Raw genomic sequence first — 288,358 nt, 5'->3', positions numbered from 1 at the left:
TTGTGTGTTATCTACCAACAGAATACCAATTAAAGACGGAGGATGGATTCACACAATTTTGAAAACTTCTGACAAGTATAATCTTCATAGAACAGCCTTGAACTGAAGCTTGTAGCTTTGAATCATCCCTTGTGTAAAAGCCAATCTTAGAATCCTATGTTTTCACCTTTCATTTTTCTGAGTTTCTATGGTAACTACTAGGGCCAACAATCCATTCTTGCTATCCTTCATTTAAAAGCATTTCTGATATAGATACATCTTTGAAATTCTCCAACAATATCTTCATTTTGCAGTTGGCGATATTTCTGTTATCACCCTCATTTCTGGCTGTTTTTTCTAAGCGGTAGTTACTGGCTAACAAGTCAACAATCCCTGATAACCTGATCCCGTTTTGATAATTTTTGAGTTGCATTTATCTGCGCATGTTCATGTCTGCCAGGGGGTTTTAACACAAATTGCTACAAGCTGCAGTATATAACACAAATCCCTTCTTTGTATTGAAGCACTCAGCAGTAAAGATTTTCCACTGATCTTTATCTCTATTTTGTCAGCAAAACATGTATTATTGATTCACATTAACATTCTGCTGAATTTTTACATGAATGCACAAAATGTTCAGAGTAACAGACAGGGAAAGAATTGTATTTACACCGCTATTGGATTCTCACTTACAAACACTTGCCCAACCCCCCACTGCTGAATTCACAGTTACTCTGTACAATTACATAGTCTGCAACCCTTACCCTATTGAATAAACTGGAACTCTACAGTTACACAGTATCTCCTCTGCTGCTGAATAAACAGCAATTCTGTATAATTGTCCCAGTGCTTGCCCCACTGAATAAATAGGAATTCTGTTCAATTGCACAATGCATAGCCCTTACACGGCTGAACAAACAGGAATTCTGTACACTTCCACACTTAGAAAACCATTGCCCCAGTTAATTCAGCAATTCCATGCAATGAGTAACCCATATCCTATTGGGTCAGCAATAACTCTGCCCAGTTACATAACGAGTAATTCCTACCTTGTGGAATGAACAGCAATTCTGTAGTTGCACAGCACATATTATATTCAGGCGACTGTTTTTATTCTGGCTGGCTGTATCGTTATTTCCATTATCTGATTGTGTACCTGAATAAACAGGAATTCTCCACAATCACAGTGTGTATCTATTAAATAAACAAGAACAATATCTTACCATTTAACTACCATCATGCTGAATATGAGTCTAGAAATTACAGTTCATTTTGGGCATAGAATTGACATAATGTGGGGGGCAGGGAGGGCTTAAAGCAGAATCCATTTCCTCCTCTCCAGCCAGATTCTGGAATTCTAAATATTGGATTGGGTGCTTCTTCCACCCACCTTCACCCCCTGTTGTAGCATTAAATTTAGGGGCAAGATGGGAAATCAAAGGGATTGATTACCCTTGGGAAAGCGGCTCATCATAACAGGATCTGGTCCACCTTAGAGGTATTTTGATTGGAATGACTCCACGACGGACAAGCAAGATGCCACTCTGAAATGCTACTGCCCATCACATCATATATGACACAAACACCTGTCAAGGTGCTCAAATAGTCCCTGACTCCAGGATTTGGGTCAGCTTCATTGCCCTAGCAGATGGAGAGGTGAGATGTCCCTTCCCATTGCACATCTGGCTGAACATCACTGGGGCTAGAATCTTTAGGCTACGGCCAATTGTTGAACGTAGCAACCTTGTGTCTTGCCTTAGCTATATCAGCAGTAACGATTTTCACTTTTTACCCATGCATCTTCTAGAAAGTCCAGGTGGTCATTACCGTGCTGGATTATGACAAGCTGGGAAAGAATGAAGCTATTGGCAAGTGTTTTGTGGGATGCAATGCCACAGGCGCTGAACTTCGACATTGGTCTGACATGCTTGCCAACCCTAGACGGCCTATTGCTCAGTGGCATACCCTCCAGCCTGAAGAAGAGGTCGACATTGCCCTGGGAATCAAGACGTCATGATATAGCACTCAGGGTATTAGGAGTTGCAGTAGTTGAATAAGCTTTGAACAGCCGTTTGTTTTTTGTGGCTATTTGTAAAATATATAACAAACAAGTTGTTGACGAACCTACACATGTACCTGTTTCAGGATGTCACAGTATGCTCAGAATAACCTTGAATAAGCCCAGGTGTTTCTCTATTTTTCAGGCAGTCTGTGCTCAATGATCATATTCAAGGGACTGTTTTTATTCCAGACCTGGTTGTATCGTTATTTCCATTATCTGATTGTGTAGCGTCGTGCCTGTGTTGTCAGGAGAAAGTTGGAAGGAATGAGAACAAGGAGCACGGGGGAAAGAAAGGATGGCGGAAAAATAAATTGAAATCAAAATAAAAGAAAGCAAACTAAAAGATACAAAGAAGATGGAATGAAGGAAGAGAGAAAAGGGAAAGGTCTTAAACCGACCCGCTAAAAATGTGATCAGAGACTGCAGTGAACAGGCAGAATTCTATTTTGTGAACAGATCTGTTGAATAAAACTTAAGTTATTGTTCCTCACGCTTCCGTAACTGGTGGTGGTATTTGAAGCATTGCTTCTTGGTGCCAAGCTCCTGTTAAAATGATAATTAGATAGCAATATGGCCTACATACTCGGCAGTATCTCCATACCAGACATTTCTTTATTACAATATCACACAAGTCTGAGCCAACACCAGCTTTTATTCGTATAGTTTTATTCATATAACTTCAATTTAATGTAACAAAACATCCCAAGGCACCTCACAGGGCCATTATAAAACAAAACATGATTCCAAGTCACATAAGGAAAGCAGATACCAATGGTTTGGACAAAGAGATATTTTTTAAAGCGTGTCTTAAAAGAGGAAAGCAAGGTAGAGAGGCGGAGAGAATTAGGGAGGAAATTTCAGAGTTTAGGACACAAGTAGCTGAAGGCTTGGTCACCACTGGTGAAGTAATTAAAATTGGGGATATTCAAGAGGCCAGAATTGGAGGACTGTGGGTATTTTGGAGGGTTTTAGAGCAGGAGGAAATTACAGAGATAGCGATTACAGAGATAGAGCCACCTCTATAGGGTAATTTAGCCTAACAGCATGATACAACAAAGAACCATATCCCAGTTTCTTTTCCATTAGAGCTCAAGTATTCTTTAAATGAAACATCTTCTGATTAATTTAATAGCAGAAGCTGAAAGCTATGCAGGCTGTTTAGTGTCGCCGAGCAGGAGCTTCACCAGAATGACTGCAAAAGTTTAAAGTCAGGCATATGTTGAGGAGAGATGATTGATAGTCACACCAAGTGGCTGTAGAGCCCATTAAATGATCAGCGAAGGGCTTTAGAGTCTATTAAATGATCAGTAAATTGGAATTACAGATAAAAGGTCTGCTGCCAGTTCATATGTATCTCTGAGGCCCGTGAGCACCACAGAAAAAACAATTGTAATTCTCCAGCAGAAAAATAACTAAATTCATAGAATCTTATAGGAGGAGGCCATTTGGGTCATCCTATCTGTGCCAGCTCTTTGAGAAAGCTATCCAAGTAGTCCAAACCCCTGCTCTTTTCCCTTAGCCCTGCAATTTTTTCCCCTTCACGTGTTGATCCAATTTGCTTTTGAAAGTTCCTATTGAATCTGCTTTCACCACCACTCCAAGCAATGTATGCCTAATCACAACAACTCGCTATGTTAAAAAAATCCTCATCCTTGGATGATTTCCACCATTATTGGAAACCAACAGATCAAATGTATTAACCACCATAAGTGTAGCCTAGTGATTGCTTGGCAAGGTCAGAGAGTGATTGGTCAATCCATTCTCATGGCATCTCTGTGTCTGCAATTTTAGTGGAGGCATTAATTTGTTCACTTTAAATGGGTTAATATAGCAGACAGAGGAATGACATACAAATGCGTTAAGCATTCATCCATTGACCTCACGAACAGCAATCTCAAGGTTTGCACCTCTCAACACCATCCATACCCGAAATCATATCCCAACAGCTCAAGGCATAGCTCATCAGGCCACTTGCCCACTTACAATTTCATGCGGTTTAGGGCACTGAGTGTTCTTGTAGACAGAACTGTGTGAAGATCTGTTCAAAATCAGAGGACTTTGGTTAAAATGTAAGGTGAGTACCCCTAAACACTTTTGTGCAACCCAATATTGTCTAGAAAAATTGCATTTCTTAATGTAAAAATTTTAGTGTGGTTTCCTGTTGTCACAGGATAATGAGCTAGGTTACAAGTATATAGTAGCTAATGGGGAACTTCATTAAAGTGTATAAAATATTAAGCAGTTTAGATTAGGTGTACCCAGGATATTACTTCAAAGTAGGGCAAGCCAGTAGGACATAGAAAAATAAAACCAATTACAGGAAGAACTTTACACAAAAAGATGATAGATGTTTGGGATAATTTGTCAGGCGGGTGTTGCAGAGATTCAAGTGGATGTTAAGGTGGGAGAGTAAGGTTCAATGGGCCCAATGATCCTTTTTCTCTGTCTTATGCACATAAGCAGGTGGCAAACTAGTTGCTAACCTGCTTTCTTATAGTGTTAGGGTGCCCCTTTCAGGAGAAGGTTGCTCACTACAGAAGTTGTATTTTTCTGTTCTGATCTTCAACATGTTTTAAGGCCTGATTTCCTTTGCTGAAATCGTTATTTCTACAATGATAAATGCTTTTATTTAATTCTTCACTTATCTTCTGTGGAGTCTCCCTGCACCAAGCAGTGGAAGGACAGGTTGGAGATCTTGTTCCAGCCCCAACAATGTTCATTCAGGAAGGGCTGAATCTGCTTAACACTTCTCACTTCACAGCCACTGATCAGGTCAAGAATTCACCATGTGAGAATTGTAACCTACTGGTCATTACACTTCCTGAGGGAGAAGAGGGATTCACTTGAAATATTCCCTGTGTAGTACTGAGGGAATGCAGCAGCAACAATTTGTATTTACATAGTGCCTTTAACATTCCAACTAAAACATTCCAAGGTGCTTCACGGGAGCATTGCCAAACAAAATAAAAGACTGTCTCAGGTGCCATCTTTCAGATGAAACATTAAACTGAAGCCTCGTCTGTCCTGTCAAGTGGAGATAGAAAAAAATCATGGTACCATTTCAAAGAAGATCAGGGAAGTTCTCCCTGATGTCCTGGCCAGTATTCATCCCTTAATCAACATCACCAAAACAGATTATCTGTTTATTATAGCATTGCTATTTATGGGATCTTGCTGTGTGTGAATTTTCAAGGTGCTCTTGAAAGAGGTTTGGCAAGCAAGTACCACAGTGCATCTTGTAGATAGTACACACTGCTACCACAGTGCGTCGGTGGTGGAGGGAGCAAATGAATGTTTAAATGGTGGTTGTTGAGGATGGGGGGGGTGGGGTTGGTGGTTGATCAAGCAGGCTACATTGTCCTGAATGGTGTTGAGCTTTTCAGTGCTGCTGGAGCTTCACCCATCCAGGCAAGTGGAAAGTATTTGATCACACTCATGATTTGTGCCTTGTAGATGGTGGACAGGCTCTGGGGAGTCAGGAGGTGAGTTACTTTCCACAGAATTCCCAGGTTCTGATCTGCTCTTGTAGCCACAATATTTATATGGCTGATCCAGTTCTGTTTCTGGATAATGTTGAAAGTGGGCGATGATAATGCCATTGAATGTCAAGGAGACATGGTTGGATTCTCTTGTCGGAGATGGTCATTGTCTGGCTCTTGTGTGGAGCGAATTCAAGGGAGAGATTTTCCTGAAAGATGTTTGTTTCATCTTGTCAGCCAGGGGTGTCCAAGCTAACATCATTGTTGACGACTTAGACCCTCAGGAACCACATATAAAGAAAGAACTTGCATTTACATAGCATCTTGCAGATCCTCAGTACATCCCAAAGCCCTTTGTGCTACATTTCCAGTGTAGTCGCTATTAGAAGGTTGGGAAATGGGCAGCCAATTTGCACATGCCAAGGAAAATCACAGCAATGAGATAAAAGGCCAATTAAACTATTTTAAAGGTGTTCGTTGAGGGATAAATATTGGCTAGGATATTGCTTTTCATCAGTTAGTAGTGTGGTATCCTTTGCATTGATCTAAGGCAGGACTTCAGTTTAGCATCTCTGAATGTAGTCTCAGAGCCACACAGGAGTATCAATCCACAATATATGCTGGAATGCAGTTTGGACCCAGATCCTAGCAGGTATAAAGTTTAAGTCAATGCTCTTTTTATAATTCTCAGGACATGGGCATCACTGGCAAAGTTAGCATTTATTGCCCCTCCCTTAGTTGCCTTATGGAACTAAGCTCTGAAAGCAGTAAAGAGTCAGTCACATTGGTGTGACACTGGAGTCACATATAGGCCAAGCAGTGTAAGGACAGCAGATTTCATTCTGAACCTGTTGGGTTTTTTTGATAATCCAGCTGCTTCATAGTCACTCTAACTGAAATCAGCTTTTCATTTTCAGATCATTTTTAAAACTAATACCAAATTCTCAAGCTGCAATGGTGGGACTTGAACACTAAACCCTCTAGATAACTGGTTCAGTAATATAACCACCATACTGAATCTTCTTGATGATCTTGTTGATGTCATCAAATCCAAGGTGCAGCAGAAACAGACACTGTCCCCGAAGTAATTCTCTTTCGTTTCATGCAGCACCATAACAGCAGGCCAGTTTAAACCTGCATCTGTACAGCACCATCAGGCAAATTGTCACTTCATACCAAGTAGGAAGAAAGGGCTTTAACAATGAAATGCAGAAAATTTTAATCTGCCACCACCTGAAACTATGGAAATGTAGGAAATATTTAATTAACCACAAACATTTACAGTAATCTCTCTGCTGATATTGGGATGTTTCTTGAGCAATGCCAACATTGTAATGTGTCCCACACAGCCCCTTTCACAGGTAATCTTAAATCTTTGGAAGATTCCGAAGCAGAGAGAAACTTTTCTTGGGTGAGTAAGTGGGCTGAGTACTGTCCATAAGAGAGCAGACTGTGCCTGTGTTTTCATTCAGTCTTTCCAGTCCAACTGGAAGGACTGAATGACCATTTCTCCTTGCATTACTCTCTCAACCCACTATTTCTGGTTGGTTCCTAAGACTGTGGTCTGCGTGTTTTATTACCAGGTAAGAAGGTGCAGGACTCGGAGTCATAGGAGCTGCTCATTGCATTCAGAGTGGTTGAATGGTTCATTTAAAAACAATCCCATTTGCGTGAATTGCAGAACAATTGTAGGAAAATTGTAGCTTTTCTCCTCAGCATTCATAAAGCGTTTCTCAATCTTAGGGAATCTCAGCATGCTTAAGGATAAATGAATTACTTTTTGAAATGAAGTCGGGTATGTTGGATAGGCATTGCTACAGCCATATTGCAGTCAGCAAGATCTCACAAAACTTTTAAAATGAGATAACTGTCCAGTTAATCTTTTTCGGCAGCGTTGAGATTGTGGGAGTTATGTTGGCCAGGACATAGTGCTTTGAATAGCACCAGGGGATCCACTATCACATTCACTTTGTCACACACCAAAATACACTGGGTATTCTGTGGTGAGTAACTGGCCTCCTGACTCCCCCAAAGCCTTTCTACCATCTACAAAGGGCAAGTCAGAAGTGTGATGGAATACTCTCCATTTGCCTGGATGAGTGCAGCTCCAGTAAGGCTTAAGAAGCTCAACACCATCCAGAACAAGACAGCACCTTCCAAATCCACGATCTCCACAACATAGAAGGACAAGGGCAGCAGATGCATGGGAACACCGCCACCTGCAAGTTCCCCTCCAAGCTACATACCATCCTGACTTGGAACTATATCGCCGTCTTTTCACTGTCAACTGGGTCAAGATCTTGGCACTCCCTCCCTAACAGCACTGTGGCTGTGCCTACATCACATAGACTGCAGTGGTATGAGAAGGTGGCTCACCACCACCTTTTCAAAAGCAATTAGGAATGGACAATAAAAATGCTGGCCTAGCTAGCGACATCCAAGTCCCATGAAAGAATAAATAAAAGCCGGCTTGATTGGCACCCCAACTACCGCCTTAAAAATCCGGTCCCTACACCACTGATGCACCATGGCTGCAGTGTGTGCCATATATAAGATGCACTGCAACAACTTGCCAAGGCTTCTTCATCAGCACCACCAAACCCACAACCTGTGCCATTTAGGACAAAGGCATAAAGCATATGGGACCACCACCACTACAAGTTCCCCTTCAAGTCACACAACATCCCAGGAAATGTACTGACATTCCTTCATCATTGTTAGGTCAAAATCCTTGAACTCTCTCCCTAACAACCTTCACTACATGAACAGCGGCAGCTCAGGAAGATGGCTCCCCTCTGCCTTCTCTAGGGCAATTAGGGATGATCAATAAATGCTGGCCTTGCCAGCAATGCACACATCCCATGAATGAAAAAAAAAGGAAACTGGACTGATGTTCAATGCGGAGAAGTGTGAGGTGATACACTTTGGTACAAAGGACATGCAGAGACAGTATAAAATAAAAGATACTATTCTAAAGGGTGTGCAGGAACAGAGAGGCCTGGGTGTGTATGTACAGAAGACATTAAAGGTGAGTTCTGTTGAAGAATCATACGGACTCAAAACATTAACTGTATTCCTCTCCGCAGATGTTGCCAGACCTGCTGAGTTTTTCCAGGTATTTTTATTTTTGTTTTGGATTTCCAGCAATTTTTTGCTTTTATTAAAGGTGGAGGGACAGGTAGAAAGAACTCTTTCTAAAGTATTCTAGGCTTCTTTAAGAGGTGCATAGCGTACAAGAGCAGGGAGATTTTGATGAACTTATAAGACACTGGTTAGACCTCAGCTGGAGTATCGTGTACTGGGCGCCACAGTATAGGAAGGATGAGAATGTTTTGGGGAGAGTGCAGAAGAGGTTTATGAGAATAGTTCCAGGGATGAGACATTTCAGTCCTGAGGAAAGATTGGAGAAGTTGGGACTGTTTTCCTCAGAGAGGAGAAAGCTAAGAGGAGACTTAGAAGTTTCCAAAATTATAAGGCGTCTTGACAGAGTAGATAAGGAGAAACTGTTCCTGCTTGTAAGTGGATCAAGAACCAGAGGGCAATTTTTAAAGTGTTTTGCAAAAGAAGCAAATGCAAAGCAAGAAAAAACTTTTTCATATAGCGAGTAGTTAAGCTTTGGAATACACTGCCTGGAAGTGTGGTAGAGGCAGGTTCAATTGAGGCATTCAAGAGGGCATTGGGTGATTACTTAAAATGGAAACAACGTGCAGGGTTACAGGGAAAAGGCAGGAGATTGGCACTAAGTTAAAATGCTCGGAAAGCCAGTGCAGGCACGATGGGCCGAATGGTCTCCTTCTGCACTGTAATGATTCTGTGATTCCGTGGACGAGTAGGAGAGATAAGGGAAAAGGAAGGTATACTGAAAGGCTGAGGTGAGACAGAATGGAAAGGGACTTGCAAATAGCATAAATATTAGGCCAGACCACAGGCAAAGGGAACTCGGAGGGAGAGGGCAGCCTCTGAGATTACTGAGTGGATGACCCAGGCATGTCCAGCTGCCACTCCTCCTCCCTTTGGGTGCCCAGGGGACTGTCCTGAGCCCTTGAGGGGAAGGAGCACCTGGAGGGACGTCGAGGTGGCCCGTTTCTCTCTCACGTTGCCACTGCAGGAACTCACCCACGGCTCCCACAAGGGAGTGTAAGTCTGCACACATCTCCACGTTCTGCTGAACCAGGGTCTCCATGGCATCCGCCATCCTCCCCATGGAACCTCCATGCACACACATGCAGGCATCACTTCATCAGAGAGCAGGCAGATGCACTCCCCCGACTCGTCAACCACTCTGTTGAGAGCTGCCAACAGCTCTGCATGATGTTCCCCCACCTTCTGCGTCTCTCCAGGATGTGTTGGAAGGCCAAAGGTTTGCCATCTGATTCAGACCTCACAGTTGCCTGTTCCCCGGCAGTCTTCCTAGCGCCGGGGAGCTCGGCTGAGCCTGCCTCCTCTTCCTGCGGACGCGTGTCCGTGCGTTGACCACCAGACTGTGAACCTGAGCCTGCTCTGGGTCTAGGTCCCATCGAGGCGTGTGTCTCTCTGTTGGTGGAGGATGTGGGTAAGAGCTGTGACAGGCTGCTTATTTCCAGATCTTCAATGGAGGTGATGTACACTTGGTTAAGCATGAGGACCTGGGTGGAGTTGAGGGACTGGTTGGCTGAGGGTGTCAATCGCTTGGCAGGGCTCCCTGTGAACTGAAGTAGAGATAATTAATGCATGGCAGCAAAGTCAAAAGCAGGAGAGAGAGCACCCATTTGAGTCGAGAGAGGGATGATGTGGTGCAGGATCCTCATGTGGGTGTTCACCGCTGACCTCACTGTCACCGCAGGCACAGTCCATGTCCTCACCAGTCAGCGCGATGGCACACTCCTCAAAGTGAGTGAGGGTCCTAATGTAGGCCACTCCACCCCTTGGTCTGGGACCTCTCCCTGCTGATGTGAGCAGGCTTCTGCATGAAAACAGATGGAGAGAGTGTGAGCAGGACACAGGGCACCGCGTGGAATGTTTGTGTGGTGAGCGGAGCCATGGACAGGATGAGGACACAAGCTGCAGAGGATTTGAGCCTGATGGAGATGTGAGGGTGTGCGTGTGAGTTAGTGGTGTTGTCCCTTGAGGTGTGAGCTCCCTGTGGGTGTGCGATGGGTTTGTGAGTGTGTGAGTTGAGAGCGATGAGGAGAGTGACTTACCCTGGCGGAAGGGATGAGACCATTCACCCTGTAGCGGCACTGGGTGGCTGTCCTCTTTTGCAGGGCATTAGCGCTGACCACCGCTGCCAACATCTCCCAAGCTGGATTGGTGATGCCGCTGCCCCTCCTGTCTCCAGGGCAGGGATAAGGGACATCACAGCAGGCCTCCACAGCGTCCAAAAGGCACTCGGGGGGGGGGGGGGGGGGGGGGGGGGGGGGGGGGGGGTGGGTGCTGCAGTCTTTTTGCCTTTCGGGGTCATCCTGTCTTCTGTGCAGCAGCCCTGGCTGGAAGCACCGAGAGATGTGCGCATGGCTGCACTTTAAATGTGGTGCCCGATGTGATGAAGCAGTGAGGTGATGGCCTGGGTGAGCGAATAAGAGCCCGTCTGCTGTCAAAACAGCGTGTTTCCCGGGAATGAGGCAGGTTTGGGACGATACAGCGTGAGAAGCCGCCGTTGCGGCCGGCGGGTAAAATGTAATTTTGCCCTCCCATTACTGCACTTAGTGCAAATGAGGGATGATTCCGCCCATAGAATGGTCACAGCACAGAAAGAGGCCATTTGGCCCATCAAATCCATGCCAGCTCTCTGCAGGAGGAAGCTAGCTAGTCCCACTCCCAAGCCCCTTGCCCGCAACCAGGTGCTTAAACCAGTTCCCTTTTGAAAGCCACAATTAAATCCGCCTCCGCTCTCAGGAAGTGCATTGGTGGAGGGAGCGGTGGCGATAGCAGTGGCAATGGCATCAAATCATTCTCATCTCACGGGACTAGCAATCCAGAGGTCCAGGCTAACATTCTGGGACTTGGGTTTAAATCCCACCATGGCAGCTGGTGGAATTTGAATTCAATGAATAAATCTGGAATTGAAAGCTAGGGTAAGACTTTCTGGCCCCTGACATTGGTGGGCATCATTGCAGGCATGATGCCCGACAGCGTCAGGGCTGGAAAATCCTACCCCTAGTCTCAGCAATGGTGACCATGACAGCTATCGTTGATTGTCCTAAAAACTCATCTGGTTCACTGATACACTGTAGGGAAGAAAATCTCCCATTCTCACTCGTCTGGCCCACAGCAGTCTGGACTCCAGATCCACAGCAATGTGGTTGACTCTGAAATGACCTGGCAAGGCAATACAGAAAAGTCAAAAAGGATGGACCACCTGGCATAAACCTGGGCACCATAAATGACAACAGTACACCCAGCCCTACAAAGTCCTCCTTACTAATAACTGGGGGCTTGGGCCAAAATTAAGAGTTGTATCACAGACTAGTCAAGCAGCAGCCTGACATTGTCATACTCATGCAACCATAAATTATAATGTCCCAGACATCACCACCCTTGGGTATGTCCTGTCCCATCGGCAGGAAAAGCCCAATAAAGGTGCCAGCATAGCAGAAAACAGTCGGGAGGGAGTTGCCCTGGAAGTCCTCAACATTGACTCTGGACCCCACGAAGTCTCATGGCATCTGGTCAAACATAGGCAAGGAAACCTCCTGCTGATTACCACGTACTGCCAACCCTTCAGCTGATGAATCAATACTCCTCTATGTTGAACATTACTTGGTAAAAGCACTGAGGGTGGCAAGGTCATAAATTGTACTCTGGGTGAGGGTCTTAAATGTCTAACACCAGGAGTGGCTCGGTAGAATCTTGACATCAAGGCAGTATTTGACCAAGTAACCTAGCAAAACTGGAGGCAATGGGAATCAGGGGGGAAACTTTCCACCAGTTGGAGTCATACCTAGCACAAAAGAAGATGAAGAACTTTGCTGCAGGAGTTCCTTAGGGTAGTGTCCTAGGCCCAACCATCTTCAGCTGCTTTATCAACAGCCTTCCCTCCATCTTAAGGTTAGTAGAGGGGATGTTCACTAATGATTGTATAATGTTCATTAGCAAACTCCTCAGATACTGAAGCAATCTATCTTCATCAAAACTTGGACATCATTCAGGCATGGGCTGACAAGTGGCAAGTAACATTCATGCCTCACAAGTGCCAGGCAATGACCATCTACAAGAAGAGAGAATCTAGCCATCTCCCCTTGACATTCAATGGCATTACCATTGCTGAATCCACCACAATCAACATTCTCAGGGGGGTTACCATTGACCAGAAACTGAACTGGACAAGCCATCTAAATACTGTGGCTGCAAGAGCAAGTCAGAGGCTGGGAATTCTGAGGTTCTTGCTCCCCAAAGCCTGCCCATCATCTACAAGGCACAAGTCAGGAGTGTGATGGAATATTCTCTACTTGCCTGGATGAGTACTGCTCCAAACAACACTGAAGAAGCTCAACACCATCCAGGACAAAGCAGCCGCTTGATTGACACCCCATCCACCACCTTCAACATTCACTCCCTCCACCACCAATGCACAGTAGCAGCAGTATGTACCATCTACAAGATGCCCTGCAGGAACTCACCAAGGCTCCTTTGACCGCACATTCCAGTCCCGCGACCTCTACCATCTAGAAGGACAAGGGCAGCAGATGAACGGGAACACCGCGACCTGCAAGATCCTCTCCAAGCTACAAACCATCCTGACTTGGAAATATATCGCCGTTTCTTCGCTGTTGCTGGGTCAAAATCCTGGAACTCCCTCCCTAACAGTGCTGTGGGTGTACCTGTACACCCACATAGACTGCGGCGGTTCAAGGAGGCAGCTCACCACCCCCTTCTCAAGAGCAACTAAGGATGGGCAATAAATGTTGGCACAACCAGTGATGCCCACATCCTGTGAAAGAATTTAAAAACAAAACTCCACAAACTAACTACTCTGCGAAAAATAAGTTTTTACTCATGTCACCTTTGACTCTTTTGCCAATTATCATAACTTGGTGTCATCTGGTTCTCAACCCTTCCACCAGTGGGAACAGTTTCTCCCTATCTACTCTATCCTGACCACTCATGGCTTTGAACAGGTCTATGAAATCTCTTCTCAATGCTCTCCTCTCTAAGAAGATCAAGAGGGGTTATGTTGTTGGGGTGAGATGAAGAAGAGGTAGCTCATGTGAAGAAGCACAAACACCAGCATGGACTAGTTGGGCCGAATGGTCTGGATGGTACCTTCTCTCTGTTTCCCGCTCTGGGAGCCTGACTCACTACCTCCTGTTATCCTCACGGTGGCGCTACTCACGGGTGCGCCGCACCGCCCCCTGCTGGCAGCCCGCCGGAATTTCTAACGGTCGCAGCGCGAGCCCGACTTCCAAGCCTGTTTGCCGTGGGTGAGCTCGTTGCCAAGGAGACCGCGTCCACTTGCACCGCCCCGTGCCGAAAGCCCCGCCTCCCCCCCGTTGTGATTGGATAACCTGCCGCGGTAACTGGGCGTTTCCGGCCAGCACTGCAGTTTGATTGGTGGAACCGGCACGTCCATCAAACCAGGCACCTCCGGTTTTAATTTCTCCCGACGCGAGGTGAGAATTGTACCGCTTCACTTCAATTTTTTCATCGCCCAAAGCTGGTTGTCGGCATTATCGTGAGAACTACTTTCTCCTCATGTCTGGCAAGAGGAAGGGGTTAGTTGCTGGCCTGGCCCCTGCTGTAGGGTTCATGGACTGGCATATTGGGGTCATGGAAAGGTGAAGGGTCATAGACTGGCATTGGGGGTCATTGAAAGGCAATGGGGTCATGCCCTGGCATTGGGGGTCATTGAAAGGCAATGGGGTCATGCCCTGGCATTGGGGGTCATTGTAAGGCAATGGGGTCATGCCCTGGCATTGCAGGTCATTGTAAGGCAATGGGGTCCTGCCCTTGCATTGGGGGTCATTGTAAGGCAATGGGGTCATGCCCTGGTATTGGGGGTCATTGAAAGGTAATGGGGTCATGCCCTGGCATTGAGGGTCATTGAAAGGCAACAGGGTCATGCCTTTGAATTTGAGTCCTGGACTGGCATTGGGTCAATGACTGACATTGATGTCTTGGAAAGGCATTGGGGCCATAGACTGGAATTAGGGTCATGGAATGTTGCAACCACTGTATAAATGTCTGATGCACATAGAAAGAAGATGCTTTTTCCTGATAGATACTGCAGTGTGAGCATGTTGTACTCTCTCTTTCTCTACATGCAGGCCTTGTTGATAGAAGGCCAAATGATAGATGAAAAGGAATTCTCCAGAAAATCAGTCCACGACAGGCTTTCGCATAACAGTATCAACAGCAAGATCATCAACAGTCAATACTTGTTTAGCACTTTTAACATACAGAACATCCCAAGACTTAGCAGCAGATGTGAAAGAAAGAGTTTGCATACAGCATTTTTAGTGACTTCCGGATGTCACAAAGGGCTTCATAGCTAAGTAGTTGTAAAATGTAAGCACTGTTGTAATGGAATCAATAGCTTGGGAGAACAGCTGAGTTTTAAGATTTTTAAAAGAAGCTAGAGATCAGAGAGTTTTTGGGGGAGGGTTTTTTAAAGAGAGCAGGAAGGGAGGGCAATGCTCAAGAGACCAAAGGTTGAAGGTTGTGGCACAGAAAGTAATACTACATAGGGCAAGTGTCCATACAGGGACTGAAGATGAGCGTTTTATGTTTAAGCATTGGGTTGGAGGCAGTGAGCGAGGATAGCATTGATGAACAAGTTGAAGTGTGGATAAAGGAAGGTCAGCAAAGAAAACATTGAGATAATCGAGTCTGGAGATCACAAAAACATGGATAAGGGTTTAAACTGAGGAGCACTCCTGGAATATGGCCCAAAAAATGGTTGCAGAATGTCCCAGAACCATGTCACAGTGTGGCACTTATGGAAGCCACCATGTAGAAATTCAGTAAGCATTCTTTTAAAAGTTTAGCACCAAAGCATAAGTAATTGGTTATTCATTATTTACACAGGCTTGGAGTCAATTATATTCCAACTGGCTGTCTCAGCTGGATGCCAGGGATGAACAGACATCCCTCTTGTCCAGTGTTGCTAAGGTGCAAGTAACAGAAAATATGCCAAATGTTGTATCTTTGCATATTATCACATTTGTGAGCATAGTGGATATTTCCCTTGTTACTTCCAGAGGGAAATGTTGGAAACACTGGGGGCAAGTGGGGATCTGGTGGACTGCCTCCCATTGCATTGGCTGTCCCAATCACTCAGCCTTCGTTATAAAGCTGTTTTAATCCAAGTCACGTACTTAGGCTGTGTCTTATTAATTAAAGTTGGATACGCTCGTTGAGTCTCATGGTGCAATTCAGCTTCTAACAAAATGTTCTGAAATCCATGAAATTATGGGACAAAATCACCCTTTTTACACCCCTTGAATCTCCGGGATATTGCTATTTATTCCAGCTGGTTATATGAATAATATCCGAACTGATGGAGTTCAGAGTTATATCTGGCAGCATTGTGGCTGAGGGGGGAGCTAGAGTCCTGGATGTGTTTAGTCAGTATCCTATAGACGAGAGATTGAGTACTCTGCAGTATTAATGAACTCTTAGCTCTTGGGAGGCCAGTGATTGAAATTTAAAATTGGGAAATAACTTTGGAAACTCGGGTCTTTTGAACTTAATTGACACAGCGTTGAAATGTATTTAATATAATTGTTTTTATATTCCTCAGGCTCATATTAAGAGATGACAGCCTGTGGCACTGGGGAGGGGTTTGGAGCAGTGACCTGGTGGGGGTTCAGCCCAGCAATGGATTTCCAAGGAAAAGGTGAGAAGGATTTGAAAATCTTGTGAAAGTTAAACGCAGTAACATATTTTTTCCTTTAAACTCTCCATTTTGGCATTGCAGCAAACTGAGTGCAAGTGATTTTATAATCAGTTAATGGTAGGATTGAGCAGCAGGATTGCGAGTCACTTAACTGTGCTTGCCTCATTGTAGTTAAATCAAGATTATAGTAATGGAGCTGCATGAGAAATGCATGCAAAATCTGTTTCTCCTGCTTCACACTAAAAGCACTCCTCAGCATTTTAAAATCAATTTTTTTTTATTGCAGGGTGGATGAGGAGGAAAGGAGTGGGGTTAGGAATATTTTAAAATGAGAACTTACTCCGGTTTAAGGTGACATCTTAAGAAATAGTTATGCCTTTGGAAGATTTTGCAAACGTCAGCAAGGATTGGAGGACGGGACCAGGCTGGGAATACTTATACTTAGAAGGAAATTCCCTGTCCAGAATCAGCTGTGAAGTCAGAAAATGGGATTAATGGGATTAAATCCAACATGGGAGAAAAAGGAAATAAATTGGAAAAATTGGTATGGACCCATAGAAAACCTCACTGGAACTGTTGACATAGGACCTTTAGGTTGGAGAGATAACAATACACTGATTTTAATAATAAATAGATGATCTTTTATTTGGATTAACTTGCATGATTTTTCAGATGGCAGAGACAAGAAAAGTCAAACGCCTGGCTTCCAAACTGAACTATAAAGTGTATTTGAGTTGGATAATCCTCAGTGCTGTGTTCTGCCGTCACATTATAATCAATAATGCCATAGGCCAAAACAAAAACAGAATTACCTGGAAAAACTCAGCAGGTCTGGCAGCATCGGCGGAGAAGAAAAGAGTTGACGTTTCGAGTCCTCATGACCCTTCGACAGAACTTGAGTTCGAGTCCAGGAAAGAGCTGAAATATAAGCTGGTTTAAGGTGTGTGTGTGGGGGGCGGAGAGATAGAGAGACAGAGAGGTGGAGGGGGTTGGTGTGGTTGTAGCGACAAACAAGCAGTGATAGAAGCAGATCATCAAAAGATGTCAACAACAATAGTACAATAGAACACATAGGTGTTAAAGTTAAAGTTGGTGATATTATCTAAACGAATGTGCTAATTAAGAATGGATGGTAGGGCACTCAAGGTATAGCTCTAGTGGGTTTTTTTTTTTATTTTATATAATGGAAATAGGTGGGAAAAGGAAAATCTTTATAATTTATTGGGAAAAAAAAGAAGGGGGAAACAGAAAGGGGGTGGGGATGGGGGAGGGGACTCACGACCTAAAGTTGTTGAATTCAATATTCAGTCCGGAAGCCTGTAAAGTCCCTAGTCGGAAGATGAGGTGTTGTTCCTCCAGTTTGCGTTGGGCTTCACTGGAACAATGCAGCAAGCCAAGGACAGACATGTGGGCAAGAGAGCAGGGTGGAGTGTTAAAATGGCAAGCGACAGGGAGGTTTGGGTCATTCTTGCGGACAGACCGCAGGTGTTCTGCAAAGCGGTCGCCCAGTTTACGTTTGGTCTCTCCAATGTAGAGGAGACCACATTGGGAGCAACGAATGCAGTAGACTAAGTTGGGGGAAATGCAAGTGAAATGCTGCTTCACTTGAAAGGAGTGTTTGGGTCCTTGGACGGTGAGGAGAGAGGAAGTGAAGGGGCAGGTGTTGCATCTTTTGCGTGGGCAAGGGGTTGTGCCATAGGAGGGGGTTGAGGAGTAGGGGGTGATGGAGGAGTGGACCAGGGTGTCCCGGAGGGAGCGATCCCTACGGAATGCCGATAAGGGGGGTGAAGGGAAGATGTGTTTGGTAGTGGCATCATGCTGGAGTTGGCGGAAATGGCGGAGGATGATCCTTTGAATGCGGAGGCTGGTGGGGTGATAAGTGAGGACAAGGGGGACCCTATCATGTTTCTGGGAGGGAGGAGAAGGAGTGAGGGCGGATGCGCGGGAGATGGGCCGGACACGGTTGAGGGCCCTGTCAACGACCGTGGGTGGAAAACCTCGGTTAAGGAAGAAGGAGGACATGTCAGAGGAACTGTTTTTGAATGTAGCATCATCGGAACAGATGCGACGGAGGCGAAGGAACTGAGAGAATGGGATGGAGTCCTTACGTGAGTCCCCTCCCCCATCCCCACCCCCTTTCTGTTTCCCCCTTCTTTTTTTTCCCAATAAATTATAAAGATTTTCCTTTTCCCACCTATTTCCATTATATAAAATAAAAAAAAAAACCCACTAGAGCTATACCTTGAGTGCCCTACCATCCATTCTTAATTAGCACATTCGTTTAGATAATATCACCAACTTTAACTTTAACACCTATGTGTTCTATTGTACTATTGTTGTTGACATCTTTTGATGATCTGCTTCTATCACTGCTTGTTTGTCGCTACAACCACACCAACCCCCTCCACCTCTCTGTCTCTCTATCTCTCCGCCCCCCACACACACACCTTAAACCAGCTTATATTTCAGCTCTTTCCTGGACTCGAACTCAAGTTCTGTCGAAGGGTCATGAGGACTCGAAACGTCAACTCTTTTCTTCTCCGCCGATGCTGCCAGACCTGCTGAGTTTTTCCAGGTAATTCTGTTTTTGTTTTGGATTTCCAGCATCCGCAGTTTTTTTGTTTTAATGCCATAGGCCAAGTGCTTTTACTCAATTGCTTTTGAGTCAGTGTGGTTAATGCACTAGAATATTCTGATAATGAGTTTATTCAATAAATACCTTGAGCAGTAGTCAAAATGGAAGCATAGTGCATAATGTACCATTAACAATTCTTGCAAACTTTACTTGGAGACAGTAGCATGCACTTGGAGACAGTAGCATGCAGGGGTTTATCTTCCATCCAGATGTTGTCCATTGCGATCTCATGGAACTGAAACATTACCAACACTATTTATCTAAATTCCTTTTTTCACATTATCATGATTAAACATGATAAATGATGTGTCTCAATGGAGCTTACTGAAATGTAAGCATCGCCTTATATTTTCTCAATAATCCTTGATTATTTGAGATCCAGAGCTTATAAAAGTCTGAAATAATTCAGGGAACAGCAGGAAGGTGGTTCAGAATGATCGGCGGCGTTAATTGTATTGCTAAAATACATGGGCCAGAGAACGTCTGCAGCAGCACTAATGGGACACAGGTATGATCTCCTGACTTCATTGAATATCCTGTCTCAAATGCAGTGGAGAGAAGATAGAGAGGTTTGTATCGTCAGAAGTGCTTTTAATAATGCCTTTTTTTCATTCTTTCACAGAACGTGGGCGTCACAGGCTAGACCAGTATTTATTTCCCATCCCTAACTGCACTTGAGAATGTAGTGGTGAGCAGTATCCTCAAACCACTGCAGTCGATGAGGTGTAGGTACATGCACAGTGCTGTTAGGGAGGGAGTTCCAGGATTTTGACTCAGCGACAGTGAAGGAACGGCCGATATGGTTCCAAGTCAAGATGGTGTGCTGCTTGGAGGAGAACTTGCAGATGGTGGTGTTACTATGCATCTGCTGCCCTTGTCCTTCTCAGTGGTAGAGGTCATAGGTTTAGAAGGTGCTGTCGAAGGAGCCTTGGTGAATTGTTGCAGGGCATCTTGTAGATGGTACACATTGCTGCCACTGTGCATCAGTGGTGGAGGGAGTCACTGTTGAAAGTGGTGGATGGGTGCAAATCAAGCGGGCTGCTTTGTCCTGGATGATGTTGAGCTTCTTGAGTGGTGTTGGAGCTGCACGCATCCAGGCAAGTGGAGAGTATTCCATTACACTCCTGACTTGTGCCTTGTAGATTGTGGACAGGCTTTGGGGAGTCTTGAAGTGCGTTATTCACCGCAGATTGCCAGAAGTGCCATGTGGATAATCCATCTCGGCCTCCTCCTAAGGTCCCCAAAATCACAGATGCCAGTCTTCAGCCTGTTGCAGCCACAGTACATGGCTTGTCCAGTTCAGTTTCTGGTCAATGGTAAGCTCCAGGATGTTGATAGTCGGGGATTCAGCGATGGTAATGCCATTGAATATCCAGAGGAGATGGTTGGATTCTCTCTTGGTGGTGATGGTCATTACCTGGTACTTGTGTGGCATGAATATTACTTGCCACTTATCATTCCAAGCCTGAATGATGTCCAGGTCTTGGTGCATTTGGACACGAACTGTTTCAGTATCTGAAGCGATGCAAATGGTGCTGAACATTGTGCAATAATCAGTGAACATCCCACTTCTGACCTTATGATGGAGGGAAGGTCATTGACAAAGCAGCTGAACATGATTGGGCCTAAGCTCTACCCAGAGGAACTCCTGCAGTGACGTCCTGGGACTGAGGTGATTGACCTCCAACAGCCACACTATCTTCCTTCATGCTCGGGTATGACTCCAATCAGAAGAGTTTTTCCCCAATTCCCATTGACTCCAGTTATGCCAGGACTCCTTGTTGCCACACTCGGTCAAATTATGCCTTGATCTCCATGACCCCTTCCATGAATTTGCTGGTGATTGAGAGTAGACTGATGAGGCAGTAATTGGCCGGGTTGGATTTGTCCTGTTTTTTTGTGAACAGGATATAACTGGGCAATTTTCCACATTGCTGGGTATTTGCCAATGTTGTAGCTGTACTGGAACAGCTTGGCTAGAGGTGCGCCTATTTCTGGAGCACAAGTCCTCAGTACTATTGCCGTAATGTTGTCAGGGCCCAGAGCCTTTGCAGTCTCCAGTGCCTTCAGCCATTTTTTGATATCATGTGGCATGAATCGAATTGGCTGAAGACTGGCATCTGCGATGCTGGGGACATTAGGAGGAGGCCGAGATGGATCATCCACTTGGCACTTCTGACTGAAGATTGTTGCAAATGCTTCAGCCTTGTCTTTTGCACTGATGTTCTAGGTCCGCTGTCATTTAGGAAGGGGATATTTGTGGAACCTCCTCCCCCAGTTAGTTGTTTAATTGTCCACCACCATTCACGACTGGATGTGGCAGGACTGCAAAGCTTAGATCTGATCCGTTGGTTGTGGAATCACTTAGCTCTATCCACCGCTTGCTCCTTCTGTTGTTTGGCATACAAGTAGTCCTATGTTGTAGCTTCACCAGGTCAACACCTCATTTTTAGGTATGCCTGGTGCTGCTCCTGGCATGCCCTCCTTTTTTTTTATTCATTCACGGGATGTGGGCTTTGCTGGCTGGACCAGCATTTATTTCCCATCCCTAGTTACCCTTGAGAAGGTGGTGGTGAGCTGCCTTCTTGAACCGCTGCAGTCCATGTGGTGTAGATACATCCACAGTGCTGTTAGGAAGGGAGTTGCAGGATTTTGACCCAGTGATAGTGAAGAAACAGCGATATATTTCCAAGCCAGGAAGGTGAGTGACTTGGAGAGGAACTTCCAGGTGGTGGTGTTCCCATCTATCTGCTGCCCTTGTCCTTCTAGGTGGTAGTGGTCATGGTTTGGAAGGTGCTGTCTAAGGACCCTTGGTGAATTCCTGCAGTGCATCTTGTAGATGGTACACACTGCTGCTACTGTGCATCAGTGGTGGAGGGAGTGAACGTTTATGGATGTGGTGCCAATCAAGCACACTGCTTTGTCCAGGACGGTGTCCAGCTTCCTCGGTGTTGTAGGAACTGCACTCATCCAGGCAATTGGAGAGTATTCCATCATACTCCTGACTTGTGCCTAGTAGATGGTGGACAGGCTTTGGCTAGTCAGGAGGTGAGTTACTCGATGCACGATTCCTAGCCTCTGACTTGCTGTTGTAGCCACAGTATTTATATGACTAGTCCAGTTCAGTTTCTGGTCAATGATAACCCCCAGGATGTTGATAGTGGGGTTTCAGTGATGGTAATGCCATTGAACATCAAGGGGCGATGGCTGGATTCTCTCTTGTTGGAGATGGTCATTGCCTGACACTTGTGTGGCACGAATGTTATTTGCCACTTGTCAGCCCAAGTCTGGATATTGTCCAGGTCTTGCTGCATTTGGACATGGACTCTTCATTGAACCTGCTCAAAATTTACCTTTACCCAGCTCTTCTCATTGTATTTAGTGTAATCCTGGCTTTCCTTATTCTCAGGTTTAACTGCTTCAATGAAGGCTCTGAGCTCAAAAGATGATAATGTTCCTGAACTGAATATTCTCATGGTTGGTGCTGGTGATAGCCGACATCTCTTAACAACTATCTCCCGGGTTCACCGCTGGCCACGGAGAAAGATTAATGTAAGTAAATAACCAGAAGAAGCAAAATCTTTTTTTGAACTTTTGTTACTTCCTTCCCCCCCTGAAGGTTTTGATTCCTGCTGAAATATCAAACCACAAACCCTGACTGCACCGCCAGTGAGTGTCATCAGGCTATTCAACTCTAGAAGCTGAGCCAGTCTTGCCCTCGTCCATTCACATGTGTGCACTTTCCAATGAGTCTTCATTCGCTTGATTATCAGAACTGGGAATACTGGCTTTTTTTCTCTTCCTCTCTGGCTGAAAGGACTGAGGCCAGCTGGCATGGGTGTGGGAGAATAGGATTAATGGCCAATTTTCCCTGCTCTTTTCTCACATCTTGCTAGAAAGCCACAATCGTCATAGTGAGGAATGCATCCTGCACTGTAGCAGACAGTCTTGAGGGGCACCGACTGTAAATAAAACACATGGGGGTGGGTCACATGGTGAGAACAGAGATCCTCACATATCAATATTTCCATTTAACGGGGCTAATTTTTAAAATAATATCTTTTTGTTGGTAGATTCTTAGATTATGTTTAACATTTTTTAATAGATATATGTTATATATTTTGGTCTCTCTCTCTCTCGTAGTCCCTCGAAGTGTGAAGGATTCTTGTCACCGAGTACAGCCCCTGGCACCTGTGCGTGAAGTCTTTTAAGGTGGGGAGGCTGTTGCACTGCAGCGCCAGACAGTTATTGAGACTCTCCCTCTCTCACTGTCTACCATATTGTATTGGAAGGATTTGCAGGTTGATAATCAACCTGTTTGGCCGCGTTATGAACCATCAAGTCCCAAAGCGGAACTCAAACCCAAAGCTTCTGGCTCAGAGGTAGTGACGCTACCCACTGTGTCACAAAACCTCCTTATATGTTATATATTTACATATTTGCTGTAGATTTACATCTTTGTTTCTTCTTTATGCCAGTTCTACATTGTGGAGAATAACTTGGAGTTGATAGGCCGACATCTTCTTTTTCTCACTGTTGCTTTAGAACCTCCAGGACAGATGGGTTTACAAGGTATACGTTTATTCGCTGCTCTATTGTAAAATACACCAAACTGCACTCTCGTTCGCCAGTTATGGTGCTTTTCTTTATTTTAAGTTTTTCAAACATTTGTGCATCGTCACTGTTTTTTCCCCTTTCTATTTCTGCAGAAAAGAGTGAATTCCTGCTTGAGTTGTTTGGTAATAGTCTGATACGGAGTCAGACTGCAGCCTACCTGCAGGACAAGGCTAACCTTTTCATTCAATACGTAACAGACCTTGATTTTCTTCATAAGAAACTGCCAATGATTGACATGTCGGGCCTGAAGGTAGAAAGTAGTATAGTCACTAGTGCCTTTCTCACACAGGTTCAAACCCTTCCCTTAGCTATGCTACTTACATATGGAAGAGAATACTTCATTCAATGTTACAACACAGTGGGAGGTGTTTATTTTCCATCCAAATGTTATTCTCATAGAACCGCAACATTACAAACACATTTTTTAATTCCTCATTTCACATCATTGCAAGTTAAACATGATGACTTGTATGTGTAGCTTACTGAAATGTGAGCATCCCTTATGTTGCCTCAATAATCTTTGATCAATTGTACTTGGTTCTTTTAGCTAATTACTTATATCATTTTACATAAGCTTATTGGCTGCCTTCATGTCTTTGATGAACAATACTGTAGAATTGAGCATATTTGGAAACAGATCAGAACCAGATTGTGTTGTACACAAATTAAATGTACAAATGTCTCCTGAGCAGATTTTTCCATTCACTTTATCCATTCAGAGAAAAATAAGCCTGCAGATCAGTACTGTTTGGTTTTCTCTCTCTTTCTCCCTCTCTTTCCTTTTCTCTTTCATGACCACCCTTCCTGGGTTCTGATGGAAATTCCCAAATTAAACCCTATGATTAATGGTTTTGTTCACACTAAATGAGTAGGTTATGTTGATCTCTCCAGTAGTAGCAATTCTCTTTAGCATCAAAATTTTATGTCCTTTGGATTCAACAGTCACAAGCTTGAGCATCATGTATAACAAAGATTGCATTATAAGTCATCTGGGGAGTCACTGGTTGCATACTACCATGGCTTCCAGTGGCAAGCGTACCTCAGGAGCGATGTGCGAACTGATCCTTTAGATAAGATCATTGAAGTTTGGAACTGTGGTGCAAGCGTTGTTTAACAAGTCCTTTCCAAAATGTATGAATTCCTGTAAGAGTTTAATTTGCAATTTTAAGACTCTTTCTTGCACCTTCTTGCAGTTTAAAGAGAGAGATCAGTTGGAAGCAATTTTTAAATTCTGGAGGAATCCTGATCAAAAGGTTTTTCAGATCAGTCGGATGTGGGATTTACGAAACAGACAATACTTGGGCAACCGATACGACTCTAAGCAAGGAGTCTACGACTGGGACTTACATATGAAATTGTATGATCGAGGGGTAAGTATTCGAGCTTGTTGGGTGGGTGGTGCAGCACTTCAATACGTTCGCCATTTATCATGCGTTAAAACCAGCCAAAATATTTGACGCTGAAAAGACATAAAATTCTCTCATTGGCTGGGTTAGTATAAACTTTTGATGTTTATCGAATTTCAGCGTTTAAAAACAGGAATCTTGAGCTTCAGATTGATAATGCAGGATTGCCAAAATTTCTGAATTAAAATGTTAAAAGCTTATTGGGTGTTAGTGTAAATGAAGCATTACCACCAGCCTACTGATCTGTTTATTGAGATGAATTTGGACAATCATAGTTATGACATTGATAATTTGAGGCACTTTGGAAAGCATGAAGGTAAATTTGGTTGGAGCATTGACTTCCTCTGTAGTGCACAAAACTGAGACATTGCAATGCCTCTGCTGTTAGGAGAATGTAATATGAGAATGATTATTTACATAGGCAATTTCTATTGTACATTTGGACATAGGAAACTTTCAAATGGGAAAAATTGACACACAAAGTATGTGCAGAACTAAGGTTTTTAACACATTAATAATTAATCTCCTGTGACATTTCACATAGGAAACTGAAACCAAGTGTAGTCTTCAGGTAAGGCAGAAGCTGGGGAATAATTTGTTCAAGGCACTCAGACATGTTTGAGCCTCTCTTTTCAAATAATAGATTTTATCCTCATTTTTAAATTTCTATATGTGTGTGGCCTTGCTGAAAGCTTTCATCCCCACAGGTTTTTTTTTCATCTTACCAGAACTGAGTCATAAATGATCACTGTTGTGCTGTCCATATTATGTTTCTTCATAATTTTGTACCGTTATAGGCTCGTGTAATAAACAATCGACAATACTATCAGTGGAGAGATAAAGGCTTGGCATTTGAGGTTCGTGAGGGGTTGTATGATGTTCCGAACAAATCGCTGGCTTCTGGGCTGCTTTTGAATTACGTACGTTCAAGAATAAGCCAAGCATCTGTTTTGTATAATTTGTATAAATTTAGGTAGAAAGAAAAGGGGTATATTGGTAACTTTTAGATGATGGGCTAGTTTTTATTGGTATTTGTTGGGGAGCAATGTTCTTTCATTTGCATGGGGTTTAGACAAGGAAGATACCAATTCAGATACATTGACCTGAAAGAGTTGGGTCAGTAGTACTCTTGGCTCAACTCCCTAAGACTTACTTTCATGTGATAACATTTTCCACTTCCTTCAAAGGTTTGCAACATGAAAGGAAGGGATCAGATGTTGCATTTTCCTGCCACTTCACTTACTTGATAATACACAACTTTGTGTGTGCATGTGCACAGACGTGCACACATTAGGTGAGGATGAATTCTGGGGGGGAAAATCGGGAAAAGTTCCCACCACGAAAGAAGGGAAAAGAACTTGCTTGTGATTGGCTGTATAATTTTCCTGAGGTGAGGAGGCGAGGCAGGAAAGGAGATGGTGAGAGTCCTACAGAAAGAGAGGCAAAGACCAAGAGGCATATAGAGACTGAAACCATACAGATGACAGATAAGACCAATATAAAGAAAGACTCAGGTAGGGAAAAAAACTGACATTATAAAAAGATTACAAGAATAAATAGTAAGGTAGCCATAGAGAGACTAAATGGAAGAGTGGAAGACACCAGCAAAGATGGACAGAATTAAAGAGTGGGAAACAAGCTGAGAGGCAATTACAGGAAGTAGGCAACAGGATGTTATTTTTATCCATAGCATTGTTGGCAGAAACTAATTTCTCTAAATTACTTATGAACATTGCACTCTTTTTCTACAGAAAGGGGAGAAGGTTCCTACCCGTGGTTACTGGGGAGATATTGTCACAAGCCCATACATTGCTTTTGGAATTGAAACTGAGGAACAATCTTTGCTGAAGACAGCAAATGGCGCCCATATAAAGGTGACAAACCAATCCTTCTATTTCACTGGCATTATGACAGTATGTTTACGATAGCAATCATAGAAAGTTTACGGCACAGAAAGAGGCTACTTGGCCCATCATATCTGTGCCAGCCAAAAAACAATCCACCCAGCGTAATCCCACTTTCCAGCATTTGGTCTGTAGCCCTGCAGGTTACGACACTGGAGGGTGCATATCAGACACCTTTTAAATGAGTCCAGACCCTCTGGAATCCTCTGGGTGAAAATTCTTTCCTCATCTATCCTCTAATCTTTCTACCAATCACTTTAAATCTGTGCCTCTAGTCACTGATCTCTCTGCTAAAGGCCCCTCGCAATTTTGTACATCTCAATCAAATCTCTCCTCAGCCTCCTCTGTTCCAAGGAGAACAACCCCAGCCTATCTAATCTTCCCTCATAGCTGCAATTTTCAGTCCTGGCAACATCCTCGTAAACCTTCTCTGTACCCTCTCTAGTGCAATTACATCCTTTCTGTAAAGAGGTGACCAGAACAGCACACAGCACTTAAGTTGTGGCGCAACTTATATAGTCCCAGCATAACCTCCCTGCTCTTATATTCCATGCCTCGGCTAATAAATGAAAGGATTCCATATGCCGCCTTAATCACTTTATCAATCTGTCCTGCTAGATTCAGGGATTTGTGGACATTCACTCCAAAGTCTCTCACCTCCTCTCCTCTTCTCAATATCCTCCCATTTATTGTGTAATCCTTTGCCTTGTTTGACTTCCCCAAGAGCATCACCTCACATTTCTGTGGGTTGAATTCCATTTGCCACTTTTCTGCCCAGCTGAGCAGCCAATTGATAGCATCCTGCAGTCTACAGCAATCCTTCTCGCTTTCTGCCACGTGGCCAATGTTTGTGTTGTCAGCAAGCTTCTTGATCATTCACCCTGTATTTACATCCAAATCATTAATATATACCACAAAAAGCAGGGGACCTAGTACTCGAGCCCTGTGGAACCCCACTGGAAACAGCCTTCCAGTCACAAAAACATCCATCAACAATTACCCTTTGTTTTCTGCCACTGAGACAATTTTGAATCCAGTTTGCTACATTCCCCTGGATCCCATGGACTTTTATTTTTTTAACCAGTCTGCCATGTGGTACCTTGTCAAAAGCTTTGCTAAAATCCATATAGTTCACATCAACTACTCTACCTTCATCAATCCTCCTTGTTACTTACTCAAAAAATTCGATCAAATTGGTCAGACTTGACCTTCCATTAACAAACCTATGCTCACTGACCTTGATTAATCCATGCCTTTCTAAGTGACCGTTTTATCCTGTCCCTCAGAATTGATTCCAATAATTTGCCCACTACCAAGGTCAGACTGACTAGCCTGTAATTATTCGGTCTATCCCTCGCTCCCTTTTTGAAACAAAGGTACAACGTTAGCAGACCTCCAATCCTCTGATACCTCACCTGCATCCAGTGAGGATTGGAAAATGATGGTCAGACCCTCTGCAATTTGCTCCTTGGCTTCTTTTAATAACCTGGGATACACTTCATCTGATCCTGGTGATTTATCCACTTTCAAGGGTGCTAATCCTCTTAATTGAATTTTCTGAGGAGCTGACTAGGTGTGTAGATGAGAGTAGTATAGTTGATGTAGCCTACGTGGATTGCAGTGAGGCTTTTGACAAGGTCTCGCATGGGAGACTGGTCAGGAAGTAAGAGCCCATGGAATCCAAGGCAATTTGGCAAATTGGATCCAAAATTGGCTCAGTGGCAGGAGGCAAAGGGTGATGGTCAAAGGTTGTCTTTGTAACTGGAAGCCTGTGTCCAGTGGCATACCACAGGGTTCAGTGCTGGGTCCCTTGCTGTTTGTAGTGTACATTAATGTACATGAATATAGGAGGTATGATAGTAAGTTCGCAGACGACACAAAAATTGGTGGTGTGGTAAACAGCGAGGAGGAAAGCCTTAGACTACAGGACGATATAGACAGTCTGGTCAGATGGGCAGAACAGTGGCAAATGGAATTTAATCCTGATAAGTGTGAGGTGATGCATTTTGGGAGGACTAACAAGGCAAGGGAGTACACGATGAATGGTAGGACCTTAGGAAGTAGAGAGGATCAGAGGGACCTTGGTGTGCAGCGGGGAGACAACATACCACCCTGGAGTCACATCTGCGGCTGCAGAAACACCTGTCTGTACCCCTACTGAATCCCCTGCCACTATTCCTCTTCCCTTCTTCTTCCTTCCCACCCATTAGCTGCTGAGCCACCCGTGGTGCCTCGAACTTGGCTCTTGCTGCACGCCACTGGCATCCAAAATGGAAAATCAATTTGCGAGCGAGGTAGACTCAGAGTCAGAGGACTCCTGCACTACCTGTGTGGTCCTCCTAGACTTTTTGGCAGTCACCCATTTCCTCTCTGCCTGCATGCTCTTAACCTGTGGTGTGACCACCTCCATAAACATGCTATCCTCGTAGTTCTCAGCATCGCGAATGCATCAGAGTGGCTCGAGCTGCCATTCGAGTTCCAAAACCTGGGAGCTCAAGGCTGGAATTTTATGCCTCTTCCTGGCGGGGCAAAATGGGGCAAGCTGTTCAAAGTCCATTGACCTCAGAGGGACCGTGAGATCTCACCACCATAAAATTTCGCCGCCCCAACTTTTTGCAGCTGATTACACCTGCATGGCCAAGTGAAGTGCCCACAATACCCCACGTGCCACAGGTTGAGCATTCCGTACAACTGAGCTGCCCTGACATTCCTTAAGCTAACTTTTTGACTATCTACCATAAACTGGAGATTAGAAAGTAAAGTAGACTTACTCACCAATCAGCTACCTAGCATCATGATAATAACTGCTTATGGCACACCTGCATTTGTGCATAATTCGGGTATTTAGTGCATAATTTATATGTACAAAAAAGGTTGATCATGTTTCTCTTCTGTAGACAGCACAGGATATCTCTCAGTATAACATAACAGCCTTGCTCCATGAGCTGGTTGCTAAGGAGAGATATGCACTGTTGCAACCAATGGAACAGGCCACCTTGAGTGAGATTACAGAAGAAGAGGAAAGCGAGATGGAAAATTACTCTTCTAACATAAAGGATAAATCGACGCTTGCAAATCAGCAGCCAGCGATTGTGTTAGAGGAAGGAATGGTGAAGCAAAACAATGAGGTGGATAACACAGGGTCCAGTGGAGGGAACGGTACTGCTGAATATGGTATGGTTTACAGAAATGCTCAGGGGAGGGGATCAAACCCAGAACGTTTATCCTGTGCATGTTCCTGTCAATAATTAATTGTTATCTATGATTTACACAAGTTGCAATTTGAACGGGCTAACAGAAGACAAGATTCCCTGTTTTTTGACTTTCATTATATATATCTGGGTTAGTTCAAGACATCTGTTGAGGGACACTACCAAAAACATGTTTTACTCCCATGACTTATTTCAGACTTCATAGCACTGACCCTGGAATCCAGCACTTCCTTACTTGCTGTAAATGCATATTGACATTCACACTCACCTTGCAGCCTGTACAAGAAAGTTTGTTTTTTGTGATTATTTCAAGTGGTTCTCTGGCAACTCTGGTTTCCATCTGTCGGCTTGGGTAGATGTGAGAAATTCCAGTTCCTCAACATTTTTCTTTCTTCCCTCAGATTACCTCCCCCTGCCTGATGTGAAGATTCATTTCCTACCAGTAAACTGTGTAACAGAGCTTCGTAAAAAGAGCATTTACAGTAATCGATTTAATGTGATCTACTTTTCCTGCGGGTAAATTGTGGGCCGTATTTTTGCCATCTAGCTGGGTAGTTAGAGTCAGGAAATTTCCCCATTCAGTAGACCAGTCTCCTTTAAAAGGGCTCCTACCTGCCAAATTTTCATTCTGGGGAGACAGGGACAAGATGGAGCTGGATCCTCCACCTTTGGAGGCAGTTCGGAAGTGGCCAGGAAGGGAGGCGTGCCGAGGAGGGCTGGCTAGAAGACCCACCTTGGTTCTCTGAGACTTCGGCCCAGTTGTGCAAAAGGCTGTTAGGTCATCTAGCCCTCACCGCACCCCCAATCAACCCCCATGCCACCTCCATACCCACTTACACCCTCCATAGCCACTCACCCAGTATCCACTATGGGCAGACCTCAAGGGACGTGGAGGTGAAAGAATAAATAAACTTCTAACAACCTAAGAGAAAAATCTCTCATTCATGAAACCGATTCAAAAAATTTAAAATCCCTCAAGTGGTCAATCTACTGTAAAAACAAACTTCTATTTACTAACCACATCAAAGACATCTGGAAATGGGGGCAGGACTTCCACATCTGGATCCCGCCCATCATTTTTAAAGGCCTCCAGAGCTGACTCCATTCTGTGAAAATTCAGCCCTGTGAGTTTTATTTCTCAGTATTGTAAGCACCTTTATTTTAGTAGTTTCATTAGTGCATATTCCTATATTGTTCTGTTTTCCTTTCGTCTGATTATCCTTCAGCATTCTTTCCCTTCTCTTCTCATTTGGACTCTGCTCTGTCTTGATTTCTAATGATTTTGTGCTTTCGTTGTCTCCTGCTTTCTGTTGCTCTTCTGCTTCTTCTATTTCACATTCATGCTATTTCATGTATTTTCTATCTCTGTATCTTTAATTTTTATCTAATTTTCTTCCCAGTATGATTCACCAGCTAATACCAGAATTGAAGCAGATCACTGCACCACAAGCAACTCTAATTGTGGAATTAACAAAGTAAGTTTTTCGTGGCTTCTGATATTTCCCTTAAACGGTCCTTACATTGTTCGCAGACATGATTTTCAATCCCTCTCCACTTTCTTGCTGTGCTTTGGTTCCTTTCAATTGCAGAATTTTTTGGTCAGTAGTACATCTGACACATGCAGAAAACCATGACTTGTTTAAAGATCTGCACACAGGTAGTGTATTTGCTTGCCCTACATGTCAGGCACAATCTCTACCCATGGCGACCAAACCCATTTGCCCAAGCTAAGCTACAGATCAACAGAATCGAGACTTAATGCACTGAGGTACTGCTAGAATTTAAACAGTCAAAATTAAACGGTCTACCAACATAGAGCACTGGTACTTTTCTGTTGCTCGTTAACAAGAATCGCCCTATTGCAACACAACTTTGGTATCAAGGGTTACTTACAGAGGGTACTAAAACTCCACACCTCCAAGTGCTGAAATCATACAATAAGGTCTGCTGTTTATTCATACTGCAATCAGGTGAATGGTGCCAATGTACTCACATTGTATGATAAGCTGAGTTCCAAACAAAGTTGCTCATGATTGCCTCTTAGTGAAGCTCTGATATGGGCTCAAGCAAAAGAAAAGTTTGCAGTGAATCACCAGTGTAAATTTTAGAGTTAGTATTCATTATTATCATATTTATTGCATATTTCTCGATTTTTTATTAAGATTTTGAATAGTTCTGACTGTACAGGAGCAAGTGAGAGTTTATTCCTCTGTGACTGTGGCTTGCTCAGACTGGAGGAAGAATGTTCTAAAGTTTTGAAATTACTAATACTGTTTTTGTTTTACCAGATTTATGCTAGATCTGCGGAAGGAACTGATAACCAAGTTTGCCAACCGTGCAACCGAAATGGCTAAGGAGGCAGGCTTTGTACCTTTTGGGAATGTGGATGACGAGAAGGACTCATTTGCACGATTTGAACTGAAGAGTGGACCATAACTTTGATCATCCAGCGTGAGGGCAGAGGTTAGCTGAGTAAAACAGAGGCAGCAAACATCTCTGCTATCACGTACTGTTGTCCTGATGCTTTTAAAAATGGAGGTGATGGCACTGGGACATTCTAATGGGAGCACATCGGGTCTTAGCACATGAACATCATTGTAAAACAACCAATTGAACGGATTATAATTTCAAGCTTGTGGTGCTGTGATTGAAAATTATTATTTACAAAAATTTCTACATTAAGATTTAAATTTTTAAAACTAATCTGGAATTGTGTATGACAACGGATTAATTCTGGCAGTGACTGTGTCTGAGAACATTTCACTCCAGCTGAAAGCTTCCCTGTTTCCCCATTGGTGTCAACTAAATATCATTGGGAATGAAACAAGAACAAAAAATGCTGGAAAAATTCAGCAGGTCCAATAGCATCTGTGGAGAGAAAACAGAGTGAACATTTCGAGTCCGTATGACTCTTCTTCACAGCTTAGCTTACAGTCATAGGGACTGGAAATATTAACTCTGTTTTTCTCTCCACAGATGCTGTTAGACCTGCTGAGTTTTTCCAGCATCTTCTGTTTTTGTTTCAGATTTCCAGCATCTGCAGTATTTTGCTTTTACCTTAGTATTTCATTGGGAATGAGCTGGGTGTCTGAAAGTGTTCCAAGGAATCAATCACTCCAATATCTGGGACTTCAACCCTCCGCCCCACCTTCAGCTTTAAATATCTCCTTAGACCCTCCTTGTCTGTTGTTTTACCCCCAACCTTTTCTTTTCTCCTTTCCCCATCCTGCTTGCTGTCTTAAGAACATAGCAGCAGTGGCAGGTCATTCAGACCCTCGGGTCTGTTCCGCCATTCAAATTGATCATGGCTGATCGTCTACTCAACGCCATTTTCCCTACGCTATCCCCATATCCCTTGATGTCATTAGTATCTAGAAATCTATCGATCTCTGTCTTGAACATACTCAATGACTGACCTTCCTGGATAGAGAATTCCTCTGATTGAAGAAATCCCTTCTCACCTCAGCTCTAAATGCCTTGCCCCTTATTCTTAGACCGTCTTCCCTGGTTCTAGACACTCACTCCCCCCCCCCCCAAGCCAGGGTAAATATCCCGTCAGCATCTACCCTGTTTAGCCCCTTAAGAATTTTGTAAGTTTCAATGAGATCACCCCTCATTTTTCTAAACTCTAGAGAATACAGGCCCAGTCTCCTCAATTTCCCCTCATAGGACAGTCCCACATCCCAAGAATTAGTCTGGTGAACCCCTGCTGCACACCCTCTACGGCATGTATATTCTCTCTTGAGTAAGTGGACCAAAACTGTATTAAATTCTCCAGGTGCGGTCTAACCAAGGTTCTATAAAATTGAAACACAACATCTTTACTCCTGTACTCAAATCTTCTTGCAATAAAGGCCAACATACCTTTTACCTTCCTACTTGCTTGCTACACCTGTATGTTAGCTTTCAGTGACTTATGAACAAGGACACTTTGGTCATCAACACTTCCCAATCTCTCATCATTTAAGAAATACTCTCCACCTCCATTTCTCCCACCTTTGGTTACTGGCCCATGAAGTTCCCTTGAGCTGTCTTGCTAAACATGAAGGGTGCTAGAGAAATGCAACTTGATGCTCCAATAATGTGCTGTCTCCATTTTGAAGCACGTGCTGTCCTTCTGCTAAATCCAATGAGAAGTGTTGATAGGTCCGGTACACCCTCAGGATTTTATTTGTTCATTTTATTCCCATCTTAATTTCTTAGTATCTTTTATTTAAAGTAGAATAGCTTCACAAAAGTGTTGGCACTCAATGGTGTAGTTTTTACTGTTTTGAGAAGCTGACAGGTTTCCTTGTTTAAGATTCTACACAACTGGCTGACCAGGCAATTGAAATTTTCAGTCATGACTTTCGGTATTCGGTGTATAGCCTATATTTATGTAGAGATATGGATATAACCATTCAGCCTTAGTATCTCTGTTCCCTCAATATACAGTTGGTACGTAATACCCTGAAAGTGACTCTCCTACTGATTCAGCAGCTGGCATCTGTAATGTGCCTTTAAATTAGTAAGTGTCTCAAGATGCTTCACATAGCAGAAACAGACACAGAGCAGGAGGAGATGATTTAGGGGAAGTGACCGAAGGCCTAAGATCAATGTTTTTGGTTTTGGGAAGACTTTGGGAGAATAAAGAAAGAAGTAGTAAACCTCAGAGAGAGAGAGAGAGAGAGAGAGAGAGTGCTACAGAGTAGGACTGAGATAGTTGAAAGCTATGTCACTGATTGGCAAGAAATGGGGAGTGGCAACCCATAGTTTGCCATTGATAAGACAGTATGCACTGGTTAAGCCAGTACAGTCAAGAAAAGTTTAAATCAACTGCATCACTCAGCCCTTCAATTAATTATGAACTTTTGATGAAGGTTTTAAGATGGAGCAAATTGGATCAGCTGTCCATTATATACCTCTCTCAATTATCCTTTTTATTGAAGTCAATAGAAATGAAAATTAAGCTAGGTGTATAACTGTCAACTAATCCAGCATTGCCTACTTTATACGGTAGCCAAACAATTAAATTACCCCCAACTCTGTTTTGCACGTGACCTCAGACAATTGCATTCACTGTTGGATTACATTTGATCCATATGAACTTGCCTCGGTAGCATCACTGTATGTTTGATAGGAATTGTCAACCAATATAACTCTTGTCACAGCACGGTCCATCTGACATGGAATGGCATCACTGAAACAATCCTAATAACTGGAATCAGTGAACATATCTGTGGCAATGTTATTTATCAAAGGTTTCAATATGTATATGTCCCTATATTTATATATTTGCACACTTTACCAATTCTCCTCACTGTTTGTTGTCCTTTGAGACTTCCTCTGTGGAGCAACATCCAAATGGGGTGTGTAGTGTGGCATATGGAGACAGTAGGAGCCAAGGTTGCTTGTATCTGTACTTGGAAAGATAAAGCTCAGTGCATGGTACTGTAACATATGCACGGAGTTCTGTTCACTAGTCTCCTACTGCAAGTCTGATTTTTCTTTTCTGACTGGTTGAGTACAGCTGACAAGACAGTCAACACTTTCAAAATTAAATGGTAAATGTTGCTGTGGTGATGCACAAGTTTCATTTAATACACCTTCTTCTGGGCGTGGGAGAAATTGGTGATTTAGCTAAAGCTTCAAGAAAAAAGTTAAAAGGGAATACCTTTTATATATATGTGAGGGGAGGGGAATGAATCTAAGTGGATAGTTCTTTTAGAAAGCTAGAATAACAGTGGGCTGAATGGTCTCCCTATATACTATATTTTAAAAGAGGATTTTGGAAATTATTCATGGTCTGAGAAGTACTTTAAAAAGTTTCTGGTCTATTGCTTCTGTCTGTGTTCCTTTCTCGTCTCTTTTTCTTTCCTAAATTTCTCCACCGATATAAATGCCAGGTCTGTTAGCATCTGAAAAGACAAGTTCACATTTCCCACTCGTGAAAGGATCGAGGACGAGACAGCGCAGATTTAAAGTAATTGGCAAAAGCGACATGAGGAAAATCTTTTTCATGCACCAAGGTGGTTAAGGTCTGGAATGCACTGCCTGAGAACGCGTTGGAGGCAGGTTCAATCGAAGCATTCAAGAGGGAATTGGACTGTTATCTGAAAAGGAAGAATGTTCAAGGTTACCGGGAGAAGGCGGGGTGGGGGGAATGGCCCTTTTGGAGATCAGTTCAGACACAGTGTGCAACAATTCTGTGGTTCAATGTAGACTCTCTGTTTTGTTTTCACAAAGGGCCCACACCTGAATCATCACATGGACATAGATATATTACTGTAGCCCTGAGGAGCAAAGTCTCACTGTAACTCCAACTACAGGCAATAGTAGCACTGCTGACAGCATCCTGCTGTAACCTCGTTCGTGTGCTCGCACAACTCACCACTAGTAGGAGCCTGGATCTTGTCTGTGTAATTTGCAGCGAGTTTCAGAATTACAGATAGCCCTCATTTTAGCGCAAAACAAAAACAGAATTACCTGGAAAAACTCAGCAGGTCTGGCAGCATCGGCGGAGACGAAAAGAGTTGACGTTTCGAGTCCTCATGACCCTTCGACAGAACTTGAATTCGAGTCCAAGAAAGAGTTGAAATATAAGCTGGTTTAAGGTGTGTGTGGGGGGGCGGAGAGAGAGAGAGAGAGAGAGGTGGGGTGGGGGGTGTGGTTGTAGGGACAAACAAGAAGTGATTTTAGCGCGCCTAACGTGTCCCCGAAAAACAGCGTGCTCAACCAAAACCCGCTAAACGAAAATAGTTTTGCCACAAGGAAATATGTCAAAAGTTTGGTTCTGGTTCTGGTTCCGGCCCTGGACAGAGCGTCGCCCACCGTCTTCCTCCCTGGAACCGGACACCAGAAGCGCCTACCTGAGAAAAAAGCCCTAAAACCGGAGGTTATTGGAAATGGGTCTTTACAACAGAAACCTGGCTGAACCGGTAGGTTCAGACGACGGGTTTGGACTCTTGTAATTTCCCCACTCCCACCAAAAATAAAGATCAGAGCCCAACTGTTTAAAAGATAAAATGAAACCAAAAAAAAAATGCCATATATTCAGAGCTGCCTCCCACCCAGTGCAACGGAGTATCCTAGCCTCTCCCAGGCTTCAGGCTTTCGAGTGGAGCAGCAGCAAGGTGCTGTGTACTCTGAAGCAGTCACTGTTGTTGTCAAAGTCACCTCAAAACAACTTCTAGTGCAAGAAGGGAGGTGGGGGGGGGGGGGGGACACAAAGCAGCTTCATTCGCAGCTAATCTCTTTCGCTGAAAATTGGAAACTGCGAGGCTCAATATCATCTCCGATGCACTGCATTTTACAAACATTTGGGTAGTCGTGAAATCATTAAAGCGGCAAAAAGGAATTCTGTAAACTGGATGAGTGTTGAAACTGAAACCGCGTTTTGGCGCACTTCTAATAACTAATGCGGGTAATAACTCATCAACCAGGCTAAATCGAGAGGGGTGAAATATAAGCTGGTTGGGGGGCGCGGGGGGGGGCTGGTTGTTGGGACAAGCAAGCAGTGATAGGAGGAGATAACCAAAAGATGTCACAGACAAAAGAACAAAGCGGTGTTGAAGGTGGTGATATTATCTAAAAGAATGTGCTAATTAAGATTGGAGAGCAGGACGAGCAAGGTAGCTCTAGTGGGGGTGGGGTGAAATAAACCATGGGTGGAATACATTTAAAATAATAGAAATAGGTGGGAAAAGAAAAGTCTATATAAATTATTGGAAAAAACAGAAGGGAGGGGGAAAAAACGGAAAGGGGGTGGGGATGGAGGAGGGAGTTCAAGATCTAAAGTTGGTGAACTCAATATTCAGTCCGGAAAGCTGTAAAGTGCCTAGCTGGAAGATGAGGTGCTGTTCCACCAGTTTGCGTTGAGCTTCACTGGAACAATGCAGCAAGCCAAGGACAGACATGTGGGCAAGAGAGCAGGGTGGAGTATTAAAATGGCAAGCGACAGGGAGGTCTGGGTCATTCTTGCAGATAGACCAAAGGTGTTCTGCAAAGCGGTCACCCAGTCTGCGTTTGGTCTCTCCAATGTAGAGGAAACCGCATTGGGAACAACGAATGCAGTAGACTAAGTTGAGGGAAATGCAAGTGAAATGCTGCTTCACTTGAAAGGAGTGTTTGGGCCCTTGGACAGTGAGGAGAGAGGAAGTGAAGGGGCAGGTGTTGCATATTTTGCGTTTGCATGGGGAGGTGCCGTAGGTGGGAGTTGAGGAGTAGGGGGTGATGGAGGAGTGGACCAGGGTGTCATGAAGGGAACAATCCCTACGGAATGCCGCCAGGGAGGATGAAGGGAAGATGTGTTTGGTGGTGGCATCATGCTGGAGTTGGCGGAATTGGCAGAGGATGATCCTTTGAATGCGGAGGCTGGTGGGGTGATAAGTGAGGACAAGGGGGACCCTATCATGTTTCTGGGAGGGAGGAGAAGGCGTGAGGGCGGATGCACGGGAGATGGGCCGGACACAGTTGAGGGCTCTGTCAATTACCGTGGGTGGAAAACCTCGGTTAAGGATGAAGGAGGACATGTCAGAGGAACTGTTTTTGAAGGTAGCATCATCAGAACAGATGTGACAGAGGCGAAGGAACTGAGAGAATGGGATGGAGTCCTTACAGGAAGCGGGGTGTGAGGAGCTGTAGTCGAGGTAGCTGTGGGAGTCGGTAGGCTTGTAATGGATATTAGTGGACAGTCTATCACCAGAAATTGAGACAGTGAGGTTAAGGAAGGGAAGGGAAGTGTCAAAGATGGACCACGTGAAAATGATGGAGGGGTGGAGATTGGAAGCAAAATTAATAAATTTTTCCAGGTCCCGACAAGAGCATGAAGCAGCACCGAAGTAATCATCGATGTACCGGAGAAAGAGTTGTGGGAGGGGGCTGGAGTGTTCTACATACCGCAAAAAGAGACAGACATAGCTGGGGCCCATGCGGGTATCCATAGCCACACCTTTTATTAGGAGGAAGTGAGAGGAGTTAAAGGAGAAATTGTTCAGTGTGAGAACCAGTTCAGCCTGACGGAGGAGAGTAGTGATGGATGGGGATTATTCAGGCCTCAGTTCGAGGAAGAAGCTGAGAGCCCTCAGACCATCCTGGTGGGGGATGGAGGTGTAGAGGGATTGGACCTCCCCATGCAAACGCAAAATATGCAACACCTGCCCCTTCACTTCCTCTCCTCACTGTCCAAGGGCCCAAACACTCCTTTCAAGTGAAGCAGCATTTCACTTTCATTTCCCCCAACTTAGTCTACTGCATTCGTTGCTCCCAATGCGGTTTCCTCTACATTGGAGAGACCAAACGCAGACTGGGCGACCGCTTTGCAGAACACCTTCGGTCTGTCCGCAAGCATTACCCAGACCTCCCTGTCGCTTGCCATTTCAACACTCCTCCCTGCTCTCATGCCCACATGTCCATCCTTGGCTTGCTGCATTGTTCCAGTGAAGCTCAACGCAAACTGGAGGAACAGCACCTCATCTTCTGACTAGGCACTTTACAGCCTTCCGGACTGAATATTGAGTTCACCAACTTTAGATCTTGAACTCCCTCCTCCATCCCCACCCCCTTTCCGTTTCTTCCCCCTCCCTTTTGTTTTTTCCAATAATTAATATAGATTTTTCTTTTCCCACCTATTTCCATTATTTTTAAATGAATTCCACCCATGGTTTATTTCACCCCACCCCCACTAGAGCTACCTTGCTCGTCCTGCTCTCCAATCTTAATTAGCACATTCTTTTAGATAATATCACCACCTTCAACACCTCTTTGTTCTTCTGTCTGTGACATCTTTTGGTTATCTCCTCCTATCACTGCTTGCTTGTCCCAACAACCGCACCCCCCCTTCTTCTTCCCCCCACCACAAACCAGCTTATATTTCACCCCTTTCCTATTTCTACTTAGTTCTGTTGAAGGGTCATGAGGACTCGAAACGTCAACTTTGTTCTTCTCCGCCGATGCTGCCAGACCTGCTGAGCTTTTCCAGGTATTTCTGTTTTTGTTTTGGATTTCCAGCATCCGCAGTTTTTTATTTTTATCATATATATATATATATATATATATTAGACTAAATCGGGGTTGTCGCCAGCAGTGCTATACAGTAAAGTTCCCTATTTTCAAAACTCTTAAAATTTTGTGTTATTAGAAAGGGCTCTAAATGAGGGATATTCGTAGACCAGGTACTTCCTGAACTAGAATGTAGTACTACCCTATACCTACTAGTGGTGTTGCTGTACATTACTGCTGTGTTTCGGTTATAGTGGTGTTATATTAAGAGCAATGTTCTAGATGTCCTGTAGGCTGGAAGTTTATCATGTGATCTATACATATAAATTGTTACAGTGAACAGATCAAGATGACTGACTGCAGTAAGCAGGTTTTGAATCCCGTTACACTTATCCCTTGAACAGGAAGGACATTGAACAGTTGAAGGAAAATAATTGGGGGGGGGGAGTAGGGTCATACCTGGGCAGTCATCAGCTTGGCCTTCGACAACACTTCCATCCTGACTTGGAACTTTAACGCCATTCCTTCACTGTCGCTGGGTCAAAATCCTGGAAACCGCCCCCTTCCCTAACACCACTGTGGATTTATACTGACACCACATGGACAGCAGCGGTTCAAGAAGGCTGCTCACCATCAGCCAGTGGCACCTACATCCCATGAACAAATTAAAAAATAATTGGCATTTGGTGACTGGCCATAAGGAGCATTGGTCATGGCCCAGGGACAGCCTGTGACTGTGTACCTAAACATTTGACTGCAGAGGTGTCCGATTTTGGGTATCGGGTTCTATGATTCAGTTCGCTTTTCCATGAAAATTCTAAGTCAATGGCCTTCCTACTGTAGTTCTCAAGATTTTGACCCATTTCTGTGCACAGTTTGATTTTTTTTTATCCCGGGTATCAGCCTAGATTGAGTCAAAAGTTTAAGGGTCCCACTCCAAAGGCTTGAGCAAATAATTCTTTGAGTGCTGAACTAACGGAGCCCAGCTTTGGCAGAGGTGCCATTTTTCAGATAAGACTTCAAATCATAGTCCAGTTTTCCCTCTCAGATGAGTGTAAAAGATCCCATGGCACTCCTCGGAGAAGAGCAGTGGAGTTCTCCATGGTGTCCTGGCCAGTACTTATCTCTCAACCAACATCACAACAAACACACACCTAATGGATTTCAGCGACCTTACCTTGATGCCACTATTAGCACCTTCTTTAGCCTTTAACACTACCATTAACACTCTCTTTGTCTTGTGTCCGTGACATCTTTGTCAAATCTCCCGAGCTTTCACCTATTTCTGCCTTTCTATTTTGCTCCACCTGCTCCACTCTACCACGCACCCCCCTCCCCCCACTTCAACAGTATAAAATCCATCACATTTCTTCCTCTCTTAATCTCGGAAGAAGAGTCATACGGACTCAAAACATTAACTCTGTTTCTCTCTCCACAGATGCTGCCAGACCTGCTGAGTTCTTCCAACATTTTCTGTTTTTATTACACATCTAATAGTCATTGTCTCATTGCTAGACCTTGCTGTGTACAAATTGCCTGTCACATTTTCCTACATTACAACAGCGACTACGTTTCAAAGATAGTTTAATTGGCTGTAAAACACTACATCCTGTGCTTGTGAATGATGCTGTACACGGTGCTTTTTTCTCTCTCGTTCCCTGAATACAAACTTGAAATAGGATTCACCAGATATGGATCAGAAATGGAAATATCAGCTGATTTTTCCATCTCCAATCCTGGTAGCACCAGCGAATTGTAACTCCCCACTTGCTACTGCAGTTGAGATCAATACTGAGAGCAATTGGACATTGGACCTTCTGATCTGTATGAACTGTTCACACAGCATTACTCACCGCAGAAAGCGGTCTAATGTTTGATGATGATTTGATAATATTTGATAATGGGCTTCATGAATAGAGGCAGAGGGTGTAAAAGCCAAAGAACATAAGAAATAGGAGCAGGAGTAGGCCATTTGGCCCCTCAAGCCCACCCCACCATTCAATAAGATCATGGCTGATATGCCCCTGGCCTCACTCCTGAGTAGTGGAACAGTGACTACTGGTGTACCACAGGGATCAGTGCTTGGGCGCCAACTATTCACAATATATATCAATGATTTGGATGAGGGAACCAAATGTAAGTTTGCTGTTGATACAAAACTTGGTGGGAATGTGAGTGATGAGAAGGGTGCTAAGAGGATTCAAGGCTATTTAGACAGGTTGAGTGAGTGGGCAAAAACATGGCAGATGCAGTATAAAGTGGATAAGTATAAAGTTATCCACTTCAGTAGGAGAAACAGAATGCAGAGTATTACTTAAATGGTGATAGATTGGGAAATGTGGATGTACAAAGGGACCTGGGTGTCCTTGTACACCAATCATTGAAATCAAGCAGCCAGGTGCAGCAAGCAGTTAAGGTAAATGGTATGTAAAGGTTATGCTAAACTTATATAAACACTAGTTTAGCCCCAGCTGAAGTATTGTGTCCAATTCTGGACACCACACTTTAGGAAGGAGTCAAAGACTTTGGTGTGGTGGCTGAAGATATTTTGTAGAATCGGAAATACCTGGAAAAACTCAGCAGGTCTGGCAGCATCGGCGGAGAAGAGCAAAGTTGACGTTTCGAGTCCTCATGACCTTTCAACAGAACTGAGTAGAAATAGGAAAGGGGTGAAATATAAGCTGGTTTAATGCTGCCAGACCTGCTGAGTTTTTCCAGGTATTTCTGTTTTTATTTTGGATTTCCAGCATCCGCAGTTTTTTTTGTTTTTATTTTTGTAGAATCAGTTCAGGGATGAGAACTTACAGTGGATCACCTGGAGAAGCTGGGGCTGTTCTCCTTAGAGCAGGGAAGGCTAAGAGGAAATATGACAGAAGTGTTCAAAATCATGAAGGGTTTAAATAGAGTAAACAAAGATAAAGCGTTTTCAATGGCTGGAGGGTGGATAGCCAGAAATTTAAATGTGTCAAAATTGAACAATCACAGTCCAGGCTCTCACATGAAGACTAGCCATTTGGATGTGTCGTGGAGGGCTGCTGGTGCCAATGGAGCTAAACCTTGGCAGGAGTTAGGTCTCTAAGGCAGAAGAGGAGAAAATTGGCAGGGGATGAGAAAAGCGGGGAAAACTGTCATTGACCATGTAGCTGATTTGCACTTCAACTCTTGCATCACAAATGAAGACAAGTTGACAAGAACATTTAGAATAGTAGTCATGCACATTTTAACATGAGACAAATGCCCACTCATCACGAACTTTTCTCATCCATTGCGGCTAATCCTTTATAATCCATTGTGTGGTGTTTTATTCAGTTTCAGCTCAGCCCACATTAATCAGTTAGCTCAATATAAAAATACACTGCACCTGTTTGAAATGTCCATGATCCAACTCATTGGCCAAAAATAAAATCTTATTGTGTTAATCAAGAAGCAGAGTTGACTCCTTTTAAAGTTGAAACCTCAAAGGGAACTATTTCTATCAGAGCCCTGGGGGAGTGGTGTCATCACATTCGGTTGGAGATACAACAAGTAGCTCCCACAACTGCCAATTGGGTAAAGGCAGCAACTGGTGCAGCATTAAGCCATGCAAATTGGATTGTCCCAGGTTTGATTCTTGCTCTGTGCTGAGTTCAGTTGGGCTGCAATTGGCCTCAACACCTTTGGGTTAGGGAGAGGAAAAAAGATCAAGGCTAAGTCTGTATCACTTGATTAGCATTGTTCAGTCTATATCACTTCCTACCAGTGCCCACTTGGCACCAGTCCACTGACATTGCCCAGTCTAGATCATCTTACTAGAATTGCCCAGAATACCTAAGAACCTAGTTGAAATAAATTCTTGCATTTAGAATTGCACTATGATCTGCATCTTGACTGCTTCATAAACACACCCCTTTATTCCAGGCATGATTCCCCTGAAGGCATTACCACAACACTGAGTTAAAATGGTGCTGCTCATCATGCACCACCACCACCATCTTACCACCCACAAAGATGTCTGTCGGCTTAGTGATGTTGAGATACTTGTGAAAGCTTCTTGTTTGACACTCAGTTGCTGTCATACTGCCAACTTAGCCCATATCTTTTATGCTTAACCTCAAGAATGTTTACTGTGAAGCCAGGCTAATTATGGTCATTCAGAGTCAAGCAAACACTATTACCTTTTTAATAAAAGCAAAATGCTGCAGATTCTGGAAATTTGAAGTTAAAAAGAAGTGCTAGGAATACACAGTAGGTCTGGCATCCTCTGTGGCAATCGAAACAGTTAAGGTTTTGAGTCGTATATGACTCTCTGCTTCTTCAAAAGCACTACACCTTTGTTAGCTGATAAACCCTAAATCGCACTGCAGGGATTAGCGCAAATAATCTAGGTTGACACTCCCAGTGCAGTACGGACGGATTGCTGCAGGGTTGGAAGTATCATCTTTTGGATGAGGTGCTAAACTGAGAGCCCCTCTGCCCTCTCAGGTGGATGCAAAAGATGCCACAGTCATTATTCGTTAAATAGTAAGGGAGTTCTTCCAGTGTCTTAGCTAATTTTTATCCCTACCAAAAGCATTTGTTTGGCGTAGTGCCAGCTGTGGCTCAGTTGGTAGCACACTTGCTTCTGAGTCATAAGGTTCTTGGTTCAAGTCTTGAACACAAAAATCAAGGCTGACATTCCAGTACAGTACTGAGGGAGTGTTGCATTGTCAGAGATGTGATGTAAAACTGAGGCCCCATCTGCCTGCTTAGGTGCGAAAGGTCTCATGACATTATTTCGAAGAAGATCAGGAAGGTCTGTGTCCTGGCCAATATTTATCCCTCAATCAACATCCCACACAAAAAAAACTACCTAATCGTTATCACATTGTTGTTTGTGGGAGCTTGCTGAGTGCAAATTAGCTGCCATGTTTCCTACATTACAGCAGTGACTACACTTCAAAAAGTGCTTGATAGGCTGTAAAGACTTCAAGATGTCCAGTGACCATGAAAAGCGCTATATAAATGCAAGTCTTTCTTTCATTACCATATTGCTGTTTGTGGGATCAAGCTATGCACAAACTGGCTGCTGCGCTCCCTACATTACAATGGTGACCACACTTCAGAAAAAACATTTCATTGGCTGTAAGGTGCTTTGCTTTGTGCTGAGATCATGAAATATGCTTTATCAATGCAAGTTTTTCTGTTCTTGTCAAAACTGGTAACTGAAAGATAAATGAGCACTTCAATAGGTCTCGGGGAGGATAACAAGCATCAGGAATGCCAACTGCTGTCACAGAAGAGTGAATGGGTGAAGTGGCAAACAAAGAGGTCTTTGAAAGACTGGAAAGAGGTGAAAATGAATGGATAAAAATCATCACCATGAGGTCATGACATCAGTAAAAGAGCAGAAGGGACTGAAGAGAGCCAAGTAAGGTGGTGAAAAAATCATCCACATACTAAAGGCAAAACTTCAAATGCAGACAATATAAAGTTTTAAAAATGAAAAGACCCAATAAGCTACTATTCCTGAAAATAGAACAGATAGGCCAATAACCTTGATACAGTAACCCCCTTCGTTATCCCTCCCCCTCTCCCTTACCCCTCCCCTTCAGAATTGTGTCCTGAGAAAGTGTCAGCAACAAATTGCCAAACCTATCTACACCCTCCGAAGCTTAGAAGAACGAGAGGTGATTTTAATGAAACGTATAGAATTTTTATAAAAGCAAAATACTGCAGATGCTGAAAGTCTGAAATAAAAACTGAAAGAGCTGTAAAAACTCAGCAGGTCTGGCAGCATCTGTGGAGAGAGAAACGGAGTTAACTTTTTGAGTTGAATATGACTCTTCCTCAACTGAAGGGAGGTAGAAGTGTGATGAGTTTTATGCTGTTGAAAGGGAGGGTGGAGGAAGTAAAATAGGGAAGGTCAGGTATAGAGTAGAGGGCGGGAGAATTAAATAACAAAGATGTCGTGCAAAAAAAGGCAAATGGAATGTTTCTTTACTACAACAATTAGCATTGGTCCATAGTGAGTGTTAATGAAAGAATAAGGAACAGGGATAAAATTTTTAAATGAGGCCTTGACATATTGGTTAGCAAAACATATAATTTCTTCAGCTTCTGAAAGGGAGGCATTGAGTGCAAAAGCAGGGAAGTTATGCTGAGACTTTTTGAAGCTCTGGTTAGTCCCCAGTTATGTGCATTTCTGGTCACAAAACTTCAGGAAAGTGAGAGGGTCCTTGAGTGGGTCCAGAGGAGGTATACCAGAATTGTTCCAAGGATGGGAAGTTTTAGTTACAAGGTTAGGTTTGAAAGGCTCTCCTTGGAGCAAAGGAGGTTGAGTGGAGATTTGATAAAGGTGTATAAGGTTATGACAGAGTTAGATTAAGGTAATGTAAAACTCTTTCCATTAGCTGATGGTATAAGGACCAAGGGGTACAGATGAAAAATTTTGGACGAGAGATGCAGGGGAAATGTAAGGGCAAATTGTTTTTATGCAGCGAGTGGAAGTGACCCTGGAACATGTTGCCCAAAGGGCAGTGGAAGCAGAAACAATCAACTATTTCAAAAGGAAACCAGGTGGGCATTTGAAATAAACTTGCAGGGCCACAGGGATCAAGCGGGAGAGTAGGACTGACTGGATTGCCCCATGCAGAGCCAGCATAGACTCAGTGGACCAAATGGCCTCCTTCTGAGCCTTAAATGACTCTATGACTCTCTACCCCATGACAGGGAAGATGCTGAGAGGCTGTTTCCCCCGGCCGGAGAGACTAGAACCAGCGGTCGTTATGTCAGAATGAGAGCCTAGCCATTTAGGACTGAGATAAGGAGAAATTTCTTCACTCAGGGGGGCATGAATCTTTGGAATTCTCAACCGCAGAGCACTGTGGATGCTTAGTTTTTGAGTATATCCAAGACTTAAATTGATAGAATTATGGGTACTAATGGGAATCAAGGCATTTGAGGATTGGGCAAGTAAGTGAAATTGAGGTAGAAGATCAGTCATGATCTTGTTGAATGGCAGAGCATGTTCAAGGGACTGAAGGCCCACTCTGTTTGTTATGTTTCCACACCTCATCCTCCATTGACTTGAAAGTATTGCTGCACACCCCCCTTTTATGTCAGGCTGAAGTTTCTGCTGTCAGTGTTTGAATCAAAAGACTGCTGAGTACCCAGCAGAGAAGTGAGACACTTTCCTTGAAGCTTGTGTTGAGCTTAGGTGCAACAGTGTAACAGGACAAAGGTGGGAGCCCTGAGAAGGAATGGAAAGGGAAGTTAAATTAACAAGCCACGGGCAGGTCCTGTTCACAAAATTGGGGTATCAAACAATGCAGTCACCCGTTCTGAGTTCAATCTTCCTCAGTGGGGAAAGGCCACCATCTGAGGCCCACCTGCCACAGTAAACTGAGGGGCTGGAAACCATATAAAACCCCTACGTACCAGAGAATGTTTGGCATGAAATACAGTTTGTAAATATTACTGTAATTATAAGTGCAAGGAGGCACCTAAGAGTTCCACATAATGTAGTGAAAGAAATTGACCTGTTTTGCACTTTATGTAATGTCAAATTTGAATGGTTACATAATGCACTTTTACAAATAAAGTATTCTTTGGAAAAAGACTAGATTAGAAGTATACACAAAACACCGTCTCATACAGAAGTAGTGACATGGGAGAAGATAAATGGACAGGTGTTCCATCTGCCATTGTTGCAGGGGAGGTTGAGGAAGTGGAAAAGTGAACAAGGTTATTTTAGAATGAGGTTGTTCTCTGAAAAACAGATAGGGTAGTTTAAGTTGCACATGAAGGGATCATGTGGTGAAAGTAGTGGGAACTGATTCAAAAAATGCAGAGGCAGATGGGGAAACATTGGAAAAGCAAAGAGAAGATTTCAGAAGCTAAGTGGAGTTAGCAGAGCTTGCTCAAATTGGAAAAATTACTGATGGGGCGTAAACATAAAATCATGTTATGTGATTGTATGGCTGCTAGTTTAATGGAGGTGTTAATCTGTTTAATTTAAAATTAGGTAATGCTTCCATTAAAATAGTGGACCGAGAAATGTTGTACATCCATCTGCTAATATCAACACCAGTAATATTGTGGTTAGTTCACATCTCTCCAACACCAGATTGATCATTTCGTTGTTGGTTCAGTAGGTTAGCAGGAAACTGGAATGATATTAGCTCCCTGTCCAATTGTGTTTTCAAATATTTTGGGAGATGCATACCAGCTGCTAACAAACAGAGACAGATTCTCTCTCCAAACAAGACACTCTGATCTCTTTTCCCTCATACATAGATCCTCCTGCCTTTGTAAAGATGTCCCCCTTCCTCTCCCCTTTGTTCAGATGCTCTCCTCTTTCTCTCCTAGTACAGATGTTACCCCGCCTCTCTCCCCCTTACAGATGCTACCCCCCCACCACTTCCATCATTTAAACAGATACCCTCTCTTTCCCCACTTTAAACAAATGCCACTCCCCTCTTTTCTGTTGTACTGAAAATACTTTCTCTATTCCACCCCTACAATGCTTTCCCCTTTATCAGACAGATCTGTACCTCACCCTATCCAAGCATCTTGTAAAAGCCATCTAGAAGTATGATAATTTGGGAGCAATAACATGAAAGTAACAAAATCCACAGATTCAATGGCATACTTCTGTCTTATACTGATACCAAATATTTTTGAGGTTTTCCCCTTGTTATCTATCTTCATCTCCATATTAACACAACTTATTCTTCTAATAACGTGTAATTCTATTTAAAGGAACACACTTAATTTCCTTGGTGTTCTTCTATGCAAAGAGGCTGGCCAAATAAAGAGGGAGTATCAGATTTCCCAGCATAGTCTGTCTTACGATTTGCACCATCTCCTCACTCTCTGACAGACACAGGAGGCATTCACATCTCTCTCTCTCTCTCTCTCTGTTTCTCTTCTCTCTCCAGCTGTCTTTCAGGTAAGGCAGAACAGTTTGTTTAATAGGGCTACCCCAGCCCAACGACTATAGTTACTGGAGACAGGTACTTCATTCCAATTTTCCCTCCTTCCCTGTCGCTTCCATTTGGGAGCTGAGTGGAAGCCAAGGAGTGGGACCCAGCAGTAGTGGGGCCACACTTCGCATCCAAAATCAGATTAGATACTAAAATATTTTCCATTGATAGCAAGACAACATGAGGAAGAGATTCTGAGCGAGGATTATGTTTGATCAAGGAGAATCAGACAGGTCTCTATTTAATTTAATCATGTGGAGCTACTTTTATTTTCAAGCACAGTGGGTCAAAATTGATCATATTTTAAAGCCAGAGTAACAGAGTTTCATTGTATAGGGTTGATGCTTGGAAAGTCTTTAACCTTTGCTGATTAAGATCACTGTAGTTTTTGGACAGCAACTCTGATCACTTGGTGTGCTCAGTACAGGGTTGTCCAAGTCATGCTCAGCCAGGGGACCAGTTGAGATGCTGCAATTAGCCTTAGCGCCTATATAATATGAGAACAGAGAAAAACCAGACAGGCGCACATTCCTGATCGCAACTTGTTACGCTCCATTGGAAACTGCGGTGTGTGGATATCAAGTGAGGATTGGGCTCCACTGCGATGCCCTTGTGGTCAAATAGCCTCACTGACACTCGCTGTCTGAGCTCATTCATAAAGAACAGAAATTCAGGCAAAGCATTAGAGGTCTCCCAGCTGAAGCCAATGGTGATGGGAGAGAAAATTAGTGCAGAAGTAAAGGAAGGCAGAGGTGGCACCAGACATAATTCTCATAATCCACTTACATTGAGAAAATAAGACAATTAGTAGGCTCAGTTTTTGCATCCCTTACATATCTAGCATGAAATCTATTTTAATAATGCCATGTTTGCCCATTATCTGGGATTATAGTCAATGATTTGAGTGTCATGTTCAAGTCGGTGTCTTGTTCCAAATTAAGCCAAAACCTGATACTGCTCCCTGCCTTCCACAATGTGTTGTTGAAATTATCTGGGATGAACTGGAAAGTGTGTCAGATATTCCAAGTTGGTTTGTCGCACGTGTGAAAGGGACGCGGCTCACAAGAGAGTGACTGTCTAGATGGTGACAAAACCAACAACGAGTTGCATTTATGTAGCCCCTAGACGTTCCAAGGTGCTTTACGGGAGTAAAATTTATGGACAAAAATTGACACCAAGCCAAAGCAGGAGAACATTAGGACAGATGACAAATACCTTGGTCAAAGAGGTGGGTTTTAAAGAATGTCTTGGAGGAGGAGAGACAGGTGGAGATGTATAGGGAGGGATTTCCAGTACTTGGGGCATAAAAGTGAAGGCATGTCTAGCAAACGTGGGGTGGGGGGTGGGGGGGGATGGAAGTGGGGGTGTGCTAGAAGCCAAAGCAGGAGGAATGCAGAGTTCTGTGAGGTTTGAGGGGCTGAAGGAGTTATCACAATAGGGAGGCAGGGGGTTGAGGACATGGAGGGATTTGTATATTATGCTTCTTGAGGGTTGTTAAGCTGAGAGTTAAAATTCTGTCTATGGGTGGGAACCCTGGTTGATTATTCTTCTGAACATGTGAAATTACTATTTATTTTATACTTTATTCGCGTTGGAGTAAGTAATCGGTTTCAAGGATTGAGATAAGTACTTCAAATGATTAGGAAAGTCTATATTGGATTTTGTTCTGTGAATGAAGAGTATTTTTACATTGGTATTTCCATTACTGTGTTATTTTAATGGTCACATATTGACATGCTGGCCTTTCCCTTCTGGGCTTGTGTTTAAAATCCACCTGAGACAAGTACGATGAAAGTCCACTCTTTCTGCTGGTGTGGAATTCAGTGCAGTCTTGATCCATCTAGACGTTGTGGATTCATTATCTTTATCGACTGGTCGCCTACAGTTTGCTATTCCAGACAAAAGGGTAAAGCTTCCCATCAGCGAAGTTCAGATATGAATGTTGCTTGGTTGCACAGAATTTGCATTGCTGCGAGTCTAGAAGTTTAAGGGGTGATTTAATTGAGGTGTTTATGATTAAAGGGTTTTATTTAATTCAAATGGGATGTGGGCATCTCTGGCTGGGCCAGCATTTATTGCCATCCCTAATTGCCCTTAAGAAGGCAGTGGTGAGCTGCCCTCTTGAACTGCTGCAACTCATGTGGTGTAGGTACACCCACAGTGCTGTTAGGGAGGGAGTTCCAGGATTTTGACCCAGCGACAGTGAAGGAACGGCGATTTATTTCCAAGTCAGGATGGTGAGTGTCTTGGAGAGGATCTTTCAAGTGGTGGTGTTCCCATGCATCTGCTGCCCTTGTCCTTCTGGATGGTAGAACTCATGGGTTTGGAAAGTGCTATCTAAGGAGGCTTGGTGAGTTGGTGCAGTTCATCTTGTAGATGATAGACACTGCTGCCACTGTGCATTAGGGGTGGTGGGAGTGGGTGTTGAACGTGGTGGATGGGGTGTCAATCAAGTGGGCTGCTTTGTCCTGGAAGGTATTGAGCTTCTTGAGTGATAATGGAGCTGCACTCATCCAGGCAAGTGGATATTGTAGGATAGAAAGAGAGAAAATATTTCGTCTGGTGGGGAAATCCACAAGAGAGCATAACCTTAAAATTAGAGCCAGGCTGATAAGGGGTGATATCAGGAAGCAGTTCTTCACACAAAAATTAGTGGAAATCTGGAGTGTTCAGTCCCAAAAAGGTTTGAGGCTAGAGGTTAATTGAAAGTTCAAAACTGATGCTGACATATTTTTGTAAGGCAAAGGTATTAAGGGTCACAGAACTATGGTGGGTAAATGGAGTAAAGATAGAGATGAGGCATGGTCTAATTGAATGGTGTAACAGGTTCAAGGGGATGAATGGCCTCCTGTTCCTCTTTTTCCATTGAATGCTAACTGTAATAAATTCCTATGTGCGCTGTTGCGTAGGCTTTCAATTTCACTGAGTGAAATCATGTCTATTGTGGGAAATGTAAATCTTGTCTTGGTGCAGTCAAGTGTGTTCTGAACAGAGCAAGTACATTTTACAATATTAATAATCATACTCTGCATTGGGCAGCGTCGTACTCAACTTTGCAATGCTCACAGTTCCTCTTCTTAATGTTAATGTCCTTCATCCTCATGAGAACAAAAAACAGCTTGCCAAAAATATAACTTTAAAAAATCCATTGGCTCATCAGAAAAAGGAGCAGGAGTGGACCATTCAGCCCGTTGATCCTGCCCTGCCATTCAAGAAGATCATGGCTGTTCTGATTGTGGCCTTAACTCTACTTTCCTGCCTGTCGCCCATAACCCTGGACTCTCTTGTAGATAAAAAAAAATCTGTCTAACTCAGCCTTCAATACATTCAATGACCCAGCCTCCACTGCTCTCTGGGGAGGAAAATTCTGCAAACTAACATCCCTCTGAGAGAAGAAATTCCTCTTCATCTTCATCTTAAAAGGGAGACCCCTCATTTTTAAACTGTGCCCCCAGTCCTGGAATCCCCCACGAGAAGATCAGCATCCACCCTGTCGAGCCCCCTCAGAATCTTAAATGTTTCAATAAGATCACCTTTCATTCTTCTAATCTCCAATCAGTATAGCCCAACCTATTCTCCAATCAGTATATCTCCAACCTATCTCCAATCTCCAACCTATTCTCCAATCAGTATTCTCCAATCAATCTCCAATCAGTATAGCCCAACCTATTCTCCAATCAGTATTCTCCAATCAATCTCCAATCAGTATAGCCCAACCTATTCTCCAATCAGTATTCTCCAATCAATCTCCAATCAGTATAGCCCAACCTATTCTCCAATCAGTATATCTCCAATCAATCTCCAATCAGTATAGCCCAACCTATTCAAACTTTACTCATAAGATAACCCCTCCATCCCAGGAATCAGCCCAGTGAACCTTCTCTGAACTGCATCCAATGGAGGTATATTCCTCCTTAAGCAAGGAGATCAAAACTATACACAGCACTCCAGGTGTAGTCTCACCAATGCCCTGCACAGCAGTAACAAGACTTCCCTACTTTTATACTCCACACCCCTTGCATAAAGTCTATCATTACATTTGCCTCCCTAATTACTTGCTGTAACTGCATGCTAACTTTTTGTGATTCATGTTTAAGGACTCCCAGTTCCCTCTGCACTGCAACATTCTGCAGTATTCTTTAAATAATATTCTGCTATTCTATTCTTCCTGCCAAAGTGGACAACCTCACATTTTTCCACATGACACTCCATCTGCTATACAGAGATTCTGGCTGACAATGATTGTGAAACAGCAGCTGGTGCCGTAGGTGGTCGCAGTTTGACATCTATCTTGCCCTAGACCAGTCTAAATGCACGTCACAGACAACCACAAGGAGAAGCTTTGTTTTCAAATGGTGTTGAACTTCATTCCTTGCAAGTTAACTGAATATCTATACTTATACTATACTAAGGTACTATTGGTCACACATATAAACCCTCCAACTACATCTCAAATTGGCTTGGCCTAAATAGCCAAGTGGTTATGGTACTGGGTTTGTAACCCCAAAATCAAGAGTTCAAATCTCACAATGGCAAACTATGAAACAATGTTACTTCATCTGAAACAGATGGAAACGGGTTTGTACTCGGAGGAGTTACATCTCAAATTGATTGCTCAAAATACTTCAAATGGCACCTTAAGTAGCTTCATCTCCAGCTCTGATGAAACACTTTGGGACAAGCTGCTAAACATAACAATGCACCAGATTAGCTTGTGCAGTGACTGCAGCAATAAGCCTAGGGCATTCATTTGCATGGTTTTGTAGGAGAGCCTACAGCAAAGAAAGGACAAAGTACTCTGCATCCAATTAAGTACTTTTAAAGTGCAGTTACTGTTATAATATAGGAAACACGCCAACCAGGTTGTGCACAGCAAACTCCCACAAACAGCAATGTAACAATCAACTGTTGGTAATTACAGGCAACTCATTGTCACCTCAATGCTTCAAAAGAAGTTGAGGCAAGTACATAGTACCCTTTGGGACCTTGTATGGTATACTCACCTATAAATTTGGTTCTCAAAGTTATCCCTTAGGATTAATAAAAAAAGACTTGCATTTATTTATCATCTTTCATGAACCCAAGACACACCAAAGCGCTCTACAGCTAATTAAATACTTTAGAAATGTAGTCACCGTTGTAATGTAGGAGAAACAGCAGCCAATTTGCACACAGCAAGCTCCTGTAAATAGTGATATCATAATGAGCGGATCATCTGTTTTTTGTGCTGTTGGTTGAAGAATAAATACACCAGAGATCAGTCCCCTGCTCTTCTTCAAAATAGCGTTATGGAACCTTTCCTATCCGCCTGACAAGTTAAACATCTGAAAGATGGCGTCTCCGACAGTCTAGTACTCCCACAGCATTGTGTTGGGAATGTCAGTCTTTTTGTTCCACCAGAGAAGGCTGACGGGGCCATGGCTTACTGTCTCAGCTGATAGATGGCAATTCCATTAGTGCAGCATTCCCTCAGTCCTGCACTGATTGGACTGTCAACCTAGACTGAAGCTGATGGTCAATGCAAATGGTGACACCAGCTATGAGCAGGAATTCGCCACCATGGCGACATGTGGTTTCAGAAGATCCAAAGCAGGTGCCAGTCCTGCAAACAAGGCATCAGCAGAGATCACAGCGCACCAACAGCAAGGGACAACTTCATGTGTGGCTCTTGTTGCAGATTTTGCCTTTCCACAATCAACTTGTTCAGCCATCAAAAAAGTGCAGCAGATGGTCTCATCTGATCTCACCAAAGCTCTGAGGCTGCATTCCTGTCATCTCTCACAGATGGAAAGTTGCCAAACAACCTCAAAGTGAGATTTTCAGCTCAGCACCTTCTGACTCATGATCATTACCAACAGTTGATTGTTACATTGCTGTTTGTGGGAGTTTGCTGTGCCAACCTGGTTGGCGTGTTTCCTATATTACAACAGTAACTGCACTTTAAAAGTACTTAATTGGATGCAGAGTACTTTGTCCTTTCTTTGCTGTAGGCTCTCCTACAAAACCATGCAAGTGAATGCCCTAGGCTTATTGCTGCAGTCACTGCACAAGCTAATCTGGTGCATTGTTATGTTTAGCAGCTTGTCCCAAAGTGTTTCATCAGAGCTGGAGATGAAGCTACTTAAGGTGCCATTTGAAGTATTTTGAGCAATCAATCTGAGATGTAGTTGGAGGGTTTATATGTGTGACCAATAGTACCTTAGTCCAAAGGATCACCTTGAACTCTTGGATGGCAGATATATTGGTTCTAGGAAGTATCTTACCTGCAACAATCTTGGGATGACAGTCCACAGAATGACATTCCAAGGCTCCTTGCCCTTCAGTTCCTATCCTGGGCTCAGCTTACAGGTCGCCTCCAAAATGTCCTGGTCTTGTGTCATCAGTCTAGCAGTAAAACTTACAAAGTCTTACAAAGAATGCCATTGTGGATGCATCATTTTTATTTCATTGCACAGTGGAGAGTGCATATGTTTGGATCATGGAGATTATGAAGCCGATTTTTTCTTCTAATGTGCATTAGGATTCTGCAGGCCCGTGCAGATCATCTTTGACCATCTGTCCAATAGCCAAAGTACATCATTTGAGTAGCAAAGAAGGTCAAAAGACAACAGCATTTATTCCAGATCTAGAGGATTCCAGGAATTAAATATGACATTACTGTACGACAGCCTGAAACTTGGGCAATCACATGAACCTTAAATCACCAGTCAGAAATTGGTTGAAATTCTTGAAATTTAGCATAATGGCGAACACAAACACATCCAAGTGCGTGCAACAAATCATCGTCCATGCAAAGGATAAAGATTAAGCTCCCAAAACTCTGAATTCTTACCAAAGTGGAGCTCATTTTTTTGTTAGAAACATTTCATTCAATTAAAAGAAACCTTCTTAGCTCCAATTCGGGGCCTTTTAAGAGCCAATATCATGCGGGAGAACATTTCAGAGAAGGGAAAAGAGAATATTAATCAGGACATGGGAAAATGAAGGAGGGGAATTGAAAGCACAACTGAAGAGTGAGGTTTTTTGGAGGCTTTGTGAAAGAAGAGAGAGGAGAAACAGTGAAGTGTTTTGGGAGCATTTAAATGTCAAGGGCAGAGTGACCGAGTGATTGGTCATTCATGCTAGAGTGGAGCAAGTAATGAATAGCAAACTGGGTTTAAGGTACTGGAGGGAGCCTCTGAAACATCTGGCAGGGGGAGATCAAGGAACAAGACTGGGGAGGGACTTAAATTATGGACCAGGACCAAATATGGGTGGGTAAGCCACTAAAATTTGTTGAGTAAGGATGATGAATGTGGGATGTTGGTGATCACAGATGGTCTATGCATGAATGAGCTATGATGAGCCAAAGCAAAAAAGGTTATGTGAGCACAAGATTGCCGATAATAGATTACTAGCATCAAACTAGTGGCACAGAGGAGAGTAAACACAAGTCCTCTTCAAAACCAAGAATAAATACTTGATCTGAGCACTTGATTCAGCCAATTCCATGAAGAAGTATGTCTCAGTCTGAAAAATCTGGTAAATGTGTTTTATGTTTTTAAGTCTACTCATCCAGTACTTGATAGTGCCCTTCACTACAACTACTTTAATCAACTTACTAGTTTAGCTGCAAATATCTATACTATAAAGTTGTGACCATTTCTATATCTCCATAAATTATCCCATGGCTATCATGACTGCTGCAGACCTGTATTTCAAATGGATATGTGACCCAAATCATGAATGAAACAAGATTCTCCATCCCTCCACAGGGGCGTCATCTTTACCCAGCTATATTGATTATATTGTATTCTTCAGGCTAGTTGTCTTGGTTGAATTCATTGATGAAAATGTCAGACCCTTTAGTGCAGAAGAACCAATATTATCCAGTCAAGGAATATTGCCCACCTTTTGTTCCTAAGCATTAGGTAAACAGTAGATTTTCTGCAGCATGCCATAGATCTACTAAAACTTACAGGACAAATATTGCTTTTTGAACATGCTCACTATTATCCCAGAATCTGCTGGCAAAGGGGTGTACCTGCTTAATCAAACCGATAGCTATGTTTATGCCACCATGCCACCTGGTAACATTCAGATTTGGTTGCATTTCACAATATTGTGCAATTGGACTGGACAAAGTTGGCAAAGTAATCTGACTACCACTAGGTGACCTGCTCACTACTGGTGCTCTTTAGGGCTGCTCTAGAATATTGCCACTCAAAACTCTTTCAAAACTTTTAAAAGCCATTTTGTGTGGTATCTGATGTCAGCATCTATATCACTCATGGTTGAGGTAGCAATAATCAAAACGCACGGTTAGTATTTTTGAGTATTGCTGAAAAAAGGCATTTTGTCAAAGCTTTTCATCTTGCACTCATCAGGACAATCGCAAGAATACCAATGTCAGGGAAAGCAAAACTTCCCCTGACATTGTTATTCTTGCAATTGCCCTGATGAGTGCAAAACAAAAAGCTTCAACAAAATGTCTTTTTTCAGCAATGGTCAAGTTCTGTACTTCCAAACGACTAGTTGGTATTTTGTGAACCTGTGAGTAGAAAAAGCACAAGAAATCATTTACATTGCTTCAATGTTCTTTCTTCAATTATTTGCTACAGTATGTATTGTTCGCTCATTCTATATGTTACATGGATATAGGTAGTCGCATATTGAGTATACAATATTCTGTGTGACTGTAATGTATTATTCTTTCTGTACTCCCTGATCCCTCTAGGTCCTTTGACAAGGTCTATCAGACATCGTCCTCCACAATCTCTCCTTCGTGATTCACTTCTGTCATGTTGCCCTCCTCTGGTTCCATTTCAGCCTGCCCTAATGTTACCAGCATCTTTCCTATAATGGTTTTTCTCTCCCATATGGAATATGCCTCCCATGTTCCATCCTTGTCTGTTTATTATTCCTCACATGTGTTTCTCAACAGTAGCATTGTTAATAAGTAAGCAGTTGACTGTTATAAATATACTGCTAATATACATTTTTACCTCTTTGCTGCCTCAGCTACTGGACTGCTTGTCTGACAGATTGTGGGCGAACCAGAATTCTTTACAGTTCAATATTGGCAAGGCTGACACCATTCATGTGAGATTGCAAAAGAAGCCCTGTGCCCTAGCCTAATAACATCCATCTCTGTATATGCCTGCTCAAGTTTTAGCTGATGTTGTGCAATCTTCTTACCATGCTTTACTGAAGACCTGCTGTCCATGGTTATATTGAGGGGGGGAAAGCATTAGCTGGAATTCCTCTTCCTGATCACTAGCCAATGATTCCTGCTTGTGTGTGGATGCAGGGCCAGCTTAGCTGTGATATCTTCCATTATTGAATATCCTACTGACAGTCACAGGGTTCACACCTGATCTATGAATATTAAAAGGCAACCGGTACCATATGGTGTGCTATCAAGAGGTGTGAAACATGGCAGCTAATTTCCAAAAACTTCTTGAAGATCTATCTGTCTCTGTATGATCGCTCAGTCCTGTCCTCCTTAACTCCTGCTCACTGTCCACAGATCCCCCTTTTTAAAGTTCAGCAAAATGACCACCCAATCTGCATTTGGTCTCCCCAGTGTAGAGGAGACAACATGTGAGCAGCTAATTGAATATAACAAATTGAAAGAAGTACAAGTAAATTGCCATTTCACCTGGGGGGAGTGTTTGTGGTCCTGGACGATGGAAAGGGATGGGGATGGGTTGGGGGGGGGGGTGTGAAATGTATTGCACCTCCTGTGATTGCATGGAAAGGTGCTGTGGGGAGGGGACCGCTTGTTGGGGCTAATTGAAGAGTGGCCCAGGTGTCATGGAGGGAACAGTCCCTTCAGATTGCTGAAAGGGGAGGCATCATGCTGTAGGTGGAGAAATGACAGGGGATGAATGTTGAATGTGGAGCCTTGGGGTTTGGAAGGTGAGGACAAGAGGAACCCTATCTCGATTCTGGGGTAATAGGATTCAAGCCGATTGGTGAAACAGAAACCAAGACTCAGAGTTTTTCTTTACTGAGAGAGTTTATTGACTTGTTCAGTCTCACAGCTCTCCTCTCACTCAACCCAGTGTCCCAGCTATCCCCAATTTATATGCTGTTTTGAATCAAACAAAAATAAACCAATTAATAAATTAACAGAGGTGACAGTCCCTATGCCCAACTTATAGGCTCTGTTATAATTTTTGAGGCACTGTAACAAAAACAAAACGTCAAAGGAAACTTACAAACTCAAATCAAAATATAATTTCCCAGGGTGATCATGCACCCTAGTGGTGCCCACCAATCGCAGAAGGCCATGCCCAATTCATAGACTCTTTTTTTTAAAACAAGAGCAAGAAATTAAACTAAATATTAATGAGCAGTGACAGGCCTTGGTGGGGCACTGTAACTAAAACAAAAATGTGAATGGAAATTTACCAAACTAAACCAAAATCTCATTTCCGGGGCTAAGCCCAATTTATATGTACTCAAAGCCCATCAGCTGTTTCTCCTAACCTTAACAATGTAATCAACACGAACAAACCTTAACAATGTAATTGACAAGACTTTAACCCTGGGCTGGAGAGAGAGAGGGGTGAGAACAAAAGAATGGGAAATGGGATGGACATGGTTGAGGACCCAGTCAACCACAGTGGAGAGGAATCCTCATTTATGGAAAAGGGATGACATACTGGAATCATTGGAGTGAAAGGAAAGAAGCAGGAAGAAGTATAATTTATCCCCACCTTAGATGTTTTTATAACGAATAGCCAAAACGATGAAATAATTTTTTTTTTTAAAAACACCATTTTTGATTTTTCTCCTGGGTTGATCGCAGCAGTGTTCTGGAATTCAGTCTTTAATTTCTGGGAACTGCAGGGCATCCCTGGAGGGTTGGCAACCGTTTCCAATAGCTTGTTATGTTGCACACAATGGATAGTGTAAATTACGGTGAAAAGGCTGTGGATGTACATCAGACTCTTCTCATTCACAGCTGCATAAAACTGACAAGGTTGACAACTGACCTTTAAACTTAGCCAGTGTTCTCTGTTAAGTCGGAAAGCATTTCAGACACATTCTTCTGGGATTAAGTTGTTCATTCAAAACCACACCAATTTCTCAGAATAGCCTGATCCAGCAGTGAGGGTTACAAGAGAGGAGCTTTCGTATTCCATATTGTATTTCTGAAACCCCGCCGACCAAATGCGAAATAAAGCAAGAGGATTATGTCAGCCATTCCCAGCCAAAGTAGCACTGTGTTCCCTATGGATGAGGAACCTGATAGGAGCTGAAAAATGCTCAGCTGTCAATATAGTGTTGAGGAAAGGCTCTCAATGCTCCTTTAATGGTGCTGTTCCCGAATTGTTGGGGTCATGGTGAGTTGGCCAAGATTTGGGAGGGTTGAAAATAAACCAAATAACTGAAATGCAATCTGACTTTTATATTAAATCTCAGCTCATTGTTCAGTAATGTAACCTTTCAAAAGCATCCAAAGTTACAGCAACAAAGTCAATGACATGTGATGCAATGGTATTTGTTTCATGCCATACTGTGCTTTGGGACTCAAATAGAGGCACCTTGAAAATTGGTGCAATATGCAGATTGCCCTCGAACCTGTCCACCCCATCGCCCTCACTTCTGCTCTCAACACTTCCAGAACAGATATGGGTTCTCCCCTTATCCTCACCTTTCACCTCACCAGCCTCAACGTTCAACGGGTTAGCCTTTTCCATTTCTGCCACCTCTAGTGGATGCCAATGGCGCTGCCATGTTGATGCTTATTGACATAGTGACCTGTTCGGCAATGCACTGTGTATTGGTAGTCAGTCATTGACACTGGCTGGTATCCATTCACCAACACATTTGTACATTCGCATATTGTGAATTGCTTCCTGGTCAGTGACACACCGTGTGTTGATACTGGTTAGGGATCCATCCCAAATTGGTGCCCCATTTGGATGATTGTTGACAGTCAAACAAATGTATTTGTCCCCCCAATTTCCAATATTTTTAGAACTATTAATCAGATGTGTTTAAAAAGAATGAATAAAACATAAGATTTTTTAAAAAATGTCTTTATTCTTTCATGGGATGTGGCCATCACTGGCAAGGCCAGCGTTTGTTGCCTATCACTCAGTGATGCACCATGCATTGATATCTCCTCAATGGCAGATTACACATGATACCTAACCAGTGATCTCTGTGTTTAGTTTGTTAGTGGAATTGATGAATGCTCAATGAGCACAAGGCCTTGATATCTGATGAATGAAGTGCCATGCGTTGGAATACTTTCTGATTCTGCAAGTTAGTCTAATTCCACTTTGGACATTTCTACCATAAGTTTGAAGAGGAATATATGAGCTCTGAAGAATTGAAAATGCAAAGACTTATTGAACAATGCATGAATAATTTGTTCTTTGACTCCAGGTAGACCACAGGCTCAAAAATGTCTGACACAGAGGATGTTGGTGAATATGAGTAAGTTTCTTGGATTATTTTTGCTGTCCTATCCCCCTTGCCTCATTCCTCCCTTTTTATCTGTAAGTGGGGATATCTTCAGGCCAGCAGAGAAATGATTAGTAATTAGACCCGCACAGACTGAGGCCGACTCCATTGTTCAGACAGTGTCATCCTTTAAGTCTCTAGGAATATTAAGTGCACAAAGCCTGTTAGGGCTTAAGGTTGCCAACTCTGGTTGAATGTATTCCTGGAGGTTTTATCACATGACCCCCGCCTCCAATTTCTCACCCCGTCTGCTCCAGCTATTGGGTGCCCAGCATGTCCTTCCACCTTGGAAAGCAAACCACAACCATTTGGATGATTGTTGACTGTCAAACAAATGTATTTGTCCCCCCAATTTCCAATATTTTTAGAACTATTAATCAGATGTGTTTAAAAAGAATGAATAAAACATAAGATTTTTTTAAAAATGTCTTTATTCTTTCATGGGATGTGGCCATCACTGGCAAGGCCAGCGTTTGTTGCCCATCCCTAAATACCCTTGAACTGAGTGGCTGGTTAGGCCAGTTAAGAGTCAACCACCTTGCTGTGGGCCTGGAGTCACATATAGGCCAGACCAGGTAAGAATGGCAGATTTCCTTCCCTAAAGGGCATTAGTGAACCAGATGGGTTTTTAACAACAATTGATGATAGATTCATGATCACCATCACTGATAACTAGCTTTATATTCCAGATTTATTAACTGAATTCAAATTCCACCAGCTGCCATGGTGGGATTTGACTCAATGACCTTATTAGCCTGGGTCTCTGGATTACTAGCCCAGTGACATTACCACTACACCACCATCTCCCCATGATGATGGTTTAATGATGATATTTGCCCTGGGTGTTGCTCACTGCAGTGTCTGGCAATTAACCTTCAAATCTTGGAGACTCCAGACCAACCCTTGAAGTTGGTAGCCCTACTGGGGCAGATATTGCCAGGGTCTGAATTTTTTAAAAGTTTTATTTCCAGAACTATATAAAAGAAGTAAGAACCTAGATTATTATAGATAAGTCAAAAAACACACATACTTCATAGGATGTCAGTCATTTTAACATGTATGACACAATGCAAACACAGCTTTACCACGGACAGTATTTTCTGCCTGTTGGGCGGTCTGGCCCGACCCAACCTCCGGCGGGCAGGGAGCCAATCCCCGCCAATGAAGCAGGCTGCACCGCTGTTTTACATGGGCGGGCCTCAGCGTGACATCCAGCAGGAAGCGCTATGTGCTCCCTGTGCAGGCAGGGGGATTCCCTAAAAGTGAGAGTGCGCTCTTTGGCGCATGCACACGAAAGAGTGCACATCTCCCTGAGGCTAAGTGCAGCCTCAGGGAGATCACTTCCCCTTTTGAAAAATATTAAAAATAGAAAAAAAAATTCCCTAACATGTCCCCCTCACGTGACAATGTCACATGAGATGGGACATGTTCATAATTTACCGAATAACTTTATTAAAATTTTTAACACCCTGCCTGTGGATGAGGTTTCATGTTTTCTCTATTTGCCACCGGGGCTCTTGGCCTGCCCGCCAGCCTTAAGGTTGGACGGGCAGGTCCTTTAATTGTTTAAATGATCCTGCCAATGGCCTCAATTGACCATTGACAGGTCGGCGGACCCACAACTGATTTTGCTGCACCCCCACCTTCCTGAATATTTAAATGGGGCGGGATGACATCGGGGTTCCGCCCGATGTCATCCTGCATCATTTTACACATTGGCGAGCAGACCCATCCACTGCTCACCAATGGCAAAACCCTGCCCCACGTGTCATTGATATGGTTCGACTCCCACACGAATCTGTGAACACTGATTTAGCCCATGTTGTCATTATTGTCCCCACTTCCCATTGTTTTAGCTACAGTGACATCTAGACTCATAGAATGGTTAAGGCACAGGAGGCCCATTGTGCCCATGCCCGCTCTCTTGTTTTGTTCTCCTTTAAGACAACCTTCCAGAGGGCTGTGAGGACTCAGAGGTAATGAAGAAAAGTATAGCATACAGTTTACAGCACAGAACCAGGCCACATGACTCATCTGGTCCATGCCATGTTAATGCTCCACACAAGTCTCCTGTCATCCCTCTTTATTTAACCTTACCCGCATAACCTATTCCTATCTCTCCTCATGTTTGTCTAGGTTTCTCTAAAATGCACCTATGCTATTTTCCTCAACTACTCCATGCATTAGCGAGTTCCACTTTCTGGGTAAAGAAGTTCCACCTCAATTCCTTTTCAGATTTATTAGTGACCATCTGTATTTGCATCTTCTAGATTTGGGCTCGTCCAGAAGTGGAAAGTAATGTTGTTGCTTGTATTTCAACTATAGGTTATACGCTGTGCATTGAGAAATATTTCTGTTTAAATTGGGTTAAATCTTGCTTATTTTTTATGGAAGTGAATGGTATATGCTGAGCTGTTCAAATCCTAAAGGGAAACTTGAAACAACTGTCACAACTATTTTACAATTTGTATTTATTTCGAGATGCTTGCTTTGAATTCAGTAGTAATAAGACCACTGAGTCTTATAGGTTTCTTACAAAACTAAATTAAACCTTTATTAAACAAAAAAAATGATAAGCATATACATAGGTTTACAAATTACTATGATAACTCCTAGCTCCCCTAGTTAATCTAACTCCTAGCTCCCCTAGTTAATCTAACTCCCAGTTACATCTCCATTAAGGCAACAGTAAAACACATAGATTTAAACAGACCCAGGCAAAGCACACACTTCTCAGTCGAATTCAAAGCGAGTTATTCTCAGTTTCAGTTCCTTGTTGACAGCAGCATGAGGCTTAGATGCTGGAGGCTTTTCACACTTGTTAGATCTCAAAATTCCTGCTCTTATACACAGCCTTCCCTCCTTTATGCATATTTTCCCCTTTAAATGCAAATTCACATTGTTTAATTATGTCTTTGGACTGTACCTTTCTAATAATAAAAAATCTATCATAGTGCTAATTTTACCAGTAATCTTTGGGAAAAATAAACGCACTGTTTCTTAACTTCTTCTGGCTATGTGTAACATTTCACCCCCTCTTTTGAATTCAAGCTACTCTGGTTTATTTAAAAATGCAAATGTTCCCTTTACACCTCACATTTTACAACTTTACCCATGTTTACCTATTTAGCATTTCAAACCTAGCTTCCAGACCAGCTGTCTTTAATTCAATTAAGTCACACACACACACACACACACACCACTATTATTCTGCTTTACAATAAATTTCAATGACATTATAAAAATTATATTATCCTGACATATTGAACTGTCAAACCTTGCATAATAATAGTCATTAACCAATGTTGCTTCCCCCCCACCCCACCCCCGACAGGGAGCAGCAGGAAGGTAAGTGTCATTTTATACTTTTCTAATCTTAGAAGTGATAAAATGTGTTGTTTCAATTTATTTGTGAAAGTGGTTTGTGGCTGAAAGACAGAACGGTGAATTGTATTAATTTCAATATGGGGGCAGTATCCAATTGTCGCAAGTACCCCTTGAACTTCTTTCACTCAGTCGATCGTCTTAAATAATGGTCTCTGGTCAGCAAACTCAATTTAATTTTGAGTTAAATTTGCCATGATTAGGGTCTCTAGCCAACTAGAAGGGGAACTGTACAGTACCCCAGCCGAGGTAGTTGTAGGCTGCGAGGGGCACATGAAATAGGACGTGTGACTAGTCCACCACCTTCCTGCCCACCTCCAAGCTGCCCCCACATAATTCTGTGGGAGGGTAAGGTGTCAGCTAGCCCACCCACTCTTAGGCCTATTGAGGCCCTTAAGTTAAAGGCCCCCGGTGCAATAAAATGTATGGCTTGAGAAGGCGGAAAGGAGGCCAGCCTGCTACTTCAGTATCTCAGGCGGAAAGGTGGGAAGGGGCATGCTCTGTGCCCAGAGGGGGCAATACCCCCTTACCCCTGTAAAATTCAGCCCTCGGAATTTAAGATCAAGCTTAATCTTTACTTTAGAAAGTGGTTCTCTGAAATATAATGCGTGTATAATAGTGTATAGTAGTATAGTAGTAGAAGCCAAAGGTAACTGCAAAGGAGCCCTTTCAATGTAAAGGGGTCTCCATGCAGGATAAAAACCCGCTGGGTACAGACTCTAGTACTCACTGATCAGAAACCAGGACCAGCCAGACTGATAATTTCCTTCTCCTTGAAAATGTACTAATCTGGGTGTTCATTCACAACTGAGGATCATTCTGCTGACATGAGTGGCAAGATTCTTTAGCAGGCAAATCCGCTGGGAATCTCGCTGCTCATCACCCAGCAGGATCTTTCTGGCAAAGCAGCGTTTAGGTCTGCTAACGCTCCGTTAGGATGCGGACTTGCACTTGTGCCAGCTATTCCCATGGTGGCCTGACCAGCTCGTGGAAGCAATTTACCTCTGTGGAATAAAAGGAGGAACTTTTTTTTATATTCTTTCATGGGACGTGGGCGTGACTGGCAAGGCCAGCATTTGGCTTTTTTTGGAAAAATATACTTTATTCATAAAATGCCCTGAAAGAACATTACAAAACATTTCTAAATGGCCATCACAATATGTGCTTTCAGATTCAACTTTTACACTTGGATCACGAGGTGCTTCAATACAATCAATGAATATCACAGTCATTTCAATAGGGTCATTACAGTCAGACAGTGCAATGGGATTGGAGTTATCAAAATACATCATGTTGCACTCTGAGGTGCTTCAATACAATTATAATACATTTAGTATTCACTACATACATTTGAGAGTCGTGCAACCCGCGGGGTCTATACAATTCCCAGCCCCTCTGTGCACTATGACAGAAAGGTCTTAGACAACCAGCAATTGTTGTCCACCTTAAACTGAGTGGCTTGCTAGGTCATTTCAGAGGGCAGTTAAAAGTCAACCACATCGTTGTGGATCTGGAGTCACACGTAGGCCAGACCAGGTAAGGATGGCAGTTTTCCTTCCCTAAAGGGCATGAGTGAACCAGCTGGATTTTTCCAACAATTATTGACAGTCTCATGGTCACTGTGGATTAGCTTTCAATTCCAGATTTCTTTTGTTATTAATTGAATTGAAATTCCACCAGCTGCAGTAGTTTGAACCCATGCCTTCTCAGAGAGCATGTCTGTGGATTATTAGTCCGGTGACATTACCAGTACACCACCGTCTTCCCCAGTCAATGTATCAAATACATTGATACAAACCAGTGACTATCAATACAAGACAATATCCAGCAGAAGCATCTACAGCCAACCCAGAAGGTCTTTACCTGTCCATCATTGTTCATTTGTTTGCAATATACAAGTTAATAACCAGTAGCTATCAGTGAGTCAAGCTATAGATCAGCAAGAGAAGCCAATAACCAACAGATTAAGTTAACAGCCAGCAAGACAAACCATAATTCAGAAAAGATGCCAACAAGACAATTGAGGAGACAGCAGAACAAGGCAGGGCCCAACGTCAGGCCACCTCACCCATCACCTAGTAAAAAAATCAAGAATGGTATTCACACATTACTGCAAGCAACCCCTAGTCATACCCTAGAAAGGCAATAGTGTCTTGCATCAGGGAACTGAAAAAAAGAAATTACTTTAAAATGGGGACGGGAAAATGCTTCTTTAAGTCGTAACTAGAGTTATTTTTGCACTAGAACAACTGTTAAAGCTCCTGTCTTTACAAAGTAACCAAATAAAAAGATAGTCATTTGGCCCATCGAGTCCATGCTGGCTCTCTGTCGAGCAATCCAGTCAGTCCCATTGTCTCACTCCATCCCTGTAGTCCTGCAAGTTTATTTCCCTCAAGTGCCCATCAATGACACGTGCTATACCCGTTTCTTTGTTGCTAAAGTCTCGTGATTGATATGTCAAAGCAAGGTGCAGTCAAGGGTTGCATGCAAACATTGGCTCTGTTGCAGGCCTCCTTGGCAAAGCAAGGCTGCTTCATGCTGCTGTGTGTGTATAATGAGGTTCCTGTTTGCTCTCACAGAGGAAGAACCTGAAGGAGGTATGCAACTCAGTGGTTGCTTTGATCTCAGCCTGTTTCAGTGCCAACGTCCAGCACAGGTGATAGAAAACCTTTATACTTCCTTCCCATCCCAACCGAAGCCATCAACTGCACTCAAACAAGCCTTTTACATTGCATGAGCTTTAGACAGTCCAGTAGAACTGTGTTGTGTTTATGGTTGATTCTGTGTCCTAATATTTGTCTGGTGTAATTTTGCATCAAGTCTTAATGTTGGATTAATTATTTATTTGATTATTATAGATTTAAGACATTAGCCAACCCAATACCTTATGCACAAGCATCCAGGGAGAGAACGCATTTTACTTGCATCAATGGCCCCTTAGAAAAGCTGCAACTATCTGTGTACTGCAGACACATTCGTCGGCACATCTTGATGTTTCCTTGGATTGTGGGCCTTGTTCCACTGTTCAGGCTTCTCAAAGAAGAGAGATATACTTAGATGGACATGCAAAGATTACATAGAACTCACAACATAAATATGGGCCATTCGGTCTAACTATTCTGTGCTCCACATTAGCTTCAACCCCACCCTCCGTCCCCCAACCCCATCAACACATCCTTCTATTCCTTTCTCCCTCAGGTATTTCCTCTGAAATGCATCTCATAATGCAGTGCTATTTATAGAATCATAGAACTAAGTCATAGGCTTGGATTTTCGCAGAGTCCTGGAGACTGCACAGACCTTTAAAAATGGCAGACAGGAATCCGATTCAGAAGTCCCACCCCTATTTCTGACAGACTTCATTTTTGCCAGTGGGGGAAAGGGGGCAGGGCATGACTCACATGAGGGAAGCCTCATGTGGACAAACAGCTAGACTCAGCTGGACAATTTGAACTCAGTATTGAGTTCAAACAGACCCCATTTTTGCTGTAGTTAGGGCTTTAAACCACAGTGTAGGAATTACACATTTTTAAAGTAGTCATAAATGTTCTTGAAGCAAAGATAATTTCTGTAAAACTGTCAAGCTGTCAAGTTATTCAAATCCCCAACCTTTTAAAAGTTAATAAAAACCCGCCTGTCACAGTGAGAGTTGAAAAAACTCAAGCTGTGAAGTTATTTCAATTCCAAGGCCTTTAAAGTTTGAAAAAAAAAAGCCTGCCTATATTAGTGAGAGTTGAAAAACTCTGTTAAGGCAATTATAACAGCTGTTTGTTAACATTACCCCAAGGATTATCATTATATCATTATTAATGATTGGCTGCTTTCCACAACCTACAATTATCCCAGTGGGGTGTGAGTAGTTGTAAGTTCACTGTTTGACTGACAGCTCAAAGAGATTATTGCAGGATTAGCTGTTTTTGATATGGGATACATGTCTGTTTCAATAAGGGATTAAGTTCTTGAAGGTCTTTGAAAGTTTTGAATGGACTTTCATGAATGGAAGCTTTTCATTATGGTCAAAGTTACAATAGATATTTAGATTTTATTTTATTTCATCTCAACATGGCTCCTGCTGTTTGCCCATGGTAGATACTGGGTGAGTTGGCATGGAGTGTGTGAGGATGGTGACTGCATTATCTGTGACTCAATATTTATTTGTGTGATACTATGTTTAAGTATCTATCCATGTGCCTATGATTGAATGTCTATCTATAGCCAGAATTTTTCCGTCGGCGAGTTGGGGGCAGGGCCCACTCTTTGACCCAAAAATGACGTGGGATGATGTTGGGAGGAACCCCCGACGTCATCCCGCCCCATTTAAATATTCAAGAAGGTAGGCGGACAGCGAAATCAGCTGTCCGCCCTCCCCCCCGACCTGTCAATAGCCAATTGAGGCCATTGACAGGATAATTAAACCCATTAAAGGCCCTGCCCGTCCAACGTTAAGGCTGGTGGGCAGACCAGGAGCCCCAGCTGGCTTCTGAAAAAAAAACATGAAACCTCATCCGCTGGCAAGATGAGGTTTCATGTCTGTTTTAAAAAAACTTTAATAAATTTTATGTGATATTTATTAACGTGTCCCATCTCGTGTGACATTGTCACATGATGGGGGACATGTTAATAATTTTTTTATTTTTCTATTTTTTAAGTTTATAAAACTTTCAGCGCTCTCCCTAAGACAGCTCTTAGCCTCAGGGAGCTGTGCGCTCTATCATGCGCGTGCACGGAAGAGTGCACTTTGACAGTTGGGGAATCCCTCCCCCCCACCCCCCCACAAGCACAGGAAGCACATAGCGCTTCCCATTGGGTGGCCCGCTGGGCGAGCCATAATTGTCCCGCCCCCACTCAAAATGGCGGCGGGGCCTGTTTCAGCAGTGGTGATTGGCTGCCCGCCTGCCACCGAGCCGGTGGGGCCTGCCCATCAAGGGCAAAATTCTGCTCTCTGTATCTGTTGAGAAATCAGGACAATATAACTGTTAAAATTATCTTTGCACCCCCCCCCCCCATGTTGATGCTCCTGATGCAGCCCCCATGTAGATTTTTACATTGAAGATAAATCTCATGCAGAGTATATTCTCCCTCTAACTGTCTCTCTTTCTTTGCATACGCTAACTTTGCCACAAGAAGAGGAACAGCAATATGATCAGGAAGGTGAGCACTCGACCAATTACTACTTTTGCATCATGAGTAAAACCCTTGAGACAAACAGCAAAGCACAGTGTGCTCATAACTAACTTTCAAATTAATATGTTCATATCCTTTTTTATTCCTCGTTGATATTCGGTAACTCCTGCATTAAGGGCCAAGTCTTCCACACTTCTTTAATTAAAAAGATGTCTTTTATCAAGGCTGTTCTAACTGTCTCATGCTGTTCTTATATTTTTCACTCACCAATTTCTGCCTCTCATTACTGCCTGTGGTGTTGCTCCCTCTCTGCAGAAGTCGAGCAACCTGAGGTAGAAGGTAAGAAACAGTGATATTTTCTCATTTGATTTAAGAGTGCCTTCGGGTCAGCTAATGGCGGACCACGTTACGATATGGATAATTTTTTAAAAAAAAGCTATAAAAATGACCCCTTGGTAATTATGTAGAACTCGAACGATGCTGGATTCAAAAAGTTCACAAATATTAAATTTTATTTTCATAGCTTTACTGGAACCTCGTACAGATTCATTTAATGGGGAATTAATAACATGGAAACATCTATGGCTTTGACTTTCTTAAAGGCTGCAATAGCCCAAAGTTATCACTCTAAAATGTACATTTAGAGATGCGCCCTTTTATTCTCCTGTGTATTGGTTGTCATGTCCAATTTAATAGTTAACTTCAACTTTAATTCCCAATATTTGCTTATGATATCAAATGGAACTATTAACTGTTATTTTTGTGCATCAGTGTTTTTTTTTACATAATTGAGAATTCCCAGGGAAAGGTCCATGCTCCTCAGTGCCTGAGAGAACTGAGGTTCAGAAAAGTAAAAGATATCAGGAGGTAGCTGGAAGATTGTAGGTTCAAGTCTCACTTCAGAGGTTTGAACACATAATCCAGGAGGGCAATCCCAGTACTATGGGAGTGCCACACTGTTGGAGATGCCATCTTTCAAATGAGACATTAAACAGGTGAATGCAAAAGATTTCAGAGCACTATTTCAAAGAGCAACAGGGGAATTCTGGCCGACATTTATTCCTCAACCAACAGCACCAAAGGAAAGATTATCTCACTTCTGAAGAAGAGTCATATTGGACTCGAAACATTAACTCTGTTTCCCTCCCTACAGATGCTCTTGGACCTGAGTTTTTCCAGCACTTTGTTTTTATTTCACATCTCTAACATCTGCAGCATTTTGCTTTTATTAAACAGATGATTTGCTCATTATCACGTTGCTGCTTGTAGAAGCTTGCTGTGTGCAAATTGGCTCCCACATTTCCTATGCTACAACAATGGCTACAATTCAAAAAAATACTTACTTGACTGCAAAGTGCCTTAGGATGTGAAAGGTGCTATAGAAATGCAAGCTTTTCTTTCATTTTTCTTTCTATAGTGATTAGGTCAGGTTTGGGTTTTAAAAGCCTGAAGATTGTAGAAGACCTTCTGCTTTACAAACTGTACTAATTGTATCCACTTTGCTCTCCCACCTATCCAACTTCTCCTGATTTGCCCCTTCCTGTCCCAATCTTTCTTACAACTCTGTTCTTTGACTGTGTCCTGCTATGGGGGTGTCTCCAAAAGCACAACAAAGTAAATGTAACAATATTATACATGCATATCTTCGAAATAAACTTGCCTTTTTCCATTGAACAAGTGCTCCATTGTAATTGTGGATATTGTAGAAATTGAGGATCTCTCATGTGGTGATGATTTCACAAATGTAAAAGAAATCATATCAAGGGGTGGATCAGTTAAGGTGGCCTTTCAGACAGGTGGGGATACACCAGGAACTCAGTGATGCTGGTCACATATTCCTTTGATTTATGGTGGAGTTTATGACACGACTTTGAGAACACCTTTGAATTGTTCCTGAGTGGCCCCTTCAGTGACCGGGTTGGATACATGTGCCAGCCAGCCTGTTCTGAACCCATGCAGGCTATAAGTTTTGTGTTCCAAATCCCACATTGTGCTGAGCGGTTGAGGTATTATGATTGCAGCCTGGGCTGCTGAGTGGAAAAAAATCAGCCAGGGCGCTCACTCCTGATTGCTACCCAGTAAAGCCAACTGGAAAATGCATGTATATGGATGTTGGATGAGGACAGGTGCGATCAAGAGATGTGCTGACACCAAGATTATACGAAGAAGGCACAATTAGTCAAGTGTGAAACATATCCCAGCACCTTCACGAGAGATGGAAAGAAGCTAAAAGAAGATCATGCACCAGTCTTTTTTTATATATATATAAATTCTTGGGATGTGAGTGACACAGGCAGGGCCAGCACTTATTGCCCATCCCTAGTTGCCCTCGAGAAGGTGGTGGTGAGCCGCCTACAACTGAGTGGCTTGCTGGGCCATTTCAGAGGGCAGTTAAGAGTGAACCATATTGCTGTGGGTCTGGAGTCACGTGTAGGGCAGACAGAGTAAAGATGACAGATTTCCTCCCCTAAAGGGCATTAGTGAACCAAATGGGTTTTTACAACAATCTGGTAGTTTCATGATCTATCAATCATGATAATGAGACTCACATTTTATTTCAGATTTATTAATTTATGGAATTTAAATTCCTCCAGTTGCCATGGTGGAATTTGGAGACATGTCCAGGCATTAGCCCAGGCCTCTGGATTACTAGTCCACTAACATTACCGCTTTTTTACTGTTGACTATTGTGTTAGTCTACACTTTTGCAACCATGACAACCATCTTGTGGTCAAATGACACCATGAAACCTACAGGACAACCGCCAATGCATGCTGATGCATTAACCACCAATGCATGCTGATGCATTATCAGACATACCCATTGAATGGTTCCACTTAAATCTGTGAGTGTTTTGGTTCGAGTCTGTAATGTGGCTTGTGACAGGGTATCTCCGAAAATTACACTGAGACCCTGACACTGGGGTACTTTTCTTCTCTGTCAATTCCTCACATTCACCCCCACAGATTGCTCAAAAGTTAAACAGATCATTCAGCCCCTCAAGCTTGTTCCTTTTCATATCATTTTAAAATACAGCTAAAGCTTTCTTTACTGCTCTTTTCTCCCCCTATCTCTCCTTAAAGTGGAGTGGAGACCATAGGCATATTATAAACTGCATTGCAGTTTCCATATAGTGTTGTTTAAGCCTCAAGGCAAGGTTAGGATTCAGTTGCTCTAACCAGGTGGTGAAAGACCATAAGACCATAAGACATAGGAGCAGAAATTAGGCTATTCGGACCATCGAGTCTGCTCCACCATTCATTCATAGTTGATAAGTTTCTCAACCCCATTCTCCCGCCTCCTCCCTGAAACCTTTGATCCCCTTACCAATCAAGAACCTATCTATCCTCGGTCTTAAATACATTCAATGACCTGGCCTCCACAGCCTTCTGTGGCAATGAATTCCATAGATTCACCACTCTCTGGCTAAAGAAGTTTCTCCTCATCTCTGTTCTAAAAGGTCTTCCCTTTACTCTGAGGCTGTGCCATTAGGTCCTAGTCTCTCCTACTAATGGAAACATCTTCCCCACGTCCACTCTATCCAGGCCTTTCAGTATTCTGTAAGTTTCAATCAGATCCCCCCTCATCCTTCTAAACTCCATCGAGTATAGACCCAGAGTCCTCAAACGTTCCTCGTATGTTAAGCCTTTCACTGCTGGGATCATTCCTGTGAACCTCCTCTGGGCCCTCTCCAGTGCCAGCATATCCTTCCAGAGATACAGGGCCCAAAATTGCTCACAATACTCTAAATGTAGTCTGACCAGAGCCTTATAAAGTCTCAGCAGCACATCCCTGCTCTTATGTTCTAGTCCTCTCGAAATAAATGCCAACATTGCATTTGCCTTCCTAACTACCAACTCAACCTGCAAGTTAACCTTAAGAGAATCCTGGACTAGGACTCCCAAGTCCCTTTGCACTCCAGATTGCTGAATTCTCTCCCCATTTAGAAAATAGTCTATGCCTCTATTCTTCCTACCAAAGTGCATGACCTCACACTTCCCCATGTTGTATTCCATCTGCCACTTCTTTGCCCATTCTCTTAACCTGTCCAAATCCTTCTGCAGCCTCCCCGCCTCTTCAATACTACCTGTCCCTCCACCTATCTTTGTATCATCTGCAAACTTAGCCAGAATGCCCTCAGTTCCTTCATCTAGATCATTAATGTATAAAGTGAAAAGTTGTGGTCCCAACACTGACCCCTGCAGAACTCCACTAGTCACCGGCCACCATCTTGAGAAGGATCCCCTTATCCTCACTCTCAGCCTCCTGCCAGACAGCCAATCTTCTATCCATGCTAGTACCTTGCCTCTAACACCATGGGCTCTTATCTTACTGAGCAGCCTCCTGTGCGGCACCTTGTCAAAGGCCTTCTGGAAGTCCAAGTAGATAACATCCATTGGCTCTCCTTTGTCTAACCTACTGGTTACCTCCTCAAAGATTTCTAACAGATTGGTCAGGCATGACCTCCCCTTGATGAAACTGTGCTGACTTTGCCTGATTTTACCATGCACTTCCAAGTATTCTGAAATCTCATCCTTAATAATGGACTCTAAAATCTTACCAACGACCGAGGTCAGGCTAATTTCCCGACTTTTGCCACACTCCCTTCTTAAACAGGGGGGTTACATTAGCGATTTTCCAGTCCTCTGGGACCCTCCCTGACTCCAGTGATTCCTGAAAGATCACCACTAACGCCTCCACTATCTCTTCAGCTATCTCCTTCAGAACTCTGGGGTGTAACCCATCTGGCCCAGGTGATTTATCCACCTTCAGACCTTTCAGTTTTTCTAGCACCTTCTCCTTGGTAATGGCCATCATACTCACCTCTGGCCCCCGATTCTCTTGAACTTTAGGGATGTCACTCGTGTCTTCCACTGTGAAGACTGACGCAAAGTACCTATTCAGTTCCTCTGCCATTTCTTTGTCCCCCACTACTACTTCTCCAGCGTCATTTTCCAGCGGCCCAATGTCCACTTTTTCCTCTCTCTTACCCTTTATATATCTAAAAAACTCTTGCAATCTTATTTTATATTACTGGCTAGTTTACCCTCATATTTAATCTTCTCCCTCCTTATTTCTTTTTTAGTTGTCCTCTGTTGGTCTTTGTAGGTTTCCCAATCCCCTGGTTTCCCACTGCTCTTCGCCACATTGTATGCTTTCTCTTTAGCTTTTACACTGTCCCTGACTTCCCTTGTCAGCCGTGGTTGCCTCATCCTCCCTTTAGTATGCTTCTTCTTCCTAGGGATGAATAAAAGGTACTTGCAGTGCGAATCACTTGACTGCCTGCAAACACACATGAATGGTGTGATTCAGACTTGGAAAATAACTGGTGTAGAGTGGTTTGAGTGAACGGATTCAGAAATGACCTGTCAGACTGGGCCCAAGTGCTATGTTATGTTGCTCATGTAGACCATCTCTGGCACACACAGTGACCCGTTGCTATCACGCAGTGCTGGGCTGTTGGCCAAAGGGGTTAATGAACACATCCCGCGTTTTATAATTACATTTTGGAACTTCAGATAACACTGGGGCCAATCTCTGTCTGATGTTTGTCCTTTTCATACTTCTTTAAGAGCTCATAATGATGTTTTTGAATGAGATTTGGAAGCAAATTCTCTCCAAAATTAACATTTCTTCTGTTTCTTTCCCCCACTTCGTCCACAGAAGAGGAACGGCCAAGACCGAAGTAAGAACTTTGAATTTACACTTCATGCACCCGACTCCAGCCCTCAGAGACTTTGGATTTAAAATCGATAAAAATCGTCTCTTAAAAGAACATGTGGCATAATATTAAAAATACACTTTGATAGATGAATGAATTTTTCCAATTTACCGAATGTTTATTGATTGAAATCAAGAGATTCTCAGTTAATTTTTGTGGTTCTCCAATACACTCTACATCGTACCCGGCCTACCTTTCACCTCTCCACCTGTTTTCTATCTTCCTTTTCTGAAGACACCTGATTCTTGTCAAGTTTCTTTTCAGGACCTCAACCAGGTGGCCCATTGTGTGCTGTTCCTGTGTGAACCCCCTGATGGATGAGTTTCAACAGGCAATTTAACCACAGAGGGCACTGCAACCAAGCCCAATCTCACCTCCGTCCAACATCCACACTCTCCTGCACTGCCTCTAGGCTTTCACTTTTCCTTTCCCCGGCACAGGGCAGTGTGGCCAATTGTGGTGGGCTAACAATTTGAGATATTTTTTAAAAATCAGTGCCTTTCCATTTTTAAACTTACTGACGACATATACGCAAACAAACATGGACAGAGATGGACAGGTCGGCAGGGGATAATTTCAACCCAAGCTACCCAGCAGAAAACCCCTGGTATTAGGTGAAATGCTAGTTTTACCACGCTGCCTAATTTTGGTCTCCATTGGCTTTAAAACTAGCACTGCACCCAATCCCGTCAGTTTCTGATGGGCGGGTTCGATTAAAATTGAGCACAAATTTTATCATCTAGACCTCACAGCTCTGAATTATTGAAAATGGTTTCACAAGTATTGACAGATCTGAAAGTAATGCTCCATTCTGTCTCTCTCAGGCTCGTTGTCCCCCAGATTTCTTGTCCCAAAATCCCTGATGGAGAAAGGGTTGACTTCGATGTAAGTTCACACTGATAATTCTATTTGGTTTTGGTGTTATCATTGGTCCATGCTTATAATTGGGTTAAGTGGTCCAATTGGTGCAAGGTGCATAAGCCCAAAACTTAAGAGTGATATTGTAACACTGAGTGGTGTGTTAAAGCATGATTGCTCAAAGCCATGGAACAACAGACAGGCGTTTGACCCTGTTCCACTCAGTTCCTCAGAGCCATGGCAGTGGGAGGCACTGAACCATGTCTGGTGCTTGCTTGCGTAAAGGGGTAAAATCAGACAACAGACTAGAGGTTCCTAGCACCTTGTGTTGCCTGGCTACAGGGAGACACTGGCAGTAGTTTGGGAATAAACCATCAACCTGCTTGAATTTTCAACAGGAGAGATGTCAAGGCCAATTGGATTGAATTTCCCAGAAGTAAAATTGTATGAATTATGCAAGGAAGAAAAATATCTAAATTTTGCTGATGGTTTTGGCTCCCTTTATTAAAAGCCAAATCCTTTAGAATATGGAACTAATAGGGACACGATAATGGATAACTTGCCAGAGTGCCTGGAATGATGGAGAAACTAAAATTAAAATGAGACTTATGAAAGAGGTAGATGACAAATCTAAATCTAGTAATGCAAAGAAAATTGAGCGATATAGACCTGCAACTCACTGCCCTCGAGGGTGGTGAAAGCAGAGATGGTCAATTAGTTGAAAAGAAAATTGGATGGGAGCTTGAGGGAAATAAACTTGCAGGCCTATAGGGATAGGCCTGGGGATAGATTGGAGGAATGGGACTGACTGATTTGCTCTACGGAGAGCTGGCATGGGCTCAATGGGCCAAATGGCCTCCTTCTGTGCTGCAATGACTCTATGAAATAATGGATCTGTAGAGTGCCCCATTTTAGGACAGCAGATTTGGTAAAACAAACAAATAGTACTCTGTCATCATGCCAACTCTGTATCAGACAAGCCTGGATTGATATTTACTGAGCCTTGATTTATTGTTCTTTTTCCCTTCAACCTCCTCTCTTTATAGGACATTTACAGGAAGCGCATGGAGAAAGATCTTCTGGAACTACAGACTCTGATTGAAGCCCACTTTGAGCAGAGGAAAAGGGAGGAGGAAGAACTGATTGCCTTGAAGGAGAGGATTGTAAGTGTTCTTGGAACTTCTCCATAGTTCAGCATTTCCAGCTCAATGTGGAAAGCAAAGAAACAGTAAATCTTGGATAGATAATGTTTTACATATAAATGTTTTATTATATACTCAAGACACCATTAATATTCTTGGTAGGTCCCAACAAATAAAGAGCCTTTCAGTTTCACTAAAAAGCATATTCATTGATTCTGAACTATTGCTGACCTTCCAATTTACTCACTGTTGCCATAACGAACATACAAATTAGGAGCACAAGTAGGCCATTCAGCCCCTCGAACCTGCTCTGCCATTCAACAAGATCATGGCCAATCCAATTGTGGCCTCAACGCCACTATCCTGTCTACCCCCAATACCCTGGATGTTACTCACAATAGAAGGTTGTGGTGGAAGAATTAATCCAGACTAGTCTTTTGGTTAAAGCTGGTTTATTTTCAAGACAATTCCTCAATGCTACTAACTTCCTAGTAGCTTCCACACAAAAGTGTTCCAGCTGTACCTTTTTATTCTATTTAGATGGGATAATTAATGCCCATCACCTGTTTAACTAGCTATTGCTTTTAACAAGGCAATTGCCATATTAACAGACTCTACACACGCCTCCAACACATTTAATAATTTCTTAAAGCAGGCACTTCTTCTGGTAAAACTGCCTGACAGCTGGTGACTTGCATCAACCCATTTTATCTCTTTTCTCTAACATCTCTTTTATGCTGGCTAGGTCTATTCGTAGCCTTTTTTCCATGACACTTTTTGTGGAGTGAACATTGTCACAAAGAGACTGATTATCAACATAACATTCTATGGGCAAACTTTTCCCACATTGCCCCTTATATAATATTTCTGTCAGTATATTGGATAAGTAAAGCCCCATATCTAATGCTTCTACCAAGGCTAACATTTCAACAGCTAAGGTGCTTTTTACTACCCTTTTTATTTTCTTGGCCTCCGAAGCCAGTGGGCAACATTTATCATTCTTTACCACCATGAATATTATAAACCCTGCAGTGCTAGAGGACCCATCTGGAGGATTGGCATGTGAAGCATCATTAAAAATGACCAACCTCATATCTTCTGGATCACCCAAGGCTGGAAACTTGAGCACATCTCTCAGAATTTAATTTTAAGTGTCTTATTTGCTCTCAGAACTTGCTCAACTGTAGCATATGTCATCATGGTACTCAGCTGCCACACATCATAACTAGCGTCAGGCCTAGTCTGAGTGCACAACCAGTATAAAACTGCCCAATCAAACTTCTCAACTGTTCCATTTCTTCCTTGGTGGCAGGATCCTCTGAGGGTCTACCACGAGTTATTGGAATATAATTAATATTTTCTAGATAAGATTGTTGATTCAATGTCACTCCTATCTTGCTCTGCTTAATGTTTAAAGCTATGCATTTAAAGGGCATAGAAGCCTGACTTCTGGCCTGAAACTCCTTCTTTATCTTCTCAATTACCCATTGTTCAAATTCTACAGATCCTCTCCACAGAAAATCATCAACATGCATGATAAAGACTCCAGCAAGTTTCTCCTTATGGTACCAGTAGATCATCACAGGGTCTGCCTCTAACTGAATGTAACCGGTTTTCAACAGGACAGACTCAGGGAAAAATACCATCAGCCCATAAACACACTTGTTCAATTTCCATAGCTTTCCTTCCACATCCCCGGCTTCTTTGGGTGGTTTCAAAAAAAACTTGCCTTTGAAACTTCTCCCCCTGTAAAAACGCAGCCTTCATATCAATCGATTTGCACACCCAGGAATAGGATGCCAAAATAGCTTAAAGAGTCTTCAAACTCACTTCCCTCACAGTAGGCGACTCCACTCTGATATCATGATCCCCTAGTCTCTCTTCAAAGCCTCGGGCTACTAATCTTGCTTTGGCCTTATATGTGCCGTCTGGGAGTACCTTTTCTATACAGATCCATCTGAGAGATAAAGCTGGCTGTCCTCTGTCAGGTATTTCAGAATATACACCAAATTCCTTCCAACTTTCTAACTCTTTCCATTTGGCTTCCTTTATCAGCTTACTTTCCAATTTATTAGCAATTACTAGAATCTCTGTTATAAGGACTTCTCCTTCTATTGAGATTGCTAGCTTGCTCTCTAGTCCTCCTTGTTAAGCTACGGCCTCTACTCACGTTCCTCTCCCTTTCTGGACTGCTACTTTATGATCATCTTCCCGTGTGAACAGAACTCCATTCGCAAGTCTGTGATTTTTTTCTAGGGTCACGGCCACTTTCTGGTCCATTGTCAGAACTCATTCTGCAGTTTCTGGGTTTCCACATCTTTACCTCGGTTTGCCAATCGATAGGTCTTGTCTCCTGTCCTTCATCCTGCACATTTAGCTAATGTTTGAATTTACCAGTGGCCTTACCTGCTCTCCCTATGATGGTGGTATCCCTCCACACACTGGTCCCTTCTGGCATGTATGTTACCTTTGTTCCTACTTTGGGTAGTTGCCCTTTTGGATGAATAGCTTTGTCCTGCACCTCAGTATTACTTTGTTCATAGTCAGTCAACCCTGTATCTGCCATTGTCTGCTCCTCGTAGCTATCCAGTGTATGTGTATGTGAAGTGCATGGTGCCTCCTCACGTTCTAGGTCCTGTTCAGAACCTGTAAAGGTATAGTCAGTACCAATTAACCATGAAGAATGTACCCTAACAGTTTGATTGCCGTGTTGCACAATTACTACTTCCCCATCACTCCCTATAACCTTGCCAGGTCCTTTCCACTCTTTCTGGCTTTCCCTTTTATGACCATGTCTCCCTGTCTAAACTGTATTCCTGATGGTCTTATGCGGTACCATAGGGCCCGCTGAATTTTCTCCAAAACCTCAGCTTTAATGAAAGCTTTTCTGCCCGCATGCAAATCATTCAGATGAGCAGAAAAAGTGGAACAAATGCTAGTTCCTTCTAGAGCAGGTGGAGCATCTGACAACACTGAAGGTAAATTTGGATTTCTTCCGTACACCAACTGATATGGACTGTACCCCCCAACCATTTGCGTGCACCACCCATGCTAGCGCTGTTTGCAATTTACAATCTGGTTGATCAGCTAATATTTTATGTAACATGCCATCTATTATCACCTGGCTTCTTTCACAAAGACCATTACTAAACGGACTCTCAGCTGCAGGATGCATAACTATGATGTTTAAATTTTCACACATATCTTGAAATTCTTCATTGGCGAATTCCCCACCATTATCTGTGAGGAACTTTGTTGATGTTCCTAATCCTGTTCCTACCCATTTCTCCATGCATTATTGACAATGGTCCTTTTGTCTTTACTATGTATCACAGCATATAGACTAAATCTGGTTGCCATATCTATGAAGTGTAGTAAAAGAAATCCCTATCCTTTTCCCAAACTTTCAAGTCCATTGCCAATGCATCGTGAAACTCCAACTAGTGCAAGCTCACAACAGGTCACAGTGGTGTCTTGCAATATTTAAGGCAAATTTCTCACTGAGCAGTGACTTGTCCAATAAGATCATCATATCCTTTATTGACCACTCCCGCATCTCCAAGTAGAGTCTTCAGTTTCTATGGTGAGGGATGTGCAAACTGTCTATGTAATTTCCAAATGATCTTCTTTTTGTCCACCAAATTCTCAATTCTCAGCAGTAAACAAAACTTCATGAACTTTTTGATGAGAAATCTCTGGCCTCCTTAGCAGCAAGCAGTAATGGCCTAACCGAGTAAAACGTAGATCCACATTTTTTCCAAACACGACTGCTCTATTATCCTTCATATCTAGCATCAACTAAGCCTTCTTCATCATCACAGATCGACTCAACAAAAGTGGTATCTCGCTAGAAACCACATCAGTACTGATAAACAGATTGATCCCTGCTATCTTACAAGGGAGGACCACCCGTTTGGAGGATGTTAATGTATTGTCGTCTCCAAACTGAAAGCAGATAGAGCTTTCATACTCCTTGACCTTCTGACGGTCTGCCTCATCGAGAGACTCCAGATAGCAGTCAAACCAGTCCATACCACACACTGTAGAAGTACAACCAGTATCCAGAACTGCACAGTTGAAGGAATTTACCATCAAGATACTGGGTTCAAACTCTCAATGATCAATACAATTCCATCATGGCAGTCAACATCATCATTTTCAGATGAATCCGTCTTATGGGTCACTTCCAAAACATGATTCCTTCGCTGTGGGCAGTTCATTGCATAATGGTACTGGGAATCACACGGAAAACACCAATTAACCATTCCCCGTGCATTTTTTGGGTTTAAAACGTCTACAGTAACCATCCCAGACACGCTTTTTGTCCCAACTCTCAAATTGGCTAGGGTCACGATCATTTTCAGACCTCTTGTCAACTTTGTATTGGAATCTTCATCTAATATTTGGTCACCTCTATCCTTTGTTTTACAGCATAATTGTTCGCATTTGCTAAAAAAAAGTGGCAGGGAATGACTGTTACCCCAGAAATTTTTTTACGGCAGTAGCCAATAGATCCAGGAGAGATTCATTCCGCTGGAACTGAACCCCTGTTAGTGCTAAAAGACTATCAACATGAGAAATGCGAGCACAGTCCAGTCATTTAAACGCCAATACCGATTCCGGTATTTCAAGTTCAATTCTCTGTAGTCTCCTGGACCATTTATCAAAATCCATGATATATTCTTCCATAGACTGATCATCTGATTTCCTAAACCTATCAAAGATCACCCAAGCTTCATTCGCATCCAATAACTCATCCTTTTTTGTAGAACTTATCCAAAAATTGTATCAGATGGTTTAATCCCTCTTCATGATCCAAATCATCCACTTTACACACTGAAAATACTTTACTCCTTATCTTACTCATGGCTGGTAACGATAATGCCAAAGCCGTACCTTGCTTCTTCCAGGGTATAGCAGTAACCCGGGTCCACATTTCAACTTCAGCCTTCCATTGCTGATAAGGTTCAGAGTCAGAAAAAAATTGGTGGATAGTCAAAGCTTGCAATTTTGCACCATCCTTCCACCGTTTCATAACTTAAGTTGTTAGAAACATTACACTTCTTTTCCCTCAGAGGACTGAGACAGAAATCTTCATATACAACAATCAATCAGCAAGGCTTAAAGTTCATCCTCTGCTACCATGTTACTCACAATAGAAGGTTGTGGTGGAAGAATTAATCCAGGCTGGTCTTTTGGTTAAAGCTGGTTTATTTTCACGACAACTCCTCAGTGCTACTAACTTCCTAGTAGCTTCCATAAAAAAGTGTTTCAGCTGTATCTTTTTATTCTATTTAGACCTGTTTAACGAGCAATTGGTTTTAACAAGGTGATTGCCATATCAACACTTGATTCCCTTGTCGTCAAGAATCGATCTACTTCTGCCTTAAAAATATTCAACGACCCAGCCTCTACCACTCTCTGGGGAAGAGAGTTCCACAATCTCACAACCCTCTTGAGAGAAAAAAATTCTCCTAATCTCCATCTTAAACAGGAACCCCTTTATTTTTAAACTGTGTCCCCTAGTTCTAGTTTCTCTCACAAGGGGAAACATCTTTTCAGAGTCCACTCTGTCAAGCCTCCTCTATATCTGATGGCCTGAATTTTCCCGTCGGTGAGCGGTGGCCTTGCCCCCGCTCGCCGACACATAAAATGACACGCGATGATGTCGGGCGTGCGTCCCGATGTCACCGCGTGTCATTTAGATTGTCAGTTTGGCGGGCACGCAGCCACATTGAACTGTCAAAGGCCTATTGAGGCCATTATTAAACTAATTAAAGTTGTTAAGAATACTGCCCGTCCAACCTTAAGGTTGGCGGGCAGGTGAAGAGCCCAGGCGGCCTTCACATTTTTCATGATGCCTCATCCATGGGCGGGATCAGGTTTCATGAAGGGTTTGTTAATTAAATAAAAGCTCATGTTACAGTTTCACCTGAGGGGACATGTCCTTAAAAATTTTTTCCACCTTTAATAAACTTTCCACAACTTAAACTAATCTCATGTGCGAAAGAGCACAGGCCCCAACTCAGGAAATGCCCCCCCCACCCCCACCAGCACAAGGAGCGCACAGTGCTTCCGGGTGTGCATCATGCTGGGCAGGCCTTAATTGGCCCACCCACGTAAAATGGCGGCGAACACCTGATTGGGGGCGCCGTTTGGACTCGCGCTCATTCCCACCACCCCCGCACAGCTCCCACCGATGGGAGGAAAATTCTTCCCTATAAGTTTCAATAAGGTCACCTCTCATCCTTCTAAACTCAATGGATACAGGCCCAACCTGTCCAACCTTTTGTTATGAGACAAACTCCTTCTTCCCAGGAATCAGTCAAGTGGACAGTCTTCCTCTTTCTTGAGAAGAAAAACAATGACAGTCATTATTACATAATTTGGGGTGGCGTGGTATGTATCGGTATTTTGTTGGTCAGTATACATATGGTCCTGGTGGAAGAATACATGTTTCACAACAACTTTCAACTTGCATAAATAGCCCTACTGTAAAACATAAATATTGACTTAGAGGACATATTGAAGCAGAACCCTACAGCTAGACTGATTATCGTAGGGTTGCCAACTGTCCAGAAAAGGCCTGGAATCTCCAGGAATTGAAGATTAATTTTCTGGAGTCTGCCATGAAGAACCTGGCAAAAGATCAGACAGGTTCTGAAGGAATTTGTGTGTGTTTTTTTTTGTTTGTATTCTTCGAACCTTTTAGTTCAGTACAAAAAAATTGGAAATGGAAGGAAAGGGCTGTTTGACTAGGGCCGACAGTTGGAGATGGATTTGATGAAACCTCCAGGAATACATTCAAGCAAAGTTGGCAATACAAGATTGGCATCAATCTGGGGTGTTTACGATTTCCAATCAACAATTCCACTAGGCCGGCTCCTCTAGAGACCCGGGTGGTAAAGGATAGAACTGGAACCAATCTTTACACATTTTTATTACCTTTTATTTACAGAGATACACATTGCAAATGTGTATCTCCTAATCCAACAATCACCGTTTCAGTCTGTTCTTATATATGTAAGAGCACAAGTAAATCCCCAGTTAATGCTCACCACTTGCATATAATTGAACATAATGGGCTGGATATGTCCTCCAATGGCGGGAAGCAGGAGTTGGGACTGTTTCCAGGTGCCGAACCCGCTCCCCAGGGGGAACAGTTACTCATTGGGATTTTCACGGGGGAAACCACATGTAAACAGGTTCTCATTCAATCAAAGGCAGTGGTTGGGTCACAAAGTTGGAGGGACGTTCCTCCATAGAGGCCTTTCAACTTGAGAGGCTATGATGGAAAGTTAGTAATGGAGAGTCGTTTATACATGGAGACATCCTCTCCAATTTTTTTACATCCTTAATTAAAAAATAGATTCAACAGCCGGGCCACAATTGTGGAGGGAGAGAACCCCTCTACAGGTGGGGCCTCTGGCTGCTCTTACACACAGCCAGACTGGGAGGCCAATCTGGAGCACAGCCCCCACTCCCTTGCCCCCGCCTCCAGACACCTAAAGTGGCCCCCATCAGTGAGGAAACTGGAGGAGGACTGGGAAATCCCTATCAGCTTCTTAATTTGGACTTAATTATGCTCTTAATGAGCCAAATCGGCCACCCACCATGCATGGAAGGCCAGATCCAGTCTCCACGAAAATAGCCCAGATGTGGGATGGAGCCTCAGCTGCCGGGGATAATTTTCCATCCTGCTCCCCCTCTGATAACCAAACAATCCAGCCCAATTATGCACCAGTAACACTAGTGACTCAGCAAACTTATCCACTCTGTCACTGAGCCATGCAGACCGGACTTGTGGAGATTTGACACTGCTTTTGGCCTCAGAATCCCCACTCTCAAGGAGGGGAAAAAAGCCCCAAAATTTCTGCTTTCAGATTCTTATCCAGCAATCTCTCTTCGAATCGTGGGGATAACGGGACCACGAGACCACACGAATAGGAGCAGGAGTAGACCATATGGCCCATTGAGCCTGCTCCGCCATTCCATACGATCATTCCTGATTTTGGGCCTCAACTTCATTTTCCGGCCCACTCCCCCAAATCCCTTAATTCCCTGAGAGACCAAAAATCTGTTTATCCCAGCCTTAAACATATTCAACAATGGAGTATCCACAACTCTCTGGGGTAGAGAATTCAGGCATGGATATAATACCCATTCCAGTTGAATATCCCACTAACACCCACTTTCAAGACTCTTGTATGATGAGTGGCTGCTTGGGCAATGTACCAGGGGCATCCAGTAACCATGAGCCTGTACCCAGTAAATAGTAAATGCCTTAATCAGAGGAGGGGAGCACACTGTGGCAGTCAAGTTGCAGCTGTTTTAACATGCTATGTAATCCTATTGTGCATACTTACACACACATATAAATAGAATCCCCATCCCTGGTGAGTAATTCTTTCTATTACACACACATTAGGTTCAATTTGATCAAATTGGCTTCACTTTGCAGCTGTCAAATGGAAAGAAGGTCTTTTGCCTCATTGACCTTGACGTATGCAAAGCGACTGTCGCATGTAAGGACATAACAAACAGGAGCAGGAGTTGGCCATTCAGCCCATCGAGCCTGTTGCCCCATTCAATTAAATCATGGCTGAGCTTACCACTTTCCCACCCTATCCCCCTTTCCCTTGGTTCCCTTAACCTAATAATCTCAGTCTTGAATATACTCAATGACTGACCATCCAGAGTATTGTAGGGTGGAGAATTCCAAAGACTCACAGCCCTCTGAGTGAAGAAATTTCTCCTCGCCTCAGCCCTAAATGGCTGACCCCTTATCATGAGACTGTGGCCCCTAGTTTACTGACATACCAGCGGCTGCCTTTGAAATAATTCATTAGTTGCGAGGAGCTTTGGATGTGAAAGGTGCTATTATATGCAAAGTCACTCCTTCTACAGACCCTTTTCCCGGTCCCAAGGTCCGATCACTGCATCTATCAGAGGTCATAACCTTCGAATTAGAGCTTGGCAGCCTGGGGCGAGGGGGGCTTGGGGGGTGATGTGAGGGGTACACTTCTTCACACAAAGGGTAAAAAATCTGGAACTCTACTTCAAAAAGCTGTTGAGGCTGGGGCTCAACTGGAAAATGCAACACCGATGTAGATTTTGTTAGGCAAGGGTATTAAGCGACATGGAAGCAAGGTAATTAGATGGAGTCATAGATTCATGAGGGCACAGAAGTAGTCTATTTGGCCCATTGTCCATGCAGGCTCTCTGCAGAGATAGCAAATGAGTCCCATTCCCTGGTTGTATCCCCGAGGCCCTGCTAGCTTATTTCCCTCAAATGCACACCCAATTTCCTTTCAAAATCATTCAGTGTCCTCCGCTTCCACCACCCTCATGGGCAGCGAGTTCCAGATTATTATCACCCACTGGGTAAAATATTTCTTCTTCATGTTTCCACCCACCCAACCCCATCACCACCATATGTTAAGAAACATATCAACCATGATCTAATGCAATGGAAGACCAGATTGGAGGGGCTGAATGGCCTCCTTCTGCTCATGTATTCCTATGTACTCTTTTCCGGCTTAGCAGTCCTGCACTGTGAGACTTAGCCAATCACTCGGGTTTCTAAATTTCTGGTTGCACATTAATTTACAACACAAGATATTTTTGTTCTATCTCTAGGAACATCGGAGAGCGGAGAGAGCAGAACAGCAGAGATTCCGTGCAGAAAAAGAGCGTGACCGCCAAACCAGGCTTCTTGTGAGTCCTTCTTTTCTCTGTTCCTTAGTGTCCCCTTTCACTATCCTGCATTTAATACTATCCACATAGGCTGACTATTTTCAAAACCCCTCTGGTTAATCTTTTTCTCCTTTCATTACCAATTAAAGCTCAAATTTGACATGACATTAAGTGCAAGGCCAACCAGTTTCTTCCATTACAGTATGTGTGGTGCTCACTAGACTTGCCATTACAGGTTATGTTTACAATATACATTTAGATATTTCATGTCAATTTTTGGAAACAGGAAGAAAAAACACGCAAAGAGGAGGAAGAGGCCAAGAAACGTGCGGAAGATGATGCCAAAAAGAAGAAAGTCCTGTCTAACATGGGTGCACATTATGGTGGTTATCTTGTTAAGGTAGGGCCTTAGTCAATGCCAATGTAATCAACAATGTGAATAGCACAGTAAGGTGCACTGTTATTAAATAGCATTGAAAGTCCAGCCTTCCCAAAGGTTTCCTTAACACTTCCATGAAAACAATGCTCTTTTAAATTATAAGAGGCTGTGTTTACTTTGTGTTCTATCTAACCCATTGGGAGGAGTGAGATTGACCACGTCGCTATAGGTATGAGGATAGCTGGGAACCGGTTAGTTGCCTGAAATATAAAGAGAAATGTTGGAAAACGTTCAGCGGGTCAGGTACCATGGGCGGGCAGAATTTTACGCCCCCTCCCGTTGGCGGGATTTTCTGTTCCCGCCGAAGTCAATGGAGTTCTGAGCGGCTCACCGCATCTTACAGCCCTGCCCCTGCCACGATGGGGCCATAAAATTCCCCCCCCCCGACCCCTTCCCCACCATGTGCGGAGAAAGAAAGAGAGTTTAGCATTTCAGGTTGATGACCTCTGATCAAAAGTGGAAAATGTAACAGATATAGCTGGTTTTAACAAGGTGAAAGAGGCAAATGGAAATCCCTTTGGAGAAGAGCTGAATTTCTTCAAGGTGGGCAGTCCTGGAAGAGAGTGACATTAAATTAAACAATAACAGCGTACAAAGGCTAGCTCAATTGTTAGATGGCTAGCATGTGTTTCAGAATAGCGCCAACAGCATGAATTCAATTCCTATTCTGGATGAAGTAAACTTGATACCTGCTTCCTCACCTGCCCCATGCTTAAACGTGGGGTGATGCCCCTCAAGCCATATCATCGATTGTCTCTCTCTAATAGGGAGAGACGCCTATTGTCCTTCATGGGCATTGGCCATAACTACCCATCTACTGTACAAAGGCAAAAATATTGTGGATGTTGGAAATCTGAAATATAAACAGAAAATGCTAGTTGTCTGTTGAACAGTGAAGTCTTGATCAGGTCATGGCTTGGGAGCATCCAAATGATGTTTCCTGATGGTCAATCACCAGAAGTTCTGGCCCAATCAAGATAATGGAAGAAGAGGAGTCAGGGGTGCACTTTAGACCAGAATTGGAGGAGTGCAAAGATTTTGGAGAGTTGTAGGACTGAAGCAGTTTACAGAGATAGGAGAGGGTCATGGAGGGATTCAAGCACTCGACTGAGAATTTTAAATTCAAGACATTGGCAAACCTTCAGAGGAAGTAATGTGTTTACTTTTCTGTTTGTTGCACAGGTAGAGCAGAGAAGAGGCAAAAGACAGACAGGGCGTGAAATGAAGAAGAAAATTTTGGCGGAAAGACGCAAACCCCTCAACATCGAACATCTCAATGATGAAAAAATGAGGTAAAGCCATTTAGATCTTATCTCCGAATCCTGGGGCTGAGTTTTTAAAATAGGTCAGAGTCCAGATTGAAAGTCGGCAGGTGTGCATTTTGGCACCGCTGGCCTCTGTGAAGGTTCTCACCATGACCCTTGACCCCAAGCCATTTTGAGAGGGGCCAGCTCATGGTCGGATTGGCGACCCACTGCCATTAATTAGATGTGATTGGGGTGTCTTTTAAGGTCTCATTCCGGCGCCAGCTAGGACTTCCAGTTAACAATGTGGGCAACGTCCAGGCCAACTTAGTGGGCCCAGGGCTGGCAGCGGTGGGAAAGGATCAAGCGAGGGTCTCCTCCCCCCATGCACCAAAATGGCTACCTGGCCACCTCTGTGACTGCAAGCCACCTCCTGGAAGGGGGGGTCACCCCTCCACAGTCATGGACAGGCAGCTGTGACCTTTTAAAAAAAAATAAACTTACCTGCGCTCGCCCCTCGCTGTCTCCACGTTCGCATTGGCAGCTCTCACTCGGAAGTCGGGTCTGCCAATCACTGTGTGCTCGACGGCCTCCCATTGGACCTCCAGCATTGGGCGCCCGTGTGCTATCCCTGGTTGGATAGTGAGCCCGCACTCACTGAAACATATAAGATCCTGAGGGGACTTGACAGGGTGGATGCTGAGAGCCTGTTTCCCCTCGTGGGAAATAAGGGGGCTCCCATTTAAGACTGCGCTGAGGAGAATTGTTTTCTCTTTGAGGCTCATTAGTGTTTGGAACTCAAATCCCCAGAGACCAGTAGAGCCTTGGTCATTGAATATATTCAAAGCTGAGTTATGGGGGGGTGGGGGGCAGGCACGAAAGTGGAGTTGAGGCCACAATCACTTCAGCCGTGACCTTATCAAATAGCGAAGCAGGTTGCTCCCAATTCTTGTATATTTGTTTTCTCCCTGGCCTTTAATTGACTGAAGTTTCCAAAATTGCAGCGGGTGTGTTAAAGCGCCCCACGCGGGGGTCAGGGCCTGGGACTGGACCCCATACTGAGTTCCTGACCTCTGTTTAAAAATGAAGCCCCTGGTCAAAACTTAGGGCAGAGTTTTTCCCTCGTCAGGCAGGCCCGGGAGCAGCCGTGAAATTGACCGCCGCCCACGATCGGGCTCCGCCGAGGATTTCACGCTGACTGGCCTCGGTGCTGCTGGGTTCGGGTGGGAGAAGCGTGCGTGCTGAGGTGTGGGGGGGTGGGTGGTTGCGGGAGGAGCGTGCACCGATAGCTCCGTGAAGGCACAGAGCTGCCTCCGGGAGCTGACGGATTTTAAATACAAAAATAAGCTTTTAAACACATGAGGTAAACGTGTCCCCACATGTGACTCAGTCACATGAAGTGGGACAAGTGAAAAAAGGATGTGAAAAGTTTTTTTATTGTATTTTTTCAGTAAGCGCTGGAAACCTCATCCCACCCGTGAAAGAGGTTTTGTTAAAAAATACAGAGGCCGCCTGGCCTATTCACCCGCTCGCCAGCCCAACGGTTGAGCAGGCAGTGAAATATACAGCTTAATTAATGACTTAAGGGCCTTAATAGGCCTCTTAATTGTCGGTGGATGGGCTGCTGACTCTCGCGTGTGCCCGCCGATCAAAAGATCGCGCAAGAGTGCACGATGACGACAGGACGCTCACTCAACGTCATCTCGCACTATTTCTTCCCTTTTTTTTGCAAAAATATACTTTATTCATAATTCTTCAAAAACATTTCGAACCATTTCAAAATCACCATTACAAAAATACAATCAGGTTCAACTTTTACAACATGAATCACAAGGTGTATCAGTACAAACAATGAATATTACAATCATTGGCAGACATTCATTTTAAGCTGTACAGCCTGAGGGGCTCTTTACAGTTCCCAGCCCCCCAGTGCACTGTGGCAGAAAGGTCTTAGGCAGCGACCCTTCCCCATTGCGCCTTTGTGGCGGCTGCCCCAACTTAACTGTGTCCCTCAGCATGTAGTCCTGGACCTTGGAATGTGCCAGTCTGCAACACTCGGTCGGGGACAACTCTTTGCGCTGGAAAACCAACAAGTTTCGGGCAGACCAAAGAGCGTCTTTCACCGAGTTGATGATCCTCCAGTTGCAGTTGATGTTTGTCTCAGTGTGTGTCCCTGGGAACTGCCTGTAGAGCACAGAGTCCTCTGTCACAGAACTGCTCGGGATGAACCTCAACAGAAACCACTGCATCTCTCTCCAGACCTTCTTCGCAAAGACACAATCTACAAGGCGGTGAACAACGGTCTCTTCCCCACCACAGCCACCTTGAGGGCAACGTGCAGAGGGGGTGAGACTCCTGGCATGTAGGAAGGATCTTACAGGGAGAGCCTTTCTCACCACCAGCCAAGCTACATCTTGGTGCTTGTTGGAAAGTTCTGGCAATGAGGCATTCTGCCAAATGACTTTGTCAGTCTGCTCAGGGAACCATCCCACAGGATCCACCCTCTCCTTTTCCCGCAGGGCCTCTAAGACATTACGTGCCGACCACTGCCTGATGGACTTGTGGTCAAAGGTGTTTCTCTGCATAAATTTTCCCACGAGGGACAGGTGGTACGGCACGGTCCAACTACTTGGAGCGTTCCACAGCAGCGTGGCCAGACCCATCCTTCGCAACACTGGGGACAGGTAGAACCTCAGCATGTAGTGACACTATTTCTTCCTGTTTGGGTCAGATGCATGCCCACCCTCAGGACGAAACATTCTACCCTTAGTTTTATAATCTCACCCAACCATTTTGACTCCACTTTATGTCAATGGTATTTTTACAACTCTCTCCCTTTTTGTGAAATCTACTGGCCAAAAAAAAATCTCCCAATTTTCCCTCCTCTCCCAGCGCTACTACCCTATCCTATGGTAGGATCACCTACGTTCCAGGATTTAACTTGGAGTCTACTAATTAATATCTAGGACACTCCGATATCCAATTCTGGGGAGCAATCATGAGGGGAATTAAATAATTAGTAACCTTTTCTTTTTTTTTGAATACGTTATTAGTTATATTGCAGATAGACATAAGGCTGTTCAATTGGCAGCCAAGAATCAGTTAACGAAGTGTCTCCTTGTTTCCCAGCTGGCAGTAGGTGGGTAGGAAGGAGGAGCACGGAAATGGCATATCGTGTAGGCAATGGTGGGAATGTGGAGATGGGGCATCAGGAGACCCTGTGATGAAATGTTCTGGAATAAAGCCACCTAGAGTTGGGGAAGATGGTGGCGTATAATGCCACTGGACGAGTAATCCCAGGCTGATGCTCTGGGAACAGGGGTTCAAATCCCACCAATGGCAGCTGGCGGAATTTAAATTCAATTAATAAACCTGGAATTGAAAGCTAGTCTTACTGATCATCAATTCTCATTAAAACCCATCTGGTTCACTAGTGCCTTTTTTGGAAGGAAACCTGCTGTCCTGACCTGGTCTGGCCTGCGTGTGACTCCACGCCCACAGCAACGTGGTTGACTCTTAGCTGCCCTCTGAAATGACCTCGCAAGCCGCTCAATTCAAAGGCAACTAGGGATGGGCAACAAATGTCGACTTTGACAGCGGCATTCACATCCCATGAAAGGATACATTTTTAAATAAAAGGTATTGGATCTAGGAATTTAAACTCAATTAGTTAATAGATCTGAAATACAAATTAAGGCCAGAATTTAATGTTGGTGCACAAGGCAAGTTTGGTGGCAGGGTGGGGCATTTAATCAGGCGGGAGGCTGGTGGGTAGGGACCGTGCCGCCTTCCTGGTTATGCCCCAATTAAGCACAAGGTGGGAAGGTTCTTAAGTGGGCAATTAATGCGGGTGGGGACCTTGCACTGTGGGAAGCCCGAAATCCAAGCCCTTTTGTGGGCTACTGGAATGATGGGGAGCGGTGGGATTGTGGGGTCCCTTGTCCAAAGTGCCTGACCGAGGGACCGGGCACCAGGAAAGCGGGCCCTGCTGAGAAAAATCCCCCCCACCCTTGCTGCTGATGCTCCTCCCTCCCGTTCCCCATGATCCACATTCTGCAATCCCCCACTCCTGCCAACAATCACCTGTGGCCTGGGTCACCCAGCGACTCTGGGCCTCAGGTGGGTGCAATACTGGCAGTAGCCACCACCTCTCCAGTGATGCTGTTGAGCAATGCACAGCTGCCACTGCCTGATTGGCTGGCAGGTCTTGTGGGGCAGGGAGTGGTGGGCTTTCAATCCCCATCCCAAAACCCCCGTAGTCCTTGATCCCAGGAAAGGCCTGCCACTGCCCAGTTAATTTCCTGATTGGCACTTAATTCAGTGGGCCTTCCTGAAAATAAACAACATGGTGCTCTCACCGGCTTTCCAGCCAGCAAGGGAGATGCCCATCGCCTACATTAAGTTCCGCCACTAGTCTCTGTAATAACGACCTTGAAACTACCAGATTGTCATTAAAAACTAATTTGGCTCATGTTATGACGTGGTAAATGAGGTGTGCCCAGCGAATCAAATCTACAAGGGAAATTTGATCACGCTATCACAACAGTTTTGCAATTTGTATTTATTTTGAGAGGCATGCCCTGAGTTCAGAAGTAATAAGTCCACCAAGAATTCAGAGATTTTTTTAAAAACTAAATTAAACATTTATTAACAAAAGAAAAGATTTCGAGCACATACATAGGTCTACAAATTGCTATTATAATAACTCCTAAAACCCCCTAATTAATCTGGTTTCCAGTTACACCCCTTTAAGGCAACGGTAAAAAAAATCGATTTTAAGCAGATCGAGGCAAGTCAACACAATACCCCGGGACAGTAGAATTACGAGAATTATAATTTTGTTACATTCATTAGTGTCCCTTTGGACCTGATCTGGCCTACACGTCACTCCAGACCCACAGTAATACGGTTGACTCTCGACTGCCCTCTGGAATGGCCTCACATGCCATCTAGTTATATCAAACTGCTGCAGAAATAAGCACTGTGGGTGTACCTACACCACGTGGATTGCAGTAGTTCAAGGAGGTAGCTTACCACCACCTCCTCAAGGGCAATCAGGGATAGGTAACAAATGCTGGCCTTGCTAGCGGTGCCCACATCCCAAGAATGAATTTTTTTTTAAAAGTGGCAGCCCTCGAATAGCCATTTTCCATGTGTGGTCTTAGACAGTGGACACCAGTGGCAGACTATTCAACCCTGGAGGGAATCATTTCAGCAGATGACCCTGGGTATCATTCATCAACAGGAATCCTAACTGATTTTTTTCTTCCCCTCCTGCCCAACCTCTGCCTAACCCAAAGGAACTGAGGCCAATTGCTGTATCCCTAGCGCGACTGCAGCTCAGACAGGCTTACCGAGCAAGGAAACCTGGAACCTTCTGGTCTCTGCAGGGCACTACTTACTCAGCAAGGTGCCTCATTTCCAGTGTTATTTCTATCTTTGCACAGGGAGAAAGCCAAGGAATTGTGGGACTGGATGTACCAGCTGGAGTCTGAGAAGTTTGACCTGATGGAGAAACTGAAACGACAGAAATATGAGGTACGTGATCGAGCCAGACCAGGATGTCCCTGGCTAGAATGAATTCCAATCACGAGTCACATCTAACAGCACTTGCTGAACAATCCCGAGTGCATTAATGGCTACACTAACGAACAAATTGAGATAATCAGTCAAGCTGGTAACATGGCTCATTTACACTTGCTAGAAGCAGTAAATTCACACATTCTCTGTAAACAAAAGGAATATGTTCAAGCCTTATTCCTTTTTTGAATCACCTGGGAGCTTGGGGAGCCTGCAGTTCCCCATTGCTTTCTCCATGGCAAAGTCTCAACAAATCAGAGTCAACTTGCCAACCACTTGCACTCCTTTCTCCTGTAGTAGAAATTGTTGTGATCATTTGAAATTTGGCATTCTTGCATTTGTCCTGATGAGTGCACGATGAAAAGTTCCGGTAATGTGTGTCTCTCTTTTCAGCAATATTCAAGCTCTGCAACTGAAATAACATTGTCTCTGTCTTAATGGCTGGAATCTGCAGGGCTGGGTGGCACTTAGATGCTAGACTTCTCATCTCTGGAATCTGGGTACAAATCCTGCCTAGAATGACTAATAATGAATGGTTTATTGGTCTAATAAGCTGCAAAGGGTCCAGTGTGAAATGAGACCAGACAATCTCAAATCTAATTCCTGATGGGCATAACTGGCTCTTAAGGGGACTTTTAAAAAATTCATAGGATGTGGGTGTCGCTGGCTAGGCCAACATTTATTGCCCATCCCTAATTGCCCTTGAGAAGGTGGTGGTGAGCTGTCATGGTCCATGTGGTGTAGGTACACCACAGTGCTATGAGTGAGGGATTTCCAGGATTTTGACCCAGCGACAGTGAAGGAAAGGCGACATATTTCTAAGTCAGAGTGGTGAGTTGCTTCGATGGGAACTACCAGGTAGTAGTGTTCCCATCTATCTGTTGCCCTTGTCCTCCTAGAATACAGCGGTGTGGGTTTGGAAGGTGCTGTCTAAGGAGTCTTGGTGAGTTCACACAGTCACAGGTAGAGCTCTTACTTTGATTGCGAACCCTCTTGCTAGACCCAACAAATTTTCTGTTGTGTTAAATCTTTTTAAATATATACCAGTAGGTTGGAGCACAGGATTTCTGGGTCATGCACCATAGTTGAATTTGTTTCTTTTGGTGTTCTAACAGGTATGATAACAGATTTATCTGCTTCAATTTTTTTCTATGGTTGGTCTATTTAAAGAGTTATTTCAACTAACAGCTTCTGTTTCCTCTAGATTAAAATTTTTCATAACAGGGTTCAGATAGTTGTTGAGCAGTAAATATGTAACACGTGTGTGTAATGTCATCAGAATACCATCGTGCATGGACTCTTTCACGAGAACAAGAGCAATTCACCATGATATAGGACAAAAAATCTGGATCTCTGAACAGCACTGTCTGAAAAGCACTCCTGCGTTCACGATGGCAGGATTGCTACCGACGCAGCTGCAACACATGTTGATCTCAAACAGTATACTTCTCAATAGCCATTCCTCATCAAGATGTCCCATTGTTAAATAGGACTGTTGATAAAGACCAAGCCATCAGAACTAAAGAATTTGCTTCTGTCCTAGTGTGCTGACCTGAATTCCACCTTTTTGTAACACATTGGGAGTTGACAACTGTGGCAATGAGTTACTGACATCAGGAGTATCACAGAAACATACAGCTCCCCCCCACCCCGGATTCTACAACCAAATATATTCTAGCTGATCTGTATCTTAAAAACAACTAGTGGCCTCGGTCCATAGCCCTTTTATGCTTGCTTAAGAAAAAACTATCAATCTCAGCACTGAAATTTTCAACTGACCCCACAGCCTTGACAGCTTTTTTGGGAGAGAGAGTTCCAAATTTCCACTGCCCTTTGCATGAAGAAGTGTTCCCTGGCATAACCCCTGAACAGACCAGCTTCAATTTTAAGGTTATGGCCCCTTGTCTGGACTTGTCTCACCAGGGGTAATAATTTCTCACTACAAACCCTCTCGAATTCCAATCATCTACAGCACCCGTGAGTTTTTATATTCAACGGAACGCAAGCCAAGTTGAACTCAGGGTGTTCATCCCTGAAACAATATGAAACACCTCTGGGATCCCTCATCTGCAGTCACCCTCACATCATAGAAAATGCCAACTGAACAATCTTTAAAACAAAAATCTAGGTACTAAAGTTAGGATAAAGGTGAATCATTTCCAGCTGGGGATGTTTTTCTAGCCTTGCAATAACCTGATCTCACATAAAGAGTGGAGCCAAAAGACGCTATTAACCTCGAGAAACTTTTTGAGAAAAAATAATTGGCCTCAGGATCTATTTCAGGAAGGATGTAAATGTTTGGAGAAGGTTTATTAAACTTATACCTGGAATGGGCGGGTTGTCTTATGAGAAAAGGTTGGACAGGCAAGGCTTGTATCCACTGGAGTTTAGAAGAGTAAGAGCCGACTTGATTGAAACCTATAAGATCCTGAGGAGACTTGAAAGGGTGGATGTGGAGAGGTTGTTTCCTCTTGTGGGAGATTCCAGTACTACGGGTTACTGTTTAGGACAGAGATGAGGAGAATATTTTTCTCTCAGAGGATCGTGAGTCTTTGGAACTCTCTTCCTCAAAAGGCAGTGGAAGCAGAGTCTTTGAACATTTTTAAGGCTGAGCTAGATAGATTCTTGACAAGCAAGGGGGTGAAAGGTTATCAGGGGTAGACGGGAATGTGGGGGTTGAGGTTACAATCAGATCAGCCATGATCTCATTGAATGGCTGAACAAGCTCGAAGGGCTGACTGGCCTACTCCTCTTAATTCGTTTGTTCGTATGTATTTCGAGCATTTCCCTGTGGGAGGAGCTAGACAGCAACCGGGTTAGCAACTGTATATCACGGGCATGTTTCCGGCCTCAGACTATCTGGGAGCATTGGGACATGAAGTCACTTAGCATATATCAATTTCTGTCACATGTAAAGATTTTAACATGTTCAAACAAAATATGGCTCTCTATTGGTCAAGTGAAATTATAAACTGTGACATTTTCTTTGAACAAACTACTGTTAGCTTCCCTTTCTAGTGTGGTGTTAAAATGAGAATGGTATCACATGTTCCTGCTCCTTAGGTCAGTCTAGCTGCTGTCCGATCTGTGTTGTCCATTCAGCAGGAAGGTAAATGGCATCCAGCCAATGACATTCTCTGAAAAACAAGTGCAGCAGAAACTAAACAAAAGATGAACAATACGGAGATGAAACTATCAGCCAGGGAAGAGAGGTCAGCAGTCACAGGAGCCCAGATGGAAAAAAAATTCAATCATACTTTCCAAAAAATACATTTTGAGTTTCTTAATGTAATTCAGCCCGATAAATCGTTTCATTGCCCCATCAGGCTCAAGATCTCCGATTTTATTTATTTTTTTCAGGGGATGTGGGCACCACTGACAATGTCAATATTTATTGCCCATCCCTGATTTCCCTGGAACTGAGCGGCTTGCTAGAACATTTCAGAGGGCGGTTAAGAGTCAACCACATTGCCGTGGATCTGGATTTATGTGTAGGCCAGACCAGGTAAAGATGGCAGATTTCCTTCCCTAAAGGACATTTGTGAACTAGATGGGTTTTTACCACAATCAATGATTGTTGCCATGGTCATCATTATTGGGATTAGCTTTATATGCCAGACTTATAAATTGAATTTAAATTCCACCAGCTGCCATGGTGGGATTCGAACCCATGTCCCCACAGCATTAGCCTGGGCCTCTCGATCATTCGTCCAGTGACAAGACACTAAGTCACCATCTCCCCCTAAAATTATAGCACCACTGCCAACCCAGGGTCAAGATTGATCAGAAAACAGTCACTTGGGTTCTTCGAGATTAACATGGAAATATTGCCAGCCTTGTGGCTGACAAGTGCTGGGACTATTGTAATCTGTCTTCCCAGCATTGTGACTCATCACCCATTAAATTAAAGGCGTCTCTCAGAGAGACAATCAGTTAAAAAAAAACTGATGGGCCAGAATTTTGAGATCAGTGGGCAGGCCCGGGAGTAGCTGGGACACTGTCGGCCACCGGGTCCACTGGCGAAGCGGTGCCTGGTTTAAAAGTGGCTCAGGCAGCCCCTGGAAGGCTGGCACGGAAGGACGTCTCCTGTACTTTCGCTATGGATTCGAGTGCGGTTGGGCACGGCGGGCGTGAGGGCAGGTTGAGCGGGCACTCGGCCCCCACTTTTCTGACGACTGCCTTGGCATCCTCCTGGAGGAGGTGGCAGCCGGGACGGACATGCTTCCCCCCCCAGGGATGGGAGGAGGAGGTCACCGCACCTTACCACAAGGGCATGGGAGGAGGTGGCAGCAATGGTGAGCAGCCGTGACGTGGTGTGGCGCACCTGAGTCCAGTGCCAGAAGTACTTCAGTAACCTGCCGCGCTCGGGATGGGTGAGTACCATGTTGGCATGGGTCAGTGTGCAGAAGTGTTAAGGTCTGGCCGTCCTCCCCGTGGATCTCAGGGGTGCTAGAGTCTGAGTGCCAATTGTCAGTGACACCAGAGCTGGCCATGGGGTTGAGCCCTGGCTGCTTGGACCGAATGCCCGTGTCTTGAGGGCCACAACTCGGATGTGCCCTGCCAGGTGTTCCTCAGCTGGGGTTGGCCAGGCTGCAATGGCGCTGCAGGTAGACAGTGGACTAATCAAGCTCCTCTGTTGTTTCAGGAATGACGGCCCATACAATATTAAAAGGCTTTGGACCGGCGGAGGCCCCGCTAGCCACCTAATCCTTTCCAGATACGAGCAAGATGCCCTGGAGCTTGAGAGCTGGCACATGCCCTGTGCAACTGGGCATGAAGGGGTGGGGGTGCCAGATGGGTGCAGTGCACCGTGATAAGACTTTCGCTTTGTCCAACCATTCTAATGTAGTCTCTTCATTGATGTGAGCCTTGAACCTGAAGTCCCCATTGATCATTGGAAGACGAGGGCACCATGATGCAGATCTCCATGGACAGCTTGCACAGTGACGGTGTGATGATCTTAGCTAATGACATGTCCTTGTTCTCCCTTTTTGCTTCACCAGCAGGCATGAGCTCTGCAGACCCGAAGGGCCACCCCTGACACTGGAGCTTCTGTTGTACCTGCGTCACACCCGCTCTCTGAAGCAGGCGCCAGTTCAGATACCAGCACTTCAGTGGGCATTAGATCGGCAGCTAGTATCTTGGTGCACATTGGTGAGGGCACTTCACACTCGCTTGAGGTGCAGGTGGAGCCAGAGAGTGCCCGGAGCGCTGGCAGTCAGAGGATTGCTGGGGACCAGGATGGTGCTCAGTTAAAGGCTGATGATGAGCCTCTGTTGTCCATTAGGGGGCAGATGCTGGATGTTCAGCGAGATGTGCGGGAGGATCTGGTGGAGATCCATGAGGGTATCCTTGCCATGGTCTCCCTGATGGAGGAGTCCATGCAGAGCATCAGCACTGTGTTGACCGTCATGGCTGAGTACACCGCCTCCTCCATTGAGAGAGTGGGGACTGTAATGGAGAGGCTGCTCCAGGAACAGAATCAGGGGTCCCTGGGTTTGTGCTCAGACCTGCAAGCCCTCAGGTGGTAAGTGTCCATGTGGGAGATGGATGAGGCACCCGGTATCCCAGATAGGTGCCCATCCATCAATGGCGAGGGAGGTCCAGAGCGACCTCACATTGGCGCACAAGCTGCCTGTCATCTCTGTGGGCTCTCCTCAGGGTGCTGTGGATGATAGCAGCAGCTCCTCCACCTCTCTGCCAGTGACCGTGGCATCTGATGAGGCTGCGACGACTGGGGAAATGCCAGCCGTGGCACTGGCTGCTCCCTCCCAGGCGGGGCCAGCACAGGCTCCACTGGCCAGAGGACAGGCCGCCAAGGCCATCAAGGCCAGCAAGACACACAGTCAGCAGGCTGTCTCCAATGCCAGTGCCTGCGAGTGGGGAGCATCAAGACGTAGCACTTGCAAGCATAAGTTAAAGGCACCAGGAGCACAAGAGGGACAGGTCATGGGTGATTTTATGTTCATTTATATTGACTTCATGTATACTGGTCTGGGTTTGAAGACCAGAAACATTTATGTAAATATTATTGAACTGTCAGAATGAGATAAATTGTGTTTTTGTCACCATGGCCTGAGTATGCTTCACCTATTTATTTCATAGGTGTGGGGAATGCCAGTGTGTAATGCTGGACGTAGGTGGCTCTGAACTTTATTGCTCAGGCACTAAGTGTTCTTTGTCCTTTCATACATCCAGGATGGATGCGGCAGCCCTGTCAAGCAGCTGAAGCTGATCATTGGTAGCCAAGCTCAAGGAGCGTTGATCAAGGTGTCTCTGCCTCCCTGCAGGTTACCGAAATCTGGCTGCACGCCCTCAGTATTCTCCTCACTGCACTCACCTTCAGACTCACTGCTGGACTCATCATCTGTGGCCTGTGCAGCAGTGTCAAGATCCTCTTCCTCCAGTGGGTCCCCCATTGCCAGTGCCAGATTGTGGAGAGCACAGCATGCAACCACGATCAGTAATACCCGCTCTGTGGGGTATTATAGTGCTCCTCCTGAACAGTCCAGGCATCGGAAGTGCATTTTGAGAAGACCTATGGTCCTCTCTACCACCGCCCTTGTGGAGGCATGATTCGTATTTAGTGTTTCTCTGCTTCTGTTCTTGGATGGCGGAGAGGTATCATGAGCCACTTCTTCAATGGATAGCCCTTGTCACCCAGCAGTCATCCATCCAGTCGGGCTAGAGTACTGAAGAGCCTCGGCTCCTGGGAGTATCTGAGGATGTAAGCATCATGTGAGCTGCCTGGGTACCTTGCACAGACTTGCAGAATCTCCATCCTGTGGTCACAAACTATCTGCACGTTCATGGAGTGGAATTCTTTCCAGTTGACGAAGGCACCCAGCTGACCCACTGGCGCCTTGATGGGCATGTGTGCAGCTGATTGCACCCTGGATATGGGGGAACCCAGCAAATGCTGCAAAGTCTCTGGTTGGCTAAGCCTGGCTGGCCTCATCAGTATGGTAAAGAATTAAAGGTCAGTACCTGTCTGAACAGAGCTTCTGTCACCAACTTGATGCAACTGTGGACAGCTGATTGGGAGACTCCAAACAGATCCCCCACTGACCCCTGGAAAGAGCTGGAGGCATAAAAGTTGAGGACCACTGTGACATTTAGAGCCATTGGCATGGGATGTCCACACACCCAGTTGGAGCTGATCTCAGGCCTAATCATCTGGCAAATGGAGGTGACTGTCTCCTTGAGAGGCGGAGCCTCCTTCAGCATTGCACCTCAGACGTGTTGAGGTAGCTGCATCGCTGCCTGTAAATGCTGGCAGCAGGATAGTGGCATCTTCTGCGGCCCTTTCTGCCTTGGACTTCCTGCTGGCCCTGCACCCCTTGTGCCTGCGCCTCTCCCCCCACAGGTCCCTCCCCTGGAAGCTGCATTGGGACACCCGGCCTCCTCTCCCTTCTGCCCCTCTCTTCCTCCTCAGAGGAGGTGCCTCCAGCAGAGACCACAATCCCCATTACCAGGGTAAGGGAAAGCTGCCTGATACTTGGAAGGGTCCACACGGTCTGAATCCTCCAGGGGCCATGCAGACGCCAATAAGTCCTGAAATGAAGCCTGGAAATGAAGCCCTGAACATGAGGCTGCCAAGTACCAATAAGCAACCAGCAGCGAACTATCTCCAACACTCCTCACTACTCTCACTGGCAATGCTGCTGACCCTTTTTATCCCACCCATGGATGAAGTTTTTAAAAATGTCGACTGGCCGCCTGCCCATTTTGCCCGTGCGACGACAGCAAAACCGCACAGGCAATGAAAAGACACCATCAATTGTATGTTAAGGGCCTTAAATGGCCTGTTAATTAATGGCGGGTGCAGCTCTGGCACTCACGTGCACCTGTCGATCGAAATATCATGCTGGGACGCTCACCCACCCATGGGATGTAAAATTCTGCCCGAGAAGATCACAGTAGGGTCATCATTGAGGAGGAAGAGAAGTTGCAATGTTAAACGTGGTGTTGTACACCCGAACAAATTGTCCATGCAGTTTCAGAACACACTGCTTTTTCTTTATCTGCTTCCAATTTTTCCCTTCATTTCTTCCCTCCTTGTCTAAAGGCACAACTGCCTGGCCTCTGTTACCTCACACTGAAGTATGACCATGTGTGACCATTAGCAAGGAATTTGATCCCGTTCTCACCCAGTATACTTGTTTCCAACAGAGATCACTACATAGTGGTCAACACGAGGGAACCCTGATTTATCTCCTCTCCATAGCGTGGGGCACTGATGCCAGAGCACAACATAATTATGGATGAACTAAGATCATCCACTCAGTCATCCCTCATTGTAGCATCCAATTAGTTCCAAACGTGGCTGCAGTGTATACTATCTACAGGACGAAATGCAGCAACAAGCCAACCTTTCTTCAAAGCACCTCCTAAACTCATGTCCTTCACCACCTAAGTCAGACGAGGGCAGCAGGAACATGGGAACGCCACCGTCCCTGAGTTCCCCACGTATGCTATCCCAACTTGGACAAATAATTGCCATTCCTACATCGGAGCTGGATTAAAAGCCTGGGATTCCAACCCTAATAGCACTGTACCTTCACCACATGGACTGCAGTAGTCCAAGAAGACAGCTCACCATCCCTTCTCAAGGGCAATTAGGGATGGGCAATAAACGCTGGCCTAGCCAGAGATGCCACATAAAGATATGATTCAAGGATTTTCAGCGCTACTTAACTCTTTGGAATTTTATGCAGATGTTTGGCACTTCCTGGTATTAATCCTAAATTTGCTTTTTATGAGTTTGAACCTGTGTTTTTCTTGTCCTGTTCACACAATTTATATTCAGGTGATTTTCCATACCATTATGCGTATTGTCTACCTCATTACTACCAATTCATAAGTGTCTCCTTTCAAGGCTGAACAGCTCAAGTTTCTTCCATTTCCCAGATAACCTGGTCAACATGGCCCCAATAGCAACCTCGACTGAGCTCAGTTTAACTCAGCCACAGATTGGAAACCGCATGAAATAGCTAAAATTGCACCGAATTGCCCTAAATGCCTTACATGAGGCTTATTCACTCGACAACCCAGCACTAGCAGACAACTATCACCCCAGATTGATATTATAAATGGTTGAAGAATAGTGAGGCAGTGTGTGATTTCTGTCTTCACTTCTTTCCTGATGATGATTAAATATGTGTATTCTTTCTAGATTAACCTTCTGCATAACCGCATCAATGAACACCAGAAATTGTGAGTATATCCGGAAATACGGTGTAAACCTAAGATTCCCTGTCTCATCCCTTCTCAATGTTTATGGCCTTGGGTCAACTCTCAGGGCAACTAAATCGTGATGGCAAAAGTGGGGGTCGGGGTTCATAATAACTGCACCAAAACTCAGTGTGGTTTACCAGAATAAGTGAGGTAGCTTCAAATAGGCTTCAAAACAGACACATTGAGAGAATTAGGCAGCAGAAGTGTTCTGTAGAATATTTCTCAACTCCTCTGCTTTCTTGAAAGCATCGACCGCCATCTGGGATATGGTCCCACACTTGCCAGCCACCCCCTACGCAGTGCCTGTTATTCAGAGCTTACATTCGACAGTGAGTGTGGCTGAGGTCTTTGACCAGGGAAGGCATCACCGCTGATCCTGATCTTTGCCCTTGCCCAATCAGCAACCGGAACGCTGGCTGATTTCTTTTGTTTTTCTCTGTTCTCTCTCCACCGCCAACTAACCCCCAAGCTACCTTAACCTCCATAACCCAAAGTCACCAAGGTTTACTTCACAGCCGCCTCCACTGTACTGGGCGTGGTTGGTTAACTCAACACAGATGTTGGGCCATCTGGCCTGAGTGTCTCAACTTCAGTGCTCAATTTACCAACTGAGCCAGAAAGAGAGCTGGCATTTTTGCTGCTTTCACACCCTGCTTTAAATCCTCGGTAGCACCATAAAGCGATAGCAGTCTGGTTGAGGCGGCAACGGTATCACAAACTCACACCAAGAGGTGAATGAGCAGATGCATCAAGTACTGATAGGCCTCAGTGCGATTGAAGTAATCTTTCCTACCACACCCACTGCTCAAAGAGCTAAAAACAAAATGATGGGCTCTGTGACCCTCCTTTATGACCCCATTTTAAAATTATTTTCCTTCCACCTGCTGCCTGACTGATTAAAAAAGAGGAATCAATTTTCAAAGGGCAGGATAAATGCGAGCAAGGAAACATTTTCAGGGCTATGGGGAATGGGATTAATTGGACAGTTCTTTCAAAAGGCTGGCACAGATGTGTTGGGCCAAATGGCCTCCTTCTTTGCTGCATGGTTTTTTTGTGGGGATGTTGCTCATGCCTTTTCAGAGGTGCAATTGGGATCTCACTGTGCAGAGGAATGATCCTATGTCCATTCAATTGCATTCTTGCAGCACTCTATTGTCCTTCATGCTATTTGCACACGCTCCCAGTACTGTTATTGAGACACATGAACCTATTAATTAAGGAGCCCCGTGCATTGACCATGATCTTCAAATTTTTCTACCACTAATTCTCTCCCATAAGCACCACCCACTCTTCTCCCCAAGGCTCTAGCTCCAGCTGGGGTGTGGTTCATGAGCCAAAAACAAAAATTGCTGGAAAAACTCAGCAGGTCTGACAGCATCTGTGGAGAGAAAGACTGAGTTAACGTTTCGAGTCCGTATGACTCTTCTTCAGAGCTGTGGTTCATGGGCACTGGCCAACATCCAGTATTGAGACTGTGAACTTCAAGATGGCTATTCCCTCCACGGTGGTTGCACAGTTAGGCCTGGTAGTGTTTTCAGGAGTTGTCCGAATACAGAATTATTACAGCACAGAAGGAGGCCATTCCCCCGCCTTCTCCCCGTAACCCTGCGCATTCTTCTCTTTCAGATATCAGTCTAATTCCTTTCTGAACGCCTCAAAATGAACCTGCCTCCAACACACTCTAAAATACAGGCATTTTCTAGCACGAGTCAGTAGATAAGGCCCAGGAGCAGGAAATATATTTTTAAGGCAGCTTCAATTCAGCAACTTCATTATATTAATTTCTCAGTAAGAGTAATAAAATCAGGAGCTGCACAGGCTGATAGGACATGGCAGTCACCACATAGAATTTATAGCACAGAAACAGGTCATTCAGCCTAATGAGTTCATGCCAAAGTTTATGCTTCACATGAACCTCCTCCACACTGCTTCATCTAATCCTATCAATACATCCTTCTATTCTTTTCATCTTTACGTGTTTATCTAGCTTCCCCTTAAATCCCTTCCAGTCCAGCCTGCAGCCACTCCCACCAGACCTGCTGTCACGTTACATCGATGACTTTCCTGGACCAACTGGGGTTTATACTGTGCGAGGTCCCCGACACTTCCTAAGCCACCTGCCTTTCTAAGCAAGGACGTGTCACACACCTTGCTGGTCTCCGCCTTCCGAGACATTGTCCTGCAGACTTGTTAGGATCCCCCTGCCTCATCCACCGTTCCCAGTCTTTAGAAAGGGTGACCTCCCCGCCCCACAGCAGCCTAAGCCGATGGGCGCCTCACTTATTTTGCTTGACTTGGCGAGTCGCGATCCAAGGGTTATGGCAGCTGGTGTGCACAACCAGCTACTTGGGAGTCGTAAGTGAGAGCTGGAGAGTTGGGGGACACCGGTTGCCCTTATCCACACCCCTTTTGATGTGGGTGTGCTGCTTGGCAGGGAATCGAGGGTCCTAGCCCTCACAAACATATACTCCACAATGCATCCCCTTAAATGCATCTATGCTATTTGCCCCAACCGCTCTTTGTGTGGCCCCAGAGTCGGTACCGCCCTTATAATGAACTGCCTGCTTGCCATTGCACTGCTGCATCACTAGCCCAGTGTCTTGGTACAGGAATGGCACAGCACCCAGTGATCTGATTTGGTTTACCCGCCATTTAGGTGGTGGTTTGCTCTTCGCAATTTCGCAGTCTTATTTTTACATCCCTTTCTCCAACAGCAAGAAAGCAGCGGGAAAAGGCAAGGTTGGAGGCCGCTGGAAATAAACAACAAAGCATACTGGATCTGCAGTCAGATGTCTGCTTCCGGCAAAGGGCATGAATCCAAAGACAAAGACACACTTCCTGACATAGCTCCTGTGCTTTTTCCATGGCTCCGCGGCCAAAATGTGTGTTTCTTGCAGTTGATGAAATGGAATTTCCTGAGCCTTTCCCTTACCTTCAATGCTTCAATAAAATATATGGCTAAACAATGTCTGCAGAGTTTGACAATGCAACTTTCTGGTTTTTTTGTTGTTGTTGCACTGACTGACCTTCGATGGCATTGCTCCTGGATAGACTGGGGTCAAGCTCTAAATTCTAGCATTGCCTCCCTAAATCTCTCTCCTACCTCTCTGACCAAGCATCTAGAATGCAGCGCCTGAAAAGGGTGTGTGAAAGCAGACTACTTCCTCTAGCAAGCAGGTTCACAATCAGAGGTCACAGATTTAAAATAATTGGCGAAAGAGCTGGAGGGGGAAATGAGAATTTTTTTTCCCACACAGAGGGTCGTTATTGTCTGCAAAACATGACGTGAAATCCTTAGGAACTTTCAAAAGACATTTGAACATGTACTTGGAGGAGATCTAATTTGCAGGGTGATGGGGAGAAACAGGAGGTTTTGTGGTGCAGTTGTAACGCCCCTGCCCCTGAGCTAGAAACTTCAGGTTCAAGTCCCAACTCCAGCACTTGATGACCAAGTGACATGGCCAAACAGGTTGAATAGCAAATTATAAATCCTTCCAACACATGCCAATATCAGGTGGTAAGAGTGGGAGAGATTCTTGGTCACCCAAATGAATTGAAAGAAATTGGAGCCCCCTACCATTGTTATCCATAGCTCCAGGCACAGCAATTTGGACTCCTTGGCGGACGGAGGGGTTGCTGGTTGGCTCAGTTGGCTAGATGGCCAGTGTGGATCAGATTGGTGCCATCAGCAGGGCATATAATCCCTGTTCTGCTGGGGTGGATTCAGGGCCTGCCTCCTTGCCCTACCTGTGGGTAGTGAGCACAACGTTATAGGTTGGACTGCTTTCGGGCAGAGACCTGAAGAAGAATGGGAGAAAGCTAGGGTGTGACACTAAAATGGAGCTGGCACATGCATGACAGGCCGAATGGCCCTGTTCTGTCTGCAACACTCTTAAGATTCTATTCCTTGCTCCCTCATGTACTTATCGAACTTCCCCTTAAAAGGCATGTATGCTATTTGACTCAATCATGCCACATGGTAGTGAGCACCACATTCTTACCAACAGCGAAGTCCATGCACTGTACATTTGTATTCAACCTGAACAGTTCCCTTAAGGCTGTGGCTCCAGCATTCCTGCTAAGTGGGAGGGAGAGGGGGTTGTTCTAAATCCACGCGACCTGATGTTAATTGATGGCTAATATCTGAGTCTTGATGATTTCCAGAAGCTTGCAATGCTCTGGCTGTCGCCTTTATGAAAGTCAGGCCAGAAAAAAAAGGAAACGTTCTTTAATTGTTGTGCAGCTGCAGCAATGCGTTGAAGTGTGATGATGTGTTCCTACAATTTTTGCGTGTGCAAGTCAATCCATGAAAAGAGAGAATGTGCAACGTTACAGGAATAAGGCAGGGGAGTGGGACTATGTGGAATGCCCTTTCAGAGAGTAAGTGCAGAGTTGATGGGCCAAATGGCCTCCTTCTGCACTGTAAAGATACTGTGATACAGTAAGTAAAAGAATGCCTTATGAAGACAGGGACATTATACCACAAAATGTTATCCTTTTCTGCAGAGTAGTTGTGTATCCCTTTAAGGCTACAAGGTCTAATTGGTGGAGGTCAGTTAAGAGGATGTTAAATAAACACTAGATTATTGTACACAAAGAAACTATAAAAATCATGGCCTTGGCGTTTTGAGTTCCTGGAAAGTTACTTTGTTCCCTTTTCTTTTACAGAAAGTTGTATATTACACTTGAAATATGATGAACTTGAATTGAACATTAGCCATCATACATAGGAACAGGAATTCAGCCCATCGAGCCTGCTTCGCCATTCAATTAGATCATGGCTGACCATCTAGCTCAGTGCCACTTTCCCGCACTATCTCCAAGTCCCTTGATGTCAATAGTCTCCAGAAATCTATCGATTTCTGTCATGAACATGCTCAGTAATTGAGTTTCCGTAGCTCTTTAGGACAGAGACTTTCAAAGATTCATCACCCTGAGTGAAGAAATTCTTCCTCATCTCAGTCCTAAATGGGCTACCCCTTATCCTGAGATTATGTCCCCTGGTTTTGGGCTCACCAGCCAGGGGAAACATCTTATCTACATCCACCCTGTCACGCCTGGCAAGAATTCGGATACAGATAATATATACTAATAAAATAAACTCTGGCACTGATGAATAGGTTTCTCATATATAAGATGGCAACAGGGTAGAAAAGACTTCAGAAACACACTCCATTGTGCTGCCCAATGGCCACTGCCTGCATCTACATTGATATAGGCAACTCTTTACATGCAGCTTTTACAGTTTAAGTGTTAAATGTTGACAGAATAACATGCTCAAAAATTGTGACAATGGGAAGTTGGGAATAACTTAGTCCCCATTTTAAAGTTGGATATTTTGCTTTTTAAAAAAATTATATTTTGATTTTGTATTTATAGTTAACAAACAAATCATACAACATAAACAGAACCTATAGCATAGGGGATTCTCTGCAGTACAGGCTGCAAAACTAAGGTACTGAGCACCACTACAGTATTTTCTAGAATAGTACAGCTTAAGAGCAGGCCATTCAGCCCAAGTCTGTGCCATTTCTGTTTTGACTGGTATCAAACACTCATTAAAATCACAATATCCAATTTAACAAAGAGAAATTTAACGTATTGTCTTGAAGCAATGACCTTAATTCAGGGCTGCTTTGAAGCTGTATGCTGTTTCTGAGTTGTATGTTGTTCATGAGCTTTTTGTGTGGGTTGACATTCAAATCTGCGATCTCTACCACCTAGAAGGGTGTGGGAAGCAAGTGCCTGGAAACACCGCCACCTGCAAGTTCCCCTTCAAGTCATTCACCATCCTGGTTTGGAAATATATTGACATAAAAGCACTATGGGAGTACTTTCACCACATGGACTCCAGCGGTTCACCACCACCTTCTCAAGGGAAATAAGGGATTGACAATACATAGAATGCTTACAGCAAAGAAGGAGCCCATTCGGCCCATCATGTCTGTGCTAGCCCTCTGAAGGAGCAATTCACCTTGTGCCAGTCTCCTGCCTTTATCCCATAGCCCTGCAAAATTTTCCATTTCAGATAATAATCCATTTGCCGCTTGAATATCTCGATTGAACCTACCTCCACCACAAGTGAGACAGTGTATTCCAAATCCTAACCACTCACTGTGTGAAAAAGTTTTTTTCTCACCTCGCATTTGCTTCTTTTGCAAAACACTTTAAAACTGTGCCCTCTGGTTCTTGGTCCATTTACGAGTGGGAACAGTTCTCCCTATCTACTTTGTCCAGACCCCACATGATTTTGAAAACTTCTATCAAGCCTCCTCTTGGCCTTCTCCTCGCCAAGGAAAACAGTCCCAACTTCTCCAATCTTACCTCACAACTGAAGTGTCTCATCCCTGGAACCATTCTCGTGAATCTTTTCTGCGCCCTCTCTAATACCTTCACGTCCTTCTTAAAAGTGTGGTGCCCATGCAGAACTGGATGCAATACTCTAGTTGAGGACGAACCAGTGTTTTATACAGGTTTAATATTTCCTTGCTTTTGAGCTCCCTTTTGACAAACCCAAGGTTGCGTAAGCTGGCAATGCCAGCGACACCCACATCCCATGAATGAATAACCAAAAAGCAAAGTTAGAAACCAAAAAGCAAAGGGAAGAGGCCTTTGCAGGACAGCAGGCTAACGTTGCTGCAGGTCATTCTTTACACCCTTCCAAATCACTTTTGGATGAAACACTCCTCAGAGCCTGAGGGCTGTGGACTACAGCATCCATCACTGCCAGCCAGCCAGCCATCCATCCACCCAACCAGCTGAACAATGCGCATGCGTAGGAACTACAATCCCACAATCCTTCGCTCCGGGCTCCCGTCGAACTACATTTCCCAGGAGGCCGCAGCACGTCACGTCAGGCACCGGATTCTGCGTCACCGCGCAGCTCCACCCAGCAGAAAGAGGGCGGCTTCAGTCAAAGATGTCGGAGCGGGCGGGAAGCGGCGCTGCGGCTGCCGCCGCCGTCGCTGCCAAGGAGAAGCGCAAACAGCAGCTGAAGCGCTGGAAGGGTTCTTGCACCGATTTGGAAGCGGGCGAGCCGCGGTGGCTGGCGCGGCCCGGGACGGGCGCCGGTGCCGTCAGGGGTTCGAGCCTGAGGCGGGTGAGGTTCGAGGCGGCGGCAGAGTTCCTGGCGGCCTGCGCCAGCGGAGACGCGAAAGACGCCGAGGAAATGCTGAGGGGAGGCGCCGACGTCAACTGCGCCAACACGGACGGAATCAGCGCCCTTCACCAGGTGCGGACTGCGCCTGCGCTGCACCGGCATATCGTGGCGCGCATGCCCAGCCGTGCCGGCAACGGCAAAATGCGCACGCGCGACGGTGACCGCAAGGCCACGGGGCCTCTGGGAAATGTAGTTCGGATCCGCTCTTCCCCTGCTAGGCGTTAATCGTCATTTTTGGCGATTGGGACTACATCTCCGAACATGCATCCTGGTTTCCGCATCTAGGTGTCTTGAAGTATTTATATACCTGTTCAAGTTTGGGAAAACTAAAACTGCTGTGCTCTCTGGCACTTCTTTTGCCAGAATATTGAAGGGAACAGCATACTCCCGAATTATGAATATAGATCACAATGGTAGAGACTTGGTTTTGGGAGTAAAATGATGAAATATCTGGGGGTGGGGTTGAAAGTTTCAGGGGTGAAACTGATCATTGTTAGCTCAAAATGTGCGGCTCACATTGGCCGTTCATAATCTGGCAATCTTTACACAGTGGTACTCGAAATTTGTCCTTTCTCACTTATATTCACTTAAAGAATTTAAAAGTACAACAGATTTTTTAGTTTATTTGATTGAATTGCAGCTTTGCGGTTTATGAAAAGTGTATCATGCTGTTCAGTTTGGGGGAAAAAAGGGAAGCTGTTGGAAATGTTCTGATCAGTCAGTGTATATTAAGATTATTTAAAAAATGATATTAGAAGTGTAACTCGTCAGTGGGTGTGAGCGCTGAGTCAGAAGGATGTTGCTGCAATCTTCGCTCCACTTCTATTCTGCAATGTCAGAGGTGCCCTTTTGGAATGAGATGCTCATCATCTCATGACACTACCAAAGACCAGGGATTTCCTAACATAGTCTAATAGTCAACTCAACTAACATTATCTAAAGCATATTAACTGGTATTCTGCAGGGTTATGGGGAGAAGGCAGGAAATGGTTCTAGGTGAGTTGCTCATTTGGTGAGCCAGTGCTAACACAATGGGCCAATTGTGCTGTAACAATTCTGAGATCCGTCTGTTTTTGCACGTGGGATGCTGCACAAATTTACTGTTGTCTACAGGAATGAGTGGAAGGATCGAGAAAACTAATGAATAGAGACATGAGAAACCTTTTCATGCAGTGTGGTTAAGATCTGGAATGTGCTGCCTCTGTGATGGAGGCAGGTTCAATCAAGGCATTTAAGAGGGAATTGGATTATTATCTGAAAAAGAAAAATTGGAAGGGAACAGCACTAGTGCATGGTTCACTTGGAGAGCTGGCACAGGCCTGCTGGGCTGAATGGCCTCCTTCCGTGCTGTAACAATTCTCTGATTCTTCTAAAAAAAAATGAACTGAGCTTCTGACTTCTTCCTCTCCAGCATCAAAACTGCTCACTTTCACCCCCATAGTTTCGCACATGTCTGTCTCACTTCAGCCCACCTGCTGAAACCATCAACTGTGCTTTTGTTGCCCCTAGACTCAACTAAATATGGCCCCGGCTGGCCTCCCATTTTCAGCCTGCTATCGCCATTAGCTCATCCATAGCTCTGCTGCCCCTAATTTCTATGAAGGCTTGCTGACCTACATTGGCTCCCCCTTCATGAGCACCTCTATTTTAAAATACTCCCAAATGTTTAATTCTGCCCTTGGCCTTGTCCCTCCCTATCTCTGTACACTAACTCCAGCCCTACATACCTTTCAAGATTCTGCGTTCTAACTCTGGCCTTTTGTGTATCCCTCCACTCTGTTCACCTCACTACAATCAGCCATTGCTTCAGCTATCTAGGTCCTAAACTCTGGAATTTCTTCCTTAAATCACTGTCTCTCCAACCCTCAAAGTTTACCTCTTTGACCAAGTTTTTGGTCACCTATCCAAATACCTTGGCTCAGTGTCAGCTTTTGTTTGATTATGCTCCTGTGAGGTGCCATGGGATATTTTACCAGCTGAAAGGTGAGATATAAATACAGGTTGTTATACACAAGATTACACATCAAAAGTAATTAATCAGTTGAACAACATTGAGGATAAGATAAGGTGCTAGATGAATGCAGGTCCTGACTGTCCTTCACAAATGCTGATTGATTTGTGTATTTTCAGTCATTTTCATTTATCCCTTACAGCTTGTAGCTTCCCCTCTAGCAGATCTTTTATTTTTCTGGACTAACTACGTCTTTCTTAATCGGATGAATTAAGAGTAATGCAAATGTATTTTGTTGGCTTGATCTAACATACAATCCACCTCCTCCCTATTTGGCAATGATCCTCCTCGGCTTTCAACTCCCTGACCTGTTCCAACCCCTGCATTCAAGCAGCAATCCTCTCTGCATGTTTGCTCCAAGCTTTCTCTGACTTTGCACATGAAGGACCTGTATCCTAACCTGCACCATCCAGTTCAAACATAACACCCCTGCTCCCTCCCAGCTGTGCTCACTGACCTACATTAGCTCTCAGTCCAGCTGCGTCTTAATTTTAAAATTGTTATCCTTGTTTTCAAATCCCTCTTGTGTTCTTGCTACTCTCCCTATCTTTGTAATCTCTGCACTCCTCCAATCCTGATTTCTTGTGCGACCTTGATCTTAATCTCTCTGATATCCACTGCCCCCTAGGGTAGAGAATTCTAAAGATTCTCAGCCCTCTTGAGTGAAAAAGTTTCTCCTCATCTCAGTTCTAAATGGTTGACCCCTTATTTTAAGACTATAATACCCCAATTCTGAGACTCCCCTAATGGGAAAAACAGGCTCTCAGCATCTACCCTGTGAATCCCTCTCAAAATCTTATGTCTCAATGAGATCACCTCTCATTCCTCTCAACTCCAAAGATTGTAGGCTCATTCCACTCCATCTCTTCTCATAGGACAGCCCTCTTGCCCAACAAATCAATCTAATGAATCTTTGTTGCACTCCCGCTAAGGCAAGTATATCCTTCCTTGGTTCAAGAGACCAAAACTACACATGGTACTCCAGGTGTGGTCTCACCAAAGCCCTATATAATTGCAGCAAGACTTCCTTACTCTTGTACTTCAGCCTACTTGCAATAGAAACTAACTTATCATTTGACTTGCAAATTGGTTGATGTACCTGCATGTTAATTTCAATGTTAATGTGATTCCTGTGCAAGGATGTCCAAATGCCTTTGAATACCCTGTTACGAAATAGTGTCTTATCTTAGTTTTAAAAAAAATGCTTTTTTGGTGCTATCTCCTTCATAACACTATTTAAAACCTACTTCTTTGATCAAGCTTTTGGTCATGTCCCAATATCTGCTGATGTGTCAAATTTTGCTTGATAACACTTGTGTGAAGCTTCTTGGAGCATTTTTCTGTATGAAATGCACTATATAAATGCAGGCTATTGTTACTGAACCTGTCTGCAGAGGAGCAAAAAAAAAAAACCATTGAGGAAACTTTGCATTTGCACTTTTTAAAAAAACTGTTTGCAAACGATTGCAACATTGCTGCAGATTGTGTTTATGTGCACACTGGGGTTGCATTTATCAGTTGCCTGCAGCATTAGTTTGTCTCGCACACTGAATTAAACGGAAATCTACTTTGGCGAAGAGGGAGTGCATTCATAGGTTATGTCACTTTTAATCAAAACAAATGATTTATGCTCTTTGGTGTGACGGCCCTTGATATTCTCAGCAAGCATTAGGAGGGACAGGATTTGTAATGTCATAGTTCCTTATTTTTCACTGTGATTTGAATTTAGTTCCTTCCCGCTTCTCCCAGTGCCTCGGTTGGTGTTCAACACTACACAGTGTTGTACCAAGCCTTACAGACCATTTGGCTCCAAGTACAATGCATGGTCTCTGCTCTGCTTCCTGATTTCTACCCACTAGGACTATAAACCTGTCTAGAAACTTGTTTAGACCAGGATCTTAGTTAGACCACACTTGGAATACTGAGCAAAGTTCTGATCACCCTATTACAAAAAGGATATAGAGGCACTGGAACAAGACTGAAAGAGAGATTTACTACAACAATACCAGAACATAGTTTCCACCTAGCCAGAAAGATTGAACAGATTGGGGGCTCCTTCTGCAGAAAAGAAAAGGCTAAGGAATAACCTGATAGATCTTTAAGTTATGAAGTGTTTTAAATGAGGTAAGCACAAATAGACTATTAAGATGTAGGAGCAGAATTAGGTCATTCAGCCCATCGAGCCTGCTCTGTCATTCAGTGAGATCATGGCTGATTTGATAATCCTCAACTCCACTTTCCTGCCTTTTCCCCATAACTCTTGATTCCCTTACTGATTAAAAACCTGCCTTGAATATACTTAACCCAATCTTTACAGCCCTCTGGTAAAGAATTCCACAGGTTCATTACCCTCTCAGAGAAGAAATTGCTCCTCATCTCCATTTTAAATGGGCGACCCCTTACTCTGAGATTATGCCCTCTGGTCCAAGACTCTCCCACAAGGGGAAACAGCCTCGCGGCATCTACCCTGTCAAGCCCCCTAAGAATCTTGTATGTTTCAATAAGGTCGCCTCTGATTCTTCTAAACTCCAATGAGTATTAGCCCAACCTATTCAACCTCTCCTCATAAGAAAACCCCTCCATACCTGGGATTAACCTAGTGAATCTTCTCTGGACTGCCTCTAATGTCAGTATATCTTTCCTTAGATAAGGGGTTCAAAACTGTTCACAGTGTTCCAGGTGTAGTCTAACTCGTGCCTTGAATATTTTTAGCAAGGCTTCCCTATTTTTATACTCCATTCCCTTTGAAGTAAAGGCCAAAATTCCATTTGTCTTTTCTATTACCTGTTGAGCTTGTATGCTAGCTTTTTGTGATTTCGAGCACCAGGACCCTCAAATCCCTCTGCAGCAGCTTTCTGCAGTCTTTCTCCATTTAAATAATATTCAGCTCCTCTATTCTTCTTGCCAGAGTGCATAACCTCAATTACCCACATTATATTCCATCCCAGAGAGTGATGAGAATGTAGAACTTGCTACCATAGGAAGTAGCTGAGGTGAATAGCATAAATACATTTTAAGGGGGAGCTAGGTGATAATGTGAGGTAGAAAGGAATAGATGAATAGGTTGGGAGGTATAAATATCACTGATGTAGACTAGTTGGGCTGAAAGGCCTGTTTTTTTGCTGTAATTTCTTTGTAATTATTACAAAATAAGCCATAATGTTTTCATGTGTGATGTCACTGCCTAATTGCAAAGGGCTGATTGCAAAACTTGGATTGGGTGCAAGGGTGTAATTTGTGTTATTGATTTCTGTCCAAACACTCTCCGCGCGTGTTGTGTTGACTCGTAATGCTTTCTGCTATTGAACTCCGTGCTAAGACTATTGACAAAAGAGCCATAAGGGAAATTAGATTTTTTTTTAAAGTGACAACAATTTGCATTATATAGCACCCTTAACGTAGTAAAATATCCCAAGGTGCCTCAGGAGAGTTATCAAATCGCACAAGGGATATTTGGACACGTGATAGGTTTTACGGAACATTAAGCAGACTTCTAGAGGTTTGGGGCCGAGGCAGCTAAAAGCATGGCTGTCGGGCTGAATGGAACCTAGGATGTTAGGGTAGACTATACTGAGTTGTAATTTGGAATTCACTGTCTGAAAGGCTGGTGGATGCAGTTTCATTGGATATATTTATATCTGAAAAGGAAAGATTGTTTAGCTAGTAGAAAGCAAGGAGTTGACATGAATTGGTCTTTTTCTGGCTGGCAGGATGTGACGAGTGATGTGCCACAGGGATCAGTGTTGGGGCCTCAACTTTTTACAATTTATATAAATGACTTGGATGAAGGGGCAGAAGGAATGGTGGCTAAATTTACAGATGACACAAAGATAGGTAGAATATTAAATTGTGAAGAGAATGTAAGGAGGCTACAAAGTGACATAGATTAATTGAGTGGGCAAGACCTGGCAAATAGAGTGTAATGTGGGGCAAATGTGAAATCGCTCCTTTTGGCAGGAAGAATAAAAAAGAAGCTTCTAGAAATGGCGAGAGATTCAGAGGGATCTGGGTGACCCAGTGCATGAATCACAAAAGGTTGGTATGCAGGTAATTAGGAAAGCTAATAGAATGTTATCATTTATTGTGAGGGGAATTGATTACAAAAGTAGGGAGGTTATGCTTCAGTTATACTGGGCACTGGTGAGACCACATCTGTAGTACTGTGTACAGTACTGGTCTGCTTATTTAAAGAAAGATGTAAATGCATTAGAAGCAGTTCAGAGAAGGTTTACTAGACTAATACCAGGAATGGGTGGGTTATCTTATGAGGAAAGGCTGGACAGGTTAGGCTGGTATCCATTGGAATTTAGTAAGAGGTGACTTAATTGAGACCTTTAAGATCCTGAGGGGTCTTGACAAGGTGGATGTGGAGAGTGTGTTTCCTCTTGTGGGAGAATCTAGAACTCTGTTTTTAAAAATAAGGCGTTGCTCATTTAAGACAAATTGAGGAGAATTTTTTTTTCTGAGGGTTGAGTCTTTGGAACTTTCTTCCTCAAAGGCAGTGGAAGCAGAGTGAATATTTTTATGACAGAGGTATTTAGATTCTTGATTAACAAGAGGGTGAAAGGTTATCAGGGGTCAGCATGAACGTGGGGTTACATTCAGATCAGCCAAGATCTTATTCAATGACAAAGCAGGCTCGAGGGGCCAAGTGGCCTACTCCTTCTAATTTGTATGTCCGTATTGGGAAATGACAAGGGTGTGGGGTGAATGAGAAGCTCTTTACAAGAGGCATGATGGACCAGGTAACATTGCAATTCTCAGAAGAATTTAGGTTACTGGAAAGCTGATCCAGTACAGCTTCAACACAGGTGTCTACGCAACAATGTGGAAAATTGTCCAGATATGTCCTATCCACAAAAAGCAGGACAAATCCAATCTGGTCAATTACTGGTAGGTATCATCAACAGCACTTAGACAGCAATAATCTACTCACTGACACTTAGATTGGGTTCTGCTAGGACCTCTCGGCTCCTGACCACATTACAGCCTTGGTCTAAACATGGGCTGTGAGGTGAATGTGACTGCCCTTGACTTCAAGGCAGCATTTGACTGGGTGTGGCATTAAGAAGCCCTGGCAAAATTAGACTCAATGGGAATCGGGGAAAACTCTTCTCTGGTTAGTCATACCTAGCACAAGGAAAGATGGCTGTGGTTGTTGGAGGCCAATTGTCTCAGCCCCAGGGCATCAGGAATTCTTCAGGATAGTGTCCTCAGTCCAACCATCTTCAGCTACTTCATCAATGACCCCCCACCCCCAAGATAAGGTCAGAAGTGGGGATGTTCATTGCTGTTTTGGCAGCTCCTCAGATATTGAAGCAGCCCCATGTCCATATGCAGCAAGACTTGGGCAATACCTGGGCTTGAACTGATAAGTGGCAAGTAACATTTATGCCACACAAGTGCCAGGCAATTACCACCTCCAGCTAAAGAGAATGTAACCATCGTTCGATGATGTTTAATGGCATTACCATCACTGAATCCCACACTATAAATATTGAGGGATTGCTATTGGCCAGAAACTGAACCAGCCATATAAATACTGTGGCTACAAGAGCAGGTCAGATGCTGTGGATTCGGCAGAGAGTAATTCACCGTCTGACATTCCCCCCCCCGCCCCCGATTGTCACCCTGTCCACCACCTTAAACATTCACACCGTCCACCACCAATGCACAGTGGCAGCAGTGTGTACCATCTACAAGATGCACTGCAGGAACTTGCCAAGGCTCCTTCGACAGAACCTTCCAAACCCGTGACCTGCAAGAGCAAGGGCAGCAGGTGCATGGGAACACCACCACCTGCAAGTTCCCCTCCAAGCCACACACCATCCTAACTTGGAACTATATCGCCGTTCCTTCAATGTCACTGGATCAAAATCCTGGAACTCTGTTCCTAACAGCACCGTGGGTGTACCTGTACCACATGAACTGCAGCGGTTTAAGGCAGTAGCTCACCACCACCTTCTCAAGGGCAATTAGGGATGGGAAATAAATGTTGGCCTTGCCAGCGATGCCCACATCCCATGAAATAATTTTTTAAAAGTTGTCTGTGAAACTGGACCCCATTCTGAATTAGTCTACGGGAGAAAAAATTTTGGGGGAATGAATTGAGTATCTTGTCTCAAAGTGCGCAAATATCTTTTTCAGGCATGTATAGATGAAAACCTGGAAATGGTGGAATTCTTGCTGGCACATAATGCCAATGTTGACCGGCCGGATAATGAGGGATGGACACCACTGCATGTGGCCGCATCATGCGGCTATTCTGAAATTGTTGAGTAAGTTTCAACATTACTTTGGTAAATTCAAATCTGTCTGCTGAAGAAGTGTTATAACAGATGTCTTTCTACCCCCCAAGTTAAAACTTGCCAACGTGTGGAATTCAGCAGGGCTGCTGAGGAGCCTGGTCAATCCGGTGGCCATGAGTAGTAATCCATTTGGCATCTTACCAAGGCCTTGCAATACATTTCATTAGCTTTGTGTAGGTTGCTGATGATTCATTTGTGATCTCGAGCTCCAAGTTGCTGTTTGGCGAAGCATCTATGTGGGTGTCTGAAATATCAAGCAATTGCAGTTTTGGTGTGTGTTTTTTTTTTGACTCCGGTGTCAAAGTTTCATGCTAGGTGTGAAAGGTTCTTGCTATCTTTGCTTGACGTGTGAAAATGCTAATTGGCAAAATGTATCGATGCTGCAAACGTGGGGCTATGTCTGAAGTACTGATGGTTGCAGGTCTGTCCTGCTAAATTGGGCGCATTGTGCAAGAAGTACCCAAGTTTAAGTTTATTTTGCACCTAAGCAATCCCTATTGTTTACATACAAATTAAGTTGTGTCAGCACTGTGTGCCTCTCCTTCCACTGGCTATTTCCCATTACGACTGCAACTATGCTCAGTGACCTTCTTTAAAAATTGAATGCCTCAGTTGATGTTTAAAAAAAATTAATAGGGAATGTTGCTCTAACAATTTTCACCCCTAACTGTTGACATATTGAAACATGACTAAATGTTGCATGTCTGGAAGTAGAGTTTTCAGTGCTACTTAAAATTTGTCCAAGCTTATGGTCAACTGTCCCCCGTCTCCTTTGTGGCATCGTGAAGCACCTTGGAATGTTTTAATTCATTTCAGGCAATTAAGGGGGGGTGTGGGTGCAGTGCTATTATGTGCACTGATTTCCCTGATAAAAAATTTGCTTCTCCAAGACCAAGATTGCAAGAGGGGCAGTTAAAGATGGTGCAACCTGGACGTGTCTTGCACCTTCAAAACCCACAATCACTATCATCTAGAAAGGACAAGGACAGCAGCTAGATGGGAACACCACTACCTGGAATTTCCCCTCCAAGCCACTCACCACCCACCACCCTGACTTGGAAATATATCGCCGTTCCATCAATGTCACTGGGTCAAATCCTGGAACTCCCTTCCTAACAGCACAGTGGGTGTATCTACACCACACAATGCAACGGTTCAATAAGGCAGCTCACCACTACCACAAGGGCAACTAGGGATGGGCAGTAAATGCTGACCCAGCCAGTGAAGCCCACATCCCGTGAATGAATTTTTTAAAAAAAGGTCTGAAAATATATGCTGGAGAGGCTATAGTCAGCTTGCAAATTTTATGGCATTTGCCTTTCAGTATTAGAGGATTGGGAATGTGATTCTTCAGTCCATCATTGAGATATCAGAGGAGTCTGTGGCGTTATCCATACATCTGTAAACTGGGGGAGAGTGTATTTGATCCCCTGTTTGTTGCTTCTCTGTGCATCAATGAATGTGGCACTGGGGCAGTGGCTAAACGGTATTTGTTGTCAATTGACCAATCTATATTTTGGATAAAGAGGTTTCAAATTTCAGGACAAAAATGGTCCCAAGCTTCCTCCACCCCTGAATCCTTTGGAATATTTACAAGGGTATAATTGAGAGCTGATGAATACGCTATACTAAAGAAACTTTTGAAGAATTATTAATAGAGCTTACAGAAAATGGTATGATGGACTCATACAATCATCAGTGACTGTGGAAGGAGTGGTGCGGGAGAGCTAATGTTGGAATATATCCTACTTTCTATTTTTTCCTCATAATTTCAATGTATAAAGAAACTAGCTCACTTAATGAGAGCCTTTTGGTTAACTCCAGAAGTCTTTTTTTTTTTATAAAGTATAAAGAAAAGTTCTCAGTCTGACCTTTTCAATAGACCAGAGGATCTGTTCTGAGCAGATAGCCTTTACTTAGCTTGAGAAAACTCAGCAATAATATCTTTGGCTTTAAAGTGAGACATAACAGCAGAATACTACATTAGACATTTCATGGTATGCTACTCACACTCTTGGAAAACAGCCTATCCTTTCAAACTGCTATGAACAGTGGCCATGAGAGAATAAGTTATGCATATCTGTGTGTCAACCATTGCATTCCTTGAAGTAAGTCAGAGAGTGCAAATAAAGGATAATGGCACAGCCACCAGTAATGGCAGTTAGTATTAGAACCACCGCTCCAGCTCTTCATTCCCTCTTTCCTCTGCAGTCATTGTCCTCCATGCTTCTGGTCTTCTTATTCCCATTTTTTCAATCATGGACAAGGCTTCTCTGATTCCCAACTTTTTTCTTTGTACCTCTGCACCCATATTCCCCTTCCAACCACACCACCTCCTGTGTCAGGACTGGAAAAGCACCCTCAAGTCACTTACAATGACTGTGCTAGATGTCTAGAATCCATTTTAAAGTCCTACGTTACAGAAATATAAAAATAAAGATATAATGAATTCAGTGCTCATGTTTATCATGGAAACTTTCAACATACAGCCATGCTGTCCTGTGGTGGAGCTCCACTGGTTTTAGGGGAGAAGGGAATATGTAATTGTATTGTGAATGCTTTTTAAATGGGATGTTTCCATTTTAAATGTGTCGATAGGAATTGATAATCATGTGTTTCCAGATATAAGACTTTATTAATAGTTAATGTGGGCGTGTCAGTTTTGAACTCCATCCTGTTACAACAGTGAAAAACACCCAGTGGTACAATTATCGATTTACGGTCCTTCCAAACTAATGTTATTTAGAGAGAGAAATTTGAACTCCTCTGGTGAAACATTGATGTTTAGATGTCAGTGGGGCTGGAACTGGTGCCTGTAGCAATTTGAGGCTGAGCATACAAGATTAGTGTATTGATATGATGGTAACAAGTCCAATTAACCAATATTATGAGTAGTAGATACTTTTTCACTCATTATCTGCCAGATACCTAACATCGGGAATTAATCATCAACTTTGGGTATTGGGTCAAACTGCTTGAAATCCACATGAGCAAATTTTCTGCTTACCTGACTGAATATACACACGCACACACTTCCCCTACCTTAGACCCTGCTTGTCGCTTCTGCTTCTCCACCTCTGCACTCATTCTTAAGGATAGTCAGTTGTTGGTTCTTAGACAACTGACAAGATTAGACTTGAGCACTATATGCACAGCGAGGAGAACTGGATCACATTAATAAAATAGTGGTGCGCATTTCCCCAGCCTCCATTTACAAAGGTGTACGACGTTTGTACAACTGTCACTGAGGCACTATGTATGGCATTCTTTGTTTACTTTGCTCTTTATTAAATCTCTAATTTGATGGGAAGCCACCATTAAACAATAGTTGACAACAGCATAACTGAAAGGTTAGAACTTATAAAGGACACATAGAGTTCTTGATCCTTTAGGAAATTTTGTAGGTGTCAACTAAACCGGGGCCTCTGTACAATACAGCAACATATATATATTTGTGTAACATATGGTGCCACTCATGCAATAAAACTTCCAAGGCACTTCACAGTATTATGAAGTAAAATTAAACACGAGCCACATGTTACGGCAGATGGGCAAAAGCTTGTAGCATTTGCTTTTGACTAGCAAAAAGAATATTATATTTGAAGTGCTGGCAGAGACATGCCAAATACCTGTTACACTGAACCGTAAGGTAATTAAGAACCCAAATGCCCTGTGTTGTGCATGCCACTCTTTCTGGCCCTCCCTAGCCTCCTGATGTATTGAATTTAAATCCAAATCTCACTTTGGCCTCTCCCTGTTCTATCTCTACCTTCTCCTCCATCCTTGTATCTTCTAACTCTGGCTTTGTGAGTCTCTTTCCCCTCTTCTCAACTCTACCATTATCAGAGCCTTCAGCTGCTGGGACATATTCTTTAGAACTCACTCCCTAAGTCTTTCCACTTTTTAAAAAAAAAGTGCAGAAAGAACTTCTTAAAACCCATCTTTCTCCATCAAACTTTTGATTTACCATTCTTGCATCTCCCTCCATGCCGCCATGTCCATTCCTTTATCTGTTTCCCTCCACCTTGGTACCCTTTTTGTGTGTTAAAATTGCCATGCAAATGCCATGATTGTGGCTTGTTGTAGATTAGCCCCATGTAACAGGATATATGTGATCCAGGCTTGAACACCTACTGCGGGACCACCTGAGTGTCAGTCAGTTATTTAGAAATTTGTGCTGCAAGGAACAAGAGTGGGACATTTGCCTGTGAACCTTCTTCCAACCTTCACTGAGCTCATGGCTGATCTGTGATCTAACTCCATGTACCTGCCTTTACCTCACATTTCTTAATACCTTTGGTTATCAAAAAAATCTAACCATCATGGATTTATAATTGACAATTGACCGAGAATCGACTGCTGTTTGCAGAAGTAGAGTTCTAAACTTTACCACCCTTTCCGTTTTCTAACTTCGCTCTTCATAAATGTTACACTATGGGGCTTGGGTTTATTAATAAACTCTATTGCTTCTCCATGCATCCTCTATTAAAATAGAGATTTGGAAAATCTCCTACTCTAAGATTTTCTCAGGACTGCAAAATTCGACAAATAGGTAAGAAAGGAACAGAAGGATATGCAGATTGATGGCAGGAGGTTGATGTGGAGCACAAATGCTAGAATGGACTTGTGGGGCTAAATGATTTGTTTCTGTGTTGTACTATCAATGTATATATTTTTTAAAAACCTTGCGTCTTCCAATTTTTGCCTTCCGTATGCAATTTAAAACTTGTAATGATTGTAAGCTTGACATTGATTAATTGTTACTTCCTTATTTATCTTGGCTTCTGTCTGCTTTAAATCCTGGTGGTCTCCTTGCACATGTTTCCCCCTCCAACTATGTTTCTTTTTTTTTCAAACTGTAACCATACATGTTCAATATTTTTAAAATTTGTTGTAGGTGTTTAATCAGCCATGGTGCCAACATTGCCGCTGTGAATAGTGATGGGCAGTTGCCAATTGACCTCGCAGAGGAGGACTACATGGAGACCCTGCTGCAAGATCACATTAACAAGCAGGGTATGTTTGAGCCTTTGGAAACTATGGGTGGTACAATAATGTCTAAATTACAAATACACTGAGCTGACATGAATTGTATCACTCTTGCTTCTGAGTCAGGAAATTGTGGGTTCAAGTCTCACTCCAGAGACTTGAGCGTTATACTACACTGAGGGAGTGCTGCACTGTCAGAGATGTCATCACCCAGTTGAAACGTTTAACCAAAATCTCACCTCCATCCTCAGGTGGGATGTAATAAGTCCCATGGCACAATTTGAAACAGCAGGAACATTCTCCTGTGTCTTGACCAATATTTATCCTTCAACGAACATCACAAAAATGGATTAATATAAAAGCAAAATACTGTGGATGCTAGAAATCCAAAATAAAAATTAAGTGCTGGAAAATCTCAGGTCCGGCAGCATCTGTGGAGATAGAAACAGAATTAACGTTTCAAGTCCAATATGACTTCACTAAAATGGATTATCTGGCTACTATCACCTTGTTGTTTGTGGGACTTTACTGTGTACAAATTGGTTGCTTCATTTCCTACAGCAGTTGACTACATTTGGTAATTTGATATATTCTAAAACGAACAATTTGCAAGGCTGCGTAAAAAGAGCAGGTGAATGGAACTATTGCATAGCTTCCTCCTGTCCTATATAATCCTACAACTTCAAGAGTAATTCATTGCATGTAAAGTACTTTAGGATGTTGTGAAAGGCACTATACAAGCCTTTCTTTCCTATTTAGCTACCAATTTTTCTTGGCACATTTAAGTGTGCACAAGATCAGAGCTGTCACTTGTAGTAAATCCTCACTAACTTAACCATCCTTCATAACTTGCAAAAAACATTGAAATAGTAGAATTCAGGTCAGTGCTTAATTCTGAGTTATGTTTACCCAAGAGGAGTGGGAGCTGCTGACTTGGGAATCTTGCTTGCCCTGCTGAATTTTCATGTTATTTCATGTTGGAACATGAAAATGGGGTAATTGAGAGGTGTTGTGACAATGACTGCAATTGTTTCTTCTGTTATCAGCACATGTTCAGATACAGTGTCCACCATATTCATTGACCTACATTGGCTCCCAGTCCAGCAGTGCCTCAATTTACGTGGTTGGGGCTATGTTGTGATCCCTAAAATAGGGCGGCTTTGTAATGTTTGTTGGTTTAAAGTGCTTGTCAAAGTCCTTGTGAAACTTTTAGGTTTGAAGTGTCAATGTGTTGTTGTGCTATATTTTACCTTTTATGTCCTTACTGTGTTTGCAATGTTAGAAAGCCCCTGTTCTTGTTTCTGTAGGCATTGATGTGGAGTCTGCCCGGCGTGAGGAAGAGGAATTGATGCTACAGCATGCCAGACAGTGGCTAAACAGTGGGAAGATAGAGGAGGCATCTCACCCAAAATCTGGTGCCAATGCTCTCCATGTCGCTGCAGCCAAAGGCTACATAGAGGTGATGAGGCAAGTATAAATTCCCTTTTGCCCTGTGTCTGGAACGTGCTCCTACCAGGGCTACAAAAGTTTGAATTAGGGTCTCTGCATAGTGAAATGATTTGGGGCAAGGTGGTAATAAAGGGCTCTTCCGCTAAGGAGAAAGTTTGGCAGGAGGAATTGCCTATGTTCCTATATCGTTTCACATAGATGTGGAAAGTGACATTGAGGACAGGATCAGATTGTGACATGATGTCCATTACTCATTTGGTAAGACACACTCTCCTGAGTCAGAAGTTTGTTGGTTCAAGCCCCAATCCAGGACTTGAGCATAAAATGTAGGCTGATAGCATTGTATTCCTGGAAGAATAGTGCACTGACAAGATACAGGGCTTTGTGATGTTAAAAACACCCTTTCTGCATGTTCGTTTGGACATTAAAGATCCTATGCTCAAAAGGACTTTTCACATTCGCCTACATAAGAGTCACTGCATTTCAAAAGTAATTGTGGACTGCTTTGAGACGAATTGTGAGATGGGCACTGCTTTATAAACGCAAGTTCTTTTGCTTTTCTACCTCTGAGGTGAGGTGAATTTTATTTTTGAGGGCTGGGGTTGCATTGCTTTCTTCACTTTGATGTATCACAGCACATTTGCATTGTTTTGCCAGAAGTAGTACAGATCAATATCAAGGGATTGGATTCCATAGTATGCTAAAGCAAGAACTGAGATCAAATCCAGCATGTCATCTCCGGCATCCACGCCAGATGGTATATAAATCCAACTGACTTTGAAAGACCTCAGCAATCTACTTGAGTCCTCTGGAAAATCCATCATAGTTTATAATGTTGGAAGAGAGCAGATGCTTGTGCTGCCACTCTCCTGACTTAAAAAATGATCTGTGCTTACGTGCTTAAATGCACATAGAGACCTGTTGTCACCATGCTCAGTTTGAGATGCAATTGGGAAGCATAATTCTGGTTGTGTAGCTGCATTTTGTGCTACAATGATAGCTGAGTAATGCCAATAACTGGGATAACTTGCAGCCTTAATATAAATGGTTATCTGGAGAGCGCAGAGCGCCTGGATTTCCTTCAGAGTAGAGTAGTTTAAAGCGAGATTTAACACAGCTGTTCAAACTTGGAAGGGTTTTGATAGAGTAGATAGGGAGAAACTACCTGAGCAGAGGAGTGGGACTAATTGGTAGCTCTTTCAGAGAAATGGCTCAGGCACGATGGACCAAAAAGATTCCTTCTGTTCTGTATGCGATGACTGACAAATTCCTGCAAGTGTATATGTCATCTCTTGTTTTCTCTTCTTTGGGTGTTGAGTCATATTTTTGGAAGGAGTTCGCTGAGTAAGTACTTACCATCTGTGATGACTCAACTAAACTGTGGAGTTACCTTCCATTTTGACCAGTGTAATTTTTATTGCAGGCTACTCCTTCAAGCAGGATTCAGTGTTCACGCACAAGATAAAGATGGTTGGACTCCATTGCATGCTGCTGCACACTGGGGAATGGAAGATTCCTGCAGGCTCCTTGTGGAGCATTTCTGTGACATGGAAGCATTAAATAATTCGGTATGTTTTTTATTACAATTTTTTTTTATCAGTTCTCTTCAACTGCAATTTATCACTTTTATCAAATTGGAGTATCTGGCCAAAATAAGTAAAATATTTAAATGCAGATTTCTATGGAGAACTATCTACCTCTACTGTTGATGTGTGATTGAGTTCAATTTAGCTGCCACAGTAAAATCCAGCAAAATTTGAAGAGAAGATTTGATGCCTTATACTCAACCCATTGAATCTGTTGAAACTAAATGGAAGGAAAATCAGGTGCAAAAGCTATGTAATCCTTGCCAGCGGATTTGTCTTTCTGAACTTCACCCAGTGCCTATTTCACATTCAGGTGATGAAGATGAAAATCTGTTCCATTGTTTTCAACAGAAAGAGGTTGGAAAGCGGGAAGTTTGACACACTTTACACTGGTTTCTCCTCCTAGAAATGGAAAGTTCAATTGGTATTTGAACAGTTTTTTTTTCCCTTTTGTGGCTCTTAGGGCTGCAAGTGTACAACTAAGTGGCTCATGAAAAGAGAAAAAGGTCTTGGCCATTCCCTCATCCAAAGGCTAATGGACATAGAGTGGGTGGAAGATAATTGGACATCCACTGAAAGTGCCTTCAAGAACAGGAGGGGCAAAATGAGGAATTTATTCAAAGCTTGCAGTTAATCTGACCATTTTTCACCATAAAGTATGAGAGGAATGAATTGGTGCCGAGCAGGTACTCAAGTTACCAGGGTGGCTGACGTTTGCACCAAGACACCAAAACTAAAATTTATTAATGGAAATTAGCATCAAATGGGATTTTTTTTTTCCGCTGGTAGGGCCAGACACCATTTGATGTTGCAGATGAGGACATTTTGGGATTACTTGAGGACCTGCAGAAGAAACAGGATGACGTGAGTGTTGAGTTTAAATTTATATATTTTACTAATATCTGTATTTGATTAAAACTCCTGTATCTGTCATACTCCCTGTGATCGCATTTTGCACTTAAGAATTCCTCTGCTCACCGCCCTCTGCACATTCGGGTCTCCAGGTTCCTGAAAATCACTCACGACTTCATAAGGTCTGTGTTTTTTTTCTCAGCAATTGACATTTCTGATGTCAAAAAGAGGAGTTTAAAACAAATTTTAAAAAAAACTTTTCTAATTATGCATTAAATGTTAACACAATTTCAAATTTGTCAATTCGACTGTCCTTTCTGTCTTGGGGGCGATGGTGGCACAGTGGCAATGTCAAGGGGCTAGTAATCCAGAGGCCCAGGCTAATGCTTGGGGGAAAGTTTCAAATCCCACTATGCCAGCTGGCGGTATTTAAACTCATTTAATAAAACCTGGAATATAAAGTTGGCATCAGTGATGGTGACCATGCAGCCATTATTGATTGTCATAATGACTATCTGGATCACTAATGTCCTTTAGAGAAAGAAATCTGCCATCCTTATCTGATCTGGCCTGCATGTATCTCCAGACCCACAGCAATGTGGTTGATTCTTAAAGGCCCCCTGAAGTGACCTAGCAAGCCACTCAGTTCAAGGGCACTTAGAGTTGGGCAACAAATTCCGACCTTCCTAGTGACGCCCACAATCCATGAAAGAATAAAGTACAATCCCTGAAGTTTTAATGTCAGCTTTTCTCAAAAACCTGGACTTAGATTTGTTGCTATTTCTGCCCAGAGCTGTGAGGTGATTTTGTATTATGTACACATGCATGCATCATTTACTTTTTCATTCTAGCAGAGTCTGGTCAAGAAAAAAGGACAAATCTAAGAGTTAAAGTCAGCAAGTTGTGTATATGTGTGTCTTAACAGTGTGGAAATAATTTCATATCTGTTTTGGCTCTTGCCTGTTGCTTCAGAAAATGTGTTCAAGTGAGAGAGAAAGGCAGAGTGTCTTTCCTCATGCTAATTTTCAATTTTTTTTCCCCAAACACAATTCTTTCTTCCCCATCCCCCCACAAAAATTGAATTTTGAAGCCAACCTCCATTGTCTTCTAGGATTCGATGTGGTAAATTCTAATTGTTAATGTCTATGATAAAGAGAGAAAGACAAATATGGCGATGATTTCTTTATTCATTCTACTTTGGGGCTTTTTCCCTCTCCTAGAAATTGTGTTATGAAAACAAGCAAATTGGTTTGTTAGAAATTAATGGGATGGAGGGGAAACAAGAAATAGCTTTTTGATGAAGCCTTTGATCTTTCAGTCTGCCTTGAAAGGAAGTAGGTGGAGGGTTATGTAAGAAATGTGGCACAGCAGATTATGAAATGGGGAGGCCCTAGGGTTTGAGTGGTAGCTCAAAGGAGAAGAGGTAGGGACAGTAATAGGCCTGGGAAAGGGTGAGATTAGTTGGAAGAGTAAAGGCTAGGATGTGCAATGAACAGGGTGTGAGTGGAGCATGATTAATTGGTGAGGGAATGGGAAGGAAGTTTCGCAGCCTCTTGTTGTTAATCCTTTCCCGGGCACAGCATTCACCAATACCTGTGTGAAGGAGAGGTAGAAGATGACAAAGAAGTAAAAACTGAGGGGGGAGAACACATGAAAAAGTGGAGTAGAAGCAGAGACAGAAATAATAGACACACGAGATAGATAAGCAAGGACATATTCTCTATGTTAAGGTGTACAAAGCCACAGGAGTTCAACGAGTGATGAATTAAAAATCTTACACCTGCTAAAATTCCTATGATTTACATTGCAATTTCCTATGACCACATTTTTAGTATAAACTTGTCATGATGTAATTATACCCTCTCGCTAATGGAGGGGCTACGTTGCCACCATTCTCAACTAGATCTAATTGCGACGTGACATATTTACACAGTTTCCATTATAAATGTGGCTGCTGGAAATTATGATAGTGTATTACTTTAAAACAGGAACTCAATTCCATCAGCCCCATGGCTCATGAAACTCCCTTTAACCATACCATACCTAAAGATTACACTTGGCCCTGATTCTCATACCAAGTTCAAGGGGAAATTGGCTAGTATTTAAAACGAGCAATGTTTCTGTAAGAAATATCAGTACATACCTCCCTAGGCACATCCCATTAAGGCAGTGAGTAGTTGAATATTGCAGATGAGGAATGCCTTTTTTTATTCATTCATGGGATGTAACTGTTGCTGGCTAGGCTAGCATTTATTGCCCATCCCTAATTGTCCTTGAGAAGGTGGTGCTGATCTGCTGCCTTGAACCACCGCTGCCCATGTGATGGTAGACCCACCTTGCCATTTGAGAGGAAGTTCCAGGATTTCGACCCAGTGCCAGTGAAGGCATGACAATATCGTAGTAAATCAGGTTGGTGAGTGGCTTGGAGGGGAACTTGCAGGTGGTAGTGTTCCCATGTGTTTGCTGTTTGGAAGGTGCTAGGAAGGAAGCTTGGCAAATTTAGTGCATCTTGTGTGTGGTACACACAGTTGCCACAGTGCACCAATGAGGGAGGAAGTGGAATATTTACAGGGGTGGATGAGGTGTCCTGGATGGTGTCGAGCTTCTTGTGTTGTTGAAACTGTAATCATTCTGGCAAGTGAAGAGTAATCCATCCCACTCCTGACTCGTGCCTCGTAGATGATGGATCGGCTTTCAGGAGTCAGCAGGTGAGTTCCTCACTGCAGGATACCAGACCTCTGATCTGATACTGTAGCCACGGTATTTATATGGCTGGTCCAGTTCAGTTTAGGATGTTGATGATAGGGGGTTCAGCAATGGTAATGCTGTTGACTGGATTGAGTTAGGAGGTGGTAGATCTCAGAGCACCTCCTGTTTGGGGAAGAGAACATCAGTTAGAGATCCCACTCCTACTACTGTCCAGTTAAATTGGAAGTGTATGCTCTGGACACAGGACAAAAATGAGATCGGGCCTGAACTATGATTCTCCATGAATAGTGCCCCCCATCTGACTATCTAGGATAGTATAGGACAAGGTAGCAGAGGCTGTCCAGACAAGAATATTCAACTAGGGTATGGGGGTGGAGGGGGGGGGACACACTTGTTATTCCCTAGTGCTTGTGTGCCTCAATTATCACACCCAAAACTACAAATGCAGCAGTTAGACCACAGCATTGAGAACTTGGAGAGTTTATGATGCAATTGAGCTTTTGGTCTGCATTCTTCTATTAACACAGCTAAGGACCGAAAAAGAAGAAAAGATGAAACGAGCCATCATTGAAACCTCTGTACAGCAACAGCAGCAGCCGGCCAAACCCAGGAAGTAAGGAATCTCTGCACTATTATGTTTTGGTACTCAATATTTTAATGACCTTTGTGCTGTTATTTAATGTGTGAGATTCACATGGATAGAAAGGTAGAGGAGGGGAAAAAAAGGCCTTTCTATCCCAGCTGATCACTGACTTTAATACATTACAAATCAATAAATCTTACTGAGTAACATTAGGATAGGGGCAGTTTTCATCCCTAACGACGATTGCAAACTTGGGACAATGAATTCCAAATTTGCCACAGGCTGGTTGGGTGGGAGTGGCTGTGATCTTTTCCACTGCTGACTCCTCTGTGAATTATGCTCATTATTTCGCTCATTGTGATGAGTTGGATGACTACAGCAACTTCAGTGGAATGCATGATTGGAGGTGGGTGATGTTCTTGCAGGTCAGCTATAAATATAGTGCTTAACTCCTCTAGTGACTCAGATGGCAAAGGCAGAAAGCAATTGATGCGTAAAGATCAAATGATTATTCCTCAATTGTGGCAAGTTAGTTGATCTCTGCGAGGGTGGGTTGGTGGCAGTGGAACTCCTACAGTGCATCTCTGAAATTATCTTATGAGGAAAGGTTGAGCAGGTTCGGCCTATAACTTTTGGACTTAAGAAGAATGAGGCACGATCTTATATTTTAATAAGATCCTGAGGGGACTTGGCAGGGTGGAACCTGAGATGATGTTTCCACTTAAGGGCAAGACTAGAACTAAGGGGCACAGTTTAAAAATTGGGAGTCTCCCATTTAAGACTGAGATGAGGAGAAATTGTTTCTCTCGGAGGGTCATTAGTCTTTGGAATTCTCTACCCCAGTGAGCAGTCAAGCTGGGTCATTGAATATTTTCAAGGCTGAGTCAAAGAGATTTTTGATTGACAAGGGTGTTGAGAGTTATGGCGGGGTAGGGGGGCTGTGGGGTGGGTTGAGGGTAGGGGAGGCAGGCAGACAGAATGTGGAGTTGAGGCCACAAACAGATCAGCCAAGACCTTTTGGAAAGGTGGAGCAGACCCGAGAGTCCAAATGGCCTGTTCCAGCTCCTAGTTCTTGCGTTGATGCAGAAGTCGGGGTTCCTGCTTCTGAGCCCTAGCCAGTGACTTCCTCACCCACTTCTTTGCTGGAAAGTTTATTTGTGAGCATTTATCCGAGGCCAGGATCAGGGTTTGCTGTCATGCCCACCACAGTCAACTCTCTTAAGACTGAAGGATTGTTTGGGTGAGGTACTACAAAACAAAGGCTGGTGCTTCCAGGGGCTAGGGGAAAGAACGCTACGGAAGCAAAATCAGTGTGAAGGAGGAAAGATAAAAGCAAAACACTAAGGATGCTGAAAATCTGAAACAAAAACAGAAAATGCTGGAAAATCTCAGCAGGCCTAATAGCATCTGTGGAGAGAAAAACAGAGTTAACGTTTTGAGTCTGTATGACTCTTCTGAGCAGAGCAATGTTTGATTTGGTTCAATTAAATTTTCACAAACGTGGAGAATTTGGATCTAGGACGGTTGGAAGTTGGAAGGGCTGCATTTAATTTGATGGTTGAGGTCAAAGGGAAATAGGAAATCAAAGCAAGATTTTTTATTTTAGTAAGTTGATATAATTGTGCGACAAATTACAGTTTCCATTGTTTAAATCATCCATGTTTAAAATGGACAGTCTCTCATATTGGCCAAAAAGCATTAATCTTCAGAACTTGCATTGTTGACATGGGCATGATGGGCCGAATGGCCTCCTTCTGTTCTAAAAGCAAAATACTGCCGATGCTGAAAATCTGAAACAAAAACAAAAATTGGCGGTAAAAGCTCAGCAGGTCTGACAGCATCTGTGGAGAGAAAGACAGGGTTAACGTTTCGAGTTCGTATGAACTAGAGAGAAGTAAAAGTGTGGTGAAATATATACTGTTAAAGCGGGGTGGGACAGGGGAAGCTGGCTGGAAAGGTAGTGATAGGTGAAGGCAAAGAAGAGATTACAAAAGATGTCGTAAACCAAAGGTCGAAGGGGTGTTGAGGGTGGTGATACTGGCTAAAGGAGGTGCTAATGGTGACATTAAGAGTAGAAAGCAGAATGAGCAAATGACAGATGGCCCGGGTGGGGCTGGGGGGGAGGGGATGGAGTGGGGAAAAAAGATCGAAATAGGCTAAAAGGTGAGGATAAAACAATGAACGAAAATTTTTAGAAAAATAGAAATAGGTGGGAAAAAAAATATTAAAAATTTTTTAACTGAAAAAAGGGGATCGAAAAGGGGTGAGAGTTCATGATCTGAAGTTGTTGAACTCAATGTTAAATCCGGAAGTGCCTAACCAGGAGATGTTCTCATGCCCACATGTCCGTCCTTGGCCTGCTGCAATGTTCCAGTGAAGCTGAACGCAAACTGGAGGAACAGCACCTCATCTTCCGACTAGGCACTTTACAGCCTTCCAGACTTGACACTGAGTTCAACAACTTCAGACCATGAACTTTCTCCTCCATTCTCGCCCCTTTTTGATCTCCTTTTTTCAAATATTTATTTTTAAATTTTTCTATATATATTTTTCCCCAACTATTTCTATTATTTTTTAAAATTTCCATTCATTGTTGTATCCCCACCTTTTAGCCTATTTCGATCTTTTTTCCCCACACCGTCCCCTCCCTCCCAGCCCCACGTGGGCTATCTGTCACTTGCTCATTCTGATTTTTACTCTTAATGTCACCATTAACACCTCCTTTAGCCAGTATCACTACCCTCAACACCCCTTTGACCTTTTGTTTATGACATCTTTTGCAATCTCTCCTTTGCTTCCACCTATCACTGGCCTTCTATCTAGCTTCACCTGTCCCACCCCGCTTAATAAATAGTATATATTTCACCACACTTTTTTTACTTCTCTTTAGTTCTGAAGAAGATTCACAGACTCTAAACTCTGACTTTCTCTCCACAGATGCTGTCAGACCTGCTGAGTTTTTTTTCCAGTAATTTTTGTTTTTGGCCGCCTCCTGTGTTGTAATGACTGACTCATTAACTAGCAAATTTGAAAATGACGTTATAGTCCAAAGTGCTGCAAGTTATTTTAGGCAGAAACATCTGTGATTACTCACTAGTTCACACCTGATTTGGCTGCACTGAATGCAAGAACAACCTTGAGTAAATAACACCATGTTAATGTTCAATTACCTTTTGTGCATTTAACCCCCACTAATCCCTCTAAGTGGTGTGGAGTTACAGTGCATACTAATTGTGATGCAATTTAAATAAAGCTAGTTGCAGCATGCTGTCTTGTTTAGTTTATTCAATGGTGGCCTAAGGCATTCTTGCTTTCTTGCTGATTAGTAATAGTGCAAATAGACCTCCTAGCAGTCATTGTGTATAACTGAGAATTGCATTTGCACGTAAGCACAATAAGAAATTAGCAAGTGTTTCAGAACAGGAAACCATGGCAGGATTTTTTTTCAAAAAAGACTGAAAGAATTGCTAGTGGGAAAGGGGATACAGGAATCACAATAAGAAAAGCTAATGGGAGTTTTAGAAGTGATGCTACAGCTTTTTCCTCAAAATTTTACTGCTGTTATGTAAATATACAAAGCACCTCCAATAATGCATAATGCTAAAAAAAACAAAAACAAAAAACTGCGGATGCTGGAAATCCAAAACAAAAACAGAATTACCTGGAAAAACGTAGCAAGTCTGGCAGCATCGGCGGAGAAGAAAAGAGTTGACGTTTCGCGTCTTCATGACCCTTCAACAGAACTAGGTGAATCCAAGGAGGGGGGTGAAATATAAGCTGGTTTAAGGTGTGTGTGTGTGTGTGTGTGTGTGTGTGTGTGTGTGTGGTGGGGGGGAGAGTGGTGGTGTGGTTGTAGGGACAAGCAAGCAGTGATAGGAGCAGATCATCAAAAGATATCACAGACATAAGAACAAAAGAACACAGAGGTGTTGAAGTTGGTGATATTATCTAAACGAATGTGCTAATTAAGAATGGATGGTAGGGCACTCAAGGTATAGCTCTAGTGGGGGTGGGGGGGGCATAAAATATTTAAAAATAATGGAAATAGATGGAAAAAGAAAAATCTATATAAATTATTGGAAAAAACAAAAGGAAGGGGGAAGAAACAGAAAGGGAGTGGGGATGGAGGAGGGAGTTCAAGACCTAAAGTTGTTGAATTCAATATTCAGTCCAGAAGGCTGTAAAGTGCCTAGTCGGAAGATGAGGTGCTATTCTTCCAGTTTGCGTTGGGCTTCACTGGAACAATGCAGCAAGCCAAGGACAGACATGTGGGCAAGAGAGCAGGGTGGAGTGTTAAAATGGCAAGCTACAGGGCTAGCTTGTTGAACCAATTGTATTAACTTCAAGTGAGCAGAAAAGCAGTAATGAGAAAATACAAGTTTATGTTTGCGAGTGAACTTTTTAAATATGTAATTTTTTTTAGCAGGATAGGGCTCCCAACTTGTGGATTACCCAAAAGAAAGTTCCGATCTTTTTCTTATTCCACTTTTGTTGTGCTAGGAGCTCTGTGTGCAGGATGAGCAGCAGGGAGAAGATTTCAGTGCAAGATCTGTCAAAGGAGCGCAAGACCTTGGAGTCAATGCCTTTGGATGAGAGCAAGAAAGAGGAATCTAGTAGTTCGAGTTCAGAAACTGAGGAGGCCTCAGAGTCCGACTCTGAATGTGAAACTGGTAAACTCGATTTATATTTTTATTGCAAAAAATCCTGTTTCCTGGCAGCTTTTTTTAAAATGAAGGTTAGAAAGATATGATAATGCATTTTTTAAAATATCAAAATAGTGAAAATTACTTGGATATAATCAACCTGTTTAATATAATTGGCAATATGCCTGTCTCAATTAAATGAGAATAAAACAGAATGGGGTCTATCTAATCGTCACCGTTTAGTACGTAGGGCAAACCGAAAGCTTGGCTAATGGGTTTTTTTGTTCTAGAAATGTTCTGCCACATTGTTTTGTCTGCTGATCAGGATTTATTTTCATTCTGTGCAGAGAAGAATAGGAAACCCACACTCAATAATGATACCAATAACTTAAATGGCACTGAAATTATTCCTCTAGCACCTCCTGTCACACTCGCACCGTCAAACCTAAAGGTAAGAGCATTGAAAGTTATGGCTTCAGCAAAATGATAACTATGATTCTATATTGTGCTCGGAGGCCTGAGTTCCAACAGCTGAATTGGAATTTTTAAAAGACTGTTGTTGATGGACAACAGAGATTTTGGTGGGCTCAGCTCAATGGAGGGTGGAAGATGAAAGGTGATCAGGGGAGCATTGGACTAAAATAGACTGGAACTAAAGAAAGCATGGATGACCATGGGTTTCGGTAGCAGATGAACTGATGGGGAGGGTGATGGGGAGGGTTGTGGTTTATGAAGGTGGAAGTTGGTATTGTTTATGATGGAGAGAATATGGTGCCTGAAGCTGAGCTTGGAATCAAATTGGATGTCAAAGGTTGCAAACTAGTGCAGCCCGAGATAATGAAACAGGATGGGTTTGGAATTGCTGTTGAGGGAATGGAGTTTGTAGCAGGAGTCACCAAAGTCAGTGGCTTTGGTTGTTCCGTAGGCTAACAACACACGATGGTGAGGCAGACCTGGATGATGTCAGTGTATGTATGAAACCTAATGAAGATAAAGGAGTTGGGTTATCTTTGTATTGAATGGATGATCCTGGAGGAGCGGTGAGTAATTTTGGCAGCACAGACAGGGCCTAATAGTGCTTGATGTGGTCAAGCCAGGTTTGGCAATGAATGGCTGAACCATTTGTGGCCACATATATTCAAATCTGCACTTAAGGCAGAGCTAAAAGGAATTGACCAAGGGTGGGAGAGAGCAAGAGAGTTTTACTGGAGACATGGGATTCAAAAATGCAAATCAGAGAGGGTGTTAGAGCATCAAAATCCTGCATGTGGCAGCTCTTCTGTAGTATTATCTGAATACAATGAGAAAGTATACTTGAGCCAGGAGGTGAAATACAATAACTGAGTCACTGATGCATTGTTTGGTTTGGAATATTTTGCGTTTGCTGCAGAGTATGATGTGTTTTAAAAGATTACAGAAAGTTGTATGTGCCCGCAGTCACTTTTGAAAGCCTAAACTAATTTTGTGTTCACGCGTGAGCTTGTGTGTGTCTGCCTATCTGTTATGTTTCTATATGAAGAGGGTAGGATGCAATTAATAAAGGCAGCTCAAACGCAGTGCTGTTGAAATTTCTGTACAGGCAGGAAAGTGAATTTGAAGAAGGCGGATGCAAGGAACAGGAAATATTGCAGGAAGTATCAGTGTTTATTTGGCAGGTCAGAACTCTGAATAAAACCCCATTAGCGTCACTAATGTGTGAGGTTGGAGGTTGGTAAAGGATGAGACGTTAGTGGATATCAATAATATAATGCACTTCTAATGTCTTTGTAGCTCAGGTAGTGGGTGCAGACACATGGAACATAGCATTTGACTGACCTAAATGTGAAATGTTTTGTCGGCTAAAACCGTTTCAGTTATTTATAGTCCTGTAATTTGCATTTTGCAACTGCAAACACTCAGCTTGATCATAGCATGGTTGCATTCACAGTACATTGCTCAATTTTCAATTGTGACCTTGTTTTGCACTGTTTGGCTGTTAACATGGAGGACTTCAACTTGCTTTACTTTGGAGAACTGCTTGGGGAAGTGGCGGGTGCACTATTTAGCTACAGCTATGTGAACACAGTTTATTGCCTCCAATGCTTCATTTGATTTTAACCCAACTTCCATGTCTTGCCGTCACGAGGTATTGTTGCTTTTGAAAGTAGGCTTAGAGACTCGTCAATGTTCAACATCAACTCAATGGCTTCAGCTTTAGGCGTAACGCTTGGATTTTCACTATTTACTGTTCTGGCCTCCTCAAAAACAGGCAATTTACTCCATTGTAAATGAAACAGTTGGCCAAGAATTGGAGTGTATAGGGATTGGCAATACCTACAGCCTTAATTACGTTCTGAGAAAAAGAAATGAAAAAACGTGCACTGGTACTTTAAAATTTTCTTGATTTGTGGGCCAGCATGCCACCTGTATAAGGTTACATCGATGCAAACCAGCAATTTGTGGATATATTATTACTACTGATGTAAGGAAAAGTTTGTCTGTACTGTACTCCTAATGCTTTGATAAATGAGCTATTGTCCCAAATGCAGCACTGAAAGCTTAATATCGAAACAAGTGTTGCCAGTATTGTGGTCCTGATTACCTAATGTAATAATAGGAGTAGACCATATAACCTCTTGAGCTTGCCCAATATTCAATAACATCATGGCTGATCTTTACCTCAAACCCACTTTCTCAACCTATCCCAATATCGCTTGCTTTTTTTTCCCCCTTATCGTTCAAAAATAAATCTATATCAGTCTTGAATATACTCAATGACTGAGCACCCACACCCCCTCTGGGTAGAAAATTCATAACCCTCTGAGTGACAAAATTCTCTTGGTCTCAGGATAAGGACTGAGTCGATGACTCCTTGTTCTAAACCAGGACTTCCCAAACTGTGGGTCACGATCCCCAGTGGGATCGTGAGATGTGATTTTGGGGACGTGAGCTTCAAAGCAGCAGTGGCTGCTGTGGAGCTCAGACTGAGTGTTAACAACTGTGAGGCCCCTTTAAATCCTCACATACTTTTCTAATGGTGGATGTGGCCTAACGAACGATCTTTGAGGCCTAATTGTTGCTGTTTAAAATAAAAGCCCGTGTTTTAAAACCTGCAGTTTAAACACTTGGTGCCACAACCTCACTCCCCTTTTCCCCCACTCAACAGCTGAAGGCCAATCCTCCAGCTCAACAACTCTTGGACCCCGCCCTGCCCCCCCCCCCCCCCCCCCCCCCCAACCCACCCACCCACCCACCCACCCAAATTTTCACTCTGGGGTCATGCAAAAGTCTAGGACATTGAAATGGGTCACACCAGGATGAAGTTTGGGAAACACTGTCCTAGACTCTTCGGCCAGGAGAAATAGCAAGTAACAAAGGTGAATTCAATCCTGTCTAGTTCAGTCCCACACTACTATTTGCAAACACCCATTCTCCAAGCAAGAATCTAAATCCGTGCCGGGGTAGGGGGGTATATCCACCAAAGGTATAATTAAATTTAGGTGTTCCGCAAATGCTTTACTTTCTCCCTTTCCCTGCAGTGCACTGGCTCATCTACAAAGGCAACTGTCAAGCAAGAAGCCCCTCCTGCAGCTTGGCGCACTGGACTTCGGAAAACCGGCAGCTACGTTGCATTGCACGATGCACAGGGCCCAACTGAGAAGACTCCAGTGGGCAGTATCAAACGCTCTGCTTCCTCCCCACGTCTAGGCTCGGTTGAGAAGGTTAGTAGAGTTCACCATTGGCTCGCTGTTCTGAAACGAAGGATCATTATTTGTGTGATTATTTATATGAAGCATACGGGTTTCCCTTGCATTTTAGGAATCTGTATGAACAATTGGCCTATAAACCAATCAGTGAATTTATTGATTGTGTGAAGACCTGTTCGGTTCAGCAAACAGTAAATACAAATTTTTACTGTTCCTTGAAATATTAAAATAACAAAACTGTTTTGCCTACTAAACCCACAGCTAACTTCCTGAATGGCTGGTTGTATGCACTTGTGGAGCCACCTTTGTACAGCCTTATATTGGTTGATGTAATACAGTCAAGGTATATAGTTCCACATTTCTTTGAAGACATCCTAAAATATAGGGAATTTAAAACTGTTATACTATATATAGGGAGTGAATTATTCAAAGGACAGGATTCACAAGATACTTTGTCAAGCTCCATAAGAACTTTATATGTTTTAATGAGATCACCTCTCATTCTTCTAAACTCCAGCAAACATCGGTCTAGTCTACTTGATCCCTCCTCATAGGGCAACCCCCTCATTCCACGAATCAGTTTGGTGAGCATTCATTGCACTCCCTCCTTCCTGAGATGATAAGATCAAAACTACACAGTATGCCAGGTGTGCCCGCACCAAGGCCCTATGCACTTACAGTAAGACCTCTTTACTCTTTCATGCTCCAATCATTTTTGTAATAAAGCCCAACATACCATTTGCTTTCTTAATTGCTTACTGTATCTGCATGTTAACTTCAAGATTTATGTACATGGACCCCAGGTGCCTCTGAATTTCAACATTTCCCAATGTCCCAAAAGTGTTTAAAAAAAAAAACTCCCTGTTTTTACTACCAATGTGGATATTTTTCTACCAAAGTGGATGGCTTTGGTTTTTTCCCACTCATTTAACCTTTGTAAATCCCTATTGCAGGTATCAAGGATGATGGTAGAATTATGATGTAATACTGGTCAGAGAAAGACTGGTCAGGTTAGCTCTATTTGAAAAAGGGGGTGACCTGATAGAGGTATTGAAAATTATGAAAGGTTTTGATAGAATAATCACTTATAGGAGGAACAAAACCGCAAGACATCAATGAAATACAGTTACCAAAAAGTCAGGTGGAACATTCAAAGGAAACTTCTTTACCCAGAGAGGTGAGAATGTGGAACTTGCTATCACATGAAGTAGTTGAGACAAATGATTTAGATGTTTTTTAAGGGTTAGCTAGATAGGTATATGAGGGAGAAAGAGATGGAGGGTTATGTTGGAGAGGTTATGCCTCGAGAAACATAAACACCAACATGCACTAATTAGACAGAATGGCTTGTCCTGTGTACATACTCCTCCCTGAAATCTTTTGGCAACAGCTTCCCTTTCAATGCTTTCAATTAATTAAAATGGCATAACTTCTTGAGAAACTCCTGTTCAACTATTTTGATCAATATGTGATTGCAGTACTGTGCAGGCAACAGTATTGAACAGAATAACACTAATTGCTGTGCATTTAGCAGGCAGTGGCATTTTCCTCATAACAAATATTTTGAAGTGTATATTGATGCCAATGACATATGAGACTGGGATGTGTATGTTCTGTAGCATGCAGAAACAACCAGCAGAAATGCAGCCATCTGAGAGGGCAGACTGGAGGAGTGGGAGAAAGAGATGCCAAACACTTGAGGCCAGAACAACATAACATAACAAGTAGGAACAGGGGTAGGCTATTCAGCCCCTCAAGCCTGCTCTGCCATTCAATAAAATCATGGTTGATCATCTTGTTTTGATTTCCACATTCCCATCTACCCCTGATAACCTTAGATTCTTGTTAGGCAAGGGAATCATCTACCTCTGCCTTAAAAATATTCAATGACCCTGCTTCCACCATCTTCTGAGGCAGAGAGTTCCAAAGTTGCACAACACTCAGAGAAAACGTTTTTTTCTCATCTCTGTCCTAAAAGGGTGACCCCTAATTTTAAAACAGTGCCCCCTAGTTCTGGACTCTCTCACAAGAAGAAACATCCTTTTGACATCTACCTTGTCAAGGCTGTTCACGATCTTGTATACTTCAATCAAATCACCCCTCACTCTTCCAAACTCCAGTACACAAGCGCAGCCTATCCACCTTTCCTCATAGGACAACCCACTCATTCCAGGCATCAATCTAGTAAACCTCCTCTGAACCGCCTCCATTGCATTTACAACCTTGCTTAAACAAGGAGACCAAAACTGTACACAGTATTCGAGGTGCGGTCTCACCAATGCCCTGTATAACTGAAGCATAACATCCTTACTTTTATAAAAACAAAAAAACTGCGGATGCTGGAAATCCAAAACAAAAACAGAATTACCTGGAAAAACTCAGCAGGTCTGGCAGCATCGGCGGAGAAGAAAAGAGTTGACGTTTCGGGTCCTCATGACCCTTCGACAGAACTTTTCAGTGGTGGGGTCATGGTCCAGGGAGAGGTAGGAGGAAGTGTCTGCGAGTTGTTTTCAGTGGTGGGGTCATGGTCCAGGGAGTTCTGTCGAAGGGTCATGAGGACTCGAAACGTCAACTCTTTTCTTCTCCGCCGATGCTGCCAGACCTGCTGAGTTTTTCCAGGTAATTCTGTTTTTATCCTTACTTTTATGTTCGTTTCCTCTCGTAATAAAGGGTAGCATTCCATTAGCCTTCTCAATTACTTGCTGTACCTGCACCCTAACTTTTTGTGACTCATGTACTAGAACACTTAGATACCTCTGCACCTCAGAATTATGCAGCCATTCTCCATTTAAGTAATACTCTACTCTTGTTCTTCCTGCCCAAGTGAGCAACTTCACAGTTGCCAGATCTTTGCACGTTCACTCAACCTTTCTATATCCATCTACATTCTCCTCATGTCCTCTTCACAACATACTTTCCTACCTATCTTTGTGCCATCTGCAAATTTAGCTACCATGTCTTCACTCCTGTCATCTAAGTCATTGATGTAAATCGTAAAAAGTTGAGGCCACAGCACAGACCCTTGTCGGACTCCACTCGTTACATCCTGTCAATCAGAAAAGGACGCATTTATGCATACTCTCTGCTTTCTGCCAGCCAGCCAATCTGCTATCTATGCTAATATCTTAACCCCTACACCATGCGCTTTTATTTTCCGAAACAACCTTTTGATGTGGCACCTTATAAAATGCCTTCTGAAAATCCAAGTACAGTACATCTATAGGCTCCCCTTTATCCACTGCACACGTTACTCCTTCAAAAATCTCTAGTAAATTGGCTAAACATGATTTTCCTTTCAAAACCAATGCCGACTCTTCCCGATTGCCTTGACCTCTTCTTAGTGCCCAGCTATAACCTCCTTAATGATCAATTCTATCAACTTGCCCATGACAGATGTCAAGCTAACTAGCCTATTATGGTTTCCTGTTTTCTGTCTCCCTCCCTTCTTGAATAGGGGGGTTATATTTGCTACTTTCCAGTCTGATGGAACCTTTCCAGAATCTAATGAATTTTGGAAAATTAACACCAGCACATCAACTACCTCGTTAGCCACCTCTTTTAAGGCCCTAGGATGTAGTCCAAGGGGATCTTGAGACTTGCCAGCCCGCAGCTCCATCAGTTTGCTCAGTACTATTCCCCTAGTGATTTCAATTTCACCAAGTTCCTTTATCCCTTTCACTTTCAGATTTGTAGCTACTATTGGAATGTGTTTTGTATCCTCTAGATAGAAAGAATGCATGTGTCAGCTGGAGTCATTGAGTGAGCAAGGAAACTGATGAGTTAGAAACTGAGCATGTGAAAAGCTGCTTGTAACAATAAGAATCCAAATACCTGCGGGGATTATTTTACTTAACATATGAACCAGGAGAAGGTGTAGGCCATTCGGCCCTTCAAGCCTACTCTGCCATTCAGTAAGATCATGGTTGATCTGATTGTAACCTTCCACCTACCCCTGATAATCTTTCACTGCCTTATTAATCAAGAATCTATCTAGCTCTGCCTTAAAAATGTTCAAAGACTCACCTTCCACTGCTTTTGTGGAAGAGAGTTCCAAAGACTCGCGACCCTCAGAAAAAAAATTGTCCTCATCTCTGTCTTAAATGAGCTTCCCCTTATTTTTAAACTGTGACCCCCCTGGCTCAAGATTCTCCTACAAGAGGAAACATCCTCTCCACATCCACTCTGTGAAGACCTCTCAGGATCTTAAAGGGTTTGATCAAATCACCTCTTATTCTTCTAAGTTCCAGTGGATACAAGCCTAACCTGGCCAACCTTTTCTCTTAAGGCAGCCTGCCCATTCCTGGTATTAGTCTAGTAAACCTCCTCTGAATTGCTGCTAACGCATTTACATCTTTCCTTAAATAAGGAGACCAATACTGCACAAGGTACTCCAGGTGTGGTCTCACCAGTGCCCTGTCCAGCTGAAGCATAACCTCCCTACTTTTGTACTCAATTCTATTAGTTTTCCTAATTACTTGCTGTACCTGCCTTTTGTGATTCATGTACTCGGACACCCAGATCCCTTTGAATCTCCGAGCTCTGCAATCTTGCACCATTTAGATAATATGCTTCTTTTTTACTTTTCCTGCCAAAATGGACAATTTCACATTTGCCCACATTATACTCCATTTGCCAGATCTTTGCCCACTCGTTTACCTATCTGTGTCACTTTGTAGCATCTTCTTCATACTTACTTGCCTAACTATCTTCAATTCTCAGCAAATTTAGCAGCCATTCCTTCTGCCCCTTCATCCAAGTCTTTTATATAAATTGTAAAAAGTTGAGGCCCCAACACTGATCCCTGTGGCACACCACTTGTTACATCCCACCAACCAGAAAAATACCAATTTATGTCACTCTGTTTCCTGTGAGCTAACCAATCTTCTATCCACATCCATACATTACTCCCTACACCATGAGCTTTTATTTTCCGAAATAACCTTATCAAATGCCTTCTGGAAATCCAAGCACAGTACATCCACCGGTTCCCCTTTATCCACAACACATGTGACTCCTTCAAAGAACATCAATAAATTGGTTAAACATGATTTCCCTTTTACAAAACCATGTTGATTCTGCCTGATTGCCATAAACTTTTCTAAGTGTCTTGCTACAATATCTTTAATAATAGGTTCTAACATTTTCCCTTTAACAGATGTTAAGCTAACTGGCCTGTAGTTTCCTGCTCTGTCTCCCTTTTTGAATAAAGGAGTTACATTTGCTGTTTTTCACATTTGCTGTTTTCCAATCTAATGGAACCTTCCCAGAATCTAGGGAATTTTGGAAAATTAAAACCAGTGCATCAACTATCTCATTGGCCACTTCTTTCAAGACCCTAGGATGAAGTCCGTCAGGACCTGTGGATTTGTCAGCCTGCAGCCCCAACAGTTTTCTCAAGACTACTTCTCTGGCGATTGTGATTTTCCTGAGTACCTCCTTCCCTTCTACTTCCTGTGTTACAGCTACTTATGGGATGTTACTCGTATCCTGTATAATGAACACCAATGCAAAATACCTCTTCAATACATTTGCCATCTCCTTACTTTCCATTATTAATTCCGCAGACTCTCTTACTATAGGACCATCGCTCTCTTTGTTAACTTTTTTTGTTTAACTATCAACAGAAACTCTTGCTATCCGACTTTATATTTCCATCTAGCTTTTTCTCGTACTTTAATTTTTCTCTCCTTATTCGTCTTTTTACCATTCTTTTCTGTTCTTTACATTCTGCCCAATCTTCTGACCTGCCACCCACCTTTGCGCAATTATATGCTTTTTTTTTTCAAGCTTGATATACTGTCTTTAACTTTTTTAGTTAACTATGGATGGTGGGCCCTCCCCTTGGAATTTTTCTTTCTCATTAGAATGTATCTATTCTGTGCATTCTGAAATATCCCTTTAAAAGTCTGCCACTGCATTTCCATGGACCTATCCCCTAACCTCATTTGCCAGTTCACTCTAGATAGCTCTGCTTTCATGCCCTCATAAGTGCTTCATTTGAGCTTAAAATACTGGTCTTGGATCCATCTCTTCTCTCCCACAAACTGAATACAAAATTCTGCTGCTACCTAGGGGTGCCTTCACTATGGGGTTATCAACTAATCCCGTCTCGTTGCACAATACCAGGTCTAGTATAGCCTGCTCTCTGGCTCCAGAACATGCTGTTCCAAGAAACTATCCTGAAAACATTCTATGAACTACTCATCTGGGCTACCTATGCCCATCTGCTTTCTCCAGTCTACCTGTAGATTAAAATCCCCCATGATTATCACTGTACCTTTCTGACAAGTTCCTTTGTACTCTGCCCTACCATGCAGTTACAATTAGGGAGCCTGTACACTACACTCACAAGTGACTTTTTGCCTTTATTGTTTCTCATCTCAAACAAAACTGCTTCTACGTTCTAGCTTCCTGAGCTTGGGTCAGCCTTCTCTAATATGCCAATATCATCATTTATTAACAGAGCCAGCCCTCTACCTTCCCTAGCTTCCTGTCCTTCTTAATTATCTCACACCCTTCGACATTCAGGTCCAATCTGTCATCCTGCAGCCTTGTCTCTGTAATGGCTATTAGATCGTACTTAATTATTTCTATTTGCTCCATCAGTTCATCTGTTTTATTTGGAATGCTACATTCACTTGGATACAGAGCCTTTAATGTTGTCTTTTTATTATTTTTGTAATGTCTGGCCTTATCTGCTGATTTCCTCTTAGATTTGTACCCTCTCTGTCCCTTCCTGTCATGTTCAGTTTATCATTTACCATATTAGTACCTTTCTTGCCTTGGCTCTACTCTTTGATTTAGCACATCTTCCCAAATTTGATCCCTTGCCCCCACTATTTAATTTAAAGCCCTCTACACTTCCCTAGTTTTGTGGCTAGCTACAATATCAGTCCCAGCATAGTTCAGGTGTAGACCATCCCATCGGTACAGCCCCCACTTTCCCCAGTATTGGTGCTAATGCCCCACAAACTGGAACCCACTTCTCCCACACCAGTCTTTGAGCCACGCATTCATTTCACTAACCTTATTTGTTCTATGCCAATTTGCACATAGCTTGGGTAGTGATCCAGAGATCATTACCTTTGAGGTTCTGCTTAATTTAGTTGCCCAACTCCTCATACTGCCTATGCAGAACCTCCTTCCTTGTATTGCCTATGTTGTTGGCACCTACATGGACCACGACAACTGGATCCACCCCCTCCCACTGCAATTTCCTCTCCATCCCTGAGCAAATGTCCCGAACCCTGGCACCAGGCAGGCAACACAACCGCCTGGACTCTCGCTCTTTGCTGCAGAGAACAGTGTCAATCCCCCCTCACTATACTGTCCCCTACTACCACTACATTCCTTTTTGCTCCCCCTACTTAAATGGCTTCCTGTACCACGGTGCCACGGTCAGTCAGCTCAACTATCTTGCAGCCCCCCACTCCCACCCAAACAAGCTGAGAGAACTTCAGGGCTGTTAGACAATTGCAGAGGCTGACACTTCTGCAGTCCTGCCTTCTGGGTCATCTTATCTGCCTCATTCACAGTCACAACCTCCTTTCCCTGGCCACTTTCCAAATCAGAAAACCCTATCCTAAGGGGTGTGACAGCCTCCTGGTACAAAGTGTCCAGGTAACTCTCTCCCTCCCTGATGTGAGTGTCCTCAGCTCAGCCTCCAGCTCAATGACTCTGAGCCAAAGCTCCTCATGGCGCAGGCACTCACTGCAGTTGTGTTTGCCCTGGATCACACTGGCATCCAGGAGTCCCACATGCTGCAGCCATAACACACCACCTGTCCTGCCATCTTTATGTGCTTTAATTAATTACTTAATTATTTTATTTGATTGTTTATTTTCTTTTATGTAATTTATAAACCTTACCACAAATTCCTGTACTGTTTTGAACCTTAGGAATAGAGTAGACTTATCCACTTACTAGATACCAAACAACTAGCATCTTCCCCTGTAGTTGAGCAAGAACCAATCCCTACAAGATGGAAAAAAAAATTAGAAAAAAAGCCCACAGGCGGAACTGCATCTTCTTTCCCCATCGTGGTAGACCATTACACAGTCAGTATTGTAATCTGATTGTGGTGGCTGGTTTTAGATATTGGTACTGTTGGTAAAGGAGGATGTGGTTTTGGGAGACGGGTGGGCATGAGCAGCAGATGGATTACTGGCTGTCACTGGAACGCAGAAAGAGGAACCATGAGTGATCAAGAATAAAGAGAGGTTGACAAATACAATGAAGAATGGTCTTGAGATTATTTTGAATAACGAAAAGAGAATACTAAAACTGGCTTTGGTGTTTTGAACAAATATAGATAGATTACCTATAGTTGACCATAAAAAAGGGGAGGTGGTGGCATAGTGGACTAGCATTCCAGAGACCCAGGTAATGCTCTGTGGACCCCAGTTTGAATCCCATCACGGCAGATGATGAAATTTGAATTCATTAAAAATCTGGAATTATAAGTCTGATGATGACCATGAAGCCATTGCTGATTGTTGCAAAAACCCATCTGGTTCACTAATGTCCTTTAGGGAAGGAAATCTGTCACCCTCACCTGGTCTAATCTACATGTGACTCCAGGTCCACAGCAATGTGGGTGACTCTTAATTAGGGATGGGCAATAAATGCTGGCCTAGGCAGCGACACCCACATCCCATGAACGAATAAAAAAAAACAACAAACTAACATTCCTAAGGTTAACAGCAAAAAGTTTTGAGTGTTTTTGTGCATCCCAATTGGCCTGAATCATCAACCTAAAAGCTGCTTTGAGATTTGGTGTTCTATGGCTTAAATTAGCTTCCAAAATATAATAAATCCAATAAGGAAGTCAGGAAGAGAAACTTCTTTGCCCAAAAAGTGTTGAGAATGCAGAAGTCTAGCATCCCTGATTTTATTCACTACACCACTGGTGGCCATGCTTTCAGATGCCTTGGCACTAAGTTCTGGAATTCCCTCCCCAAACCTCTCTGCCTCCACCCCTCTCCTTGAAAATCCTCCTTCAAACCTGTGTCTTTGATTAAACATTTGGGCCTCTGTCCAGATATCTCCTTCTATGGCTCAGTGTCAAAATGTTATTGATGCTCTTCTTAAGGGCTTTGAGACATTTTGCTATGTTAGAAGTATTACATAAATGCAACTGGTTTATATTAGTGCAGCTCCTCCAGTGTTGCTTGTATCTGGAGCACCATTGTGACATCACGCTGTTAATCTTGTTCTATAATTTTAAAGTCACTGCTTTGTTACACCCGCTAAGGAATTGTCATCATCGGCACAATCAGCTTATTGCAGCTTGCTTCTGGATTCTTGGGACCCTGGAGTTCTTGTTGTAACCACTTGTACAATCCTGCCTCCCGCCTAGAAGAACCCATTGGGAGGAAGCCAGTCGTTTTCACAAAGGCTGTTTGGGAAGAAATCACTGACAAAGTGTGACTACTCATATGCAGCATTTTTCTTTTCCAATTCTGCAGGACAAAGAAGTACGTGAGACCCGCCTAGCCAGAGTGCCTCCGACTCCAGTCGGAAGAACGTTCAGTGTGCCTGAGACTTCTGTTGAACATGCAGTAAGGTGAGTTTGGGGTTGGAGCAAATCAGTTCTGTGATGATATGATCCTTATTTTGGAATAGCTACCTGGAGCAAAGTCCCTCTTCTTTTGTAGTTCTGGAACATGCGTTTAACGTTGCACAAGGTGACCCAGTTTCATAATTTAAAAATTCTTCTCTCGTCCGCCCCTTTTCACACCAAAACGGGTCAGTGAGGCCCAGGCTGGTGTGAATGCTCCACACAGGCTTCCTTTCGCCAGTCTTCATCGTGCATTATCAGTACATCTTCTACTCTTTCCTCCCTCCTGTTTTTGTCTAGCTGCACCTTAAAATATGTCAAAGCTGGTCACTATAATCGCCCCATGTGTTTTTTTGAGTTTCAAATTTTAATCACTCCATGGGTAAAGATGTTTCTCATGAATTCCCTATTGGATTTATTTGCGAACTGTTTTTGTTGGAACAGCAGTAGCATTTCCCTTCATGTCCCTTATAATAAAAAGTGAATTTCAGTTTGTTCCCAAAATATGCATTGAAATATTTTTGTGAAGATCTTTCTTTCTCTGTTGATCTGAAAATGAAGTGGCATCAAACCTCTTGAAATTATCCTCTGCTTCAATTTTAACATAAAGAGCACCACCAGGTTTTGAAATGCTAGCTATTCTCACTGACGTTAGGTTATGGAAATCTTTTGAGTGTGCTTGCTGTACATTTACACCAGCTCAGCGCACACTCTGTTTAGAGACCATGGCAATGAACGTATTTTCCACACTGATCCAACATGAATTATATCAGTGGTCCTGCACCATTCCGCTCTTGAGTAAGTAAAGAACTTTTGGCTGATTTGATTGTATTCTGTGCATTTTCTGTAACTTACTTGTAGATTAGTGGAGCTCCTGTTGAGTTGAATTTAGCTTCATAACTAGCCATGCATAGTGAGATTTGAATTCCAATCTTTTCGATTGAATCCTGTATCGTTTATACTACCATACCTATGTCACGCTCATACTAAGTCAGAATTTACTTTGCTTGATGAAGAAAATGTATTCTGCTGCCACAGTGAAACTGTGGGTAACTGTCCCTTAAGGCAGTCAAGGTCCTTAAGTCCCTTAAGTCCTTAAGACCTTAAGTCCCTTAAGGTCTAACTACTATGTGCACACATCCGACAAAAGAAAGGGGGACATGAGCAGTAGGGGCTATATAACATATCCTTGTTCGTAAGAACTGAAAGATGGGAAATTAAAAAGATCTGTTTCTTATATATTTTCTTTTTTCATTTCTTTTACTGAACTGTTTCATTGTTGTCTGCCTCAAGCTCTGCATACCAACAGGGTAGAGAACCCAGCTCCCAGATGCCAAAGGATGTTACAGGCACTTATCAAGGTGGTACCACTGCCCTGACAAGCATCACAGACATTAAAGAGAGGCGTCGGTAAGTTAGCTTTTGACACAAACAGAGATACAGGCAAGATCAAAATAGAAAGAACATAACATAAGAAATAGGAACAGGAGTAGACCAATCAGCCCCTCGAGCCTGCTCCACCATTAACTACGATCATGGCTGATCACCTTGTGTTTCCCATCTAACCCCGATAACCTTTGACTCCCTTGCCTAACAAGAATCTATCTGCCTCTGCCTTAAAAATATTCAATGACCCCGCCTCCACCATCTTCTGAGGCAGAGAGTTCCAAAGTCGCACATCCCCCTGAGAGAAAACATTTCTCCTCATCTCTGTCCTAAAAGGGCAACCCCTAATCTTAAAACAGTGCCCCCTAGTTCTGGACTCACACAAGAGGAAACATCCTTTCGAAGTCTACGTTCTTAAGGCTGTTCAAGATCTTTTTTACTTCAATCAGATCACCCCCTCACCCTTCAAAACTCCAGTGGTAACAAGCCCAGCCTGTCCAACCTTTCCTTATAAGACAACCCACTCATTCCAGGTATCAGTCTAGTAAACCTCCTTTGAATCACCTCCAATGCATTTACATCCTTCTTTAAATAAGGAGACCAAAACTGCACACAGTCTTCAAGGTGAGGTCTCACCAATTCCCTGTATAACTGAAGCATATCATCCTTACTTTTATGTTCAATCCCACTTGTTATAAAGGATAGTATTCCATTAGCTGCCATAACTGCTTGCTGTACCTGCACACTAGCTTTTTGTGACCCATGTACTAGAATACCTAGATACCTCTGCACCTCAGAATTATGCAGCCGTTCTCCATTTAAGTAGTACCTTGCTTTTTTTGTTCTTCTTGCCAAAGTGAACAACTTCACATTTTCCCATATTAAACTCCATTTGCGAGATCTTTGCCTGCTCACTCAACCTGTCTATATCCATCTGCAATCTCCTCATGTCCTCTTCACAACATACTTTCCTACCTATCTTTGTGTCATCTGCAAATTTAGCTACCATGTCTTCACTCCCCTCATCTAAGTCATTGATGTAAATTGTAAAAAGTACAGAGCCCTGTGGGACTCCATTCATCACATCCTGCCATTCAGAAAAAGATCCATTTATGCATCCTCTCTGCTTTCTGCCAGCCAGCCAATCTTCCATTCATGCTAATATATTGCCCCCTACACCATGTGCTTTTATTTTCCGTAGTAACCTTTGATGTGGCATCTTATCAGATGCTTTCTGGAAATCCAAGGACAGTACGTCTATAGGCTCCCCTTTATCCACTGCGCCTGTTACTCCTTCAAAAAAAAACTCCAATAAATTGGCTAAACATGATTTTTCTTTCACAAAACCATGCTGACTCTTCCCGATTGCCTTGAACTCTTCTAAGTGCCCAGCTATAACTTCCTTAATGATCATAACTTGCCCACACCAGACGTCAAGCTAACTGACCCATAGTTTCCTGTTTTCTGCCTCCCTCATTTCTTGAATAGAGGGGTTATATTTGCTACTTTCCAGAATCTAGCGAATTTTGGAAAATTAACACCAGCGCATTTGACTATCTCATTAGCCACCTTCCTTAAGACCCTAGGTTGCAGTCCATTGTGACCCGGAGACTTGCCAGCCCACAGCTGCATCAATTTGCTCAGTAACATTTCCCTAATGATTTCAATTTCACCCAAGTTCCTTTCTCCCATTCACCTCCTGATTTGCATCTATTACTGGAATGTTTCTTGTATCCTCTGTTGTGAACACAGAAGCAAAATATTTGTTCATTTCTTCCACTGCTTCCTTATTATCTACTATTAATCCCCCAATGTCTCTCTCTAGAGGATCAACACTCACTTTACTTACTCATTTCCTTTTTAAGTACGTGTAGAAACTCTTGCTATCCGTTTTTATATTTCTAGCTAGCTTCCTCTCATACTCTAATTTCTTTCTCCTGATTAACCTTTTAGCCATTCTTTATATTCTGTCCAATCATCTGTCCTGCCACTCATCTTTGCGGAGTTGTTTTTTTCCTTAAGTTTGATGCTTTCTTTAACTACTTTAATTAACCATCGATGGTGGGCCCTCCCCTTAGAATTTTTCTTTATAGTATGAATGTACTTATTCTGAATACTCTGAAATATCCTCTTAAATATCTGCCATTGCTTCTCTATTGATCCATCCTCTAGCCTAGTTTCCAAGTTCACCTCAGCTAGCTCAGCTTTCATCCCCATGTCGTTGCCCTTATTTCAGTTAAAGATGCTAGTCTTAGACCCACTCTTCTCCCTTTCAAACAGGATGTAAAATTCAATCATATTGCAGCCTTTGCAACCTAGGGGTGCCTTTACTCTGAGGTCATTAATTAATCCTATCACGTTACGCAATACGAAGTCTAATATAACCTGCTCTCTGGTTGGTTCCAGAGCATACTGCTCTAAGAAACTATCTCGAAAGCATTCTAAGAACTCCTCATCCAGGCTACTACTGCCAATCTGATTTTTCGAGTTTATGTGTAGATTAAAATCACCCATGATTATGGCTGTCCCTTTATCACAAGCACACAATATTTTCTCTGGAGTACTTTGTCCTATACTATGGCTACTGTTAGGGAGTTTCTAGATCATTCCCACTAAAGATTATTTTCCCCTACTATTCGTCATCTCCACCCAAACCAATTCTACATCCTGATCTCCTGAACCAAGGTCATCTCTAACTATTGCACCAATGCCCTCTTTGATTAACAGTGCTACCCCTCCACCTTTACCTAGCTTCCTATTCTTCTTGAATGTCATGTACCCCTCAGTATTAAGGACCCAATCTTTGTTGTCCTGCAGCCACAGATGCAGGAAATTTAAACTAAACCAGAAAGCGTCAAACACTCGAGCAGCATTTGTAGAGAGTGAAAAAGTTAACATTTCATTGGAACTGGAAGTTGGAGCAGGGTGGGGGGGCAGGGAAAGAACAAAAAATCCTGCAATGAGGTGAAGGGCAGGAGTGATTGAAAAACAAATAGAATCATGGTTCAAGGCAAAGGAGGTGATATTTGGACAAACATGAAAACTAATAATGATCTAGCGCATGTGGAAGGTTACAGAATGACCAAGGACAAAATGGGAGTGATGGTTAAGATCTAAAGTTGTTAATCTCGGTGTTTAGGCTGGAAGGTTTCAAGTGCCTTGTAGAAAGACAAGTTACTGTTCCGTCTAGTTTGCGTTAAGCTACAGCAGACTAGTGTAGGGGGCTGAGGGCAGCGAGGATGGAGTGGGATGGCAAATTACAGAGGCAATTGACCAGAAACTCAGGATCGTAGGGATGTGAATGGATCTCTGCAGCATTGTATGCATTGAACATTGAAGGATGTGTTGTACCTTTTTTAATATGCTAATTAATCTGTTGGTGAGATGAGCTGTTTCTCTAAGAATTTGTTATTAAGTGAACTCAAAGGACAGTGGTTTTAGTTTGCTGGGAAGCTGTGGGGGACTGCAGTGTGCTTGCTGCAGGAGAGAAATGCACAACGTTTGAAGATCGCATAGCCTCTGCAACAAAATGTGACCTCTGCATGCACAGGTGGCTTGTTTTTAAGCATACAATACCTATTTTGAACAGTAAATTATAATAAAATAATTAACTGTAAAGAAGATAGGTATCATTAGGTACAGCAAAAGACACTGCACAACATAAGGGAGGAGGAGAAATACCTGGACACTTTGTTAAAGAAGACGGTCACATTTCTTAGAATAAAGTCATCTGTTTTGGTCAGCAGTGAGGGACATGAGGACCATGAGTGAGGCAGGGAAAGGGACTGAGCAGACAGTAGTGGAGGAGCATCAGACTTTGCAATTGTCAAAACAGGTTTGAGGTGCTCGCAACCTGTGTAGACAAGGGTGAGGTCTGCAAGGCGGATGAGCAGACTGGCCATAGCACCGTGGTGCAGGAAGCCATTCAAGCGGAGGGAGCAAAAAGGAATGTAGTGGTAGTAGAGGACAATATAGCGAGGGGTGATTGACACTGTTCTCTGCAGCAAAGAGCAAGAGTCTAGAAGGCTGTGTTGCCTGGCCAGTTTCAGAGTTCAGGACATCTGCTTAGGGCTGGAGAAACTTGCAGTGAGACAGGGAGAATCCATTTGTCGTGGTCCAAGTAGGTACCAACAACATAGGACAAGGAAGGAGTTCTGCATGGTCAGTATGAGGAGCTGGGCACCAAATTAAGAAGTGGAATCTCAAAGGTAGTAATCTTTGGATTATTACCTGAGCCATGTGCAAATTGGCATAGGGCAAATAAGATTAAAGAGGTGAATGTGTGGCTTAAAGACTGGTGTGGGAGAAGTTGGGTTCTGGTTCGTGGGGCACTAACACTAGTACTGGGGAAAATTCACCATTCACAACACCTCAGGTACTGAAACAGTCCATGCCCAAATGTACCAAGACCTGAACAATATGCAGGCTTGGACTGACAAGTGGCAAGTAACATTCATACCACACAAGTGCCAGGCAATGACATCTCCAACAAGAGAGAATCTAACTGTTGCCCCATAGCAATGGTAATGCCATTGACTGTTGAAACCGCCCCCCCCCACCACCACCACCACCACCACCACCGCCACTATCAACATATCAACATCCTGTGGGTTACCATTGAGCAGAAACTGAACTAGACTAGCCATATAAATACTGTGTGGCTATAAGAGCAGGTCAGAGGCTAGGAATCATGTGGCAAGTACTCACTACCTGACTCCCCAAAGCCTATCCTACAAGGCACAATTCAGGAGTGTGATGGAATACTCTCCACTTGCCTGGATGAGTGCTCAACAACACTCGAGAAGCTTGACAACATCCAGGCAAAAAAATAGCCCGCTTGATTGGCACCCCATCCACAAACATTCACTGCCTCCACCAGTGATGCACAGTGGCAGCAGTGTGTGCCATCTACAAGATGCACTGCAGGAACTCAGCAAGCCTGCTTTGACAGCACTTTCCAAACCCACTACCACTACCATCTAGAAGGACAAGGACAGCAGACAGATTGGAATACCACCACCTGGAAGTTCCCCTCCAAGCCACATACCATACTGACTTGGAAATATATTGCCATTCTTTCACTGTCACTTAGTCCAAATCCAGGAGCTACCTCCCTAACAGTATTGTTACACCACATGGGCTGCAGTGGTTCAAGAAAGCAGCTCATCACCACCTTCGAGGGCAATTGGGGAAGGGCAATAAATGATGGCCTAGCCAGCGACATTCACATCCTATAAACGATTTTTTTTAAAAAGTGCGGGCTGTACCATTGAGACGGCCTGCACCTCAACCATACTGGGACCAGTTTCTTGCAAGCCGTATAATTAGGGAAGTAGAGAGCTTTAAACTAAATTGTGGGGGAAAGAGATTAAATTTGGGAAGATGTGATAAATCAAAGAGTAGAGACAAGGCAAGTGAGGAAGGTATTAATGTGGGAAATGATAAGCAGACCATGCCAGAAAGGGACAGAGTACAAATCTAAGAGTAAATCAGCAGATAAGACTAGAGGTTACAAAAATAATAAAAGGACAAAACTTAAGGCTGTGTATCTGAATGCATGTAGCATTCAAAACAAAACTGATGAATTGATAGATCGCACTTATTTATCTCAATTTGTACTAATAGCCATTGCAGAGACATGGCTGCAGTGACATGACAGAGACATAAATTTGACCTGAAAGTTGAAGGGTATGTGACATTTAGGAAGGACAGGAAGCTATAAAAGATGGAGGGGTGGATCTGTTAATTAAAGATGATATTAGCACAGTAGAGAGGGATGACTTAAGTTCAGGAAACCAGGATATAGAAGCCTTTTGGGTAGAGATGAGGAACGATAAAAGTACAAAGGCACTTGTGGGAATGGCATACAAGCGGCCTAACAGTAACCACACAGTAGGACTGGGTATCGAAGACGAAATAATGGGAGCTTGTCAAGATATGGCGATTATCATGGGGAATTTTAATCCAAATATAGACTAGAAAAACCAGATGAGGAATTTATAGAATGTTTTTGGGATTGTTTCTTAGAACAGCATGTTTTAGCACTAACCAGCGAACAGACTATATGACACCTGGTATTGACGAAAGAGAGAGGATTTAATTAATGACCTCATAGTGAAGACACTCGTAGGTAGCAGTGATCATATGATTGAATTTTACATTCAGTTTGAGGGAGAGAAGAATGGGTCTAAGACTAATACTTTAAACTTAAATGAGGGGATGAAAACAGAGTTCGACAAAGTGAACTGGCCATTTAGCTTAAGCGATATGTCTATAGAGATGCAGCGGTGGATATTTAAGGAGATATTTCAGAATACGTAGAATAGATACATTCCAATGAGAGAGAAAAGTTCCAATGGGAGGACCCACCATCAGTGGTTAACTAAAAAAGTTAAAGATAGTATCAGACTTAAAGAAAAAGCATATAATTGCAAAAACATGGATGGCAGGTCAGAAGATCTGGCAGAATATAAAGAACAGCAAAGATTAATGAGAAGGGAAAAATTAGAGTACGAGGGAAAGCTAGCTAGAAATATAAAGACAGATTTTCTACAGATATTTAGAAAAGTGTTAACAAATTGAGCTTTAGTCTTGAAAAAAGTGAGTCTGGGAATTAATAATGGAAATTAAGGAGATGGCAGATGAATTGAATCGGTATTTTGTGTCAGTCTTCACCATAGAAGATACAAGTAACATCCCAAGAAATAGCTGTAAATCAGGAATTGGAAGGGAGGGAGGAACTCAAGAAAATTACAATCACCAGGGAAGTTGTACTTAACAAATTGTTGGAACTGTGGGTTGACAAGCCCCCAGGTCCTGATGGACTTCATCCAGAGGGTCTTAAAAGAAGTGGTTAGTGAGATAGGTGATGCGTTGGTTTTAAATTTCCAAAATTCATTAGATTTGGGGAAAGTTCCTTTAGATTGGAAAATAGCGAATGTAACTCCTTTATTCAAAAAGGGAGGGAGACAGAAAGCCAGTTAGCTTAACATCTGTCCCAGGGAAAATGTTAGAAGCTTTTATTAAATACATTATAACAGGGTATTTAGATTCAAGGTAATCAGGCAGAGTCGACATGGTTTTTGTGAAAGAGAAATAATGTTTAACCAATTTATTAGAGTTCTTTGAAGAAGTAACATGTGCTGTGGATAAAGGGGAACCAGTGAATGTACTCAGATTTTCAGAAGGCTTTTTGAATACATCAAAGATTATTGTGGAAAATAAAAGCTCATGATATAGGGGGTAATATATTGGCATGGATAGAAGATTGGTTAGTTAATAGGAAACAGTAGGCATAGATGAGTCATTTTCTGGTTGGCAAGATGTAACGAGTGCTGTGCCACAGGGATCAGTGCTGGGGCCTCAACTCTTTACAATTTTTATAAATGATTTGGATGAAGGGATCGAAGGTATGGTTGCTAAATTTTCTGCTAACGCTTTCCTACATATCTTTGTAAGTTGTGAAGAGAACATAAAGGGACTACAAAAGGATATAGATAGATTTGGTGAGTGGGCAAAGATCTGGCAAATGGAATATAATATGGGGAAAATATGAAGTTGTCCATTTTGGATGAAAAGGAAGCATATTATCTAAATGGTGAAAGATTTCAGAGCTCTGAGATTCAGAGGGATCTGGGAGTCTTAGTGTATGAATCACAAAAAGGTTAGTATGCAGGTACAGCAAGCAATTAGGAAAGCAAATGGAGTGTTCTCGTTTATTGGGAGGAATTGAATGCAAGAGTAGAGAGATTATGCTTCAGTTGTACAGGGCATTGTTGAGACCACATTTGGAGTACTGTGTACAGCATTGGTCTCCTTATTTAAAAAAAGATGGTAATGCATTAGTAGCAGTTCAGAGGAGGTTTGCTGGACTAATACCAGGAATGGGTGGTTTATCTTATGAGGAAAGGCTGGACAGGTTAGGCTTGTATCCACTGGAATTTAGAACAGCAAAAGGCAACTTAATTGAAACCATTAAGATCCTGAGGGGTCTTGACAGGGTGGATGTGGAGAGGATGTTTCCTCTTGTGGGAGAATCTAGAACTAGGGGGTCACTATTTAAAAATAAGGGGTTGCTAATATAAGCAGCGATGAGAATTTTTTTGAGGCTTGTGAGTCATTGGAATTCTCCTCATCAAAAGGCGGTGGGGCCATATTTTTTAAGGCAGAGATAGGTAGATTATTGATAAGCAAAGGGGTGAAAGGTTATCTAGGTAGGCAGGAGCGTGGAGTTGAGATTAAAATCACATTAGCCATAATCTTATTTAATGGTGGGGCAGGCCGAATGGACTACTGCTCCTAATTCGTATGTTAAGCGCAGGTAATAGTGGCATGGATGAGGCTTTCAGCAGAAAATGAGTTGAAGCAGGTTCAGAGATGGGTAATGTTCCAGAAGTGAAAATAGGTAGTCCTAGCGATTAAAGCAGTTATGTGGTTGGGGGTGGTGATGGAGTTAGTAAATGGAGTTTGTTCACCAAAGCAACTGAGTTATCTTTACTTCTGGTTAAACTCCATCAAGGCTTGGAATAATGCTTGTACAAAATGTAGCATGGAATTTGTTAAGCCCATTCATGGGTATACCTGTACCTGAATCACCAATAACTCTATGATCGAGCAATTTAAAGTGGGAATTAACTGATGACCTTGAAAGGCTGGTGGATCATGCTATTGATACTAGCCTTTCTCTGCAAACCACCTGCAATGAAAATACACTCCTTAGCTGTTGGTGGGCTAATAAGTAGTTTTGACCATTTTGCCAAAGTTAGAAGGGCCAGTATTGAAGAGCCAGTTTGATAGGTATGCATCCCCTCTGGCATACCCATAGATCATCGCTGTTTGAAAAGCTGTCTGACTGATTATCTGTGGAATTTTTCACTATCGTTGGCCATTTCAAAGTGTAGCAATTCATTTAGTTTCAATCCCCCTCCGGTTCCTCCAGGTTATATCTTACCCCAGTGCGTGATGAGGAATCAGAATCCCAAAGAAAGGCACGGTCACGGCATGCACGGCAGTCCAGGCGATCGACGCAGGTAAGTGATAACATGTTGTAACAAGTGCTAAATGTAGCTGCTTTAACATGACTTCAGTAACTCAAATGTGACCATTTAATTTTGCAGTTTAAGGTAACCTGCTGTACTTGGCATAAAATTGCAGTGGCATCTGTCCATAGCCACCGTTCGACTGCTCATTCATTCCAATACCGATTCATGCCTGAATGGGGGATTAATTAGTGGATAGATTTACTTCAAAGAAAGAAATACTTGTAAATCTGTACCTGAACCACACAGCAAGTCTGTCAGCATCTGGGAAACTGTTATTCTGGGTAGAGCTCACACCAAAACTAAATTATTGACAAGCTGAAGAAAATGAATATAGGTGGTTTCACATGAATTTGCAATCTCACTGTTTGTCCATTCTATTTGAAGTCCAAAGTAGTGCTGTGATGATAAGGTCCCAATAATTGATGCTGTGTATAAGAAAATAATGTTTGGTTTGGTGTCGGTGGAATGTAATTGGAATGCATGATTTCATCCCTACCATGAATGTACTTGTCTTCTTTAAAAACAAATTATGCTTTCGGTTTGTTCGTAGGGCGTTACACTCACGGATCTAAAAGAGGCGGAGAAGACCTTGGGTATTGCCACTGAAAAAAAATCGCAAGATCAGCCGGAGAAGAGGGAAGAAGGGAAAGAGAATGATGGCAAAAAAGGAAGGAGTTTTGTGACAGAGGACAAGGTGAGTGTGCACAGATATCAAACAAGTTATTGAAACTGCGAAGAGAACAACCTGCAATGCGTCATTTGGTTGGGTACTACCGTGAACTATTGTTTTGAAGTGGATTGGCGTTTCCTTTCATCCTTTTGTTTATATATCCATATTTCAAAAGTTGTCACTTGAGATGTTCTCAGCAGTCTTGTCTTCAGTGTTTCCCTTGGCCTCTTTAATTTATTTTCTCTCCTCCTTTTGCTTGCCTTTATAATTTACCCAGTTCTGCCTGCATGCCAAATTTTTCTGATCTCGGGGCTGAAGTTGGTCTTTCTGTTCAGGTTCAAAATCACTCTAGGTGAAGGTGACTGAAGTGTCAGTATTGACACAGTCTCCAGTTGCAGGATCATTGAATGGTATCTGAGTACCCGAGTCACTTGCATTTACCGTAGCCTCTGCCAAAGCAGTCAGCTTGGTTTTTGGAACGTCAGGTAAACCCATTAGGAGGGAATGTGTGACTCAACAAGTGGTAGAACTTCTCTTGTGATTTTATTTACCTGGTTGAAAGCTACAGACAAGGTAAAGGTTTGGTCTGACCTTGCTATGGCAGTCTCGTGGGGTGATAGATGGGTTTCTCTTGATTGTACCTGCAAGGCAGCTTTGATGTTGCTAAGATCTGACATCTCAAGAGGTTTGGTATGTCTGTGCTATGAGTGACCCAGCTACATTTTTCATACTATCTCTTGTATAATCCATCTTGTACATGGTAATTAAACAAAGAAGTAAGAATGGTAAATTATCTGTAATTGGTTAAGATTTTGCTCATTCTTTGAATGTAGCTCAATTTCAATACACTGAGAACCCTTCATCTTACATTTTTGTTACTTTTGGCCATAAACAAGGAATTTTTTTTTATTATCTTTTTGTGCTGTTGCATCATTTGGGTATCTCCACTATTGCTTAGAAGTGAGGTGAAATGGTGGAACTGGTGCTTCAGGAAGTCAGCAATTGACCAGGCCCACGTGGTTCCTGGCAAATGCAAACTATTGAGAGAGAGAGTATTTCAGTGTTTTTTCTCCAACCTCCCCAATTTTGAATGATGTGTCCTTAGTCAAAACAAAAACAGAATTACCTGGAAAAACTCAGCAGGTCTGGCAGCATCGGCGGAGAAGAAAAGAGTTGACGTTTCGAGTCCTCATGACCCTTCGACAGAACTGTCCTTAGTCAAGGTTGAACTACACTCAAAAGTTAAGGGAAGCTATCCTGCAAGTGCATAATGTAACACTAGTACTGTTTGTTCCACCAGCTTGTCTTGGATGACCCTCCTTCGTTACTAAACCCAACTCCAATTGAGATGCTACTTTATTTGATATTGTGTGTGAAGAGTAACTGACAGATGAAAAAGTTGGGGCAAAGAACTGTTGTGCACACATTGCTGTAATGGCTGAAAAGAGCTGCTTGAGCATCGGACGTGTGCAGCTTAGCAGCTGGAGCTCTCGAGTGTGCTGTTGTGTTGCTGGGAGTGAGCGAATTTATTATTCAAAATCCAGAACTGGAGATTGTGAATTGCATGTTCAAATAAAACTAGTTTTTATTTGAAATAATGTTTAGGCGGGATAGGAGAGGATGAAATGATCTTTAGTATCTGTTTAACCAACTCTAATGGTTACATCCAAATGTTGCAAAAAGTGAGTTGGACAAATTACATTACAACTCCCACTGTCAAGCTACTTTGCCAGTGGTTGACTAAGCTGAGGGATCAAATCATTTGAGCCAGAATCTGAAAGAATAATAGTTCAACATGTGGAATGCATTTCCCTGTGCATGACTCAACAGAAGGATAATAAGAGCTTGACCATTATGAATCTGTTGTATGCAGAGACTTTTTCAGCTGACAAAATAGCTGGGCAGAAAATTATTAAATCAAGAGAACATGCTAATGTTCTTTGTATTGCTGATATTTTTCTTTTCCCAAAGCCATAAGGCTGCTTTCTGGTGATGATTGAGATGAAAGTAAAATAAGGTTCTGTTTATTGCAAAACATGCTTTTGGGATTTGCCAGTATAAATTATGAAGGCAGGTTGCATAGATTAGATCTGTGTTCCATTGAGTAAAGAAGATTTAATTGAGCTGTTTAAAATGATTAAAAGAGTTGATAGGGTAGAGAGAGTGAGGGAGAGAGAAACTATTTCCTCTGGTAAAGGAACTCCAGAAGAACTGGGGGTACAACCTTTAAATTTAGTGCTAGCTGTTCAAGAGTGCAGGAAGGACTGTGGAAATGTGGAGTGCTCTTCTACCCCCACCCACACCTCCCCCCTCCCCAAACCTGTAAAATGTAGGCTGCTCAGATTGGGAGTTAATTGCAATTTTGAGTACTCTGAAAAATAGATATTTTTGTTAGATTAAAGATATCAAAGGAGAGAGAGCAAAGGCTGATAAAGGGAATTGAGGTATAAATCAATACTGCCAATTACTCAACCTCTGATTTTAACTCCTTTATATCATTGGTGTGCTAAAGCATGTCCCGCTCGGCGAAAAATATTCAGCTCCTGAGTGTGAACATTTATTTTCTATCCTCTTGAACCAAACCAAACAATGGTTTCTCTGCTGCCTCTACAGGAAGTGGGTAGTCGGCTGAGACCCTTGACCACGGAAGGCATATCGCTTACTTCTGCATATTCCAGATATTCTATTCCTTCAGCTTCAGTTATAGGCTTAAACAAAGGTAATGTAAAACTATATCAGCAATATCTTTCTAAGTTTTAGTTGAATAAATTCACCTTCACTTTAGACTTGGTTGTATCTAAAAGTAGTAATTGGTATGGTAATTTTATGCAGTAATTAACATTTACTCCTGAGTTCATTTGCAACCCAAATAGAAGCATAAAAAAATTTCCATAGTGAGATTAAACTGATTAGTTCTTGCAATGAACCTCTCAAGAGGCTGGCACCAGGCATTACTTGTGGTCTGGCAGGCCTTGCTTCTCAACTCTTCACATCTATCTTTGGCTGGAAGAATTAGGGTTTCTTGTGTCTGACCACATAAGACCATAAGGCATAGGAGCAGAAATTAGGCCATTCGGCCCATCGAGTCTGCTCTGCCATTCAATCATGGCTGATAAGCTTCTCAACCCCATTCTCCCGCCTTCACCCCGTAACCTTTGATCCCCTTACCAATCAAGAACCTATCTATCTCGGTCTTAAATACACGCAATGATCTGGCCTCCACAACCTTCTGTGGCAATGAATTCCATAGATTCACCACTCTCTGGCTAAAGAAGTTTCTCCTCATCTCTGTTCTAAAAGGTCTTCCCTTTACTCTGAGGCTGTGCCGTCGGGTCCTAGTCTCTACTACTTATGGAAACATCTTCCCCACGTCCACTCTATCCAGGCCTTTCAGTATTCTGTAAGTTTCAATCAGATCCCCCCTCATCCTTCTAAATTCCATTGACTATAGACCCAGAGTCCTCAAACGTTCTCATATGTTAAGCCTTTCATTCCTGAGATCATTCTCGTGAACCTCCTCTGCACCCTCTCCAGGGCCAGCACATCCTTCCTGAGATACGGGGCCCAAAATTGCTCAAAATATTCTAAATGTGGTCTGACCAGAGCCTTATAAAGCCTCAGCAGCACATCCCTGCTTTTATATTCTAGTCCTCTCGAAATAAATGCCAACATTGCATTTGCCTTCCTAACTACCGATTCAACCTGCAAGTTAACCTTAAGAGAATCCTGGACTAGGACTCCCAAGTCCCTTTGCATTCCAGATTTCTGAATTCTCTCCCCATTTAGAAAATAGTCTATGCCCCTATTCTTCCTACCAAAATGCATGACCTCACACTTCCCCACGTTGTATTCCATCTGCTACTTTTTTGCCCATTCTCCTAACCTGTCCAAATCTTTCTGCAGCCTCCCCGTCTCCTCAATACCACCTGTCCCTCCACCTATCTGTATCATCTGCAAACTTAGCCAGGATGCCCTCAGTTCCTTCATCAAGATCATTAATGTATAAAGTGAAAAGTTGTGGTCCCAACCCTGACCCCTGCCGAACTCCATTAGTCACATCCAATGGTGCTTTATAATTGGCAAATAATGTGTGTTCTTGACCGATTTTAAAATGTTGAACCCAAAAGGTCAGATAGGGCCCTTGGTTTAACGTCAGTTCAGTACCACACTGGAGTATCAGCCTAGAAGTGTGTAGTGGGGCTTGAACCCACGTTCTTCTAAATAGCCAAGTGGTTATGGTACTGGGTTTGTAACCCCAAGATCAAGAGTTTAAATCTCACAATGGCAAACTATGAAACAATGTAACTTCATCTGAAACAGATGGAAACGGGTTTGTACTCGAAAGAGTTACTTCTGACTTAGCCTAGTGTGCTACCAACATGAGTCACAGCTGAGGCCAGCCTTTAGTTGTATTACACAACAATACTGCTTTAATAAAAAAACATGCATATGAATTAATGACATTTTAGCAGTTCAATATGTTGGAGTTAATTGAGACGGGCTCTTTATACAAGAGGATTCCCTGTATAAGAACTTGTTGATGTCAGAGAATTAGTACCAGAGACCTTCTTGTTGAAACTGCAGCACTTAATTACAGCACCTCAAGACTCCTTGATGGTAAATATTTTTTCTTCCTGATATAGCAATGGCCCAACAGATAGCGTATGGTTGTTAAATAAGCCATTCAATCCCTTGAGCCTGTTACTAATTTCTACAGCTCTGCTACTCTAACCCATAATTGGTTGCTAAGCTAGAGTGTCGGGAGCTTCCCACTAGAACGTTTAATCCATGATTGACTATTTAATTGAGATACCCTAGAACAAAAGTTTACAAATATATAATGTATTAGACATCAGACTTGAGAGCATTCTTAATTTGATCTTTCAAGCAAAGAGATGTTTAAAAACCAGCTCATTGAAAAATCAGAACTATGGATCAGACACATATGACAGTACAGGGCGGGGTATAACTAGGGGTGGGGGGGGAGAGTAAAGAACTACTCCAGATAAGTCCTGTTTGCTGCTCTTCTACATTGTTTAACCTGTTTATAGCTGCAACTGTAAGACATCACAAAAGAGGTTAAGTAATTGCTGAAAATATTTTTAGCACTGGACAAAAGTGCTTGCCTCCCACGCCAGTGTACTGACACCAGTGACTTTGAAGGGAAGTGAAATTTGTGAATATTTTCCTTCCCTTCCTTCATAAATGAACAATAATGTCCATTTATGTAATACCTCAAACAAAGAGAAACATCCCAAGTGCTTCACAGGAACATTATCAAATAAAATTTGACAACGAGCCACTTAGAGATATTAGGATGGGTGAACTAAAGCTTGGTTAAGCCAGCTGGTTTTAGGAATATGGGAGGAGAGGGGGAAAGGCAAGGTTTAGGAAGGGACTTCCAGAGCTTAGGGCCCAGGCAACTGGCTGCTGTGCCCTCATTGTTGAAGTGATGAAAATCAGGTTGTGCATGAAACAGAATTGGAAGAGTTCTGAGATCTCTTAGTGTCTCCCAGCAGAGGGAAGGTCATAGAGAACCATTGGGTCGTTAAAGTTGCTGCTCCTAGAAGCCAGATCAAGTCCTTTTCTATTAACCTACAACTGGTGCACTTTGTTTCTTCAGATCCTTTGGAAGAACGAGCAAAATAATTAAACACTTGGTCTCAGTGTCTTTTGTTTTTAAAATTCTCAACTTTGGTGTTCGTATCCCTTCATAGCTTTGCCCTCCCTTTCTCTGTAACCTTCTCCAAACCTTCAGGATCACAGTGCTCCTCCAATAGAATACAGTATATATACCCAAGCAGATGTATATTAACAGCGGAAACCCATCAGAAGCACAGCATCAACTGCATAAAATTTGCCATTGGGATAAATTACATGAAATCTACACCATAGTAATTCTACAGTTCAACAAGCAAAACTGAATCAATTGAATTTTATTCAAGAATACAACTGGTTTACAAAGAAAGGTTTCACTCTGAAAAGTTACGCATTTATCAAAGGCTATTGGGAGGGGTTTGGTCTCTTGCGCATCCCTGCTTCCCTTCACTCCACGTTGCTGAGGCTCTAAATTCTGGATTTCCTTCCCAAAACCTCTCCACCCCTCTACTGCTCTAAGTTCCTCCTTAAAACCTACCTTTTTGGTCAAGCTTTTAGTCACCTGTCCTAATGTCCCTTGATGTGGCTCAGTGTCAAATTTCTGTCCAATAGTACTTCTGCAAAGCACTCTATAATGTTTTACTATTTTAAAAGGCTGTATAAATTCAAAACAAAAACAAAGATACCTGGAAAAACTCAGCAGGTCTGGCAGCCTCTGCGGAGAGGAGCACAGTTAACGTTTCGAGTCCGAATGACCCTTCAACAGATCTAAGTAAAAATAGAAAGGAGGTGAAATATAAGCTGGTTTAAGGGGAGGGTGGACAAAGTAGAGCTGGATAGAGGGCCAGTGATGGTGGAGATAACCAAAAGATGTCACAGACAAAAGGACAAAGAGATGTTGAAGGTGGTGATATTATCTAAAGAATGTGCTAATTAAGGGTAGAAAGCAGGACAAGCAAGGTACGGATAGCCCTATTGGGGGTGGGGTGGGGTGAAGGAATCGAAAAAGGCTAAAAGTTAGAGATAAAATAATGGATGGAAATACACTTAAAAATAATGGAAATAGGTGGAAAAAGAAAAATCTATATAAATTATTGGAAAAAAAGGTTGGGGGGGATGGAAAGGGGGTGGGGATGGAGGAGAGAGTTCATGATCTAAAATTGTTGAACTCAATATTCAGTCCAGAAGGCTGTAAAGTGCCTAGTTGGAAGATGAGGTGCTGTTCCTCTAGTTTGCATTGAGCTTCACTGGAACAATGCAGCAGGCCGAGGACAGACATGTGGGCATGAGAGTAGGGTGGAGTGTTGAAATGGCCAGCGACAGGGAGGTCTGGGTAATACTTGCGGACAGACCGAAGGTGTTCTGCAGAGCGGTCAACCAGTCTGCGTTTGGTCTCTCCAATGTAGAGGAAACCGCATTGGGAGCAACAAATGCAGTAGACTAAATTGAGGGAAGTGCAAGTGAAATGCTGCTTCACTTGAAAGGAGCGTTTGGGCCCTTGGACGATGAGGAGAGGGGAAGTGAAGGGGTAGGTGTTGCACCTTCTGTGGTTGCATGGGAAGGTGCCGTGGAAAGGGGTTGAGGTGTAAGGGGTGATGGAGGAGTGGACCATGGTGTCCCGGATGGAATGATCCCTGCGGAATGCCGCCAGGGGTGTGAAGGGAAGATGTGTTTGGTGGTGGCAACATGCTGGAGTTGGCGGAAATGGCGAAGGATAGTCCTTTGAATGCGGAGGCTGGTGATAAGTGAGGACAAGGGGGACCCAATCATGGTTCTGGGAGGGAGAAGAAGGTGTGAGGGCAGATGCGTGGGAGATGGGCCGGCAACGGTTGAGGGCCCTGTCAGCGACCGTGGGTGGAAAACCTCGGTTAAGGAAGGAGGACATGTCAGAGGAACTGTTTTTGAGAGTGGCATCATCAGAACAGATGCGACGGAGGTGGAGGAACTGAGAGAATGGGATGGAGTCCTTACAGGAAGCGGGGAGTGAGGAGCTGTAGTTGAGGTAGCTGTGGGAGTCGTAAGCTTGTAATGGATATTGGTGGACAGTCAATTTCACTAGAAATTGAGACAGAGAGGTCAAGGAAGGGAAGTGTCAGAGATGGACCATGTGAAAATGATGGAGGGGTGGAAATTGGAAGCAAAATTAATAAATTTTTCCAGGTCCAGACGAGAGCATGAAGCAGCACCGAAGTAATCATCGATGTATCGGAGAAAGAGTTGTGGGAGGGGGCCGGAGTAGAACTGGAACAAGGAATATTCCACATACCCCATAAAGAGACAGGCATAGCTGGGGCCCTTGCGGGTACCCAAAGCCATACCTTTTATTTGGAGGAAGTGAGAGGAGTTAAAGGAGAAATTGTTCAGTTTGAGAACCAGTTCAGCCAGACGGAGGAGAGTAGTGGTGGATGGGGATTGTTCGGGCCTCTGTTCGAGGAAGAAGCAGAGAGCCATCAGACCATCCTGGTGGGGGATGGAAGTGTAGAGGGATTGGACGTCCATGGTGAAGAGGAGGCAGTTGGGGCCAGGGAACTGGAAATTGTTGATATGATGTAGGTGTCAGAGGAATCACGGATGTAGGTGGGAAGGGACTGGACAAGGGGAGAGAGAATGAAGTCAAGATAGCAAGAAATGAGTTCCGTGGGGCAGGAACAGGCTGACACAATCGGTCTGCTGGGACAGTCCTGTTTGTGGATTTTGGGTAGGAGGTAGAAGCGGGCCGTCCGAGGTTGGGATACTATCAGGTTGGAAGCTGTGGAAGGAAGATCTCCAGAGGAGATAAGGTCAGTAATATTCCTGGAAACAATGGCTTGATGTTCAGTGGTGGGGTCATGGTCCAGGGGGAGGTAGGAGGAAGTGTCTGCGAGTTGACGCTCAGCCTCTGCGAGCTAGAGGTCAGTGCACCAGACAACAACAGCACCACCCTTGTCAGCGGGTTTGATGACAATGTCAGGGTTGGACCTGAGAGAACGGAGTGCAGCAAATTCAGAGAGAGACAGGTTAGAGTGGGTGAGAGGAGCAGAGAAATTGAGACGACTAATGTCACGCCGACAGTTCTCATTGAAAAGATCAAGAGAAGGTAAGAATCCAGAGGGAGGGAGAATATTGGAGGTGGGTAAAAGGATCCATTGAACGGGGAGAGGACTCCTGCCTAAAGAAGTGAGCACGGAGACGAAGACGGCGGAAGAAGAGTTCAGGATCGTGCCGAGCCCGAAATTCATTGAGATGAGGGCGTAAGGGTATGAAGCTAAGTCCTTTGCTGAGCACTGAACGTTCAGCGTCGGAGAGGGGAAGGTCAGGGAATATGGTGAAAACACGGCTGGGGGTAGGTTTGGAAGACGGGATGGGGACAGAGGGACAGGCAGGGGTGGAGGGTCCTGGATGGGTGTAATTGTATAAATTCAAGTTGTTTGTTGCTGCCTGACACTTTCAAAATTGGGCCTTTTTATGTTCTTAAGAACTCCACCTTGACCTGGCATTTTATTCTGGAGTCCCTAGAGTTTTGCTGTGTCCTGTCGTTCGCCAGGCCTTGTAATGCTGCCAATAGTGTGGATAGATTCCAAAGGCTATTTGGGAGAACATAAGTCAGGTTACTGTGATGACAGCCACACCTGATAAATTACTGATATGGAAAAGGCCTGCAAAATGTGACAAGACTGCTGTCTCATAACCCAGATAAAGAATTCAGAAAGTTAGATCGTTGGAGGGGAATTCCAAATTGAGTCAACTTAAGTGTGCCTGGGTTTTGAATTCCAGAGCGTTAGTTCTGGTCATTATCGAAAACAGTAATCAGTCTCCCTTGTTGTATGCAAACCTTCCCACTGGCTTTTCCTTCTTTTTCATTTTCAAATGGAGACACTAATTTATATAAAGAATGAGATTCTTAACATTTCCCACTGCGTTTTGTACCTTGGGTATATCGCTGAAATTATAGAGTAGAATAGAAATTCTGCTTTCATCTAGGCATTAACTACAAGGAGCAAACTCCTCCCAGTGGCCTTTGATAAATTTGTAACTTTTAAGAATGAAACATATGTTGTAAACTCAGCTGTCTGCATGAATAAAGGTAATTGATTCAGTTTTTCTTGTTCAATTGTAGAATGACTTAACAGAGTTTCAGAGCACACACAGTAGCTGGAACTATTTCTCTTTGTTCCATCTGCAGAATCGGAAGGCAGCAAAAGAGAGGAAGGAGATTCGGACCATAGCAATCAAAATCGGTTATCTGTACGAGATCGGCGGAAAGCCCGAAAAGAACGTAGGTTTACTGGCAAGCCAGAATTTGCAGAAGAGGTAAGTGCCGTACTGATGGTTCAATAAATGCTAATTTAAGAGAAGGCTAACTTTAGTGGTGCCCTTCTTCAGGAGACATTTGCTTGGGATGCTCTAGGTTTGCTTGTATGTAATGTAATTGTAAGCTTCTTCCAAAATTTTGGGGTTCTTTTTTTGTTCTGTTTTAATCAGTCTGTCTGTGTGAATTGTCTTGGACAAAGGTTTTAGAGCCTTTGTATTTGCAGTGGAAATAAATCTCAGCGACCCCAATTGTCGCACGTTACCAGTTTCTTCTATAGTAAACCAGTACTTTCTAAGTATATGCTGAACAGAACAGATCCTATCTAAGTCAAGAGGATTTTTTGGTGCCCGTGAGCCAGATATCTCGACGGGCCTATCAAACATCCCAAAGCAAGCATTTTGTCGTCCTTGCATTGACTGGCAATTTCAGGCCGGAGTGTTTTCCTTCCCTTTTAGCCCAGTGAGAGAAACTTGTAGAGATTGGATTGTCCAATATTCATAGAGTTTTTCCGCATGAGCAATTAGAACTGTAGATGTTTGACATATGTTTTGGAGTGACTGCTCCTTAGACCTAGCAGTTCTGAGTCCCTTTAATAAAATTGTACTGTTCTGCAATTTGTAAATATTAACTCTGCTGCTGTCCTACTATAAAAGGTGCAGCTCCAAAAATCTTCAAAACCAAAAGTTTCCAGCTGGATGGAATATCCCAAAAGAGGAACACTTAACACAGGCTGATAGCCACAGGATGGGAAAGGCATGGATGTCATTATTTTAAGATCATACATGTGTGTTAGGAACATGTATCACATTTTCATGTCTTTTGTTTTATGGTATCTACCGTTTATACCATCCAAGCTTATCACTGCCAACTACTTATATTGACAAAATGGCGATAGCCACTTGTTATTGCCATAGGAGTTTATTCCAAAGGCACCATTTAAGGCCCCCCTATTTTGTGCAGTTTGGTACTTGCCAATAGCTGATTAAAGCAGCTAGAAGTCTCCCATCAGTTGTTGGCACTTAAAAAATTTTGGGAGACAGTTGGAAAATAGAGACTTTAGGCTACTTAAATCAGCTGTTTGCATTTATTACTGGAGGTATTTTATTGTTAAATCTATTATGGGCTTATTATGCACAATATTGCAGGCCAATCTCTAAGCATGAGTGCACTCGTAATGTGGTGGGGATTGTGCATGCGCTTATTGTAGAGACAATGGGAATAGATGTTAATATAATAAGGCACCCCGTCCTATGGTAGATTCTTCAGTTTTTGTTTTGTGGTCTTCTCAATGTCATTAAAAGATTTCCTCACCCCTTTTTTGGGAAATGCCGATGGTGTTTGCTGGACGTTACCTTGGGGATCTGGTGGTGATTCTCTGCAAAAACGATCTTTCTGGGCCTATACTTCCTGAAATTCAAAGCTTGTTTTGAGCATCCTGTGTCTGAACTATTTGAACCCATGATTTCTTATGAATTTCTGACTAAAGACTGGCATACTGCTCTGATTTGTGTTCTGAGTTCGTGAACTCTTGTGGGTTTGTGGAGGATCTGCCTTATACTATTGGACCTAAAATTGTGTCTAAGGAAGTCCTGGTGGATGTACAAGACTCCCATTGTTCCTTTTGTATGTTGGGTTGCGGTCAGTTGCCAGACTGGGCACTGGTCTGTTTTCTTTGGTTATAAAGAGATTAAACTTTCCTACACCATAGTTTTAGTTTATTACCTAGTAGAATTTGCTTTGACACTTTATTCCCTGTGGATTACATCCAGTGATTGTTCAGCTTAATTTATTGCCAAGTCACGGACTTACTCGTGAAAGATGCTTGACTCTACTTCTGAGGAAAGAATCTTAAATAAATTGCATGCACTTTCAAAGCCTTGCCATCTTGATGTAGTGCAGCAGGGCTCCAAGCTGGCAACAGCATTAAATTGTTTGCTCTCGTGCTCTCTCTCTCTCTCTCTCTATGTTTTGTATAGGAGCATTGGATTAATGAGAGAATTTATCGTGGCTGACTTTTAGCGATGGGTTATAGAATCGTAAAACAGTTGCAGTGCAGAAGGAGGCCATTTGGTCTGTCCTGCCTGTGCCAGCCCTCTGCAAGAGCAACTCCGCTAGTCCCACGCTCCTGCCTTTTTCCTGTAACCCTGTGAATCTTTTCTGTTCAGATAATTATCGAATTACCTGTTGTAAACCACAATTGAATTTGTCTCCACGCGCTACCTAGTGCGTTCCAGATCCTAACCACATGCTGCGCTTTTTTTTTAAAGTTTTTCCTTCATGTTGCCTTTGGTTCTTTTGCCAGTCACCTTAAATCAGTGTCCTTTTGGTTCTTGACCCTGCCACAAATGGAAACAATTTCTCCCTATCTACTCTGCCCAGGTCCGGCATGATTTTGAACTTTTCTGTCAAATCTCCTCTTAACATTGAGGAGAGCAGCCTTAGCTTTGCCAATCTATCCAAGTAACCGAAGCCCCTCATCCCTGTAGCCATTGTCATAAATCATTTCTTCACCCTCTCGAATGCTTTCACATCCTTCCTTAAAGTGCGGTGCACAGAATTGGACAAAATACTCTCGTTGAGACCATGCTGTTTTATAAAGGTTCACCAACACTTCTTTGCTTTTGTACCCTACACCTCTATTTATAAAATTCAGGATCCTGTATTCTTTATTAACCACTTGCTCAATCTGCCCCTGCCACCATCAGTGCACTTATACCCCCCAGGGTCTTCCTACCTCTGCACCCCTTTTATTTCATATTGCCTTTCCTTGGCCCTACTGCCAAAATGCACTACTTCACACTTCTCTGCATTAAATTGGTTCTGCCACCTGTCCATCCATTCCACCAGCCTATGTCTTCTTGAAGTCTTCCGCCATCCTCCTCACAATTGACGATGCTCCCAGGTTTTGTGTTATCCGCAAATTTTGAAATTGTAGCCTGCACACCCAAATCTAGGTCTTTAATATAGACCAAAAAGAGTGGTCCTAGTACTGAACACTGGGGAACCCCACGATATATCTTGTTCTTTGAGCCTTGTTCATATTGTTTACATCTTTACCTCTCCCTCAATTTGGGGTGCTGTACCTTGCAGCTGCATTTTTTGTGGCTATTCATTTATAAATGATACCCAAACAATAAGGACAGTTACGTTTATATGATGTAATCTAACTCCCGATACTGTCATTGCTCACCAGATACAAGTGTGCACCTGCAAGATACTAAGATTGTGGGTTTGTCTGTTTTAATGTGGTGTTTCTATGTTGTGTTTCAGGAAGACAGCACAGAGCAGATGAACAGTGTGGATTCTGCAATGCACAGGCAAGAACATTTTACCTGACACTCACTGACTGAACAGACTTAAATGGTTCTTGGAACCTGATGGAACAAAAAAGTTGCATTTATATAGCACTTTGGCATGACCAGAGCAGTAGTCCAGACCAGAGCTTCACAGAAAATGAACAAATTGTACCTCGAGTATTGCTTTTTGTCTTGCACTCATCAGAACACTTTGCAATAATTAGGGTCAAGCTGCCCAGTTTAAATTTCAAACAATGGTTGGCAGTTAACTGTCAACCACTGTCAATTGATGCATTCTCCATGGCAACACCTCTACCAATCAGAGTCCACTTGCTAACCAATGAGCACTCTCTTCTCATACAGTATAAATTGTTGCAAAGTGTCCTGATGAGTTCAAGTCGAAAAGCTTCACCCCGTGTCTCTCTCTTTCAGCGATACACAAGTTCTGTACTACCAAATGACTAAGTTGTACCTCATTTACCTGACCGAATAACATTATGGTGAATTATTAAAATGTGGTGTAGACACCACCACTCCTTATCTTCTTGATTTCATTCAGTCTGGTGTCTCTGTGTGTCACTTCTGGTCCTCCAATACCTGCACTGTTGCTGGTGTGCCTTCACCCAATTTGGCTCCCTAGGACTTGCTCAATATTTCCACTGACTACCCTTCAAAATGCTATTGACCCTATAGCTTCCCAACCATTGATATCCATCCATAGACTGGGTTGTCATTTGCTATCCCATGTACCTGCAAAACACTCTATGTAAAGAGGGCTACAGAGGCTTAAATTGTTGATTAGAGAAACTGCAGAATTTCACTGTACACAGGTTGATATGGACACGAGTTACAGTTCCTTCAGTTTTCACCATAATGGTGCAAGTGCAGTTTAATTGGTTTCCATCCCTAAATCCTGCAGGGTCTTTAATTCAATTAGCAAGTTTTATAAGAAAATGCTGGATATCCATATAAAAAGCGGATGCTAGAACTGTATAGTGGGTCTGCTTGCATTTAATGACAGTATCCTTTCATCAGAATGCACTTAATTACAGTCGGACTTTTTCTGAATTTCTGGCAACATAAACAAAATGGAAGAATTTTAAAGGCGGTGCAGGGACAGAGACCTGGGAATGGACATACACAAGCCTTTGAATGTGGCAGGACAAGTTGAGAAGGCTGTTTTTAAAAAGGTGCATGGTGCCCTTAAATTTATAAGTAGAGGCACAGCGCATAAAAGCAAAGAATTTGTGCTAAACCTTTTGTAAAACTATCTGAGCCTTGACTGGAGTAGTGAGGCCCATTCTTGGCACCATATTCTCGGAAGGATGTCAAGACCTTAAAGGGAGCGTGGAGGAAATGTACTAGAATAGTTTCACGGATGAAAAGTTGCATGAAGGGCTGGAGAAGCTCAGGATTGTTCTTCTTGGAGGAGGATGGTTAAGGGGGATTTAGTTGCTCAAAATTCTACAGTTTCGAAAATAAATAAAGAGAAACTGTTTCCTGTGTCAGAACCTCTGTAACTAGAAGATACAGATTAAAGGTAATTGGCAAAGGAAACTAGAGGCGACTTAAGGGGAAAAAAGAATACTCTGAGTTGCTGTGACCTGCAATGCATTGCCTGAAAGGGTGGTGGAAGCAGATTCAAAAATGACTTTCAAAAGGGAATTGGATAAATACTTGAAATGAAGAAACTTGCAGGGCTGTGGAGAATGGAACTAACTGGATAGTTCTTTCAAAGACCTGGTTCACACATGATGGGCTGAATGTCCGCCTCCTGTGCTGTATCATTCTGATTTCCAGCATTTTCTATTTTTATTTAAATTTTTCAAATCCAACACCAATTAAAATGTAGTATGCACAGCAGCCCTGAGGATTGATCCTTCTTCACAGTATTGGAAGTTGGATTGGAAGGTCTCTTTTAAAAAAAAAAAACAGGAAAAATCTAGTAGCTAGGCTGCCCTTCATGATCCTAACTACTGGTCCACAACTATTGACTGTAGGATTGACTGTATATGAGTCATGAATTAATCTCTTGATTTCATTGTCATTCTGATGTTTGGCTAAACCTTGATGTAGAAACCTGGAACTCTTTCCCCAATACTCTGGGTACAGCTGGAGCTTTCAAAACTGAATTAGGTAGATTTTTGTTAGTTAAGGGTATCCAGGGTTATGGAGTTGAGGTACAGATCAGACATGATATAATTGAAAAGCAGAGCAGGCTCAACAGGTTGAAGGGCCTACTTGTGCTCTTGTGATTTGGTGTTTTGCATTACACTGTAACCTCTCCAATCCAGAATGCTTGGGACCAAGGCATATCTGGACTTCAAAATTTTCTGGATTACAGATAACACTAGAATGTCTAGTAACAATTTTAATTGCTCCCAAGTTAGACAACTTTTCTTCCTCTGTCATCCACCTTGTCTCTCTCACCTACAGCCTTCCGATTGAAACAGCCAAAGACAGTTCCCTTTACCTTCAGCAGCTGTTACTCCTTCCTTTCCTAGAAGCTCTAATTTAGATGTAGTATTGTACACAGTAGAAGCAGGACCATTACAATGACCATAAAGGCCATCACGTTCACTATTTCACAATTTGTTGCAGCGTCATGAGTGGTGAGTCGGAGAGCTGTTCACAAAAATTCCGGACAACTGGTTTTCTGGATTTTAGATTTCCAGACTGGAGAAGTTAGTGTACTGCTACCAAAATCGCTTAATGAGTTTATCCATTCAGTAGCAGTACCTGTCAGTAGCAGTGCCTTACAAGTCAGGCAAGTCCCAAGTTTGACCCAAGGTCAGTGCTGAGTCATCTGATCCTAGCTTGGTCAATGAGAGATAAGAGTGGCACATTGAGTTATTAGAAAGGGGAAAATTAGATGTAGTTCTAGCTCATAATTATCATCCCTGCTGAAAATGTAGTGTGTGAACATTAGACAAGCGATATTGACCCCTGTTGATGACTAGCCTGTCCACACATGAATAAAGACCATTTGGAAAGGTACTGCAGAGCTTTAACGCTTTTGCAGCTGTGCCCTGGTTAGGAAATGAGACGTACAGCGTAATTGACATCCAACAAGTAGGGAGAGTCTGAGATCCTCACAGTCACTTAAACCCTTGCCTTTTCACAGTTTGGTATTGCATTATATTTGCAACTGGCCTAAAGCCAAAATCCAGCAGCTGATCCATTTGTGGGGGGAAAAAAGCTTTCTATGATAACTTTGGACGTGCCAACTGTATCAAGAAATGTAGCCACCCTTGAATCAACTTGCAGCCTCTTTCCCAATCAATGCCAAAGTTCTAGCCCAGAAAATTGGAAAGCCGCAGCCTTGGTGTAATTGCAAGTCCACCTGGGTTTTGCAAAAGTTTGGTAGGGTCTTCTCGGTTTGTCTGTAACTCATTTGCTGCCAATTGTAGGTTTCCTCTATCCATGCATAACTACCCTGTCAGCAAATAAATCTCTTTGATTGGTGGCAGGTATGGCCCAAGTCTGAGTGAGCGGATGAGTGATCGAATTCTAAGCAGAATTGGGACTTCCTCCCACTCCAGTACAGGGGTAATGGCGGATGGAAATAACGACTTCAGGAAGGTAATAAAGTGGCACGTGGATGGATCATTGTTGTAGTTATCTATGTGGGCGTGCTTAAGATGCAATATCTTAAGTAATTCAGTCCAAAGGAAAGTGTTGTGCTTGTAATTAGGCAGCTGATCTAGACCAGGTCATCATGAGCTAATGGAACAGTGCCCTTGCTCTTGAATAAAATGTTTCATCTTTCTAAGAAAAAAAACTGAGAACACCGAAGCTCAAGAAGTTCACCACATGAATCTTTGCCTTGATTTGAAATTCTGAAAGCTGTATCCATTGCTTCAAACAACCTCTGCAATAGCTCCACAGTCGAAGCAGACCTGTATAATCCACATAGCACATTTATATTGGTTCCATTGAATACAGCCCTCTTTTAATTAAAAGAAAACGTATTTTGTCTCACCTTTTGAGCCGCCTGGCGAGACCTTGGGTGATCTCTGCATCGTTGTTAAAATGACATTGCTTTACCTCCCCAGATGTGCTTGCACAGGTGAAGTTCTACCATTATCTCCCTCCACTTTGTGGAGCTTCTGTGAATACTGACCGTTGCATCAAACAGTATCACTGAGCACTGATGAAGCTCACTCTAAACAATGGTTGTCAGCCAAGAGCAGGATTTAAACTAATCCAATTATTAGGCAATGCAAGCATCCTTATGTTGATAAATGATTTATGTCAATGGATGCCAGCTTGGCTTGTTTGGCAGTGCTTCCTTCACTGGACAGAAGGTCCTGGGTTCAAGCCCTCAATCCCAAACTTGAACTTGTGACCTAGATTGACCCTCCAATACAGTAAATGTCACAATGAGACCTTAAGCCAAGAACTATCTATTGCTATAGACATTAAAGAATGCATAGTTGTATTTGAAGATCGACAGAGAATCCTCTCAAAGCTATCCCTTTCTTGCCAAATGCCTTAAAGTGAACATTTGACTTGTTGCTGTTTGTTGAGTGTTGCTGTTACAACTACCTATGTAACAGCACTTTAGAAAGTAACCTGTTGTATAAAGTGCTTTGAGATGGTTCACTAACATGATAACACATTGTATAAATGCAGCATTTTGTGTTGTGATTACTCTGCATGCAAAACAATTGCAAAGCAAGCCATTCTGCTCTGTTTCCCTGTGCAGATGTACGAGGTGGTCTTGTCAGAGAACGTAAAACTTAAGGACGAGTTACGAGAAGCACAAACCTACCTCACACAAGCTAATCAGGAATTGGAGAGGGTTTTACAGGTAAGAGATTAAAGTCGCACGCATCTTGCTTGAAAGTGTTAGCTGTGGACCCGTTATCGCCACAGTCCTTGTATTTTGTGTGCATGTTGTTAGTTGCCTTCAATCAGGGCCATGATGTGTATTTTATACTTATTCAGTGGCTAACACTAAAGATGGAACACATACCTATTAAATAATGGTGACTAGTGCTCATTCTGGAAATGCTTCAGTTTCTCATTGTGTTTTCCCCATCTTGTCTTCCTCATTTGGAGGCAGTGACTGGTAGCCTATTGATCTCTCTTTTGTCCAAGTGGTCATTTTTCACTGCAGTCCTAGTCAGCGATTATAGGATGATTGATTATCATGTGCGCAACAATAAAAATTCAACCCCGTTCCCTTGCAACATTGGTACCATGAGCAAGAATTTACCCATTCTATCTATTTGATATGCGGTGCAATATTCAAAATTGTTAACTGCGTCTCATTGTATTCTGTTATCTTTCCTTGATACTAGTATCCTCACCTCTGAAATAGAAGGTTGTAGGTTCAATTTCCACTCCAGGGATTGGGCACACATTTTAAACTAAAGTTTCTGTGCACTACTGAAGAATTCCCTCATTGTTGGAGCTGCCATTCTTTGGACAAGTTTAAGCTACAGCTCCCTCTGCCTATTCTGGTGGTTCATGTAGATGTTAAAGATCCTACTGCATCATTAGAAAAAGAGCAGAGGGTTCTCCTGATATCAGCACACCCCCAACCTGGTCACTATTCTTCCTTCAGTCAACCCCACAAAAAATAGATTCATCTCATTGCTGCTTGTGGGGCCTTGTGAGGAAAAAGATAATCCGTGTGTTTGCCTATACTGGAATAGTGACTTCATAAAGTCATTCATTGCATATGCAGCACCTTGGAGCACCTTGAGATGTGATCAGTCACTATAGAGAGGAATTTTGTTTTGCATTTCTGACTCTTTGGTATTCCATCTTTTCTTCACTGTTTACTATTGTTCACTCTGTCCATTTTTAGAGACCAGGGAGGCATGAAAATAGGCCGGCACAGCTGGAGCTGGAAAGATTTGTAAGTCAGCATACTGTACATACAGCGTAAATTCTGGTACAGCAGTTCATTTAATCTTTTTCCATCAAAACTGCCATGCTTACACAATGCTGTCCAAAACTATACAAGTTAAAAATATAACAATCGAAGAATGCACCAAAGCCAACTGTCTAGCGGTTACTACAGTGCAACTTATTCAACACTAAAGGTGGCCACACTGAGATTACATGGTGTAGTGGGTAACATATTAGCATGGATAAAGGATTGGTTAGCTAACAGGATGCAGAGAGGTAGGGGTAGTTGAGTATTTTTTGGGTTTGCAAGCTGTAACAAGTGGAGTGCCACGGGGTTCCATGTTGGACCCTCAACTATTTACAATCTGCATCAATGATTTGGATGAAGGAACCAAATCAATGGTAGCTAAAGTTGTCAATGACACCAAGATAGGAAAGTTTTCAAGAGGAGGGAGAGACTCTGCAAAGGGATATAGGCGGGTTTAGTGAGTGTGCAAAAAATAGGCAGATGGAGTATAATATGGGAAAATGTGAACTTGTCCACTTTGACAGGAAGAACAAAAAAGTGTTATACCATTTAAATGGATAGAGATTGCGGACTCGGTGGCACAGAGGAATGTGTGTGTCCTGGTACATGAATCACGAAAAGTTAGCAGGTACAACAAGTGATTAGGAAGGCAAATGGAATGTTGCCATTTATTGCAAGGAGAATGAAATATAAAAGTAGGGAAGTTTTGCTGCAGCTGTACATAGCTTGGGGAGACCACATCTGGAATACAGTGTCCAGTTTTGGCCTCCTTATTTGAAAAAAGATGTAATTGCGATAGAAACAGTTGAGAAAAGGTTCACTCGACTTATTCTTGGGATGAGGGGCTTATCTTATGAAGAAAAGTTGAACAGGTTGGGCCTTTACCCATTGGAGTTTCTAAGAATGAGAGGTGATCTTATTGAAACATATAAGATTTTGAGGGGACTTGATAGGGTTAATACCAGGAGGATATTTCCACTTGTGGGAGAGACTAGAAATAGGGGACACAGTTTAAGAATAAGAGGTCTACCTAAGGCGGAGATGAGAAGAAATATTTTCTGAGGTTCATCATTTGTGAAATTCTGTTAGGATAGGCAATAGTTAATAATCAACGGGTGATTATATTAATTATTAGAGGTTAATTGGTTGAGCACATCACTGGGTGCATGTAAAGGGAAATGGGTAATGATTTGGGAAGGAGTTTTATGTGAGTTGGAATAAAGCTCTGCCTGGAAGGAGTAAAGACTTGTGTTTTTTTTACCAACTTGTCATTGGAGTTTTACATTCTCTTCCCCAGAAAGTAGTGGAGGATGGGTCATGGAATTTATTCAAGGCAGAGTTAGACAGATAGACAAGGAGTCAAGGGTTGTGGGGGCCAGACAGGAAAATTGAGTTGAGACCACACCAGGGGTCAGCCATGATCTTATTGAATGGCGGAGCAGGCTCAAAGGGCTGAATGGCCTACTCCTGCTCCTAAGTCCGATGTTCCTATTATTTAGATGAATGGTAACTATTGGGTAAATGTTCACAAGGATAGACAGTATCGGTTTTGCCGCCTGTTGTTTTGGCAAGAAAGTTTTTCATGAGAACTATGGTTGCCCCACAGTAAGTGGCCATCTTCTGTCTGGGATTATCTGCTTCACAGGTAGCACTTCACAAATTATGCTGCTGTGAACTGGTGGTTCTGCATTTTGGAAAGGGGTGGGAGAGAAAAAACAGATTCAATAGCAACTTTCAAAAGACAATTGGATAAATACTTGAAATAGCGAAAATTGCAGGGCTATGGGGGAAAAAGCAAGGGGTAGTGTGACTATTTGGATAGCTCTTTCAAAAGAACCAGCACAGACATGATGGGGCTGAATGGCCACCTGCTGTGCTGTATGATTCTATGGTTCTATTCTGTGAAAGATCAGAATCAGAACTGGAAATTTTGAAATATGACCATCTTTTATCTTTGGTTCCCATTATTTGTCAGTGAGTAAAATGTCATTTTGTATCTTAATGTTTAATGTCTGTCTGCTTTTTTACAAAACAGGAACGAAGGGCATTTGAAAGAAAGACAGCTGAACTGGAAGAGCAGCTAAAGGTAATTATATATTTTAAACAAGTGAAGACAGAATCATCAAACGTATAATTTTCCCAGATGTATTTTATTGTCAATCTGCGGCTAAACATTGTTATAGCAGGCCTACTTGAGAGTAACTAGGGAAGCTAGGAAGGTTGTCTTGATTTTTTTAAGATGTAAACTAAATTGGAGAGCGGGAGCCATTATCGAACCTGCCTTTCCTGTTCAGTATTTATTCTGGCAAAATGTTACTTGAGTGCAATGAAGACTAGCAGCACACAAATATCCAGGTGGAATCCTCAAGCACCCTTCTCACGTTTGTGCGCTCACTTTCAAATGCTTTTATTTTGCTCAACACAATTTCATGTTTGGACTATTTCTCTTGTACTAAGCACAGCTTTTTTTTTTAAAGCATACTCCTCCCTCCCCTTTTTATAGGAGAAAATAATAGACTCATCACAGAGGTTGGTGCTTCTATTTTTTGAGTCCGTTTTTATGCGGCCGTTTAGACAGTGAACCTGATGCTTCAAATAGAGTTTGCTCTAGGCCCTCTGCTTGCCCCATCTGTTTGAGAGGTTGCTGTTGGAACTTCCAGTCAGCATCTTTGTTTTCCCCATTTGTTCACTTGCTCTGCCTTTGCTATTCCTTCTTTTCAGAGAAACTGCGATATGCTTCCAGAGTGAAAACTCTAAAGTGTAGGGCAAGCTATATATTTGTCACAAGGCTCTTCGTCCTGAAAATGACAGTATCCCCTGTTCACTTCTACAGCCTTAGAATAATATAAAATAAAATTCCACTAGCAACATCTCTCTCTCTCTTTCTTGAGATGAAATGTTGTGTTGGGTGTTATGTTATGTTTTTATGTTTGTTATGTTTTTTTTTCTGTCCTCACAGATTTTAACAGACTTAAAAACAGACAATCAGAGACTAAAGGATGAGAATGCAGCCCTGATCCGTGTCATCAGCAAGTTGTCAAAATAGTTGAGATGCCATCATCCAGCTGCATCACCCGATGGGAAAACCGTTGCCATCACTGATACTGTAGAGTTGACTCTAGGTTTGGGTCAAAAGAGAACATCTTCAATGCCAAGTATTTTTCCACAGCCAATACAGTTAACCAGTGTGTGTGGGGCGGGGGGGTTGGGGGAGTTGAAAGAGACAAGAGGGGAGAACTTAAGGTAGTTTAGGCAGCTAGCCACCAAACTAAGTAACTCCAGTGGCCAAAGCTGATGCAAGTTGCCAGATATTGTTCTGGTTGAGTAAAATTGCCAACGGTGACTCTGCTGTCCGGAGTTCCTTTTGTTTGATTTTTGTACCTAACCAATTGTGAAGGTTCTCTTTCGAGACCTGTGTGTGCACATAAAATATATATTTATGTTCTAGTAAATGGAAAACTTATTTCATTAATCCACATTCCTCTAGTGTGTGTCCTGGTCAGTTGGATAAATATTTTATTTTCACTATCAGTAAAGCTCTGGCCACTTGAAGGTTATCACTGCCCTTTCCACCCCATCAAAAAGACAAATCTCGCAGTGATGGAATGCATTTCAGTTTTACTCCTTTTCTGTAAGCTGTAACAGTGATCAGTATGTGAAAGGTAAAAGAAAAGATTTTGAATGCCTCTGTGCAGTATTTTAAAAAATATATTAAGACCAGTATTAAACCAAAAGTTTAATGTGAATTAATTTTGATTTGAGCTGGGGGTGTACTTTTCAAAATTTAAACAAATCTTTGGGGTTTGAAATTTAGTACTGCTGGTTAGAATGCCCTGGTCCACTGAGGTTTAAATCCTTGTTTAGGATGCTGTTTTCGCCAGTAGCATCATAACACTTACTAAGTGGAGGAAATGTTTTGTTTAAATCCCTCTGACCTTTCAGGATGTTAGAGGAGGCATTTGGTATTCAAAATGCTTTAATTGTGTATGTCAATTTTTTTTTTTTCAAAGTCAGCAGTGAACTCATAACCTTAGAATGATTTGACGATTTAGGTTCAGGGGAAATTGTGTGCGCCAGTTAGTGTTGCAATGTTGCTCAAGGGCATAATGCTAGCAGCGCCTAGTGGCAGACAGAGGTAGTGCAAAACCCAAGAAATTTTCCTTTCACTGCGAATACTTTTGATGCACTTGGATCCTGGACTGGCATATCTTGAAACAGAAGTCAGTTTCGGTGTTGTAATAATTTACGGTTGCGCTATTTTCTGCTTAAAGACCAGACAGGGTTGGCAGTGCGGAGGGTAACTATAGATGTGCCCCATTTCAATGGCAACAAACCTCAACAGCGATCGTGATTCTAACTGCCTTTTTAGGATGGTCCTTACTCTGAGTTAAATATTTTCAAAATGCTTAACTTGCAAGCTTTACCACAAAGCAGTACAGTGTGGTTTTGCATCTGTGTTTCAAAGTTGAGGTGAAAATTTTGGGGGCTCTCTGCTGTGTGCCAGCTGGCAAAAGCTTGGAACCAAGTTACTGCCCAACATATGTGGTACAAGGAAAACTAAGCAAAGGTCAAAACTAAATGTTATATTGGGTGGGTGGGGGTGGGTGGTGTCAGGGAGCAGAGCAAAAAATGTTAAAATAATGCTTCCCAATGATACGACAGGTTTAATGGATTGTGTGGTATGGCATTGAGCTAAGGAGTCCAGGGCAATCCGATCTGATCTTTAGTTTGTGATAAGCTGGCTAATTTAATGGAAGGCTGCAGTAGAGGGCTCCATTTAGTCAGGATCGCCATTCTAGAGGAATATTAAAATCAGCCAAGGCTCCTGCTCTTGTTCACAGTTCTGTAACCCCAGCTGTATGTGCACATCGCGCATGTGCAGCATCCGCTCAAGGTTTAGACTGTGAATGTTCACCATCTGCAAAGTGCATACATATGTCTTCTGATTAATTTCAGCTCCTATTCTAAATTCAAGCCAAAAAGAAATTCGGTGGAATTATCTTTAAGCAAATCTTGTGCTTTTTGGGGGAGAAAATGAAAAACACTTTTTTTTTGTCTGAACCCTTTTGCTTTCTAATCTCCTTAAGTTTCTGTTTTTGATCCTGATTACTCGAGGACAACCAACCAGGCTGATCTGAAGTTTGAATTTATCGGTGTGGTTGAAAATGGTTTTTCTTGTTGGCTTCCTGTGACTTGATTGGTTCTTGCCTTTTTAAGCAGATTGATTTGTTCTTAGGTTTCCAGTGAAAAAAATTGTGTGGGGTGCATTTTTTTTTTGGTTCTTATGTGCTTTCCTTCTTCTAAAGCTGCCTGTTGAGGTACACTTCCTCAGCAGGCCTGCTTAGATGCTTAGTCCAGGTAAATGAGTTTAGCGAATGTAGGTGGAAGATCCCTAGAATTGTGTAGCGTTATGGAAGGGCGCAGTCTGCTGAATGTTCACACTTTATAGCAGTTACTGATGGCAATCAGGACCAAATGCCCTGCTTTGATATTATCCCCCCCTTCTCCCCAGTTGTTACTGCCCACCTGCAATCAACTCACCCACTATAGACCAGGTAGTGGAACTTTCCAGTTTTGTGGCTCAATACAATTAAACATAATTTTACCCACTTTGCCATCCAGGAATGTTATCACTTATGCAGATTACTATTTCCCGTTGTAATGGACATTCAATGACCCTTTTTTAATCATTGTTCGCTAGCTTCAATGTAACTTGTTCCTGCCATGCTTAACAGTCATTGAAACATAAGCAGGTGGAACTTGCCTTAGGGTAGCATTATGTTACAAGTAGAAACATATTTTTTTGCAATATGGTTAATCACTGCTGTGTACACTCTTCGAGATCTTCTGTACGCAGGTTGTCAAATGAGGTTGTATTGTTTGGGTTGTGTCAGTGTTGGTGAATTTCCTTTAGCTCAAGCGCCTCACTCTCTCCAATTTAGAGCACCTTCCAGCATCTCATGCAGGAATTGACATTGCTTGCTCATCAAGATGAGGGATGCTAGTGCTGGAAAATGAATCCATTTCACACACCGAGCATCGAAGCCTTCCAGGTCAGGTATAGTGCAGTGCAAAAACCCCCTCTCCATTGTCTTGTCACAACTTCAGAAGACATACCCAACTGCACCAGTATGGCAGTTCTTTTCCATTTTGTGTGCTAACTAGTGATGTGCTGCGAGTCCATATCTGTTAGGAACTAGACTGAAATTGCCAAATTAATTTCATTCAGGACAGAGCCGTATAGTTGGCAGAGAATACTTTCACCTAGACCCAGAAGTGCCTAACCCACTGCGCCGCCTAGCTTTTTAAGCATCATGAGTAGATACTTATCCCTCTGTCGTAAACCCATTACTAATTAAGTGCCCCATTTGAAAGGGGACCTGCTGGATTTATTTACACTCACTTGCCTATTCACATAAATATCACCTCCCCCCCACCCCCACCAAATGATCCATTTTTCATTTACTTGCCACTCCTGCTGGCACCGACTGCTTGCTTCAGCAATTCCAAAGATTGCTTGTTGTGTTCCACCTGACTGTTATTCATGGATGAACCTTGAGCAGAGATGGGCTATGCGCTCATTGCAGCTGAGGTCATTCTTATTGCCCAATCTCCACGCACTTGCATTGGGGTTTGCAGTCAGGCCCTGGAACTCTGAGAGGCTTGCTGTTATCCCTCATTACCCTACCTGTCCACCCACCCCCCCAATACCTACCACAAAGGCAGGGCTTTCACGTGAAGCATTCACCTGTTTTGTTTTCCCTCTCCTGGGCGCTGATGGGCCTGTTTCTAGAATCTCCAGTCTTTTTTTTCAGTTTGCAGCATACGTGCAACCTTTTTCAACCTACTTGGTTCCAAAACACTGATAGTGAAGTCAGTGGTGCAGCATAGTTTCCTGTGGTGATTTGATTAAAATCTTTCCTTTTACATTGGTTAACCAGCTTCGTTTGGCTTCTGTTTCCTTGCCTTGTCTGAAGAACATAAAGTTTTGAGTGAGGATGGTTTGGAAAGAGTGCACTTGCATTGCCTCAGTCATCAAGCGTAAGCATGACTCTGTTGGTGGCACTCTTGCTCTTGAGTCTCAAAATTGTGGGTTCAAGTCCAAATCTAGCAGCTTGAAAACAAATATCTAGGCTGACACTCCAGTGCAGTACTGAGGGAGTGCTGCAATGTTGCAGTACCGTCTTTCGGATGAAACGTTAAACTGAGATCCCTGTCAGCTCTCTCAAGTGAACATAAAAGATCCCTTAGCACTACTTTGAAGAAGACCGGGGTAGCTGTCCCTGGTGTTCTAGCCAATATTTATTCCTCAATCGATAAAAGATAGCCTGATCATTTCGCCTTGCTGTTTGTGGAATCTTGCTGTGTGCAAATTGGCTGCCACGATTCCTCTGTTTATAGCTGAGACTACGCTGCAAAAATATGTAATTGGCTATAAAGCACTTTGGGACATCCTGAGGTTGTGAACGGCAATATATAAATTGTAGGTCTTTTATTTCTCAAACCAGCTTTATAACGTGCTTTTAGATACCCCCGAAGGTTTTGTAAACTTAATGCACTCAGCCCCTTTCTTAATGTTTTGAAAAAGTAAAGGTTCCGACCTGCAATCTCGATTTTATTTATAAATGAGGAGGAGCCAGGAACGGTGCTCTGTGCATGTGTGTGCAAGGCTCCCTTCTGGTGAGTGGAGTGCAGTCAGGACTTGGACCATTTGTTCTGCAGATTCAAGCCTTGCATTTGAAGTTTGCAAGGCCTGTTGTGATCACATCATGATAACTGTTTCAATGTAAAACATAACTGCTCCAAATGAACTACAGATATGTTTTCCAACTGACCAGCCACAGTTTCAAGACTCTCCTGTATTTCTAATTACACTCTCTGTTTCAAAAGCTCAAGCATATAGAGGTTTGTGCCCTCTTTCCACAGATTAAATTAATCCCCACACACTGTAAATAGCCTGTTAGAATTGAGCAGATTCTTCTATCTGCTTGTTAGAAGCTTTTTCCCCCACCTTGGAATACCACAGAATGCAGCTATTAATCCTTGCGTGGCAAGGTACAAGAACTGTTCAAAGGTTATCAATACTAGTGAGACTATTTTGAGCAACCAGGGTTGTTGCCTGAAACTCTTTGATGGAATGTGTTGTGAACATTTATAAATATATATATATTTTTTTAAATATAGTGACATATGGTTGGATTTTTTTTAAATCAATAATCCAGCTGAATTGTTGCAGTAAGCTTCCAAGGAACTGTTAACTTACTTCCAAGGGAATTTGACTGTGTAGTACTGGTGCATCAGTTATTTAACGTGGCAGAGTCTAGTTTAGGACTTGGTGAAGATTTGAAAAATCTCTTGCAGTAGCGCTATTTTTTCTTTGCTTCGAGGTCGTCAGAAGTTAGCGCACTTCACCGCAAACATGCCATCATTGACCCAGGGTATTCCCGAGCGCAGTCTCAGTGCTGCTCTGATATTGCTGATCTGTAGTCATTCCAGGTTATTGGTTTGGCTTTCCTGCTCCCACACCTCAAGGGCATTCAGTGATGCTTTTTTCTTGGTGGAGAATGTTTTGAGGTGATGGTGTGGAGGTTCAGAACAATTCTGACTTTGTTCTGCACTGAGTGGTTCCACTGCCAGTTCAGCTGATGACCAAGACTAATACTGGGAAGGGTGGGGAAGAGATGATGGCTTTAGTTGATGATTACCTGGTGCCACAAAAAGAATCATGGTTTCATCAATTTGAAGGAGTGCCTTGGCATTATGCCGCAACGTGGTTAATTTTGAAGTACTCGCGTTAAATGATTTTTTTTTTTTTTATTTTTCAATATAAAATGTGAAGTGTATAGTGACCGGCAACATGTGTGTCAGCAGGGGTCTTAATTATGTATCAATGGCTGTCAGTAAAATGGTTTGCTGTTTCATCTTCAACCCTAATTTTGAATTATCTTTTGGCTGGACTCTCTCAAAATGGCCATGATGTTGTGTGGTGTCTGAAAACTGTGCCACGAATGGTGGCCTGAATATATGTATATGGAATCTTTTTAAAAAATAAATGAAATATGCATTGTTGCAATGTGCAATACACATGGGACTTTACACAAAAAAATGTACTTTATTTGTTACAGCAGCTAAGCTGCATTGCTTTAAGCACAGTAAACATACTGTTGATGCCTTCTTGTGTAACTTAATGTGTAATTAAAAAGGCAACATCGATGTTTATTAAACTGTAAATTGCATTTTAAAATTGGATAACGCTGCCTTGCCTTTTTTAAAATTCTGTGCCGAATGTAAACAGTGGGTGTATAAGTGCACACTGCTTTTGTGCCTTTTGAGGACTCTGGATTCTTCAGATGACACTGGAAGAATTCATATTTTTAACGTGCTGATGCCAGTTTTAGCTTTATTTTTAGTTAACAATAACATCTTGCATTTATATAGCGTCTTTTAATGTAATAAAACATCCAGGAATTTGAGCACACGATCTAAGCTAATACACCCAGTGCCAGCACGGAGGAAGTGCTCCATTGGGAAAGGGGCCATCTATCAGATAGGACTGGAAACCCAGATCCCATCTGCCCTCTTGAGTGGATGTAAGAGACACGTGGCCACAATTTTTGAAGATGTTCAAGGGACCTCTTCTGGTGTCCTGGACAATATCTCTTAAGCAATACTACCATAGAAAAAGTACTGTCTGACCATTACTTTGCTGTTTGTGAGAGCTTGCAGACGTACTTCTACTTTGTCACACTTCAAAAATAGCTAATTGGCTGTAAAGGGTTTTGCGATGTCCTGAGGTGGTGGAAGGTGCTATAGGAATGCAACCTTCTTCTTTATTTTAAGGCATTTCGCATTCGAACACTTAATGAACTTAAGTAACCTAGATGGGGTTAGAGGGCCTGCCCAATCGACATATTCAAACCTACCATTCCAGTCCACCTCCCCACTCGGATAGATTAATTTTCAGCAATATTGCTGGGCTGAGCCCCTCGTGGAACTTCCCCATCTCTCGTGAGTGGAAGAGGTGATAAACTAGTTGCTTGACCATAGTTATGGCAAGTTATTTGTTACATTAAAGTTCCTTATCACTCAGAAACTGAAATTTTTATTGTCTTGGACCTATTTTTATGTGGAATGGACAAATGGGATTTACAATCAAATGCTGAAGTTCTGAGGATACATCACAAAAATTACTTCTCCCTCGTATAAGCGCTTTTTCTATAGGTTCCCTTACTCTTCCCAATTCAAGGTTACGGGTATCCATTCAGTATCAAAAAGTAAAATGTCCTGATTCAAATGATAATGGCTAGCTACTGTATGAAACTTTGGCAAATGGCGTTGCTTCAGTTCAAAGGAAACGTAATTCTAATCATTTGCGAGTGCGTTGAAAATGTATGTTGAGTCGTTTTCTCTACAGAGCTGAGATAGAAAAGAATCAGAGTAATACAGCACAAGAGGACATTTGGCCCATCAAGCCTATGCTGGCTCTGAGAGAGCTATCAACTAATTCTGCTCTTTCCCTACAGCCTTGCAAGGTTTTCCCCTTCAAGAATTTTTCCAATTCCCTTTTGACTGTCACTGCATCATGCTTCCATCACCCTTTCAGGCAGTGGATTCCAGATTATCATAACTTGAGGTATAAAAGTTTGCTTTCCCATATTGCATCTGGCATTTATTCCAATCATCTTAAATCACCTTCAGGTTACCATCCCTTCTGCCTCTAAATGGTTTCACATTTAGCCTGTTAAAACCCTTCATGATTTTGAATACTCCTATCAAAGCTCCCCATAACCTTAAGATTAGACGGTTAACATTGTTGAGAAATCTTTCCCTGTAGCATGGCAGCTGTGATAGGGTGTGTTTTAGATATATAGGTAAACATTATGTCTTCAAGAACTATTTTTGTCATCTGCCAAACAGTGACTAGGAGCTAAATAGGTTTTTATATTAATATTCACAATTTAATAATTCCTCCTGCCAGCCATTATCACCATATCTTGAAATGTGAAGATTATAAATGACTTTTGAAGACCAGAAAATGTGTTTTGTTGTAGGCTTAATCAAAGCATGAAGATTCTTAATTTCCCATAATTCATACATACAGCCGGAAGCAGTATTTGTTAATCATTAGATGTAATTTTTGTTCGATGATGCCTTTTTAAAGTAATTTTCATGTATTTTGTAAAAATTGCTTTCTGCACCTTAACTTGTTTATAGCAAATACAAAGCTCCTTCAAAAAATATATAATTCTTAATTTTATTTATTGTTGCCCAGCCTCTCCAAATGAATAAAGGCTCTGGATCACTGAAGATGGAGTTGAGTAGAACTGAGCTTTCTTTAGAACTCTTGCTCTTCCTCCAGCTTTTTCCAACCTTCTTTGCTTTGCATAGTTCAAAAATATAGGTAAACATTACGGCTTCAAGAACCAGCTGATGTCCAGTGGCGTTACACCGGCTCAGTCGAGATCAGACGTAGACTTCAGCAGGTGAACAGCATTGATATTGTGCCTTAAATATAGTGAACCATCTCAAGGTACTTCACAGGAGTGTTGTCAGGCAAAATGTGACATTGGCTCATCTAGGAAATATTAGGACACATGACCAAAAGTTTGATCAATGGTAGATTTTAAGCAGTGTCTGAAAGGCGGAGTGGAGAAGTTCAGGGAGCAACTTCCAGATGTTGAGGGTCTAGTTGCTAAAGGCATGGCACCAATAGTGAAGAATTTAAAATTGAGGATGTGCAAGAGTCCAGAATTGGAGATGTTTTCTTTTTTATTCTTTCACGGGACATGGGCCTCACTGGTTAGGCCAGCATTTATTACCCATACCTAATTGCCCTTGAGCTGGTGGAGGTGAGCTGCCATCTTGAACTACTGCAGTCCATGTAATATAGGTACACCCATAGTGCGTTAGGAAGGCAAAATGCCAGGTGGTCTGTCCAGTTTCATTCCTTTTTTAGACCTTGTAGCAGTTTGATGCACTGAGCAGCTTGCTCGGCCATTTCAGTGGGGCATTTAAAAGTCGACCACATTACTGTCTGTCTGGAATCACGTATAGGCCAGACCAGATAAGGATGGCCGATTTCCTTCCCGCAAGGAACCAGGTGGCTGAGGTTAGCTTTTAAATCCAGATTTATTAATTGAATTTTCCACCCGTTGTCATGGGATTCGAACGCTTGTCCCCAGAACATTAGCCTGGGCCTCTGGATTAGTAGTCCGTCGACATTACCACTACACCACCATCCACCCAAGTGCACTCCCTTGAGTGCAGAGATCTCAATGGGTTGGAGGGCTGGAGAAGGTTACAAATATAGGGAGGGGCAAGAGGAGGGTTTGGAAGACGATAAAATGTTATGCAGTAAAGTAAGTTAGAGAACTGAGATTAATTGGACAGGTGTCACTCAGCTCCTATTTTTAAATCTACAAATTCTGTCCTTGTTTTTGTATATACTACTTTGATTTTATATTTATAATTAAATACAAAATGGAACACCACATCTTCCATACACCATAAGTGATGGATTCTATGGAAACTATTTGCAGAACAGCCATGAAAAGGTCATTGTGACATTAAAGACGCGCTGTATGTGAACTTACACGTTACAAAGCCTGAAGAAATGTGCAGTTTGTTTACCAAGTTGGTGGTTTGTTGACCAGGATAATCCTCTTCCCATTTTAAGCAGGGATCTCACATACAAAGTATAAGGTCTAACTTTATTAATCCAAAGTCCATAAAAAGCGTTGGTTATAGATTGATCAAAATGCTTAAAGAAAACTCTGTTCCATTGCAAATGCACATAGCATTTGGCAAATGAACTTCAATATGGATATCAGAGAGATGGTTGAAAGTTAACGGTCTAAATGGAGTAGAAGAAAATGACCTGGGGTTACAGATAAACAATTGCTAAAAGTAATTATGCAAGTTAATAAGGCCATTAATGGGGTTAAATGAACGATGGAAGGAGGCTTGTATGCTTAAACACAGGCATGGACCAGTTGGGCCAAATGATCTGTTTTTGTGCTGTAAAAACTTTGTATAATGTAATGTGGGACAACTTAGCTGGGTTTGTGGTGGTTACTGGTTGTCCCAAGAACCCTAGTCTTATTCATCTTATGTTATTGACAGACTGGAGGTCCAGTAACACAGTAGACCCTTGCCTCTAAACAAGAAGCTCTGGGTTTGAGTCCTACCCCGGGAAGGTACGTTCATAAAAGTGGTAAATGGAATTTAATGTGGAAAAGTGTAAGGTGATGCATTCGGGGAGGTCAAACAAGGCAAAGGAATGCACAGTAAATGGGAGGACATGGACAGGTGTAGAGGAAGTGAGTGACCTTGCAGTAAATATCCACAGATCCCTGAAAATAGGACAGGTCAATAAGGTAGTTAAGAAGGCATGTGGAATCCTTTCCTTTATTAGCTGAGGCACGGAATTTAAGAACAGGGAGGTTATGTTGGAGCTCTATAAAAGGCTAGTTAGGCCACAGTTTGAATACTGTGTACAGTTCTGGTCACCTCATTACAGAAAGGATGTAATTGAACTGGAGAGGGAATAAAGGAGATTTAAGAGAACATTGCCGGGACTGGAAAATTGCAGCTATGAGGAAAGATTGGACAGCTGGTTTGTTTTCCTTGGAACAGAGGAGACTGAGGAGAGATTTGATTGAGATGTATAAGGTTGTGAGGAGCCCAGATAGACAGGAGGGGAAGGAGCTATTTCCCTTAACAGAGTAGTCAGTGACAAGAGGGCATAGACTTAGTGAGTGGTAGAAGGATTAGACGGGAGATGAGGAAACTTTTTTCAACCAGAGGCTGATGGGGGTCTGGATGAAAGGGTAGTGGAGGCAGAAAACCTAATCACATTTAGGTGGTGTCCGGATATGCACCTGAAGTCCCAAAAGGTTGAGGTTGAAAACCAAGTGCTGGAAAATGGGGTTAGGCTGAGTGGCTTGTTTTCCAGCCAGCGCAGACATGATGGGCAGAGTGGCCTTCTGTGATGTAAATGTTTCTAAATATCTGAAAGGGAAGGATGCGGGGAAAGGATGGTGGAGTGATTGTACATGAATTGCTCCTTAGGAGAGCTAGCATAGTTGAATGGCCTTCTGTGCTGTCATGATTCTATGTTCACCTGGCCAAACTATTTGAGTATCAATCTGCAAATCCTTCCAACACACGCCAACAGTAGGCATTTGGAGTGGGAGGAATTCCTGGTTAGCCATGTGATGGAATGTTGGAGCTTTTAACATCACTATTCAGACTATAACATGCATGTAAAAAGTGCACGTTGCCATAGCACAGACTTAGTGAATTGTAACACACCATCACCACTAACAGATAGTATTTCCATTGTTTAGTCAGATTTACCTGACCTTCTGTAACAGGTTAATGGGCTAATATCAGCTTTATTGTTTTATGTTAAGTAAAATTCAGGATTGAAACTTCAGAGAAGGTTCAACTAACCCCCTCATCCCAGGAATCAGTTACCTTGTGAGGAAAGGTTGGACAGGGTTGAGCCTGTATCCATTGGAGTTTAGAAGAACGAGAGGTGATTTTATTGAAACATAGAGGATCTTGAGGGGTTTGACAGAGTGGACTCTGAAAGGATGTTCCCCCTTGTGGGAGAGACCAGAACTATGGGGCACAGTTTAAAAATAGGGGTCTCATTTAAGACAGAGATGATGCAAGGGACATATCGTGTAAGGGACCACTTCGTATCATCAACAAGAACTGAAAGGAATTTGGAAGACACTGCTCAAAATCAACCCATCGAATCCTATACTCTGGAATTGGTGCTATTGAACTGTTGTTTCCCACCCTTAAAATCCATATTTGTGTGTGTGTGTAGGGATTTAAGAAGGGGTAGAGTTTAGGTTATAGAGTTGGAAATCAGCAGTTCATATTTCTTTATTTTGCCACTGGTTAATGACAATTTGTTCAATAAACAGTTATTTACTTATTAAGTTTACAAACCTGGTGTTTGTATTCTGTTAATCTAAATTAAACAGGTAGAATTGGGACAATCTGGCGGTTTGATCAAACTCTTTCACATTTGTCGCAGCTTGGGGAACAGTGGGGCTTGACATTGCAGCGCACTATCCCCGGTGAGTCTGACAAAGTTTGGGGGCTCAGTCCTGAATGTTTTGGAACAAAAGACAACGGCAATTTTGGGTGTAAATATAGTAAATATAGCTAAAAGGAAACACCAGGTTTCTACTGTCAAAAAGAAGATGGCACTGGAAACTGCTAAAGCTTTCATGCAAGTGGAGGAAATGTCCCTGACAATTTTACAAGGGATCCCAAAAGCCAGGTTAATTAAATTGGCAAGTAAATTAAGAGTAGGATTGCCTGCAAAAGCTAGGAAGACAGAGATAATCGAAGGGATGGCACAGCATTTGGAATTGGAGGGAATACCCGAGGAACTTGAGTTCTCAAATGAGTGCTTCATTGGAATGGGCTCAAATTCAGTTACAAATAAAAAAAAATTGGAACTAGGAGCAGCAGAAACGGAAAGAGAAAGGGCATTTCAAAGGGAGCTAGAAATGGTGAAGTTTGAGGTGGAAAGAGGAAAAAGAGAGCAAATTCAAGCTTTAAGTATTAGCAGTTTAAAAAAAGACACCAGTCGGTGAGGCAGGATTTATTTCCAGGTCAGAACTCAGTGGGGAGATGTTTAAAATTGTACAAACTCTTCCAAAATTTGAGGAAAGGGATGTTGAATCATTCTTTATTTCATTTGAGAAGATAGCTAAACAGATGAACTGGCGAAAGGAAAACTGGACATTGCCCATACAGAGCAAATTGACAGATAAAGCACAGGAAATTTATGCTTCATTGTCAGAGGTTTGTAGGGATTATGATGTGGTGAAAAAGGCCATTTTGAATGCAGATGAGTTGGTCCCTGAAGCATACAGATAAAAGTTTCAAAATTTAAGGAAACAGCCCGGGTGAACTTACATTGAAAGGATTAAGCAAAGTAGCTTTGACAGGTGGATATGAGCATTGGGAGTTGAAACTACATATGAAGTCCTCAGAGAGCCTATTCTCTTGGAAAAATTTAAAAACTCCCTACCTTCTGTAATATGTTGAAGACCAAAGGGTTGCAATTGCTAGACAGGCAGCAGTAATGGCTGATGATAATGAGCTGATCCATAAATTTGAAAAGGGAAAAAAGCGGGAGTGTGAAAGGAAGGCAAGTAGCCAGGGTAAAGAATGGATAGCTGGGAATACCTTGAGATCTCCTCCCCAGATCAGGAAGGAAGGTACTGAGGGTGGAGGTGAAACTTGCAGGCCTAAGTGTTTCCATTGTAATAAAGTGGGATACATTCATTCAGAATGCTGGAAGTTGTGAGGGAAGCCCATGGGACTTAACTAGCCAGTAATATAAAATAAGATTGCAAGAGTTTTTTTTAGATCTATAAAGGGTAAGAGAGAGGTAAAAGTGGACATTGGGCGCTGGAAAATGACCCTGGAGAAGTAGTAGTGGGGAACAAAGAAATGGCGGAGGAACTGAATAGGTACTTTGCGTCAGTCTACAGTGGAAGGCACGAGTGACATCCCCAAAGTTCAAGAGAGTCAGGGGGGCAGAGGTGAGTATGGTGGCCATTACCAAAGAGAAGGTGCTAGGAAAACTGAAAGGTCTGAAGGTGGATAAATCACCTGGACCGGATGGATTACGCCCCAGAGTTCTGAAGGAGATAGCTGAAGAGATAGTGGAGGCGTTAGTGGTGATCTTTCAGGAATCACTGGAGTCAGGGAGGGTCCCAGAGAACTGGAAAATCGCTAATGTAACCCCCCTGTTTAAGAAGGGAGTGAGGCAAAAGATGGGAAATTACAGGCCGATTAGCCTGACCTCAGTCTTTGGTAAGATTTTAGAGTCCATTATTAAGGATGAGATTTCAGAATACTTGGAAGTGCATGGTAAAATCGGACAAAGTCAGCATGGTTTCATCAAGGGGAGGTCATGTCTGACAAATCTGTTAGAATTCTTTGAGGAGGTAATGAGTAGGTTAGACAAAGGAGAGCCAATGGATGTTATCTACTTGGACTTCCAGAAGGCCTTTGACAAGGTGCCGCACAGGAGGCTGCTCAGTAAGATAAGAGCCCATGGTGTTAGAGGCAAGGTACTAGCATGGATAGAAGATTGGCTGTCTGGCAGGAGGTAGAGAGTGGGGATAAGGGGATCCTTCTCAGGATGGTGGCCGGTGACTAGTGGAGTTCGGTAGGGGTCAGTGTTGGGACCACAACTTTTCACTTTATACATTAATGATCTAGATGAAGGAACTGAGGGCATCCTGGCTAATTTTGCAGATGAAACAAGGATAGGTGGAGGGACAGGTAGTATTGAGGTGGCGGGGAGGCTGCATAAGGATTTGGACAGGTTAGGAGAATGGGCAAAGAAGTGGCAGATGGAATACAACGTGGGGAAGTGTGAGGTCATGCACTTTGGTAGGAAGAATAGAGGCATAGACTATTTTCTAAATGGGGAGAGAATTCAGCAATCTGGAGTGCAAAGGGACTTGGGAGTCCTAGTCCAGGATTCTCTTAAGGTTAACTTGCAGGTTGAGTTGGTGGTTAGGAAGGCAAATGCAACGTTGGCATTTATTTTGAGAGAACTGGAATACAAAAGCAGGGATGTGCTGCTGAGCCTTTATAAGGCTCTGGTCAGACCACATTTAGAATATTGTGAGCAATTTTGGGCCCCGTATCTCAGGAAGGATGTTCTGGCCCTGGAGATGGTCCAGAGGAGGTTCACGAGAATGATCCCAGGAATGAAAGGCTTAACATATGAGCAACATTTGAGGTTCCCAGGACTGAAAGGCTTAACATATGAGGAACGTTTGAGGACTCTGGGTCTATACTCGATGGAGTTTAGAAGGATGAGGGGGGATCTGATTGAAACTTACAGAATACTGAAAGGCCTGGATAGAGTGGACGTGGGGAAGATGTTTCCATTAGTAGGAGACTAGGACCTGAGGGCACAGCCTCAGAGTAAAGGGAAGACCTTTTCGAACAGAGATGAGGAGAAACTTCTTTAGCCAGAGAATGGTGAACCTATGGAATTCATTGCCACAGAAGGCTGTGGAGGCCAGGTCATTGAGTGTATTTAAGACTGAGATAGATAGGATCTTGATTGGTAAGGGGATCAAAGGTTACGGGGAGAAGGTGGGAAAATGGTGTTGAGAAGCTTATCAGCCATGATTGAATGGCAGAGCAGACTCCATGGTCCAAATGGCCTAATTTCTGCTCCTATGTCTTATGGTCTTATGGACTTATTGGAGTTCGTAAGAGTGAGTCTGAAAAGGGAACTCAAGAAGAAAATTTTTGAAGAACCATTCAGTCAGGTATTAGTCGATTGTGTAGGACCATCACCCAAAACAAAAGTAGGAAGTCAGTATATCCTTACAATCATTGATATGACAAACCGATATTTAGAAGCTATTCCTTTAAGGACAATTACAGCTAAGGTGGTAGTGGAAAAGTTAACTGTTTTTCACTCGTTATGGCCTACCAATTGAAATATAATCTGTCCGAGGTTCTAACAAGGTGTCTAAAATTTTCTAGGACATAATCAGTTGTTTGGGTATCAAACAACAAGTCTACCACCTATCACCCACAGACACAGAGATATTTAGAGCGATACCATCAGATTCTCAAAACCATGATTAAGACCTATTGCCATGAATACCCAAAGGATTGGGACAAAGGATTAGATTTCTTACTATTTGCTAGTAGAGATTCTCCGAGTGAATCTACTGGATTTAGTCCAATCGAATTGATCTATGGTCTTGAAATAAAAGGTCCATTAAAATTGATTAAGGAAAAGTTCCTAAAGCAGAAAGACAAATCTGCCATGTTGGATAACATGTCCATGTTTCTAGAAAGACTCACAGGAGCATGTAAAATAGTACAAGAGCACTTAAAAATTTCCCAAACCTAATTGAAAGAATAGGCAGACAAACATACTACAACTAGGACATTCCAAGCAGGAGATGAAATATTGGTATTATTACCTTTGCAGGGTGAACCCCTGCAAACGAAATTCAGTGGCCCCTACAAGACAGTTAGGAGAGTTAGTAAAGTGACTTATCTGATAGATAATGCTGAGCATAGGAAGAAGAAACGGTTATGTCACATGAACATGCTGAAGCAATTTCATCGCAGAGAAGATAAGACAGAGCAAGTGTGCCAGGTGGTAGGAGTAATGAAGGATGACAGAGACACTAAGGGCAAGGTAGGAGGAGAAGAAGACAGTGCCCAAAGCGAACCTCCTTCAATTCGACTAGCCAATATGATAATACTGGAACAAAAACAGAATTACCTGGAAAAACTCAGCAGGTCTGGCAGCATCGGCGGAGAAGAAAAGAGTTGACGTTTCGAGTCCTCATGACCCTTCGACAGAACTTGAGTTCGAGTCCAAGAAAGAGCTGAAATATAAGCTGGTTTAAGGTGTGTGTGTGGGGGGCGGAGGGATAGAGAGACAGAGAGGTGGGGGGGGGGGGGTGTGGTTGTAGGGACAAACAAGCAGTGATAGAAGCAGATCATCAAAAGATGTCAACGACAATAGTACAATAGAACACATAGGTGTTAAAGTTAAAGTTGGTGATATTATCTAAACGAATGTGAAAGGAGATATGGCTGTGAAAGCGGGTTTTAGTAAACACCTTGTCAAACACTAGGAGGGAAATGGAAAGCAATGAAGGTGAACAAGGCAACAGAGAGATATGGAAATCTTGTCGCAGAGAGGAACAGAACTTCTTCAAGGAGGTAGGCATTTCTTGAAGAGCAGTGGCAGTCAATTAAACACAGAGATAAAAACAAAAAAACTGCCGATGCTGGAAATCCAAAACAAAAACAGAATTACCTGGAAAAACTCAGCAGGTCTGGCAGCATCGGCGGAGAAGAAAAGAGTTGACGTTTCGAGTCCTCATGACCCTTCGACAGAACTTGAGTTCGATTCCAAGAAAGAGCTGAAATATAAGCTGGTTTAAGGTGTGTGTGTGGGGGGCGGAGGGATAGAGAGACAGAGAGGTGGAGGGGGGGGGGGTGTGGTTGTAGGGACAAACAAGCAGTGATAGAAGCAGATCATCAAAAGATGTCAACGACAATAGTACAATAGAACACATAGGTGTTAAAGTTAAAGTTGGTGATATTATCTAAACGAATGTGAAAGGAGATATGGCTGTGAAAGCGGGTTTTAGTAAACACCTTGTCAAACACTAGGAGGGAAATGGAAAGCAATGAAGATAATACTGGGACAGTTAGACAATCTGTCCTCATTTTTAGAGGAAAGACCAAGGAAAGATCTATCTAATAAGGTTACTTAGGAAGTCTGTGCCTAACTTCAGCACAATAGCTGTACCTCTCACCAATTTAAGAAAACAGGCAAAAGTGGTACGGTCAGCAGAATGCCGAGCAGAATTTGAAAAGCTGAAGGCAATCTTAATAAATGAACCAGTGTTGGTCGCCCCTGACTTTACCAAACCTTTTAAAATGGCAATTGATGCTAGCAACTTGGGGGTAGGTGCAGTCCTATAACAAGATGATAAATTAGGGATTGAGAAGCCGGTGGGGTACTTTTCCAAAAAACTAAATTAATATCAGAGGAAGTACTCTACAGTTAAAAAAAACTCTATCATTGTTGTTGTCTTTTCAACACTTTGAAGTTTATGTCCAACACGATAACAAAGAAACACTAATCTACACTGACCATAATCTGCTGGCGTTCATTGACAAGTTTAAAACTCGAAATGCGAGACTGTTTAGATGGAGTCTATTGTTTCAACCATTCAGTGTAAAGATTGTTCATATTGCTAGCAAAGATAATGTGATTGCGGATGCATTGTCCCGGGTGCAAAACACTAAAATAAGTTAAAGGAGTAAGAAATGCTGAAGATTGTATAAGGGGGAGGAAGGATGAATGAAAGTAAATCTCGTGTTGTTGTCCATGTGTCACATACCTTGTGATGAAACACATTTTTGAAATGGCATTTCATCTCTTTTAAGGGTGGAGGAATGTAAGGAACATAACTTTTTATTTTCTGTTGGACTGTGGATTAAAATTACAATGGCTGCAGTTTGAAAGACATGCCCACTGGAACAAGATGAGAGATACATACAATCTTGCAGTCCTGGAACAGAATGTGCCATGAAAGACAGGATGGTGCCAGAAAGAAGTTCTGGACCAAGGGAGCTGCCTGGCAACAACTTTTTATTTGGCTCCTGACCAGGTGGCCAGGTTTTGTGCGAGATCAATGCAGCAGATTAGCTCCTAGCCTGAAAGGAACAAGACCTAAAGCCTCTTTTTCCTGTGTGTGAAATATTCCAGTAATTCCACAATAATAGCTAGCTGGATTTTGCTCCTCATATCTTTATAACCCACTCTCTGAAAAACCCTGTCACAAGACAAAGTGGAAAATCACTTAGAAACATTGAAAGGCAAGTGTTCAACCAGTGAACTAAATACTGAAAGTGCTGGAAGACCACCTCGTGTCATCAACAAGAACTGAAAGGAATTTGGAAGACATCGCTCAAAATCAACCCATTGAATCCTATACTCTGGAATTGGTGTTATTAAACTATTTTATCCCACCCTAAAAATCCATGTTTCTGTATGTTTTATTTGTCTTGCATGTTTGTGTGTAAAGGGAATTAAGAAGGGGTAGTGTTTAGGTCATAGAGTTAGAAATCAGCAATTCATATTTCTTTATTTTGTCACTGGTTAATGACAATATGTTCAATAAACAGTTATTTACTTTTTAAGTTTACAAACCTGGTGCTCATATTCTGTTAAACTAAATTAAAACAGTTGGGTAGAATTGGGGCAATCTGGTGGTTTGATCAAACCTTTTCACATCTGTCGCGGCCCGGGGAGCAGTGGGGCTTGATATTACAGTGCACTATTCCCGGTATGTAGTGGCAATGAGGAGAATTTTTTTTCTCTTAGGGTTGAGTCTGTGGAACTCTCTGCCCCAGGGAGCAATGGAAGGGGGTCATTGAATATTTATAAGGCAGAGGTAGATAGATTCTTGACTAACAAGGGAATCAAAGGTTATAGGGAGTAGGCAGGATAGTGGCATTGAGGTCCCTATCAAATATTATTGAACGGCAGAGCAGGCTCAAGGGGCCAAAAGGCTTACTCCTCTTAATTTGTATGTTCATATGGTGCCTTATATCACATCAACAGAAATCATATTAACTTTCCTCTGGAAATAAAGTAACCTCTTTACAATGCATTGACAGAGGCAGATACATTTGAAGGATTGGTCATGCATCAGCCAAACTCTCACTGAATGGTGTAAAGGCTGGAGGGGTTAAAATGACCTACTCTTGTTCCTATGTATAATGTTTCTCTGAAATGTCTTGGGATGTTTTATAACGTTAAAGGTGCTATATAAATCTAAGTTATCATTGAGTGCCCATGCTTATTTCGCAACAAGATTCTTCCCTTAATAGGTATAGCTTTCTCTCACACAGTTGTTGTCTGACCCGCTGAGCATTTCTAGCATGTTCTGATCTTACTTCAGATGTCCAGCATTTGCACTATTTTGCTTCAGGCCAGGAGTGGGGCATAGAATTAAAATGGCATGTGACCAGAAGCTCAAGGTCACACTTGTGGAATGAACAGAGATGCTCAGCAAAGCAGTGGCCCCAATCTGTGTTTCACCTTCCCAATAAGGAGGAGATGCATGTTGAGTAGCAAATTGTAAGCAAATAAATGGCTCTTTAATTCAGCAGCATCATTTACGGCACTGTGCTAGTATAAAATGAAAACAGGCAATGCTAGAAATACTCAGGGTAGATCAGGCAGCAACTGTGGAGAGAGAAACAGAGTTAACATTTCAGGTCAATGATAACCGTTCATCAAAACTGAGAGTGAGACATCTTCCGATTAGGCACTTTACAGCCTGCTAGACTCAACATTGAGTTCAACAACTTCAGACCATGAACACTCTCCTCCATTTTCACCCCTTTTTAATCCAATGTGGGTTTATTTATTTTTAAATTTCATCATCTCATTTATTCGTTCATTTTTAAAATCCTCTTCCCCCACCACCCCCCCAACCCCCGCCAACCCCGCTTCCCCCAACAGGGCCATCTGTCACTTGTTTCTATATTGCGTTTTCACAGAGTGCTGACCCTTGTTCTTCCAATAACGCCTCACCCATCTTACACCTGTGCCGCCGTCATCAGCACACTCTTTACCACGGCCATGAGCACTCTGGTTCTGACGGAGGGGCGTATGGACTCGAAACGTCAGCTCCGCGAGTGTCCCTCTCCGCAGACGCTGTCAGACCTGCCAAGTTTTTCCAGCTACTTTGTCGTTGTCGTTCTAGATTCCCAGCCTCCGCAGTATTTTGCTTTGACCATTAACACTCCCTTTGTCTCGTGTCCATGACATCTTTGTGGATCCATTCTTAGCTGTCACCTGACCTTCTATCCTGCTCCCTCTGGAACAACCCCCCCTTCCTTAAACAGTATAAAATCCATCACATTTCTACTTCTTTTAAAAGTTAACTCTCCACAGACGCTGCCAGACCGGCTGAGTTTCCCCAGCACGTTCTGCTTTTATTTCAGGTTTCCAGCATCCGCAGTATTTTGCTTCTTCAGCCGAAGGAGCCCGAAGGCACGCTGCCCCTTTAACGGCAGGGAGGCGGTGAAGCTAAACTGCCGATCAATCCAACACGACCAATCAACGGCGCCGGTGGGTGAAGGACGGGCAAAGGAGCCAATCGGGCAGCTTTGAGGGTGAGCGGCGGTCAGTCGACGCGTCATCCAATCCAAATGTGGAGAATGCGAGGCTGACGCTTTGGCCAATCGGGCGCGAGAAAAGGCGGGACGTCCGGTCGTTCGCGCGCGCGCGCGCGCGCGGCGGGGGGGGGGGGGAGGGTGTGGGGCCCCGCCCACAATTCCGGGCGATCGTTATTTTGAAATAAAGGGTGGGTGATATCCCACCGCCACGCTGAGGAGAAAAAATAGTCCCCACGGTAAAATGGAAAAATAAAGCGAGCGGATAGCCAAAGGAAGAGCGGTGCGATTTAGATATAAAAATCAGAGGGCAAAGTACTATCATGAAGGACTTGGCCTTCTAACTTGTGCTGCCCTTTCCAATTGTGAGTGAGCGGAGGGGGCGACGCATTGATACAGAGGGTGGGGTGAGCTGTGTGAAGAGGCGCGGCGGCCATTTTGTTTTTTTTCTCGCTGCTCCGGCGCGCGCGAGGGGCCGGCTCCGCTGGTTAAGCTAGTTAGAGTAATAGTTAGCGAGTTAATCCGGTGGGGGGGGTGGGGGTTGGAGGAGGTGGTGGTGGTGGTGGTGGTGGTGGTGGGGGGGGCGGCGGTTGGGAGGGGGTTTTTGTTTTGCTGTTGTTGTTGATCCCGGCCCGGCTTCGCCATGACCCAGTTCCTGCCGCCCAACCTGCTGGCGCTGTTCGCGCCGCGGGACCCGGTGCCCTACCTGCCGCCGCTCGAGAAGCTGCCGCATGAGAAACACCACAACCAGCCTTATTCCGGCATCGCCGGCTTCGTCAGGGAGTTCGAGGTGAGAGAGGGTGGCGGCGGTGGGGGTGGGGGGTGGTAAAGGAAGTAGGCCTCAAGTGAAGCCCCATGTGGCTCCGTTTTGGAGAGGGTTGGGCTGTTTTTGGGGGAGGGGTGGTGGTGATGGTGCAGGGGTGAGTGAGGTGGGTTTGAGGGACTCGGCGGGGGGTGGGTGGAGGAGGCTGTGAGTTTGAGGGACACCGGGGGTTGGGGCTGAGGTGGGTTTGAGGGACTCGGGGTAGGGGGCTGAGGTGGGTTTGAGGGACTCGGGGGTCTGAGGTGGGTTTGAGGGACTTGGGTGGGGGCGACTGAGGTGGGTTTCAGGGACGCAAGGTTGGGAGATGGGTGAGGAGGGTTTGAGGGACTGGGGAGCTGAGGTGGGTTTGAGGGACTGTGGTCTGAAGTGGGTTTGAGGGACGCAAGGTTGGGAGATGGGTGAGGAGGGTTTGAGGGACTGGGGAGCTGAGGTGGGTTTGAGGGACTGGGGGCTGAGGTGGGCTTGAGGGACTCGGGGGGGTGGGGGTGGTGTGGCGTGTTTGAGGGGCTTGGGAAGGGGGTTTGAGGGACATGAGGTTGGGGGATGGGTGAGGTGGGTTTGAGGGACAGGGTGGATGGGGGGGGTTTGAGGGACTCGGGGGAGGTGGGTGCGGGGAGGAGGTTGGAGGACTCGGGCGTGGTGAGGAAGGAGGTTGGGGGGCTTGGAGGGTCTTGGGTGAGAGAGGGTGGTTGAGGGGAGGGGGATTGTTGAGTGGGTTGAAGGACTCGGGGGGTGGGGGGGGGGTTGGTGGTTGAGAGAGGATCAGTTAAGGGACTCTGGGTTGATGAAGGTGGGCGGAAGGGGGGTTAGAGGGACGTGACGTTGGAGTGGGTAAGAGGGGTATGAGAAACGTGGGGGGAAGGGGCTGGATGAGGGGGTTGGAGGGAGGGAGAGTGGGGGTTTGGGGCATGAGGGAGGGATGTGATTGGGTGAAGGAGAGTGAGGTTTGGGGGTGTTAATGGGGGAAATGGGAGAGGGAGGTACGGGTTTGAGGTGGGTGTGTGAAGGACTGGCTTGTCTCTTGTCGGGATAGAGGGAGTGGGGGCAATCTTGGAGGGTTGATGTTAATGAATTTTCGGGGATGGAGCGAAGATTTGTTAGGCAGTGCCCCTGACCTCCCCTGCTTAACCTATATATAACCCATGTCTTTTCCTCACCCCTCATTCTCGTTTTGCAGCAACTTGTAATCATTTGGACCTTCTCTGTTGAATTTTCTCTGTTCCAAGGTTTCCCATTCTATCTATTCATCCATCCAGTCTGCTGAAATCAAGACTTGATGCAATATTCTGTTCCTTATCAATTATTGCAGATGCACGTGTTCATAAAACCTTTAGAAAAGTCCTTAACTTGAAATATTAACTCTGCATTGATATTTTTAATATTGTTTTAATGCCTTTATATTCAACGATTCCCAATGGAGGTTGCACCTGAAAGAAGCTAATGGTATCATGAAGGACCTGTAACCACTCTCATCCCCATTTGTTCTGGGGATGGGCATTAATTAGGCCAGATTAATTTCCTTTGTGACTTTCATATTTGTACAGTGAATAAATAACTTATTTATAGATCATAATTTTGAGACTTTGCGGCATCTAAAGTAAACTGTGGCTCATTGAGAAAGGTAGGAACCTGGGAAATGAGGCAGCCCACCTGTACATAGAAAAGATAAATCATCAGTTAGGCTGTTTATGACGTCGACCAGGACATAGAGACCTCAAAACTACACACATCACATTTTGGGAAAGTATCTGTGTATTGAAGTCTGGAATGCCTGACAATTCTTGTAGATATGCTCAAGTCCTATTTGGTATTAACCTGCAATTATATTGGTGCTCTGCTGTTTCACAGGAATCATTAATTCTCATATGTAATTATGTCACAGTCTGGTCATAGTGTTGCTTATATTCTGCAGCATACTGCCAAATAGGCATTATGCAATGTGTTCACACTATAGTTCCTAACTTAACTGGCCTCTGTCCAGGGAAAGTGAATATCAGCTAGCCTCCTGGATTTAATAAGGTAGGATCCTGCATGGGTGGTTATGAATTTTTAATTGCAGCCTTTTTCTGCTGTGTAGGACCCCAGAGATGCCCCGCCTCCAACTAGAGCCGAGACGCGGGAGGAGCGCATGGAAAGAAAGGTGAGAAATCTATGCCAGATGTACAATGCGGGATTAAGTATAGTAGGACGGGGTGATGTCAGAAAATATCTTTGCTGTAATACTTTGAGGGCCTTTGTTGCTATTTTTCTTTCATTGAAAAGTTATTTTGTTTGTTTACTTTCTGAATATGGATCCATGAAGCTCTAAGCTTTTCAGCACTTTGTTGAAGTTGCCATTATCTGCATGGCCAGTCAGAACATTCAGTGCATGTGATTTTGTTACAGGGTTTTCACTGAGTCTGACCCTTTTCCCAAGTACAGTGTATGCATCAACTTTTCAGTAGTAGTCACTGGATAGATGTTTATCTTCCCTTCCTGCTGCTATCTGAAGCCACCTGGCTGTTGTTTAACACAAATCGGTTAATTCAACATACAATAAAAGTTTTACCTACCATTGTAATCTTAGTGGTACGCCGGGTGGTCACCTCAGTTCTTACTATCGGGGAGCTATTGACTTTTCTTATTCCAAATATTATCAAGTTCAGTTGGAGAATGTAAGATGTTGGAAGTCCTCATAGGTATATTCTACTTCTGGGATTCCTATGGATTACCCAGTCAGTGGTTCTGCTTATTACCTGGTGATTCTGCTGATTTTCTCCTGTGTGATGCAAGACATTGTGATTTTCCTCTTGCAGAGGCGTGAAAAGATCGAGAGAAGACAGCAGGAAGTTGAAAATGAGCTTAAGATGTGTAAGTTTACCAGAGGGCGTGTGGAATTGAATCTTGTACCTAATTAAAACCGAGGCTGACAAGGTGTATAATGACAATGGGTATTTAACTTAGGGAGTTTGATCCTTTCTGCACCTGTCATCTCCGTACAAACTTTTTAGAAGGGGGTTGCTTAATTAGAGCTGTCTTTCCGCTCCTGGGAATGCACTCTAATTTTCACATACTTTAAAGCAAAGCAAAATTATGCAATTATTGATGGGTTGCAGATACTTTTGGCCAAGTAAACTAAAAGGTGGCAATAGCATATTAAGAGAGTTTTGCTTGTCATCTTATGTTATGCTCCAGAAAATAAGTAAGTTTAATATATGAATAGTTGAACTTGGATGTTGTGATCAACAACTTGCATTTATATGATAAAAGCACTTCATAGGCATATTACCAAACAATATTTGCCATTGAGCTGCAAAAGATATTTGGACAGGTGACCGAAAGATTGGTCAAAGAGGTATGTTATATAGGAGGATAGAGATATATGGAGGGAATTCCAGAGCTAATGAAGCAAATGCCAATTGTGATTCTGCAGCAGTTTACATTTTTTTCTGGTCTACAGGGGATCCTCACAATGATCCAAATGCACAGGGTGATGCTTTCAAGACACTCTTTGTTGCCAGGGTGGTAAGTTTTCAGTTTGTTTTTAGCTTTCCAATGAGGGAAAAAGAAATGTATTAGAAAATGGATACCAATTTAGTGGGCTGCTAGTTCTGATTACCTTTTAGCCAGTGTGTATGGACAGATGTATCACTTCAATAGCCCATGTTCTGCAGCTTGAAACCCACTTACTATTCTCCCTGTTGCTGTGTAGTTTTTGTTCAAAATATCCTGAGGTGTGTGCACCACCGACTCCAAAGGGAGAAGAGAAATATTGCAGGGGAGAAAAGAAATCCACTTGGGTTATGTGATCATCTGCATGTGTTGTGCATGTAACTGAGGAGTGTTTTGCTCCATATGTTAAGAGGGTCATCCAACTACCTTGGGAGATTTTAAGTTCCAAAAACTGTTATGAAACAAGTCACAAGCAGAGGCATATTTACAAGGCAACAGTTTTTGGTAGAATTATAACTGCAAATTTCCACTTACTGTTTATATTATAATACAGTGAAAAAGACAGTTATCTCAGATTTTATTTTTTCATGCCAACAGGATGGTGGATGTTAAACCTCCATTTCCTTGTCATTTAATTTTTTTAAAAGCCTAGTTTTGGTGGCTTGTTATTGGCCCCCCAGGACCAGTTGCATTTGAGTTAACTATTTTATCCTTAAGAAAAACTGTTATAAGATCTTGGCTAATTATCGAGTGTTGGATATGATATTCTTAAGATTGAGTTACTGTTTTATTCTTAAGGTAAAGCCTTGCATATTGAACAAGAAAGAGTTGATCTTGGGTGCTGAATTTGGGTTGTTGGGAGACATGTAGCAAGATAGCTGCCAGACTGAGACAAGTGGAGGAGTAGAGGCTGAACTACTTTGGTGGACTGACTACTGATTTTCTTATATGAATCTATAATCAGCTGTAACTTGGTCATTGGAAATAACATACTTTTCTGAACCACTTGTGATCAGTTTGAGTTTTTTGTTGTGTGTAAATGGTTGACTCTTGTTTCCTCTTCACTACAGAACTATGATACAACAGAATCCAAGCTGAGGCGTGAATTTGAGGTTTATGGCCCCATCAAAAGAGTAAGCATCCCATAATATGAGTTTGTTTCAAATTATGGTACCAGTGCTGAATAATAGAACGCTAATCCCGTGGTCTTCTTAAATCTGCATATGTCCTGACAGCCAAGAGTGGGACGAGACCTCAGAACAGGATAGAAGCACAGCACATAAGTAAATAAATTCTTGCTGGAACAAACTTAATCCTGCCTGGGGGTGGAGCTTTCAAATAAATCCATCATCACTTGACTCCTAGTTAGTGAGCAGAAAACGAAAAGGTTCTTGTAGTAAAACTGGAAATAGTATCTGTAAAGGGTACTGTAAAGAGAAAAGGTGTAAAACCAGTATGTTCTCAATACTCAGCAGGCCATACAGCGTCTGTGGAGAGAGAAACAATTAACTTCAGGTTGGTGACCTTTCAAATCAAGGTCAAAGGAACCTGCTTGATTGTCACCCCATCCACCTCCTTAAACATTCATTCCATCCATCACTGATGCAGTGGCAGCAGTGTGTACCATCTATAAGATGCAATGCAGCAAGTCACCAAGGCTCCTTCGATAGCACCTTCAAAACCCTTGAACTCTACCATTTAGAAGGACAAGGGCAGCAAATGCATGGGCACACCACAACCTGCAAGTTTCCCTGCAAGCCACACACTGTCCTGACTTGGAACTGTATTACTATTCCTTCATTTTAGCAGGATCAAAATCCAGAACCCTCTTCCTAACAGCACCGTGGATGTACCTACACCACATGGACTGCAGCGATTCAAATAGGAATTGGAAAGATACTCAGTTTAGCAGGCAGTGAAGGGTGGAGCTGTGGAAAATGATTGGTTTGGGATCTGGATGATCAAGTGCACTGTGGTTTTTGTTAATCTAAGTAATCAATTGTTTTGTATTATGTGACTTCTTGTTCGGTCCTTGATGTGCTGTTTTGCATTCTTTCCCTTTTCTCAAGATCTACATGGTGTATAATAAACGGACCGGAAAGCCCCGTGGTTACGCTTTCATCGAATATGAGCATGAGCGAGACATGCATTGTAAGTGATTTGTGTGTTTGTGGGGTGGGAGAGGTTTTGAATGGCTAATAGTTTCAGCTCAGGAGCTCCCATATGTAGAACATGCTATTGCGTAGCTTGCTGGGCACAGACTTGAGCCTCTGATTTCTTTACACAGCAAGTGTTTTCTCTGGATCAAAATTTGTATACGCTGGGATCTGCTCCAGATTGGGCTTCTGTTCTGAAAAGATTCTGCATGGGAAGCCATTACTTTGGTTATGATCATCCCAAATAGATACAGAGCAGCCTTTCAAATTCATTTTTTGTGTGTCAACCCACATGTACCAAATAAGCCTTCAGGACTGTATTTGGAAGTTTCCTGGAATCAAATGGGAGGAAACATGGACAACTCACCAAGCTTTTAACTCAATCCAGTACATCCAGCTATGTAATTATCCTTGATTTAAAAGGCTTTGGGTACCTTAGTGTAGCTTTTTTTTGCAGTATTTGTGCCTGATCCTTATTTCAAACAAGTTTTTTTTTAAATCAGCTTTGTGTTGTCTTCAGATAGGATTGCACACTGACAGGGTGGCAGGAAGTGAACTTTAAAGTTGGAGTGAGCCTGGCATCCTTTGAGCTTAGGGTACTCATTGTGTAAACTACTGACCTGGCTGAGGGGGTGAATCCATAGCAAGTGAGTTTGAGTGACAGGTATTCCTGGTATTCTCAATTTTCATATTGGGGTTTGACTGTCTTAAATATAAATAGAATTATCCACAGACGTTAAAGTCAACATTGACTTTGCATTGATTGAAGGGTTTGACTAATTTCATTAAGCAGTCTTCAGTCTCCAAACTCACCTGTATATGAGCTACTTTGGGGTGAACAACTGGTAACTATTGAGTAACCACAGTATCAACCATCAGATCAGCCCCGCCAAAACAATGTCTTGATATGGTGAGCATCACTTTGTATCGAGTTATTAGTGATGAACATTGTCTTGTGTTTAATGGGCCCATTGAAACCCATACGAAGCCAGAGACAAAACACATTTTGCATAGTATAGGATTATGGAACTGACCAGTAAAACTGTTGTTTAGTTCCCTAGGTAAACCAGAGAATATTGAGCTATGTCCTTTGGGCCTTTTCTGGTTAGTAACCAACAAAAACCCCAAAAGCTTTCACGGCAGTAGAATATTTAAGCCTAAACCATTTGATTTCCACATCCTAATTATTTATCCTATAGGAGTCATCTGTAAATGAGCAGGAAGTTCTGTCTTGATAGGGAGAGAAAATCTGGTTGGAACTTCCCTTCTCCCTGGATATTTAAAATTTATCCACAGAAGAAGGCGTGAATCAGTCAGTCACTGCATTTTGTGACAGCAGTTCACAACCACTCGATCACCTAAAGAACACACTGCTGAAAGGTCACCCTTAGAAGGTTGGGAGGAGAGTTCTATAATGGATGAATACAGCTGAAACCTGATATACATACATTATTGTCAAGACATATGGCTGAAATCTGGGTTTACACTTAATTTAGCACTTGCATTGGGAATAACAATTAATCTTGCCAGTTATTGGGAATAACAATCTTGCCAGTTATGCTTGGACTCATTATTGTTTATCAAGTTTCAATTGTATTTACTCCAACGTACATTGTTTTAGAACTGGTGTTGCTGATGGTCTGTAGGGGGTTATTTCAGTGTTATTACTGTATAATGATGGACACATGGTGTGGTAAGTATATTACAGCTTTCAGTATCTTGAAAGTGTTACGGGTAGTGTATTAAAATGTTAATGATTTATATTTGACTATCACTATCATTATTGAGGACTTGCTTCACAGCTCCTGCTTAATCACTGAAGGTTAGTTTAATTTTATATTCATATTGAGCAGCTGGAATCAAGTCCTCACTTTTATTAATGCATATTTTTTCATCATATTCAGGATGGGTGCAGACACTGCTTGATGCTAGTGCAGACTGCTGAACATAAATCTTGAAGGCATGGGTCACTATAGCCCTGTGGTTTCCCATTTTTGAAGTGATTCTGGGAATCTAGTACCTGGCTGCCCTAAAATGCAGTGTAAAATTGCATTGGGTTGACATTGGGGAAGTTTGTAAGAATATTCCCTTCTATTTTGTGCTCACTGCACTGTTGCAGCTTTTCTTCCCTGGTGGAATGGGTTTGAGCCCATTAACCTTCTCAAGCGAAACAGTAATGCCAGGAAATTTTTTTTCTTTTGTTTAATTGAGGATGTGCTATGTACTTTTCCTCAATCATTCCAGGTGTTCAAGTCTTCTCCACCTTAACTTCACTGTCAGAAATGATCTGAGTGGAGAGCAAAGACTGATGAGTGCAGTTCCATGCTGCCAATTAATGCTTATGACAAATTTTTAACAGTGCGGGGCATGAGTCTTTTCTTTTATTTTAAAAAAAGAGACTTTTTGCGTCATTGGGCCCTTTTCACGACTGAAAAGGTTTTGAGAAACCTCCCCTCTGTACATTTTTTTTTAATTGCAATTTTGCAATGGATAACACTTGCACCGAAAACTATTGGCTGTCTTCCTTGATTAAAGTGCCAGGTTTTTCAAACAATCAGAAGCTTCTTTTGAATTCCATTCAGTATAACTTGGGTTAAGCAGCCACCTTCTCTTTCAAGTTTCAATTTCAGACCATTCTCCTTCAGACTGACCATAACCGTCTTTAATACATAGTCAGCATTTCAAACTTGTGTTCTGACTGTGTGATATTTTCGTTGTCTTGTAATTATGCTGAGTCTGCCTATGCTTCAAAAAAATTGTGCAGGAATTTGGTTCCTTCAGGGTTGACTGCGTAGCACAGGTTTTACTGCATTGGAGAGCTTTTCCAACATGAAGTTTAAAAACAATTAAATTCTGACCTGTTTGGTTCTTAAATGAGGATGAAACCATCTTGTGAAAAGGGCCTCACTGTTTGTGTGGTATTTTTTAATAGTTTGTTTGTAATTTGTACACTACGTTTGCAAGCTGGGGTATATTAATTCTATGTTATTTCTATTGTCACTGCAGCCACCATTCTGATGGCAAATGCCACTGCTGGCTTGCAGCTGATGCTAATGCTCCCCTTACATCTCATTGTATGGTTGGTATATGGGTTTGTATGATGGGTAAGAACTCACAATACATCACCACAGTGAGAGGAGAGAGTGATTAAAATACAGAATGTAGATCCAATGGATTTACTGAGTGCAGTTAAAGTGCAGAAAGGTGAGGCTACACAAAACACAATAGATGTGATACAGAAAAACAAACTTGAGTGCTTGGAGGAAGGAAGGGTCTTTGCTACAAAGCTGTTAGGGCTTAGAACCCTGGGGTAAAGAAACTCAGTGGCCTTGTCTCTTATTCCTGTCTTTGGGATCTGCACCTACAAAGACTGTCAATTTAAAAAGTTGATGCTTTGCAATTGAGTGAAAAATTAGCACAGCAGAGTGGGAATTCTGATTTGAGAGGTCTTGGTTCAAACTGATCGGTCTATTGCTTGGATTTGAAGTATAATGAATATTTAGCTAATGACTGAGAGAGTAAATCTGCTGAGAATCCCCTTTTCTCCCCTTTCTCTTTCCTTCCCATGTAATAGCTAGCTCAGTGGTGAGATATGATTTGATCTTGTTGTTTATCCTAACAGACAACTAGCCAAGCATCCGTTAACTCTTACAGTTGCTTTTTCTTCACCGTAGTCAGTAATGAATTGCTTCAGTGTTGTCCCATAGCTGCTGCTTTCTTTGTTTGATGCTTCTAGTGGGAGAGGGTTTGCACCTGGTAGCAAGAGGGATGACATTTGCAGACTGGCTCTTCATTGGGGTGTTCCTTTTGGGCAATATATGGAGATAACCATATTTCTACCTGAAAGATGGTTTGGGATAGCTTCTGAAACTTGTAAGAGATAAGATAGCGTAGTACTAGAAACCATTTGTATAAAGACTCTTATTTGTTTCAGAAAAAAAGATTCTCCACACAAATGGACTTTTCTTCTTTCTATTAACGGTCCTTTAAATGATGCATGTACGAACGCATTGTCGGGCACTATAAGTGCATCTGTTAGCTGGTGCTGTCTGATACTGGAGTTAAGTTCTTGGATATGTCCCTAATTCTAAGGAGTAATGATGATTACTGAACAGGTGCATTAACATATTTTAGTCTTCAGACTAATCCAGAAAAGTTAGAACTGACGACCCTGGCATTGGATTTAATTTTCCTGTGTGCACTATTAGAGTCCCTGGAGATTGCTAGTATTGGACATGGGATTCTAAAAAGTACTTCATGGCAATTTTAACGTGAATGAAAAATAAATATTTGCATTGTCAAATGTAGGTCATGCTATAAGGAGGAGAGACTCTGGAGATATTTGAAGTCAGGTTTAGTCTTTAGGCTTGGAGTATAGTATGCCATGAGTAATTTAGGATGTCTTTTTGTGAGGTTTATGGAAACTTAGTTGCTTGTGAGTGGGCAAAGCAAAATATGCAGACCCTAGAGGCAGTCATGATCAGGTCACTGTACTTCTGCACCCCTGGAATGACTGAAGTAGAGTAACTTTTGTTTCAAAAATATTATCTACTTAATATAAAGCTCTTGCTTTACTTTTCTCTGGAAGGCATTTGCAGTGTGTATATGGGGGGAGGTAGTTGTTTGATATTGGGCTAGAATAAGGCTTTTTTAATTTGCAGTCATATCTTGCAGTTAGCCCACTTAACTGTGCACGCACATACTTAATACTGTGTGCTTAGTTAACGTCCCCAGTGTCCTGCTTTTCCTGCTGGTTTTATTACTAAGGAGTGAGAGATTTAAGCATTGCTAAGCTTAAAGGCTTTGGAGCAGCTGTTGAGTATTAGGGAGGTGGAAGAAGAGAAAAGAAGTAGGAAAATCAAATTGCAAAAAATGCAATTGCATAGTTACCCACCAGATTTTTAATGCAGAGAGTTATAAGATTTAATGAGCCCCTCTAATTTCCTGAGCTGAAAGTCTAGAGCTTTTGCAATGCGGGTGGAGCATAAAGATTAAACAGTAACCCTAGGAATAACTGCAGCTTGTTTTCTGAAGCAATTTGTTAGTTTTAACTGCAGTTGTGCAGTGATCTGTCTAACCAAAACTCGTTATTTTTACTGATTCTCTCATTGGCTTCTTAAGTAAATTGTCACATTTTAACATATTTACATTAAAAAAGCTTGTCTTGCTTGGATTTCCAATTACGGTATTAATTTCTAGCCTATCTTCAAAACATGCTTCAGATATCACTGTAAACCTTCAGTACTCTAAATTGAGCAGGTTGCAGTAAAATCTTGTAGAGTTGTGCTACATCTATTCTAACCATAGATGAAACATTTATTAAATCAAAATATGAAGAATAGCACTAAATTGAATGTAGGTTACATTTCTGTAGCTTTCATAACCAGCAGCATAAACTAAAAGCACAAACACCTGAGAAACTTGCTGCTCTTGATTTCATTCCTCCTTGGACACATCATGTAAAGTTAACTAACACTAAAAAGGAAAAGATCATGATTTCAATGCAGGTCAGACTATTTTGCACTTGGGCACAGCCTAGGAAAGAGATGCCATAGTACTCCAATGCTATGAAGTTATGAGCGAGTATGATTACCCCGTCCCTGCCTGCTGGTCCTAGATTTTTTACCTGTGGTTTTTTTTTGAACAATTTAGTTGCCACACTGACTCAAATACTTCTGACTGAAGTAGCCATTTTTCAACATTATTTTTTTCCTTTTCTTCCACTTTCTCTCATTGCAACTCCTATTGAACTCTACCCAAATACCGGCACACATGTGACAGACTAAATGGCTGCATCATTCCAGGATTCAAAGTAGGAAAGTCTGATTAAACTAGTTGGTGTTTAGGGCAGCACCAGTGTAAATTTAATGGGCCTGGTGGCTGGTATCTGTGCTGCAATGTTCTTTGATTCTCTGGACACTAATGCCTTCCCCTTTTATATTCAAAGTAAATTGTAATGTAAAGTGTAATGCCGTTTGGCACTCAGCTGAAAACAGGCTTAAGTCAAAAGTAAGGCCAGCTTTAGCAAGTGTCACCAGGAGATGGATAAACTTGTTAGCTTGTATCCCTCTTGACCCTGAGCATTTCCTGATAGGTGACACATCAGTGGCATGGAAAGGATTAATGTTGGGTTTGAGGTTCATTTATATGCCACCTTTCCAGGAATTGACCTACCCGCATCTTTTTTAACTAGTTAGGCAAACGTAGCTGGCAATTTCAGCTTAAGTGAACTCTGCACTTTCCTTAGGAACTTTAAGGGGCTTTCAACAAAAGGGGCTTGCTGGAAGAGGGATAGTTGGGGTTAAATTTGTAGATCGTACATGGCAGAAGAGAGGACGTGCATAATTAGTGCAGAGGTCTGAGAATATTAGGAGTTTAGGAAAATGAAACATAAGCTGAAATGTAGAAGCTGCAGTAATGACACTTCTAGTGTTACTCCCATAAGGCTAAAATCATAATATTCTCAACCTTTTATATATTGGCTAAAGTCACTAAAGTATCTTTACATTTTTGCAGATTTTACAATCTGTGCATTATAAACACAATTTGGAAGTTCTAGTCATGTACATTAATATTTTTGAATTCATGATTGTCAGAATTGTTAAATTGGATAAAATTCTCCATCAAATATATGGACCTCTCTCAAAACAATTTGACCCACTTCTCTCATAACCAACCCTTAATGCTGAGAAAAACCATCTGAAATTTAAACATTGCTGGCTTAGTTACAAGCAGTCTAAGTGACATCACATCAGTAACATACCAGCCATTTTCATACCACATTTTGGAGCTGCAACATCACCTTTGGTTGGCCTATTTTTTTTTTTAAATTTTGCACTCTGGGTGCTATCTTGATTTCTGTCTAGGTTAAAGATGATTTTCTGTTTTTCCCCTCCTTCCGCTTGTGGACTTTCAGTTTGTTGTTAAAGACCACGTTTGAGGAATCCACAATGGACCATATTTCTGGGAAGTTGGTCAATAAAATGTGCTTTGGTTCACACTGTCGAGTAATGTGGCTATTGGCGCTGCAGTGGGAACTTTTTTTTTTAAAAAAAAAAGCATTTTTTAAATCCTGAACTCTTTTTCATTCTTTCACTGTCACATCTTGTATTCACATTTTTTAATAATCTGTAGGATTTCAATAAAGGGATTCTGCAGCTCAGTGCCCATTCATATACACTTAAAACATTTCCAAAGAAAAATGTTAAAATGCAAAGAGCCTTTTTAAAAACAAAAGCTGCTCAAAAAAAAATCGTGCTCATCGAGTAAATTTGAGCCAGGTAAGCTGATGTGAAGGGATTCCCAGTCTACATCGTGGAGCCTTTGATACTCCAAGCAAATGGAAGCTTGCGAGAACAGAGAAGCAATGCTGGATTGGTAAAACAGGGTATTTTAATTACATTGGTAAAACGTGGTAAAAGTATTTTTTTATTTTAAAAAAATACACAAGGGATTGTCTGACTTGTGTTGAATTTTTCATACTTAACTTGAATGTTCAAAGAATACCTAGTTTTAAAGAGGGATTCTCACCATCTTGCTCCTTGATTTGGGAGAAAGCTCAACATTTGGGGAAACTTTTGTTTTTATTGGGTAATTACTCAGGTAACTAGAAGTAAATTTGATGGCTGACTGCAGTGGAGAGGTTAATTAACATGTAAAGTGGAAATGCCATACAAATTTTGGATTGCCTGTTGTAGGCTACCACCTGGTTCCCTGAAATCACCTGAATCTCATCTCCAAACAAGTTGGTTATCTATGTCAGTGAAACTGTCTCTTCACTTGGATAAGAAAGCACATGGGAGAAGGAAAGAAGGATGCTCATGTTACGTTTTGACTCTAGAAGGGGTCTTGATAGTGAGATCCTCTCTTTAAAGAAATGTTATTATCCAAGCTGCAATATCTTTTGGCAGCATTTTTTGTGCTAATGTTTCTAGCCTTTACATGCAATCTGCATTTCCCTCTCTGATCAGACTGGATCACTAAAAATTGTGGCACATTTGTCCACTTCTTTGTGTATTTAGTCGACTTGAGTCTTCACCCGAGCACGTTTATCTTGACAGTACTGTTGCTGGCAGGTGTTTGGTTCACTTTCAAGAGGTGTGGCATAAACAGAGCAGTCTCCAGAGTTCTGACTGCATTGCAGTCTGGATATTTGTGAGCCTTAGACTGTTGAATTAGATGATTCATCAAAGATATGCAGCCAGCCCTCTGCGTCTGGGCAAGTATGCGGACAGACTACGCTTAAATTAAATAATAAAATTTAGGAATACCACAGAATGTGAGGTTTACGTACTTGAAAAAGAAATATAAGGTTGTTAAATTTTATTTGCACGTGGGCCAAATAACTCCAAGTATGATCTTCTCTAAAGATAATTGACCTTGTACGAATGCAAATCCAAGTTGGAAAAATTGGCTTTTGAGGGGAGTGATGGTCCCAACTAGGGTAAATGGTAAAGTGGCTCACAGAGGAGTCTCCATTTGAGCAATCTCCCAGGACCCAATTGATTATAATGTAAAAATGCCTTTAATTTCTTTCACTTCCAGTGATTTTTAGAGCTTTGGGAAGTTTAGTTGCCTGTAAGGGATTATGTACTCTTGTGACCTGATGAAAAGTTACAGGGTAAAGGGTCCTGGAGTTGAGCAACTGGGCAGATATTTCCTACATCATCCTAGGTGTGTCACTACTCATCTTGAAATTTAGTAATATTGTTTACCTGGCATGTGTTAGTCAGCTCTGCTCTGTTGCAAGTTGAAAATTAAACAAAGTTTCCTTTAAGTGCTGGCCTTAAGTATTATGCAAATGTAGTATTTCTGCAGGTTCCGAGTTCTTCCAGATCATGTATCGTGTGAGTACAGTGATGATGTAAAACTTCGAAAATCCAACAGATGCTGAAATTCAGCTGTTTCTATTTTTATATTTGCAGTCTCCTGGTTAGTAGGTTGGTTACCTTTGTGAGTGCAGTTTTAGTTATAACATGTTGCTGCACAAAAAGATGAGCATGTTCTGGATTGCGTTTGGCCTTTTTGGTGCCACTGATATCTTGAGCCATGTTTTTATTCAGTTGCCAACGTTAAGTGCTGAGAGGACAAGACACTTACTAAGTATATGGCAGAAAAATTAAATATAGCATTGAAAAGTGATTAAAAGTCTTGTACAAAGGATTCTGTGGTAAGAGAAAGCCAAAATGTCATTTTCAATTTTCTGTGTGTGGGGATTCGGCTCTGTAGAAGTTGGTGTTCTTTGGACATTCAAATTGCAGTGATTTCACAGAGTAAATTTGAAAGAAGGAAAAAGCCACAAGTCAGACATTTTTCTCTGATACCGTTTTTTAAACCTAAGTAAATATATTATCTTTTGAATATGCTTGTTAAAGTAATCAAACGCCCGATGTAGAAAATACTTAAAACCAAATCGCTGCTGAAAGCAGGTAAGGTGCAGTAAGTAAAGGGTAAATCCTCAGCAGCAGAAAGTTACAAACAGTGGAAGTCGAAACACTGAACATTGTACCATCTGTTGGCAAGATAGCGCGTCCCGATTTTCATGAGTGCAGGGGGCTAAAGTGCAGTTTTTGTAAGTAAACGTACAGGTAAAATCTCTTTTCTTTTGTTAGTGGTGCTGTGTAGTGCTTATATCGACTTTTTATTTTTCCTCTTCGTCCCTCCTCCTCCAGTTCCTGTTTTTAATCCATTTTTCTTTCTCCCTGGTGGTGTATAGCGGATGGAAAACAATTTTAAAAAATTAAAGCAGGATCTTGTAACCCTGGTCAAAATGGCCCTGTTTTAGTGTGACTGAAACATAGTCTCATTGTTCCGTTAGATATGAGTGATGCAATGAATGAAAATGCTGATCTAGGCCACAAAAAATACAAAATTGGTATTTTTACTTCAATCCTGAATTTGCGCTAATTCTGCAGAGGGCAGCGATTAAGTATCCTTTTTCATAAAGACCATAGTATTTAAACAATTCAGTAATTAAATAATAACATAGCCCTGGAGAACAGGGGGCTGGTTAGTTTGAAAGCAAAACTTAGCCAGCTCAACTAAAAAAAAGTGGGAGAGACTGGTTTGAAGATGTTGCATGGTGTTTTTTTTTCTTGTCAATTGTCTTGAGATTGAGTCAATGATAATGGCTCTAGGCAAGGACTATTTGAGTTAGGGATTTATGTAGCGTTTAACAGCCTTCCATTTCAACAAGGTGATTGAATGTTCCCTGCCCCCTTTAAAAAAAATTGTTTGCCCGTTTGGAAAGTGCCCTTTCCTGTTCCATCAGTTTGCTTGCACAGTGGTCAGTTCCTGTTTGAAACCAAAAGTGCACCTGTGCTGTACTTGCAATCCTACGTTGGGTCATAGTCTAGCTTTAAATGGCCAGAGTTGCTGAACATATTGTAGGATCTAAAACTTTCCCCATTTAACTCTTGGCCTGGTCTGTAGCTTACACTGTCAATTTGGGGTAGACAAGTTCTGTTTAATCTGCACCCTTCAGTTAGTCAGTCCTGAATTAAAAGCACTGTCTCTCTGTTAATGATTTCTTCAGTTGAGTGCCCTGACACTCCTGTGGTTTAATAACCTTACACCTGGGCGCTGTACAAGGGTTTTCAACCATAGGTGCCCTATTTTCGGTTGCTTTCAGAATTGGCTTGGTTTCCATTTTCTGTTGTAAGGCAACCAGTGATGGTTTTTATTCTGGTGCTTTTTGGGGCCTAAATTCCCCCTGAATCTAGTAGAACTTGGTTGATTAAAGCGAGTGTGTGTGATGAGTGTTTGAGTAATGGATTCAATTAACAATTGCTCTAATAGATTTTTTTTTCCCTTTCCAGGATTAGATCTCAATGGTTCAGTGTTGTACACTAGCTGGGGTTGGCTCTTCCCTTTTCCAATGAAACAAATTCTTGCAAAATTACACAATTTCAAAGTTCTTAATTGTGAAGTCTAGAAACAGATTGTCCTAAGTTAGAAGAGCAAAAAGGCAGTTTCCCAGAATGCAGTGTTGTATTGGGAAAATGAGGAGCTAGCCCTGGTCTTTGCATTTCATTTAACAGCCTGCTTCCAAATGTTGAAGGAGGAAGGGCGAGGGGGGGGCAGTAGGGGGAGGGTAAAAACAGAACTTTTTTTTCCTAAAGGTTTTGTTTCTGCATGAAAAGTTAATTGTATATTTTTCCTTTAAAAAGGGGAGGGACTGGGTGGGGCTTTGCCATGTTCAATCCCACTGACTTTTAGTTGCTATTCTGGGCACACTCTGTTGCAGCTGCATACAAACACGCAGATGGTAAGAAGATTGATGGGAGGAGAGTTCTGGTTGATGTGGAGAGAGGCCGTACTGTGAAAGGATGGCGCCCAAGGAGGCTGGGTAAGATTGTTTTGCTTTTGTTCATTCAGCGGGTGTGGCTATTGTTGGAGAGACCAGCAATTATTGCCCATCCTGAACTGCCCTTGTGAAGGTAAGCAATGGGCTGCTGCCTTGAATCATTACAATCCGTGTGGTGTAAGCACTCCCACAGTGCTGTTAGGTAGAATGTTCCAGGATTTTGAACAAATCCAATTCAGGATGATGCATGATTTAGATAGAAATTTACAGGTAGTGATGGTCTTATGTATTTGCTGCCCTGTTCTTTTAGGTGGTAAAGGTTGTGGGTTTAGAAGTTGTTGTTAAAGAAGCCTAGGTGGGTTCATGCAGTGCATCTGAAAGATGATACACACTGAAGCCATGGTGCATCAGTGGTGGAGGGAGCAAATGTTTAAGGTTATAATGGGGCACCAATATGTGGTGGAAAGACTTTGGATAGTCAGGAGGCTAGTTACTCTCCACAGAATACCCAGCCTTTGGCCTGTTCTTTTAGCCACAGTATTTATGTGGCTAGTCCAGTAAAGTTTCTGGTCAATCATGACACCCAGGATGTTGATGGAGGGGGATTCAGCATTGATAATGTTGAATATCAAGGTGTGGTAGTTAGACTCTCTTGCTGGAGATGCTCATTGCCTGGCACTTGCATGATGCAAATGTGACTGATTAGAGCTCCTCTGCGTATATCAGGGTTATTGCAACATTCAGTTTGAAATTGAAGATCAGTGCGGATATCTGGTAAGTCCCAGATCGATCTGGAATGTTATGGCTCTATATTATTATCAAAACTTAGTGATTACCTGGTGGGTGCCTGTACCTACCTAACTAGCAAGAGCCACACGTGCAGACCTGTATAACCAGAGGAGTTACATTATGCAATGATCTCTGCATAGTGAGAGGTTTGAATCCCATCTTAGTGTTGGAAGCAGACATGGGACCGATTACAACTGTACCTGGTGTCTGGTAAGTAAACTTTCCTCCTTGGATACCAAATGTAGTTATCCATTTCGCTGCTGTTATTGTTTAGGGAAATGGCTGTTTTGTGCAGAGCAAGGTCTCTAGTCACTGCCTTTCAGGTACAACTATATTTTTTAAGTGCTCAAACATTTCAGTTGTGAATAAGCAGAGTACAAACATAGATTCTTTCTGCCTAACTTAGACTCTTAACTGATCACAAAGTCTGAACAATGGACTTGAAACTGTAAGTATTTTTGCTGAGTGGACTTAAATAAGCAGGCTCCTTCTACCCCTCTCTTTCATTTTTTACACGTACAGTAAATAATCAGTAATTTACGGTTTATTTTGACCGGAGACACTTGTGTTCAATAACTAACACAAGTCTTGATGGGTCTGTAGTAAAGTGCTCCTGTCAATGGATGGGCAGTCTTACCTGGCTCCAGCTGAACCTCTGTAGAGGTCACCAATAGAGTAGACTACAAATCACCACTTATGGGCACAATGTCCTGCGTATAGACCCATTGTAGCTGAAGTGTGGCCTGATTTCAGTTTTTTAAAGACACCCCTCTCAAAAAGTCAGAATGAGGGAACGTTTTAAGTTTTACAGTGTGGAACCTGAGCCGCCTTTTTGATTTGATTAAGCTGATAGGAAGTAGCGGTGATGTCCCAGATCTGATTGCACTGGATCCTGTGCTGCTAACTTAGGAAGATCTGTTGCTTTCTGTTGCAGGTGGTGGACTTGGGGGCACTCGCAGAGGTGGTGCGGATGTTAATATCAAACATTCAGGTCGTGATGATGCTCCACGATATGACGAGAGGTGAGAAGCATAGAGGTGCAATTACTGACATACTAAGTGAACAAACCTGCCTTAAGATTTCTGTGTGCGCCAAACTAGAGACGTTGCACTGGATTGCTTTAGTGATCTCCAGTATGACTGTCAATTGTGTTCAGTGAACTTGAGGTGTGGTTGTGAATGTGACCAACTTCCACTTGTGTGAGGTTTAGTGATATTTTGGAAAATGTACTATATCAGTAGGCACCATATTTGATTTGTTCTTTTCGACTCATAACATTGTAGCTGCCTTTGGTTTTTCTGCTGCACTTAACTCAGGTGTGCTTTACTTTACTTGGGGCAAGCCATTTGTTTATTTTGACATGAGGGTGGGAAAGGATGAATGGCACTGCGCATCTTTTCCTACTCGAGAAAGTGAGCAAGCTTTTTAGACAAGTGCTGCTGCTTTGAAACCTAGCACCAAAAAGTCTGTGGCCAATGTTTGCATTGTTAAAATTGAGAATTTACTGCATAAAGGGCTGGATCTGCAAACTGAATGCTAACTTTGAGAGTTTTTGGTGTTGGAGAAGGAAGAGAAACAAACTGACAGCTACCTCTTTTGTGCTCCAGTGGAGACTCTCAATCTGCAAGTGCTGACCTCATCATTTTTGGTTGTGGTGCTTACTGCAACTCTTGAGAGTCACTATTTAGAGTTATTCTCCCTGTACATTGTTCAGCTCCAATAAGGAATGGTAGGAGTACTATGCAGATGGTAATAGTGGCAAATACTATAGAAAATAGCCATACCATACTGAACTGAGCCTGTAATTCAGAACAATTCAAAAGCCAGCTGTTTGAAATTAACAGTAGTCCTATAGATTAAAAACTGCCTTAAAACTTAAGCTTTCCTTTTTGGTTGCCCTCTACTCTGCAATTACTTAGAAGTTCATTTAGTGTCTCCAGTTATCAATAAATGTGTTATATAAATAGTTTAGCCCTCATGTGGTGCTATTCCTTGGCTCAGTAAATAATTGTACCTCACTGAGCTGTCCCATTACAAGGAAATGCTAAGTGGCAAAACAAGATTCTGAATTCATGTCACAGGAATCTTCTACAATAGTTTTGTTTGATTTATTTCTGAATCTGATGTATTATGGGGGCAGATAGGGAAGTGAAGTTGAGGCCACAGTTGGATCAGCATGATCTTAATGATTGACGAAGCACGTTCCTATTTCTCACGTTAATTTCAATTTTCTCCCCCAGGGACCGGGATCGTGAGCGAGACCGGGATCGCCGTGAATGCAGTGAGCGTAGTCGTGAAAGGGACAAGGAACGTGAGCGGCGCAGAAGCCGTTCCAGGGAGCGGCGCCGCCCTCGATCACGTAGCCGAGAAAAGGAAGAAAGGAAAGCACGTAGCAGCCGTGAGCGAAGTAGAGAGAAGGATAAGGACAAGGATCGGGATCGCAAGCGGCGCAGCCGCAGTCGCGATCGTAAGAGAGAGCGAGACCGTGACAGGGATAAGGATAAGAAGGAAGAACGTACAGATGTAGACCAGCCTGAGGCAGGTGACGGACCTCACAATGATGCACAGGCAGTCGACATAGCCATTGAACCCATTGAGTCTAAACCCGAAACGGAGGAGAAGAATAGAGAACGGGGAGATAGGGATAGAGAACGGGAACGAGACAAAGATAGAGATAAGGATAGAGATAGAGACCGGGATCGGGACCGTAGACGAAGCCACCGAGACAGGGACAAGGATAGAGACCGGGACAGGAGGAGAGATAGGGAACGGGACCGTGATAGAGATCACAAGCGAGACAGAGACAGGGACCGGGATAGAGACAGGAATAAGGAATCTGACAAACTGCAGGATAATGGGGTTCCAGAGCAACTTGAGGAAACCAGTCAGGACATGTACATGGATCAGGAATCGATGCAATCTGGAGATGGATTCATGATGGCTGAAAATGGTTATCAAATGGAGCCACCCACGGAGGGTTACTGAAAAGGCCTGTGTTCAAAGTGGACTTTTGCAATTGGACCAATATTTTCATTTTCCCTGTTTTCTTGACAGAAATCGCAACCTTATTTTGTTTGTTGGTTTTAAGCTGTAGTGAAGGAAGTTTTCAGCACGGGGTACTCGTTGCTTTTTCTTAAGGTGGGTAAGTTTTAGTGACTGTATCATAGCAGGTTTGGAATCCTCTTGAGCCTTGTGAAATTCGGTTGGTAAATGTTATTAATTTGTTTTTATGGTCTAATACACAATAAACCCTGTTTTAAAGCCATCCGATTCAACTGTGTACTCTTATGTACAGGTGTCCATCAGTGAGATGTTGGCTTGGGTGAACATATGCCGCATTGTGCACCTGTGATTACATCAGGTACTCAGTTGCTTCTAGTGAGTATAAGACCCTTAATGGAGAAAGAGGCTCTCGTTGCTATGTGCTGTAATAAATCTACATTGCAGTTTTTTGAAGGTAATGGATCAGAGGGCAAAATTAGCAATTTTGGTGGAAAGATATCTACATCAGCCTTTAAACAGTCTGATTAGAATTTAAAACAATAAACCTTTAAATGTGTCACTGGTGCTTGACGTGTCTCCTTTTGTGGTCTTGCATTTCTGTCATCTGTTGCACTTCAAAATTAATGCCGTGTAATTTCAGTATTTGCCTAGCTGAAGAACCTATAGCTCTAGTTGGGTATCCTTGCTGTTTCATGGCTCTTCCTGGTCAGCTGAATTCCAGCAGGTTGAAGTAATTGCATGCTGAGCGCTGTTAACATATCTTTAACTCCCAACTACAGTTCCACTGGATCATGCTGGAAATCATTCTAAGCAATGTTGAATATGAACAAAGATATCTCTGAAGTGGGAATCGGCAATCAAAATGGGGACAGTTTTGTCGTTTCCTGGGGCCCAAAGTCGTCTTTCCTCATATTCCTCACTATGTGCGGTTACTTTTAACTTCTGGCTAATAACTTGTGGATATATTAATCTTTAAAACAGGTAATTTATGAAACTTTAAATCTATGAACATTGGCCACAGTGCTTTTGCTGTGAATAACCTAAGCAAGCCAGACCTCTGCAACTGTAAATAGCTTTAACTGTTTGTGTATTTTACAAGCAGGGAAAGACTAGCTGGTCCATTGAGCATGTCTGATAAGAGTCTTAATACAGTAAACATGTAGTGTCAACCTCCAACTCCCCAAACCACCATCAGTCATGATATTTGGCAGAGATAAACAATGTGGGCTTAAGGAATGAATTTAGGGAAATTCTGGTTTCTTTTCCTAACCTCAGTTAAAATTAGTTAAGGCCGCTAATGATCCTGAGGCACATTGCCCAATAACTTTGTGTACCATTTGTGTGCAGTGATGCCTGACTCAGCTGGGAACTTGACCGAGTCCCTTTTGCACATTTGCAGTAAATCTGTCCCTCTGCGCAAGCCAGCAGCATATACCAGAGGTTAGTAACCCTCAGCAAAAAGGAAAAACAGACCCAGTTAGCCAGTTCTATTCTGTACTGTTCAGTTGCTTGTACTTATGACCCTTGGTTCACCCTGTCTCCTCTAATTCAAAAAGTCTATCCACCTGGACACCGTTGAATCCATTATTTTGAAAACCTCAATCAGATCTTCCTGAAGTCTACATTTTAGAATTCTGGAGTAAAAGGGTCCAGCGCTTTCAGCCTCTTGGATAACCGATCTTTAAACAAGGTCTCATTCTGATAGTTTTCGTGAATGTCTTCTATATCTTCCATGATGTGAAGGGACCAAAACTGGATGCGGTACAAGATGAGACCTAAACAAGGGCTTGTATAATACTTTGTTCCATTTTTATATATACGGTCATAAGCCAGAGGATCACTTGCAATACTTCTGACTGTTATCTCAAGTCCCCCTAGATTTGACCCCTGGCCCTCCCTACTTCTCATCTACACACTGCTCCTTGGTGATGTCATTTGAAAACCTGATATCAGGTTCCACATGACACCCAGCTCTAGCTTTCCTCAGCCCTGCCACTGACTCCAAATAGATATTAAGGAACATAAGAAATAGGAGTAGGCCCTTCAGCCTTTTGAGTGTACTGTGCCATTCAGCAAAATCATGGCTGATGTTCTAGCTCAACACCACCTTTCCATACTATCCTCATATTCCTAGATTCCCCTTAGTATCCAAAACTAAGCTTGTCTGAAATCCAAATCCAGTATTGGATAAGCAGAACTTAGTTAAACTAAATATTGGGAAGATAAAAGTCATCGTTTTCAGTCTCTGTCACACACTCCATTTCCTAGCTACCCACTCTGTCCTGCTCCATGGTAACTCAGGCTGAACCATGCTGTTTGCAGTCTGTCATATTTGACCCTGACATGAACTTTGCATCACATCCACTTCATCATCAAGGCCATCTACTTTCATCTCCATAACATCAACTGACTCTGCCCTGCCATGGTTCATCGACAGCTGGACTCTCATCCATGCCATTGTTATCTCTGGACTTTGAAATTCCAATACATTCCTGACCAGACTCCCATCTTCAATCCTCCAGAAACTTAAGGTCATCCACAATTCTTCCTGTATTCCAACCTGCATTAGTCCTACTTATCAACTGCCCCGCCCCAACCCCTGTTCTTGCTAACCTTCATTGGCTCCTGGTTGAGAAACACCTAGATTTTAAAATTCTCATCCTTGTTTTAAAATCCTTCCATAGTCTTCCACTCCCTATCTGTAATCTCTAACACGCCTCTGAGATCTCTGCTCCTCCAATTCTGGCCTCTTAGCACATCCCAAATTTTAATCACTCTGCCATCGGTGGCCCTAAGATCAGGAATTCTACCACCCACAACCCTTTCCTCCTTTAAGACCTTAATATCTATTTCTGACCAAGCTTTTGGTTATCTGCCCTAATATCTCCATACCTGGTTCAGTGTCAAATGATGCCTGATAATGCTGTGAACCTTTACTGCATTAAAGGTGAGGCATAAATGCAAGTTTAATAGAGCAAAGTGCTCATTGTCTTACAGTGTTGGAGTGTTCTTTCAATATTTTCTAGTACTTTTAATAGGCTTTGTGATAGCCTCGCAGCACAGATTGTGAAACTTAAGAGACTCATGGACTATTAATTCTGTTGAAAAGGAGATATAGGTGTTGTGTATTGTGTACACAGTCTAGATATGGCCCTACCAATATATGAACAAGGAGCAAGAGTAAAAACAAAAAACAGAATTACCTGGAAAAACTCAGCAGGTCTGGCAGCGTTGGCGGAGAAGAAAAGAGTTGACGTTTCGAGTCCTCATGACCTTTCAACAGAACTAGGTGAATCCAAGGAGAGGGGTGAAATATAAGCTGGTTTAAGGTGGGGGGGAGAGAAGTGGAGGGGGGGGTGATGTGGTTGTAGGGACAAGCAAGCAGTGATAGGAGCAGATAATCAAAAGATGTCACAGACAAAAGAACACAGGTGTTGATGTTGGTGATATCTAAACGAATGTGCTAATTAAGAATGGATGATAGGGCACTCAAGGTACAAGGGAGGAGAAGGCGTGAGGGCGGATGCGCGGAAGATGGGCCGGACATGGTTGAGGGCCCTGTCAACGACCGTGGGTGGAAAACCTAGGTTAAGGAAGAAGGAGGACATGTCAGAGGAACTGTTTTTGAAGGTAGCATCATCAGAACAGATGAAAAACAGTTCCTCTGACGTCCTCCTTCCTTAACCGAAGTTTTCCACCCACGGTCGTTGACAGGGCCCTCAACCGTGTCCGGCCCATCTCCCGCGCATCCGCCCTCACGCTTTCTCCTCCCTCCCAGAAACATGATAGGGTCCCCCTTGTCCTCACTTATCACCCCACCAGCCTCTGCATTCAAAGGATCATCCTCCGCCATTTCCGCCAACTCTAGCATGATGCCACCACCAACACAATTTCCCTTCACCCCCCCGGCGGCATTCCGTAGGGATCATTCCCTCCGGGACACCCTGGTCCACAACTCCATCACACCCTACTCCTCAACCCCCACCTAAGGCACCTCCCCACGCTCACGCAAAAGATGTAACACCTGCCCCTTCACTTTCTCTCTCCTCATCGTCCAAGGGCCCAAACGCTCAAGTGAAGCAGCATTTCACTTGCATTTCCCCCAACTTAGTTTACTGCATTTGTTGCTCCCAATGCGGTCTCCTCTACATTGGAGAGACCAAACGTAAACTGGGTGACCGCTTTGCAGAACACCTGCGGTCTGTCCGCAAGAATGATCCAAACCTCCCTGTCACTTGCCATTTTAACACTCCACCCTGCTCTCTTGCCCACGTGTCTGTTCTTGGCTTGCTGCATTGTTCCAGTGAAGCTCAACGCAAACTGGAGGAACAGCACCTCATCTTCCGACTAGGCACAATATTCCAGACTGAATATTGAGTTCCACAACTTTAGATCTTGAACTCCCTCCTCCATCCCCACCCCTTTTCTGTTTCTTCCCCCTTTTGTTTTTACCAATAATTTATATAGATTTTTCTTTTCCCACCTATTTCCATTATTTTTAAATCTTTTATGCCCCCCACCCCCACTAGAGCTGTACCTTGAGTGCCCTACCATCCATTCTTAATTAGCACATTCGTTTAGATAATATCACCAACTTCAACACCTCTGTTCTTCTGTCTGTGACATCTTTTGATTATCTGCTCCTATCACTGCTTGCTTGTCCCTACAACCATACCACCCCCCCTCCACTTCTCTCCCCCAACCCAACCCTCCCCCCCCCACCCCTGCCACCTCCTTAAACCAGCTTATATTTCACCCCTCTCCTTGGATTCACCTAGTTCTGTTGAAGGGTCATGAGGACTCGAAATGTCAACTCTTCTTCTCCGCCAATGCTGCCAGACCTGCTGAGTTTTTCCAGGTAATTCTGTTTTTGTTTTGGATTTCCAGCATCTGCAGGTTTTTGTTTTTATAAGGTGCAAGAGTAGGCCATTCAGCCCCTCGAGCCTGCTCTGTCATTTAATAAGATCATGGCTGATCTGATAGTAACCTGAAATCTGCGTCCCACCTACCCCTGATAACCTATCACCCCCTTGCTTACAAAGAATCTATCCAGCAATGCCTTAAAAATATTCAAAGACTCTGCCTCCACCTTTTCAGGAAGAGTTCCAAAGACTCACGACCCTATGAGAGAACAATGTCGCCTCATCTCTGTTTTAAATGGGCGACCCCTTATTTTTAAACGGTGATCCCAGTTGCAGTTATTGACAAATTTAATCTTCCTTGCACTGCCCCAGTCCAACTGTAGCCTTGTTTTTCCTCTTCCAGGATTTAAGCACAGATCTATGTGCCATCACCTGCTGACAGATTCCCCCCAATGCGTTCATCCAGGTCATTCTGGAAGGGCAATGGTCCTACTTCCAATGGTGTCATGGCATTTTCAACATGCACCTGAGAGGATGGTCCCATCCAAAAAATATACGAATTAGGAGCAGGAGTAGGCCACTTGAGCCTGCTCTGCCATTCCATAAGATCATGGCTGAACTGATTATAACTTTAACCCCACATTCCTACCTACCCATGATATCCTTTTAGTCCCTTGTTAATCAAGAATTTAGCTCTGCCTTAAAATATTTGAAGATTCTGCTTCCACTGCCTTTTGAGGAAGAGTTCCAAAGACACACAACCAACCCTGTCAGAGAAAAAAATTCTTAAATAAGTGACCCCTTATTTTTAAACAGTGACCCCTTGTTCTAGATTCTCCCACAAGAGGAAACATCCTCTCCCCATTTGCCCTGTTAAGATCCCTCAGGATATTAAAGGTTTCAATTAAGTTGCCTCTTACTGTTCTAAATTCCAGTGGATACAAGCCTAACCTATCCAGCCTTTCCTCACAAGATAACCCACCCATTCCTGGTAAACCTCTGAACTGCTAACACATTTATACCTTTACGTAGACCAGCACGGTACACAGTACTCTAGATGTGGCCTCTTCCTGTTTAACTGAAGCATAACGTCTACTTTTGTAATCAATTCCCCTCACAATAAATGATAACATTCTATTAGCTTTCCTAATTACCTTGTGGTCACTTTGCCAAACGGACCACAGGAGTCTCAGGTACAGGTCACAATCGTTTATTCGAGCAATTGCAAGGGGAGAACCATCTCAATGCAGCTTGAGATAGCACGCTGCTAAATTACAAATGTTCAACATATACATTATTAGTCACGTACAAGAACAGTTTCCAGATTCCGATCTCGTCAACATATAGGTTTACGTTAAACAGACATCTCGTAACAGGTACATGCATCGTATGTCCCTATATTTCACCCAGGCAGAGACCTTGCCTCCTATCTAAACTGGGACCACCTGTTCTTCCCCTATCTGTTGGAGAGCACACTTGATCTCAGTTGTTATTGCCAATGCTCTGACTGCAGTCTGGCTCCCAAGGCCTTTCTGTTGTTTGCAGGCCCTAAGGCTGTGCAAGGTTAATCTGGTAACCTTTAACTGCCAATGTGCTTGGTAGCTCTGGTCACCTGGAGATTTTAAGTAGTTCATTCCTTTTCAATAAATTCCCCCTTACCATAAATTCTTTCTTACTTTCTTCCCCCTAACAACCTGCTGTACCTGCATAGTAACCTTTTCTGATTCATGTGGTGGGACTCCCAGGTCCTTCTGAATCTCAGAGCTCTGCAATCTCTCCATTTAGATAATAAGCTTCCTTTTTATTCTTCCTGCCAAAATGAATGATTTTACATTTGCCCACATTATACTCCATTTGCCAGATCTCGCCCACTCACTTAACCTATGTCACTTTGTAGCCTCCTTACCATCCTCTTCACAATTTAATTCCCTGCTTATCTTTGTGTCATCAGCAAATTCCTACCACCATTCCTTCTGCCCCTTCATCCAAGTCATTTATGTAAATTTGTAAGAAGTTCAGGCCCCAGCACCGATCCGTGTGGCGCACCACTCCTCATATCCTGCCAACCAGAAAAGGACCCATTTATGTCAACTCTTATTTCTGTCAACCAATCTATCCATGCCAACACGTTACCCCACCCGCCCTCTGCAGCATGAGTTTTTATTTTCTGCAATAACCTTTGATGTGGCGCTTTCTCTAACGTCTTCTGGAAATCGAAGTATAGTGCAAGTATAGAAAAAGGTCTAATAATCTCCTCGGGACTGCACTGAGGGCGTCAGCTTATATGTTGGGACCTTGGGGTGGTGACCTGCCCACTTTTTAACCAGCTGGAGCCTTTGAAAGGGGCGGGTGCTGTCAGCTGGGGCTGGGGGCCGAGCATGAAAGGTGCCTCTTGGCCCCCATTTACTGCACCTTCCTTCCAGCCCCATCAAAGGCTCCCTGTGCCTTTCCTCGCAATGCTATCGGTTCTAGCCGCCGCCGTGACTTCCCTGGCGCGCGTGTGTGTGTATATATTGTATCCAACGTCGGGGGCTGCGTCGTTTCCAGGGAAACGAAACAAAACACCCTAAAGTCGGACCCCGGCTCTCCTTTGATGGGGAAAAGGAGGCGGAACCGCTTTTGCGGCAGGGATGCGTTATTAGTAGAGCCATGGCCGCAACAACGGAGAGAAGACACGACCTGCATTTAACAAGCTCGGGCATCGGGCTACATTACACCCCAGCTCGATACTTCCCACCCTCTGACTTCAAAGTAAGTTACAATCATTGAAAGCTCCGCCAACACCCTCCGTGGATCTGACCCTAAAATAAGGGGGAAGGGTACAGCATCCTGCAGGCTGCTCACGGATAAGTACGTTTAAAACACAAATTGCCTCTGAAGCGGTTTGAGACTCCTGGGCAATGAAAAGTGCTATCCCTTGACCCGTTTTCTGAAAAAAAAAATCTCCAGCTGCTAAGATTTCAACTAAACCAGTGAATGCTCGTTTCTGGGGATATTTTTGCTATCATCACTCTCTCTCTCTCTCTCTACAGGTACCATCCCCTAAGAGGGCGATGGCCACCATGGAGATCCATGTTAATTTTGCTCTGAAGGCCTGAATGAGCTTTGTTGGGGTTACATTCATCCAGTTTGCCAGACTCTTTAGAAAGAGCGCTGTTTGTCGACCTTGACCTCTTTCACCATGGAACTTTCCCATCAGCACCGGACTTTCTGAATCTTGATTTGTTATTAGAAATTCTAACTGTCTCTTCCTGATCTTGGTCAGCAGAGCTCATTTGCTTTCAGATTTTACTAACACCTCTTCGTTGGGAGCGTGACTTGTTCAAGATACCTTCATTATTCACCTCAAAAACCACAACTCTGCAGCCTCAATTCTTCTCTGCATTGCATATGAATATTGAGTATGAATGGTGGTGACAATAGTGGTTTCTGACTTTGACAACATGTCTAGCACCAAACCCTAGCCCTAACACTAGATTTAACTCCTAACTGTAACTTCTAATCTCAACTAATCCTAACCCCTAGCCCCAATTTGTAATAATTAACCCTAACCTTAACCAGAGCCCCAAAGCTTAGCTCCTATCCCTAACCCCAAACTACTAACCATAACCCATAGCCCATAAATCACAATTCAATAACATGATGCCATGTTGACTGAGGTGTTAATACCATTTTTTATTTATAATGATGTAGATGTGTAGTGTGGACACTATTTCATGGTACCTCTAGGGCAGATGCAATTGACCACCTCAACAATCCAAGAGAAGAAATGGCTTCCTGAGACAGTAGACTAGCTTGTGGCTTCACTTTATCACAGCTTGGGAAAATCAACCACAATTCACATGTCTGCTCGCTATTCAGTAACTACTACTGCAAAATGGTTATGTTATGTTAAACTGGGTTTGACTGCAGGGTATCACGTGCTAACACGTGAAGTATGGCCATGAGATACTAGAAAGCACTTCATTCTGCTGAACTCTACCCTAATGTAGTTAGGGAAATGGTGGTGTAGCGGCGACGCCTCTGAACAAGTAATAGTAATACGTGCCTCCACTCTGCATCATGGTCTTCCCAACACCACCCAGCAGCTCTCAACATACGAATTAGGAGCAGGAGTAGGCCACTCAGCCCCTCGAGCCTGCCTCGTCATTCAATAAGATCATGGCTGATCTGATTGTAACCTCAACCCCACGTTCCTGCCTACCCCTGATAACCTTTCACGCCCCCTTGTTAGTCAAGTTTCTATCTCCCTCTGCCTTAAAAATATTCAAATACGCTGCTTCCACTGCCTTTTGAGGAATAGAGTGCCAAAGACTCACAACTCTCAGAGAAAAAATTTCTCATCTCTTTTTTTAAATGAGCAACCCTTATTTTTAAACAGTGACCCCCTAGTTCTAGATTCTCCCACATCCCCTCCACATCCACCCTGTTAAGACCCCTCAGGACCTTAAAGGTTTCCTTTAAGTCCCCTCTAACTCTTCTAAATTCCAGTGGACACAGGCCTAACCTGTCCAGCCTTTGCTCATAAGACAACCCACCCATTCCTAGTATTATAAATGCAAAATACTGCAGATGCTGGAAATCTGAAACAAAAACAAGAATTGCTGGAAAAACTCAGCAGGTCTGACAGCATCTGTGGAGAGAAAGAGTTATTCCTAGTATTAGTCTAGTAAACTTTCTCTGAACTGCTTCTAACACATTTAAACCTTTCTTTAAAAAGGAGACCAGTATTGCACACAGTATTGAAGCATAACTTCCAGGCTAATGCTCTGGGGCCATGGGTTCAAATCCCACCACAGCAGATGGTGGGATTTAAATTCAATTAATAAATCTGGCATATAAAGCTAGTAGTCTCAGTAATGGTGACCATGAAACTATCATCGACTGTCGTTAAAAACCCATCTGGTTCACTAATGCCTTTTAAGGAAGGAAATCTGCCGTCCTTACCTGGTCTGGCCTATGTGTGACTCCAGACCCACAGCAATGTGGTTGACTCTTAACTGCCCTCTGCAATGGCCTAGCAAGCCAGTTAATTCAAGGGGAATTAAGGATGGGCAAAGGATGCTGGCCCTACCAGCAATGCCCACATCTCATGAAAGAATAAAAAACAATAGTCTGCTCATTGACATTGTTCATATGTAAAATGAATGACCTTTATCCTTTAAGCTATATTTGTACTGTGGATATGCATCTGAAATAGTAAGCTAGATGTCACAACTAATAACCCTGAGAAAGAGTTCAAATTCTACTATTCTTGGGATGTGGACATCATTGGCAAGGCCAACATTTATTGCCCATCCCTAACTGCCCTCACAAGGTGACAAGATGATGGTTAGCCTTCTTCTTGAACCACTAGCAATTGGCAAAAGAACCAGAGGTAAGATGAGAATTTTTCTTAACATTAAGCATGTATCCAACTCCCTTTTGAAAGTTACTATTGAGTCTGCTTCCACCTCTCTTTCAGCAGTGTCCTCCAGATCACAACTTACTAAAAGGAAAACTTTGCAGGGCTATGGGGAAAGAGCAGGGGGAGCGGAACTAATTGATAGCCTTTTCAAAGGGCCAGAACAGACACAAAGGGCTGAATAGCCTTCTGTGCTGAATGAGCAATGACACAATCCCACAAGCTTAGGCTGAATCTTCGGCCGGTATTCAAATCCGAACACTCAGCTCACAGGACATCAAAGCAAAGCCCAAACTCCCCAGTTTCAAGCACCCAGGAAGTCATAGAATAATGTTCAGGAGTGATTGCCTTGACTGATTTTTCACATTCCAAACCCAATGATATTGAAGACAACAGTCTTGCTTCATTGGGGTTCTTGCCAGAGATGTGGTTCATCCCAGGAAAGATAGAAGAAGTCTCTGTAAGTAACTATATCCTTTCTTATTTCAGTTATTTCTGAAAGATCCTCTCCCTCCGAAGCTGAGAGAAAGAGACACTGTCCATCCCTACGATGAGGTTTTTAATAGCTTTGAAACTACTACTGGCTCAACTCACAATCTCAAGACCATTGGAGGTGTGCTTAGACACCCACGCCACATGAAGGTTCCCAATCACTGGAATGTTCATTACATGAAGGATTTGTCGGAAAAGGTCAGCACAGGAAAAGAAGACATCTGATGGCTCCTTATAATCGGAATATTTTACTTGATGTTTTTTGTTGACATTTCCATGTGCATTTGTCAGGGTGATGATCGATATTGGCACTTAACAATGCAACATTTCCTGTGTTTTCTATCCATTACACTCAGGTACAATAAGGGTGAGAAAACAGGGTAAAATTGCTACTACACTGTCCCCATCAAACACTCCCAGGACAGGTACAGGACGGGGTTAGATACAGAGTAAAGCTCCCTCTACACTGTCCCCCATAAAACACTCCCAGGACAGGTACAGGACGGGGTTAGATACAGAGTAAAGCTCCTTCTACACTGTCCCCATAAAACACTCCCAGGACAGGTACAGCACAGGGTTAGATCCAGAGTAAAGCTCCTTCTACACTGTCCCCATCAAACACTCCCAGGGCAGGTACAGCACGGGGTTATTTACATAGTAAAGCTCCCCTTAATAGTCCTATCAAGCACTCCCAGGGCAGGTGCAGCGCAAGTTCAATACAGAGAAAATCCTCTTTACATTAAGTCTTAAACTTAAGCTCAGTCTTAGATGTGCACCTCCATCTGCTGTTCCAGTTCATGATTCAGTTCAATTAGGCTCAAGCAGATTCATTTCACATTAACCTCCGCAAGCAGTTAGAGAGTGGAAACCTTCATCCCATTAGTTGAGCTGGAATGATACCTATGGAGAGATTATATCTTTGGAGCAATTTTCCAGTCCTGGCAACATTTTCGTTTTCATTCTTTACTTTGCAGCTGAGCAGACGAGACTGGAGGACTCCTCTGAACATGGTTAACCAAACAAGTGAGATGAAGGACAAATACACTGGGAGACTTCCACAATCCATGGACACTGCGTTTAAGGCTGGGCCACAGCCGTTCATCCTGGACAACCATCACACCAATGGACCGTCTAAAGTAAGGCCTATAAAGGACTTTTGACTTTTGGCAATGAAAGAAGGCTGATAGTTTAAATATAATCTCATAAATTGAATATGACTATTTACACACAGGATACAACAAGCAAGCTAAAAGTGGCATGAGTAACACACACACACACACACACACACACACAAATATGCAGTATTGACGGACACACGCAAATGCAGAGGCATAGATACAGAAACACACGCAGACATCTCTGCAAATGGAGACATAGACACGTGCAGTAGACACGCACACAGACACCCATGTTAATGAGCACATACACACATGCAAATACAGAAATACACACACGCACATTAGGGACATACACACAAAGTTAGACACACACACACACACACACACATTGACACACACCTAGATGTAGGCACACATACACTAAAAGTGTCTCCCTCAGGCTTTCCTGTTGCAAAGGAATTTCTCCAAAAATGCTAGACCTACTCACTCCTCTCAGCCCCTACTCTACTCCTGTAGTGATATTTAAGGTCTCCCTCCTGATTTGGGGTTCAAGTTTGGGTTGTGTTACACATGCCATGCCTCATGGCCGATTATATATGTTACAAGGCACATCACACATGAAGACACAGCATATGTCCACCGTTCACATGCTCCGAGTGATAGTTGCAGAGTGATGTGACGCTATTTAATCCTTTCTTGTTTCACAGAGTATTGTTGCCAGTACCGAGAATCCAGCCCTGGCCGGTCAGGAGTATTATGTACGAGACAAAGACGTTCTGCGTCTCAACGACATTTACTTATCCACAACCAGCAAGGACTTCAGGGCTTTTAAGAAGTATTTTTATTCTTTACTACATTTTTAACTTGCCTGATCACATATTTCTGCTCAGACATTTGGTTGTGCCCCCATCATGCTTCAAAAGCAACTGTTTACGTTTACAGAGAATAGAACCACAGAAATCGTTCCAGCACAGAAGGTGGCCATTTGGCCCATCGTGCCTGTGCTGGCTCTCCTAAGGAGCAATTCACTTACTGCCACTCCCCCCGCCCTCTCCCCACCAGCCCTGCTCATTCCTCCTTTTCGGATATTTAGAAGAATGTAGAAAAATTTACGGCACAGAAGGAGGCCACTCTGCCCATCATGATTGCACCAGCTTAATAACGAGCCTCCCAGCCTAATCCCATTTTCCAGCACTTGGTCCGTGGCCCTGGAGGTTACGCGACTTCAGGTGCATGTCCAGATATCTTTTAAATGAGTTGAGGGTTTCTGCCTCTGCTACTCTTTCTTGCAGTGAGTTCCAGACCCCCCCAACCCTCTGGGTGAAAACATTTTTCCTCATCTCCCCTCTAATCCTTCTACCAATCTATGCCTCCTAGTCACTGACCTCTCTGCCAAGGGAAATAGTTCCTGCCCGTCCACTCTATCCAGGCTCCTCACAACCTTATACACCTCTATCAAATCTCCCCTCAGCCTCCTCGGTTCCAAGGAGAACAACCGCAGCCTATCCAATCTTTCCTCATAACTACAATTTTCCCATCCTGGCAACATCCTTCTAAATCTCCTCTGTACCCTCCCTAGTGCAATTACATCCTTTCTGTAATGAGGTGACCAGAAGGGCACACCATATTAAAGTTGTAGCCTAAATAGTGTTTCATGTAGCTCCAACATATCCTATGCACTTACATTCTATGCCTCGGCTAATAAAGGAAAGTACTCCATATGCCTTCTTAACCACCTTAATAACCTGTCCAGCTACCTTTGGGGATCTGTGGACATAGTGCATTTAGCATCCCAAGGCACTGCACTGGAGCATCATCAAACATAATTTGATCCTGAGCCACATAAGATGACCAAGAGGTAAGTTTTAAGGAACATCTTAAAGGAGGAGAAAGTGATTGAGAGCTTTATGGAGTGAATTCCAGAGCTTAGGGCTCAGGAACCTGAAGGAATGGCTGCCAATGATGGACTGATTAGAGGATACACAAGTTCCAGAAATAGAAGAGATCTCAGAGGATTGCGTGGTTGAAAGAGGTTACAGAGAGAGAAGGAGGTGAGACCATGGCAGGATTTGAAAACAAGGATGAGAATTTAAAAATCACCCTCTTCCTCGATTGTGTTCAAATTCTGCCCAGAGGTTGGCCCTAGACTCTGGAATTCCTTCCCTAAATCTTTCTACCCATCATCCTTTAAGATGCTCTTTAAAATTTACTTTTGGTCAAAATTCATCTGGTTTAAATATTGCAAAGAAAAGTGAAATGTTTGAAAGCTTTTGGTCATCTATCCTGATATCTCTTTCTGTGGGTCGGTGTCATGTTTGTTTTATAACACTCCACTAAGTCGCTTTGGGTCATTTTGCTCCATTAACGGCTCTGTGCATGGTTGTTGTAATAAACCTCTTCCCACTCTGACCCCTGTATTCCCTCTGTTGCTGTATCCTACATGGCTGCGTCAAGTCTCCCCTTAAATGCAATGCTCATTCCACGTCTGCACATTTTGCAGGTTGTGTCCCATCTCCAACAGCTCTCATAAACACCCTGACCTCTGAAGTAGTGAGACTTTAATGATATGTTTCTCTCTCCCCCTCCCCCCAACTTCCTTTGCAGGGAAGAGTTGGAAGGGTTTCCAAAGAAGGACATAGCGACCTACTGGGAAATGGAAGACTACCCAAAGGCCTGGGGCCATGGGCTGAGGGAAAACCCTCTGCCCAAAGAAGCCCAAAGGATCATCCGTGGACCTGGCCCAATGATTGACCCCAGCGTGTTCCCAGTGGCGACGAGGATCCCACCCCTACCCAGACGTTTGCCGCCCGTCCCAAATCGAGGCCTCAAGACGCAGTATCAGGAAACGTACCAGCAGCCTAATGATATCAAGCGGAAGCAGGATCTCTCCTACCAGCTGCGGGCACCCTGGGTAGTGACTCGGGAGGGCTCCGCTCCAGAGATCATGTCCGTTCCCCAAATGTACGAGACGGAATCTATGACGTATGGAGGCGAGCGCCCCGTAGTGGTGTAACCCTCCCAATAAAAGCCCTCCCTCGGTGGTTATTTCTGACTTTACGATAGAGATTATATTGGAAACCCGGATCTGGAGCACAGAGTCATCCAGCACAGAAGGAGGCCATTTGGCCCATCTTGCCTGTGCTGGCTCTACGAAAGGGCCGTCCAATTATTCCCACTCTCTTGCCCTTACCCCTTGGCCTGCAATTTCTTCTTCCTTTTTAAGTGTTTACCCAACACCCTTCTGAAAGTCACCATTGAATCTGCTTCCACTGGCCTTTCAGGCAGCGCTTTCCAGATCACCAGAAGTTGCTGCATAAAATAATTTCTGTTCATCTTTCCCCCAGGGACATTTTTTGCCAATTAAATCTGTGTCCTTTGGTTACTGTGCCAGTGGAAACAGTTACTCCTTATATACTTTAGTAAAACCCTTCAAAATGTTAAACGCCTCTATGAAACCTCCCCCTCTTGACTCAAAATTCAAAAAGGAATTCCCCAATCAAATCTCTCTCATGTGCTAGGCTCTCGTTATTTTTCTCAGAAGGTCTTCATATCAATCAGCGTGTCAGCTTTTCAGTTACACTCCCACTTATCAGCACATGAAGATTAAGAAAGGAAGAACAGGAATGTTTATCTCCACATAAGCAAATTAATTTTTTAAACTACACTTCTGTGGGCTTTCATTTTAAGTGAACAAGCTTTCAGAAATAAAGGAGAGCCTGCGGACCATGTATTGACTGCGTTCCTGATGGGAAAGCAAATGAGAAATGATTCATTAAAGTTTTAAAATGTGAAAATTTACTGAATAATTTCTTATTTTGTCTTTGGAATGGGGTGAAGATTCCTCTCGGTCCGTTCTTCTATTGCTGTTCATGTTTATCTCACTCTGAAGACTGTGTTGGTGCTGCGATAATGTAGGAAAACACAAAAGCCAATTTGTGCACAGCAAGATCCCATGAACAGCAATGTGATAGTGGCGCTAAACAGTCGCTCCCTCCAGCTCCGACACACAGCGGCAGCAGTGTCCATCTACAAGATGCACTGCAGCAACTTGCCAAGCACAGAATCACAGAATTGTTAGTGTGTAGAAGGAGGCTATTCGGCCCTTCATGTCTGCACCAGCTCTCGAAGCCTCCTTAGACAGCACCTTCCAAACCCACAAACTCTACCAGCTGCAAGGACAAGGGCAGCAGATGCATGGAAACACCACCAACTGCAATTTCCATTCCAGGTCACACACCACCCTGACTTTGAACTATATCGCTGTTCCTTCACTGTCACTGAGTCAAAATCCTAGCACTCCCTAACAGCACTGCAGGTGTATCTACACCACATGGACTGCAGTGGCTCAAGAAGGCAGCTCACCACCACCTTCTCAAGACAAATCAGGGATGGGTAATGAATGCTTGCCCTGCCAGTGATGCCCAAATCCCAGGATATATATATAAAACACAGGTCATCATAGTTGAGAGAGAAATATTGGCTGGGACAGAAGAGTTGATCACAGGGTAACTAATAGTAGCAACAAGCTCTGTGGAGATTGCTGCATAATGCTTGGGTGGTGAGTGTTCCTCATTTGGCAGGAATGATGCAAAGAGGAATCATGGACAAAGTTTATTTCTTGCCTGGAGTGTTTCTCCTCTTGAATTGCTCTGTTGGATAAGGGGAAGGGGGAAGGACAAGTCAGCTGCTAATGGGTTATGTCCCACCTTTCTCTAATACTGCTCTGTAGGTTTGCAAGGACCGTCTGACATAAAGATAAAAGCAAAATATTGCGGATGCTGGAAATCTGAAACAAAAACAAAAATAGCTGGAAAAACTCAGCAGGTCTGACAGCATCTGCGGAGAGGAGCAGAGTTAACATTTCGAGTCCGTATGATTCTTCAACAGAACTAAGGAAATACAGAAATGAGGTGAAATATAAGCTGGTTGAGGGTGGGGGGGTTGGGACAGGTAGAGCTGGATAGGGGGCCTTCTGACATAACCTCCCTGCTTGTGGAAAAGAAGCTGGAATCGAACCACCTCCAGTCTGTAACACCAAAGCAAAATATTCTGGATACTGGAAACCTGAAATAAAACATTTTAAAAATGCTGGAAATTCAAAAAAGAATGGAGTTGACATTTCAGGGCAAGATGACCTTTAATGAGGACAGAGATAAAAACAAAAAACTGCGGATGCTGGAAATCCAAAACAAAAACAGAAACAGAAATACCTGGAAACTTTCCAGGTATTTCTGTTTCTGTTTTTGTTTAATGAAGACAGTTCTGGTGAACTGAGCTCTGATGAAACGTCATAAACTGAAACATTAACCCTGTTTCTATCTCCACAGATGCTTCCTGACCTGCTGAGTATTTGCAGCGTTCTTTGTTGCTTCGTTCCACCTTCCAGCCTGCCTCTGGCATACCCAGTACAGCAGTGCACTGGGGATAGGCGGGGAATAATGATCCAGGGTGCCCCGTACCCCATCACTGTCTCTGTTTGGTGTTTGTGTGCATGTGAATGTGTATGCACATCTCTGTGCATGTTTCTGCGTGCGCGTGTGTGTGTGTGTGTGTGTGTGTGTGCGTGTGTGGGGATACCAGGGCCAGAGTTTTATGTCTGGTTGGGTGACGGGCGAGGGTCCTGATGTCATTGCGCAATCGTGTGATCTCTTGCTCAGCAGGCGTATGCAGCAGTCAGAAGCCCGCTCGCCGACAATTAGGACGGCAAGTAAGCCCATTAGGGAGGCAATTGAAAGCGATTTTTTTTGTGGCCCGTCCACTTTTACGGTTGGCAGGTCAATCGGCCTTTACATTTTTGCTCAAACCTTGACCCATGGTGGGATGAAGCCTCCGTGGGGCAATAAAGACAGATATCTGGGGGCTATTTTTCTCATGAGGTATGCTCTCAGGTCCTTGATGGTGCTGCACGGACATTTTTTTTTGCAGCACTTTCGGGCTTTCTTTTGTTACTTGGAGGTCTGCAGCTCCCCAAGACAGCTGTCTGCCTTCAGGGAGCTGAGTGGAAGCGCCCACCAGCGCCTGCAGTGCCCTCTTCCCGCTCCCACCGCCAATGCTGAGACTTTCTCCAGGCGCGTTTCACGCTGCCTACTGCTAATTGGCCAGCCAGCCTGAAATTGCGGGTTGGGGTGCGGTGCCAATCGTAGTCGGGGGCCCGTTTCCCGTCTGCTCCCAGGCTCCGCATATGTGTGCCCAACAGGCGAAAAATTCAAGCCCTGGGCAAGAGGATGGCGAATAGCTTCAATGTGCTCCAGAGCTTAACAACCCACAGACACTCATTACCCTGGTTCACCATAGGGAAACTGATCCCATAGCCTGATGAGGAAGGGGCAGAAAAATATAATTTTAGAAAAGGTACACTTCCCGAAAATGCCTGATTTATTTCCGCTCTTGTTCCCCATGCCTCACTCTGACAGTGAATCAAAGCATGTTGTCTTTCCCAGTTACCCAGGCCTTTCTGTCTATGGGCTTGTTTCGATATAGCGAAACAAACCCACACTATTATAAAACACAAATACAAAACTCATAACATCTTTTACTACCTTTGTGAAACCCTGTGAGATGTAGTTTCTAATCTGAGAACCAGACCACTTCTGGACCCAGGTCACACTCCAAACAATGCATTTCCAGACTGCAATGTAGAGGGAGCTTTACTCTGTATCTAACCCCATGCTGTACCTGTCCTGGGAGTGTTTGATGGGGACAGTGTAGAGGGAGCTTTACTCTGTATCTCACACCGTGCTGTACCTGTCCTGGGAGTGTTTGATGGGGACAGTGTAGAGGGAGCTTTACTCTGTATCTAACCCCGTGCTGTACCTGTCCTGGGAGTGTTTGATGGGGACAGTGTAGAGGGAGCTTTACTATGTATCTAACCCCGTGCTGTACCTGTCCTGGGAGTGTTTGATGGGGACAGCGTAGAGGGAGCTTTACTCTGTATCTAAATTGTTCTGTACCTGTCCTGGGAGTGTTTAATGGGGACAGTGCAGAGAGAGCTTTACTATGTATCTAACCCCGTGCTGTATCTGCCCTGGGAGTGTTTGATGGGGACAGCATAGAGGGAGCTTTACTCTGTATTTAACCTTGTACTCTAAAATTCTCTGATATTTCCCACATCCCTCACTGTAACCTTCTGATATTTCCTGAATTTAGCTGTTGACTAAAGTTTGAATACTTGATTTATAAATTCCATTTTCCAACAGAATGAGATTGAATTTGCACATGTTATACCCATGTATCTGTTATCACTTTGGATTCCTTTCTTGAAGATTGGAGGGATCAAAGTTATTCATAGGCAGTTTCAAGGATGTTAGAGAAGAAACCAGCAGTTGCGGAAATGCTACTGATCCTGGCAGCTTTTCACTGACTCTCTTTGTGAACATGTTGGTTTTAGTGTATAACCTTGTGGGAAACATGACATCCGAAAGATTATTAAAACAAGGCAGTTTAATTGCAATAATGGTACAGGATTAAACCTGGAGACCTTGAACATTTTAGCTTGCCCTTTTATTATTAATGCCCATCAGTTCAACCTCGATGATACAGTGAAGCCCTGCCGTTTGTGGGGGTTACGTTCTCGCGAAACCTTGCCAACAGCAAAATTGCAAATGATGAACATACTTTACAATGGGAGTCCATTGGATAGGCTCCAGCCATCCCAAAACTTGACATGATCAAAGGCAAGACAAAATTGTAATAAAAGCAGAAAATGGCGGAAAAAACTCAGCAGGTCCGGCAGAGAGAAGCAGAGTTAACGTTTCGAGTTCATATGACTCTACTTCAGAACAAGCCTAGAAAGTTATCGCTGTTAACAAGGAACCCTCCACGTGCAAATGTGGCAGACGATGCACACTCAGTGCACTCTTTCTCCTCTGGAAATATGCCATGGCCGCCTTCAATGTTATCAACTTAATTCAGGTGTTTTTTTTTCTTTATTTCGTAAACGTTTCGAGTTCGTATGACTCTACTGCAGAACAAGCCTTGAAAATTAATTCTGTTTCTCGCTCCACAGACGCTGCCAGACCTGCTGAGTTTTCCCAGCATTTTCTGTTTTTATTTCAGATTTCCAGCATCTGCAGCATTTTGCTGCTGTGCAATTTAAAAAAACTACGTTTTTAATGAACTTAAAGAGAAATCTATTGAAGAAATTGTTTAATAAAACAAAAGCAACGCAAAGTTTGCCACACTTAGAGTACTTTACTTGAGAGTGGAGGTGGACTGTGATCAGGAATTGAATCGCAGTAACAAGGAACCCCCCACGTGCAAATGTGGCAGACGATGCACACACACTCTTTCTCCTCTGGAAATATGCCATGGCCGCCTTCAGTGTTATCAACTTCATTCAGGTGTTTTTTTTTCCCTTTATTGCGGCATTTTCTAAAGTTGGCATCTATTTTTTATTTTTAAAACCACACTTGGGCCGGCAGTCTCGTGCACATGGACTTATGTGCGGATAAGCCAATTCACAAAAGAGGAAAGCACCAAAGGTGGGACTTCACTGGAATTTGGATTCCTGTTAACCCTTAAACTGATTGTATGAACAGGCAGAAACACCACATACAAACATGCACACCCATGTAACGCACCAACACACAAATATATGCCACTGTACATTCAGACAAATGGTCTGAGGTTTCCTCCGCATTTGTACCCAAAGATCACCACAATCGTAAATCACAGAATTGTTACCGCGCAGAAGGGGCTCATTCAAGAAGGAAATAGGGAAAGCACAGGGCCAACATAATCCAGTGGAGACAAAGGGTGGGACCAACAAATCCAGGGAACCCTGGATGTCGAGGGATATAGAGAAAAAGGGAGGCTTATGGCAGATACCGAGGGCTCAAAACAGCGGAAGCCCTGGAGGAGTATAGAATGTGTGTGTTGGGGGGGTAAACTTGAAAAGGAAATTAGGAGAGCAAAAAGGGGGCATGAAAAAACATTGGCAGTGAAAATAGAGGAAAATCCAAAGTTGTTCTACAAGTACATTAAGAGTAAGAGGATAACTAGGGAAAGAGTAGAGCCCATTAAGGACCACAGTGGTAATTTGTGTGTGGAGCCAGAAGTTGTAGGTAGGGTTCTAAATGAATACTTTGTGTCGGTGTTCACAAGTGAGAGGGACAATGTGGGTATGGCAATCAGGCAGAAGGACTGTGATATAATTAAAGAAATTAGCATAGAAAGGGAGGAGGTTCTAAGTGGTCTGATAGGCTTAAAAGTAGATAAATCTCCAGGCCCGGATGAAATGTATCCCAGGCTGTTGAGTGAGGCAAGGGAGGAGATAGCAGGGGCACTGGCAATAATTTTCAATACCTCTCTGGCTACAGGAGAGGTGCCAGAGGACTGGAGGACAGCCAATGTGGTAACGTTATTCAAGAAGGGAGGAAGGGATAAATCAGGGAACTACAGGCCAGTCAGTCTAACATCAGTGGTGGGGAAACTATTGGAAGCAATTCTGAGGGACAGAATTAATCTTCACTTGGAAAGGCAGGGATTAATCAAGGACAGTCAGCATGGTTTTGTTAAGGGGGGGTCATGTCTGACCAATTTGATTGAATTTTTCAAAGAGGTGACCAGGTGTGTAGATGAGGGCAATGCATTTGACGTAGTCTACTTGGAATTCAGCAAGGCTTTTGATAAGGTCCCGCATGGGAGACTGATAATGAAGGTAAGAGCCCACGGGATCCAAGGCAATTTGGCAAATTGGATCCAGAATTAGCTGAGTGGCAGGAAGCAGAGGGTGATGGTCGAGGGGTGTTTGTGTAACTGGATGCCTGTGTCCAATGGGGTTCCACAAGGATCGGTGTTTGGTCTCTTGCTGTTTGTCGTATATATAAACGATTTAGACTTGAATGTAGGAAGGATGATCAGTAAGTTCGTGGATGACACGAAAATTTGTGGGGTGGTAAATAGTGAGGAGGATAGCCTTAGATTACAGGAGGATATAGACGGGCTGGTCAGATGGGCTGATCAGTGGCAAATGGAGTTTAATCTGGATAAGTGTGAGGTGATGCATTTGGGCAGGTCAAACAAGGCACGGGAATACACGATGAATGGTAGGACCCTGGGAAATACTGAGGATCAGAGGGACCTTGGTGTACATGTCCACCGGTCCCTTAAGGTAGCAGGACAGGTAGATAAGGTGGTTAAGAAGGCATATGGGATACTTGCCTTTATTAGCCGAGGCATAGAATATAACAGCAGGGAGGTTATGCTGGAACAGTATAAAATGCTGGTTAGGCCACAGCTAGAGTATTGCGTGCAGTTCTGGAATCCACATTATAGGAAGGATGTGATTGCACTAGAAAGAGTGCAGAGGAGATTTACCAGGATGTTGCCTGGGCTGGAGAGTTTTAGTTATGAGGAGAGATTGGATAAACTGGGGTTACTTCCCCTGGATCAGAGGAGATTGAAGGGGGAAATGATTGAGGTGTATAAAATTATGAGGGGTATAGATAGGGTAGATAGGAAGGAACTTTTCCCCCTTGGTGGAGGGATCAATAACTAAGGGGCATAGCTTTAAGGTAAGGGGCATGAGCTTTAGAGGGGATGTGAGGAAGAATATTTTCACCCAAAGGGTGGTACAGGTACAGAGTAAAGGGTCGTACAGATACAGAGTAAAGCTCCCTCTACACTGTCCCCATCAAACCCTCATAACATTTAAGAAGTATTTGGATGTGCACTTGTGATGCCATGACATACAAGGCTATGGGCTTAGTGCTGGAAATGGGATTAGAATAGTTAGGTACTTGTTTGACCGGCGCAGAGTCGATGGGCCGAAGGGCCTTTTTCAGTGCTGTAGACCCCTATGGCTTTGTGACTATTCGGCTGATCGTGTCGACACCAGCTTTCCAAATGAGCATTTCACTTAGTGCTACTCTCCTGCTTTCTCCCCCTAGCCCTGCACATTATTTCTTTTCAAATAATAATCTAATTGCCTCTTGAATGGCTCGGTTGAACCTGCCTCCACCACACTCTCTTGGAGTGCATTCCAGACCCTAACCACTCGCTGCGTGAAAATATTTTCCCTCATATCACTTCTGCTTCTTTTACCAATCACATTAAATCTGTGCCCTCTGCTTCTTGATACTTCTGCCAATGGGAACAGTTTCTTGGAAGTTTCTTTACCTTTTATTAAACATACAATGTTTCTTTCAAGACCATGGAATTTTGAGCATAAGTGTGTTTCCTGTGTAATTACAATACGCCATGGTCTCCCCGATCGTTTACAACAGTGAAGTCAAGAATCCTCGGATTGTTTGTACTTGGGAGGGGGGTGGGGTGGGGGGGGGTGGGGAGATGAGGAGGGAGCTCCCAACATTGCAGCCAAATGTTCGGGAGCAGCAGGAAATAAATTCCTGATCATTTAATTGAAATATTTTGCAAGCTTATTTCTTGCTTGATCCTCAGAAACCTGCTCCCTACCTCACCTCTTTAATGCATCTTTACGGTCACAGTATGAACCACAATATCATAGAATGGTGACAGCATAGAAGGAGGCATGGGGTTATATACAGAGTAAAGCTGTCTCTACACTGTCCCCATCAAACACTCCCAGGACAGGTACAGCATGGGGTTAGATACAGAGTAAAGCTCCCTCTACACTGTTCCCATCAAACACTCCCAGGGCAGGTACAGCACGGGGTTAGATACAGAGTAAAGCTCCCTCTACACTGTCCCCATCAAACACTCCCAGGGCAGGTACAGCACAGGGTTAGATACAGAGTAAAGCTTCCTCTACACTGTCCCCATCAAACACCCCCAGGACAGGTACAGCACAGGGTTAGATACAGAGTAAAGCTCCCTCTACACTGTCCCCATCAAACACTCCCAGGACAGGTACAGCACGGGGTTAGATACAGAGTAAATCTCCCTCTACACTGTCCCCATCAAACACTCCCAGGACAGGTACAGCACGGGGTTAGATACAGAGTAAATCTCCCTCTACACTGTCCCCATCAAACACTCCCAGGACAGGTACAGCATGGGGTTAGATACAGAGTAAAGCTCCCTCTACACTGTCCCCATCAAACACTCCCAGGACAGGTACAGCATGGGGTTAGATACAGAGTAAAGCTCCCTCTACACTGTCCCCATCAAACACTCCTAGGGCAGGGACAGCACAGGGTTAGATACAGGGTAAATCTCCCTCTACACTGTCCCCATCAAATACTCCCAGGGCAGGTACAGCATGGGGTTAGATACAGTGTAAAGTTCCCTCTACAGTGTCCCCATCAAACACTCCCAGGGCAGGTACAGCATGGGGTTAGATACAGAGTAAAATCCTTCTACACTGTCCCCATCAAACACTCCCAGGACAGGTACAGCAAGGGGTTAGATACAGAGTAATGCTCCCTCTACACTGTCCTCATCAAACACTCCCAGAACAGGTACAGCACGGGGTTAGATACAGAGTAATGCTCCCTCTACACTGTCCTCATCAAACACTCCCAGGACAGGTACAGCACGGGGTTAGATACAGAGTAATGCTCCCTCTACACTGTCCTCATCAAACACTCCCAGGACAGGTACAGCACGGGGTTAGATGCAGAGTAAAGTTCCCTCTGAGCTAAGACAGTCGTCCTATCACTGACGTGGTGTCAAATTTCACTGCTCTGTGAAACAAGACCATTGTCTTCTGCTGCCATATTGCTCGTTACCGGAAGAAACAGTTTGGAAAAGAATTCTCTTAAAAACTGAATTGTTTCAGCTGAACCTAAGCCTCTAACTCTCAGCATAATCAGTTTTTAACGTGAAATATTCAAAGAGGTCAGAGATTATTGTGGACAAGTCTCTGACGACATTACAATACTGGGAACAGTTGTTCACAATACACAAACCCAAATTTTCATCCTTATTTTCAAATCCCTCCTTATCTCTGTAACCTGTGCCAGCCCCAGGATCTTCCAAGAGCTTTGCATCTCTCCAGTGCTCCAGACAATGCACAACCCCAATTCCTCCATTCAACCATCGCCTGCCCTCCCTTCAGCTGCTGAGGCCTCAGGGATCATGTAGGGGCTGAGATGAGGAGAAATGACTTCACTCAAAGGGCTGTGAATCTTTGGAATTCTCCACCCCAGAGGATTGTGGACACTCCATTGTTGAACCATAGAAAAGTTACAGCACAGAAGGAAGCCATTCAGCCCATCTTGTCCATGCCAGCCCGAGGACACCCAGGTGCCCTTTCTAATCCCATCTTCCTGCACCCGGCCCATAGCCCTGCAGCTTACAGCACTTAAGGTGCAGATCCAGGTATTTTTTAAAAGAGTTTAGAGTTTCTGCCTCTACCACCAACTTGGGCAGCGAATTCCAGACACCCACTACCCTCTGCGTTAAATAGTTCTTCCTCATGTCCCCCCCTACACCTTCTGCCACTTATCTTGAATCTATGTCACCTGGTTCTAGAATTCTCCATCAAGGGAAACAATTTTATCCTGTCCACTCTATCTATTCCCCTCATAATTTTGCACACCTCAATCAAGTCATCTCTCAGCCTTCTTCGTTCTAAGGAAAATAACCCCAACCTATCCAATCTCTCCTTGTAGCTACACTTTTCTAATCCTGGCAACATTCTTGTAAACCTCCTCTGCACTCTCTCCAGAGCTATTACATTCTTCCTGTAATGTGGTGACCAGAACTGCACACAATACTCCAGTTGTGGCCTCACCAGTGGTTTTGTACAATTCCAACATTATATCCTTACTTTTATATTCTATACCTCTGGCAATGAAGGAGAGCATTCCATATGCCTTCTATACAACCTTGTCTACTTGAACTGTTGCCTTCAGGGACCTGTGTACTTGTACGCCAAGATCTCTCACTTCATCGACCCCTTTTAATAATTTCCCATTTATTGTGTAATCCCTGTAACTGTTTGACCTCCCTAAACATATGACCTCACACTTCTCTATGTTAAAATCCATCTGCCACTTTACCACTCACTCCACCAACCCATCTATATCGTTTTGGAGATTATGGCTATCCTCTACACTATCCACTACTCGGCCAATCTTTTTGTCATCTACAAATTTCCCAATCGTTCACGTCCAAATCGTTAATATATAACACAAACAGCAAGTGCCCCAACACCAAGCCCTGTGGAACACCACTTGAGACAACTTTCCATTCGCAAGGGCATCCATCGACCACTACCCTTTGTTTCCTGTTACAAAGCCAACCTTTTATCCAGTTTGCCACATTACCCTGAATCCCATGGGCTTTTACTTTCCTGACCAATTCATTGAAGGCTGGGATGGACAGATTTTTGGTCTCTCAGGGAGTCAAGGGATTTGGGGAGCAAGCTGGCAAGTGGGAGTTGAAGCCCAAGATCAACCATGATGGTACTGAATGGCGAAGCAGGCTTGAGGGGACCTTAGGGTCTATTCTCATTTCTTGGGTCTGAAATTCCTTCCCTAAAACTCTCTTCCTTAAATGCCCCTTAAACCTCAGCTCTTTGTCCGCGTTTTGGATCACCTGTTTTAATATCAGTGTATGTGCCCGATTCCCAATTTTAACTAAGTACAACTCCTCGAGGTTTGCGGCCTTGGAGCCCGTTTTACATTAAGGGCTCTGCGTAAAGATACATGACCATAATCCACCTCCTGAGCCCGCAACGCCAACAGCATCATAAAGCGGCCAATGTGCCTGCTTAATTCCAGATATCGAGTGAATACTGTCTGGTAACCTTGTGGACTAAATCCTAGGAAGATGGTCATCGGGGCAAAAACATCCCTATAAAAGGACGAGAACAAAAAGTTTGACGCAATTCTTCCAGAGCGTTCACGGTGAGATCGGCAACAGTCCACACCACAGCAACACAGCCGCAATCAGGTAAAGGTCATCTTATAAAATATTATAGCTCCATTCCAGGCATCTGGGGACCAAGACTCCGCTCCTGGTCCTACTGCAGAAGGGGTTGGAGATATAGGTCACCGGCAGTTCTTGTTTTAAAAAGTGCGCAACTTAGGTCTTTAGCCCACCAGACGGTAAAATACGAAAGGTGGCTCTCTTGTTCTGTTGAAGAGTCATACTGTGTCCCTCTCCGCAGATGCTGTCAGACCTGCTGAGTTTTCCCAGGTACTTTTATTTTTACACTGATAAATAAGTGAGTTCTTTCTATCAGGGTGGTGTGATATTTAAGGCAATTGGCCCCATTGGCCGAATCACTCTTCTTACCAAGGGGTCCTGAGCATTATGTAGAGGCTGCTCCCCACAGGGAGGGGAAACTCAAGAGTGTCTGCCACACACTCTGGGATGGGGAAAGATTGTTATCTAAGACCGTTGTGCCATGGTGCACCGAGGGGCTGGGAATTGTATAGACCCCCTCGGGCTGTGTGGCTCACAATGAGTGTCTGCATTGAATACTAATTGTATTATAATTGTATTGAAGCACCTCAGAGTGCAACATGATGTATGTTGGTAACTCCAATCCCATTGCAATGTCTGACCGTCTGTAATGACCCTATTGAAATGACTGTAATATTCATTGATTGTATTGAAGCACCTCGTGATCCACGTGTAAAAGTTGAACCTGATTGCACTTTTTGTGATGGCCATTTAGAAATGTCTTGTAATGTTCTTCCAGATATTTTATGAATAAAGTATATTTAAAAAAAAAACCCAGCAGCCCAAGCGCTGCACCTTGGCTAAAGTAAAAGCAAAATACTGCAAATGCTGGAGATCTGAAATAAAAACAGGAAGTGCTGGGGGAGAAAAAAAAATGACTCAGGTCTGGCAGCACCCACGGAGAGAGAAACAGTTAACGTTTTGAGTCTAATATACCTTCACCCTATGTTGGCAGAACGTAGAGTCTGAAAATATAATCTAACTGGCAAAATGTGGGGAAAATATAATTTTTTTTCCTTTTGCAGCATGTGCTCCTCTCAGCTGTTCCTCCTGGCACTGTGCTTGTGTTTTGTCCAAAGCCGACACCTCTGCCACCCGACCAACGTGACAATCTCCGCCGAAAAGGATGAGTGCCCTATCTGTGTGAGCCTCACTACTTCCATATGCAGTGGCTACTGTCCAACGAAGGTAATGGGGGATGGGGGGGGGAAAGGGGGAAAATGCCTTTCTTTTGTACACTCTGCTCACATCCTCGTCACTTGTACCTCACTCCACCCCCCCCCCCCCACCCCCAACCACCATCCCATCATCCGAATGTTTTCCCTAGCACCTTGTGCAAGCAGCTATTCTTATTACTAACCTACCCAGGAAGAGCAGGCAGCCTCTTTGGCCTTGTGGAGAGGGAGGGGGAGGGTCACAGCAGAACCTGACATAAGATGAGTAGGCCATTCAGCCCCTCAAGCCTGATCTGCCATTCAATAAGATCATGTCTGATCTGATTGTGAACTCAACTCCACTTTCCTTCTGCTCCCTCCATAACCCTTGACTCTTTTATCAATCAAAAATGATAATCAGTCTTGAATGTAGTCAATGACCCAACCTTCACTGTTCTCAGGGGAAGAGCATTCCAAAGTTTAACAACCCTCCTCACCCAAGTGTCCGCACACCAGCACAAGGCTGCTGGACCTTGTCAGTCAGCATTGGGAACACTTGAATAATTTTCTTTTAATCTATTCAGGGTCCATCGAGACTGAGTGAAGTGAGCCCACAAGCACCCGGGGAAGATTAAACAAGGTGGAGACTGGTGATATACTGGCCCAACCTCCTCCCCCCTCCCCATGAAGACTCACAATTTGGGCTTGGAATTGATGGAAATAATGAAGCATGTCTCCCTCTCTGTAGTAATGCAGTGAATCTGAAAGTGAGTGACATGGTGAGCTGTAGGGGCTGACTGGCCTTTACTTGTTCTGTACCAACACCAAAGGAGCCTTCTCAGAGAGCTCTTTCCCCCAAAAAACTGCTGAGGCTTACATCCTCATTTATAACAATTCCAAGTTCCTAGAAAGTTTAACAGGCAAATCCAACTCCCAGTGGTTATAGAGTCATAGAGGTGTACCGCACAGTAAAAGGCCCTTCGACCCATCAAGACTGTGGTGGTCAAACGAGTACCTAACTATTCTAATCCCATTTTCCAGCACTAGGCCCATAGCCTTGTACGCCATGGCAACGCAATTGCACATCCAAATACTTCTTAAATGTTATGAGGGTTTCTGCCTCTACCACCCTTTCAGGCAGTGAGTTCCAGATTCCCACCACCCTCTGGGTGAAAAAATTCCTCACATCCCCTCTAAACCTCCTGCCCCTTACCTTGAATCTATGCCCCCTGGTTATTGATCCTTCCTCCAAAGGGGAAAAGTTGCTTCCTTTCTACCCTATCTATGCCCCTCAATTTTATACACCTCAGTCATGTCCCCCCTCAATCTCCTCTGTTCCAGGGAAAATAACCCCAGTCTATCCAATCTGTTCTCATAACTAAAAGTCTCCAGCCCAGGCAACATCCTGGTAAATCTCCTCTGCTCTCTCTCTAGTGCAATCACATCCTTCCTATAATGCGAATTCCAGAACTGCACGCAATACTCTAGCCGTGGCCTAACCAGCATTTTATACAGTTCTAGCATAACCTCCCTTCTCTTAAATTCTATGCCTAGGCTAATAAAGGCAAGTATCCCATAAACCTTCTTAACCACCTTATCTACCCATCCCACTACCTAAAGAGACCAGTGGACATGCACACCAAGGTCCCTCTGATCCTCGGTACTTCCCAGGGTCCTACCATTCATCGTGTGTTCCTGAGCTTTGTTTGTCCTGCCCCGGTGCATCACCTCACACTTATCCAGATTAAATTCCATTTGCCATTGATCAGCCCATCTGACCAGCCCGTCTATATCCTCCTGTAATCTAAGGCTATCCTCCTCATTATTTACCACTCCACCAATTTTCATCATCTCTGAACTTACTTACCAACCCTCCTACATACCACAAACAGCAAGGGACCCAACACTGATCCCTGTGGAACCCCACTGGACACAGGCATCCAGTCACAAAAATACCCCTTGACCATCACCCTCTGCTTCCTGCCCCTCAGCCAATTCTGGATCCAATTTGCCTTGGATCCCATGGGCTCTTACCTTCATTATGTCTCCCATGCGGAACTTTATCAAAAGCCTTGCTGATGTCCAAGTAGACTACGTCAAATGCATTGCCCTCATCTAATACCCTGGTCCCCTCTTTGAAAAATTCAATCAAATTGATCAGACATGACCCTCCCTTAACAAAACTATGCTGACTGTCCTTGATTAATCGCTGCCTCTCCAAGTATAGATTAGTTCTGTCCCTCAGAATTGCTTCCAATAGTTTCCCCACCACTGAGTTAGAGTGACTGGCCTGTAGTTCCCTGGCTTATCCGTTCCTCCCTTCTTAAATAACATATTGGCTGTCCTCCAGTCCTCTGGCACCACTCCTGTGGCCAGAGAGGTATTGAAAATTATTGCCAGCGCCCCTGCTATCTCCTCCCTTGCCTCACTCAACAGCCTGGGATACATTTCATCTGGGCCTGGAGATTTCTCTACTTCTAAACCTGCCAGACCACTTAGCACTTAGAACCTCTTCCCTTACTATGCTAATGGTTTTTTTTTGTATATGGTGGAAAGGTTTGGGGTGTCAGGAGGCGAGGTACCCTCCAAAAACTATTCGGTTACCCTCCACAGCGCTGCCAACCTCTGACCTGCCCTTGTAGCCACAAATAGTGCTGCCCACAGCAGTGGTCACATGTTGAATACCTGAGGTAGCTGCTTTTGTATTGGGCAGCAGCTGAATCACTACTGGCTTTGGCACCCTCTGACTAAGTGAGGGGCTAAGATTAACTGGAGTCCTGCACTTGACAATTACCCAATGATATAGTTTGAGAAGTGCAGTGGTGGGTGTGAGATGGAGAAAGACTAGGATTCACATCTCATGATTAAATATTGTGCTGACACTCACCAGGGCGGGAAAGGAGTGGTGGTGAGTTGCCATCAAGGGCTGGGACCTTATCTATGTCTAGGAAAGGCATGGACATGGAAAGCAGGGTTCACTACTGCAGTTATGCTGGAGAAGAACTCGACAAATTTCCTTAAGTTGGAATCCAGCATCCAACGGTCTAACTGATAAAGCAAGAATGCATGTTGCTGCTTGAAAGGGTGGCAGTTGTACCTTTCAAAAGGGAATTGGATAAATAATTGAAGGGGAGAAATTATAGGACAATGGGAAAAGAGCGAGGGTGTGGGACTAATTGGGTAGCTCTTTCAAAGAGCTGACACACACATGATGGGCCTCCTTGTGGTCTGTCTGATTCTATGAAATTAAAACAAGAGTCACCTTTCAGATATATCTGAGGTGGAAACTGTTACTTTTAGGGTTAAAACATCGGTGGTTGAAACGCAAATTGAAATGTTATCATCTAAAGCCCAGATTATTGTATAACATGTGTAAATTTGCACACTTTGAAATGGCCTTTGGGGGAAGAAATACAAATGTGGAAAAGGGAAAAAGATTATAAAATACTAGTTAATATCCTGTCATGGAAGGTCTACATTGGGGTAAATGTGAGGTAACTGGGACTGGCATTCACTTATACTGGAAAAACAAACTAATGCATGAGTTTCTAAATACATACTTATAACTTGTCACACTTTAGTTACATTCTCTCACCATGGGTGGTAATGCCTCCATTGAGGAAAGGATATAATTAAACCTCTGAACCTTGAAGGGTTCAAGGACCATTCCAGAGACTTGACTGAACCCATAATCTGAGCTGGCACTTTAGTACAGTACTGAAGGGAGTATTGCACTGCCAGTGCTATCAGCTTTCAGGTGAGATGTTAAAATTCTGCCCTCTCACGTGATGTAAAAGATCCATTGAGGAGGAACAGGGGCATTTCCCCAGTGTCATGGGCACCATCTATCCCTCAAACCACCAGAGTTGATCTAGTCATTATCAGGTTGCTGTTCATGGGACCTTGCTGCCTGGTTTCCCTCCAAAACAACAGCGATTACATTTCAAAAATAATTAATTAGTTGTGAATGATATAGCCAAAAGCATTAAGTAATTGTCCTTCTGTTCCATCGGGAAATGCTCACAGGAAGTGCAAACAGAAAGACTTTTAGAGATTGTACCAAGATTGGGAACAAAAGATTTCAACTAAAATAGGGAACAACTTTCTACCCAAAGGCTGTAAAATAAGAATCTAACTCAATGTCTGGAGACAAGGTTGAAACGTTGTAATGATTAACTAAGAACATATTCTTTGACTGCAGGAATCAGTATACAAGAGCCCTCTCCTGTCAGTTTACCAGCATGTGTGTACTTACAAGGAGATTCGATATGAAGCCATCAGGCTGCCAGGCTGCCCCTTGGGTGTTGACTCCACCTACACCTACCCTGTGGCAGTCAGCTGTGAATGCAACCTCTGTAAAATGGATTACACTGACTGCACAGTGCAGAGCATCAAACCGGACTTCTGCAGTGCCAGGAGGGTGTCGCTGTGAGACGTTCCTCTTCACCAGCACCCATCGCCTCTCTTCTCACCACTCTCGTGCCTTCTCTGCTGCACTTTGCTGATTTAGAGTCTTCTTTGTGGTGTCAGAGCCGGTTTCTCTTGACATCCTAAAGAAGGTGCTTTGTGTTTCCCTGTACTCACCCGCTTAAAAGGAGCACTAAACTGTAATCAACAGTAAAGCACTATACATCTGACATTCAAAACACTGTGATTAAAAAAAAGTTTCACTGGAAGTTTTACAAAGAAATTGTTTTATAGACGTGAATCCTGATTGAAATGGTGGCCATTTTGGAAACAGTATAGAATTAGCAGCTTTCAAAGCAACAAAGGGAGCTGGGGAGGGGGACGCTGTGTGGGCAAAGGAATAGGTGACATCATCGCTTCACTTCTAAAAGTGATTCAAACTGTTAATGTGAAAAGATAGATTTTGTGGCAGTTATCCATAGGGAGTGTGGTCTTTTAGCTGCAAAACCAGATTTTACTTTCCAATATTTAACCACACAAATTTCGGCTGGCTCCCCAAAATTGTTTTGACTGTTTAAATTGGAACAGGTGGTAACCCCGGGCTACTCCAAAAATGGAGGAAACAGCACAGTAATCAAAAATATTTCAATTCAAAATCTCGATTTTCTTTTTTAAAAAAGTCCCAAAAAATAAACAAATGGAGTTGGCTGCTCCTTCATCTGCAGCAGTAATATCCGCACATAAGGAACCTGGGTCTGAACTTGCTCCACACTGAGGATGAAAGACTCCTGTTTCTAAGGTTCCACATGAAATTGGGACAGTTTCCAAATTCCAATGCTGGTGAACACTGCTTCCTTGCTGTATGAATGATTAGTGTCAGAAATGGAAATGTCACTGACATGTTAGCTGCTGCTTTTGGACTGAGCTACATTGGGCAGTATAGAGGGAATTTTACTCTGCATGGACTCAAGATCTACCTCATCCTAGAGAACTTTATGAACCAGTGTAAAAGGACCCTGCCCTCATCAAACCTGGGCTATATCTGATGTGGAAATACAGAATGCCACAAGTGAGAAAGTTGTATAATACTAGAACTGACTGCCCTAACACAAATAACTGAAAATATTACCGAAAATGTCAATGTGGAGTAAAAATAGATGTGAAGGTACATTGCTCCTTTAAACTGGTTGCTCATGTGAGTACATTTTTGTGTAAAACAGAACTATGACACTACCACATCTTGGAATATTAAACACTATTTAAACAGTACAGCATAACTCACTGTATATGTTGAAAGTAGGAATTGAAAATCCTGCATAATCAAGCATTCACGGGCTTGGGCTCCTAATAAAGACAATTCAAAAAGTAGTCCTATCAAATCAAGCTTCACAGCATTCAGACAGCACTCAGCATACAGGACAGAAGGTCTAAGGCTCATTCCCTGGTCTGCATTGAACTTGTTGAGTTCAGGCTGGGACAGCAGTTATAATGCTGCAATTACCCCAGCAATTCTGGGCTAAGAAAGGGAAATAGCAGCCAGTGTTCCGATTAATGTTCATTAAGGCCTGCTTGGTGTTGTGCATGTGCAGAGGTCAGCCTGAGAACAGGATATAAGCAGAGGCACATCCCTTGGTTAAACAGCTGGCATCCTCACTGTCCAGGTGTACACATGCAGACTGGCCTCTCGGCTGTTGCTGGTACCCATAGAACTGTACACCAGCAGCTGCAAGAGGAGGGGAGATATGCCCCTGTGACTGAGACTGGGGACTTGGTGTCCAGAACAGAGGTATATTTCAGCCCCTTGGTGCACTACAGCAGGGTTCTTCACCAGTCCAGCCATCACTTCACAGGGATGTAGTGACTAACAGTGCAGATTACCAAAACCCGCAGCAAATTTCACTGCAAAACTCAAAACTTTCAGAATTTATTGTACAAAAAAAACTTTGGGGACAGATTAAAAATATGCATCAAATCAACAAAATGATCAGGTCTTCATTGTAATAAACATCGTCACAGCATTCACATCATCAAGACTTAAGTAGTGTCCATCGATTCGCCTTCTGCAAACGAATAAAAGGGAAAGAGGAGTTAAGTGTAAATATGTAAAACTGTTTCCTAGGCAATGGAGCCAAAGTCCCTTATTCTGACTGCTGTCCAGTTACCACAGTAGGGAGGTGTGCGTGTGTGAGAGAGAGAGTGAGTGCGCGAGCGTATGCACACCAGTGTGGGAGAACAGATGTGAGCACCTCCATGCGAGGGTAGCAGACTCAAGTGTGACATCATGTCCTGTCCCCGATGTGGTGCATTACTTTATTGCTGCAGTACAGACATGTAGAGAAATTCTTAGGGAAATACTTCATTCCACCTCCATACAGGATGGAGAGAAAATTACAGTGCAGAGTCAGTCCAAGCTTGTTATAAGATACCATTTGATAGCGGAGCATTATCGATACAGCACGGCTTTGCAATCTATATATCTTAAAATACTAGGCATTAGCACTCAAATGAGGCACAGGAGAATGGGCAATGGTCAGGAATCTTCAAATTGACTGTCTAATTACAAAGTGCTACACCAAGTGTCTCACATTATTGTTTTACCCCCATATCCACCCAGTTCTTATCCCCCAATCCTCTGCAGGAGACACTGACTTTCTGGGGTGAGGTTCTCAGTTGCCCTCTGGTATTTCAACCAAGTTACCATTCTCTATATGAGAGTCTGGGCAGGCAGGCGAGTTATTCAAGATGCACTGCAGCAACTCACCAAGGCATCCTTGACAGCACCTTCCAAATCCATGACTTCTATACCTGGAAGTTTATGGGAACACCACCACCTGCAAGATACTCTCCAAGTCACACATCATCCTGATTTGGAAATATATTGTGTTCCTTCATCATCACTAGGTCAAAATCTGGAAATTCCTCCCTAACAGCACTTGTCTAAAATGGAAAGCCCACTCTTTCCCATGTGCCAAAGATCATCAACTTGGTAAGTGCCAGGCAATGACCACCTCCAAAAAGACAAAAATTAACCTAGTCTTCTGGATTTTCAACAGCACCATCTCCATCTTGGAGCTGATCAGAAGTTTAACTAGGCTCACATTAGCCCTGTGGCTACAAGAGAAGGGTAGGTGCTGGATGCTATGTGACAAGTGTCTCACATCTTGAAACCTCAAATTCTTTCCTCTATCTACAAACACAATTAAATACTTACAATTATTAGTTGGCTGCAGCTGCAATATACTCAACAAGATGGACATCATGTAGATCATGTAGAGTAGAGCAGTGCAGCCTGCTTGATTGGTGCCCCACTACTGTTTAAAATGCACTGCAACTCACCAAGCTTATATCAACAGCACCTCACAGCCCCATGACTCCACCAACACGAGGGTTAAGAGCAGCAATACCAGGGAACATTATCAGCTTCCCGCCTCAGACAGGCAGCTTTCACCTCTGGATCGAAATCCTGAACTTCCCAACTGAATAACGTTGTGGGAGCACCATCACCAACTCAGTAATTTGTGATGGGTCCTGCGTGCCACCTTTGCCATTGCTGCCCACAACCCAGAAACAAATGCAAAAAGGAGATGTACATAATTCAATTAAAGAATGTCCTCTTAATGGGAGGCTGACAGCAGGGATGTTTAACACGAGGGATGACTGCTCGGCATAATTACTACAGCAAAGAACTGTGCCTGCACAGCAGCCGACCATATTTCACATGCTCTGGATTTTATTGGAGAGGTGACTGCTAATATCCCCACAGTCTCTGACAAAACTGTTACAGTCAAGGTTTTCACTTATTAATAATTCACTGCTGCCACTGATGAACTGAACTCACTCATTTCATTGAACATGAAGGCATCCTGGTACTCTTTCATGTACTGTGTTGAGCGTGACTCATCCAGGAAGAGGGAGTAAACCCGCTTAATGTCATCCACTTGTACCTCTGTTCCCTGGTGCAAATAAGAGAGGAAACCAATAGTTACCAGCACTAAAATGAGAGAGAACTCTGTGAGAGGAGTGGAAAGGGGAACAGATCATATCATGTAGCACGTGAGAAAAAGTATTTCCACCTCTGAGATCGAGGCTAGATACATGGAGGAAGATACATGGAAAGTTTTCTCTGTTAGCTGCATAACCCAACTGAGATGAATCTTGCAATCTTCTATCACCTAATTCTGCACCACTTTAGCAGTGAGGCAACATGAAGGACATGAAAGACAAATTGAATAATGTCACAGTAAAAGGGGTATTGGCTCATTTGCACTTGGGCCTGAGGCACATTGTTGGTGAGAGAATAGGAGGAGTTTTGCTTTGCATCTAATCGTCACTGCCTTACCCAGGAGTGCTTGATGCTGACACTGGCTGGCAAAAAACAAAAGGTGCTTCATTTCCCAGCACCAACACTTATCTCAATGAACACAAGGGGACAAAGAAAAGATTTTTAAAAAAAAAAGAGGAAAATGAGCTTTTAGGAAGTGTGCCTGCTCACTGTTTACCTTGCGTTTCTTGCAGACGAGGTTAGCGGCAGTAATCAGCTGGATAGAATACCGGAGTGATGTTTCCAAGCCGATCCGTGTCAGGACTGTGTATGCATCCTCGCTCATTTCCACATCCTCCTCTTCGCACCTGTACACAGGGCAACAAAACTTAACTGAAGGTCTGCTGTACTAAAAAACACCTACAGATTCTAAACTAACCCCACTCTGCTAAATTTATCTTTGTTTTATCACAATCATAACTTCCTTTGTGGCCTGAATTGGAACGAATGTGGCTCCGTTCTGAAAAAATATTTCCTTAACCATCAGTTAACTGTACCCCAAATAAGCTGACACATGTACAAACCCCAGTGTCCGCTATTACTCTGATGCTGAACGACTGACCTTAGCTGGCTTACCAGGCTACATCAAGTGGAGACAGGCTATGCAACAGTCTGAAGGAAGTCAAGGACAAAGTTTGGTGCTTAATTCTCCCAAACAACTTGTTCTGTGAATTAAGATGGAGGGAACGGAATTATCATCACTGTACAGGATGGAGCTGGTGGTAATATAAGAACCTCCATACCCTCACCCTGTACGTTATTCTCTCCCCAATTTCTTCGGACAATGCCCAATGAGGCAGCGATTAATAATTAACATGTTTAATCACAAACACAATCCTACAAATCCTCTACATTCATTCAGAAGGAAAGGGCAACAGTCATCCAGTGACAGTCTTACCTACCTCTTGTTGCTTGCTTCCTGTTTTTGAGGGTTGGATTTTAAGTTTTCTTTAGGGAAAGGAAATAGACATATTCCCTAGAACATAAGGTCAAGGGATGATCTGATTGAAATTTTGATTGGAATTGATAGGGTAGATAGAGAGAAACCTTTTCTGCTGGTGGGGTAGTCTAGGACAAGGGGACATAATGTGAAAAGCCAGGTCATTCAGGAGAGAATTTGGGGAACACTTCTTCAGTCTCTCCTACAAAAAACAGTAGGTGCTAACTCAATCAATAATTTGAAGTCCAAGATTGATCTATTTTTTTCTAGCTAAGTTTGTTAAGGGCTATGGAGCCAAGGCGGGTGAATGGAGTTATAGATCAGCCACAACCTTGTTGAATGGCAGGACAAGTTCAAGAGTCTGAACGTCCTAATTTTGTTCTGAGGAGGTAAGTCAATGTGAAAATGAGAAGGAAATAGTCCTGTCTCCCTTCATCACCTAAGTTTTAATGTGAACTCTGCTTCATCGGCCCTCAGAACAAGTTGTCATTTTTACAGCATCTATGACTGACTTTATTTAAGTGTCGCCTGAACCAGTGAACTCTTTCAGCACCCAAATGACTCGTGGAACTGTTTTTCTCCAATCTCCTGATCGGCTCTTGCAGGGATACAGTTTGAGCACTATATGCAACCCTTGAGTACCTGATTCAAATGGCCTCTCCTTAACCCAGGGGCACTGAGGCCAGTTGTAGCACTTTTGATAAGAGCTACTAGGAGATACAAAAGTGTGGGGCGCAGGGTAATTCAGCGACTAATTCATTCCTCTCTTTAAGGATCTCTTCCCACACCTCTTCAGAGATGGTCACCATGGAGGTTTACTGTGCTGGAAGACAGCAATCACAAACCCAAATGCTACTATTCTGCTGCACTGTAGTTAAGAGTCATAGAGTTCCTCCTTTGTTTTTCCTGAGACTGGCACACTGAATGCCTTACCTGATCTTTAGAATCTGTTTTGTTTCCTTCTCATTGTAGGGTGATGTTGAGATGATTACCAATCGATCCAGTAAGTCAATTGGAATTCCATGAGGGCTTTTGTAGTTTGTACCACGGATCCTGAAAAATAGAAGACATTAAGTGGAATGCACTCTCTGGCTCTTTTTATATTTCCACATCAAGGATTCCCAGCTGGGAATCACTGAGCATGGTCTTCCTTTTGAAATGGATTTTTAAAATTCTTTCACGGAATGTGGGTGTTGTTGGCTAGGCCAACATTTTTATTGCCCATTCTGAATTGCCCTTGAGAAGGTGGTGGTGAGCTGTCTTCTTGAACCGCTGCAGTGGTACACCCACATTGATGTTAGGGAGGGTGCTCCAGGATTTTGACCCAGGGACAGTGAAGGGATGGTGATATATTTCCAAAGCAGGATGATGTGTGGCTTGGAGGGGAACTTCCAGGTGGTGGTGCTCCCAAGTGCCTGCTACCTTTATCCTTCTAGGTCGTACAGGTCACGGGATTGGAAGGAGCCTTGGTGAGTTGCTAACCCTCCCCGCTCTCCTAAATGTGCTGACCATGCGGGGTCATGGTTTTATGAACACCAAGTGCTCACAATGCCACAGCCTTCAGACAAAATCTGCTAGTCTATACCATGACCTGAACAACAAAACCACCTCCTGAGAGAAGGCAATTCAAAGAAACATTGTTCATTGGTTTATCTTCAATTAGAACACCAAGATCTGTTAAGATCACCAACTTACAGTCAATAGGAACTAGCTTTACAGTTTTACTGGTGGTCCCAAGGATCCACATTGTGAACCTTCCAAAAATAAATGATTTGGACAGCTCTCATTTAGAGAGTAGCCATACCTGGTTATCCCACGGTTTGTCGCTATGATCAGCACTGGGGCCATGTCGCTCTCTAAACCGCGGTTTAGGAAGGAGAAGCACTCAATGTCCAGCATGTGGACCTCATCTATAAACAGCACCTGAAAAAGTCCAGCACAAGACAAGTAAACGCATTGTACTTCCAGAGTTATTTCAAATGCAATGCCCTCCATAAGGAAAGCCAGTGCTGAGGGACATTACTTAACTAAACACTGGTTGGAACCAAATAAGAGGAGTGGTTTCCATCTCCCAGAAAGAACCGAATCCCTGCAAACTTACTCCGGGGATTATCTCTGCTTTTCCTTCTTCCCTCCATTCAGCCACCTTGGCGTTGATCTGCTCACGAACTTCAGACTTGATTTCTCCAGTATCACCTATGAAGACAACCCACAAGAACATTTGAGGCAAACTTCACACTTACAGATCAGGTTTGTTCAAGCTTTATGCCTTTGTGACTTGACAGGGGAGACTTCGGGGCTACAAAGCTGAAATCCAAGCTCCCATCAACTTGCATACATCTCAAGTTGATGATACCAACAGCTCTGTGTTCTGATCCAGGATTTATGAGGCAATAGCCACAAGATTAAAGGAGAAATTGAGGGTAAAAATGGAAGGGGAAGAAAAAAAAATTGGAGGGGTGAATAACATTGAGACATGGATTGAGGGAAGCTTGAAGAAAGCCAGAGAAACAGCAAGACAATGTCAATGGTCCTTCTAGAGCTATGGTGACAATGAACAAATGAGCCACAAGATCAGCTAACTTTCAGGCCTACGAAAATCAAAACAGGACAAAACAACAAACATGAAATAGGAGCAAAACTGAGACATATATACCTGTGTGACCCAGATTGCCAACGCTTTGGGGAAAGGGAAGGTGACATATGGTCCACAGAATGTAGTTTGGACACTCTCTTTTCTAGGTGATGGGGTTCTTGAAATACAGTACAGTACAAAATCTTTCAACCTACAAGTACTACGGTTACAGCGGCGGAGGAAGAGAGAATTAAAATAAAATAAAAAAGCATTAAAGTAGCTGTGAGGTGTTGTATACAATGTTTTTGCATCCAAGCCACAAATTAAGACAGCTACACACATGGTTATGTTGCGAAAGTCATATGCTACAAGGCTGCGAGGGAAATGTATACAAGGGTTATACAAAATTTGGCATGGCTTGATGTATTTTTCTTTCCCCCTCTCATGCTGAGCTCCAAGCCACAAATAAAAGACCATACTCAGGCCAGGGAGCCCACCACCCTGTGAAACCATGACTTTGTGACTACAGAATGAAACACAAACACACAAATTTATTTCAGCAGGACAGCAGCTGAGGGCCATCCTAGGTTTTCCATTTGACTTCCCTGTTTTTCTTTCCTGTCTCAGGGGTATTCTTTCAGAGGTAATGTCACACAAGTTTAGCCAGGTGACCACTGTGTGTGTTAGCAAGATATGAAACCTGGGAGGGCCTTAAAGCTAAGTCAGATTCTATTTTCATCTGAAGTCTACAAAACTTTCAGTGGGGTGGGTCTCAATGGATAGAGATTAGGTGGCAATCCTGGGCTGAGTTTTTCCCCCCCTTTCTCCTCAGCTAATGTGCATGGTCAATTGCAGTGCCCCGACCACTGTGCAGGCTCAGGTCAACTAACAGCGCAGACAGGCTGCACAGAGTAGGGCTTTCCAGTTCTGAGTGAGCTCAGCTCTACACTAAGTAGAGTGCTTTCCTAATGAGGCATCGCAGGGGACATGCTGGACACCTGATCTTTTGAACCTTTTGCAATCTGTATTTGCTGCTAGTGACTTATGGCTTCGCTGGGCCCACAGGTCTTACCTGAGAACAATGCCAGGAATCCCTGTGTCCTGCTGTTGATCACATCAATCTCATGCAGTGTCACCGTGTGAACCACCTCCTTCCGTTTCTGAAGCTCTCCGTCTGGACATTGCACAAATTTTGTCTGCAGAAAGGAATGTTTTCACAAAGTTGCTCTTTTTGTCTGAAGCAGAGTCATACGGACTCAAAATCTTGTTTCTCTCTCCACAGAAGCTGCCAGACCTGCTGAGTTTTTCCAGCATTTTCTGTTTTTATTTCAGATTCTCAGCATCTGCAGTATTTTGCTTTTATTTTAATTTTTTGTAGTTTTTCTTTTTTTTAATACCACCCCCCCCACCCCCCCCCAACCTCCTGGGGTACAATTGCACTTCAATCAACTAACTGAGTGAGTCTAAGGCAGCAATTGCAAGAAAGCTATTCAACTTCAGACAGCATCACAGCCAAGTTTGATCCAACACATACACACAGATACCATCTAGATAATGACCACCAAGCAACTCAGCCTCCTGCTCTTCAAGGGGAAGAGTCTGATGTGTTTTGATAGAAATCGCTAGATATGGTGTACACCCCACCCCCTCACCCATACTGAAAACCTCCATTAATAGTTAACACTCTCAGGCTGCACACGTGTATTTTCAGCCAGCAGCCTCTCGGTTCTCTGGTGGCTATGGTGGCAGACAAACCAACCAAAAAACATACAAACACTCACAAAACAAGGCATACCTGGGCCCCCATGGCATCATAATCGCGAGCTCGTGTGAAGGACCGGCCAAGTTTGCTAATCTTGCCTGTCGCCTTATCAATGGTGATCACATCTCTACAAAAAGAAAAAGCAGGGAAATCAAATTGACATAATTCCATTAGCGTTTGACAGAGAGCTGATAAAAATCTTTAGTCCTATATAATACGATGAAGCTATTTTCTTTAAATTGAACAGAATTTGAAGTACTGTTGCTGAGTCCACACATTGCAACAACCTGAACTATTATTTTCACCTTGAGTTTGATTGTGCTAACATGTTTTATCACATTTACCAAACTGAAGTTTACATGGAAACACTTGGTAATTTTGACACTTATCTATGAGGATCAATGATTATAAGTTTGTTTTAAATGTGTAGCCCAAACTAAACATAACTAGCGCTGATGGCCATCAGCCAATTTTCTGTGGCATTAATTATCAACAATACCAACACACAGCACTCTCATTATCTTTCATCACCTGCAAGAAACTACGGACAAATTCTGGTGCCCTCTCCCCCACGGTGAGTTTGGTGACAAGGGGAACCTTTTGTGGGGGGAGGGGGGAGAGCAGAACTAAGTTAGGCAGGAGGGTGGCAGCCTGACATCACTCTGTGTTGAGGAGGGTCGTGACCAACTAAGGCCATTAAGTGAGCAATTAATGCCCATTAGGGGCCTCATCCCACTGCTGCTGGTATTACCCCATGGCTGGGTTGGGGGATCACAACAAGCAAGGGGAAGCAATGGCATAGTGGCACTATCATTGGCCTGGTAATCCAGAGACTCAGAGTAATGCTCTGGGGACTAAGGTTCGAATCCCACCATGGCAGATGGTGAAATTTGAATTCAATAAAAACCTGAAATTAAAAGTCTAATGATGACTATTAAAAACAAAACCCATTGCCCATTTTTTTGTTGGAAAAGCCCATCTAGTTTACTAACAAATATCACCCTTCCCTGGTCCAGCCTACAGTTCATCGTGAGAGATTGACTCTTAAATGCCCTCCGAAATGGCCTAACAAACAATAAATGCTGGCCTAGTAGTGACGCTCACATCCCATTCCCTGGGGGATAGGGAGAAAGCACTCAGTGCCTGATCACGGAACCCGGCATGGAGAAGCTGAGGGACCGCTGAGAATCACTGCCCTGCCCTTGTTGCCAATCCCCCTCCCACCACTGTCACTCACCTGTGGCCTGGTGGTGCTGCCATTCAATAAGCGGGTGGGGTGGAGTGTGGGCAACTTCCACTGCTAGGGTCCACGAGCCCAGGGATGGCCAGCCATTGACCTGTCAAGTGCCTGAACGGCACATGATGCACTCTTCCTGCAAAGAGGCGAGTTTATGCCGGCTGGTGAGACCCACACAAGATTCCACCCTGTGTGACAGAAACCTTAGGAGGCGCATGCGAGATGTGCAGTTGCCACAGGCTAAAGTGCTCCCTGATTTTCTTTCCAGTGCAACACAGTTCCATAAGCTTACCTCGTTTGATCTGTTATGTATGGGTCCAGTCAGACAGCATCAGCGTGCTATTTGTGGTGGGCATCATAGCCAAGCCGAACCAGCCCTCATCCAACACCCACAAAAGCGGTGGTGGTGGTGGCGGATGGCGGGGCACTGAGTAGCTATCAAAGGCAGAAATGGTAACTGAGTGAGGCTATTTATAGTGTCTCACCTAGTTCCCTGACTCAGACCCACTAACTTAAAAGTGAAAATTGAAATTGAAACTTTGCAGCTCAGCCACAGGCTCAGGAGAACTTACTGAGCCACTGTGAGTGCTAAAATTCTTAGCCATAGCATCTCCCGTGGAAACATAAAATCAAAATGAGCATCAGCTTCTGCTGAATGCCTGCTGGAGAGGGCCTGCAGGGGGGGCTAAAATATGGCAGTAATAGCATGCCCAACTTCTGAAGGTGCACATGCTGGAAAAGCCTGAAAAAGGAGGCAAAATAAGAAGCATTCCATGTGCTTAAAAAAAAAATGTTCTCAGGGCAGAAGTCAAACAGAAGCCAGGGATTACCTCTTGAGGAGGGGGTAAAGGGAAATGGGCAAGTTGCAATAGGCAACTTTCATGAACTTCCACAATGACCTGTTCAACTCCTTAAAGGAGCTCTGAAAAGGAGGAATTTAAAATAAAGTAATTGCAGTAACTCCAAAGACAATATTACCGATTTTCTATTTTAAACAGCGCTGTTTCTCGGATAGGGAGATGGGAGAGAAAGAGAAATTGTGGGCAATAGGAGAAGGCTTAAAAGACAGTAACTGAGTAGGTGGGCACCGCAGTGTAACTTGGTTATTAGCCACATTCATTCTCCTGTCAGTTAAATGCTAGCAGCTACCCACCCAGCCTGCACTTTCTCTTTCGTCAAACACTCGATCATTTTCGTCCCCAGGTCATAAATTGTCTCCATCTCTGTTGTTTTCAGGGTTAGCTTTCCAACCTTTGCACCCTATGAGAAAGAAAATACATAATTATGCTCATTGCTAATCTGGATGGATTATGTCAGTGTTGGGGAATTTGAAACTCTTCACTGTTTGCACCCAAGGACAGCATTATAGAAACTTCCAGGTCAGGGTTAAAATGATCTGACATCAGGAAAACACAGGGTACTCTTGTCCCAGCAATATGCCTTAGCCCGAACTGCAGAGCAGCTTCCCAACTCACTTTTGTCACCACCATTTCTTGCTGTGTCCTGAGTGCGACTGTTAATTCTGTACTAATTTGTATTATAGGTTCACACCCACTTGAACCTGTCTCTTGACTCAAACAGATTTCATGTAGAATTCATATAATTACTCAAGTTACATGGAAACACTGGAGAAGCTGGGTTGTCATCCTTAAAGCAGAAGTTAAGGGGAGATTTGGTAGTGTGTTCAAAATCATCAGTGGTCTGGACAGAAACTTAGCAACAGCAGAACAGACGAGAACCAGAGGACAGAGATTTAAGGCGAGTGGCTAAAGAACTAAAGGGTAAAACATTTTCATGTAACAAGTGCTTAGAAGCTGTAATGCACTGCCTGAAGTGGTGATGAAGGCTTTCAAAAGGAAATCAGAAAGCACATGAAGGCAAAAACTTGCAGAGCTACGCAGCAAGGGTAGAGTGGGACTAACTGGATAGTTCTTGCAGAGAGCCAGCGAGGACTTGTCAGGCCGAATAGCCTCCTTCCATGCTATAACCATTCTATGATTCTAACTAGCAGGCAAGGGAGACTTACTTCCCATTTGTCTAGGCAGGATCTGAATGGAGTCCCAGAACTAAAAGGGAAACTGCACCATCTATCTCTTACTCAGTTAAAAAGGGGTCATACTCTTTGATTAGGCAGTGCCAGAGACAGGATAACTCATACTTCAATGTTATCCTCAAAATTTGCCACAGTAAAAATATATTTTAAGGATGTCTTCCCTTTTAATGGTACTTTCCACCCATGCATGTTCTCAGTCTGCTTACATGACCTGCAGGAGCAACCCATCAATAGTTCTTGGCTTCTGTTAGTTTGAGGGCTAGCTCCTTTCTCGGACCCCATAGCTGACTGGCTGGCTCCTTTAACCTGCTTTACTTATCTGGAAAATTTAGAAGTTGTTAGAACGTAAGAAATAAGAGCTGATGTAGGCCACTTGGCCCTTCGAGCCTGCTCCACCATTCAATAAGATCATGGCTGATCTTTTACCTCAATCACCTTCCCGCTCTAACCCTATATCCCATAGGACTCATCGGCACTTCTGAATCAGAATTCTTAGTCCTGGTGGGTGACCAGTGATTTTCATCCCAATAAATTCAAATTTCAATGGGCACTGTTAAATGGTGGCATTGGTTGGGGTGTGCACTTGGATATTTTTGCTACTGTTGCTTTGTTTTGCTTATTACTTCCAACTGTCCTCTCAAAGATGCTGAATCTTTGCTGGGCATGGGGCTAGGGTTGCCTTGAAAGTTGCCTTCCAGTACCTCTCCCAAAACGTGTACAAGCAGCGACAGTGAGAGCCAGCCAGCTCTTCAGTCGTGTGAGGCATTGTGGACAAAGGTCATTCAACCAGCAGACACTTGATAGCAATCAGCAGTGGGAGCCCTGACCGATTTTCTCTTTCCTTCTCCCAAGACATGAAGGCCAATTGCACCACTGGGAAGTTTTGCTCCCCCCATTTAAGACTAGTAAAGAAATAAGAAACATGCTTCCAATAAAGAATTTCCTTTTAAGAATGATGCATTAAAAAAAAGGAAACACAAAGACATTTCTCCAACACACATTCATTAGTCTGAACCTACCGTGCCAGTGGCTGGTCTGTCAATCTGAATTTCCACAACTTCTCCCTCTATTATTTCAGTCTCCTCTCTATTTTAGGGAAAGAAAATTCTTACTAAAGTAAATCCATCCTAAATTAGCACATTAAGTTTCTCCTAGATTAAAGCCTCCTGTCACATAATTGCAGATGCACATTTCACCACTTCATAAGCTCCTGATCTCTGTACCTTATATCTACAGCGTCACTCAGAAATTCCATTTGTCCTGAAAGTTACCCTGATCAATTGTACTCAAAAATCTAGTATTCATCTGTTTCTGCAGCACATTATCTTGTATTAATGTGCATTCAAAAGGACGGGCAAGGACTTAAAATAAAACTGCAGAAGTCCAACAGAGGGACCTTTTTCCAAGATATTACAACATTCTTTCAGTCTTGAGAGCAGAGTTTTCTCTTTGGTGGAGCAGAAGTCCTCATCACAAAGTTGGGCACAGATTGGACTACAAGCACAGTTCAATTTTGTGATAAGGGCTTCTATCCTGTTAAAAGCTCACAAGCCCCAGTGCCAAAGGTCTACCCTGTAGTTTTTAAGTATGGACAGAGGAGGAAAGAGCTAACCTCTCCCTCTTCATCATATCCTCTAGCACTATTGCATAAATATAATGATTAAACGTTAATCCCAGTTTACAGCCAGATGGATAATATGACCAAGGCCAAATCCCAGACTCCTGAATGCTAATTATGGCCCTCTGCCTACACCACCCCACAACAAAATAATCTGATTGACGTGGATCTGCAAACAAGTTACGTTACAAACTGTTGAAAAGTCATGTTACAGAGCAGTCTTGAAACATTAAGCCTTATCTACAAAAAGATGGTGTGGATCCAGATTGGCAAAAGTAAAAAGGATGAGCAGTTATTGGACGATGCCAAGCTTGGGTTTTCTGGAAGGCTGGGTGACGAGTATATTTCAATACTATAGAGGGGAAAATGCAGCAGGAGAGGAGAGTGTAGGACAGCATGCTTACAGCTCGGGGAGGGGGGGGTGGGGTGTGGCAAGAAAGGAAGCATCAGATGACCTTGGTAACATTGATAAAATAGTGAGACAACAAAGGCTGCAATAGGGAGGGGCTAGCATAACATTATGTTAAAACAAGTAACTATGACAAGCAAGGTAGGCTATATTTACTTGATACGGACACCGATGGATCGGCGGAAAGCCTGGGTTAGCGCTTCCGTTTTGCTCATTTCGAGAGAGAAGATTTCGCTGCCAGCGATCGCTGTGAATGGAGTGTCCTGCCCTAGGGTCTGCGCCATCCCTGCAGAAACAAGAATCCATTTTCAATGGTAAGCAGAAATCACACACCCTGCAGGCTCATCAGACAGGTGAACTCTTCAGATGGGCTTTGCAGAGATACGCAAGGCACAGAGTGAAAGGATTAATCCGGAGCATGATTTCTGGGGCTAAACCATAGCTTTGGGATACAGGCATAAAACTAGGAAAAGGCCAGGGGAATGCCTTTTTCATACAGGGTGGTAAATGCTTGGAATGATCCCCAGGCGAGCTGGGAACAAACTCAGATACCATTCAAGAGGCAGTTACATCCACTTCAGGAAAGATGGCATGTTTATATGAAAAGAGGAGCTAACTGGACCGAATGGTCTCCTTTAACCATATTTTTTTTTAATGAAGTGCCACATTTTAAACAGAATTTATCATAGAAGTGCTTTGAGATGTTTCTGAGATTGTATCAGGCACTCTAAAAATGCAAGTATTTTTGAACCACTTCAAAAATAAATTAAAAGTTGCTTCCTGTGCCACAGGAGTCCGTGAACACAATCAGAAAAGGATCTCATACCCATCGCAATGGCGGTTTTCCCTGTTCCAGGCTGACCAGCAATGAGGACTGCTCTCCCAGCGATCTTTCCCTCCTTAATCATCTCGAGAATGACTCCAGCAGCACGACGAGCACTCAGCTGTCCTACCATCCCCTGCGAGACCTGGTGAGAGAGAACAGCCAATGTTTCTATAAGGAAACATTCACAGTGCATAAAATAGGCAAATCTGATGTATATCAGGGCTAAGCAAATCAATAGAGCAGGGCTCCTATTCCTGATTGCTAACCAGTAACCTCCACTGGAAAGTAAATGTAAATAAATTTGAGTCAATTAGGCTGCCTAAAACACACACTGCTTCAAGAATAGCCATTTGGAACAGGAAACCTTGCCGACACTGATGGAACTGTACCCAATCTGAACCATCAGGAAAGAAAGTTGCATAGGAAATGTGCTAGTGGTGTCTAATTAGAGGAGTCAGCATCATATGAGCCTCCTGCAATCTCCGCTACTGCAAAAAACTATGTAAGTCCCTCCAGTCCCAAGTCCAACTACTTAGTGCCTCCGTACTGTACCTGTCGGGGTTCCAAGGCATCATCAAGTCCCAAGCCACGGATGTGCGAATGGGCACCTGTGGAAAGTGGAAAGATACCAGTTATTTCAAATAATTGAGTCAACTCCCAGGACCAGTAATTTTATATTCAGGAATTTTTTTTAATATATAAAAAAGGTCTTGATGTTATCTGTGACCACAAGACACAATTGTGCGCACAGGAGACATGCACCTCAAATGGAATTTGATTTGTAATAAATTAAGAGTTTCTCCCACAGTGACTCATTGGGTCAAAGCATCACCTGATGTGACAGTGAACCAGAGACAAGGTGATCCCAGATTAGAATTTTGAGCTGATTGCTGTCAGGATACACATAGGGGGAGTTATGTTTGTCCTCAACACTTTTGGACTAGCAAGGGTAAAAATTGGGCAGCACTCATTTCTGATAGCTGTCAGGTGCCCTGAATGCACAGCACACTGATATTCATTGTCTAGGTTCAAGAGGCAAAGCAAGGCTATTCAGTCAAGTGTTGATGTTTCGAGTCCTCATGACCCTTCGACAGAACTTGAGTTTGAGTCCAACAAAGAGTTGAAATATAAGCTGGTTTACGGTGAGTGTGCGTGTGTGTGTGTGAGGGGTGGCGGGGTGGGGGGGGGGGAGAGAGAGAGAGAGAGAAGTGGAGGGGGGTGGTGTGGTTGTAGGCAAAAGCAGTGATAGAAGCAGATCAAAAGATGTCACAAACAACAGGACAAAAGAACACATAGGTGTTAAAGTTGGTGATATTATCTAAACAAAAGTGCTAATTAAGAATGGATGGTAGGGCACTCAAGGTATAGCTCTGGTGGGGGGTGGGGGGAGCATAAGAGATTTAAAATATTTAAAAATAATGTAAATAGGTGGGAAAAGAAAAATCTACATAATTTATTGGAAAAAAACAAAAGGAAGGGGGAAGAAACAGAAAGGGAGTGGGGATGGAGGGGGGAGCTCAAGACCTAAAGTTGTTGAATTCAATATTCAGTCCGGAAGGCTGTAAAGTGCCTAGTCGGAAGATGAGGTGTTGTTCCTCCACTTTGCGTTGGGCTTCACTGGAACAATGCAGCAAGCCAAGGACAGACATGTGGGCAAGAGAGCAGGGTGGAGTGTTAAAATGGCAAGCGACACGGAGGTTTGGGTCATTCTTGCGGACAGACTGCGTCAACTCTTTTCTTCTCCGCCGATGCTGCCAGACCTGCTGAGTTTTTCCAGGTAATTCTGTTTTTGTTTTGGATTTCCAGCATCCGCAGTTTTTTTGTTTTTATTCAGTCAAGTGCTTGGTGGGAGGAGTTGGGGGAAGAGGTGTGCTGTCTGCAGCCTAGCAGTGGAGATAAGAAGCTAACAATGGACAACATTTAAAGAAAACCTACCAATTCTCTCTATCCTGGTGACATCCCTCACTTCAGGAACCTTTGTTGCAGTGGTCTGAAAAATATAGATCCGTAAAATACATTGAAAAAGGAACAAGTTTTAACTATGGTATAAAGTGAATTCAAGCAGTGGCCTCACTGTAACTTCAACAAACACATCGTAAAATAAATTATAAAGCAGCTGCATCAATGAACATCCTTAAAGCTTAGACTGTAGGATTTTACCAATGGTATCTGTGTCCTATAATTTGGCAGCAGCTACTGTTTTTCTTGCTTCAGCTAATACAACATTGCTAGCTGTGTTTGTAGTAACAGCAGCAATATTGCTCTCCAATTGTTGCTTTGCAACCATCATGGCCACATTGTTTAAGAGAAGTGGGGCACTCCCCAGCACTGCATCCCTCAGTGAATGTGGGGTCTCCTTCAGGCTGAAGTGAATTTTCATTCATTCAAAATATACTGGTTGGCCCTGTCCAGATTGGAAGGACGGCTGTTTATTTTATTTCATTGCGGCTGATTTCTGTCCCTCATGTAACCCTGCTTCTCGGAGATTGGAGCTCAGGGTGGGGCTGCAGCCCAGACAACTCAGTTAAAAGGCTGCACTGCAGCAACCAAACAGCTTTAATGTGGCTCAGGACGCCTGAAACAAAATAAAAAGCAGCAGCAGTTTGGGGAAGTGGGTAGACCTGCAAACCTGAGCTGAAAAATCATGGGTTCAAACCCTGGCTTGAGTGGTTAGTTTGGGCTGACACTCTTAATGTAGCAGTAAGAGAGGGCATGCGATGGTCAGATCATTAAACTGAAACATTCGACTATACAATAGGGGAGGACTAATAGGCACTAGTCAAACAGAACAGAAAGGGGGGGGGGGGGGCATCGGTCAAACAGAAAAAGGGGGCGGTCACCAGTCCAACAGAAAAGGAGGTGGGGGTGGGGGTGGGGGTGGGGGTGGGGGGGGGGGGCGGCGCACCAGTCAAACAGAAAAGGGGAGGGGGGGGGGCGCACCAGTCAAACAGAAAGGGGGGAGGGGGGACGCACCAGTCAAACAGAAAAGGGGGAGGGGAGGGGAGGGGAGGGGAGGGGGGGGCGCACCAGTCAAACAGAAAAGGGGGAGGGGGAGGGGAGGGGGGGGGGGGGAGGGGAGGGGGGGGGGGGGAGGGGGGGGGGGAGGGGGGGGCACCAGTCAAACAGAAAAGGGGGAGGGGAGGGGAGGGGAGGGGAGGGGAGGGGGGGGGCGCACCAGTCAAACAGAAAAGGGGGAGGGGGGGGGAGGGGAGGGGGGGGGCGCACCAGTCAAACAGAAAAGGGGGAGGGGAGGGGAGGGGAGGGGAGGGGGGGGGCGCACCAGTCAAACAGAAAAGGGGGAGGGGAGGGGAGGGGAGGGGGGGGCGCACCAGTCAAACAGAAAAGGGGGAGGGGAGGGGAGGGGAGGGGAGGGGAGGGGGGGGCGCACCAGTCAAACAGAAAAGGGGGGGGGGAGGGAGGGGGGCGCACCAGTCAAACAGAAAAGGGGGAGGGGAGGGGGAGGGGAAGGGGGAGGGGAGGGGAGGGGGCGCACCAGTCAAACAGAAAAGGGGGAGGGGAGGGGAGGGGAGGGGAGGGGCGCACCAGTCAAACAGAAAAGGGGGAGGGGAGGGGAAGGGGGAGGGGAGGGGAGGGGCGCACCAGTCAAACAGAAAAGGGGGAGGGGAGGGGAGGGGAGGGGCGCACCAGTCAAACAGAAAAGGGGGAGGGGAGGGGAAGGGGGAGGGGAGGGGAGGGGAGGGGCGCACCAGTCAAACAGAAAAGGGGGAGGGGGGGAGGGGGGGGAGGGGGGGGGGGCGCACCAGTCAAACAGAAAAGGGGGGTAGGATCAGGGGGGTGGGGGACGGGGACGGGTCAGGCGGTCGGACAGATTCTCCCCCACTCCCGGGATCTAGAACCTTCTGCGGCCGTCGCGCGCTCCCTCCGCAGGTGAATTTCTATCAATGGGACAACCGTTGATTATCGTTTCCGGGTGATTATTCCCCGGGGTCCGGCTGCCGCCTGTGACCCGCTCCCGGTGCCGCTCCCCACCCCCCTCACCGTTGCCATGCTGCCGGTCGCCGGTTTCTAACGACGGACCCAACTTCCGGTTGCGTTCGCGGCTCCGCTCCGACCCGGAAACCCGTGTGCCGAACAAAGGTTCCGGTCCGGTTCAAGAAAACTTCCCCCCGCCACCTTACAACAACAAAAACAACAACAACAACAACTTTATGACTACATATACCCTCAACCAAATCTTTATGAATGTAAATATTTTTAATATACATACATATAAATGTGTATTTATTATTTATATATATTTATAAATACACATTTAGTAAATATTTATAAATATATATTTATAATTTTTAAAGATATATATGTATAATGGATATACTGTGGTGCCTTTAACACAATAAACGTCCCAGGACGCTTCACAGCCTCATTACAGAACAAAATATGACCCCGAGCGACATAAGGAGATTTTAGGTCAGATGGTCAAAAGCTTGGTCAAATAGATCAGTTTTAAGGAGCATCTTAAAAGACGAAGGATGAAGGGAGGGAGCTCCGGTGCTTGGGGCCCAGGCAACTGAAGCCACTGTCACCCAATGGTGAGACGGTTATAAATGGGAATGTGCAAGAGGCCAGAATTAGAGGAGCGCAGGATAAGGAAAAACCAGTAGAACTCGGGAAATGACTAGTACTGATCTGAACTTCTCTTGTATACCTTAAAACAAAATTCCAGTTCGGACGAGTACCAGTCATTTCCAAATTGTACTGGTTTTTCCCGAATGGGGGGGTGTTTTGTTGTTGTTACTCAGGACGTGTACTGCCTGGACACCATTAAGCAGCTATGTAAATATTTACAGTAGAAGGCTCCATGACATGTCCTTACATATTGCTACCTGGCTCTATATGGCTGCCCTGAGCTCTGGGTCAGGTACCTTCTTACATCACCGGTGGTCAGCGCTGCACTCAGTCCCAGGTTTACCCTTAATATGCTGGATCCTGCTGCTATTGGAGTGTTGTGGGGTTGGAGGAAATTGCAGAGATAGAGAGTGTTGAGTTCTCCTGATTTCCAACACATCTGATGGCGGGGATTTATTATATTTCAATAGTACAATTGATTTAATTAGGATCTCTTCTAATAGTGTACCAGGAGTGGGGAAATTGAAGCATCTAAATTATAGAACACAAGAATTAGGAAACATTCAGCCCCTAGCCTACTCTGTCATTCGATTAGATCATGGCTGATCTGTATTTTAACTGCATTTAAGAACATAAAAGATAGGAGTAACTGGCCATGTGGCTTCTTGAGTCTGCTCCGCCATTTAATAATGTCGGATCTTTGACCTCATTCCACATTCCTAACCAATCCCAAATCCCTTGATTCCATTAAAGTCTAAAAATCTATCGATCTCAGTCTTGAATATATTTTAATATTGAATATAATTATATAATGTTGAATAAATTTAGATAAAAAGCAAGCTGTTCTGGAGCATAAACCCTGGTATATTACCTAAGAGGCCTGTTTCTGTACTGTAACTCCATGTAAAGGGGATTCAGGTGAGAGAATCCAGCACCAGTTTGGAGATTGGGCCTATTTTTAATGGATCAATGATGGGGGATGTGCAATCATACTGCCACTGCAGTGTCACCAGACAAAAGGCCTAGAGTATTCTAACAAGATCCTGTGGATAACACTATTAGAGGTAATCAACCAGAAACGTTAGCCCTTTTTCTCCCCACAGATGCTGCCTGATCTGCTGACTATTTCCAGCATTTTCCGATTTTGATGTTGAATTCCCAGCACCTGCAGTACTTTGCTTCTGCCTGGTTTTAAATGATGGTCAGCCTTCCTGAATAGTGGACCAGTGAGATGCTGAGGGAGTGCTGCACCATCGAGGTGCTGCCTTTCAGATGAGATGTTAATCTGATCCCATTCTATTGCTTAAAAGAGGAGCAGGAAGATCTCCCGTAGGCCTAAGTCAACATTCGTTCCTCCACCACATCTATCTTGGTACGTTTTCCAACATAACAACATTAACTACGTTCACAAGCCATTCCATTGTCTGTGTAATACTTTGGGACATTCACTGAGCATGGGAAGTCCTCTAAAAATGTATTTACTTGCTCTCTTTTTCTCTCTATCTTTCATTCTAACTTAGTCATTGAGTCATTACAGCACAGAAGGCCATTCTGCCCACTGGGAGTCTGTGCCAGTTCTCTGTAGAGCAATCCAGTCAGTTGCATTCCCCAACTCTATCCCTTGCATGTGTATTTCCCACAAATAGCATCCATCCAGCTTCCTGTGATATTATTGATCATCTCTGTTTCCACCACCCTCTTAGGCAGCAAGTTCCACTTGCAGAGTAAAAATGTTCTTCCTCACACCCTCCCTGCAAGTCTTGCCCGAAATCTTAAATCTGTGTCCTCCTAGTCCTTCTATGATCAGCTCACAAAAACAGCTTTTCTTTGTATGGCTTATCTAAGCCTGTCACAATCCTGTACAGCTCTATCAAATCTCACCTCAACCTCCATTGCTCCAAGGAGAACAACCCCAGCTTCTCCAACCTTGCAGCTAAAATCCCTCGTCCCACAGACTAGAATCAATCACCAAGCATGGAAATCAGGAGGGCGAAATGAGCCTGTGCCTGATCAGTGACATCTGACCCTTTCTGTATATAGGATCATAATGTGATTGAGCACAGTTGTGATGATTGTCACCTCTCCATACCTTGCCAATCAATAACTCGACCCAGGCAACACCAGTTGAACTGTGCCCCAGCGAAGGGGGCAATTGGTTGGGGCACAGCAGGAGCGGCAAATTGGCAATAGAAGCGATTGCAATTCTTTTTCTCCTTCATTCTTTCTTGGGATGTGGGCATCACTGGCAAGGCCAGCATTTGTTGCCCATCCCTAACTGCCCTTGAACTGAGTGACTTGCTAGGTCATTGCAGAGGGCAGTTAAAACATTGCTGTGGATCTGGAGTCACATGTAGGCTAGACTGGGTAAGGACAGCAGATTTCCTTCCCTAAAGGACATAGTGAAGTAGATGAGTTTTCCAACAATTGATGATAGTTGTCATGGCCACCATTACTGAAACTAGCATCATATTCCAGAAGTATTAATTGAATTCAGATTCCAGTAGCTGTTGTCATGGGATTTGAACCCTGTGCCCAGACCATTAGCCTAGATTTACTAGATTACTAGTCCAGCAACATTACCTCTAAACCATCATCTCTTCTTTTGCAAAATTTGCTGCATCTCACTCGTAAAAATAAAGTGAATCTACAATCTGCCTCAGTCTTACAGTCTAACATTGTAAGTCTCATTATCACTAATCAGCACCCTTTTCCACTGTAGTATAAATTGTTGTGATCGTTTGAAATTTGGCATTCTTGCATTTGTCCTGATGAGTGCAAGATGAAAAGCTTCAGCAACATGTCTCTCTTTTCAGCGATATTCAAGTTCTGTCCTCTCAAGCAACCGTTTGAAATCTCATTATCGACATTCCCCTTGATGTAATCGAGGCCAGGGCACCTTTAGTCCATAAAAGTTTTAAGTCAAACAAGAGGTTGATAAATTCCTACTATTCAGTAACTGTGAATGGGATAAATCTGGGTCTTAAAGAGTTAATGCTGTTCAAACCCAGGATATTACACAGCAGATTAGTCACATGATCCAGCTGCACAAACAAGACTCCATCAGACGTCTCCGGGGGTGGTGTTGCCATGACGACTGTTGTGCCTCAGTGTTGGGATTTGACGCAGGGAATGGAGCTGCAGGCCAATCTGTGATCCCTTCCGGCCTCTTGTTCCCTGCAGCTCTTCCGTGAAGCATTGCTGGAGATTGATAGCCAGACACTTGTCTTTTAAGGGAAATCCCCAGGGTTGTGATGGGAGTACAGATGGGCATAGAATGGAGTCTCGCTTTCCTCAGCTTCAGATCAAGGATGGGTCTAGTCAGGGCAGAGGCTGTTGCCTCCTGGTGGCTGGGTACAGCCTTTTCAGCTACAGGCGCCAGGACAGGACAATAAAAAAAAATATTCTTTCATGGGATCTGGGCTTCACTGGCTGGGCCAGCATTTATTGCATCACTAGTTGCCCTTGAGAAGGTGGTGGTGAGCTGCTTCCTTGAACCGTCGCAGTCCATGTGGTGTGGGTACACCCACAGTGCTCTTAGGGAGGGATTTCCAGGATTTTGACCCAGCGACAGTGAAGTTACGGTGATATATTTCCAAGTCAGGATGGTGAGTGACTTGGAGGGGAACTTCCAGGTGGTGGCATTCCCACCTATCTGCTGCCCTTGTCCTTCTAGATGGTAATGGTCATGGGTTTGGAAGGTGCTGTCGAAGAAGCCTTGATGAATTCCTGCAGTGCATCTTGTAAATGGTACACACTGCTGCCATTGTGTGTGAGTGGTGGAGGGAGTGAATGTTTGTGGATGTGGTGCCAATCAAGCAGGGCTGCTTTGTCCTGGATGGTGTCAAGCCTCTTGACTGTTGTAGGAGCTTCACTCATCCAGGCAAGTGGGGAGTATTCCTTCACACTCCTGACGTGCCTTATGCCGTGTAGATGGCTGACAGACTTTGGGGATTCAGGAGGTGAGTTACTTGTTGCAGGATTCCCAGCCTCTGACCTTCTCTTGTAACCACATTATTTATACGGTTAGTCCAGTTCAGCTTCTGGTCAATGGCAACCCCCAAAATGTTGATAGTGGGGGATTCAGTGATGGTAGTGCCATGAACCTCAAGGGGCAATAGATAGATTCTCTCTTGTTGGAGATAAGGATTGCCTGGTACTTATTTGGCACAAATGTTACTTGTCACTTGTCAGCCCAAGTTCAGATATTGTCCAGGTCTTGTTGCATTTGCACATTGACTGCTTCAGTATCTGAGGAGTTGCAAATGATGCTGAACATTGTGCAATCATCAGCGAACATCCCCACTTCTGACCTTATGATGGAAGGAAGCATCATTGATGAAGCAGCTGAAGATGGCTGGACCGAGGACACTATCCTGAGGAACTCCTGCAGTGATGTCCTGGAGCTGAGATGACTGACATTCAACAACCACAATCATCTTCCTTTGTGCTACAACCAGTGGAGAGTTTTCCCCCTGATTCCCATTGACTCCACTTTTGTTAGGGTTCCTTGATGCCACACTCGGTCTAATGTGGCCTTGATATCAAGGGAAGTCACTCTCATTTCACCTCGGGAGTTCAGCTCTTTTGTCCATGTTTGAACCAAGGCTGTAGTGAGGTCAGGAGTTGAGCGGCCCTGGCGGAACCCAAACTGGGCATCAGTGAGCAGGTTATTGCTAAGTAGGTGCCGCTTGATAGCGCTGTTGATGACCCCTTCCATCACTTTACTGATGATCGAGAGTAGACTGATGGGCAGTAATAGGCCAGGTTGGATTTGTCCTGCTTTTTGTGTACAGAACATGCCCAAGCAATTTTCCACATAGCTGGGTAGATACCAATGTTGTAGCTGTACTGGAACAGCTTGGTTATGGGCACAGCAAGTTCTGGAGCACAACTCTTCAGTACTATTGCTGGGAGGGCCCATAGCTTTTGCACTATCCAGTCCATTCAGCTGTTTCTTGATATCACGTGAAGTGAATTGAATTGGCTGAAGACTGGCATTCGTGATGCTGGGGACCACCAGAGGAGGCCGAGATGGATCATCCACTCGGCCCTTCTGGCTGAAGATTGTTGCAACTGCTTCAGCCTTATCTTTTGCACTGATGTGCTGGGCTCCCCCATCATTGAGGATGGGATATTTGTGAAGCCTCTTCCTCCACTGAGGTGTTTAATCGTCCACCACCATTCACAGCTGGTTGTGGCAGGACTGCAGAGCTTAGGTCTGATCCATTGGTTATGGGATCGCTTGCTGTTTATGCTGTTTGACATGCAAGTAGTCCTGTGTTATAGCTTCATCAGGTCGATACCACATTTTTAGGTATGCCTAGTGCTGCTCCTGACATGCCCTCCTACACTGTTCATTAAACCAGAGTTGATCCCTTGGCTTGATGGTAATGGTAGAGTGGGGGATATGCCGCGTCATGAAGTTACAGATTGTGTTTGAGTACAATTCTGCTGCTGCTGATGGCCCACAGCATCTCATGGATGCCCAGCCTTGAGTTGCTAGATCTGTTCGAAATCTATCCCACTTAGCACTGTGCTAGTGCCACACAACACGATGGAGGGTATCCTCAATGTGAAGGTGGGGCTTCATCTCCACAACGACTGTGCAGTGGTCACTCCTACTGATACTGTCATGGACAGATGCATCTGCCGCAGGCAGGTTGGTGAGGATGAGGTCAGGTATGTTTTTCCCTCTTGTTGGTTCCCTCAGCACCTGCCACAGACCCAGTCTAGCAGATATGTCCCTTAGGCCATCTCTGTCAGTAGTGGTACTACCGAGTCACTCTTGGTGATGGACATTGAAGTCCCCCACCCAGAGTACATTCTGTGCCCTTGCCACCCACCCTCAGTGCTTCCTCCAAATGGTGTTCAACGTAGAGGAGCACTGATTCATCAGCTGAGGGAAGGCGGTAGGTGAAAATCAGCAGGAGGTTTCCTTGCCCATGTTTGACCTGATGCCATGAGACTGCATGGGGTCCGGAGCTGATGTTGAGGGTTCCCAGGGCAACTCCCTCCCGATTGTATATCACTGTGCAGCCACCTCTGCTGGGTCTGTCCTGCCGGTGGGACAGAAGATGGTGATGGTGGTGGTGTCTGGGACATGATCTGTAAGGTATGATTCCGTGAGGATGACTATGTCAGGCTGCTGCTTGACTAGTCTGTGAGACAGCCCTCCTAATTTTGGCACTAGCCCTCAGATGTTAGTAAGGAGGACTCTGCAGGGTCGACAGGGCTGAGTTTGCCATTGTTGTTTCTGGTGTCTAGGTCGTTGCCAGGTGGCCTATTTGGTTTCATTCCATTTTTTGGGACTTTGTAGCAGTTTGTTACAACTGAATGGCCTGCTAGGCCATTTCAGAGGGAATTTAAGAGTCAACCACATTTAAGAGTCATTTTAAGAGGCATTTAAGAGTCAACCACATTTACCCTCACATAGGATGGGGGTAAAAGGGTATGTCTGCCCAATGTTTCCTACAGTGAGTTCTACATAAGTTGAGTGTCAGCCTGTGCCTCAGTCTCACTCTTGCCTCTGAGTCAAGTCCCCACTCCGGAGACTTGAACAGAAAATCTAGCTGACACTCTGCTGCCAGTACTGAGGATTGCCACACGGTTGGAGGTGCCACCTTTTGGATGGAGATGCCAGACCGAGGCCCCTGTCTGCCCTCCCAGGTGGGTATCCAAGGTCCCACAGCCACCATTTCGAAGAAGAGCAGGTGAGCTCTCCCCAGTGGTCCTGTGCAATATTTATTCCTCTGCAGAACATTACTAGAACAGGTTATCTTGGACAGTATCACAATGTTAGTGGGATCTTTCTCTGCGGAGATCAGCTACTGTGTCTGCTACATTACAACAGTGAATACATTTCTAAAATATTTCATTGGGTGCAAAATGCTTCTTCAGGACATGCCGAGGTTGTGAAAGACACTGATGGAGTACAAGTCATATTTTAATCCTTCTTTTTATTATGTTCCAACAGCGATTTATATATAATTTAAAATCCTATTTTTAATTAAAGTTGAAACTAAATTAAGATGTCGTAAGCCTGGCGGAGAGAATGGGCTGCATTCAACTCAAGAGCAACAGGATATCCGATGCTACCATGTCTTTGAGCCTCTGGGACTTCGATTGAATTGTACTAGGGGTTAATGGACTGAAAATCGCTCATGTCCAAAGGGATTCTACGCAAAGTGTGCTTGTACAATGTCAACAACTTCAGCAGGAAGTCTCCTGTGATCCTGCTACCTCTCCTGCCACCTGCTCTGTTTCTTTTTAATTAGCCAGCCAAATAAAAAAGACGAGAATTTAACCTAACTCTTTAAAACATGTAGTTTGTTAAGGAGTGGGCCAGCTGTCCGAAAGCTCCACGACATTGATTCACCCGCTCCGCTTTTTCTTGCTTTGCACGTCTCCGTTCCTGGCTCCCTCCTTCACTCCCTCCCCCATCATCGTTCAGCGAGGAGATGTCAGCTTCGAAATGATGTCATACTTGCTCAGAATATCAGGGAGGGGCCTGAGACACCTGTGGAAGCAGCAAGTGTCCATTGCTTGTGTCGAATCCACCAAACGATACCAGGGCTTCACAGCGGGGCCGATTCCACACCCCACAGAGGAAGAGAGGCTTTACTGAGGAAACTGGTTTCATGCGTTCTCAGATCGAAACAGGTACACAGGTAGGGTTGCAGAAGCTGGGGCTGTTCACCTTGGAGCGAAGGAGGCTGAGAGGAGATTTAAGAGAGGTGTTCAAGATTGTGCCAGGTTTAGATCAGGTCGACAAAGGAAAAGTGTTCCCACTACAAGGACTGGGGACACAATTTTAAGGTTTGGAGCAAGCGATGCAGTTGTGTGGGGTGGAGGGGGGTGGGGGATGGTTGAGGTGGGGTGGGGGGGGCGGTGGTTGGGGGGGAGTGGGGGGAATGTGAGGAAGAACATTTTTACTCAGCAAGTGGCAATGACCCTGGAACTCGCCGTCCACGTTGGTGATGGAAGCAGAGGCAATCGGTGATTTCAAAATGGGATGGGCACTTGGCCCATCGGAAAATAGTATAGAGGGAGTGCTGCATTGTCGGAGGTGCTGACTTTCAGGTGAGACCTTTAAACTGAGGCCCCGTCTGCCCAGACCGGTGAACACAAAAGATGCAACCTCTACTATTTGGAACAAGAGCAGGGGAGTTCTCACCGGTGTCCTGGGGCCAATAGTTAACCCCTCAACCAACATCGCTAAAAATGGACTGACTGGTAAAATCAACTGATTGTGGGAGCTTGCTGTGCACAAATGGCTCGCGTGTTTCCTAGTGCCCACACTGCAAAAGCAATGCTATTGGCTGTAAAATGTTATGAGATATCCTGAGGCACTATAGAAATGTCAGTTCTGTCTGTCAGCCTTTAGCTATTGGTCATGGGACCTCTCGGTAAGAATGGCTCAGATATGAGGTAAGAATTGCAGTATGGAGTATTCCATTAAGATAATCAGGCAGGCTACTGTTCTGTCTTGTCTTTCTCCACCTTAGTCTCTCAAGGCAAGGAACCAGAGATTTGGGACCGAGGAATAGCAACAACGCCATGAGTCCTTTGGTGCACTTGCTCTCCGTTATGCTCCTGTGCAGCCTTCACTCGGCATCTGTGGCCCAGTCAACTGATTACTCCACCCTCACAATGTTCTTCACCGCCAACACCACTGTCTATTCCACTTTAAGAGCATCCGCCAGATCCCCGGACAACGGAAGCACGATGTCGGACCAAAGTGAGGCCGGCCCAGCCAACGCTACCGTTCCTCTCAGCAGCTCCTCAGCCGCCCAAAGTGAGACGCCACCTGACGGCACCCCCCTCCCAGCGGGACAAACCGAAGCTCCTGAGATTGGGACGGAGACCACCACCGCGCAGCCGGTGAGTCCAACCACTGAGCCTCGGCCTACTGTGGCTCCTCACGGACCCGAGGACACCCAGCCGCCTGCCACTCCATCGAGGGGACCTGGAGTCCCCTCAACTACGCTGACAGAAACACCGGCAAGTACCGCCCGGGAAACGGAACATGCCTCTTGTGAACCCCCCATTGTTCCAGGTAAATGAAACCATTTTAGTTTGGCTGCCATTGTTTTAAGTTAAATAGGAAACTAAAGAAATTGCCATTTTTATAGTGCCTTCTATCGTATCAAGACATCCCAACGTGTTTTTAGAGCCAGTGAAGTACGGTCATTGTTGTAATGTAGGAAGTGTGGCAGCTAATTTGCGCACAGCAAGCTCCCACAAGCAGCAATGTGAGAATGGCCAGTGATGTCAGTTTTGGGATTAATATGGGCCAGGACACTGGGGAAGGCTGCCTGCCCTCATTTCAACTGGCACTATGATCTTTTACATTCATCGGAGAGGGCAGACAGGGCCCCAGTTTAATGTCTCATCCAAAAGGCAGCACCTCTGACAGTGCAGCACTCCCCATACTGCACACAGAGGACCAGCCTAGAATTTATGCCACAGCTTTCTGTAGCTAACTATGATGCTACCTGCTGGTATAAATTCTGTGTGATATAGGAGGTGAGCCAGGAGCAGGGGAAGATCTCTCGCGAATAAAAGCAGAAAGCTCTGGAAAAACTAAGCAGATCTGGCAGCATCTGTGGGGAGACAAACAGGTTTAACATTTCGAGCCCGTTTGGCTCTTCTTTTCCTTTGGGTTCTGAAGAAGAGTCATACTGGGCTCGAAATGTTAACGCTGCTTCTCCCTCCACAGATGCTGCCGAACCTGCCGAGTATTTCCAGCATTTTCCGTTTTTATTTCAGATCTCAAGCATCTGCAGTATTTTGCTTTTATTTCACTATCTCCCGTCGTCTGATTCTCTGGCCTGGGCTCCCCTCAAGCGACATTGGGTCTGTTTGTGGAGCGATGAGTCCCTTATTTTAAGGTATCCTCCCTTATTTTGACTGTTTGTCACCCTTAAGGGATGCCTTTTGCCCTGTATCTCTACATCGGTCAGCGAGAGGCTGGTCCTGGCAGTCTCCAGGGTGAGTCTGTGATTTGAACGGGACTGCAAGTGAGTGAGTCAGCAAGATGCACTGTAAGTTTTAGTCGATTTTAAATCGACCCTCCCCGCCAACCACTAGCAAATCCTCACAATCACCCTGGGAAAGGGTATGGACTTTGATTTGATGTTGAATCAGTGGATCTGGCCCTTTTAGATTGCTCCCGTGATGTCACAGAGACACTCCTGTGATGCAGAAATGGGGGAGCATTGTCACATCATAAGGATCATGCGGCAGTTGTGAAAGTCAATCATTGTAAGATGCATCAGACTCTGAAGGGTTAAGGCTCAGGTCACAGGACATTACAGAAAAGAGGTAAATCAGGGAATGCTGAGAATGTGGCATCGCGACTGGGTTTAAGAAGACACTTGATCTCAGCTGAGCTGCGTATTAATGGGTCCACAATATAAGATGGTCACTAGTAAATCCAATAGGAAACTAAATTATCGATTCGGATGGAGATCAGAAGTATTTTCTCTCTGAGGATTGTTAATCTGTGGAATTCTGCTCCCCAGAAAGCAGCGGAGGTCATTGAATTTACTCAAGGCTGAGTTTGTCAGATTATTGACAAGTCAAGGGAGTCAAGGGTCAAGGGGGACAGACAGGAGAGTGGAGTTGAGGCCACAACCAGATCTGCCAAGATCTTATTGGATGGTGGAGCAGGTTCAAAGGGCTGAATGACCTACTCCTTCTTCTAAGTCCTATGTTCCTAGAAAATTCAGGAGAAAGTTGGTTAGCCGGACAATGATGAGAAGGTTGAACTCGCTACCACAGGGAGTGGTTGAGGAGAATAGTGCAGTTACACTTAAGAGGAAGCTAGATAAGTAAACGAGGCCGAGAAAAAATAGAGGGATATACTGATAGGGTGAATGAAGAGGGGTTAGG

The 288,358-nt window shown here is 43.3% G+C and overlaps 8 protein-coding genes across 12 annotated transcripts in view; 7 read left to right on the top strand and 1 right to left on the bottom strand.

The window, feature by feature from the left end:
• The window catches only part of LOC121271781 (synaptotagmin-1-like), a 74,959-nt gene extending 72,428 nt beyond the window's left edge, over positions 1–2,531 (top strand). For all 4 annotated transcript variants that reach the window (XM_041178050.1, XM_041178047.1, XM_041178048.1 and 1 more), the window contains one exon: positions 1,787–2,531. In XM_041178050.1, the coding sequence (XP_041033984.1) occupies positions 1,787–1,996 (210 nt within the window). In that variant the 3' untranslated portion in view covers positions 1,997–2,531. The remainder of the gene's footprint in view (positions 1–1,786) is intronic.
• Positions 2,532–16,251: 13,720 nt separating this feature from the next.
• On the top strand, positions 16,252–32,799 carry LOC121271785 (dynein assembly factor 3, axonemal-like). The gene is made up of 11 exons (XM_041178058.1): positions 16,252–16,333; positions 22,378–22,520; positions 23,447–23,540; positions 23,678–23,835; positions 24,779–24,955; positions 25,789–25,911; positions 26,743–26,865; positions 29,793–30,069; positions 30,509–30,623; positions 31,508–31,582; positions 32,396–32,799. The coding sequence occupies exons 1-11, from the start codon at positions 16,252–16,254 to the stop codon at positions 32,541–32,543; spliced, it is 1,515 nt and encodes a 504-aa protein (XP_041033992.1). The 3' UTR covers positions 32,544–32,799.
• Positions 32,800–54,586: 21,787 nt separating this feature from the next.
• tnnt1 (troponin T type 1 (skeletal, slow)) lies at positions 54,587–103,898 on the top strand. Its single transcript, XM_041177485.1, has 10 exons — positions 54,587–54,686; positions 61,412–61,462; positions 75,662–75,683; positions 76,544–76,604; positions 77,624–77,740; positions 87,359–87,436; positions 87,702–87,815; positions 89,037–89,146; positions 94,546–94,636; positions 103,854–103,898. The coding sequence occupies exons 1-10, from the start codon at positions 54,587–54,589 to the stop codon at positions 103,896–103,898; spliced, it is 789 nt and encodes a 262-aa protein (XP_041033419.1).
• A 6,915-nt stretch (positions 103,899–110,813) lies between these two features.
• LOC121271618 (protein phosphatase 1 regulatory subunit 12C-like) lies at positions 110,814–182,809 on the top strand. The gene is made up of 22 exons (XM_041177658.1): positions 110,814–111,146; positions 119,233–119,363; positions 124,291–124,409; positions 125,690–125,849; positions 127,255–127,399; positions 128,207–128,281; positions 131,506–131,591; positions 136,062–136,231; positions 136,552–136,655; positions 139,723–139,905; positions 149,358–149,455; positions 150,743–150,859; positions 159,774–159,864; positions 160,427–160,570; positions 163,160–163,265; positions 170,307–170,434; positions 173,706–173,752; positions 177,202–177,313; positions 178,440–178,544; positions 179,550–179,600; positions 181,657–181,707; positions 182,581–182,809. The coding sequence occupies exons 1-22, from the start codon at positions 110,835–110,837 to the stop codon at positions 182,665–182,667; spliced, it is 2,622 nt and encodes an 873-aa protein (XP_041033592.1). The 5' UTR covers positions 110,814–110,834; the 3' UTR covers positions 182,668–182,809.
• Positions 182,810–203,945: 21,136 nt separating this feature from the next.
• Positions 203,946–225,424, top strand: snrnp70 (small nuclear ribonucleoprotein 70 (U1)). The gene is made up of 9 exons (XM_041177482.1): positions 203,946–204,147; positions 206,258–206,320; positions 206,976–207,030; positions 207,620–207,684; positions 208,683–208,745; positions 209,682–209,763; positions 221,014–221,115; positions 222,797–222,884; positions 224,103–225,424. Exons 1-9 carry the CDS (start codon positions 204,001–204,003, stop codon positions 224,845–224,847), a joined length of 1,410 nt encoding a protein of 469 aa, XP_041033416.1. The 5' UTR covers positions 203,946–204,000; the 3' UTR covers positions 224,848–225,424.
• Positions 225,425–225,501: 77 nt separating this feature from the next.
• On the top strand, positions 225,502–240,501 carry LOC121271500. 2 transcript variants are annotated; one of them, XM_041177483.1, is made up of 5 exons: positions 225,502–225,846; positions 235,621–235,821; positions 236,598–236,759; positions 237,449–237,576; positions 239,346–240,501. In XM_041177483.1, the coding sequence occupies exons 2-5, from the start codon at positions 235,768–235,770 to the stop codon at positions 239,752–239,754; spliced, it is 753 nt and encodes a 250-aa protein (XP_041033417.1). In that variant the 5' UTR covers positions 225,502–225,846; positions 235,621–235,767; the 3' UTR covers positions 239,755–240,501. The 2 variants fall into 2 exon arrangements, with proteins under 2 accessions (XP_041033417.1, XP_041033418.1); XM_041177484.1 differs by lacking the exon at positions 225,502–225,846 and having other exon boundaries at positions 234,765–235,821.
• A 12,101-nt stretch (positions 240,502–252,602) lies between these two features.
• LOC121271637 (lutropin subunit beta-like) lies at positions 252,603–257,162 on the top strand. The gene is made up of 2 exons (XM_041177731.1): positions 252,603–252,764; positions 256,932–257,162. Exons 1-2 carry the CDS (start codon positions 252,603–252,605, stop codon positions 257,160–257,162), a joined length of 393 nt encoding a protein of 130 aa, XP_041033665.1.
• A 1,886-nt stretch (positions 257,163–259,048) lies between these two features.
• On the bottom strand, positions 259,049–276,964 carry ruvbl2 (RuvB-like AAA ATPase 2). Its single transcript, XM_041177452.1, has 15 exons — positions 276,878–276,964; positions 274,814–274,868; positions 273,431–273,486; positions 272,879–273,020; positions 272,209–272,338; positions 271,045–271,111; positions 269,126–269,232; positions 266,769–266,862; positions 266,046–266,169; positions 264,500–264,594; positions 264,203–264,321; positions 263,332–263,451; positions 261,637–261,766; positions 260,976–261,090; positions 259,049–259,197 (listed from the first exon to the last, which is right to left on the bottom strand). The coding sequence occupies exons 1-15, from the start codon at positions 276,884–276,886 to the stop codon at positions 259,172–259,174; spliced, it is 1,389 nt and encodes a 462-aa protein (XP_041033386.1). The 5' UTR covers positions 276,887–276,964; the 3' UTR covers positions 259,049–259,171.
• Positions 276,965–288,358: the final 11,394 nt, after the last annotated feature.

This window comes from Carcharodon carcharias, chromosome 31, assembly GCF_017639515.1.
Source record: "Carcharodon carcharias isolate sCarCar2 chromosome 31, sCarCar2.pri, whole genome shotgun sequence".
Taxonomy (NCBI): domain Eukaryota; kingdom Metazoa; phylum Chordata; class Chondrichthyes; order Lamniformes; family Lamnidae; genus Carcharodon; species Carcharodon carcharias.
Note: the sequence above shows the minus strand (reverse complement) of the source record. Positions and strands in the feature narration are given on the sequence as shown.

Bases quoted from the DNA above. Each gene is read 5' to 3' on its own strand.
- snrnp70 (XM_041177482.1), top strand. From the start codon at position 204,001: ATGACCCAGTTCCTGCCGCCCAACCTGCTGGCGCTGTTCGCGCCGCGG. The intron at 206,321-206,975 runs GTGAGAAATCTA...TTCCTCTTGCAG, and splicing joins AGGAGCGCATGGAAAGAAAG to AGGCGTGAAAAGATCGAGAG. The intron at 222,885-224,102 runs GTGAGAAGCATA...TTTCTCCCCCAG, and splicing joins GCTCCACGATATGACGAGAG to GGACCGGGATCGTGAGCGAG.
- tnnt1 (XM_041177485.1), top strand. From the start codon at position 54,587: ATGGCGACATGTGGTTTCAGAAGATCCAAAGCAGGTGCCAGTCCTGCA. The intron at 75,684-76,543 runs GTAAGAACTTTG...TGTCTCTCTCAG, and splicing joins GAGGAACGGCCAAGACCGAA to GCTCGTTGTCCCCCAGATTT. The intron at 89,147-94,545 runs GTAAAGCCATTT...ATCTTTGCACAG, and splicing joins CTCAATGATGAAAAAATGAG to GGAGAAAGCCAAGGAATTGT.
- LOC121271637 (XM_041177731.1), top strand. From the start codon at position 252,603: ATGTGCTCCTCTCAGCTGTTCCTCCTGGCACTGTGCTTGTGTTTTGTC. The intron at 252,765-256,931 runs GTAATGGGGGAT...CTTTGACTGCAG, and splicing joins GTGGCTACTGTCCAACGAAG to GAATCAGTATACAAGAGCCC.
- LOC121271785 (XM_041178058.1), top strand. From the start codon at position 16,252: ATGACAGCCTGTGGCACTGGGGAGGGGTTTGGAGCAGTGACCTGGTGG. The intron at 23,541-23,677 runs GTATACGTTTAT...CTATTTCTGCAG, and splicing joins AGGACAGATGGGTTTACAAG to AAAAGAGTGAATTCCTGCTT. The intron at 30,624-31,507 runs GTAAATTGTGGG...TTTTCTTCCCAG, and splicing joins GTGATCTACTTTTCCTGCGG to TATGATTCACCAGCTAATAC.
- LOC121271500 (XM_041177483.1), top strand. From the start codon at position 235,768: ATGAAGGTTCCCAATCACTGGAATGTTCATTACATGAAGGATTTGTCG. The intron at 236,760-237,448 runs GTAAGGCCTATA...CTTGTTTCACAG, and splicing joins ACACCAATGGACCGTCTAAA to AGTATTGTTGCCAGTACCGA. The intron at 237,577-239,345 runs GTATTTTTATTC...CTTCCTTTGCAG, and splicing joins GACTTCAGGGCTTTTAAGAA to GGAAGAGTTGGAAGGGTTTC.
- LOC121271618 (XM_041177658.1), top strand. From the start codon at position 110,835: ATGTCGGAGCGGGCGGGAAGCGGCGCTGCGGCTGCCGCCGCCGTCGCT. The intron at 128,282-131,505 runs GTGAGTGTTGAG...CTATTAACACAG, and splicing joins TGCAGAAGAAACAGGATGAC to CTAAGGACCGAAAAAGAAGA. The intron at 159,865-160,426 runs GTAAGTGATAAC...GTTTGTTCGTAG, and splicing joins AGTCCAGGCGATCGACGCAG to GGCGTTACACTCACGGATCT.
- ruvbl2 (XM_041177452.1), bottom strand. The intron at 266,170-266,768 runs GTATGCCTTGTT...TCCTTTCTGCAG, and splicing joins ATGATGCCATGGGGGCCCAG to ACAAAATTTGTGCAATGTCC. The intron at 261,767-263,331 runs GTAAGGCATTCA...CCCTGTGTACAG, and splicing joins AAACAGATTCTAAAGATCAG to GTGCGAAGAGGAGGATGTGG.